The sequence below is a fragment of the Epinephelus lanceolatus genome, chromosome 10, assembly GCF_041903045.1.
Source record: "Epinephelus lanceolatus isolate andai-2023 chromosome 10, ASM4190304v1, whole genome shotgun sequence".
NCBI classification, from domain to species: Eukaryota; Metazoa; Chordata; class Actinopteri; order Perciformes; family Serranidae; genus Epinephelus; species Epinephelus lanceolatus.
This window is the reverse complement of record NC_135743.1, coordinates 19,007,361-19,295,718: the sequence shown is the minus strand read 5'-3', so window position 1 is coordinate 19,295,718 and position 288,358 is coordinate 19,007,361. Positions and strand designations below refer to the sequence as shown.

At 40.4% G+C, this 288,358-nt stretch overlaps 1 protein-coding gene across 1 annotated transcript; it reads right to left on the bottom strand.

Moving 5' to 3' along the window:
- Positions 1-106,833: 106,833 nt before the first annotated feature.
- On the bottom strand, positions 106,834-242,091 carry grik3 (glutamate ionotropic receptor kainate type subunit 3). The gene is made up of 16 exons (XM_033640766.2): positions 241,189-242,091; positions 168,680-168,853; positions 168,248-168,505; positions 167,912-168,093; positions 163,541-163,594; positions 158,562-158,732; positions 154,647-154,790; positions 148,264-148,371; positions 143,190-143,303; positions 138,596-138,799; positions 129,915-130,138; positions 124,094-124,212; positions 116,084-116,301; positions 111,452-111,677; positions 110,961-111,211; positions 106,834-110,223 (listed from the first exon to the last, which is right to left on the bottom strand). Exons 1-16 carry the CDS (start codon positions 241,301-241,303, stop codon positions 110,029-110,031), a joined length of 2,757 nt encoding a protein of 918 aa, XP_033496657.1. The 5' UTR covers positions 241,304-242,091; the 3' UTR covers positions 106,834-110,028.
- Positions 242,092-288,358: the final 46,267 nt, after the last annotated feature.

Here is a 288,358-nt window from a genome sequence, read left to right as displayed (position 1 = left end):
CAGATTGCATTAACGGTGCGTTATGATCTTGTTTTGAAATAATTGAAGTGCATCAGTATCTCAATTTGCTGGCTATGACACTGAGGAGTGTGTGTGATTTGACGCGAGTGGGCTTTTTTTTTTTTTTTTCAAGGAGAGCCTGATGTTTTGAGATGACACTGCATTTGGGTTGCGAGCTTAATGAAATCCTCCCCAAGCAAACCCTCGACTGCTGTTTGAATAAACACTTGTTCACACAAGAGGTGGGGAAGGTTAACAGGTTGGAGACAACAGTATATCAATCAATTTCCGTGCTTCTGAGTGTCCTTAGCCTCATAGTCTTCAATGAATATAAATCTCTTATGTGAAGTATTGTGCTCTTAATGTGCACAGATGGAAAAATGTTAATGTTAATCTCCCACTGGGACTTGAATCAGGATCTCCGAATTCAGGAAGCGCCCACAGAGCGGTCTGGCTGCAGTTACAATTGTCATTTCAGTGTAATTTTTATCATGATCATGCTGTGATGTCTGAGATCTGGTCTGGATGTGTTTGCTCCCATTGTGTTCAGATTACTGTTGGAGACAATGTCGGAGACAGATTAGATCACACCTCTACAGTCTCAATGACGATGGCACCCTGGCTCAGTTGTTTAGCTCTATCACCTCACAGCAAGAAAGTCCACGCTGAATGAAGTCTGGAGTGTTCTCCCTGTTGTCATGCCTTGGTTTCTTTTCATCCAGAGACATCTGTGTTAGGTGTTTACAATATGTTCGACTTAGAGCCTCAGTTGGTGCCTGAGTACTACATTATGGCTGCATTGCTCTTTAACCGTTAGAACAAGGCATATTTCCCTACAGATAGAGAATTACTTGAACCCCAGTTAAACTTAATTTCACATTTAACGTGAGTGAAATCCTTTAGTTTTTGCAATTAACTGTGATGATGTTCAGTGATTTCATAAGTTGAAATTTCCACCTTAGTTCGTTTACTGATGCAAAACACTTACAATGTGTGTCACATCATTTGGAAAGTCTAAGATGCAGCTAATTATTTTCATTACCAATTCAACTGTTATTCTAGGAAATCATGATTTACTGAAAAGAAAACTGCCTTTCATGAGCTCTGACAGTCCAAGTTGATGTGTATATATTACAAGTTGACCAATTTATTGGTTTGGTCAATTCATTTCTGCTGATTAGGGGCCCACAATACGATATTATCATGATACTTAAGTCACCATACAATATCACTGCAATTTGAAAGATGTTGTGATATGCTACATGTATTTATTGCAATAAAGAATATCGCAATGTATTGAAATTTATCACCTTTTTTTCAACTGTACATTATGTTGCCACAGTTGTCAACATCATTTTTATCTAATAAGATTTCACTTTTCAGTCTGTTCATCATTTGTTTTGCAGCAGTAAAATGCATCTAGTGGGCTAAAAAAACAATTGATTGTATTACTCTAGTAGGCTTCCTAAAATATAACTTGTATTTGTAATATTAATAATTAATTTAATTAAAAAAAATCAATACTTGGTTATGTGCGACGATACCATATTGCCACACAAAAATATTGCAATACTATGCTGTATCCCCTATTGCTGAGAGGATCGTTATTGGCAGAACTTGCCTCCGGTAGTGGCTGATGGCGCCTCAGCCTCAACTACTCACGCAGAGACGTATATCACAGACTGCAGCTCAAAAGGGGAAGGTTACATTAACCCAAGAGAAAGGGAGCTGATCATTGGGTACAGCTCCAGAGAGGGCAGGTCTCTTCTCCTGTGTGACTGTTTCTGTGTCTTTTCATTTTAACATGTATTAACATAGGTTTTTGGCTTGACTGCAACAGCAGGTCCAGCCCAGTAGCGCTAGAGCAAAGGTCTGTGAGTCCTTGACTGAGTGTATGCTGCCATTTTCGTAAAAGCCCTTGTTTCAAATATCAAGCCCTTGAGCTTTTATTTTTGCAAAGTCCAGTCATATAATAGTCTTTGACCGATTGTTTTTATGTTGTTTCATATTATGTTGTGCTACTTTGCGATGATTTGTCATAATAATTTTTTCCATAAGATATTGACATTGCACTGGATTTTTAGGACACTTAAATTCAAATTTCTTCTTGATAGAGCTTTATATAAATATTTTACCCAGCAGAATAATTGCATTTATTATATGGGGACAGTTTTCATCCAGGACCCCCAATAAAATGTTTAAAAGCGTAAGTTCAAAACAAACGTTTGAGTGGCCCCAGCTAGCTTTGGATATGAGTCTACAGTCCTGCAATATAAGGGCAGTAGAAAAACAATGCAACTGGTCTTCCTCTTCCTCACTGAGGAATCTACATAGGGATGATTTTTCAGTTTTAAACATATTAAGTTGTTTGCAATAATTTTATGGAAAATTTTAAGTTGAAAGATCCTGGAATAAGAATCAATTTTTGTTTTGTAGTTTTTTCCAGTCTCGTGAAATACCAATCACAAAACACTCAAAAGTAATTGAACAATTTTCATTTTTTTTTCTAATACAGATAACAAAAATACTGCCTATCTCTGTTTAGTGTTTTGCAAGGTAACGTCATTGTGTACCTGCGAATTTCACATTGATTCTAAGTAAAAATAATAGCTAAAAAATAACCACCACTAGCACCTAGATTTTTAGTTTGATGTATATTTTAAGCATTTGTTACTTTGACTTAGATGTACAGTTCAACACTTCGTAATAAAATCAAAGATTGTTTTCTGGGTGATGAGGGTGGGGGCGTGTGGCCTTCAAAAAAAACAGTTAATTTCTGGTTTAACCAGCTTGTTGTGTTTTACATGACGCATAAATGTAACAAAAGCAGCTTTACATTTGAGAAGCTGAAACTACTGAATGTTTGACATTTTACTTGATAAATGACTGAAAAAAAACAATCAATTTTGATCAAAGTAATAGATTGTTTTCTGTCTTGTCCTTTTGAACTACACTGTAGCATAGCTGGAAATATTAACATCAGGTCCCATTATGTAAATTTTACTGTTAGATCTAACAGTAGGTGTTTTGTTATACTTGTGCTGAATTGTTTAAATCTCTCGCAGTTTCACTATAATTTGATACATACAGCAGTGACAGAGTTACATTTTTCAAGCAGAGTTATAAAAGAACAAAAATGAATGGCCATGTCACCGTGTGTTAGATATCTCAGAAGGTTTCCACTGATACTGTATAAAGATATTACAGGAGAAATAACTGCTAATGATAAGTTAATGTAATAATTCTTTTAACTGTGAATATTATAATATGCAAATAGTACACCCACTCTATTAACCTGACGCCTTCTTGATGTGATGACACATGTTCAATTAATGGCATCACTTGTGTATTAGCTGATCATTTATTCAACCCCTGATGGTGCCAAACGCTGGCAGTTGAGCCTCATGGGAGGTCTGGCCCAGGGAACCTTTCTTTTGATGGAGCATGCAGGCTTTTTTTTTTTTCCAGAGCTCGCAGTCCCCTCCAGGAAACCAGCAGCAAGGAGCAGTAAATCAATAGCCACGCAGTGTGGGCAAATGACAACCCGTTTAGTTTGGCGGCCTACTTCGTTTCACAACATGTGGCCTGGCCTTCTAAACCGAAGGCAGGGTCTCAGGGAGAAAATATTTCCCTGCACTAAATCAGATTTGGCAGCAGGTGGTCCGTGGAGTTGTGAGTGAGCTGCCTCTACACCTGCCAAGGACTGTGAAGCCAGAAGAAAACACTCTATTTTTCTCCACCCAGGTGACTCTCCTGCACCTCCCACTGCTTCTATATATCAGTGGTATCTGGCTGGTTGCGATGCATCATCCATCAGCATCGTGGCATCTTCAGAATAATCATTCGTCAAACCGCAATACTGTTGATCATGTTGAAATAACAAATTAAGTGATTGGGTAAATCTTGAGTTAGGAAAAGCTCATAGAAGGTTAATGCTGATTGTCTTTGAACTCCAGTATATCTCTGAGTGTTATTAAAGTTTGCGTCTTCTTCTTAATACATTTATGACCTTGATCCTTGTGAGGAATAATCAAGTTTGCCATGTGAAGTACTGATGCTATCTAGGTTCAAAGGAAGGATGAAAGAGTGAACTGTGCACTGAAACCCAACGCTCGGGCTTTCATGAGACCGCTGTAATATCCCTCTGGGCTAAAACCTATGGCATGGTTGACAGAGGAAAAATTAATTCCCATCATGTTCTTAAATCCACAACAATTTGGCCTAAGCAGCAAAGTCATTCTGAAGAAGAAGAAAAAAAAGGCGATATAAAGCTAAATGTAAGATGAATTATGCATGCGAGGGGCGAAACTCGATTATACCGTTATTTATCTGATTGACTGGTGCCATGGCAGTGAGGTTCAATTTCCGCTCCTTCGCTCACACTTCATAGCCTCTTACTCTCGATCTCTAATCTTAACATTTCAAAAAAGTACAGTGTCTATTCTTTTCTGCTCTCTCTCACTCTTCTCCTCCAGGCAGACAGGTTGTATACTCCAGTGGTATACCAAAGGACAGTTATGAACCTATAAAGACAATTTCTGCTCTCACAATTTGTTTCTCTCATAAAGTTTTCTAACCAGCTCACGTTGACATGTAAATTTACCTTGTGGGTTTCAAAAGATAAAACATGATTACCACCTTTGTCTAACAGAAAAGCTAGTGAAATAAATAAAGACAATATGATAGTAAACATGTCCATGAAAGGATTTGGCTGGTGATATTTTAGATTTTGTTATTGGCAAGAAATCCCATGTAAAGACTAACAAATACTAAAAACAGCACCACTAAGTATAGCTTGTGTATCCAAAGCCCTATGGAGCCAATTCCTCTGTGTCATCCAAAAACTATTAAACTAAACGTCAGCGAGCCAAAATATTGTCACTTGATGACACGTTCTTTCATTATGATGCACTGTAGTTCACTTTGAGCCAGTCTCACAATCACCGTCCTGCTGCTGTAAATGGTCACCGCTACACACCAAACCCACAGCTGATAATAGTGTCCAACAAGTGCACCATTTACCCCTGTATGAGTAACGTTTGATAAAAACTACAGAGCCCAGCTGTTTAAGCCTGTTCAAGAAATGAAACAAACTGTTTTTAGATTAATGTCTTCAGAAGGAATAAATGGAGGTGCAAATGAATACAGGCCGGGGACGTCAAAGTAATGATAGACTATTTATTGGTTTGTTTGTTTTGGTCTTTTTAATGGGACTTTCAGACAATGAGAATATTGTCAGCCTTATCCTTAGAAACTGCAGTCCAATCATCTGCTGGTAAACAACAGAAAATAAATCAGCATTTTATTTTAATTAATTAAATTTCCAAAGCAATAAATACTAAATATTCTCTTGTTCCAGCTTTTCAAATGTCAGGATTTGAAACTTTTCCTTTCTTTTATGTGTTTTTTTTCATGTTTTCTGTGACTGAAGACTGTAGGGACTAGACAAAATGCAATTTCAAGGTGTCATTTTGAGGCTTGGGGAATCCTAACAGGAATTTTCCATTACCACTACCACAAAAAAACAAAAAACACAAAAACAAAGTCTGTCAATTCAATAATAAAATAGTTGGTAGTTGTAGCTAGGGATGTCAGTTTTGGTTAATTTAACTGGGAACTAATCCGGTACCCTCTGGAGTCCACGGACGCGTCGGTGCATCCAAATCATATGACCGATTTAAGATGACGTAGCAGCAAGACGCAGCCTAGCAGAGTCTCCGTTTCAACTTGTGTCGAAACTGCGAGCTTCAAACTATCAACCAGTTTCAAATTGTGTTGATAAGCCAAGTAAAACCAGACTCATGATAAATAATTTACACCATGCTTTTTCCTGAATACTGTCATCAAGTTTGGTGCGCGTTTGGTGTAGAAACAAATGGTAGAAACGGGCTGAGCAAAAAACAAAACAAAAACAAAACATGACACCCCCTTTCCTATTGGTGGTGGGTTTTTTTGTGATTTTAGGTTCAATGTGTTAATACATGATGAAAAAATGAAAAAATACCTGTAAAGTCACACAGGTGAGGTTGTGCTGAAAGAAAGGACACCAAACAAGGCAAGGTAAACAGTTTTTAAGGTGAAATTTAAAAGTAAAATCAAAAGTAGTCAAAAGCAGCCAATTATACCCTTGACCCCAAAGGGTTAAGACAAAGTTTAGAATGACGTAAAATACAAGAGGCGTAGAGTAGGTGTTCCATATCATGTCTTTCAAGATAACACCGGTGTAATTTTTAATGTGATATGAAAAATTCATATCGTGATACATTTTATTTTGACATATTGACATATTGACGTCATACTGTTACCCACGACAACAACAAGTGTGGCTAAAAGCAAAATTATTACCAACTCCGCAATGGTTCCGAAAAGAGGAGCAGCTTCAGTAGTGTGGAATAAACTGTAGCATCCTGAATGTTTTATGAACAGCCCCGGACTTCTCAGACTCTTTTAGGGAGTTACCGCTCAGAGGGAAGTCAGTAAGCGGCTCCTCTGGCAGCAGCACAGTGTCTCTCCTTCTCCTCTCTCGCCATGCGCACACGAGAGTCGTGTCATCAAGTGATTTTGTCATAAACCTTTGGTAATGTAAACCTACATAACGCTCGCTAACCACACTAGGTTGACATGTAAAACTATATCACTTACTTTGTTACAATTCTATGTTCCTTAATTAATAATAAAATATTTTTTCTATTACTTTGTCATATCATCAAGAATATCATTTTTTGTAACACCACCCTGAAATATTGTTATATTATTTTAGGGCCATATCGCCCACCCCTAGCGTCAAGGCTTGTTTTAATTTTTGCGCGCAACTTTACCGAAAAAAATCTAATTCCTGTTTTTCCATGGCACTATAATGACCCAAATCATGCAGGAAATGACAGACTGACATCTCATGTAGCTAATCCCAGCATACAGGTTAAAAGGATACCAGGACATTACATGACTTTGATGTTTCACAGCACACAACAGACTGCACACTTATTAGTTGTTTTATATTCTTGTAGGAGAGGATGTCAAGTAGGAACCTCCTCTTATTTTGGCATCCTTCACTGACAGTAAGGGGACTCGCCACACTTATTAGAGTGTGGAAGCATTGTCAAATTGCTTTTAAGAGCCTATGGATGCCTGAACTATTGCTCCCCAACCTTCCCCAGATTATTCAATCTCACAGTCCTATTGCCGGCTCGAGATAAGATGGAGAATCCATGCAGTGGAGGCTTATCTGAACTTAGCACACACTCTCAGGAGTATGGGATTTCACTACAAATTCCTTCAGCGCACTTCAGGTATGACCCAATTAATGTGAGAATTTTCCTGCCTTTCCCCTTCACCCCCTTCCACATCAATAAGTGATAAGGATTTTGAATAAAGGCAGTGTAGGAACTTTTCGCACAAAATATGGCTGTTTAAAAAAAATCTTCACAGTATTTTAAACCAGAATTTATTCAAGATTTTCTATGTTTTAGTACATTTGGTTTTAGTAACAGTCTTGATTTAAAGATCTATTCAGTATTCCTTCATTGGTTAATGCCGTAGCCATGATACAGAGGTACTCAGGGATGTGCTCTGACAGCTGGTGCTGTTCTGAATTACACACCAGGTTAATAAAATACCCACTTTCACTTATCTCCAATGCTAACAAATGTCTTATTAAATCTGTTTCCTATCTGTGCTCTTTCTTTTAATCAACAAAGAGCTCTTGAGAAATCCTTCAGATAGCCAGCTTCTGCTTTTTAACTGTCACATTTTTGTGTCATTCAAGCGTCACTGGTGGCAAATTATATAAGGTTCCTTTTGTCAAGGCCTAAATGAAACTTCACTACTGTTTGTTTAATGTGCTCTCAGCAAGCTGGTGACAGTATTCAGATTGTTTGTCAGCCAAAGCAGCCCCGCTTTCTACAACCCAACCGCTAACACAATGGGCCACATTAAAGGTTCCATATGCGACACTCAGAGCATTAATATGGCAACCTGGTCTCACTCCGAAGTTGTCACAATACGGCACTTGGTCAGTGACTTCCAGTGCCAGACACTGATGAACAAAGCAGTCACGTTGGCATGCTACATCCCAGTGGTAAGCTTATCGCTGTGCTTTGCAGTGCACTCATTTACCGCTTATTTCTGAATGTGAAACCTTAGAGCCCACCCTCTGGTTAACACTAGTTCTTTTTAACAGAGATCGTGCTATAGGGCCGGTACGAACTCCCTTCTTTACACTTCCTTTGCATTTTTACACAAAACTAAATGATGGTAGCTTCATTCTGCTACAGTGTGTGATTATACACTGCATTGTGGCTTTGTGGAAACACAAGAGGCGTAACAAGCCTCTAGTGTGACGTATAATATACACATCGGCAGCGCTTTCTAATCAACAACAATGGCATTAATGTGTCAGTAACAATCATCTACCGTCCCCGCTACATGGCAGCTGATTTGGTCCTCTGCTCGGAGGGTAAGGAGCTCCCAGACTAGGCTTGTGCTGGTTTGAAAATTTTCCAACCAGTTTGATTTAAAGCCAAATATCTAACCGAACATATATTGAATTATATACCTAATTTTACCACTGGGGGTCGTATTTGAGCTATTTTTCCCAATAAAAGCCCATTATAGGTGTAATGCGCTTCCAATCCACTAGGTGGCGGTAATGCTGTATTAACCGCCAATACACACAAGGTTACAGAAGAAGAAGAAGACGCAGAAGGCCACCAAGGAACCTTCCTCCGACTCCGCTCTCTCAGTGGAGACATGGTGGTTGAGAGGGCCGAGCGAGAGGACGTTCCTGTAGTAGTTCCAGCCCCCCAAATAGTACCAGGAACTTCTTCAGTGGAAACTGGTTACTAGGGCAACAAACTGAGTGACTGCTGACTTCCTCGCACTTTTCCCCACCCCCAATGAAATTTGATCTCTCGGAGTGGAGCTGCGGAGTCCCTCTGAAGCCTCTGAGACAAACTAAACAAAACAGGCTCCTCCACTTCATTTATAAACAAACATAAACTTTATTAAGTTGCCATAATGCATGTTAGAATGCAAGATAAGTTGAATATAGTCCCTTGACATGCCGCAGATGTGAAAAGCTTTTTTTTTTTTTTTTTCTCTCCGAATTAAACCGGGTGGAGCTGTTAAACCGGACCAAACCGGTAATCGGCACAAGCCTATCCCAGACCTCATTGTTTTCCCAATTTGCGGACATAAACGGCGACTATTTTTTGTCTCTGAGTTAGCTGCAATACAACTCTGTTCCTACATTCGACGATCGTACCTTATATACAGCACGGTGAGGTGGCATAACCATGTGATATTCCCGCCTTGAACAGGCAGTGTAAAAGGGGCTACTTTTAGCTTTGTCAGCACTCTTGCTGTTGTTTAGCACTGTTCATGGAGTTAGCATTAGCTGCTAGCTGCTGGCTCAGCCACCTCCATGTTTAAAACGGTGTCCAGAAAACTTAAATACTCTTGATTTTGCAAAGAGTCCCTTTTAAGCTTATCACAGATCCAGACATATGTTACTGTACCAGTGTACATACACCGTATCTCTGCTAATGAGTGTCAGGACATTGCTTGTTCATTTGAGATTATTTAGAAAAGGTGTTTATTTTTAATTATTTTGAATTCTTTGACTGTTCAAAAAACAATTATCGGCCAATGTATATGATTAAAAAGGCAAACCTAAATATCAGTATCCCTATCAGCTTGTGATTTTGCAGTCCAACAAAATCTACAGAGTGAAATACTATGGCTGATTTATTTCAATCTCAGTGGTCAGAATGCAAAAGTGGTTTTGATTCAATAAGAGCATTCACTACTGAATTTAGATTTGATAAAATTTCGATCACTACCCAGCCCTTTACAGACAGATGACACGTTTCATTTGAGCTTAGCACAAATACGACTAAAGTCTGGATCTATATCATCATGTCATATCATATATTCAGAAATGCCAGCAGCGTTCCATCACACTCCCCATAACATTCCTCCATGATTAAATTAGGATATGTTTTGACATGCTTGATAAAAACTTTGGGGAGTGACACATCTCTGAGCTATATGTATTTTTAAGTGGCTACACCTGCAGATGAAAACAGGCAGGTGCATGTGTGTGTTTGGCCCTGGAGGAGTCTGCATCATTGATGGAAGTGTTGAGACTGTTAAATCTTGTATTACTACATAATGCCGCTGTACACATTGCATACAATTTACTGTACGTCCACTTGCTCAGTAGATCCAAGTCAATTGTTTTCTCCAATTATGGATTTTCCCCATCCTCAGAGACATGTTAAACAAAGTGGTACTTAAGACTTGGCTCGACCATCTTGGATGTTTTTCTGCACAGTGTGATCATTATTGACATTAGTGCTAATCTGGGGGCAAATGCCGGAGCAGCTGTCTGGAAAAAAACAGAAAAGGATTACTGGCACTAAAAGAGTCCCAGAGCTTGGACAAAATACCATGACTGATGGTCAGAGCCTGAACCAGACCCAACACACTCTAATTAGCTAAAATACATACTCTTTGGGTCCAAAATTGAAACAATGACAACAACTGTGTCCTGACCGCTCCATGTGCTTCACCAAATACGCTCCGACAAACTCGAGACCAAGGTTGGATGGATGGCAGAGGGTGTGGTTTACAGTCCACTGTGCCTGCTGCTCACCTTAATTAAAAGTACTGTTAATGAGATGGAGGCCGCTTGCCCTCATTCATTCATGTCTTTTTGCCTTACATGCTTGTTCATATTCAGTGTCATGAGGTCTGGAGCCAATCCCATCAGGCACTGGGCAGAAGCCAGCAGAACATGTTGGACAGGTCACCGTCTCCGAACTAAATTAGTTGACTTTGGAGAGAAGAGAAAATGCATGTTTCCCTTCAGAAAGAGTGAAAACCGAAAATTAAACTTGGATATCTCTTTACTTTTTTAGTCTCTGTTAGTGGTAACGTATTCCCATGCTGCTTCTCTGCAAGCGCACATGCACCTCTGTGTGTGTGTGCGTGCATGTGTGTGTGTGCGTGTGTGTGTGTGTGTTTGCACCCATTGATGGAAGTCAGCCTAGATGCACCTAGTATCGTAACAATCAATGCCAAGTAGAGGAGAAGTGCACAAAAGAATTAGACAGCAAAAGGAAATGAACCAAATTCAATTTCAGCCGGGGCCGCTCAAGCTGTCTGCCACATAAAGCCAAGACTTATTATGAGATGGGCACCAATGTCATTATTATTCAGACCTGATGAGGCGCCTTCTATTTAATGCAACCTTTCAATTTAGTTCACCTAACAACAATCGTTGCTTTATGAAGCCAGTTTCCTTCAGTATTTTGATCACCCACTATTTGAAACCAGTGGAGGTTGCATAAATTGAGAACTCAGTGATCGTGCACAGGGCGGGTGCAGATGGTGGTTATTGATTTATTTAGATAAGAAATATTGCTAATTTCAAAAGCCCCTATGTGTTACTTGTATGCTAAGGAGCCTGAATAAGTAAAGTGATGAGTCACTTGGCTGCCATAGATTCAGGAAATTGGTTTGTCGTAGTGCAACAAAAGGCTCGTCTGTGGCACATAATTGCTTTAGACCTGCAGCTTTGACTACACACTCACACACAACACGCAGAAACCAGCGGAAGTGTGTGTGGCCGAGGTTTTAGGCCTGCAAACGGATATCTGGTGACTTAAAGGTGGTGTTCTTCAGAGAGGAAACTTGGACTGACTCAACATCTGCAGAATAGCATCTAGCAGGTACCAACAGTGTGTGTGTGGAGGGTCGGTGACGTGGGTTGCTTCTTATCGTTGATCATTTTGCCTCTACATATGTGCTGACGTGAAAGAAAACAGCAAAGTGCTAATCAGCTCGCAGAATTAAGTTATGTCCCCTGTTGTGCAGTCATGTAAATCTTTGCCCTGGTCATAAATTCCTATACGAGGCTTCATCAAGTTCTCACAAAGTCCAACAGCTCAGTGACTCAGCAGCACAGACTTGACACTTTCTGCTATACTTGTAATAGTTTCCTTTCAGGCAGCAGACTCAATTCACATGCATCATTCTTTCTTTCTGTTCTGCTTCACAGCATTTCAATAAAGTCTCAAAAAGAATTCTGCTCCCAGGTCTTGTTCTATGAACGCCAATATTCCTTGGGGTAATGATGTTGTCGTTTAGGTTTTTTTTTTTTTTTTTTTTTTATTGGTTCAAGAGCATTTACCATTTCAGGTCCAGGTTAAAGAGTTGCTCAGGCAACGACCTAAGAAGAAGAAGAGACACTTTTGCCTTTTTGTTTTCTGCTTTTTGTTTAAGTTAATTTCAGTCTAATTTGATTGCAAAAGAAAGACAGTGATGATACTAGATATAATTGAGCTGTTGGTCGACCTGTGTCCTTTAATATTTCATTTATATACTATCAGTTTGCAACAGCAAAAACTGTATATGTAGGCAGAAATGTAATGCCAGCCAAAATACTTTAACAGAAGGGGGAACATTTTATGTGAGTGTATCTGCCAAGTAGCAAAATGTATATATTGACTCTGTCTATAATACTTTTACTGACTTTACATTTATTGTTTTCCCCTATCATATTTATATATTACAGCATTAGACAAGACATGTTTACTTTGTTGACATTCAACAGTCCAGTGTAAAGGATTTAGGGTGATATATTGGCAGAAATGTGATGTAATTTGTAAAGAAAAAAGTGTTTTCTTTAGTTATAATTAGCTTAAATAAGAAATGTTGTGTTTTTGTTATATTAGAATGAGCCTTTTAGATCTTCAGTTTGTAGCCCAGGACGGACAAACCAAACACTGGCTCTAGATGGCACCTTTGCAACGAGCGGCGTTGGAAAAATCATGAAACTGCTTCATTTTGTGTTTTTACCAATTTAAATCACCGGGTCTGTTTGTTTTGGAGAGGACAAGACTTCTATGGATAATTCGGCTTCCGCTAAAAACCTCCTGAACGTCTGAATCAGACATAAGGTGAGCTCAAACTCAGTGCTCACAGTCTGTTCACAATGTGCCAAACAGCGTAGGTCTGTTTGTTTTTGAGAGGAAGAGACCTCAGTCTATAATAACACCAAAATAATTCTAACCAGAGGTTTCTCCTGGTTGCAATCTGCTATCCTCCCAGATAGATACCACTAAATCTAACACACTGGACCTTTAACCAAAACCACACTCCTCTCCTAATCTTAACCAAAAAGCTTTTGTTGCCGAAACGTAACCACACACTGGGCTCAAGATGCACACCCAGGTGTCCGCTATCGAAGTCCTGTGTTTTGCACACCCACCATCTGCCCTTATACCCCCCTTACAACGAATTTAATGTGGTAAAAAGTGTAGTACTTCATTCTCTTGAAAAACATTTGCACTGAATGCAGTCCAAGCAGCAATTGTTTACTTAAAAAAAGCACTGAATTCAGTTGTCTCAAAAGCAAAAAGCCTTAGGAGGTATTTAGGAGTCTACAGTATTTTCTCTTGCCAGCTATAGACATTAATATGAGTTTTAAAATTGTTTTGTGTCCGATTGTGAGGTGTTGGGAGAAGTAATATCTGTATAAACAAAAAGTGGGATTGTTAGGACGGTGGTTTGTGCAGGCAGGAGAGTTTGACTCAAAACCATCAGACCTATCACAAATACTGCCACTATTGTAAGCCATGGAAAAGCTGCAGTAGGGGCTCACTACCTCATGATGGGCAAATGTCAGTTTTTGCAAGAACTTAAGTAAATATACATTTATTTGCCAGTTTAATCCAGTTTGTGTTATTTTTTTCTCCCTCCTGGACCTTTATGCTCTGCCTTTTCTCCTCTAATCATCACGCTGTAACCTGTGACAGGCTGTTATGATACCACAACTATCACACATTCACTATTATGTCGTTTTTTGTTGAGCCGTGAGCGTCATGTAGGTTTACATTACCAAAGGTTTATGACAAAATTACTTGACGACACCAACTTCTGCGTACAAATGGAGAAAGACGAGAAGGAGAGACGCTGTGCTGCTGCCAGAGGAGCCGCTGAATGAGTTCCCTCTGAGCTGTAAGTCGCTAAAAGAGTCTGAGAAGTCTGGGGCTGTTCATATAACCTTCAGGACGCCACAGTTTATTCCACACTACTGAAGCTGCTCCTCTTTTTGGAACCACTGTGAAAGTCAGTAATAATTTCACTTTTAACCATGCTTGTTGCTGCCGTGGGTAACCTAATGACGTCAATATGTCAACAAGTCGAAATATCACGAGTATCACGATAGGAATTTTTCATATGATATTAAAAATCATTTGGTATTATCGTGAACAAAGGTGATATGGCACACTCCTAAATATGATTGGTTTGGTAAATACAGTACTTGAATACAGTTTGAATGTATTGCAAATTTAATTCACTGAACACTCTATTTGTGCCATATTTGCTATCACATGGGTCCCGCTGTATTATGCTGGTATAAGATCAGAAGGCCACTTCTGACAAAGCTGATGCGTCCACTTAGTCTGGACTCAGTAATCCTTTACATTAATGAGTAGTGAACAGAACTGTGAGGACTTAATTAAGTGTCCAAGCCTTTGGTTATTCAGGGTTAGAGTGTCAAAGCCCCTTATTCACTTATGCAGTCTGTATTCTTAATGCACTATGTCATGCCAAGAGCCCCCGAAAAGAAACCCTGCCAGGGGAACATCCTGGAGGGACAAGACACTTTAACCGAGCTCCATGCCTGTCTGCAGACTAGTCATGACAAGGCCTGTCCCCCCTCCCCCGTGCTGCAACAATGAGACGAGCAAATTGGAAGTCACAGCACCAAGTTCAACATTTGACAGGCGCAAGAGGTCAGGACTCAGCTCAAGGCACTTGTTTACAGTAAAAGTGGAAACCAATCCAGCCTGTGCTGCACTGGGTAAATAGCTTCTGGTTCAGCTGGAGCTCTACACATCTATGTGAAGTATAGATATAGGTGTGGTGCATTTGTTCCTCAGTGAATGCTGTCTGTGTTATTATATAAAACAGAAATTTATTTTCTTAGTGAGAATTTCATGCAGTTAGTTATTCAAAGGAGAGGAAAGAGCAGGAGCTCACTGATCAATCCACAGCCTCTGATAGTGCAAACAGACCAACGTTTCAACACCACTGTGTCTTCATCAGAGTCAAAGAGGTGCACTCAGATATGTTAGTCTCACTTCTAATGCAACTTGCTGTGTGCTTAGGGCAAGAAATTTTCAAAACAAAACGAAGGACAATAAACCCGACACGAATAACACATTTTGGAGAGCGATGATTTCAGTTGAAACATGGGGCCAAAACAAGCTTAATTGCATACAGCCGCACTCAGTCACGAGTTGAGTTTACAGAGTCGCCCTGCAGTGCTATAAGCTGGAAGTTGCAGTAATTGCCTGTTCATTTTCTTAAGTTTGCCTCGTAATACAAAATATTTTTCTTCATTAAATATTTTCTTTATCTAACAATAACAGCCAGAACAGCTGCTTTTAAACAAAGCTGCAACCAGTAATTCATATTAATATTCATAGCAATTAAATCCTCCACACCCTCACACCATCAAAATTACAGGATGATTTTAATGGAAATAGAAATTACCAGTGGGTTTCCTGCAGTATATACACTGTGGTATGGAATATAACATGTACTGTATGGTGCGGAAACAATGACTCAATTAGTGTATCAACACAATAATGACATTTTCATTATAATCAATAATTAATTTAGTCATTTAAAAGTTTGCTGTGGTGCTTTTCTTTATTTTACTGGGAATTTTAATACCTGTTGGTTTGGCTTTGACATTTAATTTAATGGACACCTCATGATTAATTCATTGATCAAAGACATGATTAACCGATTAATGTATATTTTAGATAATCTGTACAGTCGCCGCTGACTCATTATGCACAAATTATACATCTCATAATTCAAGGGGAATAAGATAGCTGAGTAATACTTCATGCAACTTGAAAATACATTAAATTTAAGCTCCATGATGCTTTATAAAAATATATAAATATAAGAAAAAAAAATACATTGAGGAAAGAACATCAATGGATGTCAGCCAAAGTACCCAGTCTGGAGGCAGACTCGTTTTTCATTAAGATTAACTGTGTAGCGGGGGCGGCCTATCTTTCTATGCCTCCAGCTGACACTTGTCCCCCTCCTACAGCAGTGGTGCGAGTGTGTGTGTGTTCGTGACTGAGTGCATGTGCACATTTATGTGTGTTTGTCCGTGTGTGTGTGTGTGTGTGTGTGTGTGTGTGTGTGTGTTCCTATGCTATCAAACAATGTGTTATCAGACATTGCCAAAGGCATATGAAGGAATCAGAGGGGAATACAGACCCAAAATCAGCATGTTCCCAAGGGAGCAAAGAGTTTCTACTGTGAGCCAAAATATAAGGAAGGAATCTTGTTCTCTTGACCTGTTTTCACGAATGAAAAACCGTTGTTTCTGATACAGCAAACCTTGTGGTATATCTGCAGAGAAACGCTGTCATGTAAAAGTTATAACTACTTAACTAATTTAAAAAAACAAGTCCCAGAACAATGGTATAGCTGCCTGAAGGGATGGGCTGACATTTTATGTAATGAGCTCTTTGTTTCATCTGTTGTACAGTAAAAAGGATCTCTGCAAATTTCATACAGTATCAATTTCTTAAGGAAAAAGTTTTTGCAGATTAAAACTGCATTAAGTAGCTTTAAGCACAACAACAACTTGCCACCTGCCGCACACACTGAGCAACATGAGCATCCCACTGGAGGTTTTTTCTGTTTTTAAATCAGCCATTACAGCTTTAGTTATGTTATTTCATGCTGGACGGGCAGGGTACACTTGGCTTGTCTGAGCTGCGTTTGTAAAGGAAAGGATTTTACATTTGGTCAGTGAGATCGGTGAGACTCAACAATACAGTCTATCTGGGATTTCACACCAAAAGTTTGACATTGTGTCGAGGAAGGACATTACTTCCTATAGAGAGAGCAGCTGTGATGTTTCTGGCAACTGTGCAAGCCATAGTCGCAACAACCAGGCTTATTTTCCACCAGGTATTGTGGCCACCATTGCACTAAATTGAACTTTGGCTCCGATTGCACTCACCACCTCCGCAATACACTCACATCCACTACATACATCAAATGGAATCCTGACATTGAAAAGTCCATTTAGTGCACCTTTGAATTCCCAGAGTAACTCTTCTCTCCGCACCTACCGTGACTTGAGCACAAAATCTATAGCTTGGTAGAAAACTACATTTAGATGTATTCAGTAGAATCCATTTAGCTTTCACAGACAGTTTGCTCTTGTGGTCCTGAACGCAAAAACAATGAGCTTAAAGCTGTGTGGAGCCGCATCTCAGTGGATTCAGCAGTACGAGTGACCCTTTGATTTCATATTAAAGTCAAATATATTTTATCAGTTAATGGAGCTTTAAGACGACCCGCTGAAGTTCAGAGCATCAGAATGGGGAAAAAAGGTGATTTAAGTAACTCTGAACGTGGCATGGTTGTTGGTACAGACAGGCTGGTCGGAGTATTTTAGAAACTGCTGATCCTCTGGAATTTTCACGCACAATCATCCCAAGGGTTTACGGTAGATGGTCCATCTCTGAACAAACAACACGTCGAACCTTGAAGCAGATGGGCTACAGCAGCAGAAGACCACACTGGATGCTACTCCTGTCGGCTAAGAACAGGAAACTGTGGCTACAATTTGCACTGGCTCACCAAAATTGGACAATAGAAGATAGAAGCTACATCATTCAGATGGTAGGGTCAGAATTTGGCGTAACAACATGAAAGCATGGATCCATCCTGCCTTGTATCAACGGTTCAGGCTGGTGGTGGTGGTGTAATGGTGTGGGGGATATTTTCTTGGCACACTTTGGGCCCCTTAGTACCACCTGAGCATGTTTTAAACACCACGGCCTACCTGAGTATTGTTGCTGACTGTGTCCATTCCTTTATGACCACAGTGTACCCATCTTCTGATGGCTACTTCCAGCAGGATAACACACCATGTCACAAAGCTCACATCATCTCAGACTGGTTTGTTGAACATGACAATGAGTTCACTGTACTCCAATGGCCTCCACAGTCACCAGATCTCAATCCAATAGAGCACCTTTGGGATGTGGTGGAACAGTAGACTGGCATCATGGATGTGCAGCCGACAAACCTGCAACAACTGTGTGATGCTATCATGTCAATATGGACCAAAATCTCTGAGGAATGATTCCAGCACCTTGTTGACTCTGTGCCACCAAGAATTAAGGCAGTTCTGAAGGCAAAAGGGGTCCAACACAGTACTCGCAAGGTGTACCAAATAAAGTTGCCATTGAATGTATGCTTTTAGTTTTTGTAACGACTTTGTCGTTAAGCCCCAGAATAAACATTAGGTATCGCTAGCCCTGTGCTAATAATAGTTAGTCCTTTCAATGTGTGTCTGCGGGCGGACTCTCACCAACTGTCCCTGGTTCTTGAAGCTCACACTTTCACAGTAGTTGTCTCTTAGCGGCTAGGAGATGGAGGGATTGCAGGGTGCGCTTGTCTCATGGCAAACAGAGAGTGGGTCAAGGATAGGCCAAGCGAATCAATGTGCAGCTCCTCAATTAAAGAAGACTGTACCCATTTTAGTAAAGAACGAATGAATCAATGTTGATACTGTGGCAGCTGCCACAAATAAATCCATGCATGTGAAACACTGAGATTTATATTTATTTATAATGTTTTTAATGTCATTTCGGCAAAACAAATCAAACAAAAAAGTTCCATACTTTCTAATCCCCAAATTTGAAAAAAACAGGATACCTACCCCACAAAATATAATCTGAATAGTTGAATATTTGGGTCCAGTCCCAATTGTACTTTGGCAGGTATCAGTAATACCTGAGATATCACCCATGGACCTTACTAGTAAACTCGTTATGTGTACACTGTGTGAAGAAGATCTAAATGTTATCGTGGATGAATGATGAAAGCCACATACAAATGTCAAATATAGCTATTGTGTGCTGAGCATATGCAGTTATAATATGGATAAACTCTTGTGCAGCATTGTTTATCAGCCGACCAAGAAGCACAGTGCGTCTACGTCAAACAAGCAGCCCTTTGATCGGCCTGAGCTTTTGTGTGAATGCGAATGTGAATGCGTTTGGTCTTAGGAAAAGAAAGCCCTGATGTTTCTCACAGTGTGATGCAGACCATAATTCAGTGTGATGAAACTGGCCACAGACACTGAGCAACTGAACAAACTAAATAATAAATAAGTAACGACACAGTTGACTGGAGTGAAGGTAGCTTGCTGTTCGGGCTTTCAAGACTCAGCAATCAGGGTTCAGAACAACAAGGTAAATATTGTGAGCTTAACAGGTGAAGCAAATGATGAGGTTGATCAGTCAAGTCACACAATTGGCCATTACTGCCCGCCAGTTGTATTCCAGCCTGCCAGAATAAATGTCGGCAAACACCCAAGACAGCTCCGGTGTTGTGACAGTATTATGTTTCCATAAAACGTATTGTGCTAATGGACAATAGTTGAATATGAAGGTCATTTATGGAATAATGTTTATTGTACATGAGTCCCACGTCAACACGGAACACGTCTTTACACTATTTACAGTTGAAGAGGGTTTGTTTTCTCCCTCTCTGTCTTTTTTTTGTTTTTCCTTTTCAGTATATCCCTTAGGGGAGTTTCAATGGATGGAGCAAAGGCATTGCAGAAGTTCAGCACATTGTTATAAGGAGTGTTTTTCCTCACAACCCTTCCTCCAGAGTCATAGTTCTGAGAGCTGTTTGTACACTGCCTGTCTGAGGAAGAGGAAGAAGCCACAGGCTGAGCACAGGCTCCAACTTTAACACTCTCAGACTGCACAACGGGCACTTCTGTTGAGAGGATATCCCAATTATTTTAAAGAACTTGTCTGACAAAAATAATTCTCCCAGAATTTCCCCACTTAACTTCTTCATTCCTCTTTGATATCTGCTCTTATTTTAAGCCTTTGGTAAAAGCAAGTAGTGTTTTGACAGGAATAGTGTTAGGAAAGTAATGGTAGCTCCTGGAAATCAAACATTTACTGGTCATTGGGGGTGGGAGTCACGAGAAGTTCCACGATACGATATTATTGTGATTTCAGATGTTTTGTGATTTGCTGAGTATTGCAAAAACATATATTGCGATATATATTGCTATGTATTACCTTTTTCAACTGCAAATTATGCCCTTCAAAGAAAAACTTGCTTTCACACCTGTCCTGTTTGGTTCAGTTCAATTGAACTCAAGTTTGTTTGCCCCCTAAGTGCGGTTCGTTTTGGCAGGTGTGAACACAGTAATTGCACTCGGTTGCACACCAAAACTACTTGACGAAAAACTTCTTGATCTCGGTCCGGTTACAAATGAACTCTGGTGCGGTTCGTTTGTGGTGAGAACGTGTTCCGACCTCGATCTGAACCAACTGCAGTCACATGACACATTGTTTGGGTTAAACATGAGCATGTTACAGTCCTGGAGGATTATTAATGTGCACCTCCTCCTGTACTGCCTTAATATGCACATTCAGCACATCCAATGCATCAAAACATTGTTTTCTAGTTGGAGCTGCGCCTCGTTTTCAAACTGTATGGTTTGACTAAAATGAACAATGACAGCAATATAGTCCACGATGAGCAGCGCTAAAATCAACCTGCGTCGCTGTCCCTCCATTGTGACATTAGAAAGTGTCACATTTATCTTGCAAGTGTACTCTTCTTCAATGTTTGGTTTACTTCCTAGATTTTTCCCACATGGAAATTCCGACCAATTGAGCAGCTTTCTCGAACAAGGCATTTTTTACAGTCCACTTTTAAATGCTGCCGTGAGAACACGAACCAACTCAGGGCAATTATACAACTCTGTAACAAAATTAGTCACTGATTCGGACCAAAGCAAGACAACTCTAGGTCTGAAAGCACCCTTTGTCAACATCTGTTGTTTTCAGTCTGTTCATCTCACTTAATTCATTTTTATTGCAGCAAAATGTATCTAGGGAACTCCAAAAGTAATTAATTTCATTATTCTAGTAAGCTACCAAAAGTTTAATTTGTATTTGCAATGTTAATAACTTAATAAAAATCAAATATTGATATCGATACAATATTGCCATGCAAAATACTAAGATACTATGCTGTATCCATTTTCTCTCCACCCCTACCTGTCATCTATCTGACAAACTGTCTGATTTTACAGTCACTTTGCATATTTTTTAAGCTGCAACACTTGATACACATTTGAACCTCAAAGAATTTTTTGCAGAAATTAGACATCTAAATGCAGTCTTAAAATTTCAGACAATTATTTTTCTTTCTGTTCATTAAAAAAATGATTCATTTCCTTTTAAGTGACTTGAGGGAATATCCAACAGATGGCTGCTCATGCAGTTGTTGAGAGAAGTTTGCACCTTTTGGTGTTGATAGTCACACTTTTTTTCATGTAACCATATGCTGAACATTAGCACAAAAACCTTACGTATTCTTTGCCAGCTTCACCAGACATCTCTTACATTTCCACATGGCTGCATTTAGATGATATAGAGCTGTTACTTTATTTTATTCTGTGCCATTATCTGTGAGCATACTGTAGGTGTCACTGTCATCTGTTCTCAGCAAGCCACCCTATAGTCGGGCAAAATGAAACTCATTATACCACATATCTTCCTTTTTATATGTCCAGTAAAAGCACTCTAGCTTAATAAATACTAATGTTCTCCTCTGGATAATTACAATAAATGTTTACTCCCAGATGCTTTTATGCACTCAGAGTTGCTGCCACTGTCTGCCAATGCATGACTGTGTATGCACTGTTAAAGGATGTGTTACAAAAAACTAAGTGATGGGTGTGTGGAGTCCCAGCAAAAGCAGTGTGTGTGCTCCTCTCCAATCAGCTTTTATTGTTTTGAAGTCATCACAAATCATTGTACAAACACCATTTAACAGAGAGGATGATTACTGCTGCGCTGATTCAGATGTCTGGCTTTGCTTTCATCTATTTAAAAACTATTTTGTTAGTTTGAATCTCTTTAATTACGAGCGTGGATTGTTGGTAAGAGTTGGCGAAAATTGTCCAGTGTTCTCAAAGATGACAAGAAAGCTTTGGTTTTGCTTCCCGAAAAGAGTCTTTTAACAAGCTACAGTTCTTGGAGCAAAAAAATAAATGTCTCCATTTGCGACATTTTAGAGGCTTAGTGGAAGCTGAAACTTATGCCAGGAAATCACAAAGACCGCTCTTTGAACAGGAAACAGAAGTTTGGAGGCACAGCAAGATGAGCAGACACCCCATTTTGCCACCTCATTGCTGTGAAAGACATGTACAGTATTTAGTTAAGTGTTAACCACAGATTCTCAGGCCTGTAAAAGACCAGAGCAAATGATAACCCTCGCAAAGAAAATAGAAAGTTTGTTTTTAACAACCCTCATAGCAGCATGTTCACGGCCGAATTGTCAGTTATAAAAGCTGTCAATGGTGCAAACAGAATTCAGGCTCAGCAGGCTACTGGTTTTACTAGCTTGGAGAAATAATGGATAAAGTCAAGGAAAGGAAAGGAAAGGAAATCAGCATTCACTGACAGACATAGTGTCACATTTTATTGTGTACACGATGGATAAATAAATCCCCAAATTCCCCCACAGTGTCAGCACTGAGTCTGTCAGGGTTTTGTTTTGGTCATGAACTTTTGTCAGGTGATAAATTCACAATATGAAACAACATCATTGGACTCGGGCCAAAAGTTGTTGTGCAAGTTACTGAAAATTAGTAATTAGTTATCTCAAAAGTAACTGAATTACTATTGATGCACATAGAACTACATTATTTTTGTGTTGCTGTGAAACAGTGTGGGACAACACAACTGTCAAATTTTAGCTGCTATTGTACCTGTTATTACTACTATGAAAAGTAAGTGGAACAATGAAACATTGAAACGTGAAATGTTTTGATAGGCTATTTACTGTAGCATCGACAGGCCTTCAAATCAGAGAACACAAGTCAGTTTTTAATTTGCCAAAGTAAAATGAAATTACAACTGTTTGACAGAAATTTGACAGTAATTTCTCCTAATGATAATCCGTTTTAAATAAAAGTGATTTAGTTATTTTAAAAAACACAACAACCTAAACAATAATTCAAATCTGGCACATAGACTACAACTCACCACTGTAGGCCTAATTTATCTGTTACCGTGAGAAGGGAGAAAGTAAGCTCAAATTGCCTTAAGTGTTTGCCATTGCGTGCAGTGATAGTCTAATGCTGACTGACTAATTGATTCAGGACAATTATTGCACTGCCGTAAGATCAGGTGACTAGGGATGTGCCTGACATCCCGCGGATCGCGTGGCATTCTGAAAACCTGAAACTGTTAACTAAAAGAAACATTGTATGCAATAGTCCACCTTCCACCTTCTCTTCCCCTACCTCTGTCTCTCTAACACACACATAGGACGGAGGGACTGAACTTTGCTTACCAATCATAACCAGTAAAAAATCTGGGAGATAGACTGCCTTTGCTACGAACAAGACAAGAGTAACAAGTGACAAGCCTGTTTAATTTTATTTGTGTTATTTATTTGAACAAGTAATTAGGTACATGTCTAGTTACCACCAAAAGTGGAATTACACTTACTTTATAACGTGTTACTCTCAACACTGGTAACAACCAATCAAAAGTAAAGCCGAATTTCAAACACCAGAAACATTTACCACATCGGTAGTTTTGAAGATTTTTTGACATAGTTTTGACAAGTGAATTCTCATCTTACTTGTATGGCGCAACTACCCAACAATGCACATGTACGGGGCGCCTAGTGGCTTAGTGGGTAGAACAGGCGTCTCATATATGAGGATACTGTCATATGCCATGGATTCTATCTGAGCCTGTGGCCCTTTGCTGCATGTTCTCCCTCTTTCTCCCCCTTTTATGCTTAGACCTGTGTGAATTTACAAGTGATAGTAATCCACCCAAAGCACAGCAATGCACCAGAAGGCAGCGAAGAAGACTGCTAGGAAGTGAATGTGGCTGTAAACACTATTGGTTTCAAAAGTAGAAAAAAAAAATCTGCTTTGCAAATGCTTTATGAGGGAAGAAATGCTTTCAACACATTTCTTAAGCCCAGTTCAGACCAAAGATTCGCAATGAGATGATACTGTTTTAGAACATTGCAGAGAAAAGTTGCAGCAGTGTGAACTGGCCCTCTGAGCCTGCTGATGGTGTCACCTGTAACTCATCTGGTCAAATTGCCAGCGGCTGGTTGTAGAACATAAAGCACGTCACCTGTTTCTACAACCAATCAGCTCTTAGTGAAGTCCACTGGTCAAGTCAAAATGGCTGCAGACGGTGTGTTTACTTGCTGCGGCAGGTACTCTGTCCCCGCCGAGCCCTCTTTTTCTGTCCTCACATGGGCTGGTGTTGGACGGTGGATGTATTCATAATGAATACAGTCCAGCTGCTGTTTTGTTTCTGTTTTTTTTTGCCGTCTCATCACTACTACAAATGCAGCTGTAGCCAGTATCTCACTATCACTATCCTCATTCATATTAAAAAATATAAAAAAATAAACCTGAAAAGCTGCAAACAGAGCAGAGGTACAGAGAGTTGTTGCATAGAGATGATACACCGCCTCATCTAGTTGCATTGGAGTGAACCAGCAGATTTTTAGAAAGCTGTTGTACGTCACATTGCAAGTAGTTGCACATTTCAACTCGTCTCTTTGCAAATTTTTTGGTCTGAACTGGGCTTTAGGCTTCACTGAGTCGTACAATGCATTATTTGTGTAAGAAACATACCTTTACAAGAGAACTCCACAGAGCATCTTTAATGATAATATTAATTAATTGAACTTAATTCCAATATGTAAACCTTCACAGTGTCACGTGTCTCTTGCACTGCAAGAAAAACAAATTGACTGCTGCCTGAATGGGAAGAAAAGGGATACTACATCAATTGTATATCAACGTGTTGGGTGGCTCATAACTGAGAGTCCTCCATCATACCTTTCCGTTTATAGGGATTCTGTTGGAATCTTTTCTGGAGGGGTAATGCAGTGGAAAATAGGAATCAGGAATTGGAACGTCCTGATACGCCGTGGCTTAGAATAAGAGGGACTCGCTGAAAGGTTAATGGCTGCTGTTTCTCCACAGTGTTTGTTCATTATTCAAATGCCAAACAGGCAAACTTTAATCAACGCTCAGCGCCGCACAGACGGGTGACGTGCCACTTTCTGAATGTGTTCATTAGATTTCTCATGTATTATTAAAGTAATCAGACTGCCATGTCCTTGCATTCATGTCACAAGTGGCTGCTTTGATCCACAAACAAGGGAGAGGAGTAAAGTTTGTCACGGTGCTTCATGGGGTCGTACGATGCCTCTCCATTGAGATGATGGTGTATACAAGTACAGGAGGTGGAGGGCAATCCATTTTGGGTTGAAATGTTCACTCGTTTGATTGGCATGATGAGATGGATGTTTTTAGAGTCCCAGCTCTCGCTAAGGAGTTTTTTTCCCACTTCCCTTCTCTGTGTGCTGTATTGTTTCTCTGGGTGCACATCAAGGGGGGGAGAACCTCGCAGAAGTACAACACAGAGTAACACTTTGATAGCAGTCTATAATAAGCTGCTCCTGAATCACTTCTGAATAATGCATCATCTCAGCCTATTAACAAATGTTTTGCACATATTTATGAATAACAGTCGAAGTCTTTCACTGATGTTACAAGAAAGTGGCTGAGGGAAGCATTTCCCATTTTACAGGTGCAGACTCTGTCACTCAAGATTATTGTCATCTGCTGCAATTAACAAATTATTGTTCATTTATTTGTTTTAGATATCATTTATGAGCAAAAGCTTTTTTTGGAAATTAATCATTGCATTTTAAATGTGTCATTTATAGTAATCATCTGGCTCTGTTGTTGTTAAAACCTTTATTTTGGTCAAATTTACTCATTTAGTTATATTTTTTAAATATAAGATTTCCAAATCTGGAATTTACAATACAGTACACAGTGAGTACCTCCTCACGGTCCGCTAGCTGTCTGTCCTGGTGCCCCCGACCAAGAATTTTCCTAGTTCACCAAGAGTCGTCATTTAGCTCCATTAGTCGACTAGTCTCCCGCATGTTTATGATATTGATTTAATTATTAAATGATATATTTTGGGCGGGGCAACACAATGGTTTGAGTTGAAGGTGTGAGAAAGAATAGTATCAGTAACATTGTTAACACTGTGCTACATTACAGAGAAATACAAAACCGTACTAATGAACCTTCATTAATATAGGCCTATATTTTATCTACAAGTGCACGTCACACACTGAGCGAGCCGCCTGTTAATGACGCTGTCGGCAAAGCAGTTATGATTGTGCTAAGTGGCTAATGGGCATGTAGCTACTGACATGTTTCAGATGATACGTCATGTTTGTGGTCGACCAATGAAGATGAGTTTACATATCACCTTGGGTTCATCCTTCACCTTCCCAAAATGATCCCACACTTTGGATTTCCTGCCCGACATGTTATTAACTAGCCTGTGGAATAACCGCAGGTACCAGCCCTGGAAATGAATGTGACTCCTGTCTGACTGCTGAGCGAGGCCACTTCCTATGTCTGTCCTTTCAAATTAAACTCTCACACGGTCTAGTAATATAGTTTTGATACATTTTGACAAGGTGTAGCTCCTAATAGAGTTTCACATTTGTTTTTGTTTTTTTCTGTGACTAGGTGACCAATGAAATCTTGCTGACGAATGACCTTTGTGGTCGACTAGTTTGGTTGACTGTTAGGGGGCAGCCCTGGTTAATACATAGTCCTGCATCTATAAATGGGAAACAAAGTTGCTCAAGTGGACTGAGCCACACAACACTATTCCAGCCAATCGGCATCAGGGGGCGATTGTGGTCGTTCACAGGATGGGAAAAAGGCTATAGATGTACATGGACAAAGGCAATGGCAGTGAGAGGAAAGGTTAATCTGGCACATGCTAACTTGCTGGACTCCACACCCCATTCTCAACAGTCTTTCTCCAGAATCGCTGAATTCACCTTTAAAGCTTTATTAATCTATGTTCTCAAGTTAACATTGAATGAGATAAGTATGTTATGTGAGAAATGTTGCTGAATAATCACACTACTCTACAGTTTCCTCATTTTTATAGCATCTTTCAGTTAACTGCTGTAATTTTCTGGCGCGCAATTTTGCTATTTTGGTTCACTATCACAGAAGTCGTCAATTTTTACAGTTGTCTGGGACCTCTGTAGTGAGACATGAAGAACATTATTTGGTGTCTTAATGGAAACCTTGTTAAAAAAAAAACCTGGCATAACAAGACATTAGGAATCCAGAACCAGCCATTCAGTTTGCCGTGAGCTTAAAATGCCTAAATGGTGCCTCTGGTTAGTTTGTCAGAGTACAAACATGACCATGTTCCTTCTCGTGTAATTTTACTGCCGTATAACCAAATCAAACCACCATTAGCTCCATGACATTAAACACTAATCGTAGCAGTGCCACAAAGTCTAAAGAGACAAGTTGCCCAATGGGCCTTTTCCGGAGACATTTTGACATGTCACAGTGGAAAAAGCACAGATGTAAATAATCAAATTAATGATGGCTGAATTCCATTTAGCTGCTTCAGTTTTAGGGCGCTACTATTGTTCATGCTCGCGCACCGTCACACTGTCAGGGCTTACTGGCACACTTAAATAGAACAGAGCGGCCGTTAATGTTATTTGTAACATCTGTGCTTTTCCTGCCGCGACAAGTCAAAATATCTGCTGTGTAAAAGACCTGTTTGACTTAGAGCAGTGATAATGCTGTTAGCCTTCAGGGCTCGTGATGCTGGTTCATTGCATTTGCCCTCTGTCAAAAAAGCAATTTATAATATGTACAATATTCCAAAACCAAACAAAGGTGAGTGAGTGGATGCTAAAAGCCCCAAACAAGACAAAAGCATGGTAGTTTAATGCAGAGATCCAATACTGTACCTCAGGTAACTTACCTTACTCCTATTGTTACTCTATTAGGCACTAGTTTTGCTTCTGCTCCTTATATACACTTCTTATCTTGTATATTTTGCCAGATATTTAATACTCTGTTGTTTCTAAAACTGGGCCTAGTGAGTGACCTGACCCAGGGAACCCACTGGTTGTTCAGGTTGTTACTGGTTGTGAATGTTTTATTGAGGTTATTGTACTAAGTGTTACTGTAATTTGAAGCATTCTCTGGCACAGGATTTCCTTCAGGATAATTGAATTGAATTGAAGACATTATAACTTTAACATGAGTTTTTTTATTAAAATGCAGCACATCTTAAATTACACAATACTAAACTATTGATTTTTTTTTATAATTGTGAAAGGCCTTTCAGAAAAGGTACAAAAGGTCAGCAGCAAACGTGCACAGTGAAAATAATTAATAGGCTAATATTTTTTTTATCATGTAGGCCTAGTTAATTTGCATCAACATTTGCAAGTGCTATTCTTTTTTGGTGCGGGGTTAAATGATCTCTTTGCTGTTTTTGTGTCAAGCAATTGCATCTGAGGTTTTATATTTGTCAGATATACATATAATTTCCAACACTCGGGTATTAAAATTCAGAGCCATGATAGCTTTGATAAAAATGTTCAGATGAAGGAAGTACAAAATGATCATATAATCTGAAAACCTAACCTAAGTCCTAATGTTTAATATTACATTGTTTTAATTGCATTTGAAGCATTTCCTTTCCTCAACATGTCAAAACGGTTCAGGCCAAAATAAATACTGGCATTGTATGTTTTCTGCGAAACACAAATACGTTACACTTGCACATTTCATATGAATAATATCAACGCTTCTAAAGTGACCTTTGTCATTGGGAGGTGGACAGAAGGTGGATGGCGTGTCACCTATAGGCGAGATGGCTGCCAAGCTGCAGACCACTGTTCAAGACCAACAAACACTAAAACTGGTTGTGTTTGAACACGCCATTGCTATGTTTTCATCGGATCTGTAGGTTTCAAATGTGGGTGTTTCGTAGCAGGGTCTTACCGAGACATTGCTGCTTTCCTGCTGGGACTGTGCCCCCAAAACTAGGTATCTTAAGTCAAAATATGATCTCTTCCTAACCATAACCAAGTGTTTTGTCTGCCTAAACCTACTCACGTAGCGTTGTGGAAACATTAAGTTTCAACGTATTTGCTACGTAATAAAATGTAACGTGTCCATGGTTTGCAGAAAAGTACAGTGCCAACATTTTTTCTGGCAACTGGGTTGTGAGAAAACTCCTTTTGAAACCTCTCAGAACCCATTAGATGGGCTAAAAAAGTACATGATGGTCAGGCTAAACATCGTTTTCATCTTAGTTTGTGAATAGCTGACAGTGATTTCACTTCACTTTCCTTTTTTTAAAAAAAATGAAAGCATGAATAAGTGTTAGCAAAAGGTCCATAATGCCCAAGCCAACACCACATTGAGAGAAAAAAGTAAATTATCACTTGTCCTGCTTGTGTATGTCAATAGGACTTTGACTATGACTGTAACGGCCTGGTAGATAGAAGCATGTAACTATCTGCCACTCTGTGATGACAAACAAGTGTGAAGGGCAAAGCAGGTGATAAGTGCTGCATGATTAGGCCTACATGATGCCTGGAAAAAGGTGCACTTGAGGAGTGCTTGTTTCGTTCTCCATCAGACAGCCTGCCCGAAGTCAAGCACTCGACTCAGATTGGAGAGGGTAAAAAATAAAATAAAAACATAGACACCTCTGCAATACGGAAAAGTAAGCCTGGAGCCAGTAATAGGATGAAGGAATATTTGTCCCACCCAGTGAAATCTCTATGGACACCTCTTTAGATGCACCAAAATTTAATCAACGTATTGAATGAGGTGTTATTGCATTCAGGCAGTCGCACATTCCACCAAACATGGTTTACACACTGGGGAGTTAATAAAGCACGAGGCATTAGCATTAAAATGAAAGTTAAAGGCAAACTCCCGCTGAATATAAATCTTGACCAGGAATGTATCTACTGATGGAATCCATCTTTTGTAATTAAGAAAGAATGTGTGGGAAATGTGCGAGGAGGACGGAGAGCTGGAAGTAAAAGACCTGCTCGGAAAGATGAATGCTATTATGGAGTGAGAGTGAGACGGCTGGTCTGGAATAATAACTTCCTCTGCCACATTATGTTAGTGCACTTCTGATAAGATCATTGGAAAATGGCAGCTGTTGGAAATAATGCAATTCATTCCGTGTTGCTGCGGGATACTACAGTGCCCTAAATGAAGCATGTCTTCTATTAGACCCCTAAAGAAACAAACTAATAGCCCTGCAAAGACTTGCCATTTATAATGTGACTATAATTCGTATGATTCATTAAGCAGGAACAGAAAACGATAGTATACTCTGATTAGAATAGTCCTCGGGGGAAATTTTTATGTTAATTTATTCTGAAATCTCCCATTGACTAAGCAACTTGTCGTGATATTGTGTAGATTAACTCCCCAGGTCACATTGCATTGTAGTCTCATACTGTCTCTGCATTATGTATCATAGATTAATGTTGTTTACATATGTTTAATAAGAGGGGCCATTCTTGTCATCACAGAATTAACTCTTCTTCCCCCTAAAACCTATTCTAAGCTTTGATAATGGTGTCTTTTTTCCTCCTTTTCACAATAACCTGCCAAGGAAGGTCATGGATGTATTTACAAAGGAAAAAAACATTAAAGTAACTGATATCAACCTCACAACAAATGAATAAACAAGCACGTCCTGGCAAATATGTCGTACTTAGGCCAAAAAAGTGCTCATAAACAAAACTCACCTCTCTATCTGCAGATAAAGACCATTAGATTTGACTGAAAGCCCTGGAAAATTTCCAAGGTCAGTAATTAGCCTTCAAGATCAAATGTTAATCAGATCTCAAGTAACTAAGGACTGGATGAGTCAGCAGCACTGGACACATTTTACGACACTGCTCTTAACAGGTAGCAAGAACTATAAAAATGAGCCGACCTTATACTGCGGTATGGTCATCAATTGATTTGTTAAGTGTGAGCATGAAACTTTGTGTTTTATTGTCATTTTCTGTTGGTGATATTTATGTATGTAAATATATTCTCAGTCCTAATTAACTGCATCACACGTTACTTGAATGAGAACTCAAAACGGCTTTTGCGCAAGTATTTAAATGGCTTGTTTGCAATTACATGACTATTATGACAAAATCCAGGTGAAGGGAAGGAAGTGATAAGTCCACATCAGGCGATATGGACAAAAATTCCTTTCTCGGTATTTACAGGCTGACTGGCAATACACGATATATATCTCAGTATGTTCTACAAAATGGGCTCCATGTTCAATTGCAGGTCAAAGCCACTTTTGAGATGTTACAGGCACTTTTATAAAAACAGACTGTGTTCAAAATAAAATACAACAGAGGTTTGCAGCAGAGGACACAAAACTATAACATGAGTATAAAGGTATCAAGCAGATCTAATTCCATTGTAGTAGAGATGCATTTTCCACGTTACATCTTGTATATGAAACGTCTGCGTTGTTGCTGCATTTTGCAGAGAGATCTGTTGCCTGCATCCAGTACATTTGCCATTTATACCTTTGTTAAAATATGTCTGCTCTAAATACAAATGAGTGTAGGGAAAGAGCACATTAGTATCACCTTAAGCCTAGTTCACATTACACGATTTTCACCGCGATTTTGACGTCGCAGAGGATCTTGAGAGCCACCTTGGGTCGGAAGTGAGTCGGCAGATAGTCTGCCACGACGAGTCCTCATGTGTGAACAAGTCACCCCCTCGTCTGCGACTGGGACTGGATATCTGGCATGGTAGAAAGATGGAGAAGTGTGACACGACTGACAAAGAAAATCAGCCAATGAGAGTAGGGATACATCCCACGTCAGCACGCAGGAGGACGGAAGAAATGTGAGGAGGACAAGCCGCAGGGTTGCCAGGTCCGCTTATTAGCCGCCACTTTGGGCTTGTTTCTAAAATGGAATTGCTTATTTGGGCTTGCTCTCTAAACGTCACCTTCCTCTATATATATCCGTCTAATAAGTTATTTAAACGCATAGTTGATAGTCGCTTCTTTTGGTCTTGTTTCCATAGCCCTGGTTGCTTGTTTCTCTCCCAAGATCTGGCAACACTGACAAGCCGTCAAAGTTCAATTAACATGCACATTCTCACTGTTTTTTTTGTGGTGCTAGGAGTTGATCCCCTTAGACTTGTGCTTTTAAAGAAAAGATGACTCCTGCACTCACTTTTACTCTGCTTTATTTATTCGTCAACGTTTCGGTCAAGCATGGACCTTTATCAGGACATAAAAATTTATGTCCTGATGAAGGACATAAATCTTTATGTCCCGAAACGTTGACGAATAAAAAAAGCAGAGTAAAAGTGAGGGCAGGAGACATAAAGATTTATGTCCTGATGAAGGTCCATGCTTGACCGAAATGTTGACGAATAAATAAAGCAGAGTAAAAGTGAGCGCAGGAGTCATCTTTTCTTTAAAAACACTGACAAGCCGGCAAGCAACAACAACAATGGCGGCGTCCACAGGATGACAGGGAGCGCTTTGTGTTTGGACCGAGGCCCTGGAGGCAGATCTGATTCAACACTTGGAAGAATATCCATGCCTTTACGATGTGTCGTAACACAGGTCGTTACGCAGTTGGCGAGACTCCTGCCGACAGAAACACATGTCGCCAGGTATGAAAACTCAAAAGATTACAATAGTCTCCGCGACGCAAGATCAGGGTGAATGTGTGATGTTTTTTTAAACTACAGTAGCCTAGGAGGTCAAGAAAAACATCCTTCTAACATTACAGTGAACGGCGATGAAAATAAAACTGGCTGCACACACACATACGAGCACAGCAGGGAGCCGCTAGCCTCTGACTGCATGCCAGCCCCAGCAGCAACCTGGTAATGGTACCAGTTAGCTCGACGACTAGACTGTTTGGTTTGTAATATTACAGTTAAGGAGTCAGCAGCCGAAATCTCTTATTTGCATTTGGTCCTGGCAACATGCTGCTCATTGTCCTCCTCCGAAAGTGCTGTTTTTTTTTTAATTATTTTGCACCGTCCCACATAGAAAGTAACTTGTACATTGAGTAATATATTAATCAGGTACTTTTTTACTTGAGTAAGTTTTTGAAAGGGTTATTGTCATTTTTTCTTGAATCATTTTTTGGGAGTAATTGGAATTACATGTGAGTATATATTTTTACTACTCTACCCCCCACTGCTACTATGTCAACTGTTTCCAGTGGTCTGAGTCTTTGCCTCCAGCTATCTGCTCTCTATCTGCCACTGATGACGTATATAAGAAGCTGTAGTATTATTATATATTTATTTTTTTATTATTTAGATCTGACCAAATGACAGAAAAGCTAGAGACTGACAGAACTACACCAAACATGTGTAATCACATTAAAATAAACATAGACATTTCACAAATGCTGAATAGGTTTTTCTGTGTTATACCAGAAAGATAATTGGCTTAATAAATATTCTTTACTTAGTACGGTGTTTTGTTTAAGAGCTTCATATTATATTATCTATAACTATTACAATACAACACTTAGGCAGTGCTCATGTATTTAGTGTATGGAACTGTAAACCATATTTATTTGTCATAATGTTTTGTGTTATTACAGCGCAGCAGACTGAGATGATAAACATTTCAAGTCAGTTATCCACTCAGTGGCCATGAATAACATCTATATAGTCCCCATAATGACATTCAGCCCATAAAAGGCAGCTCTTCTTCTGCAGTTACTCTGTCTTTAGCGCTTTGATTTCAGCTCAGCATTGTTTGGCATTTCTTTTGATTCACTCTGTACTTAGTTTTTCAATGGTTATATTATAAACCCTCTCTGTTCTCGTCGGTTTCTCTTTCGATGGCCTCCTCTGCGCATACATTTAAAAGCAATTTTGTTTTTCTCTCCGACCACAAAGCCCCTCTGCTTTCAGACGTTTTTCAGAAGTGGAAAATTACTTACCTCTGGTGTTTTAATGTCATTTGTATTATAGTGCCGCCAGTTGTTACTGTAGTGTGTGTGTAGTGGTGTTCTGATGGACTCTGAACCGAAATTAGCACCCAACTGTTGTGAATACTGATAGTATTTTTTGGTTTTTATTGTCACTCTGTGTCACAACCAAACTGCGTGTGAACGTAATAGGACTTTGCGTTCCCATTAAGAGTGAAAACCATATTTAGCTTCAATGCATAGAGACAGATTTCAAAAAAGCTAAAATGTCACTATATCACCATCATTCAAAAGCCACTGATTTTCTTTTTTTTTTCTTTCTTACCTCTTGTGATGAATGGTTTTCTTCTTTTCATTTTGTGTTTGATCTCTCTGCCATTAGACATAGAGTCATGGTGGTTAGATCAGCCTTTGAAGCTGCTGCTGTTACAAAGATCTTGAAGTGTTCGGCAGTACTTGATGTTCTCGGCATACTGTGTACCCCGTATTGTACATGCGTGTTTGTATGATGCCAAAATTTTCCACAGTGTGCCACAGTTATTCATACCCAACGATGTTAAACAAATAATTATTAGAATCTGTTGTACACACTGTATTCTCCAATTGCATAGCAGTTTGTATTGTTAACATGCACTGTATCTGATGACTGGAATCGGACTAAAGCTGGGTGTAAAACCACAGTGTCTTTTTGGATACAGACTCAAATGTAGCCTTGAGGATCAAAAATTGTAAAGTACCAAAAAGCCGGCATTGAATGTCAGATTAGCTTTGTAATCTTAAGTATTGTCAAAGGAATACGTCACCCTAAAAATGACCATTTATATGTCAACGACTCACCCTTCTATGTTATATTAGTGAAGAAAACTTTTTCTTCCTTGCCTCAGGTGAACAAAGAATCCAAAAACGGCGAACATTTTTGACGAATTGAAGTCATAGGCAACCACGTTAAACAATTCATTCAGTCATTCACATAAAAGAGATTATCCTGTTGGGGGTTGTGGGGAGGCTAGAGCCTATGCCAGCTGACATTGGGCGAGAGGCGGGGTACACCCTGAATGGGTCGCCAGACTATCGCAGGGCTGACACATAGAGAAAAATAACCATTCACACTCACATTCTGTGGCCAATTTAGAGTCACCAATTAGTCTTTGGATTGCAGGAGGAAGCCGGAGTACCTGGAGAAAACCCACGCTGACACAGAGAGAACATGCAGACTCCACACAGAAGGGCTCGCCCAATTAAAAATTCAATTCAGTTTTATTTATAAAGCCCAATATCACAAAAAACAATTATCCTCTGAGGGCTTTACAACATACAGTCAGGTCCATAATTATTTGGACAATGATACAGTTGTCATCATTTTGGCTCTGTACACCACCACAATGGGTTTTAAATGAAACAATGAATACCTGCTTAAAGTGCAGACTCTCAGCTTTCATTTAAGGCTTTTTTCAAAAATGTAGTATGAACCGTGTAGGAATTACAACCATTTCTTCACACAGTCCCCCAACTTTAAGGGCTCATAAGTATTTGGACAAACTAACATAATCATCAATTAAACAGTCAGTTTTAATACTTGGTTGCAAATCCTTTACAGTCAATGACTGCCTGAAGTGTTGGACACATAGACATCATCAGATGCTGGGTTTCTTCCCTGGTGATGCTCTGCCAGCCCTTTACTGCAGCCGTCTGCACTTCCTGCTTGTGTTTTGGGTGTTTTGCCCTCAGTTTTGGCTTCAGCAAGAGAAACGCATGCTCAGTTGGATTCAGGTCAGATGATATGACTTGGCCATTGCAGAACATTCCACTTCTTTGCCTTAAAAATGTCTTTGGTTGCTTTTGCAGTATGCTTCAGGTCAATGTCCATCTGCACTGTGAAGCATCGTCCAATGAGTTTTGAAGCATTTAGTTGAATCTGAGCAGATAATGTAGCCCCAAACACTTCAGAATTCATCCTGCTGCTCTTGTCAGCAGTCACATCATCAATAAATACAAGAGAACCAGTTCCACTGGCAGCCATACATGGCCATGACATAACAGTACCTCCACCATGCTTCACTGATGAGGTGGTGTGCTTTGGATCATGAGCAGTTCCTTCCCTTCTTCCTTCTCTTGTCTTCCCATCATTCTGGTAGTTGATCTTTGTTTTATCTGTCCATAGTATGCTGTTCCACAACTGTACAGGCTTTTTAGATGGTTTCTGACAAACTCTAATCTGGCCTTCCATTTTTAAGGCTAACCAATGGTTTGCATCTTGTGATAAACCCTCTGTATTTATTCTAGTGAAGTCTTGTCTTGCTTACAAGAGCAGCAGGATGAAAGCTGAAGTGTTTGGGGCACCATTATCTGCTCAGATTCAATTAAATGCTTCAAAACTCATTGGACGATGCTTCACAGTGCAGTTGGACATTGACCTGAAGCATATTGCAAAAGCAACCAAAGACATTTTTAAGGCAAAGAAGTGGAGTGTTCTGCAATGGCCAAGTCATATCATCTGACCTGAATCCAACTGAGCATGCGTTTCTCTTGCTGAAGCCAAAACTGAGGGCAAAACACCCAAAACACAAGCAGGAAGTGCAGACGGCTGCAGTAAAGGGCTGGCAGAGCATCACCAGGGAAGAAACCCAGCATCTGATGATGTCTATGTGTCCAACACTTCAGGCAGTCATTGACTGTAAAGGATTTGCAACCAAGTATTAAAACTGACTGTTTAATTGATGATTATGTTAGTTTGTCCAAATACTTATGAGCCCTTAAAGTTGGGGGACTGTGTGAAGAAATGGTTGTAATTCCTACATGGTTCATACTACATTTTTGAAAAAAGCCTTAAATGAAAGCTGAGAGTCTGCACTTTGAACAGGTATTCATTGTTTCATTTAAAACCCATTGTGGTGGTGTACAGAGCCAAAATGACGACAACTGTATCATTGTCCAAATAATTATGGACCTGACTGTATGACACCCCTCTGTCCTTGGACCCTCGCAGAGGATAAGGAAAAACTAACCCAAAAAAAACCCCACATTAACCTGCAGTATAATCCAAGTCTCATTTTCCAGTCATATGCTCAGTCCTTCCCAAAAGACAACCCTTTCCGACGGAGAACTGAACTGAAAGTAAAAATTCGTCTGTGCTCTTTTCAAATCCAGACTCCATTAACAAAAACAGTAATGTTAATGTGCTTAGCATGGGAGCTGCTGGTCATTGGAGAATCCAGATTAACCTTTTGAAACATCAAAATCAAACAGTAACACCAAGAAACTACCAATTGTGGCAGCGGTAGACAAGCAGCTCCTTTGTTCAGAGAGGTAAAATTACTGTTTTTGTCAATGGAGTTTTGCTTTGAAGAGAGCAGGGATAGGTTTCACTGTCCTTTTAACAGGCTGTCTATTTGGGAAGCACACAACTGTGTAAAAGAGACTTGGAGTATACTGCATGAGTTGTGTACGGGTTTGTAAACAGATGTTTTGATATAGTTTTGTCGTTAAACGTGGTCACCTAAGAATTCAATTCACCAAGAATTTTGGGCATTTGGGATTCTCCGTTCACTGGAGACATGCAAAAGAAAAAGTATTCTTCACGAGTTCAACAAATAATGGGATGAGTAGCTGATTTACAAATTATCATTTGGTGGGTGAAGGATTCTTTAAAAAAAAGTGTTAGAGTTAAAAAAATAAAATTAAGCTTTTTTTGAGTTCATTTAACATTCTTGAAGTTTGGGATATTTTTAAATGAAATAATGATTTTGCAGAAAAAATGAAAATTTATTTTTTTTATAAAAAAAAAACAAAAAAACACACACACCCAGCCCTACTCGGAGCCATCAGTTTTTCTCAACCAGCCACTTATTTTGCTAGTGTAATATGCAGAGATGCTCCCTTTTCTTTTTCTGATTACTAATTTCTAAGTTCTTTATACGCTAGTCATGAATTTTGATAACAGCTTCTTGTGACAGGCCCCGCCATCAGCGAAGGCATTGTTCAAGCTCCTTTCAGGAAGAATGTGACTGATTTCTGGTTCAAATTGTCATCGTATTACATGCACTGTAGCCATTCAGTTTCTGTGAGTGCCTATACATTAAAACATCAGGAATATATTAGACTCACAAGTCAGTCTTTAGACGCTTTGCTTAACTAAAGACTGATGACTTTCTCCCTGATTTTGTATTTAGATGGGCGGATACAATTTCAGAGTTTAAAAAAACTCCCTACGTTGCAGAACCAATAGTAAATCTACAGAGCGGTCCTTCGGTGGCTCGCTGAACTCTTGTGCTTGTAAACATAGTCCCACTAGAAACACGTGTAGAGGTACAAAATGGCTCAGCCGTGCTCACAGAAAACGCCGTCAAAATTAGTGGATGTTTGTCGCGTTTGCGGCGACACATTGCAACTAAAAGAAACAAACATAATCTTTTACAAGGCCATGACTCATCCGTCCAGCCGGATTATAGAGAGAATCGCCTTGTTGTTTACAAATACTTCCGGGTAGAAAACCAGCAGAGCTTTTAGCTATATATATATATATAGCCTATATATCACATTTTTCACATCACTGTATCACCGTTTAGACTAATCCGATGTTTGTAAAGTCTATAAACACAATGATTGAACAAACATTACTATTTCTGTGTGCACGTTTAGCTGGGCTAACCGTTAGCTGTTAGCCCTGTTAGCTGTTAGCAGTGTCTGTAATAGGTAATAACTCATTAAACGGTCCGTGAAAAAAATATCTTTTCCAGGGGATATCTTAGTTACAACATGATTGAGCTAGCAAAGCAGTTTTGTGTTGCTATGTGTGGTATTTATTCAGTTTTGGGAAATCACGATGTCTAGAAAGCACCAGTGGCTGCAGCTGACAGGGACAGCTAACAGCAGCAGCAAAGCTAACATCAGGACGTCATCTGTTAAAAGCCTCCCGTTGTCGCATATGACATGAAACTACTCCAGTTAGCTCAATCATGTTGTAACTAAGACATCCGCTGGAAAAAATATTTTCTTCACTGATGAGCACACGTTTGATAAAACGGAGTTGAATCTCTCAGCATCCATTTTCAAGCTCTCTGTGTGTTTGTTTCCTTGCGGATGAGAAAAGGAGGAGCGCACATTTCCGAGAAGGCGTGTCCTTTTCAAAAATGCAAGAGGCGTTGCTTTGTTGCCGGCCGTTTTCGCCGGTGTGTTATACACACTTTAGAAAGGAGTGTCCCCAGACTATCAGAAGGCGGAGATCTCTGATTGTCTGGTGGCGAGACTAGGAATATATTAAAATGCCAGAACTGGATTGTGTTTATGATTGTAAAACCAATCCAGGTTTCTTTTTGGTGTATTATTATCGCCTTGCCAAGTATAGTTGGAGAAAAATCCCATCATCTTCTTTTCTATTATAAGACACAACATGACATTTTAGTTACATATATTTTTTGAGGTTGCAGTTGTTGACTTGGTGCTTTCACTTTTGATGGCGCCAGGTGAAATTGCTCTGACCTTGTGGATATACAAGGACACAGCAGTATCACTACACAGATATACAAATGAATCCATTTGTTTTTATACAGATGTTTTGTTGCTGTTGAATGTGTTAGAAAATACAGCAACATTCTCTCCTAGTCCCTCTACAACTATCATCTCACAAGAGCACATAGCAGCCGGCATCTTAACCCGAACATACGAACAGTGTGGTGGTAAGTGTTCCTTTAAAGTGGACAGTACCATAAACAGAGGGCTGGAGAGAGGAGACCAGTTGTCAGCAGCAGACAGCAGCAGGGTTTCAAACTTGCGCAGGAAAAATGATCAGGCCTCCCACATCCCGAGTCATCTGTCTGGAGGATAATTGGTCTCTTCTTTGCCATGTTTCACCTTGCAGCTGTACACACTCTCCTTTGAGGATAATGTGTATGTGCATCGGTCCGTGGGTGTGTGTGTCTGTGCGTTCGCATGCATGTGTGAGTTAGAGCCAACAGGGGTCTAGGTGGGGTAGTGGTGGGTCCACCTGCTTGGTCCAAGTCACAGTCCATTCATCTAACTCTATTAGGCGGCATCCTTGTGAGCGGCCTAGCTGTGGGGCTCCATGAAAGTAATGCATCCCCATCAAGGCCATGCTTTGTTAGCCAAAACATCATTTGTTAATTACCTTGCAAGTCTTGACTGGCCAGCTCATACATCATCACTTCCCTGCTGTAAACACCATAAGGCACGCAACTGTGAAAGATCAAACCTCGCGTATGTTGTGCAAGGGCAAAAAAAATCAAGTGTTTGTCTTTAATTTTCTTTGCATGCAGTCCAAAGACACTCCAGTCAGTTTTACACTTCAACTGGTTGAATAAGCTAAAAACAGTAAACAGGGCTCAAAATACATTTTCTGTGTGGTTTGAATGCACCATTTGGTGTATTTGTCCTTGTTTCTTAGTACTTCAGCCATGACCACAGCAGGTTTGCCAGTGTCTTAATTTAATGTGGTGTGAGATAGTCAGCAAACCTATGAAGGTTCTTTTTTTGACTGTTGAAATGAGGAAGTTGTGAATGTTATATTGTAAGTTGAGCTGAATTTCCCTTTGATTTTATCAAAAATTGTACAGTAAAATACCTTCAGAGTTTACAGGGTCACAGTCAGGATCATTCTGAACAGGTTGCATTCAAAATTTCAGCAAACCTGAAGGAAAACATCTGTTCAATTCATGAGAGTTTTAAAATTAAGACATTTTTAATGTTAATTTACAATATACAATACTTGCTTTGAATAAAGAAAATCTTCTTTAATGTAGAAATAAATGGAAGAAACCTCAGGATGAGCAACTGAGGTGGGATCCCTCTCCCAGGACGGACAGATGTGCTATAGATGTCGTGCAGACCATATAAAGAAATGATAGGTAGAATGTTACCATTTATCAAATGATTGATCCAGGAGGGTGTTAGGTGGTTTCTAGATGTCGCCAAGCAGCTACAGCCTGAGCCACACGACCTCCTCTCCACCATGTAAACAAAGAGGACAGACAACAGAAACAAACAACAACCAAAACTGAAGCACATAATTCACACAGATACGAGAGTGAAACAAACACACAGAGGGTGTGAGAGAAACCGAGAGAGATCCAGATCAAACATGAGGAATGAGGCGCAGAGAGGTTATTCCAGAGAAAGGGGGCATGATAGCAAAAGGCCCCGTTGCCTTCTGACTTCTGTTTAACTCTGATCTGATCTGATCTGATTGGGAGCCAATGAAGGGAAGCTAAAACTGGTGTAATATGGTCAGATTTTCTAGTTTAGTTACAGTGAAAATGGACACTTGTTTTGCTTTAACGCATCATGAAGAACTAAATGTGGATTGCACAATGTAGTGGCTAGAGAATACTGGCACCACTAATTTTAGAGTGGTTCCCTATAAGCCTCTCTTTCACTGTGGGATTCTGTCTGCCACAGGGTACGATCTTCCAGGAAAATGAAGGATTGATTTAGGCACAAAGGAAATGTGTCAACTGTTGTGTGTAAACAACAGGAAGAGGATAGCACTTTTGTTTCCCCCGGTATCCCCAGTTACCAAAGAGTATCAGTGTAAATTCTGTGCAGTTACTATCCCCAGTAGTGAAAATGCCAGACAGTGGAACAGCCATGGAAGCTGGTAGTTGCCTTTCTCTGAGGAAAACGGAAAGCAATCCAGCTGTCTTTTCAACAGCGACGCCAACAATAATACCACTTGGAAATGCTATGGGAGTAAAAGTTGAGAAGTTGCTTTCACTTTTAAGAGTGTTCAGGGTGTTTACAGGTCCTTAAAAAGTGTTGAAATGTCTTAAGGCGTAATTTAGGATCTCTGCATCAGCCATGGATAAAAAAAGACCTGATATTAGGTATGTTGCGTAGGTGAAGAAGGCGATCTTGGTGATATCTTGTTGGTTTCAGCCAACCACGATAACTAATTTTGCTTGTAAGGACAGGGTCTATCGATAGGCTGATTGACAGTAAGACTCTGTAGAGGCTGATAGGGTCTATACCAATTACCAGTCAATTCAGCGGTGAGGAACAGTAAATTTAAACACACAAATCAAAAAAAGAATCCCAAAAGTAAGTCAGCACTACATTGCCCTTGTGCTATTTCTGTACCTGTTGAACACCAGTGTTAGAGCGAAGGGCAAGAAGTAGAATACAAATAGAATAACAGCTTAGTAGAGATGAAATGGACTTTTTCTGAGAGCAATTACACTGAATGGAGGAGAGCTGTTTTCATTCAGTGTGTAGAAGGTGATGTTCAGCCTATGATGGAAGATTGGGAAGGACTCGGCAATTCTGGTCTGAAGTGGGAAGGTCACATAAGTAGAGAGAGATGTGAAGACCAGGTGGAGTGATACCACAGTTGAGCCAAGAGAGGAGTGCTAAGTAGGCAGCATGGTGGCATGTGGAGCTGCAAAAAAGGCCTGGAGGTACAGTGCGGCTGTGGATCTCTTGTACTGAAGTGGCCGAGTCGTGAATCTGATAAGAGCAGCCGCCACATGAATTCCTGTTGCTGTTGCTCTCAAAAGCAAGGTGACCTTGTAAATTCACAAACCGCTGAATAAAACACTCAGTTTTATCATCATTCAATTTATGAGTTATCTCACTGCCCCTCATTTTCATTTCTATCAAATCACAAGGACTTGCTCGGAGCAAAAAAAAAAAAAAAATGCAAGCTTTTTTTTTTCTAACCTTGATACTCTTTTGGATCAATCATAGATGTGCAGTGTGGTTCTGGAGACTTTCTGTGGCAGGGTCCTCTGAGAGTCAAGCACTCATATAGTCAGGTCATTTTCACCTCACGGAGCAGGAGTGAGTGCAGCAACATGACAATAACCACACGTCATCTGAGGGGCTGCCCGCTAATAAGACCAGTGAGAAATGCGGAGTGACAGCTATCATATTCACTCTTGCTGCCAGGAGAATTTTGCATCCCCTATTTTTTCTCTCACCTCTTTATTTACAGCTTTTTGTACCATATACACTGAAATAAATAGCTCCTACTAGAAGTAAAGCAATTTCTTTTTTTAAAAGGGAGAACCATGAACATTTGGGGTTTTTAAGCCCTACAGACTGACTGCTTTGCCTCATATATTTCGTCATTTTTATGACCTCCTTCTTCAGGAGGATCTGTGTACACTGTGCAGTTTCACCAGTGGCAGATGTAGCTGTAAAACCCATGAAGCATCTCCCCATTGCACGTAGCCTTACTGTAGAAGTAAACCACATTTGCCCTCATAGTAACCTCCACTAACAGAGAATCAGATCACTTTAGAAGCCTTCCTGTCCCATCTCTCCTTGCGGCAAGAGATGTGGTGTGACAATGACCGGGGCTTTCACAAACAATGGAGTCCTCTTTCCGGGGCCCGGATAACTCCACCTGACACCTGACACTGAGCATGAGCTCCCACCGGGAGACTGAGAACTCTGTGGCTGTGAAGTCTGACTGGGCGCTAGTGTGGCCCATGGGCACCAACAGGAGCCATGGCATGACTTGATCCAATCCCACGTAGTGGAGTTGTTACACTGGAACTCTGTCCTTGACCCAGACACCGGACCTACAGAGCTTAGGTTAAACATAGAACATTATTTACGGCAGCCCTCCTAATGTCTACCCATCCATTTACTTTCCAGGTAAGTAGAAATGGCAGTGGAAGTATGCTGACAGTGCAGATGTCAAAGTCATTCCCTCTCTCTAAGGTGCAGCGATAACAGTGTTGTGAGGGGTAACTGTTGAGGAAGCCTAAAGGAGTACAGACCCATAAGCATTAGTGGTCTGTGATTTCAAAGTTAATTTAACTTAAGCTGCACTACGAACATCCGATAAATGTGCATTCTTGGCTCCAGGGGGCTCCAAACTTTGCAGTGTCATTAACCACCAAGGCAGAAGTAATTTGATCAAGGCTAATTTTGTTATTAGCCTGATTGTGTCCTCTGCCTGACCCAGGCAAGGCGACAGAGATAAATTGGGGAATCCTTCTCGTTGGTTGCACGCTGCTCGCAAAAAAATAAATAACTTCAGAGCATTTTTTTCTCTTGTTATATCTTTCTCATTAACTGTGAAATCCCCATGAGCATCTCCATTTTAGTGTGGAGCAATGTCATTTTAAATTAAGTTTTTTAAATTACACTTAAAAATATTTTAAGATATATGGTTTGAGATATAGATTAAAAAGATGATAAGAAAGAAGAAATATTAAAGGGATAGTTCGACCCAAACATCAAAAATCCATTAATTTTCCTCTTACCTGTGGTGCTGTTTATCAATTTAGATTATTTTGGTGTGAGTTGTTGAGTGTTGGAGATATCATCTGTAGAGATGTCTGCCTTTTCTCCAGTGTAATAGGACCAGATGGTGCTCGGTTAATAGTGCTCAAAGCACCAAAAATTTTTTTTTGGAAAACTCAACAGCAATGTCTCTTTCCAGAAATAAAGACCTGGTTACTCAAAATAATCCACAGACCTTGTTGTGAGCAGCTTCATTTAGGAACTATTTTCTTTCCATCAAACTTTACCCGCAACTGTACCACACAGCGTGGACGAAGGTGCACATGGACGAGAGGCATTAGCGTTACAGCTCAGCTGAGTAGGACGCCATTAATGTTTACAGTTCATGCTGCCACAAGGTACGAGTCTGTGGATTATCTTGAGTAACCCGGTGATGATTTCTGGAAAGAGACATTGCTTTTGAGTTTTATAATGTACTTTTTTGGCACTTTGCGCACCACAAACCAAGTGCCGTCCACTTCTGTTACATTCAAGAGAAGACAGACATCTCTACGGCCGATATCTCCAACACTCGGCAACTCAAAGTTTCTTCATGCTTTTGCGTACACTTGACACAACGTGTACGCAGTTGCTCTGCAGTTGCTGTGTGCCTATCATAGTTCTGCGTCCTGTTGGTCTATATCACTATGCTATTCCCCACCAAAGCGCTTGGGGGCATGGTGTTCTTTTATATACCTACCTAGACTCTTTGAAGTCTATGGTCGTTGCTCATTTATTGTTTGTTTATCTTCCGGCTTTGCTCTAGTCACAGTGAAGATGACAACCGAGAGAGAAAGACCGTTGCTGGAGCTTGAACATTGAACAACAAATGCTCTTATTACAAACGGTACAACGACGACAAGGAGAGAGGCGACTGCACCGATGGTCTGTACGGCAGTTGAGTGGCTTGAGGTGGTGTTGTGGTACTGTAGCAGGAGGTGAGACCTTGTGAAATGCCGGAAAGGAAGGACCAATCATAGCTCTTGCTGTCTGCATTGGATCTGCGTTGCCTCGACGCGTGATTAAATTTTTTTGGAGGTGCATGTCGCGTCGCTGCGTCGGGCGCAGAGGGATGCAACACCTCCGCAAAGCCCTCTGCATCGTAGGTGCGCAGAAGCATAAACCTTGCCTCACACCAAAATAATCCAGACTAATAAATGGCACCACAGGTAGGAGGAAAGGTATGTATTTTTGATTTTGGGGTGAACTGTCCCTTTAAGATTGAATTATTATTTAAAGAAGTAAAAGTGCACCAAAGTTTCACTTCTCACTTGAAAAAATCTGAGAATTTCTGACCTCTTAGTAAGTTTGAGCTAATTTGTAAAACAAACAGAGTTCTTATGAAATGACGGCAATCACACACTTTGATTGCCCCTCAGTCGCACAGCTGCCTGCGGATCTGAAAGCCTCTAGCACTTCCTCCTGCACAAGTACCTTGATACTAATCAGCCGTTTTTGTAATTGAGACTGACAATCCTGCTCCGCCACATAGGATCTCCTGGTCGCCATGGAAACCAGAGAACATTCTTGATCATGAGAAGTTCACATTTCCTGATAACATCTTTTTTTCTCCCCTGACTTGCAACGATCATCTAAGACATGAAAAGCTTCGACGAATGTGTTGCTTGTTAAAATTCAGAAATTCATTGTCCTTGTTGGATTGCTGTAGGAGCAATGGCAGTTGGACAGTTTGTGAATATCTTGAAAGTAAAATTTGTTGAGATGAGAGAAAAGATTCTCCTTAAATGTGTTTCCCAGCTGCTTTGGTGATACTTCTTGGAAAGCATTCAGCCATGTGCTTTACATCTGAAGGATCAAAGGGACTTACTGTTTTGTTTTAGAAAAAAATCTTTGGTTAGTAACATAAATCATAACCATTGTTTCTTCACAAGAAAACTCTACAGGGTACTTTTTGAGATAGCCATTGATTTCCCTTCAAATTCCCCCAAACTTTAGGATGGCTGCTTGTTAAACAGGAATGTCTTAATTTATATTTGCACATATGTCAAATACAGAATATGTAACATGTGGGTGTGAATGCTTTTGAGTTGTTCAAAGGACAGCTACATTATTATTGTTATTATTGGGTTTTAATTAGGGCTGTCAAGCGATTTAAAAAATGAATCTAAATCAATCACATCAATTTTTGCTGTAAAAGTATTTAATTTTTTTTTTAATTCAAATGAATTTTGGCAGATATTTTGTGGTAAAGTTGCTGGATTTTGGACACTTAACTGTCCCCCTGTCCTCTACCACCGAAACTGGTCTGCAGTCCACTGCAATACATTTCGTAAGGGAGTTAGTTAGGCGTCCAGATGCAAACTGAGTAAATCTACCTGTGACTGACTGAGTGTGGCTTGATGAGGCTGGCTGCTAGCGCTAGCATCAGAGGCTGTGCTAGCTCAGACCTGCAGGTTTACTGCTAAATGCTTTGTGCTGAGGTGATATTTCAGGCTTTAAGTTCTCCGATGGTCCGTAAATTCCTTACTGCAGAAATTACAAAGAACGGTGCTCCTAAAAACAGTTCCATATGTGCAGTTTTAAATGTAAATGTTCCATTCACGGGGCCAAGCAGCTTCGTCTCATCTGCCTCCATCATTTGACAAAGCCACTGTGGCCTTCAATGATAGTTAACAAAGGTACTAACAATATAGCTTGGTCCTAGCCCATTTAGGGTTTTGTATACAAGGAGTAGGAGCTTAAAATCAATTCTAAATGTAACAGGAAGTCAGTGCAGTGCAGCTAAGACTGGCCTGATGTGCTCTCTCCTCTTGATTCTGGTTGAAATAGCACCGTCTTCTACCTCCAAGCTCAAATCTTCCAAGCTAACAGTTTCTTCAGTCGCCATGCTTACACTGTCAGTGTGTGGCGTGTGTGGGGGTAAAGGAGGGGAGGTCATCAGAGCTGTCACCCATTACCGCTTTTTACTAACGGCTGAGTGGAAGTTCCCATTTGAAAAAGAACTAGGATGGCCCCTCCCTTCAAAGGCTTCTCTGAGTAATGGAAGTAATGTAACTAAATATTTTTGTTGTTCACTAATTTATTCTTTCCCCAATGCATTTAATGACTGATTGATGACATTTTCCAAGTAATTTACCCAACACTCTCTGTATTAAATTATGTCATCACTTCCCTCCGCAGAGTGTGGAATGCTGACAGCTCGCAAAGACTCGTGTGCACCTCTGAAATGCACACAAATCAAACTGGAGAGTTGACTTTTGTTACAGAGTGATAGTGACAGCCCGGTGCCTCAAGGGCAGTTGGAAGGGCAGCATGCTTTCCTGCGTTCTACCCTACTGCTTCTGCCGCAGCCCCGTGTGCGAAGAATGCATGAAATGTTCGCAAAGCCTGGAAAACCTTGAGCCATGCGTTTCCTTTGCCACCTAACCTAATATGACATGTATCCCTACAGCAATGTGGATTTAATGCTGCTTAATATGGCTTCACTGGCTGTAGCAACATGGGATCCTATGTAGAATTTGGTGCAAAGAATACTTTTCTTTTTCTGACCCGACAATGCTAGAGTTGAATTCTAGATTCTAATGTAGGTTGTCAATAACAGTCCAGCTGAGTGAAAAAATCAGATTACAAAACTGCAGGAGAGGCACTTTTTATTTACTTTTAGTGAGGTGTAACTGCTCCTTTTCTGTGTGGAAAGCAAAATGGAAGTGACAGTTTTAAATGCTCAATGGAACAGGGCGTCAATCTTCTGGTAGTTTTATTGCAAATACTGGTTTATTGGGAAACCCAACACTCTGTTTGTTTTTAGAGGGCTGGTTTACATCTATCACTTTTCCTCTGCTAGTAAAGATGACAAGCTGTATGTCACATTAAGGCTTGTTGGTCATCACACCTCTAATAAAGTCACTGTGGTTCACCCTGCAGCATACACAGTCCTAATCTCGTCTTTGTAGAGTGTCGTTCCACACTGGCAACTCCAAGAGCCTGTTAAACTATACTGCATGGTGAATATGCAGCGCCTGGTGTCCATCAGAGTGGAAACATCTGTTGAGGAGCTAAAGACTTATGTCACAAGGTAATCAAAAGCATGGTAATCACTGCACTAAAATCAGATCCCCAGTAAGAAATACATTATCACAACATGATATGGCAGCCTGTTCTCCTATTTCAGTCACTTCATTACCCCTGATGTCGATTTCTCATATTTGCTGAGACATGAGCAATTCTCCAGGGCTTGTTGTCTCAAGAAAAGCTGCATCAGCAGGAGGATCTTCTGAAAAAATATTCAGCTGGGAGAGAGAAAAGCCACAGCAAACACAGCCAGTTTCTATTTTGATTTATTGCACTTTGTAATTACAATAACCAAAGGGCTTTGCTCTGATGTGCAGATATTCAAGTACAAGCTGATTTATTTTCTTGCCACACAGCGAAAGTTGTTATAGCCTCGTGTAGTTTGCTTATCGGGGTGTGTCTACAGTATTTGTATGTGCATGCATGCAAACATTTCATTGTGCAAAAGTGAACACGCTTGGGGAAATGAGTGCTGATGTCTGCAGGGTGGCAGTGCTCTATGAAATGGATATAAGCCAAATATATGACTGTGAGACTGTTCAGAGTTCAGTGTGAAGATGTGTGAAGGAGAGATCTTAGTCCTTTCTGTTTTAATCCACAACCAACAATTAAACAGCGTAAATTAGACAACATAAAGGCCAGATTCACAGATTCCCCTGGGGGCATAAAGCCAATGGTCTGTGTTAACATGTTGTCTTTCCAAGCAGAACTCTGTCATGGCAACTTGATCACTGGACAGCTCACTGGTTCATCTCACAGCATCTTCAAAAACAAGGATGTATAGAAAGATTCATTAGGTGCACCCGGTTCTGGGTGAATGAATCCCTCCCCCTCCACTCTTTCTCTCTCCCTGAAGTTGACCCCTACTGTATTTATTAAAGGTATGCTACACAGGAACTGTCGTCCTCTGTTTGGTAGCAGTGTCGCCAGCAAAAATGAAAGCCAGCTCCAGGTTTGTCAGCTTGGTGTTTCGCCTCATTAAACTGCATATATTCCATGCTGTGTCCGTGATTTTCATAGCTTCTTCTTGGATGCGTGTTGCTTCTGGTCTGGCACCTGGTCGCTTTTTTGTTAAGTCCAAACCTCACATGGGAGCGGTGGCCAAGAATGTCAGGAACATAGAATAATAATAAGAAAATACAGGCAGAGGGCAAACTCTCTGCAGATAAATACACTGTTGCACACTTGTAGTGGGTTGTGAGTGATGAATTAGAGGGATTACTTTTGTATGTGTTCATACATTGTTTTTTTTTTAATTAGGAAAATCCTACATAGTACATTTTAACAAATCTCACGGCCCATCCGTGAGTCCCTGTAATGTTTTATTTGATGAGAATGATATGTAAACAACTGCTGTATTTGGTGTGGTTAAGCGGTTTACTCATACAACCTATTTTTCCAAAGCTACACTGCTTGTGGTTCGATTGGTGCGATCCATTTCAAGACACAACCATCACAGCAGGTTCAATAAACATGTCTGTCAGACAAAAAACAAACGCATAAACAGTTACTACTCAACTGTGAAGCATTATTTTAATCCGAATACCTATATTATGCAAACAAAAATGCTGCTCATGCAGGCTTTATAAACTCCCAAAGGTCCAGACAATCTAAATCCAGTGAAAAATTTAGTCCAAACTCATGACATCCATAGATATTGATGAACTGTTGTTGCATTGTTTCAAACGTTCCTATTTTTCTACATATTATCCATAATTTCTCCTCTTTGCATGTAAATATGTCGGCTGCTTGTGGTCAAATGGTGGCAAACTCCTGACCTTTTTATTGACACCTCAATTGAGCCAATCTGAACTTCAATACCTGCTCTTTCGTGTCTCATAGCCTGTGATTGCTTTCTAGTTCCTGTGTCACTTCTAAGGGTACTAATCCAATCAATAGCCAGCATTTCACCCAATGGCTTATGGGTCTTGTAGTCAATGACACTTCTCACCTTCAGAGTGATGTTGGGCTTCTTCCAGGTTCCACAGACAGTTATAAATGTACAGATATGCTCCTCTGTTTTCTTAAGGGAAAAAAGTATCCAGACAAAACCTTAGAGAAATGTTTATTTTCTGTGATTTTGTTTTCTACTTTTAATTTGAACGATGTGAGGTTCATGATATGGTCCCACTGCATTTCCCAGCTAATACTTCCCAGTTCTTTTCATCTGCAGCAGCTTTTTTCAAGAAAATATTCAGCCAATTATTAAAAAAGTTTTTTTTTTTTTCAGTGTTTTAAAACATAAATAACTCAATGACTGAAGCACTTACATTTTTTCTGACTGTTGGGGGAACAAACTCAAGAATGTGACCTTGTTTGAACATATACTAAAAACAGCTTTCAGTTTATTTTGACTGTCCCTTGGAAAGGCACTTAAGGTGAATTAAGGTGAATTTTACAGGATTCTAGGAGGAGATCAATATTTCTTTCATTTTTGTGTGTTCAGAGCAGAGAACAGTTTAGGGTGTATTTAGCCTTATTGCATTACTGCCCATAAAGGCTCATACTTTACTTTAAGAAAACTTGACCTTGATCAAATAGTTTTTCTGGAGCTATTGGCTGTATTTCACAGCCTCTTTCTGTGAGTAGACCGTGCCAGGACTCATCACATGACCTGAGGAATGATACTTCTTTCACAGTGATAACAGGTGGTGGTATATGGACCCTCTGTTCAGGGATTTTCTTTGGAGTCTGATGTTAAATTGCCTTCTTGATCTTCCTCCAGATGTCCACTGACTCCCGGTCAATTTCGACTTCTTTTTTTTTGTTGTTGTTGTTGGTTTTGGTTGACTCACTGTATGTGAGAACTGAGAAACCTACACTCACTGACTAAAACATTAAGATAATGTTGTGAGTTAAAGGGATACTTTGCCAATTTTCAACCAGCTTTGTGTCATAACAATGTGGGAGGTATGTGTAAATGAACTGCGATAAACTTCCCTCCATTTTACTAGTGCCGAGAACTCCCTGCTCATTTTCCAGCTCAAATGCGAATGCATGATAGCTATAGATTATACTTCTACATTTTTGTATGCCCACCACGGCGTACACACAGAGTATAGATGTGGATTGAAAGACAGACCCGCCCCTCTCTCTCTCATACTTGCCCCAACTTCAGATCAAACTATAAAACTAGGCACTGCTGATCAAACTCTAACCAAGTTTCTGTTACTGTATTGCCTATTTCTTGCGTAAAATGTCTTCAGGAACATATTTTAGTACACTGTTTGGCTGTAATATGAGAATTTGTAAACACGAAGTGGGCGCCATGCTGAAAATACTGAGATGAAATGATAAAACTAAGCAGTGCTGGTAACATATGAACCAAGATTCTGTTACTGCGTTGCTTGTTTCTCACCTCAGATGTTTTCAGAAATGTATTTTAGCACACTGTTTGACTGTAATTTGAGATTCTGCTATCTTGTTTCCTGTGTCAAGGTCGCAATATGTCACCCACCACCAGTGAAGGTGCAGTGAACTCTAGTAGTTGTAGATTTTCTACCTCTTGAGCAAAAGCAAATGCCACAACCTTTTTTCTCTGTTCTGGTCATGTAGCACCAGTTTTAAAAGTATTTGTTTGTGTTTGTCTTCTGCCTAGACAGCCTAGTTTTATGAGAACACCACCTTTCCAGCAGTAAAAAACGTCTTTATGATTATTTTCACAAATGAGCCATCAACTTCAGTAGTTGACAGTTTAATTTAGGTAAACAGTTTAGACTCAACAGTAAGAATAATGCTGATTATACTTGAGCAATTACTATCCTGTGAAATGATATGATTTTGTCCATTTTACTCAACAAATACGATTTAGTATTTGATACAAATGGTAAACCAGAAAAGAAACAATGAACATGTACCAAAGCTTTTTGTCAAAATATGTGTTGGCTTTGTGTTGGCTGAATGACCAAGTTTTTAAATCCTGCTGCTACATTTTGGAGAGGAAATAGGTGATAGAATTGGATCCTGTTTTTCTATTTGACGTTTCAATCACACAGCCCTGTCACCAGTCTCTGAAGCATATCAAGCTTTATTTAAGCAATTTTAATCGACGCTGCTGCCACTCAAACCATTTAACTTTTCTCAAAGCACTAATTCAGTGTTTGTGGATGTTTGAAATGATTTACCAGATTTGTCATGATGCAAAATGACAAGACAATTTCATTTAAAAACCAAGCCTGAGGTGTTTCAACTATCCCCTCTAATTAACATCATGCCCAATCCTTTGTTAGTGTGCTCATCAAAAGTCATTTTCTCCACCATGGAACAAATGGTAGGACTTATATTTGTTTGCCTTTTTGTTCACACTTACAGTCTGTTTGGTTCCTCATAATAACATCGCCACCTGGTAATTATTCTATAGTGGAAGCTCAGCAAATGGCTCTGCCATTGTGCCATATGGAAACAAAATATACACAACTTTAAAGTATCATCATTGTGCTGCAGCTGTTTATAATATGTGAGTATAGAACCAACTTAACTCATGTTTGTCCATTTGACAAATGCAAATTTTAATTTCTGGCTTTGGTCATAAGCAACATAACCACAGACAGCTACAAATTTATTTCTCAATGTGGCACAATAATTTATGGTGGTGGTTCCCAACTGGTGGGTTGCGGTCCAAATATGGGTCGTGGGTCCATTCTAAATGGACTGCGAGTGACTCGCAACAAGTTTGGGCCATGTAGGTCAGTGACTCACATTGTGGCCTTAACGACTCTGAAACTAAAGCCCCTTTTACACTGCCAGATTTTCCGCGAATGTTGGGCCATTTTGCCGGCAAGCTGAGAGCATTTAGACACACAGAGCCGAATTGGCGAGTTGATCCGAGGTGCCCAACTTTCCGCCTCATAGGGTAGACATATTGGCAGAACCTTTTTGGTTTAAAAAGAACGAGGCGCCCTTCTGCCACGGCAGGGGCTGTTGATGACTTGTGGGAGGAGCTGTTGATGACGCTGCACGTGCGACCCACTGGTGGTGGATAAACGGGAAACTGCTGATAGCAGGAATGAGCAGCTAGTAGCAAGATGGAAACGCAAACCTGACAGACACTGTAAAGATGAGCAACCGGGGAGACAAGGAATTGTGCGCCCTCCTTGTCCTCGCAAATGAAGAGGCCATCAACCATCAGATGACGGGGACGGTGAAGGACGGGCCAACTTACGAGAGAATTGCCAAAGGACTGACCAGCCGTGGCTTCCCTCCCACGTCACTGTTTACGTCACACACTGAGCTACACGTTTTGTTACTTTCTCACGCCCCCCATTGCCCTGAAAAAGGCGCATTCTGTATGAGCAAAAAAAAAGGTGGCATTTTGCTGCACTCCCCGATTTTGTTTTTATACTGCCAATGCTGAAAAAAGACTGATTGGGCTTTCCTGCAAATTTGCACAATTCCCATTTCAAAAGGGCTTAAGAGCTCACATGTGACCCCAATGACTCTGCAAGGGTTCACACGCACACATGGATGAAAGGCGAAACGTCTTAAAGAAACGCAAGCAAGTCCAGTTGCCCACGATATAGCACTTATGACTCGCACACATACACATTCACAAGCACACGCAGACACGAATGCACACGATCATGATCCCCTTTAGGCTGTAAATGGAGTATGGAATTTTTTTAATCCATATTGGAAAAATATATACATGAGTATTATGTCACACTGAGAGGTGTTCCTAATATTTTCCTCATTTTATTTATTTTAATAAGTATAAACTAAATATTAAAGGTATAATACAACAACATTCAGCTGCATCACAAACTACAGCCTCCATAATGACATCACATCAGCATTCTCATGCTGGTGCTGATACATACAGGACCACAAGGACGTACTGCTCTTACACCATCAACCCTGCAACATTTAGATTAGCACGCTGCAGCCTGTCTGATCACCCCTGCAGATTTATGATAGCCTGACGTCCTTTCATCACCATCAAGCACCACCAACATGCTCAAGCTATATTCATTTTTAAACAAGTATTATTTTCTCTAATTTCTGCTCATTCTGAGAGTTATTTGAAAAGTTTTCATGGCATAATTTAATATCTATCAGTTTAGAAACATACCCAGGCTCTACATAATGATTCTTGGTGTGAAACAGAGACACACAGAGATTCATTTTTAAAGTTATCAGCCGTTTGATTGCAAAATAATACATTTTTTATCCAGTAGAAACATCTGTGTTAAAAAGAAATGCTGCAATCAAAGTTTAACATCTAGTATCCAATTAACTTTAAATCCATCATCTTTTTTTCCGCCTTTTAAGAAGGCATTAATCCTCAAAACTGGCTCACCACGCTGCCATGTGTCTCCGCCAGCAGCAGGTATGCTTTGGTTTCCAACCACTTGGCATCTCTCGCAGGCCTCATTACAGGTTCCTCTCTGTGTTCCAGCAGTGGTCTGACAGGCTGTACTTTGCAGCCCTCAAATCAACAGGTCAGTAATGTTAGGCCTAAATCACACTTTAACATTAATCACTGCAAGCACTGGACTCGCGTGTGGGGAGGTATGCCAGTGTCCTTTTCTGTTACTGATCTCCTTTATAAAATCGTCTGACCAAGATCAGTGGCAAGAAAATAATTGGAGGGATGGGATGTGCAAAGGCGATGTGAGAGGAATTACTCATCTGCTGACAACTATGTCTTATCCATTAGGCAAGAAACCAAAAGAGAGAACAGAAGGCTTCAATATGAGAGACATTATAGTGATACTTAAAGGGCCAGTTCACTCAGAACTCTTTTTCCCAGAACAGCAGTATTGGTATTCACAAGGTTTTCCGATCTCCATTGTTCGATGCCCGATCTTTTGCAACTACAACAATACAAAAGAGGTGAATTGATTTTTTTTCCACAATAACATAGATACAGAGATGGTGCAACATATTCTCGTGAAATTTAAGACGCTTCAATGTTTGTGTCATCCACCGTGAAAAGTGCAAAGCTGTCAAATTCAAACGCCAGTGTAATTTTTGCCCCCATCAGCGATATTGCCCATGAAGACTCTAAACCGGTAATGTATTTATAATAGCCAGGAGCTCTTCATGTACTCATACTGCAGTTTTTGTTTGCAAGCAATTTTAATGGGTTTTTGAAAAACAGCGGGTGCATTTGACTACCAAGAGGTAAAGCAAACGGTGTAGTGAAAAAGATTGTTGGATTCTGACCGCCAGGGCTCTGTGCTAACTGTTTCCAAACAAGTTTGTGTGCTCCGAAATAAAAATAAAACTTAAAATTGGGAGCACAGTTAAAAATATCATACATATCCCATGTGTGCTCCTTCTCCTTGTGTGTATTCATGTGAAAACCAGTGGAGGATGATGAAAGGTGAAGACCCTATCTAGACACATTCACATTATGCCTTCACAAACATATTACTGGTGACTTTGAGTTTGCATCTCAGTTGCCAATAATGTGTTTGTGTATATGTGACGAATCTGTTGAAAGAGACAGACCACAACTGCTGCTGTAAGGTGAACATAACATGTAAATCTTTATGGGAACTACTTTATTTAAAAACCAATTGGACATAGCACTGGCTCCAGTGAATGTTGGAATGCAACACATTCTCACTCCGACCTCGTCACATATCAACGTTTGGTCATGGCAGATATGACGTGTAAGGTACCCTGGCTGCGCTGGTTGTTGAGGTTCTGTGACACCGTGTCAAGTTCTGCCTGTTCCATGCATTGTCTTCTTACACTTCAGTCGTCACAGGAAATTTACCGTTTACATACAGTCTCTTTCAAAATACACGCACTACATCGGTACACCACTGCAAATTGATGTTTTTTTTCCTTCAAGAACAAACACATATGGTTGGGTTTAGGAAAAAAGACCAGGGTTTGGCTTTAGAATCTTATGGGACGTGAACACCACTCTCTTGGGTGAAAGTAGGTGTCTGTTGGACCCATCCACCACCTCTTCTGCCCTCCCCAGTTGGACTTTCGCCACCTTAACTTTCGTCCTTGTCCCGCTGTGTTTCCCCCTGATGCCACTGGGTGCCGTTAAACTATTACAGCAACCTGCCACGTATCATGCTGATGTTAAAGGACGCCATTTTTTGTTGGTTTCCAAGTGCCAGATTTGGAAGACTTCTGAGAGAGATCGGGCTCTGAAATGACATCACAGTTCATGGTAGCTTTGAGGGATGGGGAAGAAAATTGATACAGCATAGTATCGCAATATTTTTGTGTGGCGATATCAATATCTTTTTTTTTTTTTTTTAGTATATAAATTACTAATATTACAAATACAAATTACACTTTAGGTAACCTATTAGAGTAATGTCATAAAGTGCTTTTTCAGTCCACTAGATTTATTATGCTGCAAAAACAAAATGGCTGAAGTGAGATGAACAGACTGTCAACATCTGTTTTACCTAATAAGATAAAGTTGGAAAAATTATTAAAATCGCAATAATATTGTATCGTGACTTGGGTATTGTGATAATATCGTATTGTGGATCCTCTGGTGATTCCCACCCCTAGTAGCTTCACTAAACGTTGTTTTCAGCTGCGTTGTCGTTACTCGCAACATGCTAACGATACCATTGGTCGCCTCGGTTAATGCAGAATGCAAAGTTTTACTTACAACTTATTGTACCAATACATTTTTTAGTATTGTTCATCTTACTCTCAACTTGACACCAGCTGCGTCATCAAAGAAAACTCAACTTTAATTGACACATTGAGGCTTGTGGAATTGTGGGATCTTGAACAATTGGCTGTGGGGGGAAAGATATCAGTAGGTTATAATCTTTACTCACACACTCGGCTCTTAAATGATTGTTGCAGTTTGCACGTATTTATTTTAAGGGGCATATGTGAGTGAAATACTTGCACTGTAGATCCCTGACTATGAAAAATCCGTTGGTGACTTTATTGTATTTATTGAGCCATAATAATTATTAATGGTTGAATAAAAAAAACATGGATACACAATTATAGATGTCAAGTGTTTCCTTTTTTCAGTTTTCACATCCAACCCTGATTTCCAAACTTCAAAGCTGCTCCAATCATTATTTTTACTATAACAATGGATGACATGACTGGGTGTAAATTTAAAGGACTAGTTGTTAGTGACAAACCAACAGGGTTATCACCCAAAGCTGCAGATCCACTCAGGTCTACTTAACTCTTTAGTGGTCCTCAGTTTGTTGTTTTAGTTTTATGGCCTGCAACTGTTTAGTTCACTTTTACCTCTCTTAACAACCTCGTTTTCAGCCTCAGCAAACAAATGTTCTCAGCACCAAACAGCAGACAGTAACTAGTGAAGCAATTGACAGCTAAAGAACCAGATATTTCAACTTACATTTGCCAGGTGACCAGGAAAACAACTCTGAATGAATGGTGATGTTGCCTCGTGTCTGCTGCATGTATAAATCAGCAACTATTGTTTAAATGTTCGCCATTTCCCCTTTTAAGGTGGTGATATGTCAATGTTGTGTTTACAGCTTGCTTCACTGGCCCCAAGTGGTCATTAGAACAAGTAACGCTGTTTTTAATAGTCGTGATTGTTTCATATTGACTCAGCAAAAAATGCAAAGAATATAAGTAAGAAACATTTTGAAATAAAAACTGTTCCCAGTTTTTTAAATAGTGAATACATCTTGAACTACAACTCATCATTTATTACATTCACCCAATTCTTTCCACTTTTTTTTAACCTCATCTCTGTGCATCCACTGCAGCAGTCGGTCAATAGGACATCTCCAGAGTTATGCTCCTGCAGAGGAATCTGGATAAAGCCAAGCTTGTTTCAGGCATTAGCTCGCGCTTGACGAATAAAGCACTAACGAGATAGCGATCAGAGAGGGCCCAACTCCAAAGGCAGCCTGCTTGCCTGGCAGCGCTTGATAATCTCTTCGTTGGTTTCACTCAGCTCCCTTTAATCTGACTTCACATAATCCTTTTTTTTACCCTCCTGATCAAGTAAACGCTTAATTATGGCTAATGAATTCCATCCAGAGCTTGGGTAAACACGTCTATCAAATAAGATCATGCTGATTTTTAACTGAAGAGAGAAGAGAAGGGGAGAAAAAAAAACAAATATGGGAGAGCAATCACTAACCGTGAACGTTTTCTGTGCCAAAATGACTGCGGTCCCACTAAGGACCTGGAAGAGAGACGGTTCTATATCTCTAATAGCAGCAATTTACCGCTAAAAGGAGAGAATAGCTGTGTGTTGTGGTGGAATTATCTTGTAAAACTGAATACCCCCATGAATTAATTTATGTTAGCACATTATCTTTTCTGGGATATAAAAAAGATCAATCCAGTTACACCATACACAGTTCATTCCTTTGATTTACAAGTTATAATCATAGTTCAGCAAACAGAAGCACATGGATGTAGGCAGAGTTATACTAGCAGCATGACCTCATGACCACATTGCAGTATACCACATATAGAATATATACTTTATTAATCCCTGAGGGGAAATTCAGCTTTTTCACTTTGTTGTCATATACACACACAGAATACACACACACATGTACAAACAGGGTCTATACATGCATTAAATGGAGAGATGGAGTTATGTCAGAGTGACATCAACAACGAAATATTTGGCTTTAATGATGTAACACAGCAAGAAATCATGCAAAGTGAGGGTTACAATTACTCAGGGTTCCCGTGGTCATGAAGAAGTTAGGAAAATGGAAAATCTGTGTCGCCTGAAAATGGTTCGGAAGTAGCAGAATGTTTTAAGTACACATTTTATACCCAAAACATCTCCGTTATGTGAAGTATGTTCCTTGTGTTATTAATTTAAAGTCTACTGCAGCCATAAATGACTGTTGAAACATCACTAGTATCACATGATTGGTATATGCAGCTAGTTGGTGATGGGAATGTCGCTGAGAACGGCAACGGGAATTAGCAGGCGCTAGCAGTTTGCTTAATCACCAATGCCTGGGAAGCACATGTTTAATGATATATGGCTTTTTAATGACAAACATAATACATGAGTCAAAAGAGACAAACTGTAGCTGCACTGGATTTAGCTTGCCGTAGCGAGGCCAGATAATGTTACCACTTTGTGTCTGCTGTACGTATAGACACAAAGGCGTTTAATACCAAATTCCATGCTACATTTGCCCGTCTTATCTGCGTCAAATCAACACTGTAGCCTGACATGCACCTCCTCAAAAATGTAACTACACATTGCGCCGACGCAGACCTTCTGCCTATTTTTGTAAGCTGAAACCATTTCCCTCAGCGGAAACAAAGCTTTTATTTACTATAATTTCACAGATAAGAAACAATAAATTGTGAAGACAATAAAGCCTCCACAAAATAAAATTTTAAGTCTTGTGTGTGATCTATCCTTCAAGGATTTATCCTGGCTTCATATGGGCAGAGCAAATCTTCACTCATTGCTAGGCTAATTTATACAATGTAAAATGCCATAGGGTTATACTAATAATGTTAGCATGAGGCTTTTGTTTGGAAAATGTGTTTAGTATAAGACAGTTGTTTTGTCAGTGAACCTTGTGAGTTGTAATGGAGCCGAATTTTGTAACGTTACCTTTCATATGAGTAGAGGAAATGTCTGCTAGCCGCTAAGCTAATTTATACAATGTAAAATGCCATAGGCTTATGCTAAAAAACATTAGCATGTTGTATTAGTGGGGAAAATGTGTCCAGATAAAGACAAGTGCTTGTCAGTGAATGCTGCGAGTTGTCATGAAGCCGATTTGTGTACTTGTGTTTGAAATTGTCGCTATTAAGCCATGTTTAATATGTGTTTTGGGTGTGTTTTGAGTCAGCTAAACTTTCCATCACTTCACAGAAACCCTTCCGCCGACTAGTGTTTTGGAGGTGTAACTGCAGAGTGACACAGACATGCCACTGCACAAGTATCAATGCTCACTACGACGTATTCCACTTGTGTAGGCTCTGCATAGAGCTGACACACAAGTATAAATCTGCCTTTAGGACATAGCACCTGAGAGTAAGAGCCTCATTATTGGGCCCTGTGATCAATATATAGGCCTAACATTACCGGAAAAGTTGTGGAAAAATTTTGAAACTTTATTGGTAAAATGTGTGGGAGCCCTGCATATTCACCCTAAACAACAAAAGAAAAACAGTTTCATCAATTTAAATGTCTGTTAAAGAAAGTTTACCCTGATCATGGGAGACTGATGAATCATAACTCTTTATTGATTAAACTCAACAAAACTCTCCAAACAAAGCACAAGCAGCAACACATTTGCCTCAAGTCTGCGAAATAAATATTAAGCATTTCACCAATTATTTAATAGCAGTATGTCTTTTTTTGGTGCATTGCAGCAATAAATACGAAGAGAGAATAACAAATATTTCCTCAGAAAATGAGAAACCAGAGCCACCAGATTTGCTCATGCCGTCATAAGAATACGGCTGATTGTGTTTTGTTGTACTTGAGATGTTTGTATTTCTTAATTGAAATCTCATTGTATGGAGAATTGTAACTTTCTTTTTTTTTTCATGAAACTGGCATAACACATAGACGTTTGTTTTTCTTGGCCTCTGTTTGTTTGTGTGTATGTGTGAGTAAAGTCCATAAATTGTTGATGAGGAGTCTGCAGATGGCAGGAAAGCCAAAGAAAAAGGACCAAGTACTGGCAAGGCACTGCTGTGTCTCTACAAATGTGGCAGCCGACACATTTGGTGGACTTGCTGCTTTTTGTATCATTAGTTGGCTCCATGTTGTAAATGCACTGGAAAGTCAGTTATTCCTTGGGGTTTTACTCTACTAATAATTTATGTCTGGGAAAAAAAACACATTTGAGCTGAAATAAAAGTCTGAAAATTTATGTTTTTATGTTGAAGAATAGTTGATATTACAGAAAAAAGGACGAGGGGTCATATCTCACTAGCTGGTCGATTAGCTACCAAGCTGCCTGTCCCGTGATGTTATTTACTCCGTGGAGGCGACCACATTGAAGCGATTCACCATGGTGCTACACAGGTTATTATTATGACACACTCTATCAGTTTAAGAAGCTCATTGCTTATCTTGGCTCTGAATGTTGTTTACTGGCGGATTTGAGCGATCGACGAGACGCGACTGTTTACTTTGGGTTGCCATTGTCATTCTCAACCCATGCTTGACAGTTGGGCCTGGGCAATTTGTGCTTGGCATCCTTGAATAGGTTCCCCCTAATGAGGCTGATAGAATGACCATTCATCCACAGGGGGCTCTTGATGTGCCACAGTTCAAATGTTAATCACCCGAGCTACTTTGGCAAATTGACAGAGCTCCATTCACTGCTCGCTCTGTGAATGTGTTCTGTCTAAAAGCCAGGCTTGTGTGTCCTCCCTCGTCTCTTGATGTGGGACTAGACACAGGGAGTCCCCACTGACCCTGTTTTACAGTCCTCAGCTTACCTCTCCCTCATTTTTTTTCTATGTTAACGGACAGAGCGGTGGCACCCTCATCCGCCATGGCACTGCTCTGGGGGATGGCGCTGTGGCCCGCTGACAAGGTCCCATCCGGACTCCCTCCATCATCATGTCAGCGTTCACTGGGAGTTCAGTCTCCTGAACAAAAGGGTCTTGTTTACACTTACAACTCGGCTAACCTCCTTGGCCCGGGTGTGTTCGACCCCCTCTGTGAATTTGGATAACCAAACACTCTGATTCAAGCTGCAGTGGAAGCCAAAATAGAGCTCAAATTTGAGGTGTAGAGCAGAATTATTATAATGGTTGTAATGATTTAATACATATATTTCTAGCAGAAGTAGTAATATCACAGTATCAGCACAAATATTATTTATTATACTGTGTATGAAAATATTAGATAAAAATCAGATAAAACTCATGTAAAACAAATATTTCTTTTGTAGTTTGTTTGCCACAGTCTATTTATGTATATTTTCCAGGTAAAACAGATACACATTAATATTGTGTCAGTACAACAGTGAAGCCAAAGAGCAATAAGCAATATAGAAACAATATAAAACCAAGACAGGACAGGAAGAACAAAATACTAAAACATAATTTAATTGTTGCTGGTTGGACATCTGCTTGTCACATCATGATTTAACGTCGCTAAAACCCACAATCAATCATTTAAGGATATGTGGAGTCCAGCTTTCGTATTAACTCAACATCAGGCAAAGTTTTCTCAGGGTGGCCTTCATTATGCATTTAATTCTTTCCAGTTGTGCAAAATGAAGGACCTCTTACTCTTTTTTATAGTTTTTAATTAGACACTTTTTAGATTCCTATGAAATCTGTTTGATTTTCTTCCAGATTCGTCCAGATTTGTCTGAGTTCTTTGTTTTATTATTTGAGAATATTTTTTTCACCGGAAAGAGTGTCTAATCATGTTGTGGATGAATAAAATTTCAATAAAAAAGTACTCAAAATTCAGTGAATATCATTGAATTTAAAGTAACACAACATGGCAGTATTTCTTTAAACAAAGACAGGGCTTCAGTACGGTTACAAAACAAAACATTTCATCCTTTTGTAAAATGAAGTGCTTCAGATCTGAGCTTCACACTGCCTCTAAATTTAGCTTGTAGTGTTGAATTCCTTCAGAGGGCCTCTTCCACATGACTCCAGTGTACAATGATAACATTCATTGTCAGAATTTATTTCCCAGCAACATCAAAGATTTAAGTAATTCTTAATTAATTATTTTTAATATGAAAGGGTCAGGTGTTTTATACTTCCTGTGAATGTATCCAATCTGAACTGTGTTATCACCTTATTTTGAAAATCGAAATAGTCACGTGTGGCCTGGGCTGTTTGATTGTATTTAAGTACAATGCAGAATATGGGGTACTCCAACTTTAGCAGCAGCTGGTTCTAACATGGAGATGCAAGTGATGGCTAGTTCGATGCAGAAACATCAGACACTGCCCCGTGACCCTTTGACAGCACGGAAAGACAGGATTTGACCCAGCTTGTATGACCAAGAAAAAGGCTGTGGTCAAGCTAGCTGTCACTTGCATCTCTGTGGTCAAACAAGAACTGCAGATTGTTCTGGCCCAGACAGCCTAATCGCCAGAAGAAATTATCATATTTTACGTTTCTGTAAACCACAAATATGTTACATTTGTCAGCAACGCTGTGGTGAAGATGTGGTTTAGACCTAAAATCTACTTAATTACGGTTAAAAATTTATTATGTTTTGGTTTAGAACACACTTGTTTGGTGGCACACAATTTGCTGGAAAAGCAGGGATGGGTGGCTCAAATGCTGCTGGGAAACGCCGCAAAGGGTTGGTTAAAAGATTGATGGCTCAAAGCTGCAAAGGGTCGATGAAAACATCAAGGATCAGTGGCTCAAATACCACTGGGAAACTAAAAATAACTGTAGGGAGTGTGTATTTTCATAGGAAGGGAAGTTCAGAGCAATGGGCATTTGTTTTTTGGATAATGGGCAGTCGAAAATATGGGCTTTCTGTCCAATATGACATTTTTTGGACTAACAGGGCTTTGGAGATTTTAGCCATCAGAGCAGTGGCACGGCTCTGGTCAAACTAGCTGCCGCTAAAGGTGGAGATAACACAGGTAGAGTAGAGCGAAGTCTTGTTAACAACTGACCTGGGGTTCATCCTAACACCTGATCTCGCATCCATGTTTCCCTCCCTCCACGAAGGCTGCACTCGTGTGTCCTCGCTTCCCTCTCCTCTGAAAGCCTCCTCTCTCCTTGACTCCTGGACTCCTTCAAGATGGCGGGTCAGTCGATTTCCGGGTCAAGTGATCGAGGACAGAGGATAGGGGATAGAGGAGTCGAGGAGGGATAGTGGGATGAACCTTTGTGTTTCCCAGGTGTTGGAAAAGGTGTTGATGGCCCATCCATGAGGAGTTGAGCCCCACCCTCAGTGCAACACCAACACAGAGAGCAGAGGAAATGACGTAAATGACATCAAAAATAGTTTTTTTTGTTTTATTTTTTAATTTATTTGTTTGTTTGTTTGGATATTCAGCGTAGTTGCAGTTAAAAAAAAGCTTACAATGGTTGGGTAACACCCTGATTTTATAAAACTGCATCCACATTTTTACAAATTCCAAAATATTCTGTGTTTTACAGTTGATTTACTTAAAAACAAAAATAAAAATAAAATCCTGCAAACCTGCCCGAGCCATTCATTATGACGGCTGAATTTTGAAAAATTATAAATTTGATGAGTTAATAAACAGCAGTATTATTTTGCTTTTAACACTAAGCTCTTCATATTCCTTCATGTTTGGATTAGGATCTCATAAGGCACATCTCTGTTTGGATTTTTCTTTTACTTGGTTTATATGTTAGACTTTCTACTGCAAACAGTGTCCAGGGAAATCATTGCATGCATCTTTAGGCCCAAGAGTTCCTCAAGTACAAGTTGAATCCAGTTTTCACTCGTACAGTACACCACATAACCAGGACAGAAGTCAAACAAGCATCAGCCAACTTCAGTCAGACTGTGTTGTACATCCACAAACTCTCCTCCCTCGCTCGGCTGAATCTTCTGGAAAGCACGAGTGCACTTGTTTAATCCATAGAGGTTACGTTTCTTTATAGTTTGCTCTGTTTACTTTCTGCAAACAAAACTGGCCTCGGTCATATGTTAGCCCAAGATCAAAGCCTCCCAGGTCATGGTTATGGATTTTGCCCCAGTGAGAGCAGAACAATCTATATTTATATTGCACTTCAACAGCATGATGTCCAAATGATCCAGCGCTGGCCAGCTCAGAGGTTCAGGGAAGTCTGGGTACTCCATCATCGAGTGCACAACCTGCTCATACAGATCCACACGATTACACTCTGGTAGTTTATGACTACAACTCATTGCTGGGCTGTGGTTAAACCCTCAGTGGTCCTAATGGCCGGCAGCAGTGCACCTCCGTTGAAACAGGTGATGAATTACAGCAAGTGTTACATTTCCAGCTGGGGATCTGCTAGTAGATGGGCCCCTTTCTTGTTGGAGGCACTTTTGTGACACCAAATTGAGCCTGATATCAGGGGGACACTTGTTGAGGATGATACAGTATCTCCTGTATACACACACATATAGCTGGCTTGATATTCTTTACAGAATAATGCGTGCAAATGAGTGCTCCCTCCTCTTGTCACATTAGTCTGTTGTGATGAGGCTCCTCTCCAGCAGCTCAGTATGGCAGGAGGGGCATCGGCACATCTGTCGCTGACAGTGATGAAACAACCGTTTAACGCAAGGCGACAACCAACACGTGTAGAATCATCACTTTCTCAAGGTGTGGAAGTGGCGCCGTCATATTCTTAATCATAATATTCATCCCAGCTCTGAGGCCAGATTAAACAGCCCATTACCTCGACTCTCATTAAAGTACAGGCAGACACCTTCGTAAGTAGAACACAGTGTGTGGTGTGGTGGAAGATTTCTCACACGTAGATGCTCGAAATGTGTGATGAGTTTGTCAAAAAATATTTGTCAATGACAGTGGTGACTTAAGCCTAGTCCACATGGACACGGGTATTTTTGTAGCTTATTTTTTTTAATGAGATTTGTCATTTCGTCCACATGCAAACTGCATTTTAGATCACTAAAAACAAGCTTGTTGTAAAACTGTTTCCAGGGAGAACATTTTCAGAAACTCAGTTGACAGTGTTTATGCATATTCAGTAGGGCTGTTAAACAAATCATTTTTTAATCTTTTTAATCACTGAATTTCAGTAGTTAATCACAGTGAATCATACTTTTCATTGCAGGTTTTAAAATTCCACCATTTTTCGATCCATTTTCATTCAGATATCTTGAGGTGAGAGGTCAAGGGACCTCTGTGAAAATGGCCATGCTGTTTTTCTCTCACCATAATTTAGCCTAACTTTGGAGCGTTATTTCCTGAGAAGCTAGCATTGCATCTTACATCTCCTAGTTTCAGATGGTACTAGTATCATCACTCTAACTTTAAAACTCAGCCATGTGTAGCCACTGAAAGACAAGTGGTGGCAAAAACAGCAGCACACGATAAACATGATTAAAAAAATTAACTCATTACGTTCGGAAGCTAACAGCTAGGGGTGTAAAGATCCATTGATATGGATTGATATATCGATTTAATGATTCAGTGCCATCGATGCAAAGTGAAAACATAGATCCATATTGTCATCTGTGCCACCGTCAAACAGCTGCAGGCAGACGGCAAGCAGCTAAGAGAAAGACGATGAGGATAGCATTATTTACTCAGGAATAAATCAGCAGTGTGGAAATAATTAGGATTTCGGTGTAAAAAGGGGTCAATAGACAGAGCACATGGCGTACGAAAACAATACCATGAAGAGATAAAACACGATGCAACGTTACCTGCTCGGATGGCCATGTCACTCCGCTAACTTCTAACTACAGTGACATTAGCTGCTCTGTATCAGCAATGCTGTTCTGTCGGGAGATGAAGTGACTTAAACCAACGGTGAATAAGAGAAGTAATAACGTTACATGTAATTTGTTGAGCTATGAGAAGAGGGAAAAAAGTCTGCTAGCTGCTAGGCTAATTTAGTCAATGTAAACATGCTTAAGCTAATAACAGATCACTAGCAAAAAGCTAGCCTTCAGGGCTTTAAGCCAGATAGTCCTAGGTTTCATGAAAAAGATGGAGTTTGGGTTAAAATGAAAAGATTTCTTCCAGAAAGGTCTTTCTAGCAGAAAGCCCTGAAGGTTAACTTATCGCATGTGTGCAGCGTCTTCTGTCACTGACTGTATTGAATGGGCATAAGATATCGTTTCATATTGATTGCAGGCTCCTGAAACGCATCGAAACGAAATCATATCTTGGCAGACTTTGTAATCTTGGCAAACATTGTATCATTGTCCAAAGAGTCGATATGATATCGTATTGTGATGAAACGGGTGATTTACACCTCTACTAACAGCCTGTGTCATTATGTCCTCTATAAGGTGTCTTGAATGAGGAGGCAATTCGTGCAATGGCAGATGTCATGAAGATAGTGTTGGTTCTAACCTTGCTAACAGGACTTTTTACATTTTTATAAATAAATGTACAGTCACTCTTCCACTATGTTAAGGGAGAGAAGTGTCAGAGTGTGTGAGGTAGGTCACTGCTCCAGGTAGTCTTCTGACTTAGCTTTTTTCAGGCTGCTGACTGGCAAACATCTTGTTCTTCTTCTTTACGTGGCTGGACTGGTTAGATCTAGTGTTGCATATACCACCTGTGGGTTTGGCGTGCTTCTGACAGTGTTTCGATTGTGTTTTTGCTTTTTCATTTAGACAGATCAAACTTGACTATCTAGGGGAAGTAAACTCATAACAGGGTTTCCGTAGGTGAACCTGCGGTGTGTGTGGACAGGAATTATTTTGGGACTAAAGGGGGAAAAACTCCATTTTACAAAAATACCTGTGTCTGTGTGGCCCTTAGTCAAGGGCATATGATTTTAACTTTTTTCCATTGGACAACCAGCGCAAAGAGTTGTTTAACTTGTTCTCTAACTATTATTCTATTTTCTGCATACAAACATAATATTGAGAGCTTGACTCTGTGAAATGCTAACTTTGGATATCCATTATTTATATGCTTATATAACTTGCATAAAACAGGATTTTTATCATGCTTTAATTTTTCTCACACTTCAACTGATGTTTTACTGTTTTTGTAAACCAATTTCAGTGAAACTGAACTGGTGGAAATTCACCCGTATTCTAAAAGTAGATGAAAGCAACCTCTTTAATTTAAAATTGAGCTGAAATTATAAAATGTTTGCTCAGCTTTACAGTCCTCATGAATCAGTAATCATTGCTGATGAATTTTTAATTCATACGTTTTGCCAAACATCTTAGATCTTTATTGTTTAAGTCATTTATTGTTGTTTCCTGTGCAGCTTTGAGCTTCACAATCCTTAAATCAATAATGCCAGAGTTTTCCCAGCTTTAGCTGATAGTCGCAAAGTTGCTACTTAATATCTGGATTTAAAAGAATACCTGTTTTGACGGAAAGGTTGCTGACATATCCCCAAACGCTGATGTGACTGGCTGAGATATTACTCTCCACACAACTGAAGGCAGCGCTCTAAATGTAAACATGGTTAGACCTTGGGAAATAACTAAGATTTATTGCCTGACAGCATGTGTCTTCTTAACCCAGCCTCAGATATACAAGTGTCAAAAGGCAGGATAGATAACACGCTTTAATCACTGTTGTTTACACTACATCCCACCTCACTGGGAATGTTATACTGCTGACATAACAGAGGAGGTTATCAACCAAATTATAAGAGTTCATTCAGTACTTTACGTGGGTGGAATATCCATGGATATCCAGGCTGCACATGCACAAGTCGAGTCAAACTGGAAGCAACAAATACTGCTGAAGAAAAATTCAAGAAAATGCGTGAAACTTTTGAGTACATGCTTTCCCAAGAGGAGTGAATGGAACAATCAATAACATAGCAAGATATAGTAATACTCCCGCACACAAATATGACATCTTGACCCCTGGTATCAAAATAAATTATGTGAAGCCATTTTTATGTCAGCACGACCATTTCAGTGTAAATAATGTACTTAAACTGTTGACTCAGATTCAGATTCAGATTATGCTAAAATGGGGTAATATGCCACAGTCACTGCAGTAAAACTGTGCGTTATAGTGTATATTTCTTACCCCAGGTATGAAATCAAGAATTTTAATCCCCAAATCGACCCCTCGGGCATTACATCATTATTTCTTAACCTCACCGATATATTTTCACCGACACATTCATCTGCATGCAGCGATAGGAAAACACAGCCTCTCTGATTCCTGCTACTGCGAATACACTTTTATGTGTCCGTCAGCAACACTGTTTCTGCTGTCTGCACAACATTGACTGTGCCGTGTCCAAGATAATGTATGGAATATTTTACTGCATCCAAATCCTTTGCAACTGCCAACATGATTATCAGTGTCTTCCTGGGAAGATCTGCTCAAATAATCGGGGGAAAGAAAAGCACACTATATAATAAAGCTGTAGCAAAATAGAAATGAGGCAACAACTGTATGCAGTATGCAAAGTCACTGTTTTTGGTTGGTGTCATTAAATTATATTCAAAAGTTTGATCAATAATCCAAAATTGATCATGGGGACTTAATCACTTTATCAGATTTCTCTAATTCCACTGATTAATTGCATGAATTTGACCTCAAGTAGCGGCTGTCCTCAGGTATGGATTGAGGACTAATGTGAAATTCCAGTTTGATGCAGTCTTGTCAGATGTTTCAGTTCATATAAGACGGAAATATGACCTTGTGGTTTGCAGTGCGCCCTTAGTTACCGTCCTTTAGTTTTTTCTTTTCATCATGTAAACCCAGAACTGTGCTAATGGCTGCTATTTAGAGTGTATGTCACAGCGTGAGCTCTCGAGGAATGTGTAAAGTTAATATAGGAAAGCTAGAACTGCTTGGCTGATATCCCACATAATTGTTAACTAGTTTTACTACGATTTCATCTTCAGTCTGAGGTTGCGTCCTCTCTTATTAATTACCATGAGGGAGGGGGATTCAATTTTCTACATCTAACATATTGGCTTGACTCTTAAAGGGACATTGTGTAACATTTTCAGTTGTTTATTGGCAAAAACGGATGTCTGCATTCATAAATATGTCATCACTGGTGTTCTATTACCTCCACCAATAATCTGACTTATTCTCGTAAAAGGAGTATTTCGGATTTATTTGTACATTGTGCAGGTAAGTCGTCTGTGGGGTTCCATTACGTTTCACCATCTTGAGAATACACCCGCCAGCAAGGGACATACAGCACCGCCTTCGGCGTTTTCATTGAGAGCCAGGCCAGCGCTGCGTGACTGAGGAGCCGAAGGAGAGGAGCAAGAGGCGCTTCGCTACTTCCCTGGCAAATTTGAAACAAAGTCCCACTCTTTGAGCATAATGCAGGATCATGCATATGCAGCATCATGGGAGACGGAATCCTTGTCACCAAGAAAGTGCAAAAGGGAATAGAAAAGGCAGCGTGACCGGCAAATTAAAAAAACGAAGGCCCACATCGGGGTAGCCTTTCCCAGGTAGAGAGAGCTGCTGAGGGAGAATGGTAATGCAATCACAGGCCAGCGCCGCTGTTGGCTGTTAGCCGCTGTTAGCGGCCAGTCGCTAACAGTCTCATCCCTCTCCTCGCATCACTGCGCCGCTGTTAGCTGTTAGCCGCTGTTAGCCGCTGTTAGCCGCTGTTAGCCGCTGTTAGCGCTGGCCTGTGATTGTATTACCTTTCTCTTTCAGCAGCTCTCTCCACCTGGGAAAGGCAACCCCAATGCTGACCCTTGTTTTTTTAATTCGCTGGTCACGCTGCCTTTTTGATTCCCTTTTGCACTTTCTTGGCGACGAGGATTCCGTCTCCCGTGATGCTGCATAATACATGATCCTGCATTATGCTCAAAGAGTGGGACTTTGTTATGCGGCAGTAGTGCCACTGGCCACTAACAGCTGTTAGCGGCGCAGTAATGTGAGGAGAGGGATGAGGTGTGTGAGCCACTTGTCAGTTGTCAAAGGACAAGACGTGATTGGTTTGTTTCAATTTACATCCGCCCCAACAGTCCTACGTTGTAAACACAGCCAGCATGGTGAGGAGGGGGTTTGTCAACTCACGTCGCGTGTGTCTGTGTAGGAGCCTGAATGAATACTCCATGTAGTATCGGATGACATGGTTTCATCAGTGTTATCATAGCTTTTTGGTACACAGCGGCTACAGTTGTTGCAATACGTGTTTGAACCAGTGAGGCGCTAGAGTGCGCCATCTGTTTGAATACAATATATGATTTCAACGTTAGATGGGAGAAATTCCTACACACTGTGGCTTTAATGTTTAACTATATCTATTTTAAATCCACACTGATCCATTGCCATGCCAGCATACCTGTTTTTTCTGGGTTTTTAAGACTGGAGCACAGCAGAGTAAAACCAACTATGACGTCGAGCGATATCGAGAAGACATGTTGATTTAGAAAACCCTAGATAGCAACGTCTATCTTGTCTATCGCACTTGCCATTGTTGTCATTAGGGGTCGTACACATGCCACGTCTTTATCCACTTGAAAAACAAGACGTCAGGTGCTGGGTGCTACTCTTGAGCTTTTGCTGTGCTGGCTTTTGAGAGCGTGGCGGCGGGTTGTATCTGACGTTGCTAAGCAACCTTCACAAGCACCACATCCTAGCCTATTTACCTGAAATCCTGAGCACAGAATTATACTTCTTTCAGGTGCTGTTTGTGTATAGGCCTTTCGTCCGTGAGACAAATGTAAAACTCTGACAGCTCTACACTAAAATCAACTTTTCCGTATTTATCACAAACTGATACGGATAAAGGGAACGATATTGTCGGCTGTGATTGGTTGTTCCTTGTAACATGACATGTGGTGCGCACTGCTCCATTCCAAAAGTGGAACTAACTTTATCTCAGGGCACAGCCAGGGCTTGGGAACACAAGTGTGTCGCTATGGTGTTGCTCTGGCATTTGATGGCACCTGCCCGCATCTACATTGAAAATAACATGTGTACAGCCTCGTACTCTTCATTGGTTCTGGTGCACGGCATGACAACAGCTTGACATCAGGTTGACATCAGTGTTAGTCCTACCAGTGGTGCTGATTGACTGTTTATCTTAATCGAGAAATCACTGTTTCATGTCATGATGCCAGACGAAACCGTAACCTTGAACTCGATGGAGTTGGAAAATTAAATGTTGTGAACCCAGGCAATAGAGGTGCTTTTTTAAAATAAAATGTAAGTGGAAAGTTTGTTGGCATGTACGACACAACCCTGTCTATAGATAAGAGAGACAACGATAACAGATAACTGATAAAAGAGTTTTCCTCGCTGACATTTGGACTGACAAGTGTCAGAACCTCCCTCCAGATCCCAGAGCACTTCAGGAAATGAGAACACAGGCAATATGAGGGCAATAACCAGTGTACGCTCATCAGCTCGTAGGGCTGAGAACAGGATTGAGAGATTTTCACTTGAGCCAAAAAGTAATGACTGACTCAGTCAAACTGTTTTGCTTATTTGCCTCCTACAGGCTGCCTGGGGTAGGCAGTTTTCTAAGTGCCCCCTCTTAACATGATTACAGCTCATGAATTTGGCTTTTACTTGATTTTTCATCTTAATTCTATGTCTGCACGTATCCAACAGTTTTCTGCTTCAAGAAGATGCTGTTTATTGTAAAAAGTTTGCAGTAAACGAGGTCTTCTCTTGAGAAAATGAAAGTGAAAAAAGCTTTCAGTAATATAAAGTTTGAAGTGCCCTGTAGAGTTGTCTTGTAAACAAACAAAAGTTATGTTTGCATTCAGTATTACTCACCAAAATGCCTTGTGTGAATCTTTTAAGGTCTAACAAATGTGTCAGGGGCATTTCCCTCTGCATTAACATTTGCAGAGCTGATTGTTTAAAGTGTTTTAAATCCAGCGTTGTTTATATAAATATTCACTAGATGGCAGGCCTTTTCTTTGCTGCACATTGCTGGTGCGTTGCTATATTGCTTGGCATGTCAACGATACATGTAGATCAGTGGAATAGTGCGACACTATTGGTAGGACTGTGTATTGCTTTATCTGTGTGTGTGTGTGTGTGTGTGTGTGTGTGTGTGTGCGTGTGCGTGTGCATGCTCGTACATGTGCATCCTTGTGCTCTAGCACAAGTTAAACAAAACAAAGAGCCATTCAGAGGATCTGCTCCATATGCTACACCAAATGTTTTTGTATTTTTAACAAATTAAACTAAAAATAATGGGCTTTAATTATCTTGGGACCAAGTGGCAACCTCTAGGGCTAAAAAAAAATGAAGCCAACACGAAAGTACCAAAAAAAAAAACTGCAGTTCTCTGAATGGCCACTAGGGGCTGGCTCCAGAAGCAAGTCAATCCCCATAGACCCCCATATTAAAATGTCCAGCTAACAGCAGAAATATACATGTTTACAGCCTGATACAAAAACGGTTTTGGTCTCTATTGCTAATTGCCAATTCGTGACAACTTTCTGGTGGGGGGGTGGGGGTGGGGGGGGGGGGAATTTTAATATAATTCACCTGTATAAATGTTATTGAGGCTTTAAGTCACACATACACTGTGTGCACAATTATTAGGCAAGTTGTATTTATGAGGATTAATTTTATTATTGAACAACTACAGTGCTCTTGGTCAATCCAAAATGTTAATAAACCTCAAACTTGAATATTTAAGAAAGTAAAAGTGAGGTTTTGGCTTTCTTAGGAGAAAATCCATGTGTGCACAATTATTGGACAACTATTAGTGTGCAGAATTATTATGCAACTAAATGAAAAATGAAAATTTTCACATCTCACTTGTTTATTTTCATCTATTAAAGTGAGAATAATAAACAAACAACTCAAAATCTACAAACATACATTTCTGACATTTCAAAAAAAAAATTCAGTGACCAATATAGCCACCCTTCTTTTCAATAATGGTCATAAGCCTTCCATTCATGGAGTCTGTCAGTTTCTTGATCTGTTGACGATCAACTTTTTGTGCAGCAACAACCACAGCCTCCCAGACACTGTTCAGAGAGGTCTACTGTTTTCCTTCCCTGTAAATCTCCCGTTTAAGAAGGGCCCACAAGTTCTCAACAGGGTTTAGGTCAGGTGAGGAAGGGGGCCATGTCATTATTTTTTCATCTTTAAGGCCTTTACTGGCGAGCCACACAGTGGAGTACTTCGACGCATGCGATGGAGCATTGTCCTGCATAAAAATCATGGTCCTCTTGAAAGATGCAGACTTTTTCCTGTACCACTGCTTGAAGAAAGTGTCTTCTAAAAACTGGCAGTAGGTTTGGGAGTTCATTTTGAGTCCATCTTGAACCCGAAAAGGTCCAACTAGCTCATCTTTAATAATACCAGCCCATACCAGTACCCCACCTCCACCTTGCTGGCGTCTGAGTCGAAGTGGAGCTCTGTGCCCATTACTGATCCAGCCACGGGCCCATCCATCTGGTCCGTCAAGAGTCACTCTCATCTCATCAGTCCATAAAACCTTTGAAAAATCTGTCTTCAGGTATTTCTTGGCCCAGCCTTGACGTTTCAACTTATGTGTCTTGTTCAGTGGTGGTCGGGTTTCAGCCTTCCTTACCTTGGCCATGTCTCTGAGCACTGAACACCTTGTACTTCTGGGCACTCCAGGTAGGTTGCAGTTCTGGAATATCACAGCACTGGAGGATAATGGGTTCCTGGTAGCTTTATGTTTGATTCTTCTCAAATCTTTTGCAGTTAATTTGCGTCTTTTTTTCTCAACACGTTTCTTGCGACACTGTTGACTATTTGCAACAAAACGTTTGATGGTTCTGTGATCACGCCCCAATATCTTGGCAATTTCAAGAGTACTGCATCCCTCTGAAAGACTTTTTACAATTTTTGTCCTTTCAGAGTCAGTTAAATCTCTTTTTTGGCCCATTTTGCCTGAGGAAGAGAAGCTGCCTAATAATTATGCACACCTTGATATAGGCTGTTGATCTCCTTAGGTCACACCCTCCCTCGTTAGACAAATACACATCACCTGATATGCTTAAATCCAATAAGCATTCAAGTTTATACAGCTTGGAGTTGGAGAATATGCACAAAAATGATGATGTGGTCAAAATACTCACTTGCCTAATAATTGTGCACACAGTGTATTTAAGGGCAGGGCCACTTGAGTGACGGGCTGTCTACGAGGTTTGTGTTACACCCGCAAATGTAATAACAGCCCACAAACGTAATAAACCACAAATGTAATACAAATCTGCAGCTTTGAATGTAATAATCCCGCAAATGTAATAAATTTCCCACAAACGGAATAGCAGCTGCCTACTACAAATGTAACACACAATTTTCCACAAATGTAATAACTATTGCATTTGCAGGAAATTATTACATATGTGGGAAGGTGAAAATCTAAACTGTAATAACTTCCCACAAATGTAATATGAGACTGAATAATGATCTTTGTGGTTGTTGTTGTTTGTTTGTTTACTTATACACCTGCCAATAGTGACGCGTGTGCTGACAAGCAACCCACAGGTCGAGTGGGGCGGGTCAGAAAGTGACAGAGCAGCATTCTGAGTAAGTTAGAAATAACTTAACACATAACAGAAACACACACATACACACACACACACACACACACACACACACACACACACACACACACTGGTCATTCCTTGTCAGTTCACAGAAATACTCGGTGGCAGCAAATATGTTGTTTAATTGGATTTATTTTATTTTCTTCTGCCTCTTGTTAATACAGATTTCTCTGCAGCATCTGGCCTACAGTACCTGTTCAGCACCTTGGACAGCGGCACTGTGGGATGGGTTGGCTCTCATTGGGGGTCAGGTGCAGGTTGTAAGTTTTTAAAAACCATGGTTTACAATAACTTATCCTCCTCCACTCAAAAATGTGTTTTCTTCTTGTTCCTACAGATGAATTTTTGAGCTTCACTGTGCAGAATGATGTATGTGCAGAGCTTGACACTCGAAGGCTGTTTTCACATTTATCTGCTGAAAATGCTCATATGATTTTAAGGGCTAGGGCTACGAGCCTATGTTGGTGGCTTATGTAGCCTATGTTTGAACCATTTAATTAAAATATGTCTGCATATCAAAAGCCAAAAACTTGAATATGTCGTTTGTGGTTTATTACGTTTGTGGGCTGTTATTATGTTTGTGGGTGTAACAAGGTGTTGCTACAGTCCATAAGTCAGGTCCACTTCTCGCTCCTCCACTTCTGTCTCCAAAAAAACAAGACGGTGAAGGCCCAAGTGTCAAACTCAAGGCTTCAAAACAGCAGTCCACAAACCAATGGGTAATGTTACGGTAGCCACGTTCATTATTTTAGACGGTCCATGGTTGGAACCCTACTATATCTTGATAAACTAAGATGTACATTCTGTATGACACCCACAATTTCAAATTAAGTAAATGCTGCTTCATCTTTTATTGCTAAGTGAAGCTTGTGTTTTTGGAAGGAGTCAGTTTCACTAAACAGCAGATACAGCATGAATGCCAGAGAGGTGAAGGGGAAAATCAAGCAGCTTTCCCAAAGTTTTTACCTTCCCCCTCGGGCACTGAAACTTTTAAGGCAAATCTGCCAGTGGGAGGAGAGGGAGGCTATGCTCTTCATGCTAGAGCTCACCTGGGAGACTGACAAGACCTTGCTTTATGGGTCTGCAATTCCCTTCATGTACAACATTTGAGTTAATAGAAGTCTTCATCCCTGACCAACCTCATCAGGAGCTTACTGCCAAGGAAATTATGGGGCTAAAAATGGCCGTACGGCAGCAGCAGGGTAACTGGGTGGAGGGGGAGGAGGGCTGCTGAGGCAGGATAAGGGAATATCATTACAAGGTTAGATGAGATATGGATATCACAAAATAATAATCAGTTCACACACACAGAGCGTAGCAGGATGAGACAGTGTGGATTAGCAAATTGTGGAGTACCATTGGCAAGATGGAGCACAATGACATGACGGCCCTGTCCCCGGGAAATCACATTTATATCTACAGATGAAAATGTAATTAGTAGGAAATATAATGCCGCCCATTCCGTTTTTTTAATCAACATTATAACAAAGCAGAAGTATTTTGGGTTGTATGCTATATATTATTATTATTGCTGACTTTGTAAAAAGCATTTACTTTTCTATACAGTGACAATAAATCTGAGGGCCCACCTGCTAAGGCTGTGTTTCCATCAAAGACTTTCAGTGTAGTACCTTTGGAGCCAGTACAAAACCCGTACAGACATGTATCGAAACCCTCGATCTGATTAGTGTTTCCACAGTAGACAGTCTCTTAATATAGGTGGGGTTATTACTGAATAGTAAGAGTCACTTGTCCATCCAGCTCTCACAGTATTTCCTCTTTACTGGTGATGCAGAGGGACGTCAGCACCTCGTTGGTTGTCCACAGAACGCAGTTGCAAGCCGACGTATTCGGAACAAAAAAGAACAACCTGGAGTGTTTACAGTTCTGTCCCAATTGATTGGATATTTAAAAATATCAGGTTTGTACATGGAGCCCTCGTAGAACAACAGTAAGTATTTGCTCTTGACAAATCAAGTTTTTCGCTCCACCTTTAGTATCTGATAAGTGTGCTATGTACCTCAACAGACAGACATCGGTAACATCTACCACTTTCAATAATGGAAATGCAAAAATATCTCAATATGTAGGGCTGGGCAAAATTATTCATCAAAAATATTGATATATTTGGGTATAGATTTAGACATTACTGTTCATATCTACTTGTTTCTTCAGCCAGTCGGCTATTAGTGAAGTCAGCTAGCCATTCACTTACAAACTGTCAGCAGACGGTATGTTCGCTTGCAGTGGCGTTCTCCGACAACAGCCTTCTGTCCAGAATCCGTCTCAATTACATCGCCTCGGCCTTTGACACGTATGTCTGTCTCCGTCTTCACATTTTTCATGTTTGATGGTGGGTTGCTGTTGCTGCTCGCTGTTTGGGCACGTCTAAAGCACAAGTTAGACCTGTTTAAATAATTGCGGTGTGTTACAGAGTCGTTGCTATGTAGAGGATACACCATTTCGTCCAGTCGCATTGGTGTAAACTGGCTGGTTCCCAGGGTGTTGCAGTCCAGCGCATTGCAAGTAGTTGCAAATGAACTCATTTTGGTGAAGATTCTCAGTCATCCAGTCATCATGGCAGTTTTAAATGCTATATCGTAGGCAAGTGGACTTGTTTGAGTTTCTCGAAGACGTTTCACCTCTCATCCAAGAAGCTGAAGAACCTGAGGAAGGAAGAAGGAACTAGAGAAGCCTCTTGGATGAGAGGTGAAACATCTTCAAGAAACTCAAGCAAGTCTAGTTGCCTACGATACAGCACTTAAGGTAACTGGTCTCATTGCAAATATTTGGTCTGAACAGGGTTTAACAAACTGAACTGAACAGAGTCGGACTGCTCAGTGGAAACGAGGCTTCACCACCTCAGTGAGGCGGCAGAGTCATCAGAAACAATTGGGACAACATTAATAGTACAACCTCATCTGACCCTCCACTCAAGACAGATCAGGTTTGTGCTGTTGGGAAAATATAAAGACTTTACTGAAATTATAAAAGAAAAACTTTGCTGGGCTGCATAATCGAGGCATTAAAGAAAAACACTTTCCAGGAGAAAGGGTTGTACGTACTCTCATACCTTTATTGATCATGCAAGTCAAATGTCTGATTTGAGCTTCTGTATGTGGCATTCTGTGAACATACAGCACAACAAAACCAAGCCTGAATTATGTAAGATATACAAAGTGGATGGATAGCCGTTATCTAACAAACAAATAGAAAGAAAAAACCCAGTCCTTTTTTTGTGTGTTGCGTCTGGGAAGTGACTGCCTAAATGAGCTTTTGGATTGATGCATTATGGGAAGGACAAGGGTAGTGCCAAAACCATGCCGTCAGTGCCACTTACAAGGGGAAAAGCTCCAGATAAACATATGGTGTATTCAATCTTGCTAAGCCTTGGGGGGCCTCGGCAATGAGCGATACAGTGAGGAGTTCCATTAAGGACCGGCTGCCTGTATTTGCACTTTATTATTGCAAATAGATGCTCTCCCCTTCTATTCCATTGTTTCATGAGTGCTCAATATTTCCACTGATGTCCCTGTGATAAAGCACGGGTTTGGCTGTGCAATTTTGATTTTTGCTTATATTTGCTTCCAATTCTTTGTTGAGTGGAAAGCCTGTGTGCCAATTGATCAAGTTGTCTGTGTAGAGTGGTCAAATATGCCACACTGCTAGACAAATAGATATGTTTGTCTAACATATGGTAATGGCAAGCCCTGAAATCAATCATTCAGGATGCAGAGTACCAGTATGACTAAAAGCAAGCGTTCCTTTGAGTGCCAGGGACAGATTCATTCCTTTTGTCAAGAGCGCTTTAGGCAGTAGTCGGGCGTCTCACTCTTGTCTGTTGGCTTTTCAAACAGTTTTGAACCCAGGACTCTTGCCAAGAGTTTTTGATATATGACACAGCCATTCACCCAGATTACAGACCAGACGCTTTGCCAAGTTAATGTCCCAACCCTTGCTAAAGATTGGTTAAAAGAGAAAGTAAACCTCTTCACATTCACTCTGACCTGCAAGAAGAGACATCTGTCATAAGCATTGGGAAAATTGGGGTTATCCGTTATATATTCTGGCAGTTTATTCACCCCGGTGGATGGCTGGAGAAAGTGTTTAATTCTCCTCATGTTGAAGCAATTCCTCTTTAGAGCTCCCCGCAACGTGTCAGTGGATTATAAATGACACCTGCCACGTTTTCTAGAAAATAAGAAGCGATAACCTTCAACTACTCCAGCAGCTGTTGTTCTCCAGCAGACATACTATCACAGTAATGTGCTAGGACACGGTGAGAGGTGTTTTCCAGAAACCTTGTAAGGTGATCGTTTGATTGACAATGAAAACATGGTTCGTCTGTGTCACAGCTCTCCAGCGGAGGAGGCAAAAAAAAAAAAAAAGGGAAGAAAAGTGAATATAATCAGAGTGAGACAAAAACAAAACATCCTCTGCACCCGATGTGTAAAATATTTGTAGTGACATCCAAAATACTTGGCACTCACGTACGGTGAAGACAGTGCTGGCTGTAAGCGGTGTCATTTTTAGCTACTTTGGGAATCAGCTTGGCAGGCCTGACATGTTGCCATTCCTCAATATGTATAACACGCGCTGCAGCCAAATGAAATGTTCCCTCGAAATTGAGGTCATTTCTATTCAAATATTTGTTGTCCTGACAATCCAACAGGAGGGAAAATATATTACAAGAATAACTGTGATGACAAAGAAAATATTCAGCCTAATCATAGCAGCGTGACATTGTGACATCAACCTGTGAAGTCATTTATGTGTGCTCATAATTGCACGGTAGGATGCATATTTCTGCAATAATGACATCTGTATCAAACCAGACATCTTTGGACAAGTCAGTGTGTGTGTGTGGTACTAATCCAGAGCTACTGACAGATGAGGGTATTCCTGCTCTCAGTCTGCAGTGCACAGAGTTTCTGTAGAATATTTTTTGCTCATGAATGAAAAGCCCTGTGATTTGGGGGATTTGTAATGCAACATAATTTGGCTGAGCATCCGCCTTAATATTTTACTTGCTTAATCAAACTGCAAGAAAGGGTAATGCACACTACTAATTGGATTGTGTCGTTTAATTCAATAATGAACAAGAAGGAGAAAAATAAACAAATGAGCTATCCTACTCATTTATGCAATTAATTCTAAATCATATTGTAAGTGTCAGTACACACAGAGTTAGTAATATTAAAAGCTTGCCCATAAAACGCCTGTAATAGCACAGTGGTGTGCAGTAATGTAGCATTAAAAAGCACTCAGTTGCTCATACACATACACTGCATCATCTTCAATTGTACAGGTCTTAGTATTCTGCTCCTTCAGTTTTTATCCAGATTGAAACCTGTTTCATCTCAAACACTGATCTTAGTTTTTTGGGGCGCAGATGAGATGATTAACTGGAAACTGCCTCAGAGTATTAGATACCTGAAATAGCAATATTTGATCTGGTTTTATCTGGGGAAAATTCTGCACAGCACCCTTAGCATTTTGTAGCATTTGTACGACTGTAAAATATAGCTGAAGTCCTACTGTGCTAGTAGCACTGCTGGGTTTAAGTACTATGAAAAACATGGCTGTAGATGAAAAATCAAATTTCATTATACTTTGAGCCAGGCATGTTCAAAGTTCAGTGGACCAAAATTAAACGGCCCGTGGCTTATCTGTCAAAATGCTGTATTCTGCCTGCCACAAAATATTCGTTAGCATTACGAAGATAGAACTAGTGTGTTTTCATAAACAGTTACCTAACAGCAAACATTTCATGATAAATAGCAGAAATGGAGACAGCAAAGAAATGTAAAGTCGACAGTGAGAGCCAGTACGTTCAGGAGCGGTAGAAAGTCAAATACATTTTTCTTAGATTAGACATTTGCATCTTATCTATATGAAAAGGTATTTATTTTATTTTTTATAATAACCCATATGATGCAAAAAGCAGCTGGACAAACTGGACTGTTTGTTAACTTTGATTATTGTTGGAATATATCCTGTAAAAATTCAATTAAAAGCCAAGACACAATTAAACGCCTAGTCTCTTGTAGCTATACATTTTGACAAATAAACGCCTGTCTTTGGTTGCCGTACAGTTAATTTTGGCAGTTCTTTGGCTGTATAAAACTGGATTGTTGGTTACCTCAAATTATGTGTCCATTCCTCGATTATCCTGTAAGTTATTAATATTCCTTTAGTCGTCAGATGAAAAGAATCAAAAGGGTTTTTCATAAAAAAGAATTCCAAGTTGTGAGTATTGTTTTAACAGGATAAAGTGGTGTTATGTGGGTGTGCGAGGCGCGGTAATCCTCGAGTGCCACCACTCACTCTCTCTCTGATGCGCTGTCTGTCGGAGCTAGATCAAATGAGTGATTGATGACTGATTTATCATCTGAAGCCTTACTTTTTATACAAGTAATATTTATACTGGTTTAAATAAAAAATCTGATTGTATTTCCCATCTTTGCTGAATTCAAACCAAAAGTTCCAAGTTCCACCGTTAACAAGAGACCATCTTTTGATTGGAACACTCCGGCCGCGATACAGTAATCTGCCACTTCAAGTGAATGTCAGCTAGTAGCCTAAAGTGACCATACCCATCTTTAAACCCAATCTTTACTATGATCTAAACCACACACCTGTGAAGTTTCGTGACTGCATCTTGCACAGTTGTGTTGCTATTACATTGACAAAATCTGTCCACAAACAGACAGACATACGTATGAGCCCAGTCTCAAAATCTAGTGCTTGGGCAGTGACTTGCGTCATCAGACACTGACAAACAAAGCCGTCCTTTAACGTCAACATGAAACGTGGCTGGTCGCCGTTACAGTTTAACGGCACTCGGCGGAATCAGGGGAAGCGCGGTGGGACAGGAACGAAAGTTAAGGCGCTGAAAGTCTGAGAAGGGTGGGTGGGAGTGGTGGTGGATGGGTCCAACAAACACTGACGTTCACTCAGGAGAGTGGTGTTTGCATTCCGCAAGATTATAAAGCCAAACCCTGTTCTTTTTTTTTTTAAACCAAACCATGTGTGTTAGTTTGGGGGGAAAGAAAATGTCAATTTGCATTGTTGTACTGACGTAGTGCGTTTATTTTGAAAGAGACAGTATGTAAAAAGTACATTTCCTGTGAAAACAGAACTGTATTTTGAAAGAGGGCAATGACATGTAACAGGCAGAACTTGACATGTCAAAGAACGTCAACAACCAACTCACCCAGGGTACCTTGCACGTCGTATGTGGACGTGGAAGGTCCATGACCAAACATCTATATATGACAAAGTCGGAGTGAAGCTGTCTTGGACATATAAACACCTTACAAAATACTGAAAACAGCTTCTGTGGTAGTTCAGGCTATGTTTGGTATTACCAGGACCACATTATGCCATGATGACACACACTCAGACTCACAAGGTGAAAACAATAGCAGCCGTTGCAGCGTTGTCAGGGCTGGTAATCAGCAGAGACTTCACACTGTAATTGTGGCATTTTATTCAAATCTAAAAGCACCTCATCCTGATCCATCTTGATAGTACAACATATAGCTGTCAGGGTTCTTCTGCCTGAAACTGACAGCAAGGAAAAGGGATCTGGGCAGCCGGAGGCGTCGTCCCCTGGGGAAAGCCAGGACATATGGCTGTTGTGATGCTGGGACTTGTTATTCTGCAGTAAAGGAGTCCCACCGGACCAGTTAAGTAGTAATGACAGTATGGAATGAAATGACGAGAGCCATATTTCCACAGGTGCTGCATTGAAATCCCACTCATGGTTTTTGTGGCCTGTTTAAATTGATACAGCGGCTCATCAAAGAGTCATTCCTTTAGAAAATAAAGTGCTGTCTGTTGTGGTAGATCTTGTATAGCGAGGGCCTCGCAGCATCGGTTGGGGGGTGTTGTTATAGTGCTAGAGGCTAGTGCTTACCTTCCCAAGGCTAATAGGACTCTGATCACATTTAGTGCATCCTGATCTGGCAGGTCAACAAGCGTGTAAAAACCAGTGTTCTCATTAGAGCACGGAACATTGATTAAGATTAACATTAAAATGCGCAACGGCACAGTGAAGCCCAAGGACCATGCATAAGAACATCAGCAATGTTTAATGCACCACGGCCTGTTTACTCCATGAAACTTAAAGTTGTGCTCTGCCAGCTCACCAAGTGGTATGTTGAGTTTTTTCCCACCAATCGATGCTCCAATATAGAACATTTCCTGCACTCCCTCTGCACACCCAATAACATGTAATGCTGAACCACATTCTTAATGCATTCCATTATGCTCTGAAATAATTTTCTATTGCTAAAATGCTTTAACCAAATCAGCGCAGTATTATTGTAATGGTGGTAGATTGGAGAGAAGATGGGTGTATTTCTTCAGACATAACCAGAGCGGACATGTAGGGCGAGCTGAGTGCCGCAGAGAGGTGAGCAGCTTCTTGACTATCTTGGGTCCACTGATTACGATCAGCTAGCGTCAAGCAGCTCCCAGCAGATATCAGCACATTATCTCAGGTTTAGTACAGCCTCTTAATCACACCAGGCACAGAAATCCATTAGTCTCTGTCACTTTCTCCCCAACTCAGGAAGCTAGATCCCAATCTGCCATTTCAATGTTATGGTCCCTCTCTTTCCATTTTCCCCAATAGATTTTTTTCCCCCATCCACTTCCATCCCACAAGATCTTTGCAAACACAGCCTTACCATTACCTTTTTTGCATTTGTTGCATATGCTGTATTTCCATGTGTGCAATCTCCCTGTATATCATCTCACCATGCTATCAGCATCATGCCTCCAAAAACATATTTCCCCCCGTGCACTCGTCAAGAAGATGCATAACACACACGGCAATCTTGCAGTGGGAGAAGTGACACTCTTTCCAGTGTCGTGCCTCATGCATGTGAAGTTGTGATGGGACAATGAGATTGCCTACATTTGCCTGGAAATTGATATAACCTGATAGAAAGATTTTATTGATAGTGACACATTTAATTTTCTTTTTCCAGAAATATTTTACCTATTGTAAACATGGCACCTCTGTGTGTATATGTGTGTATACTGTACTACAGTACATAAAGTTACAGTGTCCCTCACAAACAAAACAAAAACATTTAAATATTGATTTTTAAAAAAGCATATGGCAACAACCAATATTTTTTGTTTATGCCTCTGTGCAGACTATTTTTGCTTATAGAAAAATCAATAGAGCTTGAGTTATCAAATCCAACGTGTGTTGGAAGAGAGTGCCAAAGGGGAGAGCGAGCGGCAGCAAAATCGATCCTGAGATATTGCCTTATTTAACAGGTGCCATAAATAGCAGCATTATGATGTTAACTATTGCTGAAGTTACACAGAGGACAAGGAGAGGTCAGACTGCATGTTACACCCACTTTTTTGCCGACTCAAGTGCGTCCAGTGTCTCAGTTAAGCACAGCATCCTTTCCTGCCTAAATTCGCTCCTGTGGGCAGATACATTTTCAAAATACTGCAGTGTTCCCTGCATCTAACGCTCTCTTTATACAATGCACATTGTGCTGCTACTAAATTAAACTTATCAGATTTTATCAGCTGTACAGGGATCACTTGTGACTTAATGATCTCTGGTAACCCAAGCCTCGCTGGAAGGGCCTGTTGACTGTTAATTTAACTGACACACGTGTCTACACGAATAAATGTGTGGACTACATTGAGACAAGATAGTGAAAATTAATCAATGAGGGCAATTAAGGGGAACACAAGCAGTGTACAGAAATCAGTCCGTCAATACCAGCAATACATCATTTTGAAGAGGACTGGCAGGGGTAAGTAGATTCCATTAGGTAAATAAATGTATAAACAAGGTGATTAATTGACACATGAGGTACATTAATGGAAGAAAACCATCATAATAAAACCGAGAGAATGGAGGCTAGGAGAGTCTAAATGCTCAGAAGAAATGGATATTGTTAAACACACAGTAGCAGCAGCAGCAGATTTATGTGTTGTATGAATGTACTTAAAGCGAAGGCTGCGTGCATTTATTTTAAAATCCTGTTCCATTCATTAACTCCACTTTGGATATATATTAGTATTGTGGCAAGGCTGCTGTCAGCTGCTGCTTTTCTTATAATTAGCTAGGGCCTCCATATCTAATCTGTGACTCTGTGGCCATGCTCCAGCAGCATCTGCTGAACCTGTATTGCCACCCTCGGTGTGCCCTACTGCAAGTGAGCCTCAGATATAACCTCTTCCCTAATCCTTCCACCACCTCCCTACTTGACTCTGCATGTGAGCCATCATGGCAGAACTACAGAGAAAAAGAGGCTTATCTGAAACGTTATTCATGTTGCCTGACGTCATAGCAAGGCCGACTCACCATTAAAGGAAACATTTTGCCCCTACAGAATGATCTCACAGCTCAGTCGCCAGAATAAAATGTGGGCACTGGACATTTCTGAAAACCACAGATACGTTGAATTTCTACATTTCAGTCTCGACAATGTTTTGAAAGTGATGTAGTTCTGATAATATGTACTAGATCTGAGTCTGTCATGGGGAGGTGGAGAGGAAGATGGATGGCATGACATCTTGGGGAGATGGCTGCCACTGTTTGAGACCAACAAACAATAAAACCTATTGTTTTCTAGCGCAAAATCAGCGTGATCCTGCTACCAAGACTGCATATTTTAAGCCAAAACACAAGCTTTTCCTGACACTTTTTGCCTGCCCATAATTACACATTAACCACAGCACTGTTGAAATGTAAAAACCAAGGGTGTAACGATCCATCGATCTGGATCCATATATTGATTCAATGATCAATAATCCAGTGTCATTAATGCAAAGTGGAAACATCGATCTAAGGGAGCGATCACACCTAGATGAAATGCTAGAAACGCGACACCAGTAAAACTATTGTTTTCCTATGATACGACGCGTCTGACCAGCATTCAGGTCTTTTAGTCTTTTTAGACGGACGTTTTTGTAGATGCTTCTTTTTAGACGCGCGTTTTTAGACGTGCGCAGACGCTGAAAAGTTAAAATATTTTTAACTTTTTGAGCATCAGATGCCAGTAGCTAGCGTGCATTGAATAAGCGCTTCCAGCGTTTCAAGTGTCTTTGAAGCATCCGCATCTTTAGCGTCTCTTTTTTCCGCTTTTTTTTTTCCGAAAGTCTATGTCACTGCCAAACAGCGGCAGGAAGATGGCGAGCAGCCAGGAGAAAGACAATGAGGATAACTTTATTCACTTGGGAATAAATCAGCAGTGTGTAAATATTTTTGGATTTTTGAGAAAATACAGGTCAACAGACAAAGAACATGTCATATGTAAACAATGCTGTGACGAGCTAAGGCACGACATGACGTTAGCTGCCTGGATGGGCATCTCATCCGACTAACTTCTCACTCCGTTACATTGGCAGCTATGTTTCAACAACGTTCAGCTGAAAAAACATGCATGCATGCAGGCTAAAATTTAATCGCGCTGTTCTGTTGGGAGATGCAGTGACTTAAACCAACAGTGAGTAAGAAAAATAATAACGTTACATGAAATGTATTATTGTATAAGGAGAGAAAAAAAGTCTGCTAGCCGCTAGGCTAGTTTTTGCAATGTAAATGTGTTTTAGCTAATAATGGGTGACTAGTAAAAAAAAAAGTTGTGCATGTGAACCTTGAAATTTATTATTTAGCTAAATATAATACTTTGGTTGAACAATGTTGTTAAAACATGTTTTATGGAGTTTGGAGAAGTTTGCCTTCAGGGCTTGAAGCCAGATAGACCTTAAGTTTTGGGAAAAAGATGATGGTTTGGGTTCAAATGAAAAGATTTCCTTCAGAAAGGTCTCTCTGACAGAAAGCCCCGAAGGTTAACTTAACTGGTGCTGTTGTCTGTGTGTTAGTGGAGTCAGTGTAAAGTAAATTTTGTTTTTAACTTTTATGGCCAAAAGAAAAAAAGGGGGGGGGGGGTGCCAGCTTCTTCCAATTGTGTTACAGTAAATGGGCAAATAATATCATGATCACAGATCCCTCAATCGCATAAAATTGAAATCGTATTGTGGCAGACCCTGTAATATTGGAAGATATCGTATCGTTGTCCAAAGAATTGATATGATATCGTATTGTGATAAAAACAGTGATTTACACCCCGAGTAAAAACTGAACTTAAAATAAACATATACACTACTTACATGCAGAGTTGTTACATATCAGAGGTTTGCAGAAATGTTTGTTCTGGTGATTAGGTTGGAGGTAGCAGGATTCAGATGGACAAAGAAACCTCTGTGTAACAGCAGCTTTAGTATTGTGCATTTCAAATTAAAGAAGCTTTGCATTAACTGTGAGATAAGTGGAAATTGAAATCATAATAATAACAGACAATAACCTTACAGTAATCATAGTATAATGTCACTAAAATAATTCCACTGCGGTAGCTTATTACTACAGCTATCTTAGTTTTGTGACCCAAGCGTCCACTCCTACAGTCCTATTTTTATAAATGATGACTCACCCAGTGGTCCAATATAAACCAGGTTGTTGTGACTATATTTGGTGTTTGTATGGCCAGAGGTGTGTGTGGAATACCTGTGGCACAGTTTAGAAACTTGGTGGGAGTTATCAGTGGGTGTGATAGGAACTAGCATTACTCATGGCAAATCGAATCTCTCCTCTGTTTTTGTTATAGGCGCTGCACTCCCCTGCCATTGTGCACTGACAGCTTCATAATGGATAGCAGATAGGAGCGGAGACCCGCTTCTGTACAGATGAAACTTCTTATCCAAGAAGTTGCAGAGTTGCAAGGCGCAAATAAATGGCACCACAAAATGAATATAGGACACCTTGAACATAAGGCCAGTGGCAGGTGTTGTCCATGTTTGACTTGAATTAGCATTTCTAGAGGTAAGGCACACTTTTGAGCGACTTATACAATTTACAATCACCATCAGATTTACGCAGCTAAGACACCAAATTAATTGTTTATTATCACACAGTTATTATGCAGCCTTTGACTTATAATGCTGATTCAGCTTCCTCATAAAGCTAGACTATATCTATACAGAGGATCATTACATATGTATACAGAAATCTCAGCATATTTTCCTGTGAAACACTGCACAGTTTTAATGCAGTATACCAAATACTTTTGTTGCTTAGGGTCAGCATTTTATTACCTAAATTGTGACATATTTCTGAGCCAACCAATGTGATACTAAGATGTTCTTTTCCCCAGGTTGACGCTTTATTACATCCCTTGGTGTGTGATACCAATGTGAAAGGGTGCCTTTGGCGTCTCTTTGAGATGAACCAGGCTTTCAACTAACTCCATTGTAAACCCATCCGCGGCTATACTTAATGCTGAGAGCAACTGACCTAGTATTAAGAGTGGAGAAAGCATTCGTGCATGGGTCAAACAGACTTTGACTCAAAAGATCTGGCATATTTACATCATGTTACATGCTTTTAAGGGCCAGTGTGTAATATTTGGCATGGTTTATTGTCAATCTGAATCTGATTATTCTACCCATTAATATGTTTATACAAGTGTATAATCGCTATAAAATAAAATTCGTTTGGTTTTTGTAGCCTTATAATTATGCTTTTATATATATACATATAGCAAGGGCCTTGCTTTAGAGAGGTCGCCATCTTGGCAGCCCGAGCGGACAATCCAGCCAGCCAGAGAACGCGTTTCGCGTGTATAAATGAACCAACGAAGACAACGGAAAGAAGGAAGAAGGAGGAGGAAACAGCAGAGAGTGTTTGTAGTTCGTCGATAGAGAGTAGTGAAAAGTTTTTTTAGTTATAAAGTTTGCGAATGGACCACACTTACCACGCAACAGGAGAGAATGAACCCGAACCGTCATCTGTGAGGAAAAGAAGACGCAGCTTCACTCCTTGTGATGCACTCTCTGTGGCGCTTTTCCTCCTGATGATATATCTCCCCAACGATGGTAGCAGTAGCACCGAATCCCATTCTGTGCATTCAGCCGCTGTTCTCGCCCGCTCAGCATCAAACACATGGAGTTCCTCATCTGTATCCTCCGGCTCAAACAGGTATGGCTCTGGGTCTGTGTCTGCTACAAGAAACTCTTCAAAATCACGTTCAAAGTCGTCCATTGCAGCTACTATAGTCCGGAGATATTGCTAGGCTAAATAAACAGCTGAGCTCTGTTTACCGGCTACGCTGTCGGTCAGTGTGCGGGCTGGAGATTGGTGGAGCAGAGAAGGGAGGGGGTCCCCACTTAGCATGGTAAACGAGTATGTGTGTATGACGTGTGTCTGTTACGCTAGAAGAGTCAGAGTTTGGGACGGAGTCTTTTACCCCCTGGAGTGTTACCAGAGTTTTTGGAGTTCTCAAATAAACTGGCCTTTTCCCCGAACGCTATTCTGGTCTCCTGCTCGTGAGGGATTCATTACAATATCGTAACATGGTTTAGATTTCTAAATAAATATTCACCTCGTCGCTAGATAGACCTACTCCTGAAAAACTTGTGCGCAAGGCTTTTTGTCCCTACGAGGCCACCGTCATTTACCCGACGGGAGGGGTGAGCGAGTGAGCCCTGCAATCTAGAATTTGACCACTGATGTCACTGTTTTCAACCCATTTTACACACTGGCTCTTTAACTCTTTGTTGTACTCTTTTCTGTTTTTTGTTTTTTTTCTCATTTCCTTACGTCAGTTTAAATTGTACAAAGAAAACTAATAATAAAAATGCTGAAAGTAATATTAACTTTGAGGTATAGCAGAAGACGTTGCCACGTTCACTGGTCGTTCAGTGTTCTGTTGTGTCCCTCTCTCCTGTGTTCGTCTTGTCATTGTCACCATCATGGAGATGCTGTTTCGTCCCACCAAACTTTTTTGTTTGTCCGAATTGGATTCAGAATGTAGATCAAAACAGAAATTATTCAAGTCTGAGACCATCAACATCTACCATGTAACCATAAACTTTCCGTCGCTAAGAGATTTTTGTGCAGTTTACAAGCTGCTATATTTCAGGAAACATCTTCTTCAGGTTTCCAACGAATCTTCGTTTGTTTTTGAACACGGCAGTGCTGTTCTATGTCACAAGATGTGTAACGGCGCCCCCCATCTTATAATAGTAAAAACACGGATTGATGGAATATCTTGTCAATGGTTAACCTGGATATTCCAGATGCCCCGCCCCTAACAAATTCAAATTTGCTCTGCACAGGGATCTGGCCCCAGTGAGCAGAGCCTGGTGAATCGCATAATAGACCAATCAGATCAGTCTAGCTGACAGAAACGGGCTCTGGGTGGGCATAACTTGATGACGACAGCGCTGCACCATGGGAGTCGAAAAGTAAACAGCCAAGATGGCAGCTGCTGAAGGACTGTGTCCATTCAATTTAGCTTTGGAAGAAACGCTAAGTCAACTATACTTATGTTTTTCCTTGAGAGAGGAACAGAAGACTGCCCTAGAAGCCTTTGTTTACAGGAAGGATGTTTTTGCCGTTTTGCCGACGGGATATGGCAAAAGCATAATATATCAGTTAGCCCCACTGTTCGGCAAACCAATGGGGCTTAGTGCAATGAATACGTCACCTTGTTTTTTTGCTCTGACTGGCCATCGTGCTATCCAGTTGCGTGCAGCAGCATTTGAAATGCCTTAGGTAGTGCCGCCCCTTGGGAAGGAAGGGTGTATCGGTGACGGCCAGACTCAAAATCTTTCTAGATTTGAGTCTGGATTTCCAGGCTAGTCAATGGTGGGAAAGAGTGGGAAAGTTCACCCAAAACATGACGTCTTAACATAACCAAGAAGTTTTGTTGCGTGAGCCTGACCATGACTGCTAGCAATAATAATGTGTTAGAATGTGTCTCACCCAGAGGATGACTGTGCGTCACATACAGACGCTAAAAAATGCCCTTGGCGTCAATATTTGATGATCTGGGATGAGAACGAGTTGGCTAACCTCAGGCCAGCTTGATTGGGAAGCAGTTGCAGAATTTTACCTATAAATTGATCAAATAAACCAGAAAATCAACTACTGATGTTTTATTTTTACATGTACACCTCCTGATATTAACTTGTCAAGACCATTAAGATTATTAAAATGAACATAAATTCTCTCAGACATGTCTCCTATTTCTCACAAATAAATTTTGTGCAGTTTTATTGAAGTAAAAACATCCTACAGTGTCTCAGCAGTTGTATTTCTGGCAGGCGTATGAATTGCACTGGGCGTACTCTGACTATAAGTTCAACCAAGACATTCATAAAACTTGAACAGTATTCCCAAGAAAGGCTTTATAAGTAGGCTGGCAGACATTTTCTTACTGGCAAGCAGAGTTGCACCTGTTTTGTGTCTTAGTGTTGCTTTATCCAAGCAAGAATGAACTGTGGGCTAAATTCAAAGCAGAGAGAGGGAGTGGGAGAGAGATCTTGCTGTCTTTGCTCATGTTCCTCTGACAGCTACAGAGGCATAAGAAGAGTCCTCCAGGTTACAGGTGCCATGCCGCAAATGTCACACAAATAGATGAGCTTGTGGCGCCTCCAACAGTGAGACAGAGAAGGGGTCAACCATGCAATGATGATGAAAACCAGTAATCTACAACATGGGGAGATCGGCAAAAGCTCAGCACTGACATGTTTCAAGGTAGAAAATTGAGGATCAGAAAGTCATTCATCCATATTTTGCCTCCAATATCAAAAGCAGAAGGTCACTTTGGTCTTTTCATGTAGCTGGCAATAAGACACCAGAAACCAACCAGTTCTCTGAGACTGGTAGACTGTTGTTCCTCCCCATGATGAATAACGGCAGAGGTTGGGGATTGGCCCTTGTTTATCCTTCTGCTGGCTTGTCTGTGTAGTATTGTATTGAGTTAATGTTGAGATGACGATTATTTAACAGGATTACCCATTGACATTTGACACATCATATATTTATTGAACTTCTAAAAAAGCTTGTCTTTTTAACAGTGGATTTTCTCAAAATATTTATAGAATTCAACTGTGAAACAGGCTGGAGGTGAAGTAAACATGTCTGGCCGAGAGTGAGTTTGGGCTTTTCGGGAGGAAAGTGCACAGCTGTAGAGGAAAGAGAAGCATTTGATCTATAACACAAAACAAAATGAGAGTATCATTTTGAAACTGAATGGCGCACGAGAATCGTTTTATCTTGATTGCCTTGTTTTCATTATTGTTTGGAAGTCAAAACCCTACTTGAAAATGAAATTTGCTTACTCACCCAGCCCACCCCACTTGCTTACACAAAATGCGCGGCCTGACCTGATACAAACAAATCCTACGGTAACCATTTGCTGTTCAATTTATCAGGTTAGGTAGCAGGTTTAAATTGATTACTTGGGGTTATTTCACATATGGGAAACTAACTACCCCTAATGGTCGCCCAAATGGTAGTCAAACCAGAAAGGTCATTAGTCGGCAAGATTTCATTGGTCGCTTTGACAAATGTGAAACTCTACTAGGAGCTGTGCCTTGTCAAAATAAATCAAAACCTACATGACTGGACCGTGTGGAAATTTAATGTGAAAGGACAGACACAGGAAGTGGCAACGCTCAGCAGTCAGACAGGGGTCACCAATCACAGCCGACCGATATCTTTCCCTTCTTCTGTAAATATTCCGTCTGATAAATACGGAAAAGTTGATCATGTTAGTGCAGGGTTACCCAGAGCTTTACATCTGTCCCACAGATGACAGGCCTACGCACTTTTAAACAGCATCTGGAAGAAGATCAGCTCTGTACTCAGGATTTCAGGTAAATAGGCTATACAACCTCAGAGGGAACCTGATTGTGCCTAGTGCTCGACCTTGTGTTTTCCAGGCGGCTAAAGACGCGGCATATGTACGGCCCCTAATTTCCAGGGCTGGTACCTGCGGTTATTCCACAGGCTTGTTAATAACATGTCGGGCAGGAAATCCAAAGTGTGGGATCATTTTGAGAAGGTGAAGGACGAACCCAAGGTGATATGTAAACTCATCTTCACTGGTCGACTACAAACATGACGTATCATCTGAAACATGTCAGTAGCTACATGCCCATTAGCCACTTAGCATAATCATTACTGCTTTGCCGACAGCGTCATCAACAGGCGGCTCGCTCAGTGTGTGACGTGCACTTGTAGATAAAATATAGGCCTATATTAATGAAGGTTCATTAGTACAGTTTTGTATTTCTCTGTAATGTAGCACAGTGTTAACAATGTTACTGATACTATTCTTTCTCACACCTTCAACTCAAACCATTGTGTTGCCCCCCCCCAAAATATATCATTTCATAATTAAATTAATATCGTAAACAAGTAGGCGACTAGTCGACTAATGGAGCTAAATGACGACTATTGGTCGACCAGGAAAATTCTTTGTCGGGGCAGCCCTAACTGTATATTAAAAACAAAGATAAGTCAGGAAATACAATTAAAATGACTACTTTTGCTTATTCTCATAGTACTGAGCAGTATTTCTCCACGGTTGAAGCAGCTCTCATAATGCAGCTGGTGCACAGTCGACACACACAGTCAGCAGTCAGAGGGTTAAAATGTTAAAACACTAAATGAAAGTACTATTGTTATTCACATTTTATTTTAATATATTTATCATCCAACCCCACGATCTGACCTGCATGTTCTTTTTTTGTCATTCACCAGTTAGTCACGGCTACCTGGCCCGATGCAGTACTCTGATTGCATATTATTAATACCTTTGATAAGTAACAGAATGATGTGTCCTATGGGTTAGTTTGTAAATGTGTGAAGAATTAGTCAAAAAAAGGGTTGAGTTTTGTCATTTTTTAAATTCAGCTGCCTGTGGGGTGGAAGTGCTACAAAAGTTGTTTACTTGTTCCTGATTGGCCCAGAGTGGAGCTGCATCCTTTACAGAGGGTGACATGTTTACCATTGCCTCGTTTTGAGAGGCTCATTCTACCAAAGTATCACAGTGGACTAAGTGACAGTTCCCGAGGGATTTACTTGCAACCTTTTCATTCACTGTCACCGCTGTCACTTTTTAAATCTACTGCAGCTCCACCAATTAATGGTTCATAGTAAAGTGGTGCTGTATGTTCCATAGAATACCTCTCATTATTTTGGAGCTGTTTGTTCAGTTACAGCAGAGTCACTGGTGGCTAGAGCTTAACAGATGAGGTCTCTCTCTCTGAGCAGCTGTTGCAAGTTATTGATGACCTCATTAGAATGCTGCCTGCGGCACGACGGCTGACTTTGAAGGACTTCCCATATGCAATGCCACAAACCGCCAACGAAGCCCATGCCACTCGCTTCGTGCCAAACAGCGTTTCCTAACGGTCTTTTAGTCGGGGAAGTCAAAGGCAATGCTGTGGAATTGTTGTTGGGGTCCCAAATCTTCTCTCAAACCTGGAGGCTTTTTATTGCAAAGTGCGACTTGAGCGTTTGGAGGAGTTCCAGTAAGCAGCTTTCCAGGTCCCGTCCCTGACACATATTAATTTCAGTCCCCTTCATTTAAATCAACAATACAAAATTAGATTTTTTAAAAATGTAATCTGTCATACATTACACATTATATCTTCAAATCCATTGTTGTGAACAGACTCATAAATTGATTTACTCAATTATTCCATGTCACCGAAAAGGTGATACACTGTCCCATTATGCTTGGCTACAGGTGCTGTCTCTTTATCTTTTATATCTGAGACACTAGCTTGCATTAACACAGCCTCATTGAGCAATAATGCTCTGTAATTAAATATGACTTTACATTTGGCCTTACCCATAAACACAGGCAACAAGGAGCCACAAAAATAAAACACAATGGGGGACATAAATTGTTATTTTCAGTGCCTACACATTAACATTTTTGTAGCTTTGTGTGGATATTAAAACCAGTCTTGCACAACGGAAGTCATCAGCCATAAATACTGAGAGTGAGACACACGTTTTAATCATGCACTTTACGGCTACAGTGTGTGGCTCGGTTTGCAACTGCATATTTAGTGTGTGGCATAAGGTGACATTAGTTTACTGTCTGAAACCGGGGAAATGGTGCCAAAATCTATTACAGGAGCCAGATTCAACAACCAACTCAGTATGAACATGTATCAGAAAATCATTTAAAAGACTAACATGAATAAATTAATAACTGTAAAGAAATTACATTCATTATTAGGGGTGTAGTGATTGTGAAATTCTGGACACCAGTACCGATGTATAAATAAGAATTTGGATAGCCGATACTGGTGTATTTGTCGTTGTTTATTTTGTTTTTGTTATTTATTCCCCCTTTTGTACAAGAAATCTTCATTTTAAAAAATAACTGAGCAGTTTTAAAGTCATTTCGTCCATCATTAAACTACTTTTTAATGAGCACAAATAAATTTTCAAATTTAAATTTAGTCTTCTGTCACATGAAAAACATAATAATAAATAACAGCTTCAAATGCCTTTTTACCATAATACTGTATAGGTTAATTCCCTCCTTAAGATCATCTTTATATTCCTGAAACACATCGACAAATTTCTCCTTCAAAAAACTTGCACAAAACTCTTTTTTTTTAAAATGAGATTACATTTGAACACATCATCGCACATTGTCATTATTTACCTCTGCCCGATTTTTTACAGAATAGACCTTGAAAGCAGCATAATGTCACTCAGTGCAACCTCTGTTAGCTGTTAGTTTCAGCTGGCTGCTAACAGCTAATGTTAACTAGCTCTCCGACTGTGCACCCTGCCATGTTGATACTGAGTTCTCTGCATCCTTTCATCACAACGAGGTCCAGGGGAAGATCTCAGTTCATCCCAAACATGTTTTCTATTGTCCCCAGGACGACAAGACACCACCATTGGTGAATATCGTCTTGTTTGCTGATAGGCCAATGGCAGTCAACAAGGCGAATGTCAGCTAATACAGATGTGTGGTCCAAATTGGTGCTTTCCTATTCATTTTCATCCAGATGTCCCAACTCGGTTGAATATTCAAGACAGCCAACACAACACTCAGACCTCATCACATATCAACATTTGGTCATGTACTTTCCAAGTCCAGATACAACTTGAAAGGTACCCTGGGTGCATTAGTTGTTGACTTTCTGGGACACCATGTCAAGTTCTGCCTGTTACTTGTATTGTCTTCTTTCAGAATACACTTATGTTTTTACAAGAAATTTACTTTTTACATACAGTCTCTTTCAAAATAAAAGCACTACGTCAGTACAACAATGTGAGTTGAAATTTTCTTTCCACCCACAACAAAAGCACATGGTGAGGTTTAGGAAAAAAGAAGAGGGTTTGGCTTTATAATCTTACGGGATGTGAACATCGCTCTCCTAGGTGATAGTCGGCGGTTGGTGGACCCATCTACCATCCCTTCCGCCTGCACCAGTCAGACTTTTGCCACCTCAACTTTCATTCTTGTCCCGCTGTGTTTCCCCCCTGACGCAGCCGGGTGCCGTTAAACTATAACGGCGACTGGCTTCAAATCATGCTGATGTTAAAGGATGGCTTTTTTTTGTCAGTTTGTCCAAGCGCCGGATTTCAACGACTTCTGAGTAAGACCGGGTTGAGGTAGCACATAAGTTGTAATTCAGTCATAGAGATTAAATTAAAATAGAACAGGTATTATCTTTGTGTAACATTCACATGTGACGTTAGGCTTTTGCAGTTGGACTTTTATCTCCACTCTGCCAAGCAGCACCTTGGTCTTAGAGGTCCACAGCAGCTGTTCTTTCACTTAACCACCACATATTGGGTTAAACAAAGCACCCAGCCATCACTTGCAATCCCGCTTGAGGTGCCAGGAGTGTATGCCAAGTCCCTCCAACTGTCACTTCCTTATTTAATATTAATGAGCAGTTTATCGTACACAAATCCATGCCACTACCACTCAAAATGTCAAATACTTTCAAACAGGAGTTTTGTTTCCTTGGTGATAGCCGCCTTTTTTTTTTTTTTTCTTCAACATTCTGTTGGAGTGCGATAGAGGGAGGAACGTGACATGGCGGTTTTGGACTCCATCTGCAGGCTGCTCAAATTGGCCTTCACAGCCCATAAACTTTCCCCCAGCCAGCCAGAAACCCTCTAGCACCTTCCCTGTGGACAGGCCATATAATGTCCTCTTATAGAAGAGAGAGAAGAGAGACTCTCCAGCTTCCATCACTAAGGATTTTTCATGTTTTACTAAGGAGGCAAAGAGAGCAAAAGACATACTTACATTCGGTGTCTGGCATAATTACTTTCTCTCTGCCATAGTAATGCAAAATTGGCCTCACTCTCTTGTAGTAAAAGAAAGCCTCCATTAAACTTATCATGATCAAGTCATTATAGTGAATATGCCAAGCCAGAGTAGCTGCTGCTCGCCAATTCTGAAATAGTACTTTTAGCCCACCACTGAATCGGCTGGGCAGAGAAGCCAGCACAAACTTGTTCACCCGTAATGGTCAAGGCTAAGTCGAAACATGAATGGTAAAGATTGCCCTTGTGCAGTGTTGATGGTTTTTTTCACAGCCACTCTTTGTATGTTGTAAGCAAATTTTAGGGAGGTTTACATGCTGGGATGCATTGGCAGCTTCCCAAGCTGAAGGATGGAAATGTAAGGATGGAGTTTGATAGAGAATAGCAAATCATCTGCTGGTGAACTTCATCCCTTTCTGGAACCGAATGAAGTCTGGTGCTGAGCCAACATCAAACAGCCTTGCTGTAGGCTGCGAGCAACCTTGGGATAAAACACTGACAGTATCTCCTCAGGTAGAAGCGGGCAAAGAGGTTTGGAGTTCCTGTTTGATGATGAGAGAAATCTGCCTTACACAACAAATCCAAACCTTTAAAAAAACATACTCAGTGGCCATAATATAAGCTAAACGTAGCCAGGATCACTTTGGCAGTCCATATGTTTTGTTTTAGATGCAAAGCAGGAGACTATAGATACTGTCCGGTGACTCCAAGTGACTCACGTTTGGCCAACTGCAGATTCACCACAACAGGGAGCTGCTCAGTCATTGGTAGATGAGCTCACCTGTGCCACCTACAGGAAATGAAAGCAATAGCAGGTGTAGTTTAATCCTACAAATGCAGATCTGGTGATAGCATCTCCCACAGGGAAGTAAAAGGCCATTTTAACTCTACTGCCCCCTGCTGGCAGCGAGCTTCCCAGCCCTGCAGTTGTATGAATTTCATTTTAAAGGTCTTTGCATATGTGGCAAAGCTGTCCCTGTTTCATCTCAAGCAGATTTCTTCTGTGCACGGACTCAACAAGATGCTGAAAGCTTTCAAAGGAATCTCGGCCTTTGATGACTGGATAACATCTATCATTTTCTGAAGTAACTTCAGCGAAACATTAATGGCGTAAGCATTTCATCCAGCTCATCTCAAAGGCGCTTTGTTGGTTTGTGATCCATTGTTCGAGCTGATGTAGTAGTTAGTCTTCTTGCAGCAAAAAAACACAATTTCTGGGTGTGTGGGGACACACAGTCTGAGTGGAAATCACTTCACATTAGCTCCCTTTAACAAATCTGGTTATTTTAGTGACAGTTGAGCAAAACTGAAAACAGTGAGTGTTATAAGTTTTAAAAGCTGTCGGAGTCTTACTTTTTGAAACCATCTTGGGTAGATGATATCTACTGTTTATTTTTGTGTATATGTTTTTTTTCTTGTGTTTTTTTATTTTATTTATCTGGGTCGTTTTTAACTGTTTTTTTTTTTTTTTTTTACCTGATAAAAGATTTAAGTGGTTGGACGTCTGGGTCTTAGGAGATCAGAGATACAAGCTGAGTAGCAGTTGCCATGCAAAAAGATTCTTAATGTGAAACTACTTTATTTAGTGTTTCCACAGTTTATACCAGTTTATGTTTATTTTGTTGAGGGAGTTTTTTGTCGAGTTGCAAGCATCACGTAGGTTTACATTACCAAAGTTTTATGACAAAATGACTTGATGACACCAACTCCCATGTATGCGCGTTGAGAGAGAGAGGGGGAGAGATGTTGTGCTGCTGCCAGAGGAGCCGCTGAATGAGGTCCCTCTGAGCGGTGAGTCACTGAAAGAGTCTGAGAAGTCCAGGGCTGTTCATAAAACATTCAGGACGCCACAGTTTATTCCACACTGCTGAAGCTGCTCCTCTTTTCGGAACCACTGCAGAGTCGGTAATAATTTGCATTCAGCCATGCTTGCTGTTGCCGTGGGTAACAGTATGACGTCAATATGCCAACAAGTCAAATATCGCAAGTATCACCATATGGATTTTTCATATCATGTTTAAAAATTATACTGGTAGCTTGAATGAGATGAATTTGCACAACCCTGTCTACTGCTACCATCAGTCACAGCCATCTTGTTCACATCACATTGTTGCTCATCAGCATGACGCAGTAGAAACCGATGCAGCATTTTTCCATTTCTCCATTATATTGAACCACCGCAGTTTCAGCTACTTTTGGTGTAACCTTGCAGCATTAAGGTTCAATGAGCTGTGTATTAATGAGATGCCCTTTACACATTACTGTTGTACCGTGATATTCTTTGTGTACTTGTGGCCCGTCTGTCAGCTTGAATGAGTCTTATCGTTCCCTGACACCTCTTATGAACAAGGTGTTTTTTGCCCTCAGTGCTGCAGCTGACTGCACGTGTTTCGTCTGCCGCACAGTTCTTAGTAAGGTCTCAGATGCTGGCTCGAACCACATATGTAATTGTTTCATTATGTGCATTAGAACATTTAGCATAATGATGTGTGTGAGCTTTACAGTAGGCTTCTTTGACATGTGACTTGCTCTGCTTCCGCAGAAGCCAGTACCTTCTTGACAAAAACTAATCCACATTAAATGTTCAAGAGTGTTATTTTATGTACACTGGAGAAAATTGCCTTTCATCCAGTTCTATATTTATATTCATAAAAAGCCTCTATTCCAGTCATTATCAGGGTCAAAGAGAGCAAACAGAAAGAGCAAGTCACTAAGGCATTTCATGGGCAATATCTCTATCAGGCTATTTCACCTCAAGTCAAATGGATAATTCAACATGATGGTGTGAGGATAAAGCTCTGATACTGGTGGTGTCAGTGATTTGCAATAAAAGCATCAGGGTCTGGAATAAACAATGCTTTTCTCTCATTCCGACATTGTGCCATATGGTGTCTCCCTGTACAAATACGATACATGTAATGCCAGACTCATTATGGAAGGTAGAATATGCATGAGTATTCCCTCTGTGGTACCACTTCATTAGAGCATTATGGTGCGCTGCAATTACACACTCATTAATTGTTCATCGTTTTTAACGTTATTGGGATGGACACTGCTGTCGACCTTCTAATAGTCTTGTAATCCAGCTTCTTTGGCACACGGCCCAAATATGAAAGTGAAAATGTGTCAGCGTCAATACAATCTTGATGTTTGACTTGCCTTATTTAAATACTTGTACATTAAATGAGACTCTTTAGGCCTGCGGACCAAATTAGGGATGAGATTTAATTTTGGCAAATGAACGACACAAATTGTTTACTCCTCCACGATTGATAATTGTAAAATACACTTTGGATTGTGAAGGAGCTGGAGAGCAGCTTGTTGCCTTCATCTAACAGCTTACTGTGGCTCCCTTTAGTTCCAGGACTCCCAGGATCCAAAATAAGCACCCACTACCTGCCAAATGTAACTAAATTTAATATGACGTTGGCAAATAAATTAAATGAGATCAGTGGCCTTTGATGGGTTGCTAAAATAAGCCTACTTAATAACAGTCTCTCATGACTACAACACATGCACTTACCAGACACTTTCTTAGGTACACCTGTTCAACTTCTTGTTAACCCAAGTAGCTAATCAGCCAATCATGTGGTCAAGATATTGACATGGTCAAGACGACCTGCTGAAGTTCAAACCAAGCATCAGAATGGGGAAGAAAGGTGATTTAAGTGGCTTTGAACGTGGCATGGTCGTTGGTGTCAGACGGGCCTGGTCTGAGTATTTCAGAAACTGCTGATCAACTGGGATTTTCACACACCGAAAAAAGACAAAATATCCAGTGAGCAGCAGGTCTCTGGGTGAAAATGCCTTGTTGATGCCAGAGGTCAGAGGATAATGGCCAGACTGGTTCAAGATGATAGAAAGGCAACACTAACTCAAACAATCACTCGTTACAACCAAGGTATGCAGAAGACCATCTCTGAACGAACACATCAAACCTTGAAGCAGATGGGCTACAGCAGCAGAAGGCCACACCAGGTGCCACTCCTGTCAGTTAAACACAGGAAACTGAGGCTACAATTGACACAGGCTCACCAAAACTGGACAGTAGAGAGTATAGCCTACAGATCTCAATCCAATAGAGCACCTTTGGGATGTGGTGGTACTAGAAAGGTGTAATAAATATCACAATTCGTCGATTGACCCTCGTTGTTCACCAGCACCATGGATGGAGCTGGGCGATTCATCTAATTTTATTTTTAATCAAGATTTTGGCTCACAAAAAAACAAGTGCTTCTTTTGTCTTGTGTTATAAATACACTGCATCCCTGTCCTGTACAGCAGTGCGGTAAATGTTGCCAACTTGGCAACTTTCCTGCTAGATTCAGCGACTCTTCAGACCCTCTTAGCAAGTTTATTTTTGAAGCTATTAGCGACGCATTTAGCAACTTATTTACACCATCAGAGAGAAAGAAAAGAGAAATATATTCACATAACCTGTATTATATTGTAATAATATTGTAATGTTTATATGTATTGTATTGTTAATATTGTATTGTTATTCTCATGCATGCTGCTCAAAGTCACCGCAGTCCACAGCTCTTCTGCTAACAGCGTGGAGTCTCTCTCTTTCCTCTTTCACCATGTTTATACTGTATATTAATAATTTTGTTTATCTGTCTAATTTTTTACATTTAATTTTTATGTTTTTCAGTTGAATTATACTTAAAGTTTAAGATAATACACTGTTAAAAAGACAAGTTTTTGTGAAAGTTCAGTAACTCCATGATGTTTCCAAAGTCAGTGAGTTTTCGTGTTAAATAATTGTGATCTCGTTATTGACCAAAATAATGGTGATTTTAATTTTCGCCATAAAATAGCAGACCTAACTACGGTTAAATATTTCCAGAGATGTGGCACTTCACATATCAGATGGTTAGGAGAAATTTTTTAGGGCGAGCAACATCAACACAAAGAGCTACAGCGTTAACTGCAGGTCATTGACAAGTAGGACCTCCTCATTTGTTTGTCTTTGTTTTTATCCTTTGCAGTTTTTTGGTCAGCTGAAAAATATTTTGGCCAAAATTGTTTTTAGTTTACCATTGGCCAAAATTTTTAAAAAATTATCTGCTGCCAAAAAAATGCATAAAATGAGTTGTCTTGTGTTTTTTAGATGACCCGTTGCTGTCAGTGCCACCACATGTTTTGCCAGCTCAATGCTTTTATTGTGAAGCAGCAGCAGGAACAAATGTTGACCAATAAACAGAGGCTGATACCACTGAAATGAAATTCCTGTCATGATGGATTAAGTGCTGCATCTTTTCCTGTGATTCTGTCATGACTCTGCCTCCAACAATTAAAAAAAAGCTACTGTACAGAGTGGTGATTACATAGTGTTAATACTTAGAGTGGTTATTGCTAAAGAAATGCAATATATAGTATCAAAATGGGGTTTATTTTCCTGGAAAATCTTCACTTTAAGGCTTATAACTTTAGAGTAAACTTCCCATGCCTTGGTTTGTAATACCCTCTGTTCTTTTTTTGAAGGTGATATCTACCTTTATTCCTCCAGAGCAATTTTTATTCAGCTGCATCCTTTACAGCTACATATCCCGCGCTTCCTGCAGGGAATTCAGTTTTCAGGGATGATGACATTGCCTATAATAAGGTTCAGAGCACACTGGCTCTCCTATCAAGCCAATCCTCTGGTGCAGCTTCAGCTAAGATGGGTCTCTCACCCAGTGGGTCCGCAGAGATGGGCATGGCATGGGTCGGGCATTCATTCACCCCCAAATGGGTCGATGATGCACAGCCATCGGGCTCCAGCACATCGCCCCGGAGTGTCAAGCAGAACATCACCCACTGATGGCCCTGTCAAGGTCATCAAAAAGAGCACTGGTCTGGACATGTGCCATCAGAGTGAGAAAAGCGCCACGAGCGTGCATGAGCAACAGACCGAGGAAGTCTCCATAATGGCAAAGACGCTGGAGGTCAGCTTTAGGTTGTACTCTCTCCATCCAGCACGTCACTTATTGTACACGGTGAAATATGTGAGAATAAACCTGAGGATATGAGACGGAGGACTGTGAAGGTGCTGCGGCATCGTGATGTCATTCATCGCCTCTGCTATTCACAACATGATGAACACTATGTAAAACCACTTTAGATAAATAGTTTATGGTTCTACATTAGGCTGAGACACATTAACATTAAATCAAACATAGACTTTCCTTCATTAAAAAAAAGAAAAACATCCATTTCTTAAAAGCCACTCTAACATAATTGAGCGCCACCACATAAAACTGACTTTGAATGGAATAATTCTTTTCATTAAAACCCATTCAGTAACTGTGTAGTTTATTTTCAAAAAGGGCTCATTTCTTAAAATAGTCCATATTCGTTGACCTACTTCCGCAGATTTTTATCTACATTATTGCACCACCAGTCCAGCTCTGAGTTTTCAAGCTGAACATGTAGCTAATCTTTAAAAGCATGTGCACAAAGTATCTCGTAGTGTTGTATCAGTCTACCAAATTCTGTTTTATGTCACCTGAGTCTCCCATAGACGTCTTGGCTTCTCTTTATCTACCGTTGGTTCACTCATTATTTGTTCTCCCTTTTATTTTATCTCATGTAACTCCTGCATTGTCTTTCCGCGCTCATATCTCATTACCACCTATACCTCTTTCTTCACTTTGTCATTAACCCTGTGTTCTTTACCCCGTCGCTCTCAGTATAGCTCTCAAATCTTTTCAGGTATTATCTTCAAATCACTCCCTCATTCTCAGAGCCTTTTCTCCTATTCTCACCCCATCCTTTTTCATTTCGCCCCACTGCTCCTGCTCCCTCCACCTCTCTCTCATGTCCTTTCACATCTCTCTCTCTTCATCTGGCTGGCTCCCATCCTCCGACGGCCTCCCCCTCTCCCTCTTTTACATAGTCCTGATGCGCTCCTGCTGGCCCCGGTCTGTCCGAAGGGATTAATTGATAGTGAGAGATAATAAATCTTCCCATTAGGCGCAAGGCCCCTGCCCATCGCTCATTATGCGCCCGCTGCTCCTCAACGCCATGGCCTGGGGTTTCCCCCTGCTTTTTTAACACGCACGTCTGCCATCCCAACGCCAGCAAGGTTAATCTCTGCCTATTGCTGTCGACTGGCTACCTCACGTCACAACACATATTTATTCATGCATGAACACCATTTGAAGCGCACCTGTTTTTTCCTTTCTCCCTCTCTAGTTTTTCAGTACTCAGTGTTGTACATGATAGAGCTGAACAGCCTCACCGTGCAGCAGCTGTTGCATGCAAACGTAACACGTACTATTTGAATCTATTGAGAAAAAAACTCAGTCTAACATAGTGTGCTCTTGCTTATTCTATTCTTATTCAGTACAAGACAATAGGCACCTGGATCATGCTACATATCTATGCAGCTGTATTCTCACAACTTATCTATCTCATAGTGAGCAATGTAGCATTATCTGTTTTTCTTTGTTTGACCTGAATAATGACTGTGGTAAAATACACTATAAATATCAGTCATGCTTATTATAAAAGGCATGAGGTTAATGTCACTGCTACAGTGTGTTATAATATTTCTGTGTCACATTAGTTTGGCTTCTAGTCACATTGATCTAACTGACAGTACCTAATCCAAAAAGTCAAAACCCTTAAATGAGGGATGAGCGAATACACCATTAACTGTATCTGTATTTGTTCAACCAATTTAATTATCTGTATCCGTATCTGTACTGGGAGTGGGTGGGACTTAAACTAAGAATGGGTGGTGTCTAACCTAAAATTGTTATTTTAATCAGACATTGCTTTATTTATTATTTCAGGATTGAGCATCAGATCACTTTTGATCACAAGCTACCCAAATGAAAATTTTCCCTCATCATGAGTATGGGTATTGACACATTGTACTCGGAAGACATTGGTACTCGTAAAAAGAAGGTGTGCATGATAATATTGGCACGTCATTGGTATCAGCTGATATTTAAAATGAACTATTGGAATCAGCCAACATGCTGATACTATCGGTATATCATCGGTATCAGCCAGCATTTGCACAGTGAATAAATATTTCATACATTGAAAAGCTTTCTACTTCATTTCTCCATCTGCTGGTTGGCCATCGCGATAAGAGTATGCATGCATAATATGACACTAATTCCACTACAGAAGAGACTTGATGAGCGCTAAAATTAGGAGGTGAAAAAAGTGGATAAATTGATATGGGTATTGGTTATCGGCCGAAAAAAGTTGTTATATATCAGCGTATCAGACATTGGCAAAACCTCCAGTATCGTACATCCCTATATCCTTATACATATTTTCTTTCATTTTACATCAGGCTTTGATTCCAGATAGGGTTATTTAAAATGTAATCAAATTTTCAATAATCTAATCATGTTGAAAGTAGTCTCTATATACAGACTCTACATTGAGTGAATGTAGAGTCTGTAGGCAAACCCCGGAGATCTTGCCTCCGGAAGAAGAGCGGAAGAGCCCTGGTTTCCAGTTGTAGGCTGTTTGTAGTCCACGTGATATTGACCAATCACGTTTGAGCTGGCTGCAGTTGTTGCCAGATTAAACAGTCTGTGCGGTGAACTAACGAGGCGGAACGTAATTGGCTTCACTGCAAACTCTGAATCCATCGCAATGGTTCAGCATATTTACTTATATATAAACGGAGGTTGGAAACGGAAATTCGCCTCCTCCGCTCAAATCAAACCGGAATGCCAAAAAATCGGGGGTCTACCCCCAGAGGCTGTATCGCCGTCTGCTGGAAGTCAGATGCTGAATACAGCCAATGGGTTCCGAGAATGTGTTGGAAGTGATTTGGAAAAATCAGCATGAAAAATACTGTTTTTGAAAATTGAGTTGGTGCTAATATTTTATTAGTGTAAAATGTCTAAATGGTAATATTAAAGTACGCCTAGTAGGCTGAGTACCAAGCAACCACAACTGCAGCATTGCTAATAATCTCTTCTGTATAAGACTCATAAGTCTTAAGTTAATCTAGGTTCCAGAACTCAAACTTCTGCCATGTGCCAAGCGTAAAGGAGAACTACGGTGGCCAATGCGAAAACATGAATGGCCCTATCTATAGCCAGTGTTTGGTTGTACATGGTGGGCTACTGTAGACACATGGTGGACTCTGGAGGAGGACCCACTCCCCATGTAGATATAAATCGCTCATTCTAAGGTGTCAAAGACACAACAGTTCTCATTTTTAGGGGATTATACACTAATGGAGATATAGTTATGAATAATATATTCCATTTCTGACAATATATCCCTCTAAATCCTAAATACTGGACCTTTCAGTGTAACTGTAACATTGGATGAGTTGATAAGGAATTGATACTGTCCAGATAATGTTTCACTACACGTTTCCAGCATGTTAACACAACACCAATAAATCAGTACCTCAACAGCAGATATGAATAGTTTGTATTTTTTTATTTAAAACTTCATATAACCCATACAGCAAACTGTACAATTGAATTATTCACAATGTGTTAAAAAGAAAATAATTCAATAGCTTTTCTATAATATTTTGTTGAATTTCCCCGTGTTTTACTCAGATGTCGGTTATTCTAACGTTCTCTTAACACATACAGTTACTAGGAAAACAAATCGTGTTTTTTTTCCCCTTTTTTTTTACAAAACCTTACAAAAACTATATTCATAGAAATTCTGCATGTCCACAAAGAAAACCCTGGTTGGCACCAACATATTCATTGTATTGTTCGAGAGGTTTTCTGCCAAATGATAGAAGCTGTGCAACTCAAAAGAAAGGTATACATAAAAAGGCATACCGTTGTGACTGCTGGAAAATCAAAACTCATATCACACACTGCTAATGGAACACAGGTTATGTAGCTTACATTTTGCATTACTTTTCTCTCACATGTCATACAATTTTGTGTAAAATGACATTATTATTCACATTAATTTATAAAAAAGATGTATATATTCAGTAACCAAACTGACTGAATCAGCCAAATCAGAAACCCTGTTGTAATTCCAACTAATTTTGATTATGATGAAATTTTCAATTATTTTCACATATTACAGAGGTGAAATACAAGCAAACTTGAGTCTTTGAATCACCTGCATGGGAAGCTACAGTACACATGAGGGTTAACAGTAACATCGTATAACCACGCATCAGCCGCGGCCCTACTTCAGATCAGGTCCTAATCGGGATTTCAAGAGCAGTAAAGGTCCAGTGACATAAGATAAACCCCTGTTCTCCCTGGAGTGTCCCCTGAATTCTTGGGGAAGCTCAACATTTCCATTTCCTGTTCACCTTATAGAAATATATCAGCCATCATAAAAGAAGATTTACATACAGTTTCCCATCTGGATGATAGTAATCCAATATACCATAATATAATGCATTTCCATTAAATAAATAAAGAAGGTTTGGGGCTGTGGAACTGGGGTAAAGTGAGGAAGTAGGTTAAAGTGACCTCTCTAATGAAATAAATAGCATCTATAACATAGTTGACTGTGAACAGAATTCATTTATAACAGTATAAATTTAGCAAAATACATTTTCTCCTGCTGATCTTATCTACATACTCTACTTTGCAGAAGGGAATCGATAGACAATTATACAGTGAATCTCTACCAAACCAATGCTAAATTTTACAGATTGGAGTTCTCTTGAATCATAGATAGTCACGTTTTTTTGTTTTTTTTTTATCTCGACATAACGACATCGTAAACCTCACAGAGGTTTGTTGTTCGTTTGGCTCCCGGGTGACAGCAGCCCAAAGACTCCTCAAATCTTCCTACGGCATGACGTTTGCTGAAGATATACACTTACTCCATTGGCGTTGAAGTCAACATGACCACACAAAATTATCGTCTGTCTTTTGTCCACTCACCACTTTATCTCTCAGCATGTTCACACACAACACATATGGATTTACTCTGTCCACACCAGGTAATTAAACAGAAAACGCTTGTGACTTTCAAGTCTGAGATAACCTTCAAAATCTGTTCACATTTAAAACCAAACCCTCGCTCAGTTTTCATAACGCTCATAATGCAAAACAACCAGATTTCCAGCAAAAAAAGCCTCTAGGTCACACCTGAAAAAATGAAGCAACTGTTCAAAAAATGTGTTCAGAAGTACTCGGGACATTCAACGGTCCAGCACGTAGTTTGATGGATACGTCACTATTAAATGCACTCAACAAATGCACTTCAGTTTTAAGGTCACGGTCTCTTACCTTTTGTCTCTGTGACTTACAATTCTGTATTAAACAAAGATAAAAATACCTGATCCAATGCCTTCCAACCCAGTCTGTACATATCGGTATATTCTATATACAAATAAGTGCAGACATGCTACCATTTCATCAAAGGTGAGCACAGGCGTCTGGAATTTGTTCATATAATTGCTCAGTATTTTTGTGATTATCTTTTTGGAAACTAAACATTGAAACTTGAGCAATGTTTTATGAGGAAAACCATCAGTTTTATTCCTCGTTTCTTACTCAGTGATTGTTTTACATTACAGTGTTGATACTTTGAGGTGAGGTGGTTTCCAAAATCAGCAAATACAGTCACGACACTGCCAATTCCAATTTACCTTGGATACATGTTACGCTGCTAGGTTGGAAAAACTGTTATAGCAAGATCCCTTTGTAGTATCACTTAAACTGCCATAATCTACTTAGCATTGCGCAGGAACTGGCTTGTACTGTTCTGTATCTAGTGTTGAATGGTCAAGTCTTTGGCAATCAATATTTTAACTGATTAAAATTGAATCGTAAAAAATCCCGTTGACATAAAATGTACTTCGGCTCAAATCAATCTTTGCATTAATGATTAATTGCTTGTGTGTGACAGTATACTTAATTTCACATGACAAGTTCAACAAACATATATTAACTGGTGAACAGTTGTGTCTCTCTATGGGTTTCCACCAACATCAGTACTGCAGAAACTGAATCTGAGTCTTCTCACAGGTTAGCGTGTGTACCTGTGAACCATGCTTTCAAAAGATCTCATATCCCGCAGCTCATGACTCAAAGATAACCATTCGAGCCTAGACCACATGTTTGAGGTAACATTATATTCTGCCGTCAAAGGCCATTCGGGAGTTTGTGTGAATTAACAGGATAAAGGTAAGAACTTGATATCATAATTTCAATGCGTGGCAAAACTGATGAACTAATGAAAACTGCTTTTCCTTGGCCGTCATGTATATCTGCCATTTATTGCCATTCTTACAAAGCCTTTCTTCTTGCTTCAGTCCATATTTTCCAATAAAATTCTCAGTCTTTTCACTGATTGAGGATTCCTTGAACGATGTGTATTTTCTTGTGTTTTTGTGTTGCGCACGTAAACATCAGACTTCAAAACGGATTATTTGGGTGTACTGTTTTCTCAGAACCTCCCCCAAATATTACTTTGACCTCTTGTGGTTTGGAATACAGTGGTGAATATTGTCATACCTGTGTGGCTGATGCTGCCATTTTCAGTTGCCCATGTTTTGTTAGTGTCCCCATGTCACTGTGGTTAATGGTAAATCTGGTGATCCCGTCTATGCCATTGTCTCTAGTCTCTGGCATCACCCCCGACACGTTGCTCAGGAGGTTCTTGCCCTGGGGGGAGCACATTGTCACGGGAACACGGGAGTCATCCCAGTGCTGCAGCTCATGTTGTCCTTTCCTGGGAGTCGTCGGTCGTTGTAGGCGTGCATGTTGATCACTGCATCCGTCTTCACCAAGACTGGAGGCTGAGGCTTGTGTTTCACCCGCCTCTCGCAGGTGAACGACAGTCTGATCTCGTCCACCATGGCACTGCACAAAGACCTCTGGGCGAAAAGGGAGGATGCGGGGAGGGGAGCAAGAAGGAGAAGAGGGGAAAGGGACGGGGGGGTAAATGCCTTAGCTTTAAATTCTTCTGACAGAAGAGAGTGTCGACAGTCTAAAGAGCACAACACGCAAGCGAACATAACATTCATGTCGTGTTACCGCCGGTGCGTGTATGTGTGCATGTGTGCCCGTGGGCTGTCAGCAATGTCAAATCGCACCACCACCACATGTAGCCTGCACACGGTTCATTATTGCTGCTGTGTCAGAGAGAGTATGGTGCATGAGCATGCGTGCAACTACTCACTTAGCATGACTCAACTTGGTGATTTACAACAGTAAAGGGTTCATGCTATTCTGACATCTCCAATGACTAATAATAGATTAATTCTCTATGCTCCAATTTGCAATTATGCCTGTTAAAATAAGTAAATGTTGTGGCGTTATGGCCCAAGTACTCCTAGGGATTAGCCAAAGGCATGCAAATCCTTTTATAACGTGTTTGAATTAAAAGCCGTGAATAGTGCACAGCTTTGGTTTAGAAGCTATGTGGAATAAGTATCATAACAAAATAAGCATGGTTAGCAACTTCAGCTAAAATTGAGGGTGAAATAAACTGAAATCCAGGCAGAGTGTAATTAAATTAATATTAGATTAATTTTCAATCCATTTAAACCAGACAGTAAAGCTTAAATTAATAAAATAGCACATTTTGTGTGTGATATATGGGGATATATACCTGCTCGCGTTCTGCAGTCTTCCTTAGCTTGTAGATGAATTCAGCAATCGCCACAAAAACAGACAGCACTAGGCCAGATGCCAGCACAATGAATATACCACCCAGGTTCTGGATACCCATGGGGCCTGTCTCGTGACGCTCTTCATCCAAGCAGCTGCTCCCACTCCACCACTTCTCCTTCAGCATGTGTAGGCGCCCATCCTCCAAGATGCTTAGGATTGCTATGCTGATTTTGTCCCTGTACGGGGAGCCTGGAAGCAACATAAGGCCTGTTTTACTTTGGAAGAAATGCCAGCTGGATTCTGTGATAATAAGGTTCATAAACACGTTGTGGCATACTGTCTGACTAGTAGCTAAAAAAAAAAAAAAAAACATGTCTTATGTTGCTGCGGTGTCTAAAAAGCAGTCCCACACACTCATCCTTCAAAAGGCAGCACACAAAATTTAATTTTTTATTATTTGGTAGACTCAAATATATTGGCAGGTCTTACCGAGGGGAGTGCCGATGCCGTAGCCTTTGCTGTCGATGATCCCTCCCACCTGTGTCAGGTTACAGTTCCTCCTAGTAATGTAATCGATAGTTGTGGACTCCATAATGAGGGCATAGTCTGACTTCAGCACCCTCTGAATCCCATCCTCGATAGACTTCACCAGTGATGTGCTCGGCTTGCTGCTCATAAAGGCCCACATCTTCTCAAAAGTAGAAACCTTAGATTTCTGCAAGGGATGGAAAGAGCCGGTTAAAAAAGTGCCTTTGAACCTCATTTGAACAATCTCCTTGGCTGCAGGTGAGGAAAAAGTGGTTGAAAAATATACAATGCTATTACCACTAAAAAAAAAGGGTTGAGCTTGAACAAAATTACTTTCAAACATTATAGCCCAAGGTGTTAAAGCTGAAAATACTGCTAACCATGAAATCTGGCAGGTCCCTCTGCACAACTCTACACCTGTGGGCTTTTTTTGTTTTTTTTTAAGAAAAGATGACACAGATAATATTTGTCCATTGACTACAGATTCTAGCCAGTGACCAAATAGATTTATATGATTACTCCTACAGATTTCCATTGTCACAGGATTAAAGGACAGTAAATTGAAGCTTTGCGCACATCTATTCTCATAAGTGCTACTGAAGCAGCAATAATAGAATGCCTTTCCATTAGTCTTGCATCAGGCTATGTGGTATTTCATGCAGTTTTATATGAGGTCACGTTTATGCCATGTCTAATCCTGGATAATTACTGTCTAAAGACTATAAGCCATTTCAAATTGTGAAAGATGCTATTATAAGAAGCCCTCTATTATGTGTAACTACAGTAGCAGCATATTCCTGGTTGCTTAAAACTGAGGTATGATAGTCTGATATTAAAACCTAATAGTACCAATTAGGATGTACAGTATAGCATGTGTTGCCAGGTTGGCATCTTCGTCACAAGATTTACTGTTTTTTATTTTTGCAGCCCAGGTGAGTAGATGAGGTCAGAGAGGAAAATGACAAACCATATGGCAACTTCATACAGCTGATTCTGGTTGGCATTACAGCAGTGTAATTCAAGATAAAGGACCCCCCCCCCCCGACCTCTTCTCTCCGCTAAGAGTGCAAAATGACATACTGTACAACCGCCAATTTCCTTCAACCTTTAAACAGTTGTGCCCTTCAGTGCTCTCCATACAATGTGTAGTTTAACAAAACAACAGCTCCTCCATAAGGGGGCTTTCAGTTTGATGTGACAACCTCCTGGACAGCAGTGGCAACAAATATGGGGGCCATTATTGTACCAGCATTATTTGCAACTGTGTGTGGAGAGTTGTGCAACTGTATCTCAACCCATGCATGTGTGATGGGGTTTGTAACTGTGTAAGAGATACTCTAAATGCGTACTGATATGTGTGAATGTGTACAGGAATCTGCATATGTGTATTCAGAAGCCATGTGTAAATGTATATTAAAAAAAAAAAACTCCAAATCTGCATTCAGATTTGTAAGTGTGTTGAGATTTGTTTATATCATGTGCAATATTATTCATCAATATCATGATCACTTGTCAAAGTAGTGCAATATCACTTTCTCAGTCATGTGCAGTACTGCTTCTCACTGTTGTATCATATTTTAGTTCATTTTTAGTAGCTCTTGTACTTATCATACTCCTATTGTTACTCTATTAGGCACTGGTTTTTGCTTCTGCTCCATAAAAACACTTCTATCTTGTAGATTTGTATATTGTGCAAGATATGTAATACTCTGTTGCTCTAAAACTGGGCCCAGTGAGTGACCCTGACCTGGGGACACCACTGGTTGTCTGGTTGTTACTGGTTGTGAATCATTAATATTGTGGTTACTGTACTTAGTATTACTGTTATTTGAAGCATTCTCTCACACAAGAATTCCCCTTGGGATAAATAAAGTTCCTTTGAATTGAACTGATTTAAGTGTAAGCAAATCTGTAAATGCCTACACAGATCCATAAATGTAAAGACAAATCTGTAACTGCGTACATACATGCACCCATGCAATGATATACACAGTTGCACAGCTCTCCACACACATTGGCAAATAGTTCTGCTACAACGACGGCTCTATAACCAATCTCTGTGATTCAACAGTATCTCAGAGTCATTGTAATATTGAGTGGTACAGTAGACAACGTCAGAGTACCTGGTCAGCCATAACTAAAATATTTGTTTGCTGGTGAATTGATTCATTTCTCTAGTAGAAGTTAGAACTATGCTGTATTGGAGCCAAGATGCATAGTTAGGCCCTGATCACACAGAAAGTGTTTTAGCAGCTTGAGGCGGCTTTTTGTATTTGGTTTTAATGAGAATGAAGCTTTTTTCTGGTTTTCTGCGTGATCACACGCCTCGTGATGCTCTATGCGCATGGCATTTTTGCTGAAGCGCTCTGAACTCCTTGAGTTGAACAAAGCGCCCCACATTTTCCCCATTGTCCAATTGGATGATTGGAGAGGCGGGCCTTCTGTGGTGGTCACGACAACAAGTTTACAGTTGGTAAACAATGGAGGAGAAACTGGTGGTGGCGGCTGCTGGATACGCAGAGCTATATGGCCTGACGATAGACAGCAGGTTGTCAAACTGCCTCTGAGTCATCCTAAAATATGCCTGGAAAAAGCCATCATCGAGGGGAAGCTCCTGGACCAAGTGGTGGTACCCCCCATGATCCACCCTCTTTTTTAGGGTCTCACGTACCCATACAGATCTCAGTTTCCCTGTGCCCAACAAACTATTAACTGACAGCCTCTCACCCTCAACCAGAGCTACAGCAAGTACCCTCTGCCTCAACATTTTAGTAACTAGCTACTGATTACTGTGAAAACCTCCCACAAAAAAACGGTAGATTGCTTATACAGAAAGGTTAGTGTAAGGCATGATGGCGTAGTTGCCTGGCAACATTTAAAAGTGCGCCCACATTTTACAACCTGCAAAACACTTCCTGTGTGATTGGGTCTTAGAGGTATAAAACTGTGGTTTTTGAATTGCAAGAAGTTGCAAACCAAATAAAATTTCTACATCACTGTCACCAATGTCTTGTGAAGGTGGTGGAAGTAGTGAATCATGTCAGAAAATCGCAAACAAATTGGAACAGAAGCCTACAGGCTGAAGATTCGTCACTGGTGGATTTTGCCGGGATCCAAAACCACAGCTTTAACTAGCTGTCTTCACACCTGGCTCGTAAATAACTAGTCACCAGATAGTAGAGGTTTAGTTGAGTAGTGTGACTCTTCACAAGCTGCAACTCACATCACAGTTAAGTAGATCCAAGAGCAAAAGGCATACAGTTTTGCAGCGTAACACAAGTTTATGACCAAGTCTATTCAGTTACATACATCTGCAAGCCTTTATCTACTCCCTGCTCTCCTCAGTATTTATCATGCTTCTCTGCCTCATTGAATTCGACATCATTAGGCTTCTCTGTAAGTGCAAGGGGGAGCAGAGGGTACTTGAGCCATGCAACTCTGATGAGGTAATTAAACACCTGTTTCTCCTTCTATTTATGACACTACAATCACAACCACGATTTATCAAAGTGTACAGAATGATCTAAAATATCTTTCTTTTTACGCGGCTATTCAGAGGAACGGAAGGTTGATTTCTTTTCAGAGGGTCAACGAGTTGGATCCAGGTGCAGTAATTATCATGACAAGACAGTTCATATTAATGGAAAACAGTGTAAAAAGTAAGCAATCTCACAGTACTGTGATTTCTAACTTAAAATAAAAAAATATTAACAATAGGGGGTTAATCCGAGACCCCACTATTGTTTTAAACCTGCATGATATCAACAAACCCAATTACATAATTAAAGCTGGGGAACCCAGTGTACAAACCATTCAGCAGATTCAACAATGAGCTAAACAGTGTTTATGAGCTCTGCTACAAATTTTCGGGGGCATAAAAACTAGGGCACACAGATGCCCTGGAAGAATCTTTCCATCCGTTTTCTTGCTATTGAATGTCATAAACTTATGGACTGCCTTCAATAGAAATGTGCAGTGTTTTCATTTTCTTACTCGGAGAAACTGTAACTCTGTTACATGTGTTATTCAGCACCACAGTAGCAGCAGCAGCATCTAAAGCAAAGCTCAAAATAATAAAATAAAGTCAAAGACCCTGCAGGCACGCTGAAACTTTGGAATAAAAAAATCATTATGGAGGAACACATCAAACAGTGTAGAGAAGTGGAGAAGCTGAAGAATTTGCCTTTGCTGTGGGAATTAAGATCTAACTGGAAATATAAATATATATATATATATATATATATATATATATATATATATAGAGAGAGAGAGAGAGAGAGATTTTTTTCCTTGGGAAACATAGGCCTACTATATAGAAAATAAGGTTTTTGACAAAGTCAACTTAAAAACTCAAGATTCAACATCTTGCCTTTTTTTTTTAACATAGATTTATAACATTGTTATTACTGTACATGTTTGTACTTGACATGCTTCAGCTACAGTCTGACTGTTTTCACACTTGAGAGTACAGGGTGAAATCCATTTCAGTGGCTTGTGGTTGACTTATTTTATTCTACTTCTGCGTAGTACCTCCAGGATAATGATAAAATAGCCCGACCCAATCATAATTACGATGTACTGCGCGTACTCTACCTTAAAGAAAGTCATGGTTGCACCGTCTTTGACCACACCATACTCAATCTTGGTCTGCTTAGCAATGTCATCGGCTGAGTCCACAGGCGAGTCCATCCTCTCCACAGTGAGGAAAGCTGCTAAATTAGCTGTGTAGGATGATATGATGATCAGCGTGAAGAACCACCAGATCCCACCGATGATCCTCGTCGACAGCGCTTTGGGCATCAGTTCTGAGCCTGTACGCGACACAAAGTGAGAGTCTATTAAGCAATTATCCAGATAAAATTGTACCTGCCAACCCTGTAACCGAATTAAACAAATGCAGAAACATGATGGCTTGAGTTTTTGTTAATTAGTCTGCAAATGTTTTTGGCAGCGCCTCTGGTGTTGATCAAGGCACTGTCAGTGAGGAAACAGAAATTGAAGCCAGTTTGGCAGTTTAGCCAAACTCTAAGCTAAGAATTGAGAATGGGCAGATCAGACCAGTACACTGTGTGTGTTCCTCGGGCTTCTACATTAGGAACAAAAGCCTTCCTCGGCTTATGTAAGCCTTTGGAGTTGACAGCACTTTCTTAAACTAACGCGCTGTGTACTCACTCATGCTGTCAGGCGACCATGTTATGTTGTTTTGAGACCAAGCTTACATCAATAACAAAATGTGTTTCAGTTGAAAATATAATTTGTATCAAAAGGTTTTAATGAGGGAGAAAAGAAACTGTCCCTACAGCTTACTTCTTTATTTCTAGTATTTCTAGTACGGTGTCGTCCTGTAGAGATGTCCTTTTCATTTTAAACATTTCACCTTAGAGTCTGATTCATATCCAGCATGCAGCTTAGTTTACCACTTTAATCACACTTATAGTAGGTCTGCACAATATGAGGAAATATGTGTGATAATTTTGTAAAATATCAAAATAACAATATTACTTGTGATAAACAGATATTAGAGTGTACTCAGTTCTGTGTTTCTGCTGTTTTTAGTATACTGTTGAATTAAAAAAATAAAGGAAATTATTTAAAAATAAATTAAATAAATTGAACACAGATAGCACCAATAAAAAATGATCATTTTTATTGATAACTCTTTCAACTCACTAAAAAAATCCCTGAGTGCAATATTCCAGTCTTTTGTGATATGTTTAACCCACAAGTTTAGGGCTGCCCCCTGATAGTCGACCAAATGTTTTTTGACCAGAAAAGTCATTAGTCGGCAAGATTTCATTGGTTGCTTAGTCATAAATCAAAACCTATATGACTGGACCATGTGGAAAATTAGTTTGAAAGGACAGACACAGGAAGTGGCCATGCTCAGCAGTCAGACAGGAGTCAGGTTAATTTCCAGGGCTGGTACCTGCGGTTATTCCACAGGCTAGTTAATAACATGTCGGGCAGGAAATCCAAAGTGTAGGATCATTTTGAGAAGGTGAAGGACGAACCCAAGGTGATATGTAAACTCATCTTCATTGGTCGACTACAAACATGACGTATCATCTGAAACATGTCAGTAGCTACATGCCCATTAGCCACTTAGTACAATCATTACTGCTTTGCCGACAGCGTCATTAACAGGCGGCTCGCTCAGTGTGTGACGTGCACTTGTAGATAAAATATAGGCCTATATTAATGAAGGTTCATTAGTACGGTTTTGTATTTCTCTGTAATGTAGCACAGTGTTAACAATGTTACTGATACTATTCTTTCTCACACCTTCAACTCAAACCATTGTGTTGCCCCACCCAAAATATATAATAGTTGACTAATGGCCCAAAATGGTCAACTAGGAAAACTCTTAGTCTGGAGCAGCCGTACCAAAAACCTTTAAATGTGACAGTACTCGTTTTTCTCCAGTACTGAAGGTATAGGGGATGCCATTTTTCCAGACCTGAAAGGACAGCATAAGTGTTGTAGTCTTTCATTAAATGCCAGAGGAAGACTAGAATGTATTCCAGCATGGAAAAACAACAACAAATAGAAGATGGCTACAAGTGGCGCAGCAGCGACAGCTCCGACTCATCAAATTAAAAAACTTTTTTTTTCTAACGCAAACATATTTTGTTAATTCTTTGCAATGGGACCACTGTGTATTTACACAATGCTACAGACGCCAGCAGCGTGACGAGGCCAGAGCTTCTCTTCTGTACTAAACTCTACATGTTGTGGTCACTGAGAGATGAAACATGTTCAGCTTTGGTTAAAACACTTAGCTTGTCACTGTAACTTTTGACCCAGCTGTCCAGTCATGGTGGACGAGGGGCAGGACAAGTAGCCTTATACAAAGACCAACTATCACATCTTAGATGTACAAGTGCTGAACAACAACAATGGAGGAGAAACTGTAGGCTATATATATATATATATATATATAAATACAAATGTTTGCTCTCCCACAAAATCTCATGAACCCATGTAGACCAGTACTTGGCGTTCGCGATCATTTTAATGATAAAATTAAAAATTAAAATCTGATTTAAATGCTTAATAAAGGAATGTATGTTTAAGTGAATTGGATTCATTGTTTTGGTTTTGTTTGCCATGTTATTGTGTTGGGTTGTGCTATTGGTATTGTCTACTAAGTTTCTGGTATATTGACATGCTGAACTACTATAAGTTAGGCAGTTTCTTTTCATGTCCGTTGTTCAACAGGTTAATTGGATTTACACATACAAATATTCAGCGAATGAATCATCACAGTCTGTATGAAAAAAAAAGAAAAAGAAATCAATATATAGTCCATAGACAGACTGACAGTACACTTCAGCATCAGCCTTGACTTTGAGTGGTCCTCTGCTGAGTAATACTATGTTTACAATGGCTCACTGACTGGTGTTAAAGTTACTTTATATCTCATCTCTGACAACCTTTAAAATACCCTTGTGCTTTGTGCACTCTGTTACTTTACTGAGAAGATTTATGAGGGCAATTCGAAAGAGTAACAAGCCCACAGAAGGAGGGCAGAGTGGTCAGCTCTTTAACCTCCTCTACCAAATTTGATTGGATTTGTCCTTTGTGGTTTGACAAAGACTCTACATGGTTACAAACAAGGCAAGACAGTAGCATCCCTTAATTCACTATGACTTCACAGAGGGAAGATCCAGATGCATTCTCTGGTTGCACTAAAAATGAAGTGAAGCAACGGGTAACTCAATTGAATTCCACACTATAAAGTGCTGTTGTCAGCAGGGAGCAGTATATGGCGCAGCATCAGAGCACTAATAAATACAAAAAGCACATCAGTCATATGGTGCCAGGGAAATAAAACGGTGTCAATATGCCATACATTTCCTTGAGGAAGGACTCATATCTTGTAAACCAAGGAAATATAAATGTTCTTTCAGGGAAGACGATGCTGATACTATTTCAGTAACCAAAACATCACATCTATCTCACTGACTGCTGCTCCGCTCACTCACACCAATGCCGTAAATAGCTGCTAAGACTGTGCATACTATTACAAAACACTGACATGCAAATACTATTGTAGGATTTGTGTTGTGGCAAAGTCAACAATGTTAATTTTGTGAACAAGTTCAGGAATTTACTAGTCAAAAAATAATAATGCTTTATTATGCCCTGTCATTTGAATTAAAGGGACAGTTCACCCCACAATAATAAAAAATACATAAATTTAATAATAATATCGGCCATAGAGATGCCTGCCTTCTCTTCAATATAACGGCACTAGATGGCACTCAGCTTGTGGCACTAAAAGCACCAGAAAAGCACATTTGAAAAACTCAACAGCAATGTCTCTTTCCAGAAATCATGACCGCATGACTAAAGATAATCCACAGACCTTGATGTTTTCATGTAGGAACCATTTTCTTTGCACCGGACTACACCTGTCAGCCATACCACCCCACAGAAGTTAGTGTGCATCTGCTGCTAGCCCACCTAGCGTCTCTGAGTTAGCTAAAGTTACAGCTCAGCCAAGGAGGATACCGTTATTGTTTACATCTTGCGCTGTTATGACCACAAGCCTCTTATCCATGGATAGATTTATGCTTCCTTCTGTGCTGTGTTACTGTTGGTGAATTGGTGAATTGAGGGTGAATTCTTCCTTTAAGAGTGCTTCACAAAGTCGCTTAAGAAGATAAAATAAAGTTACTGCAAGAAAAACAAAACACCTGCAGAGGGAGCTTTAGATGTGTAAACAGTAACACTTAACTGAGAGCCAATTTTTATGCTAAGCTAATGGCTACAACTCCATACTGTATTAACTGACCAGCTATGAGAAAGGCTGATCTCCTCATTGAACTCCAAGAAAGTAAATAAGCATATTTCCTGAAATGCAAAGCTAAATTTTTAAGGGATGGAGCAGGGGATTTTTACAGCATAGTATTAGTTGGACATGGAAAACAAGCTATGCTGTAGTTAATGTTAGCTACCTTAGCTCATGTAGCCGAGCAAGGATTAGCTGGCCACAACTCCCAAATATCCAGACATACAGCAGTAGCCAAGGGTGCTTTCAGACATTCACTTGCTTTGGTCTGAATCAGGGAGTAATATTGTTACAAAGTTGCATAATTGCCTAAAATATATGACTGCGTGAGAAAGCTGCTCTTGATTGGTCAGAATTTCCACGTGGGAAAAATCCAGGGAGTAAACAAAACGTTGAAGAAGAGTACACTTGCAAGATAAATGTGACACTTTCTAATGGAGGGACAGCTACGCAGGTTGATTTTAGCGCTGCTCATCGTGGACTATATTGCTGTCATTGTTCATTTTAGTCAAACCATACAGTTTAAAAATGAGGCAAAGCTCCAACTAGAAAACAATGTTTTGATGCATTGGATGTGCTGAATGTGCATATTAAGGCAGTACAGGAGGAGGTGCACATTAATAATCCTCCAGGACTGTAACATGCTCATGTTTAACCCAAACAATGTGTCATGTGACTGCAGTTGGTTCGGATCAAGGTCGGAACACGTTCTCACCACAAACGAACTGCACCAGAGTTTGTTTGTAACCGGGCCGAGACCACCTCTTCAAGAAGGTCTTAGTGCGATTGTTTCGGTGCACACTGGAGTGTGATTGCTGTGTTCACACCTGCCCAAACGAACTGCACTCAGGGGGCAAACAAACTTGAGTTCGACTGAAGCAAACCAAACAGGGCAGGTGTGAAAGCATCCTAACAACCATAGTGCCTTATCGTATTGCCAGGAACAAAAATACACATGACATTTTGAGTGCTAACAATAGCTTTTACTCATACTAGGGGCAGTTCAAAACCCTAGTCTTGTGTGCAATGATTTCTCTGGAGATTGTACAAAAGCACTTATAAAAATAAAATTAATAAATAAAATTAAGGTCCACTTAACTAGCTCCTAACAGCTTTAGTGAGCTTATTTGTTGATATTATTAAAAAGTAGGCTTGAAAGTTGAGGGTTATTTTAGTTGATGTCTGAGAGAAACTGTACTGTTGCATTATTAACTCCCTTTAGATTTGTTTTATCATCCAGTCTTATGATTTATATATCAAGGTGAACATGGACTTTGGAGGCTGTTTCTAGTCTATGACTCAACAGTTTCTCTGCAATGCATTAATATTGTAAATTAACCAGCACCAGAGTGTTGACTGAGGTGGAATTCTAGTAGTCCATTCATTTATTCCAAAATCCATGAAAACCATACAAAATAGGGAAAGTACAAGTATAATAGATACAATATGACACTGCAGCACACATTTCTTAAGAGGAGATCATGAAGAAGTCACTCTGACACTGCTGTTCTCCTTTTGAATAAATGAACAGAATGTTTTGTATCTAATGATGCTTTTTGAATCGTCGGTCTAGGGGAAAAAAACGCTGTTCTCTGTGGATTCAGTAGTGCATTGTGCTGACGATGTCCTGGTTTTCTGGAGTGTTTCTCCCCAGTAGCAACGCCTCACCTTAACATGAGAGAACTCGGCTCTCCCATGAGAATGATTACCTGCACTTAGCATTCTCTCTGTGGAGTCAACGCACAATAACTCCCTTTCAGAGCTTGAGGCTTGTACTTGTTGTTAATTGCTTTTAAATAATGACACTTGTGAATGGAAATGTTTATTTCATTGCACGTAAATCTTGTTCTGAATCTCAAGAAGGGGCAAAGTCACAACTCCAGTTTCTTAAGCTCAGAGGAAATGTCAGTACAGATTAGTTATTGCATAAAGAAGCAAATCAAGAATACAGTGTTTCAGATTTTAAATCATGCATCTGGAGCAGACAGAGAGAAGGAATGTATTTTAGAAAATCAAGGAATAATGTCAGTGAGAATGAGAGAATTGGGAATAAGTAAACTTATAAATCAAACATACTTTCTAAAATTATTTTATGTGGGGAAACCAATTTACGGGAAATGATCAGACATATGTTTGTTGTGAGCAAAATCCTACTGAGACCCCCAGGAACGCATTTGAAGTACACAAAGTGTTTGCTTTTGCACCTCCTCATATTTTGCGTCCTTTGTCTTGTCTATGACACCTCCCTCCCACCGACAAGCTGGTAGATTTTTTTTGGATCTCCTCAAACACGTCCATTTGCATTTTAAACATGTCAAGGAAATGGCTTCCGTCTCAGCTGCTGTCACCATGTTTGGCAGACAAGCAGAGTATGTCTGTTTATGTGACACAGACAAAATATACCTCGCTGCAGATACTGCCATGCGGTGTGTGGTACGAGGTGCCGCAGCACAAGTAGATGTCACGGAAAGCCAGAATCATTCTGTCAGTTTGACAAATTATATGTCGGTCAGGTTATTTTTAACAATATTCATTTAAGAATCATGTAGAAACAGTTATGCAACCTAAAGAAATACGCATGTCCATATTCAGAATGCAGATAAACCTGCTGGAGAATTCACTTCATATTAACCTCGATATCCCAGGAAACTGAAGGAAAAACCAGCTTCTGTTAGCTACTGTAAATATGAGAAACACTGGAGCTCAGGCATTGACAGGCAACACTGTGAGCCATGATCCGAATTATAATAGGGAATTCTCCCCAGTTTAGTTTAATAATATAGGCTACTAACTAGCTCATTTTGTTTTGATTCTCTCTCCTCGCTCCCTCTCGGCACGCTGGTGCTACACTCGCAGCCCTCTGCCTGCACCGGCAAATTGGCAGAGCTGCTATGCAGTTTCACAAGAGTGCTGCCGAGCTTCTGTGCTTAATGAATTGCTGAATGTGTTTGCTATCCTTATGGGCAAAGATCCACTGCCGAGTCTGACTAAGCCTCCTTGATTTGTCTTGTTACATTGAGGTTAAGCATTTTATTACTTGGGTCGTTTTTTTCCCTCCACAGTTGACTTCATTATGTTATCTTTGAGCCTTCATTTGCTTACCTATCCCTTTCAGGGACATCTAGCAAGTGAAAACCTATTTGTCACCGTTTGGTTTTTCAGTCCAAAGGTAAGATTAAATCTGCAGTGGGAGATTTGGTGATACATGTTAGGTTCTTGTGCTGAAAGACAAAATTGCTTCTCTTATTTTGACTGGTTTCAGATTTCTGTATCAGCATCAAACAAAATCGCAGTAACCTTTAATTGGTAGGCTACTTGTTGGACAGTTACTAGTGAGACATATGGATTCCCTACAGCGGGTCACTCTCAGTGCGACTCGTACAGCGCTGCAAACATCACACCAGCCGGCTCTAGCATGGCTGACAGCTGGCATTTGTCAGACATGTCCCTCAACTTACCCTTTCCGTCCCAACACTCAGAAAGCTCTTGAGTGGGGCCAGCGACTGTGTTATGGGGAAATAAATGCAGCAATGTTTTCCATCCTTACCTGACAATCTCTGACAAGTGCCTGGCACCTACTCTTCCCTTTTTAAACAGCAGGTAGGTGACAACAGCCTTCCTTTGTCATGTAAGGCTGAGAGCCGCAGTTGTTCTTGACAGGTAAATGTCTTATGAAACAGTCACAGAATGGAAATCATGGAGCTTGTCAGTTAAAGAGGCATAAAGTGGGAGCTAGCAGTGCACGGGAAAAGAGGAGTGGTGTGATAGTATTGTTTCTGACAGGGAAGAGGATGTGTGCGCCGCCATACCTTGTTGCATTAAAGAACCGACTCCAAACCAGAAGCTGTTGAGGAGGGTGAAATTGTTCTCCACCACGTCTGATCCGGGGTTACAAGGATGAGCGTCGTACCATTCGTACGGGCTGAACCTGGGAACGAGACAGGAAGTTGGAAAGCTGTTTTTAAACCGTTACTGGTCGTGAGATCTGAGAAAATGCAAGAATGAGAACATCTTTATTCTTCTTGAACACCATCCTTTCCTCAGTAAGAATTAAAAAAAAACTGAATCGTATCAGCTTGAGAGCTATTCTCAGAGTTACAGCTATTTTAGAGTTTTGGTTTTAGTGTGGAGTAACACAGCAGCATTATTGACTGCAGTAGAGCAGCAACTCTACAAAACAGGAGTTACAGTAGCATAAACTGATTTTTTGGCAACTTGGCAGCAGAAGAACGAGCTGTTAACACTTGTCTGGGTCCAGACCTTTAAATCTGCTCACTCCACTGAGTTTAAGTTGACTGATTCGTCTTGCATCGTCAACGAATTGGGGGGCGGCTCAATTTGCCAATCAGTGCCGCAGGAGGGACTAACGCCATTGTCAAGCAATACGGCAGAACCAATGAGGAGTAATAACAACATTGGCAACTGCTGCTATTAAGGTTGTTCTTAATTGATATGTCTTCCCAGTATCAACCAACGTCGTAGTTTGTTTGTACTTCGCAGTGTTTCCCACAGATATTACAATCTATGTGTGGCAGTAGCTGACCATGGGGAAGTCTGTAGGTCTGTGAATGCAGCGCAGGCGGAACTCCTCTTTTTTCCTTCAGCAGCAGTTTGTGGAGCTTTGAGTCGCAGGGTGGATAATGGATCAGTTGATCCAATCAGAGTGGATCAGATCGGATCGATGGATAAGAGGAGCAGCTGTTTGTGAGTGAAAGCAGACTTTAGACCCAACAGACTGAAGGTTTCAAGTTTCAATTCTGCTGCGCCTGCCATTCTCCTGCTACCTCTGCACCCTCCGTCTGTGGAACAAGTAAGCAAATGGTATAAATATATTCCAACGGCGCACCTAATTGTGGAGCAAATATATAACCAAACGGTATATTCCTAATGAGCAGCCCAGCCCCAAAATAGTAAATCTAAATGTGGCAGCACATGTTTTAATCATGGTGGCCTGCCACAAATAAATGAATGTGTGGGAAACCCTGCTTCACTTCACTCAATTCCTAAAACCAGGCAGACACAATGGATTCTCGTGGTTGTCAGAGAAAATCAAATCCCTCTCCAGCACGGAAATCGGTTACGCAGTGGACGCAACATTTGACTGAAGATGGAAATGGAGTTTAACGATATCAGGCAATGTCAACAAAACCTAAGAAGTTGTTGCGGCACACGTTAGCAAAGAGTTGCCTGTTTACATAACCAGCAGAGCAGTACTAGCATTAATTTGTGTTTGTGTAAACCTAGAAACATCTAATGCTCACTCTCCACCCACTCCAAAGAAAAATATCTGGACCTTTAGCAGCTACATTCGCCACTAAGCTGAGCATTTAAGCTGCTGGTCATAAAACCCAAAACAATGTGCTGAAAGACATTAAAAAGGTCTGTAAAGCTGAAGGGGAAGTGCAGAGTTGGGTGATAGTTTTCTGTGGGATTATCACTGTAAATAACAGCATTCATATTAAACAGTCTCCAAAAAGTAGTACAGCTTTAGTAATGTGACTTTTGTGCAGTCATAACATGTTGACAACAATGTGACCATCTATCTGTGACTATCTTTACACTTAGAGGTGTTTATATGCAGCAGTTTCACAGTCTTTTGTAAGTGTAAAAACTATCATCAAATGTCACATCAAAATGTTTTAAAATCAACCCATCCTGGTTCAGCCGTACCTCAGATACCCCTCAACTATTTCCCATATGCTTTATACTAAAGGTGACCAACGAAGCACAGCAATCTAATTTTTCAGTGGGTATAAAATGTCATGTTTGAGAATGTAAGGCATGAAGACTCTTCTTAAAGTCACATGAAACCATAAAGCATGCATCTTTCCATATCTCTGCCATTTAGTTTGACACCTGCTGAAAATGCTGCACACCTTTTATTGCACAAGCCATTTTCAGAGGCAGATTCTGAGATAAAACATGCTAAATGTCACTTCTTTCCCTTTTTTAAAATACATTTATATAATGTGAGAAATCTTTTTTTTTCTGGGTGCTCTGTTGAGTACAATTGGATCACTTAAGCTCCAGATAGTATCTCCCCCGAAATGTGGCATATCTGTTACTTTGATGAGATATAGTAGAAAGTGCTAATGATAGAAAAAAAAAACTTTTCTGCAAAAAGCAGATAAGTAACTAAAATGGTCCACTACACTGAAGCCCACAATGGTGAATCCTTGAGTGCATATTCTCAGCTCTGAGGGACTGGAGTTTTAATTCTCTAGAAAAATTTAATTGACTGAAATTTATATTGTTCAAGAGATAGATACACTTCAATGCAATTACATGGTGCGGAAATATTTTCTAATACGTCAGCAGTCTGTTTTTATCAGACAGCGCACAGGACTGATGGTTAATCATGAGACAGCTCTAAAATGGAGTCTTTCCCAGCCATCATCCGAGTATGTCTCATTTTAGCTACACAACCAGACAATAAGAGGGTGCTTTTGTAAATTGTTCGCCTGCCTAAATTTTGTTTCTTGTGCCTTAAAATAAAATATACTCACTCATGTTTTAATCTCAAACTTTTTCTCTTAACATTCTGAACTCATGTACCCTCAAAAACATTTTCCGATATTAGAGAGGCCTTGGGCAGCTGTTGTGCAAATGAGGCACTCCCTACTATTTCAATTAATTTCTTCAGTCTCATTTTGTTTTACTTTAATGTCAAATTGAAAGCCATGGTCAAATAAGGTGATAGCGAAGAGGCACGGCAAATAGGAGAGGCACACTACACATGAACTGGACTTAAACAGGCCGCAAATGAAGGAAAGAAGCAATGTCTTTTTTCACTAAGTGCAGTCTCTACACAGACAATGCACCAGTGCTGATTCAATAGCCCTGCTTCTCTGCTAATTTCTTTTCTTTTCTAAAAAGGCTGTGTCAGTAAACAGAGCCATAAGCTCGCTTCAGACCGTGTGCTGAATAGTCCTATACAAAACTGTCTGCTAAACAACACCATTAGCTGCCGGCCAAGAGTGCAGCCTACACATACAGTGCAGTAGAGGAGGTGATTTGGAAAGAGCTTGCTGTCCAAAAATAACAAAAGCCCGAATTTGCACCTACTTCAGCCCTGTGAAGCAACATGTACTGTCATCTAATTTTTAAGTAGTTTACATTTATTTTCCCACCCTAGTAACACTGTGATTTTTTTGTTATCCTTATGAATGATTTAATATGCACACACAGAATGATGCTATTAAGGTTACTCAAATTTATTGCAACAGCTGTAAGTAGCTATAGACAGTAGGGATGTCACGATTTTGATTCTAAATTGAAAAATGAGATTTTGATTTCCCCGCCTACTTGTGTGCTTCCAAAAAAAATAAATAAATAAATAAATAAAAAAAAATTAAAAAACATTTAAAAGACTAAAAGATGAAAAAACTAAATAAATAAAAAGGGGGACGTGAGATAGGCAGATTTTTGCCCACCCAAGCGCTGGCCCTGTGCCCAGTGGATCAGATTCGGCCAGGTTTGAAAAAGAAAAAGGAAAAAGTTTCTTCCCTGTTCCAAAACCAAAATCAGACCCTGAAAAGTGTAGGGTTAGCTAGCTAGCTACTGAAGATATAGCCTACTGAATGTATACACATGTTGCTGTTGCTTTTTAATGGTTTAAACTGTGAAAAAAAGGCCGACCCTGCTGTACAGGAACCAGTGAAGGGAAGCAGGGAAACTTTGCTGATATTCAACCAGCTGTGTGTCATCACAGTGTGTGCAGATGAACATTGTTTGACTTCCCCTGGAGATCCCTGCCCGTCCAGCAGCGGAGGTCCAGGTACTGACAGCAGCATGGGAGCGAAGCTAAACATGGTTCATCTACACACACTGCGATACCACACAGCTGGTTCAATATCAGCAAAGTTTCCCTTTATATTCATTGTCTTCTGTGGCGATCAGCAGTGATGTGGTGGTTCACTTTTACACTGTGATCTGTAGCCTATAGTTCGGCTTTAGCTTCTAACTATCTTTGTCTTTTTAACCTGTTGTTGCTGCTGAGTCAGTTTGACATCCTGGATATATCCTTCAAACACAGACTGTAGACCCCTCTGTCTGCTTCTCTCTGGAATCACTGTTTCATTTTTCCAAAAATATGAAAGTATTTCTTTAGGGAGTGCAGTTAGTTACAGTGTGGGCTCCATGCTTACTCTGACAGCTTGTTGGACCATCACAGAGGGGCAAGGCTTAGCAAAAGGTAAATTACTAGGAGAAAAACTGAACTAAAAATATTGTACACTGTTTTGAGAACTGGAAAATATTTTCTCAGTTGCACGTATGTAAGTCATGACTGACATCTGAACTCCATGAAAACTGAACCCAGATCCCTGTGTTAATATGAGAGATAAGTATACACATGGAGAAACCTCAATCATGACACACTTAGCAAATGCTCGTCCACATCAACACGATAAATATCCTGTAACAATCTGTACACAGCAGCTCAGTTTTTATCTCTGTATTTTTTCATAAGTATTCCTCCAGGTTTTGACTTATGGATTGAATAATAGAGGCCAAATACATGCTGTCCTCTTAAATCATGCTTAGTTTTATGGTATAGGCTGGTATATGACTAAAATGTGCCTGTGGAAGGGTGCCTTGCAACATAATTATCATTGTGCCGCAGAGCTTTTAAAAGCCCAAGTGTTTTCGGCCCTAATATTGTTGGTAATGCCCTGACACCTCTGTCCAGCATTTAAAATTACCTACTTGTGCTTAAGTAGCCCTCTTATTGTTCACCGCTGTCTGTTTTATGCTCACACGATGCACTTTTAGGGATGCGGCTTTTCAGCTATCTAGGCCGGCCTCCAAAAAAACTGATGCAGCCATTTAAGATGATTTTGTACTTATGTGAAGCCACTCCACAATTTGTTTGGTCTCACAACAACGAATGAGGATAGAGGAGTGCAGCTGTTTGCTCTCGAGCCCCAGAACTCCTTTCAGCGCCCGCTTTTCTAGAACTTCCTCAAGCACCACTTTGCATGAGAAGCAGCAGGAAATACTCACAATGATACTAACAGGATATTCATCATATTCATGACCCCCCCCCCCCCCCCCCCCCAAAAAATGAACAAGTGAGACACTTCTCAGCCAATCAAACAGATAATCTCCATGCGTAATAATTTTATGACTTATTACTGCCAGGAATTAGGTTTTTTTTTATGTAAATGCTGATGATCAACTATAAATAGCCTCCTCTGATGAGATTTCACATCAGGTGTGTGTATCTTTTCTCTTTGTGCTGCTGAATATGATCATTAAGTTATCATTTTTTGCTTCAGCAAGTATTTCTCCTTTTAAATGATTGTTTCAAAGTGCATCGCTTTAAGCTGCATTGCCAATTCCAAAGACATCAAACAGGAAACAAGAAATTGCGCACTGAATGGGACCTTGCAACTCAACTGAAGATATTTTTTTCCATTCCTCCTCCCACTGCTGGGCTGTAGAGAGCCCATGCAGACATAACTGCCTTGATAACTACCCAGCAGCTAGCACAGTTTGAGAAACTGGCTGGTGCACTCGGATCTCAGCCTGCAATGATAACAGAGTGAATTTCAATGTCTGTTGAGAGACCTCAAGGAGAACCGGTATGAAGGACTGATAGGACAAACAGTGTGTAACTTGTGGACTTACCTGGCAATGACAAACAGGACACAGCTAACACCCAGGTAGGCCAAGAGGATGTAGACCCAGATGTCAGGAGTCATGGGGTTCAGGAAGGAGAAGAAGCCGTTGTTGGTGGCGTTGGGTTTGCGATACAGGATGCTGATGCCCATGCTCATGAAGGGCTTGGTGAAGTCGATGACCTTTTCACGCATGTATGTGATGGTGAGAGGAGCCACTGCCAGGTCTGCCCTCTGTAGCGGAAAAACAAAATAAATAGAAAATTGCTCTGATTCCTATTTTAGTGTGGCAGTGTTTTTTTCTCACGCCATGCCAGCAGTGCTGCTCTAGAGGTTGTAATATCTGTTGGTCCATTAATTAGCCCTAACTGATATTCTGTGGCTCACCAATAACATTTGGTTTGGCAGGTATTCATGGCTCCCAGAATATGGATCCAAATAACTCTGGTGATCCCCTGACTCTTCCTCTAGCGCCACCATGAGGCTGACATTTGTGGCTTTGAGTCTTAACAATTGAATGCACTACCAGAGTTTGGTACATACATTCATGCCCCCTCAGGATGAATTTTAACTTCCTTAACCTTTTATTTAACACTATGATTAGATTAAAACAATACTTTATTACAATATTTGGTTTATGACCAAAGAGGTGCATTAATGCATTGATCTGGGTTGATATAACAGGTCAGTGATGAACTATCCAGCGTTATCAATGCAAAGTGAAAACACTGATACATATCTTCATTTTAAAATTCCCATGGCATGTCTGTGTCATCATTTTATCCAAGCACACCTCCTTCTTCAACATTCAGACAGTGCTAGTGGCCTTGCGCCCAGCAGACAATGGCAAGCAGCCAAGAAAAAGACAATGAGGATAATTACTGATATCGTCTCATATCAGTCGCAGGTCTTTGAATTGACTCAAGGGGGGACTGAAAATTATGTCCCCAAAATAAAACTTTGTCAATATCTGTTTATCTAAAATAAGATAAAGTTTTCAGTCTGGTCATCTCACTTAAGACATGGTTATTGCAGTAAAATATATCTGTTGGACTAAAAAAACATTTGATTTTATATTTCTAGCAAGTTTAATTTGTATTTTTAACATAATTATTTACATAAAGTCACTGTCTGACATGAAAAACACGTATCTCCACTTTCTACGCGCTTTGATGGACACTTCCGACACCCAATGGAGATACGTGTTGAATAGATGATGTAATAGACGTCTTTCCATTGGTCATTTGGATATCCAACGCTAACGGTTGCTAGGGAATATTATGGACACTCCATGCACTGTAGAAAGTCAAAATCGTCAAAAGTGGAGATATGTGTTTTTCAATGGACAGCGACATTAATAGAAAAATTGATATTTGGTGTCCATGTATCAGTTCAACATTGCCACACAAACATATCGCATTTTGCCCCATCCCTAATAATTAGCAAATGTTATTGTAACATCCTTACATGCTAACATGAGATGATGAAGATGGTAAATATTATACCTGCATGCTAACATTGTCATCATTTGCATGTTAGCATGCTGTGCTGTTTCACACAGCCTTTAGTATGGCTGTAGACTCTTGGGGTTCCATTAATAAACATTGTGTACGCACATAATGAGGCCTGAAAGAGGCATACGTCACTTCCCACGACAAAAGTTATGATCTATGAAAGAAGACTTGGTAGGAGAAACTTTGACCCATGCTTACAAACATTTTGGAGACAGGAAATTGGCGACGCAGATTGTGAGGTGGAAGCCTGATTGTAGAGACTGTCAAATATTTTTGGTGCAAGCCATTTTTGGCTTTTGTCCATGGATCCTACAGTACTTACTGTTTATAAATGAGGCCCCTGGTCTTGGTATATCATTGATACTGTGGTTACAACAGGGGTATATAGGCTTGTCTTTTATTCAAAGTTTGGATTGACACAATTATATACAGCGGTAACCATCTCTGTAAAACCTTTCAGTGTGAACATGAAATATGTTTCTGTCTCGATGCGTTCTGCAAAAAGTAGAGGCGTCGTTCAAATGTATCGGAAGTGGTTCCATCTCCAAAGCCATTATCTAGTGTCAATACAATGACATATGACACCATATAGCACTCTGCAATGGACACGGCCGAGCATGACAGATAAGTTGCATTCATCTATTATATGCGTATGACTGCATATTCAGAAGGTTACCATTTAAATCGGCGGCCCCCACAACTCTCCTGCACCCTGGCTGGACAGGAGGTTAATGAAACCAGCTGCTTGGTTCACGCTCGGGTACCTCTTTCCTCCAAGAAACGACACAACTCACAAAGGGAGGCTTTCTCTTCTTCCTACATACTGAGCGGTGGGAGAGGGAACAGGGCTTGTTCATACGACAGTTCATCGTGCAGCATTTTCACCCAGTAAAATGAGATCTCAGGTTTAGTTTGGATCTCTATGCAGAACCACTGGACCTGACCCAACAGGAATTGAATCTGCTGGTTCCAGAAACACACAAGATGAGATGCTAGAGCTGAATGATGCAGCCATGTCATGCATGCTCCTCCTTTGTTTTTGTTTTTTAGCAGCTGAAAACATTAGTTTTTCACTATAAATGCTCTGTTTCTCGACCCTAAGGCTATTCTTTACATGAGTTTAACTTTCCCTGTGGCTTAGACAGCTCTTCCCTCAGATTCATGTGATAACTACCACATAACAGTAAACAAAGGTCAGAAAGAAAACATTTCCACTTTGAGAACGGCACTGCGGATTATGTACTCCTGTGGTCAGCACTGTGGTAGCTAAATACATGGTGGCCTCTGAAGAGATGGAAAAGATGGGAGGACTGACGCATCCTGCAGTGCATCTGCTGTCTCTCTTAAACTATTCAAATTTGTACATCACATACTGCTCCCTCTGTTCTCTGCTGCCAACTGCAGCTTTGAACCAACCTGCCACTCAGCCGGAAGATCAACCAGCATGCGATTCCAGACATCCCTACGGTGGGCTAATATACATGCCGCATGTCCTTGTTCTGCTTACTGCTTAGGCACACAGACTGGGCACAAGCAAGATAACCTGATAGTGCCCTGCTGCGTGCCACATGGCTCGGTGTTATCTGGGTTTGCAGATGGTGGGCTTAGTGTTGTTCTCCCCCCGGACCTCCTCACCTGACGATAGCCTGGAGGATTCACAGCTACACAGCTAACATGATCCATGCCTTTTTCCAATCCACGGACTGAACATACCTGAGCAACATTACGTTACGCTGCTTCCTATTCTTTGTGTTTTATCAAATTAGCAACAGCACGGGACATTCGTGCGTTTGCTCCAGCTCCAAACATGCAGTAATTACATACTACTTACAACCAAGGCTTTTTATCCCTCAGCAAACATTTACACACTGTGCCATACAGTCTGTATATGCTCTTTACAGCTTGCACTCACAATGCTAATACAAGGACTTTATAGCACTTGCATATAGGGCCCCAGTGTTGCTCCTTTTCGTCTTTTCATAAACATTAAGAGCAGATACAAGAGCCGATTTTGCTTCAGCGGAATATGGTGCAATCACAGAAACACACTTAGCTCAACTATGCAATGGTTGCTACAGATAACAGAGAGCAATTTTTGCCATAGGGATGCTGGGGGAATATAAAAAGGTCTGATTCGCCAGTTGAACGTGCATTTACAAAACCCGGAGTGAGGGGTGAATGCAGAGTGTGACACTTCTCAGCACAGCCGATATGCCTCTAATATAATACAGTCTAATATCAAAATATACAAAGGGCTGATGATGAGGCAGTGTAATCAAGACATTGCTGCTTTACATAAGCAGTGAGTTCAGAGCAGGGCCTGAAACTGTGATTTACTTTGACAGATGGGACAGACATGTTTGCTGTTGAAGCAGTTGAACTTTTGCCCTTGCAGCTATGGGTCTGCCACTCTTGCCAAAAGGTCACCCTGCTGTCTCAGATCAAGATCAGGATCACACTTGTCCACCCACTCGCAGTTCTATGCGTTCCTCAATTACCCAAAAATCCTTAAATAAAAAGCATAAAAACACAAAATACCTAGCGATGTGTGTCATTAGTTAAATATTATTGTTATTATTTTATGCAATTGCATTTACCCAGTACAAATGCTGTTGTAATAAGCAGGTTGTTTCCCTAAAGAGTATTGTATTGTATTTTATTCAGTTAGTTGCCATTTTTTGTAGGATAATGTGCAATGCTCATAATGCAGAGTGCAAAATGCAATTTCAGCAGCATTTAAAATACAATTTGGTTATTGAAAAATGCAATTAACATTTTCAAATGGCTCATAAAAAATATGCAAAATCTTTTTGGACAGTGTCTAACTTTATAGATTAAATTGTGCTTAATTTTGACTGTGTTTTTGGTGTTTTCTTACTCTTTGAATGCCAGGGAAATTATGAATTATGAATTAGAAACATCCCTAGTTTTACTTAAATACAGATAAAGTGTTGCAGACTTTCATTCAGACCTGATGTGTCTATATGTGTAGGCAAAGAGGACAAAGGTCGGCTACAACCTTTCAGTGCATCTGTCGAAGCAAATATTAATTGTCATGACTCATGACAGAAACAAATGATGTGCTAAGCACGCTATTAACATTTGCATCACAGGGTGATTAAAGTGATCGTCTATTGTGACTAAATCAAGTTTAACAAGGCCTGTTGCATCATTTAGCACCTTCCAAACAATGCCCTTTGGCACTGAAGAGAGCTCTGTGACTGCGCAGAGGAAAATAAAGGCTGTACGTTACACAATGCTTAATCGGTGCACTTGGCAACATCGCAGTTTCTCATTCAGAGGCATCAGTTACATGGGGAGTAAACTGCATTATGGTATCATATTCATCCAAACATATAGGCAAACAAACACTCTTCAAGAGCTCTGGTTCTGTCACATCACCTTCTCTGTGTGACAAAACACGAAACTGCTTATAACTGATTCTAATACAGTCAAGTCTTATTGACTTAAAAATTCGTCAGTCAGGCTGTTTAGTGTAATTCTGTAATGCAGCTATGATTTATGAGGGTGTACTATAAGAGTTGATAGCATGAATGCATGAGCCTCGTGTTTCAGCCCCGTTTTATCAGCTCAAACCAACTGTTTTCCCCTGTTTTCCCTCTCAGACCTTATCTAACTCTGTGACCCTTTTTAAGTAAAGGCACTGATCCCCAGTAAACTGTTATACATCTTATCTATCTGTATTACAATGAGGGGGCAATGGGTTTTTAAGAGGTTAATAGAAAGTAGTTATGAATACAAATTGAACAGATAACAGCGATGACAGCGGCCATTTGCTTTTCCCTCCTCTATCTCCTTGTATATGGTGTATACAATGAATGCAATTCATGCGCAATATGAGTCATACATAGTGTTTTTTATAAGACTTAAACAAAAAACTGCACTTTACAGTACATGGACGAGTTGGTAGAAGAGTCGAGTAAAAAAAAAAATACTGCCCAAGTTATTCAGCTCAGTGAAGGAGACGAGGTAGTTTGAGGTTTACTCCCAGGGAATCTGCAGCCATACTGGCCTCTCATATCGTTCCAGGGTCAGATCTCTTGAGCTTGAGTTAAAGTTTATGTTTCAGGTCTGCTGAATCGCGATCAGCTTATCCATACCGACAGGGGTGAGGGAAGCACTAGACCACAGAATAGAGCCCAGTAAAAATCCACAAAGAAGACGTCATGGGCCCTTGGTCATGCGATAAGGGGCAGTAAAAGCAATAAGTAGCAGGAGAGATTCTAATCTTCACTTCTGCTGCTATTTACAAAAGCAATAGAGCTTAAAGAAGCTAAAATATATACATACATTCTATGAGTTCTTCCCTAAATGCATCTTTTTTACTGTATTTACCTGCTAATGTGGATTTGTCTCGTATAGAACACGAGCAAAGAGAGCGACTGATTGCTGTGGTTATGTGTTTTTGTTTGTTCAACAGCTTATGTTCATATTTATAAGAAGTCAGTCCAGGGGCGTCAATCACCAAATGCTACATCCTCACAAGACGCATGTAAAGCATATGTTACAAACACAACAACAACACCACTGTTTTTTTTCTATGTGGCTGTAAGATAATGAACATATTGGCTACTCTGCATGGCCACCTGCACATGACGGAGTCATGCATCTCTATTTCCCGCCAGCATTCTCTGCCTTTAGTAATCCATTTGTTCCCCTCAAGGTTATTGTTATTAACATGGATCTAGCAAAAAGCTTGGATGGAGAAATAAAGTGCTGCAGTGGGAGCCCACCTTTCCCAACCCTTTCAGCACCAAGCCATTGACTCCTGCCATACGATTCCCTGCACTAAATGCCACTTAAGCTATTACAAGTTTTCAGCTGAGTACAGCGCTGACCCGATGGGGCTGAGGACAAAGAGAGAGCACTGACAGGGACACTTATGAAATGCCAGCAGAGAATTGCCACCATCACTTGGATGTGAGGCTGTTTCATGGCCGCTGAGGCTTTGAGTTTGACACAGACAGCTGCAATTGCCTGCTATCTCTCAGCCAGATGATTGCCGGTGTTTTCTCCTCCTGCATCCTTACAACATATGCAGTATCACATGCTCATCCCGGATCTCTGGCTTATCCAGCTTAAGGAAGTGGTTTGTCTCACTGAATGGCGTCGACACACTTGTAACTTTTAGGCAACCTTGACATAATTGTGCCATAAATGTAACTGACAGCTTTGCAGGCTCCTCCTGACTTGTAGTCAATCATAACTGTATCACTGCCCACACAGAGGACATGGCCTGTGATTCACTTCAATGGCATGCTTTTGTAAGTTTGCGTGATGATGTAAAACATTTTTATAGCATAGTGAGCGGCATAAATTTAGAGATGAAGCAGATAATAAAGGAAAAGTTCAACATTTTGGTAAATGTGCTCATTACTCTTCTTGCTGAGACTTAGACAAGATGATTGATACCTCTCATGTCTGTAAGATGTACCTGGAGCTACCAGTCACGTAGCTTAGCATAAAGGCTAGCAGAAACACTTAGCCTGGCTGCATGATTAATTGAAATATTAATGAAATTGCAACATGGCTAAGTGCAATATCCAAATCAAAGAAGCTGCAATTTTTTGATATAATTAAACTGTGTTACAACATACTATTATGAATGAAGCACTGTGGCACTGCAGAGATGCTCCAATCCGCAAATCATATCTCAGGTGTACATGTTTGTTGGGTACACACCATCAACAAAAATGACATCATCATCATTTTAATTTATTTTTCAGTGAAAATAAAATGCAAAAATGACCATTCCCACTAAAATCGCGACTCATATCGCAATTGCAATATCTTTTAAAATAATCTCAATATAATTTTTTTGCATTTTGTGCAGCCCTACTGCATGATAACAAAACCACCAGCACCTCTAAAGCTCACTAATAAATGTACCACAATACCTCATTTATTAAATGCTAACAAAAAGCAAAATAGCTGTTTTACGAGGGGGCTTACAACCTGGACTATTCTTTGCCTGCCCATCTCGCCCTGACAGATCCGGGGTGAATGCTGGGGCCTACTTGTAACACTCCTAAGCACTAGGATGCATGCGATTAGTTGTCTAAATGATTAAACGTCCGCCCCCTCGCTAGTCGGCACCAGAAATATTAGTTGGTTAAACCAAGTAGTGTTTTATTCATGTACAAGGCCGCTTAACTGTCATGCAGCCGCCCGCCACTAGTGGATTTTACAGAGCCGTCAGACAGCAGCCCACCTCCCCGCGGTAATGCTTGAGTAGACTGAAGTTTTAAAACATCACGGTGGGAAATTGGAGAGATGTTCTCTCACAAAACCATTGTGTTTTGGCAGTACTTTGATATAGAAATGAAAATAAGGTAGGCTATGTCAGAAAAAATATAATCCCTCGACTGGAGCAATGCGCAACCACATTTGAATCAAGCATTTGGATGTCAACCTGCACGAAACGACAGCTGCTGCTGCTAGCGGTGCTAGCCACACTCAGACCAATGTGACAAAGCTCACCCGGAGATCCCGCCCAGTGTGAGAAGATAACGCAGCTCATCACGACGAGCCTGGATACACCGTGCAGGGACGCAAAATGACTTTTTAGACTAGTCGACTAGTCTTGATTAAAATTTTCGTTTTGTTGACGGGGAAAATAGTCACTAGGAACATCCCTAATAAGCACCACTTGTGGACACCAGTTGCTATGGTTTATCTGTCCACCAGGGAGAGCAGTAATTATGGAAGCTAAAGCCGTTTACTGCGCCTGAAGGCGGCGGAGAAATCAGGTGCTCTTATCATATTTGATGTGTAGGCTATGAAGGAGTGTGCTTCCCAGACAGAGCATATGTTTAATGATTATTTTCATATCATGATTATATTATGATGCTCGGGTCATAAAAATATGCTTTTTATAAATATGCATTTTATAAAACCCTGATACAGATTGTAGCCCTGGAGCAAGTCAGCTGGAGGAGTTATTAAATATGCTACCTTTTGTTCTGTCCATGAAAGCTCTCTGAGATGCATGATACAACAGAACACGACATTTTTAGTGGACACACATAGGAGTGATGTCAATCCTCTCACCTGATGCTTAGTAAAAAAGAAGAAGAAAATCAGCATATTTCCCAACTTGTCAAACGGTCCCTTTAAAGAAAAAACAGTGAAGCAGACACTATGTAGTACAACTTACATGCTCTATAAGTTCCCTGATCATGCCGTTCCACTGGCCCTTGTCATCCTGAGAGCCGTATCTCCCATCAGGCACCAGGCGGATCTCGTACGTGAAGCCTAGGACACTGGCCAGCTCTTTGAGCAAGTCGATGCAGAATCCTTCGAAACGGTCGTTCCCAACCAGCGCCTTGTCAGACTTCTTAAGCATGACATATGGCTCCTCCTGCACAGACCCAAAAGATCAAATGAAAAGCAGTGGTGAGGTCAGCTTTTTCAATTTGTCTCAGCACATGCACTTAATTGAGGCAAAGTGATCTGAGCTGATGAGTCGCTGTTGCATTTAACAGGCAGTGACAGCAGACTCGAGTTCAGCGTGCGGATACAGGGAGTGTTAAAATATGAAAGACGCTGAGGTTTTTCATACATTGATGTATTAAGGAAAAGAGACCCGGGCTAATTTGAGACTGTAATGTAAATGAAGTGTCTTGTGTAAATTTCAAAGCGGTGACCTCCATTTGCTGGAGATGGTAATGCACACAAAAGGCCTGTTCATACTATCAATGTGCCTGCAGTGTTGAGCTAACTAAACCCAGTGTCTCCCCAACACTGCTGTGCGTTGACCTACATAGCTGGTGCACAGGTCGGTTCCTTTTATGGTCAGGTAGCTGACACTCTTTACTGGCCTGTAATATCCTGCCTGGCTGCTCATAATTTGGGCCGTATAAAAGCTTGATTAGGAACAGAATGCCGCAGTGAAATGGAACATGCCCACGACGTTGCCTTCATCAATTGACACCAACCTCCAAGGGAGAAGGACTGAGCTGATGCCTGCAGTGACAAAGACTAACAAAGAATAGCTAATAAATGATTTCCTTTATTTGGCGCCTGTTACCATTTCCCTGCCGGATAAACTTGCGTGTCCCGCTGTGCATTTCAACACACGTTGGTCCATTTATGCGAGGGCTGTAATACAATTTATTGCCTCCAATAGCCAGATGTATGATTTACAAACTGAGCTCAGAAGCAGCATAATTGATTCTCCAGTGAAGGTGACCCCTGCTTTGTGTTTCTTTTTTTTTTTCACTGTAGCTTGTGTGGCACTAAGTAAAAAAAAAAAGAGATACAGTCAAAGAGGAGAAAATAGGCAGCCGCAGCACTCTTTATTCCCTCAGGGATTTGTTTTTCATGGGGGAAAGTGGAGGTGATGAGGGTGGAGGTGGGGGCAACGAAATAAAACATCATGTGCTGGTGGCGTGTGGACACAGTCGGACTGTTTATTGAGGTTAGATGCCTGCGAAGGGAAGTGTAAAACAAACGATAAGCAGGGGTATAATTTATTCCATAAATTCTCATAAAAATAAAAAGCGCCTGGGAAAACGTACAGTAAATGATGAACATCTTTAATTGTTTGCCATCAAAATATGAAGCCACTTGGACATCACAATTAGGACGGCCTCTTAAATAAATAATAAGTTATGAATACTTGATGACAATGCGTTTAGAGAGCAAGTGCTTAGCCACAAACTTTGCTCAAGTTGTCCAATTAACTTGATCAAAAAGTTTGCATGTTAAGGGAAAAAGTCATTACCATCTGTTTCTAGCCTTCCCATTCTTGCTATTCCCCAAGGTTTGGACTCAAATCAAAGTGTTTATACCAGTTCTCCCCTCACAGTCGCAGCATGGGCGTGCATAACAGAACGAGGAGGGAGGTGGGCTTGCGCAGAGACATTACAGGCAATGGAGTGCAAACAATTAATGTAAGGGGGAAAACACATTAAGTGCCTTAATCTCTTCGACAAAGTTATCACTATAAAGCTGTCAGACGTCTTCTTCATGCATCACTGGGAATCAGTTTGATGCAATGTCATTACACTTAGAGGGGAGATTGATATTAAAGTTGAAGCTCTCTTCAGCAATCTGAAAGTAGGCGATTTTATCATCTCGAGCTAATGATTCCCGACGAAATAGCAAATCAAGAAACATGTCAGAGATGCTCAAACGCACTTTGAAGGCGAAAATGACCCAAAACATTTTAGGAAACTTGAGATGTAAGTGAAACACTTAAACTACTTGGTGAGAAATACGTCTACATTAACACCACTCTAACTACAACATAAAATCAGCCAATACTGGCACTTTGTAGTGCAGCAGTTCAACATTACACCACTTAAATCCTTGCTCAGTTTCTCCTCTTCCAGATAGAATTAACATAGATGGCACCTGATAGGCATTAATTATGTCCTGCCTTGACCTCACTTGCCGTAATTACAGCCTTGTGGTCCAATATAGGCATAATGATAGTGTTTATCATTGTAGCTTGTATATCTGTCCAGAAAAGGTGCAAGCGAAGGGTGAGGGTGGGGGAGGGTTCTGTGTCAGCACCTCCCTGATAGCTCCACAAAGACTCCAGCATCCTCTGACAGTGTTAAGTACATACAGCCAGGGATCCACAAATGAATGCGATGTGTAGCTGGGGGAGGAACCGTCTAGTTGTCTATATCTGCACATGTAATTATTACGTTCGCAGGAATAATTCATTCTGTTTCACTGTTTCGTTCTTTGTTTTGCTGTTTGTTTCTTTTGCTCCAGGCATTTTTATTTAAAGCTGGGGTACGCAGCTTTTTGGAAAAGGCAAAAAACTGACAAGCCCCTCCCATCAGACGAGTACAGGCATATGCACGTGCTTTACAAAGTAATTTAATGTTTCACATAGATTGATTTAATACATTTTATTTCACTGTAGCACTCTCTCTCTATTTATCAGACCACAACGGAGACAAGAATTAGCTAGCTACCACATCCCGTAGCCCCTCCCCTGCTTCACTGGGGGCAGAGCGGGCAGCAGCTTTGGGAAAGACCTTTGGTCAGTGGCTGTAGCAACTTTAGCAACAGTTGGGGAGTCAGGGCTGTCCATGCCTGCAGGTGCTGGCTGAGTTGCTTTAGTCACTGGCTTGGGGTCTGTCACCGGAGCTGCTGCCCACTTTCCTCCCAACTAGGTGGTCTGAAGCAGCGGGGAGTGAGGCAGAGGACCCACTGTGATTCAAGGCTCTCGCTAACGTTAGCTACATAAATGTGAACTTGAAGCTGCAGCTGTGAGCCTTTGGCTTCAGTTAGCAGAAGGCTAAACTATTAGCGACATTTTCCTTCCATCTCTGAAATGTGGTGCCAACACGTTGTATTTTGTTTATTGTCAGTCTCTTTTTGATAATTGCATCTTCAATTGCTTTGCAGTGAAGACAGTTGTTGTCAACACTGGAATAGCAACTTGTCCTGCAGCATTCTCAGTCATTGAATCAGGCTTTCACCATCTGAAAGGACGTGCACACATGTCTGCATCTGTCAAACAGCCAATAGGAACGCTCTCTTTGAAATTACCTGATTGGCCAAACTCTCCCATCGCAGACTAGCTTTTCTAAAGTCTGAAAACAGAGCCATGAGGAGGTGCAGAGGTCTAGTTTTCTCCCACTTATGCAGTTTATAATCATTGCTGCAGATTCAACATCATAAATTCTGAGTCAATTTTTAAACAACAAGCCTTTGATTTTAGACAAAAGCAGCCTTCTCATTTCTAGCCGAGGTTTCGTCTCTGGCTTTTATGAGCTGTAGTTCCTGTAGCTAGCTAATTAAGCTCACATTTGCTCCTTTAAGTGGTTGAAAATGTCGTCTGCATCTGTGACTTAATGTTTTCAGCTGAAGAGAACCTTGTAAAAATCATCTTTAAAATGCACAAGCTGGCTATGTACACGATTGTGCTAAAAGAGTGAGGCTAAATCTGAATATCACAGACAATAATAGCACTGTTTTTGTATTGTAATGTGGAGTTAGTCCTGTGAGCAGGAGAAAAATGTAAGGTCAGAATGTGACATAACCCTCTTTTTTGTCCAAGCAAGCAAGTTCTAAATGGTTTTGAGGAGTAACAAAGAAGTTGGGCTAACTTCAAGCTATTTCTGTTAAAGTGCTTGGTGTTCCTGGAGTGCACACTTCCTCAAACACAAATAAAGAGCAGGACAGGGCCACTAACAATAGCCTGCACTCTTAGATAGCAGCTTCCCCTCAGTGGGAAAACATGTAAGCTAGCTAGCCAGGCATGGCAATGTTTGCATCTTAAGTTAGAGCAGTTTAACACACTGTTTAATCCATTCCTTGCACTTTTACTTTAGTACTTTCATTTTGGAAAAGCTAAAAAAAAAAAAGACACCTTCAAAGATCCTTGAATGCTGAGTGTCGCTCTGACTACAGCCCCGTGCACACCGCTTCAATATGTGGGGAAATCTGAAGCCTGACAAGCCTGCTGTGCCTAGTTACGGTTGTTAAGCTATGATTGGACAATCTCTGTTTGGCAGAGGGATTAGGTGATCACTCAGTTTTAATATTGTATCCTAATGTGGAATCTATGATTTATATGTTTAGATTTAGCAAATATCCTGTGTGTCAGTCACTGAGGAAAAGATAAATAAGATAAATACAGACTGAAATGTGGCGAATGCTGGAAAGAGTTAAAAAAAAAAAATAGCTTTTTGAAAAGCTTGAATCTGAGTGCATTATGTGGAAGGGAAACTGAGGAGACATGAAGGGTAGGGTATCTTTTACGCTAGGCTACACAGGTGACCTACCAGGATGGTGGTGACGACGAGGGAGCGGTTAGCCAGGGAGTCAGTGATGTTCATCCCTTTTCGCTTCGGCACTTCTGTGATGTTAAGACCTCCCGACGCACTCCACTTCCCCACCTGCGGAAGATGAAAAGCGTGTAGCTAAGTGTTCTGTGTCTGTTGGTGGGCTGTGACCCCAACAGACTCCCCCCGCCAACCAGTCTCCCACATTAGTGCCAGGTTGAACACATCTCCGGCAGCATTAGATGATTGGCTGAGTCACGTTTATATAGGCTCGCCAGGGTGTTTTGGAGAGCTGGGGGTCGTTAGGTGTGTGTCTTGAAAGAAATAAAGCATGATGGGCAAAGAAACTGGAATCATTTGATGAAATGTATGTTAAAACAACAAACTCACAGTTTTTTGTGAAACTCAACATACAAACCACAAAACCTTACACCAAACCAGCATAACACTGAACGTCCCAAACATAGTGCACTATCAGTACAAATAAAGGGGAAAATTTGTTGGTTTTTGTTTCCCTAAACGTTCTAACACCCCTCAGACAACAAAAACAAAGTAGAGGAAAAAGCTTTGTGTTAGAAGAATACGGGGAGAAAAAAGGTTAAATCCCACCCTCTTTCTGGGTGTGGCCATAAGGGGCTGGACACATAGCATGTTTTGGCACCCTCAAATTCATTGTTTTTATGTAGATGCGCGGCAGGCACGCTGAAGCACCAGAGCAACGGCGTTGCGGCATGCACACATTCCTGAGCACCTATTTGAGATAAACCGGGTTCAACTTTTGGAACACAGCACCACGTAACCGCACGTCATGTGACGGGGAAGCCGACAGATATCTTTCCCTTCTTCTGTAAATATTCAGTCTGATAAATAAGGAAAAGTTGATCATGTTAGTGCAGAGCTACCCAGAACTTTTCATCTGTCTGACTGACGATAGGCCTACACACCCAGAAACAGCGCTTGGAAGAAGATAAGCTCTACACTCAGGATTTCAGGTAACAGGCTATGATACAGTGCTTGTCAAGGTTGCTTAGCAACCTCAGGTGCAACCTGCCTTGAAAGGTGGCACAGAAAAGGCACAAGAGTAGCACCCAGGGTGCCGTAGCATTGTTCCGACCTCCCATTAGTCCGACGTCCCGTTGTTCCGATATGTGATTATACTAGGCTATACTGTATTTGTGTTCCATAGAGGATCAGCAACGCAACAAAAGTAGGCTACTGGTCGAGATACAAGTGTCATAGAGAGGAGAGAATGAAACACCATAACCTCCTGTTATTAACTCTGGGGTTGGGGTTGGGTGGGGAGCTTTACGCGGTGCTAAACGGCTCCCGGCAGGCATATTTCTGCCTTGATGGTGCGCCGCGACTGGCTCTGGGTCAGCTGGGAAAGGCTTGAGGTGAAGCAGGCTCACGGCTTATGTGTTTGCCACTTTCTTTTTCATTTTAACCCACACCATGATCTTTTCCTGACCCTAACCAAGTGGTTTTTGTGCGTAAACCTAACCAGACCTTAACCACAGGGCATCAAGACGACTTCGGAACAATGGGACTTCGGAACAATGAGTTTAATATGGCCGGAACAATGGGATGTCGGACCAATGGGCTGTCGGAAAAATGGGCAGACCCCGCACCCAGTGCCTGACCCCGCATTTTCCAGTCGTTGTTAAAGACGCGGCATGTGTACGACCCCTTAGACTTCATCCACATCACATGCAATGTTGGCTTAATGTTGCACATGAAAAATGAACACAGCTAATGTTAGCTAGCTAACTCATTTTAACCTATAGTATGTGCAGCTTTCGTCAATGCAGGGTTTTCCCCAGAGAAGTTGTTCGGCCAGGTGGCAAGTATCTTTTGACGGGATCTGGCATGGGCCAATGGACAAGCGTATTTTTTTATTGTTTTAATTTTAATGTTAACAATGCAGCACAGTTAGATTAAAATAAGGTGGCGGCCCGCCTGGTTTGCAATTTATGTGCTCCTCACATGCCTTCCCTCCTACACTCAGTTGTACTTAACGCAGACACATTGTAATGAAGGTATAGATGGCAAATGTAGTGAAGTAAAAAGATTACTGGCTAAAGTCCTATTCGGACGGGATTAGTTTAACGTGGAGACGTGGGGTAAAGTATTATTACCAGGGATTTTGGTCCCGTCAGTACGCGCCATTTCTGTAATCGTTACGGATAATGTCAGTAAAAATTACGGCGACTTTTACCTTCGGTGAAACGGTCTGGAGTAATTACCTCGGGTAATATTAATCCTGTGCCTAAAAATGTATGTAAATATTTTGTCACGTCCTGTTTACAACCATTTTTCCATGTTTACAACTAGTTTTGCGCGTTTTTTCGATGATTGAGGCGCTTGAAGAAGCATCCGGTGTTGTCGGCAGTCGTGATAGTGGACAGTCTTCTAATGATCGCATACCCCTATGTGGGAGACCAATCAAAAAGGTCGAGAAGGAAGCACTTTTCAGAGCCACGAGGCTTCTGGTTGTGTTAGGTGGGCCTAATATAAATCCATATTGCTAATCGTTGTGTACACACAATCCTCATCATGGGCAGTATTTCATATTGGGCTTATCATTAAATATTATTACACTTACAGGAAGCAACGTAGCACGCACAAGCCGACAGGGAGGTGACGCCAGGGCGCAAACCTAGTTACCACTCCCATCTCTGGTAGAATTACGGAGATTTCTTGTCCTGTGCGAATCGGACATTTATATTACAGACATCCTGTGGTAAACTGACATTAGTCCACATCCCTATGTAAAACTAATCCCGTCCGAAAAGTACTTCAAATAGATTACTGGCTCAAAAACTATACTCGAGTTAAGAGCAGAAGTGCAGTTTAAAAAAAGGAACATGAAAAGTACTCGTTCCTTAAAAATTATACTTTTTTTACTCGTGCATTACAGTACCACCAACCCCTGGCTGCACGTGTCAAAGTGGAGAGGGAATTGGCAAAATAGTTTAGCAATGTAGAGACAAATGTTTAAAGCAGAGAATGTGCATTCAGTGTCTCACACATGCATTAGCTACAAGTGCTAATGGTTTCAGCGATAAAGCTTCAAGAATCATTGCATTCAGAAAATAACTAACAGATATTTAATGTAATGAATGAAATACTGCATATTGCAATGAAATTTGTCTGATGCTCAAAAATATAGATAAACCATTTTTAACAGATGTGAGAGGACTGTATGACCTGCCCTTATCTTCACACTAAGCTATGCCAAATATAAGAGCAGATTTTCTTTAACACTTTAGTGTTTACATACTATTTTAATAATAATTATTAATTATATTTTATTGGCATATTGATATGAGCCTCTAGCAAGTGTAAATGTGCATGAAAGACCAATATAAGGCTAAACAATGGCACTAAAATAGAACATTCTTGAAGAAAAATAGCAAATATTGCAAAAAGGTTACAGTTAATTTGGATGAAGGTGCAGTGTGGGGTTGCTGGTTGGATTACACTGGGAAAGTAATTTTGCTCTGCAGTCTCAGCGAGATAAGCCAAGAGATTTGAACAAATAAAAGGAGTTATACATGCGAGAAGCCCGCAGGCAAAAAGCTCTGCATATTGTAGAGACACACTCTGGAACATATCATTAGCACAAATAGTCCTGTGGCTGTCGGTAACAATCTCTGTTTGCAAGTCGAGCCCTCCACCAAACCCTCCTCCCGTCCCTCCCGCTTCCCTCTATTACTACAGACACCAGCTTTTAATATTCACTGGGGTTTGTGCTTGAGGTGGATCCATTTAAAGACATACAGCCCCCCACAAAAAAGCATGAAAAACGTCTGTTAATGTCCTCCCTGCCTAATCCAGAGAGAGGCATATGCTCTAATTTGAAAAGCACATTAGTTACAGCTTGTCACACAACCAAAGAGGACTCCAGGAGAGAGATTTAAAAATATCTGTGTTGAATGCTTTCCGCTTTGCGAAATTCTTTCTAATTGTACCCAATTACAATTAGCTCAATTCATTAAACATGATTAGCAAAAGACTTGATTCAAAAGTTATTTACTCATGCAACCACACGGAGAGTGTTGCGTTTATTTCACCCTCCTGAGCACCCTGGCGTTGCCTGAAAGTGGCACTCTGAGAACCTGTTCATAATTCCAGCACAAGCTCAAACTTGGGCTAATATTCAATTACAATGGATTAGTTGAGAAAAGTCCACATCTTAACCGGCTCAAACAGTTAAAGCCGATTCCACGGATATACGAGAAGGGGAAAAAAAAATCCAGCAATCCGCAACACGCTGCTGGATCAATGCTAACATGCTTGAGCGTGGGATTTGTCAGGGACACAATGAGAAGATGCTAATATGGCATCAAATACTTTTGCAAGATGACTGTGCTTCAACTTAATTGACCGCACACAGGACGAGATGCCAGTGAAAAAGAGACGAAGAATCATTTCAAAGCAGCAATGTTACAAGCTCTATTCTTGAACAGAAGGGTTACAAGCTGAAAAGCCCCTGCTATTATATAATGTTGAGCCTTTAGGGAGTACTTGAGGAAGTCATAATGGGACTTATCCCTATTTGATGTATTCATAATGTATGAAAGCCCTCTAGTAGAGAAAAGCTGTTATAGTCCAGAGGGTACTTTGCCTTGCAGTATAATAAAATAAGTTCTACATTGCCAACGTTTTACTTCGTTTTTCTCTCCCTTTTTTTTTTTTTTTGAAAAACATGTTTATACAGCTCATTACCACCAAACACCATTTTGGGCATCACCTCAAATTATCATTAAGAGAGGCTGCAATTAACACCCTAATGTGTACCCTAATCCAATTTGCTTTATGATCCACTAACTTATGCTTATGTTGAAACAGCCAATTTGCTTCCTTGTTAGGAGGTAAATGATACTGTCAGATTTGCATTATCTGTTCCACACCAAGAGGAAAATCGGAGACGTATTTGAGAAATCAATAATTGTTAAATTGTTTTTATAGTAAAGGCATTGCAGACGTTTTTCACTTTTTATACACTGCATGTGACGACACATCACTGTTCCATCTCAGCTAAGAATGCATTAAAAACAAAGGCAAAATTTACCTTTTCGAGTCCGTCCTCCTTCAGACTGATGATGTCCAGGTCGAAGTCTGTGCGTAGACCGCTTGTCTTGTTGAACGACAGCCTCCCCGTCAAACCATCCCAGTGGGACTGAAAGATAATATATCTACTTATTTATACTCATATAGCAAGTTTTACATTATTATTTTGGTAATGTAGAATACTTTACACAAGTCAAAGCCCCTGTACAATCTAATGCAATCAATACAGTAATATTTTTGGAGGCTTATAATCAATGTTTTCCAGAAGCACCAGCTCTTGGATGGATACTTGGATATTAAACATTTCTAGTCAGCTACTTTCTCACTGTTTCAAGTCACGTTAGTAAGTTCAATCAGGAAGACTTTCTTTATGCTATATCCATTCACAGTTCTCTCTCTATCCCACTCCCACCACTTCCTCTAATCAGCTGACTATGGGTATTCCCTCTCCTGGTTAGCCAATCAAACTTTGCCACGATCTCCTTCAGCCGTTCATGTCGCTGCTGCCAAACTTTAAATCTGTCCTACTCTCTGCTCCTGTCAGCTGTCATTTTAAGCAGAATTTCAACTCCAGTCACCTTATCCAGAGCCCAGGACAAGCTTATCAAAAGCCCATTCCTCTTCACATACAGATCTTCAGCTACCTCTTCATCTTCATCTAGACTCCATAGGGGGTGGTTCCCTAATCTACGATGCCTTTACTGACACCACAATGGGGTCTAATCGCCAAAGACTTTTCACATTTGTCATTTCTCACGTATGTGCACATGTAAAAAAAATATTCTTTACAGAACGAGTCTCTCCTGATTGAATTAGCTGTATTTTTTGACCAGATGAAGGATTTTACTTATTGAACCTTTGAATCTTACGTTATAAGCGAAACCAGCTGAGTTAACATTAGTGATAGCTCGGCTAGCAGTCTGGATTGGATCTCAACCACTGACGAATCAAATCACTGGAAAAACAAACATCCCGACATGGACAAAGGTCTCTGGTGTCACATGAATCATTTCATTGTTTCATGCTTTCTATTTCTACTCTGGTTATAAAACAGAGCTTCCAACAAACGGAGAGATCGTTTACAACACTAAATACGTATGATGATTTTAGGTGCATTGTAATTCTACAAAGTTTATTTTATCCCCTGTGTAATAGCCGACATGAAAAATAATCCACCTGTGATCATAAATGACCAAATCAACCATTAACTACTTTTTCACTCTTTAGTCCGGTAGCAGAAACAGTCTAGCTTTACTTTTAAGTGTTTTTATGTGAGAGTACTTTCTTCATCACCCAACTAAGTTACAGGCTGACTAATATTTTTACCGAGCTTGACATTGCATGCACTTGTGGAAAACACTGCTTCATAGTTGGCCAATCAGACTGTATAAGAGATGCTGATTCAAATGTTCCGTAGTTTACATTGCATTCTATCATACACCCAATATTTTGTCACACCGTCTGCTGTTTATGTACATAAAAAAAATATATTTGGCACAGTTTACAACATGACAAATGTAATAAGTAAGTAAACAGAGAGAAATGTACAACGGCTGTCACCAAAACACGCACACCCACCACACACTGCGACACACTATATTTCTGTGAGAGTAAAATGAAACCCACACACACTCCCACAGATCAAAAGTACAAACACAAACTGTACAGGCTGCATTTCCTTTTTTTAATTACATTTTACATCTCAAACACCTCAAACGCGTTTTCCCTCCAGACTACGGAGTTAATTAACAACCATCTCCTTTTGCTTGATTCCCCATGAGGGGGAAAAACACATAACTGCCCCCTATTATGATTCCCTGATACCCGCCACCTCCACAGATGTGTTTATGTGCAAACACGACAGTCTCCGCTTCGTACTTGTTGATGTCACACTTGTGCTAATGGAGGTAGGAGACTTGCAGCAATCATGGCGCCAACTCTTACCTGTATCTGTTAGTAAGTCTCCTTGTGTGTTTCAGTTTAGTTTTGGCACTTGTACAGTATGGCATGCTCAGCAACTGTGGGGGAATTCTTTTTTTCAGATCTCATGCCAAGATTTATTTTTTTATCTTATTCATTTACTCTTTTGTCTGTTGTGATCCGTCTGCAAAAACAGTTTTTTAATTGTCTATCTGTGTCTCTTTCATTCAGTCACAGTCTGTGATGCCGGAGTTAGATCTCTATTAAGTCTTGGTACAATAGAGTAATTAATCCTTGTGTGTCGAGTTGCGGCACTTTTCTGATATTTAAAATCTAAACTGTCACAGCCCTACAGGCTATAGCTCTCACTTGTCTCCCTTGTAGCTTGCCAGAATTTGTTGTGAGAAGATCGAAGCTTCAAGGAGAAATTTGTGGCACTCTCCTCTTTCAAACCCCCTCATACCTCATTCCATCTGGCCTATCGCCACCGAAGTGGGTGGCATGTTCAAACAGCTCTAATTCAGAGAGTGACATAAATGCCTCAGCCACATCACATCCGAAGGGCCAATTTGACCTTCAGAACATGTCAGACGCCTGTCTAGAAGAGAGTGTAAATCAGGCTGGTGTGGTTTTATAACCAAACACTACAGTATGTTTGTGTAAGGACAATGTAATGTTTTACTGGCTTTAGCTGTGATCACTGCAAGTCAGTGACATAGCTGCTAATGGTACAGCTTGTTGTTACAGCTAACAATGCTCACTGTTTCAATTGACCCTGTGCACCACACACACAAACACACACACAACATTGTTTGTTGTGCATTGTAATGGTATAGGCCCTTGCCATTTTGGGTTTGCACATTTGGAAAACAAGCAGGAATTGTTGGTACAACTCAGACACAAACAAGAGTATTCATGGATGTTGTGCCAGTTGGGGATGTGTAGCTGACAAGCATTATAAATAGGGCATCAGACTGCAGAGTATAATTTTACACTTTACACAATAAAGTCTTATAGGAATGGTTGAAACCAGTCACATCATGAGTGGAAGGACACAATTTGCATATCCTTAGCTTCGAACATAGCACTCAGTAATGACGCAGTACAACATTTTCATTGTTGATACATCGTTACATGTGGTTACACATTGTAACTCTGTTTCTCAAAATACAGACAGACAACAGGGCTCTATGCTGTAGGCATGACCCCTTATTTTTGCCAAACCAAACGGTGAAAATCAGACTACATGTACTTCCAATTAATCCCCAGGGGCCCTGTCCATACCACCTCCTTATGCTGACCTCTGACCCTCTTCCTTTTTTACTAAAGCTTAATCCCAATACATCTCTTGTCCCTACCACTTAGCCCTTACCCCTCTGTTTTGCGTATTAATGTCTAGGGGTAAGGTGCCCTTCCCTTGATGGGAAAGAGGGGTCTGTGTTATCAGATATCATTGGCAAAATGGCTGTACAAACAACAGTGACACCTACTGATGTAGTTTCTTTAATGAAGATTTATAAATTACATTAACCATTGTGTTATCTTAGTTTAATGTTGTTTCAGTGTTTTAAGGTCCTTTTCATTATAACAAGCATAACAACAAAAAAATCAGTTGTAGTAGCTGATGTCTCTGCAGCTAACTAGCTAGCTGGCTAACGTCACATTTTTATTGCTGACTTGTGCCTGTTTTCATGGCGCATTCCCCCTTTGATGGCATATGACACCTGAAATTTAACTAAGACCAGCATCGGAGTTGCTGCACTTGTTACCGCTACTGTAATATCAGTGCAGACTGGCAAGATAGGAGCATGAGTTGCTAACTTTAGCCTATAGAGCACTCCAGCTGTATGAGATTTTCACGGTACGATAACCATCTCAGAAAATATCGTGGTTTTGTGTTATCACAGTATTACAGATTTTATGTGATTATTAGTTAGAATGACCCTTAAATGACTGAAAATGGAAGGATTGTTTTGGCTGAACAAATCTTTTATTACCTTCACGAAACTTGAAGGTCATAGGGGAAGATCTCAACCACTACCCTTTGTAACTGTCTGAAGGGGCAAGGTGACACTCAAACACAAGTTAGGGGTAAAAATGAGAGATGGGATTGGGCCTTTGTCTTCAGAAACTAAAGAAACAGAAAGGATAAGCTGCTATAGAGCTCCACCTGCATTCATAGAGCCACGTTTACAATGGACAGGTTTATATATCTTACACACCTCTACAGACTTAAGGGCCCATGCATGATAACTGTACCCACCTCCTTTGATTCTGACAAAACTTAGGTCAGCCTGTCTCTCTTGAGTGGCCAAGAGAGAGTACTTTAGCAGAAGGTCACAAGACACACAACTCATAAAACAGTAGATAGCTTTTGGCAAACTTGCCAACACCTCACTGGTCTTAGTGCACTGCACTGAACACACAAGTACCAGTCTTAAATCCCCACTGGCCCCTTTTTAGTGCTATGCTCAGACCTCAAGAAAGTCACTTGCTTTTAAACAGAAGGAGGGGAAAGACCAGGAGGGTTTAAAACATCTATCCTAACCACATCTATCTTTGCAGTTTAAGAAAAAGTGGTCGGTCCCCGTCTTTGAATTCCAGTGGAGAGAAAGAGCCTGGTGTCATTATGGAAGATCAGACTTTGCTCTGTCAAGGACGCTGCCTGCTGGTTAGGGAAATCCTTGGAGAAGCCACAAGCGGTGGCCATTTCAAACCTCTCACTCACCCACACTTTCTGTCAAAGCGGCGGCTTCAAGGGGAACAAGAGGTTATATTTTTTTCTCCTTCGGAGCCCTGATTCTGCTCCTGCTTACCACTGAACTAGGATGCAAGCCAGGCCATCAGTTACCCCATACTTAGCTTCCCACATCCGGCGGGTACCCAAGATTGGAAGGGGAGTGGCTACTAAGATTATATCATGAGTTCAGGGTCACCCTGACTTCTCTGTAGTCAGGTGAAAGGACCACATGAGGGGCCACACACACAGTCCACGCTTCTCTGTGTACACCTGGGGATGGGCAATATATCTGTAATAATGTCTTAGAATTTGGATATTGTAATATGGTAAGTATTGTCTTTTCGTGGTTTTAAAGGCTGCATTACAGTAAAGTGATGTCATTTTCTGAACGTACCAGATTGTTCTAGCTGTTCTATTATTTGTCTTTCTTCATGTAGTCATTGGTTTTTTATTAAAAATGCCATTGTGTAAATATTTTGTGTGAAAGCACCAATACCTAACCTTACAATATCGTCATGCAGTATTGTCTCACAAAGTCGGTATTGAGGTACTTGGTCACAAATAATGTGATATTTGATTTTCCACCTATTGCCCAGCCCTATGTTCACTACGCTTCCTTGCCTTGCACATTAGAGCCCAAGTGCAGGCCAGGGAATGGCACAGTATGACGATGTGACTATGCTTTTTGTGACATCTAAAGGTGGCCACCGTCAGCCACAGTGGCACCCTACTCTGACTTTGACTCTGGTTCATCAGTGTTGTAAAAATTGATAGAGAGGGATGCTGTCATGCTGTGGATAGGTGAGTAGGGCTCAGTAGATGTACGGCCACACTTTAATCATACGTCATAATAAAGCTCAAGAGATCATGGCTAGAAAACAGGCCCAAAACTAGCTAAAAAGGTTGCTTAAAATAAATTGTGAATGCCATCAGGATGCTTAGCACTAAGGCGCGTAAATCGCTGACAGATTGTGCATGGAGAAAATCTTTGAACAAAGGCATGGGTACTGATCAGAAGTTGTCAGCCAGTTTGCTAATGCTAAGTAGATGAGGAAAGAGGTTTAGCTCTGCCCTTTTATATGGACAGCCCCCCCGTAGCCATCATTTTGATTGCTCTGTGGGTATATGCAAATTTATTGGGCAGTTATCACAGATGAGGGATCCTGGTTAGAGGGCGAAGCCTGTGTGAAATACAGCAGATCCGGGAGGTTAATGTTTTAATTTTCCAATAATTGCAGTGATTACAAGAGGGGAAAAACAAATGGATTTCCTACCATTTATTATCCACAGCCAGGACAAATACAAATGATTTTGTTGTTTGAACAAATCAAGATACAAATAGTAGCATCTCTGCACACCCTTAATCTGCCATTTTGCTCAGGCTTGTTTGTGTATTCTGAGGCACTGTCAGACTCTCATGTTAGATTAAATAAGAGCCGATTACACTAGTTGTGCTTTCAAAAGGTTACAGTACGTGCTTTCTGGAAAATAGGTTATGAATACAGGGAATTTATAAGGCTGACAACAACACTGCTTTGATGTGTCTATCAAGGCTTGGTTTGCTTTGTGTGTGGATATGATTGATTTGCTAGGTAAATATCCAAGTCCCGAAAGACTACATGGTCCACACTCCACTCTTATTGTCATGTTCACCACTCAATCAGTATGCTCTAATATCAATAACACTTAAATCAAATAGCAACAGGCCAAAGGTGCCCCATCACCTCTTTGATGAAGCTCATGAAGCGCCCTCCGAATCTCCAGGGTTTGTGGCGGTGGCACTGCAGTGAGTTTACCGTCATCTGCGGAGCGTGCTGGTACGAGACGGACACAATGTGGACTGCATCATAGGTCAGAGCCGCATCTGTCTGGAATAAGGGGTGAACATTAATTCAGCTGATGCCTGTGGAAAGACATAAATAGTTTGGTCGCCATCAGTCTTATCTTCACACAGATATGGAAAGATGTAAGTGAGTCCTAACAAAGGCTTTTTTTCTCATATCATCCATTAGACACTCATAACATAAGCATTTAATGCATTGTCCTTACATTTTTTTGAGGCACTTTAATGCAGGCATTACATTTTCTGATCATTTATATAATGTATAACCTGATAGTCCTTCATTTTATGACATCAAGGATATAGACTCCCTCTGAAGGCCGACTTTTTTATGCTGTAGCTATATTATGAAACTATAAATACACCAGTGATAGGCATAAGTACATGAGAACTCATGGGGATGTCAGTATTTGTTCAAGGTGTAGAGTAATTGCTGCCCAACACTACTGCTTTGTTAGCTCAGGCTAATGGAGCTGAGGTTGAACTGAGTGGAAGGAAAGCGGCTCAGGATTCCAGAGACAGTCCTTCAGCTCTGCGGCTAACCTATGTTAGACACAGTGACACAAAGTTTTGCTTATTTTTTTAATTTTAACTCTGAATTTATGGTTTAATGGACTAGTAGAAGCGCGAGTTCAATAAATGAATTTCAAATTGCACTTGTTTTCTGTTGTTGGCCAATTTACATTTACTTTTCTTATGTTCGACTTTTTATTTGCGAGTATTCAAATATGGAAGGTACTTAAAATGCCTATTACTAAAATATACACACATAATTGACCCTTGGCTAACTCCCGCCCTGGTGACAGACTGGCCAATCATAAAGTAGCATCAGGCCGACTCAGACCAGGGTTCCGACAGCAACACAACTGTGCTCCATTGACTGTAATGCAATCATTTCAGATTTCCTTTATTTTCAGGCTGGTTTTATGGTGCTAAATGTATATTATCACCTAAGGCCCCCTAATATTCACCTTATTTTCAAACACAGAAGTAAATAGTGATCAACATAGCATTGGGCCAGAACAGACCAGGGTCTGACAACAACAAAGCTGTGCTCCAATTGTTTCAGATTTCCTTCATTTTCAGGCTGGTTTTGTGGATTTGGAGCTAAATGTTGTGCCTGGGGCACATCGTGTATTAATGACACTCGTTACCTGGAGAGGTTGGAAAAAGATATACGTTTCTTCCCTGTTCCAAAACCAAAATCAGACTCTAAAAAGTGTAGGGTTAGCTAGCTAGCTACTGAAGATATAGCCTACTGAATGTATACACATGCTGCTTTTGCTTTTTAATGATTATAACGGTGAAAAAAAGACTGACCCTGCTGTACAGGAACCAGTGAAGGGAAGCAGGGAAACTTTGCTGATATTGAACCAGCTCTGTGTCATCACAGTGTGTGCAGATGAACGTTGTTTGACTTCCCCTGGAGATCCCTGCCTCAGCTTGGGGGTGAAGCCAAACACTGTTCATCTGCACACACTGTGATGCCACACAGCTGGTTCAATATCAGCAAAGTTTCCCTTTATATTCATTGTCTTCTGTAGCGATCAGCAGTGATGTGGTGGTTCACTTTTACACTGTGATCTGTAGCCTATAGTTCGGCTTTAGCTTCTAACTATCTTTGTCTTTTCAACCTGTTGTTGCTGCTGAGTCAGTTTGACATCCTGGATATATCCTTCAAACACAGACCGTAGACCCCTCTGTCTGCTTCTCTCTGGAATCACTGTTTCATTTTTCCAAAAATATGATAGTATTTCTTCAGGGAGTGCAGTTAGTTACAGTGTGGGCTCCATGCTTACTCTGTTGGACCATCACAAAGGGGCGGGGCTTAGCGGAAGGTCAGTTGAATAATATAAATTATATATTTAGTTCCTGCATACTGTTGGACAATGTGCTTTTGTATTTGGATAACAGATCCTTAAACAGTTTATTCAGAAACAATGACACTAATAATGAAAAGAGATATAAAAGTAATCAATTCTGGCACATTTGCTGCATTTGTTAATTCATGTAATGAAACTGTGACATCCATTATTGGGATATGCACATTAGTAGACACACAGATTCAAGTAAATGAGCTCCCCTTTCATTTACTAGGTAAATAATGACAATATTTAGGACCTTCTGTATGACATGTTAGACGTACACCACCAATCAGCAATTAATTTCTGGCAGTGTGTCACAAAGGCCCCCTCTGTTTATCAACACCTGCACTATAATCACACACTATTTCAGACTTCACATCCATTTATTGACAACACTACTGTAGCTACACAATCTGTAACAGTCTGAATTGTCCACCAGAACAGCCTGAGCAGCCTGTGGCTATGGATTCAACAGGGGCTGGAAGCCTTCCATAAAGATCTTTCTGTCTTGATGGCATAATTAAATTTTTGCAGATTTGTTGGTAGCACATTCATGCTATGACCATCTTGCTCTCTCACTCATCCCAAACGTGCTGTGCTGAGTTTGATATCTGGACTCTGAGGGCCATTGCAGTAAGCCAAAGTCCCTATCATTTTCCTAGAAACATACTGAGACAATGGTGCATTATCCATTATGAACTATCCATTTGAAAAAGAATGGCTGTAAAGGGATGCACCTGGTCCGAAACAATGTGAAGGGGGAAAAGCGCATCCAAAGGATAATTGGTGCGAAAGGGCTTAATGAATGTTCTCCACAGCATTATATCACCCCCATCTGTATTGTTGAAAAGGTAAAAGATAACCCAGTGGATTTGTGCTATTCCTGCCAATACCTGACCCTGCCATCAACATGCCACAACAGAACCAGGAATTCTTCTGATGAGGTGGCATTTTCTCCCCTCCTAACTCATATAGGTTTAGGGATTTAAGCTTACTGTTGCCTGGATAATGGGAGCGAAAAGTGTACTCTGTGGGTGTAATGCTAGATAGTTTGTCCTTTCTCAGACCCTTTCTATCCTTAATGGTTTGCTGAGTTGTTACGTACATAACTTGCATAGCTAATTTTTGTCTTCTCACCCCTCTAATCAACAAGACAGTTTTCCCACAAGAACCATGAGTAAATAGGAGACACTGGGGTGCACACAATCCCAGGGCAATAGTTGTTTATAAGAGGCTAAAACCACTCAGTATGCTACTAATGGTCATAGCACTTTTAAAATCATTTAAAATATGCATCCTTCCCATTCAACATTTAACTGAACTGTAGCTGAACCTCTTAGATCTGTTGACTTTCCTCATACTGTGTTTATGTGTTATTCATACTCAAGCCAGAGCCTGAAAGAGTCGACTGTTTGTGTACATTAGGGCTGCAACTAAGGATTATTTTCACTGTCGATTTATCTTTTTCGCTCAGTTGTTTGGACTTTAAAAGTCAGAAAATAGTAACCAATGTCGATTAGTGTTTCCCAGTGCCTGAGAAGATGTCCTCAAATATCTTGTTTTGTCCAGAACCCAAAGATATTCAATTTACTTTGATAGAGGAGTAAAGAAACCAGAAAAATCACATTTAAACCGATTAATCGATGATCAAATTCGTGGCAATTGATTCAATAGTGGATAACTAATTGATTAATTATTGCAACTCTAGTGTACATCAGAATATGTACCTAATAAAGAGGTTACTCTATAGTAATAGTAATTTCTGAGGTGACAGAGTTTGCTATGGCTGCTGTTAAGGTTTAAACCATCTCTTACCCTGGGCTAAAGCCATGATAGATAGATAAGACAGACAGATAGATAGATGTGGCCCCTTTTATATTGACATTTTTGTGACTGACTTTAAAATGGAACAACACAGAAGTAATAAAACATACCGTCATGATGCCCTCCAGCAGGCCCGAGTCGGGTTTTGGCGGTATCTGCCTTTCCATTGACCATTTCTCCACAATGGATGCAACCTGGGGATTATCCACGTTAAGGATACGGAAGCCGGTCATGTTGACACCGCAGAAGCGATACGGCTCCAGGTCAATGGCCATCAGGTCCTTTTGGGAGACAACAGTAATGAAGGATGGATTCTCATTTAGTCTGCCAACACTGAGCATCCTTGTTTGAAGTATTCTTCCTGGATGCTTTCTCCTCACATGAAAAGAAAAGTGACGCAGCTGCTGATTAAAGAGATGCTATATTAAGACCAAATGGAGTGAAAGGAAGGAGAAACACAGTAGTTCTCAATGTCAAATCAGGAGATTTAAGCATAGTGTCTGGAAGCAGTGTCTGTGTAATAAATGGAAAGTAAAAAGGCTCTGGTGGCAGAGTCGCTTTTCTGCTGGCAAACCCTTTTAGAATTGACAAATTGTTATTATTTTTGTGCCTACATAATAATGAATTACACTGCACAAACTACAAGCTCGTGATATATTTCGTCTTTCTTAATCATGTTCATGTGAAAGAATCTTTATAGGTGCAAATTTCTTATTTGGGAAGATTAATTATTGTTTGTAACTCAGACAAATTAAAGAACAAGAAAAAAAAGCGCCAATTCCGTTGGATCATATTAATAATTCAACACTTGCATTCCCTTGGCAACTTCTAAGCAAAAAGCAATTCAATTTGAGCCGCTGTAATTTCTGGGGCAGCCATTGTAGCTGAAGTGTGAAGTCACATGTTGACACATGTCGTGCCGGAATAGGCCAGGGGGCTTGGAAAAGACATTTGGATGAACATAGATATTTCATTAGCACCCTGTGGGGTTAGTGCTGAGAGAATGGGAGCGTGTAAGACACTTACTAAAGAACGGTCGCCGCCAGTCACTGAAATATCTCTCCTCTTTTATTCCTTTCCCACCAGAACACAGTACAGTACTCTCTTTCATGAGCAGAGATCAAAGTAAATCACTGTTGTTCTGTATGACATTCAAAAATGCTCCGAAAAGTAGATCAGGTTACAAGTTTCTGAGCTTTGAAGCTAAGAATACAAACTAACTGGGACAGAATTGTTTGTAAAAATATAATTCGTCTTTTGTGACATCCTCTATTCTATTAGGGCATTTTGGGATGTCAGAAAAGTGACTTGTTCCAATTATAAGTTCACTTTTTTTGCAGCGCTGCCTCGTTTGCACATCTGCAACACAAAATCAACATAATCCTACAGCAGCGTTAGACTGAAGTCTTTACCCAGGGAACACGCTGCACATGTCTGGGTGCATGCAGGAGTGTTATGGAGGTGGCAAACATAACAAAGTTCTCAGCTTCAGGTTCTCAGAGATAGCTATGACAGACTCATTTTAAAGGACAAGGAAGTTATTACCCCGTACCACTCTGCTGTTGCCTTTTCACGCTCTAATAAGTCGGCATTTCCCTCACCTCAGAAGATAAAACACAGACATCAGTGGATTCCATCGAGAGGAAATTGTATTGCCATGTATACCACGCAAGTATTCATCATTTTGGATCAAATCAAGCCGCCAGGTATAATCTCCTTAATGGTGTGTCTATCAATGTGACAGCTTATTGCAGCATTAGATAGATACCACACTCTGATTCTATAAAGATATCCTGCCTTTATGTGAAAAATATTGTTGTCGCACAAACTCATATCAAATAAAAGTTTCTAAGTTAATCCTCTGGTAAATAATTTTCTGTTCTATCTGCTCAGAAACCTAAACCAGTACACTGGCAAGAAGAAATGAGCGTGTCTACATGCTACACAAACACGACGAAAGGCAGAACAATGTCATCGCCACGCCATCGAGCGGGAAAGATGACACACATCATGTCTGGACATTTTGTGTCATATCACATTATCACAACAGACTGGACGTGTCTGGAGAGACTGGGAGGGTGTGTGCGCGCCAGAGAAGCCAAAACAGAGACGATAACAAAGAGTGAAAGGAACAGCACAGATCATGCTGGTATTCATTCCCATTCGGTCTGTTTGTCTCCAGATAGTCAGCGTCTCAGTGACGAGCAGCAACGGCTCCCTGCTGGGTCTGCTTGTATTAGTCAGACGAGATCATTTTTATTTATCAGAGGGAGAACTTGAAATGTTCGGGATGGGAATGAGACAGATGCATAACCAGGTTACCTTAAACTTCTCTGAGACAGAAAAAAAATCACGTTCAAGCCTAAATCGATTCTAATTTTACAGGCAGCCATTTTTTTTAATTTGTCTAAATAAATCTCATGAAAAGACCAAAACCAACAACATTTTAGATTCTCAATACTTTTCCAACTTCTTCACCCTGTCTGTGACACTTGTTCCTACTGAAGACATGCACTCAGTTGCCAGTTTATTAGGCACACCCAGCTCAAACTAATGCGTCTAACACAACCGTCCTGTAACAAATCTTACCTTCACAAAGGCAGAAATAAAGTTCAGCTTTTGTAGATTCAGCTTGATCATCTTGGAGGCCTGTAATACTGTTACTGTAAATTGTATTGCATTATACACAGAGGTGTTTTTGTTATTGAGCCTACCTCCACTGATATAAAAGGATCGCACAAAATAATAAGAAACACCTGTCAGTATAATAAATCAAATCAAATCAAACTTTATTTGTATAGCTCTCTTCATGCATTAAAAATGCAGCACAAAGTGGTACAATTCGACAGCATCACAAACTGCAGCTTCTAAAAGTACCTTGAAGTTGAATAAATAAAACCTGAACATGGAGGCATGGTTTAATGCAGGACTGCTGTATCAGAATGTGTTGGTTTTAGCTCGGTGCATCTAAAAAACTCAGTGTACATTTTCAGTAGGAACAAAATGGCGACATACCTCTATATAATTATATTTCCAAAAAAGGCTAAATAATTTCTTGGAAAATGCTGGGCACTGTAGCTTTTACCAAATGCTACACAAACAGGAATAATAGCCCTGAACTGTTCATAGCCACTGTAACATCACCCATTGGTTTTTGGACTCCCATTTTGAAGCCTCTTGTTTTGCATTTTGTTGCCATCTTGGATTTTTGGAGCCAGAAGTGACCATAGTGTGAATCTGACTGAGAACACTAGGTCACTATCTGCCACTCAAAGTAGCCTGGCCCTTAAATATGTGTGACTTTACACCTTAATAAAATTAAAATGGCTAAGTTATATGAAAATTCACTCCTGCACTGTTGTCATGCGGGGAGAAATTAGCTATAGGGACCAAAACCGTTTTTTTGTAACAAATTGTAAACATGTTTATCTCTGCCTTACAGTAGTTTTGGAGCCAACTTCAACTAACCAGTTTTTGACACTTACGCATTGGTGTCATTATTGAGCTTGTTAATAGTGCATTTGTTGGGGACTTTTTCCAGCTGTTTTAGTGCGCTAGCAAGTATTTTCGGCACCTGAAAGGTATACCTGGGATCAATTCAAGATAAACTACAGTGCACATGTTCATTGTACTTAAACTACGTGTCACCGAGTGTAAAAATGTTGCTCACTGATGTATTTTCATTAGTTTTTGGGCAATGGAAGGCTATTAGCTACACAGACAATAACTGTTAGTGGAATGGCTAGTTTTGGTCTTTTCATTGGATCTGCCAACTACAAGTAAAATATGGAATATCACCTGATTTTAGAGACAAATAATGATCAGCAGCGATCATCATGTTGACGTTAAAAATGCACGCTCCGTTCATAGAAAACTCAGCAAGCGCTTCCTAACTAACAGCAGCCTCCTCTGCATTCTGCAACAACAACCTGTGAAAAATTTTACTGACTGTTGCGACTGCAGACGGGCAAAACCAAAATTATCCATCATTAACCATCACCATCTCTTGTTTGGACACAGGAGAGGGAAACTCATATACTGTGAGTACATTAGACTTGTGTCTGCGCCACAAAGCAACACTTTAAATTTGTTAAACCACCTGAAAAAACACCACAGTCACAATGATGATGAATGCCTGAAGGCCAATAAGAATAACATAATCCCGTTCTTGTCCAGCGTCAACTCAGACAGTCTTAACAGCTGTGCTGCAGCATGTAACAGTACCATGACCACTGTGAAAAAAACAAAACATATATTCCATATGTATATGTAGAGTAGCGGATATGTATCTATAGAAGAAGCGCTACATATTCTAAGTCCTATTTTGCTGCAAGGATTTTCTGTAAGTAGTAGGAATGCAGCACATGGTTAAAGTGAAAGCAGAGGTCTGTCGATTTAATTTTGGGTAAAGACTTTTGGTACAATTTTATTTATGTTTTGCTTCCAAGAGATGCACTGTGAAAAGGGACCAGTCTTATTTTAATACAAAGATTAGCAGGGATGTAGGACAACATTTAAATGGAGGCAGCGGCCTGTTTTTTTTAAATGACAGCAATTTTCCCCTATAAACAATGAATAATCTTGATAAATAATCATGATCACAATATCAATCGAAACAATCATGATTAACTTTTTGGCCATGGTCTGTTACCTAGTCTGTTTTCTGTTATGATGTCCAGTTAAATTCATGTGTTTCATATTTGTTGGTGGAGTGCTCCCACTTTGTCCACATTTTGGTAATCTTCACTTTAAGAATATTTGGCATTTAATTTAATTATATATCACGTAAGAGCTCACAGAGGACCAATTTAGGTCTTTTTCAAACTTGGAAGCCACATTCAGTTTTGAATCTCAAGCTGTTGTTTTTTATGCTGCCACCTCAAAGACTTGTGTTGACTTCACTATAAAGCCGAGTGTTTACTACCGCACACTGAAGACTGCATTATGCCTCCAGCTTGTCAAACAAAATTGATATTATGGACTGGATCCAAACCCCATTGGCAATTAGCCACTATTCATCAAAAACTCAAGCGGTGGGGAGATGAGAACAAACGAGACTCTATTTGCATTAACAAGCATGGTACATTACCAGAGTGGTGAAGATATAGTGGTAATACTCTGTCATCATCCCCATGGTCTGGGCCTGGAAGGAGACGGAGGATGGGGAAGAAAGGTGTGAATGAATGGAGACAGGATGGAGAAAACAGTCATTTTGTTATGTCAGGGCATTTTAGAATCAACAGCACAGACAGAACAAACAATACTAAAGAGATGCATAAAAGGACTTCATCAGCGGAGAAAAAATAGCCAGGCTTTAATGAGCGTATTGACTACCGCACCGTTTATTTTGTGGGCAAGTTTCTGCCACAGCTTGTTGGGATTCCTGCACCATATGCGGTCCACAAAATTACAGAATAGCAACAGTACTTGATGCTTTTCTATGCATTTAAATGGTCTGCAATGGCTCGCGCTACGTGACGTCATTCCAGCAGAGAAGAGAGCCTTCAATCAAAAGAGCTCGGTAATCTTTGCCTCACATCCGAGCACTCCATCACTGCCACTTGTTTCACTCAGTCTACATTCAAAGGCACCACATTCCCATGGTGGCTGTTCTTCCCATTTAATTGTACCATCTGTCGTGAAAAAAAAAAAAAAGAAAAATCCAAGGTTATGTAAATAAGATGCTATGCTTATGTGAAGGCAAATTCACTTTTCCATCTATAGACATCAAGCCAAATACATGACATTGAAACTTTGTGTCTTTCTGTATTGCGTGCAGGAGTTTTCATTAATTAATTTTTCGCCACTGCTGCAGGGTGAATTTATAGGTATGGAACAATTCAATTCTGCTGTCATTACTATTCTATATCAACTTTTATTTTAGTAAACATCAATACGTTCCTGTCCCCCCACAACAGCAGCAGGGTCACAACATAAAAGTTCTTCTAAAAGACACCAGGGACGTGCTTCTCATTTCCTCACATCCGATCTGAGAGGGAATACAACCTGACAGAGACATGTTGAGTGAAGGTGAGCCTGTCAGGGCAAAGACAGGACCCGACATATTGTTGATAATCACAGCATGACGAACGAAATGTTCCAAGGGCATAATGCAGTACTTGATATTGAAACCCTTTTAAAATACTTGCGGCGGATCCTCCTTCATACCCGTGTGCCTGCTGTACCAGTCGAGTCGCATTACACATGAATTCAGCTCCATCCTTTGAATTCTACTTATTGTCTTGGATAGGACCAACCTTTTTGTCAAGCTGTAAGTGGAGCAGTCTGCAGAACTTAAGATACTGTAGTTGAGTAGCTGCTGCATTTTGTCACTGCTGCTTGCAAATCAAAACGTAGGTGTTATTCATTCCAATACGCCTTTGGTAAGAAAGTCGTTTTGGGTGACTGTCAGACAAATTTTATTGAGAGATCAAACTCTGTGTGCTGTAATATTGAGAGTGACTGGATGTACCAGATTGTTAGAATGTACTTATATCTATTTTAGTTTTATCCATATTATATTTCATTTTTTAAGCAACTCTGCTTACAGTTCTGTTCCAAGCCCTGTGTTTTATGTCAAGAAACTGAATATTTTGGGGTTTGAGACTGTTGGTTAAAGAAGGAAAGCAAATAGAATATGTCAGTTCACTGTTTTCACTATTTTCTGTCAATTTACAGAACAAACTAATCAATTCATTGAGAACAGAAAGGGCAGATTAATCAGTAATTAAAATATACCTTAATTTTTGCCCTATATCTATATACAATGACTCATACATAACCTTCTAATCACAAGATCATATATTGTACAGTACTGAGCAACATAAGCTTTCACTAGGGCTGGGCAATAAAATATATCGTTATCGAGATATGAGGCTACATATCGTCTTAGATTTTGGATATTGTATCGTGATGTGGGGGGTAAATGGTGTTTTGTACATTACAGTAGAGTGATGTAAATTGATCAACTTACCAGACTTTTCTATTTGTTTAAACACTTGCCTTAAACCACTTAGTCGTTATAAGTCCTATACTCTAGGCAACTGCACTTGCTTGAGTTTCTTGAAGACGTTTCGCATCTCATCCAAGAGACAAAACGTCTTCAAGAAACTCAAGCAAGTCCAGTTGCCTACAGTATAGCACTTATGATTAGCATGACCTGGATGACTGATAATCTTCAACCACTTAGTTGTTATGTGTTAATATTTTCTGAAAAAACAAACAAACAAACCAAACCCAAAAAATAATAGTCATCCCTACAACTTCGTCACATTAGAGAAGGTATTGGGTCAGAAATATTATATTTGTAAGTGTCTCCCGGTCCTAGCATTGATGATGTGCTTTTGAGAAGATTTAAAAATATCGCGATATATATCGTGCATTAAGATATCGCCTAAAAATATTGTGATATAATTTTCAGGATATCGCCCAGCCCTAGCTTTCACACATGCATATTTGGGCTCTCCTGTAACAGTTCAATGATGCACAAAAGGCAGCCAAACATGCACCATGCTGCACAAGATATTAAATATTTTTGTAGTCAGACACAGTGGGTTTGGTATTCTTGGCATCGCTCCTAACCTTTTCCTCCCTTATTTTAAAAGCTGTAGCGCCCTGACAATTTGGTCATGGACAGGAACTGTCTGTAACATTTTTGCCTGGAAACCTTCTCTCACTTCCTCTTTCAAGAGGACACTGATTCCTCGGTGCGAGATGTGCAGACTGGCCACGAGCGAATATATGTCAACTTAGATCTCAATAACTTTGGGAGAACTGAGTTATTTAAATAACTTGGGAGGAGATGATGCATTTGGTAAACATGTTAACAGAAGCTGACAGCACTCTGAATGGAGGGGGGGACTATCCACCAGCTTGTTCCTGACATCTATAGAGCATTAGACCACCTACACAATCTCTAGTCTGTGCATCATACTGACAGGTCTTTGTGACTGGCAATCATATATATTAAACCATGTTTTCATAATTAAGAATTTTGGAAGTTATGCCTGTTTGTGGGATGTTTTTTAAAGTCTGGCCGAAAATTCATACATGAAAAGTTTTTTAGCATTGTTTTCTATACTGTATACTTTATTTTCAAAAAATGAACTGGCAAACCCTCGATGCATCGGATGGGGAAGGCCCAAGATCCATTGTAAGGACTGTAGATTACATCAATACAATTTTCCAGCCTGCACTACAAAGCCAGTTGCAGCAGATGCGAAACTAAAGAACTGTGCATCACATCTGATCTCAGCTTGATTCAAACTTTGACATGTTTCTCTGCTTAAAGGGAAACGACAGTATTTTTGAACCTACACTGTATTTCCCATGTGTCTACATCAGTGGTTTTCAAACTTTTTGTGCCTAGGGCACACCAAAGGGCAAACCAAAATCCCAAGGCACACCTGTATTTATATCTGTGCACAATAGCTTCTATAATGTTTGTTATTATCACTCTTATCACGACATAAGACAACAAAAATAAGAAAACATAAGACAGGTAGCTTTCATGACACTGTCTACTGAGGGTCGACCTTTTTTATTAAAGATTAAGATCCATTTTGTTTAACCACAAACAGACTTGAAATCGACATTGCCAACCTCACCAGACTCAATTTGAATACTTACTTAAACACTTATTTACTCACGTATCGCATATTTTCAGATCTAACTGCGTGAATTAAGGGTTTGTTTCGACCAAGTCAGAGTTGGTGGTTGTTGGGGCAGTGGAAAGAAAAACCAAGGCTGCTTTTGTGAGTTTAATTTTGCCTCTGTCGACTATAAACGAAGTCAGTTTTACAAAATGGATCTTAGTCTTGACAAAGAGGTTGACCTCTGTGGGATCCCTTCCATAATGTTGTCAGACACTTTGAACAATAATCTAAGCGTCTCAGTGGAAACAACATCACTTTTAGGGATGTAAATGACAGTGCTTAATTGTCCGCGGGGATTACACTGCAATCTGTTTCGCTCCTCCTAATTTCAAAAATCTTGCTTTGGATTAGTCACTAGGACACAACAACATGGGAAAATAGAGTCCAGGTTAAAAATGACCAGAGTTACCCTTTAAGATCACAAGACAATTGTTTACTCTACGAAGTATATGCTGCACAAGTACACAAACATCTATTGGTCAGTCTCAGATTTGAGATCTATTGTTGGACATTACTGTAGCTCGCTCACTATCGAGGTGCTCTGAGCAGGCAGGTGGCCCAAGTGGAAATCCCTTCCTCTCTGACAGCAAAATTCCACTGCTGCTTAATTATTACCGGCACCCCTTCTGCTGCTCCTCTCGTCCTCCCAAGTTCTTGGCAAGTCATACCCTGAAGTCTGATCAACTGAATGCTAAAGAATCAAGCGGTGCCAGTAACAGCTGTGTGGAAGAGGACCACATGCTTTCACGTGTTCGCCATGCTAAGATCTGACACGAGGAGGGCCTGCGCCACGCTCTCTGACTCACCTGTTTGAGAATCTGCGCAGCCATGTGGTGACTGCAGTCGAAGATGATGCGAAACTCTCGGCTTCGTTTCATTTCTTTGAGAAGGGGTCTCGTGTCCTGCGTGTCGAGAGGAAGCTGACGGATCTTTAGCCTAATGTTGTACCTGGAGGGGGCCATTATCAGCTCCTGTAGTCTTATAAGACCTGAAGAACGGAGGGCACAAATGAATACGTGGCCAACAGTAACACAGGAAATGTGGTCCAGTTTTTCTTTCTGTAGTTCATTGTTTTAGTGGAACAGAGTACTTTGCATATGTGCACTATGGTTATATATGTAATAGTAGGATAGTCTGTTCACCTGTGCTGTCATCGTACACAACAGTGGCTGTTTTCCATTTGAGAAACTGCACCAGGTCCAGGATAGCATAGCTTAGCGAAGAGTAATCCGGGTATAAATTGGCATAAAAGGTGTCCCTGTTGTCCATGGGATGATGTTTCCACCGCACCTGGATATGCGGCACTTCCAGTGCATTGCAAATGGACTGCACAGCATTTGATGACGAGCTATGCGAGGGCCCAAATATTGCAACCACACCTAAAGACAGCTGGTCACAAGCTAGAGAAGAAAGACAAGAGGGTTTGTAAAGTATAAGTGTTACCTCTTCAGTCATAGATTGCTTGAAACTTTAGGTTTGTTCCACTAAATACAAGATTTTGATTCATGTTTTTGACTGACCAGAATCTTGTCTTCCTCCACAATCCTTAAATGAACAGAAAACAAGCCACTCACCTTTTCTTGATGCCTCAAAACTGTCGTAGATATTAATCCTCTGTATGTCATATGTGAGTGTTGTGTTTGGCAACAAAGTCCTGTTTCTGTTAATGTTATTGACAGCAAATTTAAAGGCAAGCTCCTCTGCGCTAACAAGTGAAACAGGTCCATCTGTTTGTTCGAAAATCCCACCTGAAAAACAAAAGAGAAAGAGACATGAGGCCCATGACGACTGGTCACAAACATAATCACAAGCAAAGGGAGAATTCCAGGTAGGGCTAAATGGAGGAAAATATTGAGAGGCATTTGCGCCTCGGACCAGCAGTGAGAGGAGCAGCGCACATAACATGAGGTATTAAATTTGCTCAGCAAACATGGAGCAACCCTCTCCATTTTCAGAGAATGCTGAAAAAACCAATATCAGCTTTGAAGTCCAGAGCCATAATGGATTTAAGGAGTGAGTGTGTGTGTGTGTGTGTGTGTGTCTGTCTGTCTGTTCCATCAGGGCAGCAGAATATCTCAGACTCTTGTCTTTCCATTAAGACGTCCTTTTATTTCACCACATTGGTGGAGCAGATAACTGGAGTTGGGCACTCTTCTTTTACATAAAATTCAAAGGAAAGTATTTTTCCATTTTTTAGATGGGCTGGACTCTGGCTCAAAACTTACAAATCATGTCTGTGTGCACATCAAAGTAGAGTATTGCTTGAGATGGTGGTGTGTGTATCAGAACATCGGTGCTGTACTACATCCCGCAGAGTAGAAGGGAAAAACTTGTTTTTGCCAGAAAAATTAGCTTTTTAATTATAGATTGGACCTAAAGGACAGAATATAAAGCTTTAACCACCAAAATAAAGTATTTTAAATTCAGTTTAGGTCACTTCAAGAACAATTTTATAGATACTGTACATAAAGACAAGTTTGTTTGTTATGGAGATTACTACTCAAGGTGTGAAAATAGTTGTAGTGTCTTCTGTAGCTCTAAAAGGATCTCTATAAATGATGGCGTCATAGCCGTTGCTTTTATAGACCTCATATTTGAAACAGTTAGCCTGCGCTACATGGAGCTAGACACTAGTGGACATTGAACAGGCAGGGGGGTTTACGGACTTGCATCACCTCCAGTCACTTCAGGTAGGGCACTACATCACAAAATACCGACTATTCCAAAGATAAATCAAGCATCAGTCAACGGCAGGGCTTTCTCTTACCAAGCCCTTCATCTTTGGAATCATCTTCTTATCCAAATTGGAGAGGCTAGCTTTGCTTCACTCATTCAAAAGCAAACACATTTATTCGCATCAGCTTTCAACCTTATTTAATTTGCCCTGAGCACTAAACTACGGTTATCCAGCTTTATTTGCATATGCCTATATATATATGTTATACATTTTTGCATGTATGTGTGTGTTTAACACCTGTGTCCAGGTGTAAAATGTACATTTTTTTAATGTGCATACTTGTTGCTGTATTTTACGGCACTTTTTGATTTTTAAAAATATTTCAAATTTGCTATGTTTTGTATGTATTTTATTTCACCTTTACATTTTTATATGCCATAAAATTTTAATGAAAAGCCTAGTCCCAATTAAACACCTAGTCCCTTTTACTAGCCTGGTGTGGCTACACATTTTGACAAATAAAGGCCTGTCTCAATTAGAGGCCTGGTCTGGTTGCCAAGCAGTTCATTTTTTTTTTTTATTGAAGTGCTTCGGATGTGTCCATACATGTCCATTCCTCGATTATCCTGTAAGTTGTTCATATTCCTCAGATCAAGAGAATTAAAAGGGGTTTTCGTAAAAATGAATCCAAGTTGTGGGTATTGTTTTAACAGGATGAACTTATGTTGTGTCAGTATGCCATGTGCCATAACTCACTCTCTTTCTCATGTGCTGCCTGTTGGGGCTAGATCAAATGAATGATTCATAATTGATATGTAGTATAAGTAATATTCCTACTGGTTTAAAGGATCGATTTGATCATATTTCTTGATCTTCGCTGAGCAACAGTTTTGTATGAAAGGAATTAAAGGCCTGTCCCAAATACAGCCCCGTTGATTTCAGTGATTTAGGCAAATAGTAGCCCGGGCTACTAATTGAAAAATTACAGTATTTTGCAAATAGTCAATACTGTTTTATATTACGCACAGCCCTTTGAGACATACTTTGTGATCAATGATGCAATTGGTTGCATTATGGTAAATGTAGGATTGAGTGTTATTTGAGCTTATCCCACACTAGAGACTCAAATCTCGAGCCTGTGTTGCTTCAGCCTTGACTTTTTTTTTTAAAATCTATCTCTTTAAGAGATGTTCCAATACATTTTTTCTTTGTCGATACTGATTCCAATACCTAAAGGTGTTGGCTGATATGAGTACCAATCCAATGGCATTGTATTTGAAAAAAACAAAAACAAAAAACAAACAGCTGTATACGACTAACCTACTTATGTGTCAAGAACCTAAATAAAAAAGACGAATTTAAAGTAATTTTCTAGACCATGTTCTGGAGATATTCTAAAAACAGTAAATAGAGTAGACTTAAATAAATTGCATGGTATCAGATCAGTGCATAGACTTGTATATTTGCCAATACCCAATCCAGCATTTTAGGCAGTATCAGAGGGATTTTCAGTTGGTATCTGAATCTGAATCATAACAACTCCCATCTCTTGAGATGTCTCGTCAAGTCACACTGAATCGTCCTTATGGAGGAAACCCTGCAGAAATGTTGCATGGTGTAAATAGGTGTATGTGATAAACAATAACCCATACCATATGCATGTTTGTATAAAATCCAGTTCAACAACTCCACCTAGCCAGTGCCTATCTCCACATAAGCATTCTCATGCAGCCATATCTCCATAGACTCTATTTAAAATGTGATCACTCTAGATTATGTTACACTGCAACATAGTGTGTTGCTCAAACAGTCCACTCAGATCTAGTTATTTGTGTTTAATTTAACACAGAACATTCCAAAGTCTGAGCATTTTCTGAGGCAGTATCTCTCAGCTACGTCCTCAGCATACATTAAAATAATTTAAGTTCCACAAATTGTGTGTAATTGGTAAAGTAACAAACAGTAACATGTACTGTCAAATGTAAGACAACAAAGTCCCGCGGTGGCTCGGCTGCAGCCTTTAAGAAGACAGTTTAGACAGCTTCTTAAAAGATGCCTGTAGGAACATCAGCTTATGGAGAGACTGGCTCCTCCACCTCCACTCTCATCACATTACCCATTTCAATAACAAAGCAAAGTGTCTCTGCAATCTTCCGTCAATTCTGAAAGAAAAAAAAAAAAAACCTGTCATCTAAAGTTACAAATGTCTGCACTGCGGTTTAACTTTTATGGCCATTATTTGAGTTACAGAGACAACCTTTTGAAACCTGTTCTCTCTGCAGTGAGATCACAACGTTTCTAAACACTAAATATCCGCAGTAGATATCTTTAAAGTTATTTCTGCTGCCTGTTTATGCTGGTTTTGAGTCAGATCTCTCTTTAGGGTAACCTTAAGATGTCTAACCTGCGATGACACAACAAAGAAAAGCAGCAAATCCTCACATTCAGGACTCTGTACCCATGACGTTTAGCCTTCTTGAAATAATCTTTAAAATGGTGAATTAGACACACCTCACCACCCAAAACAATGTCCAACACTTACCGGATTCATATGCATACAGTTACCATTAATATATAATGAAAAGCACAGAGAAATATCAATATAAAGGCTCTAATTTAATTAGGCCTAATGGGATTTAAAGAGCACAGAGTGATTTATTTTATTTTAGTGTTTCGGTGTGTTTGTGTTCACTCACAAATATCGCCTGCCAACCTGGTAGTATTTCACTAATCCTGCAGAATACCTGGTTGCAGAGAGCTAAGCTTGGAAGTAGCACCTGTGACCTGCTGATGCCCCTGAACAGACCCCCAGTGCGTGGATCACTGAATCACACATCTCCGCCACTGTAGGCAGAGTGGCAACTCTGGAAGCCAAGCTCATCTTACTATTTATGACTCAAAGCCTCCCTGGATTGCAAGGGGACGTGATGCATAAACCGCCCGGTGGAATGCGTCACATTAAAATAAATGAATCCTTCCATTTCATGGGGAAATCTCATTAGAGTACATTAAGTAATTGCTGGAGTATATAGTAATTTGACTGTTAAGAGGATAAAATGTGCATTGCTCAGAAGCACTTTAACAAATTTAATAAACAGGGGGGAAACCTGCTCCTTGGGAGGAAAATCCTGCGGATAATTTGCTTTGCCCTTTTCAGAATTCTGCCATAAGCACAATAGCCCCGAAGCCTTAATGTACAACAGCTCCCGCAACTCCATCCAGTAAGAGATGAGCAGCTCCTTTTTAGCATCGCATGAAATTTACTCTAATGATCCAGAGATGGGAATATTATGGAACATGTTTACAAGTTCCCATTTAAACAAGTATACTGAATGTTCGTTACTGCGACGGGGCGCGTGCAATTTGAGATGCATGAATTTCATGAGGTGTTCTTGTGAATCTCAGTCAAAAGGCTTCAAATTAGCATGTCTCCAATAGGCAAGAACACAAAGGCCTTTAATTAGTCTCTAAGGTCCGACCACAATATATAAATCAGCCACTAATTGCAGCCGTTTCCATAATTTGTCCTTTGAGGACTTTGTGGATCAGCTGCATTCAGAAGCCAGAGACTGATGTATGTGAGGAGAGGACGGTTCACATTCGACTCTAAAACTGCAGGAAGTGAGACCAGACAATCCAAACTTAACAGAGATATGACTAGAGACAGTAAGGGCAGCTAGTAATGGTGGTGTAAAATATAATGAAACTGTAAAGCTGCAGTATTGTGTAGAATTATGCAATATAAACCAAATAACACATTTCCTAAATTCTCAATTAGGTTACAATTCTGCACTCCAAGGCTCCAGCATCTAAAATAACAAGCCTAACACAGACTTCTGTAGCTGATAAACCTTATTCCAGTAGTGTAATAAGGCCAACATGTATAATTCATTTGTTAAGCTTCCTAGATTTCCAGATTTAGTTATGCAAAGCAAAGAAGAGCTGCAACGATTAGTAAATTAATCGATTAGTCGATCAAAAAGACAGTTTGATAATCCATTAATCATTTCAGACATTTTTCAAGAAAAAATGTCAAATATTTGCTGGTTTGAGCATCTTAAATGTGAAAATTAGCTGCTTTTCTTTGTCATTTATGACAGTAAATGATGTATGAAATAATAATGTATGCCAGTTTTTGGGTTATGGACTGTTGGTTTGACAAAAGAAGCAATTTGAAGATGTCACTTTTTCCATTTTATAGACTAAACAATCAATCAATCAATTAATTGTGAAAATAATTGGTAGATTAATCAATAATGAAAAGAACTGTTAAAGCAAAGGCATCACCAAAATGCAAACCTGGCATATTACCTCAAAGGTAATATCTTACTGTGTATGTTACAGTTTTAAATATTGATATTGGAACAAAAACACATTTTCAGAAAGGTTTAAAAATCAGTTAAACCAGCAAACGTGGCCAAAGTGCATATTACAAGTCCTTAAATGTTATTAGTTAAGATAATAAATGATACATGAATAAAACATTTGGCCTGCATATAAATGAAAGCCTTTGGTAATCAGCGGTGTGAATGTAAATTAAGTGGAATTTTATTCCAAAGCAGGAGCTGTGGGTGCAGAAGGGTCTGCGAGGCCTAAAGGAACTGACAGAGACAAGATGTGTCGAGTCAAAATCAGAGGTTTCACATTTCAGCTGTACATGCCCTTGCAAAAATCCATGGTGTAGCATGAAAGCCCCCCCACATGTTACGTTCCCGCAAACAACGTGGGCAAGTGCACAAGCATAAACCCACCCTCTGCTGTTGTGCAGTGGCAGACTGCCTGCGAGCCAGCTTAAGTTGGAATCATCTGGGAACCACTGCAAATACTTATTTTTAAACATCGACTGCATTTGCAGACTTGAGACTTCAAAGAGAGTGATCTGAGTGACAGAATGACAGTCTGCCAAAACAAAGCGACATTAAAATAGGATGTTTTTTACGACCTTTACAACACAGTGATAAAGTTATACATTATACAGTTGAGTAGTCACATTGCACCAATATATTTAACCGGGTAGCAGTGGCGGATCTTCCTATGGGGGACATGCCCCCCCAAAATATGCTTGATGTATATTGCTTGTTGACAGTCAGAAACATCCAACATTAGGGATTAAGGAAGATGACGGAGTTTACATTAGACATTAGAGTAGGATAAAATCAAAAGAAAAAAAGCCATCCTACGTTGTTTTTTGTGTGTTAACTTGTCATTAGGCCGTGTTCTTGATAGTTGTAAATGCAATAATTGTAATAGTAAAGAAAAAAGAACAAAAATATAGAAAAATAAAAAACAAATAAATAAATAAGAATTGTACTGCTGAAAATCCAAAAATTCATATAACGGTAATTTTTAAAATTCTGGGTGTTTCACCTCTTTAATTTAATTTAATTTAATTTAATTTAATATATTTAATTTAATTTAATTTAAGTTAGTTTAGTTTAATCCTATTTTATCTTATTTTATTTTGCTTTATTTAATTCTATTTTTTGCATGACTGGGCCTTTATTTACGTTTATAGTAACTTACTGTACTTCAAGAAAAAGATAAAATATAAAAACAATCTAATGTCATCATGTATATATTAAAGGCTTTGATTACTTTAGGGCCCCACTAAATAATACAACAGGCTACATGAACAAATTTAGAATGCATGAAACAGTTGCAAAATTTCAACCATTTTTATTTTGCAAACTGTAACGTAGTAAAAACTTTAACATTGCTTCCTAAACCCTGTGAAAGGGAATCAGTGTGAATTAATAACTGTTGGGTTATAGTTACCAACATTAGTAGGAAAGGACTGCATTTAATAGAGTTCCCCTCTCTCACTCTACACAGTGTGTGTACTGTAGTGCTCTCTCTGGAGTTACAGCAGTTGTTTCAGCCAGTGTGACGCTATACATAAAATTCATATCATACTGGAAATTAAAATTGTTATACTAGATGGACCGGTAAACCTCCCAGCAGTAGCTAATAATACTGATCTTCCAATTTCTGATGACATTGAACCACCTAAAAGATATTTGATTTCTTACTCTCTGAGTTGTATTGGCTCCAATCCATCAGTGCTTTTTTCTTTTTAAATTAAATTTCTTATTTTGGCTGAATGAAGTAGGCAGTGATAAATTTAACCTGTTCTCAAAGCTGCTGTTTGATAAGATGGAGTCTCGAATGTTGTTTTCCCAACGATGATTATTCATTCATTCAATTGTTTGGGCTTACATCCAAGACTGGAGAAGTCACATTTGTTTGCAGTGTAAAGCAAACATGGGTGCTTCTGAAGTGTGTTTGTACCTGTCCTTAGAACAATCAAACACCAACACAACCCGAAAGGCTGTCAGATTAGTGTTCATTATCTCGAGGAATCAGAAAATTTAGATTTTCAGCTGAAGGAAAAATCACTTTAAACTTTGCTTTCAGCTCTTTCCAAAATGGATGCTGTAGCCATGATTTAAAAGCGAGGCAAGGTCATTTTTGGTATCTGCACTTTTTACTGCTGTGGAAAAAAATGTGATACCATTGCCCTTGTTCAACATGAAATCTGTGTAGAGGAGAGGCAAGATCGATGACCTTTCTCTTTTTTTTCTGCCAAGCAACAACCTGACCTTACTCGCAGTTACAACCAGCTTCACAGCAACATTGAATATGATTCCATTACCTCACTTGTCCTTCTGAACCCAAGTTTCCCCATTTTGGGCAGAACAGCTGATTTACAAAGGAAATGCATCACACTAAGATATGTTTCCAGAGCTGTAAGTTAAAAATGAATAAATAGATAACTAATTCAACTGTATATAAAAACAATAAAAGTCCATAACCTCTTGACACAGTAGCTCCTAATCGTTGGACATCTACTGTATGATACATTGTGCTTATAAAAACAAACTCCTTGCTACCAGACAAACCAATGCGAAAGCCCAAACAATGAAACGAGCTCATTATGCTCTTGGATACATGCGTGCTCGCCCACTGCATCTTTGAGTGTTGCTCTTTTGTACTTTCTTTTCACTGGTGGGATTCCCAATCTCCCTGTGAATAGCTTCCTGTCTCCCTGGATGTGCAACAGCACTCAGTTACACAATGATGGCAGCAAACAATGACCAGCACAAAGCACACACACAAACCACCATGAACGTTTTGGAAGTGCAGCCAATTTTTGGGGAAGAATATGTTCGCCTCATAATTATGCGTAACAACACAACTCCTGGGACTAACTGTTATTCAATACGGGGAGCAGCGGTTAAGTTAGCCAATACTGCATTTTGTACCACAGAGTAAAAAGAAAAAAAAAGGCAGGCTAGGAATATGTTACATTTAATCAATGATAAGTATCATGAGAGGAAATTAAGGGTGCTGGTTAATTAATGGTGTCTGGCAGCATGTTGGCTCATTAGCGCACAAAGTCACCTCACAGCAAGAAGGTTCTGGGTTTTGATCTTAGCTGTGGTTCTTCTCCCCATGTTCACTCACGTTTCCCCCCACAGCTCCTGTTTCCTCCCGCAGTTCAAACACATGCAGGTAAGGTGAATCTAAGACATTAAAATTACCTGTGGGTGTTCGTGTGAATGTGTTTATCTATGTGTTGGCCCCGCAGCAGAATCAGTGACCTGTTCAGGATGTTTCCACGTCTCTCTCCTAATGCTCCTATCACTGTGTAAACCTTGTTAAGAATAAGACGGCACAGCTGAATGGATGATTAATTACTCTAGTGAATAGTTTGCGAACTAATGATTTGAAATCTCAACAAATTAATGTCTGAATCTTACCATTAGAGGAACACACATAAGAGGTGTGCATGTGGCAATGAAGCACCTATATGGAGCTGCAAAGTGGGAGGGGTTACTGATTCTGCAGGTGTTTTCCCATTCTGTATTCCCATTTGAAAATATTTATATCTACATGTTACTTAACACAAAAACAATATAGCAATCCTATGATAATATTATAATTATTTATTTGCATAGCACTTATCTAAACAAGGTTACAAAGTGCTTCACAAACTGCATAGAAATAAGAGAACAAAACAATACAATGGTAAAAAACACAAAAGTTACAAATCACGTAAGTACAAATCAGGCATTAAAGGGGAAAGCTGTCCTATAAAAGTTTTAAGCAACAATGGGTAATGTGCTAACCAGCCTAATCCCCTCAGGCAGAGAATTCCAGAGCTTCAGGGCATAGATGGCAAAAGCTTGGTCCCGTTAAGTTCTGTGCCCAAGTTTAATTTTTCCAAACTTTCTTTTGGATAAATCACATTTTGTCCCTATTTTCTGGCATGGTGGACGGCTCAAATTACCACACTAGAGCCTGGGCCTCTGCCACCGTGTAGAAGAAGTCAGTCAGAGGCACAAATCAGTGCTGTTGCAAATTCAAAACACTTCCCTGCTGCAGTTGAGTGCTCCACCTGTGAGCCACCAAACACTGTCTCATGGATGTACCATTAGATTTGGATACTGGAACCCAAGACGGTGCCTATTCAATGAGAATTGCTCGCCTGCCGCATACACCATAAAAAGTCACTAGCTTGCATGTTTACTACCCCGTTATGCTGCTCACTGAAAATGCACGGTAGTTTCTCCTGCTGGCCCCACCCACGGGTTATTGCTCGGCTGATAGACTTTATTATGATGACATCACAGGTTTTTAAGTCACTTTTCTCGGCTCAAAGAAAGTTTTCCAGATATAAAACCTTAATGGATCTAAAATTCATGATAAAGTCATAACTGACTATTAATGCAGTGTGAGGTGTCCCATCAACACTTTTATAGATGTTTCTTTTACAGTGGTGTTTTTGATGGTTTACAATGGTGATTTTTTTTGTTGCAATACTGCCAATGGCCACTGGGAAAAATTGGAAGCAAAGCTGAGCGGTGTTCCTCAGGGCGTGCATTTTCTATAGGAATATGAATGCAAATTTGACTTCCTGGTACCAGGGACATCCAATTTATACATCACTGATATAAAATCAAACTCCACACAGAAGGGCTCCCCCACCTCGATGATCGAACCTCCCACCCCAGGTTCGAGGAACACTCTTGCTGTGAGGCAACAGTGCTAACAACTGCACCACCATGCCCGTTTTCTCTGAGTACTCCGGCTTCTTTGCACAATCCAGAGACACGTAGGCTAGGTTAACTGGCGACTCTAAATTGGCCGTAGGTGTGAATGTAATCGTGAATAGTTGTCTGTCTCTATGTGTCAGCCCTGTGATAGTCTCTCGACCCTCTTGCCCAATGTCAGCTGGGATAGGCTCCAGCATTGCCCGACCCCTAACAGGATAAAATGAATGACCAATATAAAATCATTATGTTGCCACTATTCAGGCCACCGTATTATGTGATATACAGTGTGTTAGCGTGGTATAGAATAGTGACAGATAACCAGAACATATAGTGGTTCATGTGCTGTGCTAATGTCTATGCTTGGCTTCATCAAAGTGTTATTTGTTGGACTATAAAGGTCTTTACTGTTGATAGTGTTTAAACTGATAGTGTGATGACTGGCGGGTATGTGCTGCCATGCTAATGTTTGCACACATACTTATTACAAAACACCACAGCTGACTCTCAACAGTGTAAATGACTTATGAGTCTGATGAATGAATCTAAATCATAAAAGTGTTATCTTTAATATTTTTTAGTGTGTGTGCTCATCTTGCATTGCAGCCATACACAAGTCACATTGTGACAGCACCATGTTGGCTTATTAAAAGTATACAGTATTGTTGGGGTACTCAGTTTAAGCCAAATGAAACAACAAAAACATGTCACATCAACAAATTAAAAATTGTTTTAAAATATATAAAAGATACCACCTTGACATATTTCAGGTTTAGTCTTATCATTACTGTGTTTACAGACATAAAGTTATGTTAGGAGCAAAAGGAGACTATCAATATGATATGTTTTTCTTACGAGGTTATTTGGTCAAAAAGCTTTCTAAGAGGGTTTGCGAACAATGTTGCATATGTAGGCTTAATAGTGTTAAACTTGAACAATTACAGAGGCCATGTTATGGTTGGCATCTGCTGTTAAGTGTTTGCGTTCGCTGATAATGCATGAAAATTATTATAAATAGAAGAATAAAGCGTGCACTTAAGTTAAATGGCAGCTAATGTGCATCCTTCACTCTAGCCACAACAATTCTAGTCAACAATGACCTTATACTAAGCTCTTATTAATGCCCGTTTAATCCCCTTAAAACCAATTATATGAATCTCTAAACATATAGTGAGACAACAGTGGTTGCATCGGGATTTGTGCTCTCTAACATAGTAATTATGTGACCCATTCAAATGTCACTGGGCAGTGGGAAAATACTGAAACAATACTGCCAGATTCTGCTCACATATTAAACATTAACAACACTCACTCATATACTTCAGTCCAAGTCCAAGTCCAGTGTGTAGGATATAGAGGGATAAACTGGCATTCATAACATCAGGGGTGTAACGATCCATTGATCTAGATCAATATATTGATTCAAAGATCAACGATACAGTATCATCAATGCAAAGTAAGAACATCGATCTATACTGTCATCTTCACGCCTTTATTTTGAAATTCTGTGTCACTGTCAAACAGCAGCGGGCAGTGCCAAGAGAAAAATGATGAGGATAACGTTATCAAATCGGGAATATATCCGCAACTTCTCTCTATAGCAACATTAGCTGCTCTGTTTCAACAATGTTCAGCTGAAAAAACATGCATGCAGGCTGAAATTTAATCTTACTGTTCTGTCATTTCATTTAATTTGTTAAGCTATGAGTAGAGGAAAAAAAGTCCACTAGCTGCTAGGCTAACTTATAGGGCAATAACAAAAAAGTCGATTTGTCGACGTGTCGACGTCAGTGGCACAAGTCGACACCCCCCGGGAGGAGTCAACAAGTCATGTGTTTTTTCCCTCTCTCTCTCTCTCTGTGTGCTTGTGTACGGAATGCAATCGCTGCCTCTGATTACGCTGATACTTTATCCTTGACGGCGTACTATAAGCGGAGCAGACTCCACGTGGAATGTCCGCAGTCATTCGGGCTGTCATAGTCAAGCGCACTTCCGCGTTGTAGTTTCCTGTAAAAATGTCCGTGAAAAATCCCCGCGATGTGAAAAATACATGCCGAGCTGTCACTGGTGCGTGGAGCGGAGTCCGCGCGGTCATAAAATCTGAGCTTTGCGCGCACAGGGCTTGCGGACGTCCGCTTTGAGTCCGTGCGGAACTCCGCAGAGTCCGTTCTGCGTACGTTCTGCCCGAGTATGTTCGGGCCTTGACACACATCACATGTGTGGAAATACTTCACTTTCCTCCGCCGTGTCAATGTGATGACGTCATCAAATGACTTGTCGACTCGACTCAACTTTATTGACAGATAAGTCGACCTGAAAAAAATCAAAGTCGTTAATGCCCTACTAACTTATGTAATGTAAACATGCTTGAGCTAATAAAGAGTCACTAGCAAAAGCAATGGTTTTGTCTATGAACCATGAACATGTTTTATGGCTATTGGGAGAAGTTTTCCTTCAGGGCTTTGAGCCAGATAAACCTGAAGTTTTATGAAAAAGACGATGGTTTGGGTTAAAATGAAAACATTTCTTTGAGGAAGGGCTTTCTGGCAGAAATCCCTGTTGATTAATTTACTTTGTGCTGTTTTACGTGTGTTAGTGGAATCAATTTAAAGTAAACTTTTCTACACTAATTTATGTGTTGTTTTTATCTTTTATAGCCAGAAGTAAAAAAGAAAGGGGTGGGAGCGTCTCCTGAAATCCATCGTGTTAAATGGGCATTTGATGTTGTCTCATATCGATCACATGCCCCCGAGTCACATCAATTCGAAATCGTATCGTGGCAAACTTTGTAACATCAACAAATATCGTAACGTTGTCCAGAGAATCGGTATAATATCGTATTGTGATGAAACTGGAACTATGTTATCATTTGTTTCTAATCCCTTGAAACTACGAGAATTGTGTTTCGTTAAGTTAGAATGAGCCGTTTTCATTTGCAGGGGGTCTCTTTCACAAATCTGCCATGTTGTTTCTACAGTAGCCCAGAATGGACAAACCAAACACTGCCTCTAGATAGGCTCATCATGTTGGCCACCATAGTTCTCTAATATGAGTGATACTCAACTTCCGGACTGCCATAGAGTGATAGGTGGCCTGACACCCATTTTGTAATTCACATAAAATTAATTGATTCACACTAATAGAGCTTGTTTATTAAAAATGTGCCTGGGGAGCATTTCCACATCCCAATAGAAGTCCTTGCTAGGCCATGAATTTCCTCAGTTCATAGAAACTGGCCCCTGGTTTTTGCAAAAGTGGCCCCCATGGAAGGCAAGCTGAGTACCCTTGTCCTAAGTAGACCTTTAAAAGTCATAATTTCTACCTGTATTATCAGTTCCAACCACTTTATTTTCATTAACTATTACCAGTTCACTGAAGTCTTTTTGGAGTCAATAAAAGTGTAAGAATCTACTGATACCTGGTTAATACAATTAATACAATGTAGTGACTGTAATAGTCTTATTCAGTTCAACTCTGATCCCATTTCACTGGGCCAATGATTGAGTCAGAGAGGAAAAAGAATACTAAATTAGCCCCAACAAATGACCCTCCATATTAGCAACTTGAACCATGCTGTCAGTAAGGAGGTGGGTTAGGGATTCCTTATCCATAACCTTGACACTGAATTGATCAGAGGTGATCTGCAGCAGAGTTCTGGCAAATAAAAATATGGTTTAATTGCAACTTCACCAAGAGATGTTGAGCGGTTTCTTTCACAGCTCAACAACAGTTTGGATATTTAACTTTTTGAGGAATTATCATCAAGTTTTTAGAGATTTGAGTACTTAAAATGGTCTCAACTTTATCTCTCATGGCATAAAATGAATACAGCTTTTCTACTATACCTCACAACCTCAAATTATAAAGCAATAAAGATTTGGTCTAGCATCTAGAGCTGGTTGACTTGATGCCCAATACAAAGAGATCTAGCTTTAGTCCCCACCCAGTGTGTACAAGTGGCATCTGGTCTAAATCTAGGAAAGTGAAAATGACAGATTGCGCTCTCATATGTCGAAAAACTCACTCACTCCAAAGGCAATATTCAACACTTGAAAAAACATGAAACCAACTGTTACAAAATATATAATATATACAAAAGTGTCCCACAACAGATTATTATTGATGTTATTAGTGTTAAGACCATTGCGCTATTGCAGATATAACCATCCATATCTATGTGAAATCTCAAGCAATAAACATCAGGTAAAAATATTTTCCCATAGATTTATCACCCTGGGGAATAACACCCTCAATGTATTTATTCATAGTGCAACACATTTGCAGCAGGTTCACACACACATATAGACATTATTTCCTCCCAGAGCATACTGTAGATAAAGCTTGCCTCAGTGACTTGTCTTTCTCACACACACACACACACACACATACACACACACTCACGCACACACACTCGCACAGACACACACACTGTCTCTCTGCAAAGCCGACTTGAATTAGAGCTTCCATTTGTCACTCAGACTGATTCATGCAGTCTTCATTGTTGTCTTAATGATGTATTTAACTTACTATTTGCAACTACCAACAACGTGGCAAATAATTGTTTCCTCAAATACTCTGCCTCATAGCAATCCATTAGCTTATGTAGAATGAGGTTTATATTTCTTACTCTGACAGGCTGTGTGCATATATTAAATGCGTGCTTTGTTATATTTTTTAACTTATTCTCTCTAACCACTGAGGGCTTTAGCGTGTCCTCGACTAGTTTTACTGTGTTACAGGATCCAAAGCAAAGAGATTCCTACCGTTTAACAATTGCGTATTGATAATTGATGGCGGCAGGAATCTCTAACGATGGAAGGAACAGATGGCGCAGGTTCAAGCCCACTTAATAATAAGTATTTGTCCTTGAGCCACGCTGACTGCTCTGAAGTTTACCACATTAGAAACATAATAAATTAACAACAGAAATCAAGGAGAGAGAATTCATCAGGAATATTCGAAAACAGTTATTCTTAAATTACAGAGACAGTGTTTTAAGTGTTGAGGCATTTAGACGAATGTGTCGCGTGTCTACAGCTTTAACGGATCATAATATATTATCATATAAATTGAATTTGGGCTTCTAATGTTTGTGTCCATAATGAGAGGGGCTGTTTTAATTATGTTATTTCGCCGTCTAACTCACCGTCCACATTGAATCTCCATCCAGCTCTATCACAGCTGAGAGGCATTCTTATTTATTTGATACGATTAGTAGTACTCATGCAGCCCTATAATGTTGTGATATCCCCTCTGTCAGAGGACTGTCAGGTAACAACACATTTGTAAAATCTAATTTTATGCTCAAGTGGTTCTGCTTCTGCAATTTATCGCAGCTATCGCTCACCCTCTCCCCTGCTCGCTCTTGCTCGCTTTCCCTTACTGCCTCTCCCTCTCCAGTCTCCACCCTCTCTTCCCAGCTTAGTGAGGTGTTTTGATCTCATTATCATTCCCAAACATTCACACCGGATAATCTGTCAGGGCGGGAGCCTGTGCTCTGCACCGTACAGGGCACCCCGGTCATGATTAGGGGTGTCGGGGCGTGCTTGCAATGAAAATCCCTTTTTTTTCTCCCTTTAAACCAAACTAGAAGTAATGGGTATATCTTTCTCCCCATGTGCTATAAAAACTCGGCTCTGTCAATTAGATGCTTTAGTAAAGAGAAACTGCCTCATACTGTATGAGGACAATTGTGGGACAACCCAGCGCGGACACAGAATTGATTAGCCAAACTGAGCGGCGGGACTCGGATGCCCTTTTACAAACCACAAATCCCTTTCCAGAAACACTGCACAATGCACACTGAACCTCCATTAGACAATCCTGCTCCACAATGCGCGATACAGACAGCCACCTCCCCCCGTCTGTGGCCTATTGTTATCACGGAGGTAAAACCCTCCCTATGCCAAATCCTCACCTCACCGCCAGTTCAATCAAAGGCTCTGCCAGGAAAACGGGGAGCGAGACAATGGTAACTAATGCCAGGTGGATGGGGGCTCTGAGCTGTGCCAAGCTACCTGTGTCCATCACCATCCCTACCCCATCTATCTCCTCACCCACTGCCACCTTTTCTTTGTCCACATATGGTGGCAGAAAATATGCAGACCTGCAGCCTTGGCACTTTGTCATGGTGGGACACAAAGGTAGCCGACAGCGGGGAAAAAGCTCCACACTGTGCATAAACAACAGCTCCGGAAGGTGCACCTACAGTAATGTGTGTGTGTGTGTGTGTGTGTGTGTATGTGTTCAGGAAGTGGACTTACATAAAGATAGATACGGGATAAAGTTAAATATTGTATCCTTGGCAACATTTGTCAATAAGCAATTTGATCATGACCCCAAACAAGCTTACTCACCAGCTATGCTGTAGCTGCCTCCTCTCTCTGGGTTAAAAATACAGTACACATACATTGCTGTGTTTGTTTCGTCTTGTTAAAGAGGGGGCGGCTGTGGCCCAGGAGGCAGAGCGGGTCAGCCGCTAATCAGTGGTGATCGGTTCGATCCCTGGCTCCTCTGTTCAAATATCCTTGGGAAAAACACTGGACCCAAATTTGACTATACTTATTCTGTGAGTGCGTTAATGGTTAACTGAGTAGCAGGTGGCACCTTGTATGGTAGCTACAGCCGTGTAAAAGCGCTTTGAGTGGACGGAAGACTAGAAAGGCGCTATACAAGAGCAAGTCCATTTACCAATGAACAATAAAGGTATTTATCAAAAAGCCAAATATACACTTTATTTTGTGATATAGGCTACATTTCTAACCCACAACCCCAGCTTGGATTTATACTGTGAAGTCCTTTCTGTCCTTTGTGCCTAGAAGATACTCGTTCTTGCATCCCAGCTGTGAAGCCTCCACTGCTGGCCTCATATACCCTCTCTCACTATCTCATCATACCCTAATATTGTCTGTAGCATTCATCCATGCATAAAATATAAAACATGGCTGTAAAATCTGGAATTGACCTTGTAATAGGGATGCTTGACAATATCTGCACATCATTGGAATCGGCCAACATGGTGATAATATTGGTACAGTACAGGCCAAAAGTTTGGACACACCTTCTCATTCAATGCGTTTTCTTTATTTTCATGACTATTTACATTGTAGATTCTCACTGAAGGCATCAAAACTATGGATGAACACATGTGGAGTTATGTACTTAACAAAAAAAGGTGAAATAACTGAAAACATGTTTTATATTCTAGTTTCTTCAAAATAGCCACCCTTTGCTCTGATTACTGCTTTGCACACTCTTGGCATTCTCTCCATGAGCTTCAAGAGGTAGTCACCTGAAATGGTTTTCCAACAGTCTTGAAGGAGTTCCCAGAGGTGTTTAGCACTTGTTGGCCCCTTTGCCTTCACTCTGCAGCTGATATCAGCTGATTATTAATTATTAAAATTGGCCAACATGCTTCTTCTTATTTTGCACATTGAATAAATATTACATACATTGAAAAGCATTGTATGTCATGTCTCCATCTGCTGGTGGGCTGTCACAATAAAAGTATGCGTGCACAATATGATGTTAATTCCACTACTGAAGAGAGTTGATGATCATAAAAATTAGGTAGGGAAAAAAGTGGGTGTATCAGTATCTCTTATTGTCCAAATAAGTTGTAATGTATCGGCATATCGGATATCGGCAAAAAATCCAATATCCTGCATCCCTACCTTCATATGTGTATATTGTACACATCTGGACTTGCTTGAGTTTCTTGTCCAAGTGAGAATGGGATAATGGGTGAGAATGGGCTGGACCCATCTAACCTAACGACACACAAAATGGCTGGGTGGGTCAACGATTCACATGTGACCTTAACGACTCTGTAAGGGTTCACACCCACACAAAGCTTAAAGCCTTCGACCCACCAGTCAGTTAGGACTGAACAAGCTTCTTGGATGAGAGGCAAAACGTCTTCAGGAAACTCAAGCAAGTCCAAATTCCTACAATATAGCACTTAAGATTACCATGACCTGGATGACTGAGAGTCTTCACTGACACGCATCCCTACCTTGTAACAATTACATTCTAAAAGGTAATTCAACTCTAAAGCACATAGTGCAGAAATCTGGCGACTCTTTACTGTATGCGCTAAAACTCCCAAGAACTCTGTACGTGCCTTAATTGAAGTGGTGTCACATCGGGTGTTTTTTTTAATCAGCTACAAAAAGAAACATGTCAATCAAATAAATAATTTATGCCTGACATAACATTACTTGTGCAACAACAATGAAAAAAATTATATAACAACATAAAAATAAAAGTGACAGACTGTGATTATATTTGAAAGGCTAATTACAGGATGTTTTCAGAAAATGCCATAAGAGAGTTATTTTAGCAAGTAACTCAACATAAACAAACGACTGAGGGATTTCCCCTCGTCTTGAGAAGACAACACAATTTGAAGCATGAAACATTTTCTAAGACATTTTAAACCTCTAACCCTGAACCATCATTGCTCAAAGCGTGGTCTGCGGGTCAGTGGCGGCTCTCAGAAACATACAGTGCAGCCCCTGAACATGACATGAAATGCATTTGCGGTCCATTTCAACACATTCGCTTTCAATAGCTTATATTCAATACACTACAAGGACACTGCATCAGACTGCACCCCCTAACAAGAATCTGTTAAGTTAGGTATGATGACTTGAAAGCTACTGGTTGCACAACAACTTGTGGCACCTCACAAGTGTTGCAGAAATTATGTTCAGTCGTCAATGCTAGTGCTCTTAGCAAAGGTAAGCCATTGTGGTGGACAACTGGCAACTGCACTTTTCCTGTGCAGCCCTCAATCAGTCACTCAGTCATCAAAACTTTGAGCAACCCTGCCGAATAAACTCAAATCGTCCCAACTTGCTAAAGACAAAGTAACAACCATGAACCAGACACTAAACAAACTATAGTCTTTCCAGGACAACTGAAAATGTTTGTATAGGATTGGTCTGAAAATATAGGTTGTCACCCATAAATGCATGGCTGTGTCCCTTTTCCCAGTCAGACCCCCAAGTGGGCTCTATCTGCCAGGAAAGCAAAACACAGTGATTTCTCTGAGCATCTCAGCTGCTGCTGCAGTGGAGTAAAGGCCGCGTTCGTACAGACGGCAGCACTGTGTAGAAAAACGCATTCTTCATTCCAATGAGACCACTGTGTTGACACAGCAGGGGTGCCACCATAGTGGGCTTTAGCACAAGAAAAAAAAACAATGAAAAATGAAAAAAGAGCAGGCTTGTTGGGCAAAAAAGTGGAACCTGGCTCCATTTGTCTTCTGCAGCATAATGTGACAACATATGGCAAAGTGTTGCATTGGCCAATCAAGCACTTCACATGTGCACATTTCTGGTAGTTTGTACATGAACAGGATAGTTCTACTTTTACCTGCCAATCTTAGAGGCAGTTGATAAAGTCATTTGCCTGATATCAGACAAAACTGTCGACTCATTACACTCTGTTTCCATCTTCAGTCTGACATTGCGTCCACTCTAACTGATTTCCACGAGAGGTTTGATTTTCCCTAACCAATCACTAGGGACTAGGGCTGGGTATCATTTAATTATGATACCAATACTAATAGTAATTTAATTACTTTAATTACTTTTGAGCATTTTGGTGGAACCTCAGCACGCACTCAACTGCCAACTTTATCAAATACACCAAGCACAACTTTACATATGAGGTTACATTAAATTGAAAGAGATGCTTCTGGTCATGGGCTGCAAGCAAAGCCATGCATATATTTTTCTAGATTCGGGCACATAAAGGATCGGATGCAGGTATCATTTGACTGGAGAAGTTTCTATACCACTCAGTACAGGTTTAATTTGTTCGATATCTGCCGAATACAGATACCCAGCCCTACTAGAGACCAATATATCCTAAATCTAACATCATTTTGAATTGGTTCTGGTGCATGGCTTTAAGGGTGGCAGTAGCTTAGTCCATTGGGACTTGGGTTGGAGGGTCACTGGCTCAAGTCACCATCTGGACCAAATATGGAGCGTTGACTGGTAGCTGGAGAGGCACTGGAGGGCACCGCCAAGGTGCCCAAGCGAGGCACCGAAACCCCAACTGCTCAGGGCGCCTGTCCATTGGCAGCCCCCTCGCTCTGACATCTCTCCATTTAATGCATGTATAGGTTCTGGTTGATTTAAAAAATTGAATTTCCCCTCATGGATTAATAAAGTATATCTTCTTCTTGACACTAGCTTTACGGTGGCATTAGTCCTGCCCATGGTGCTGATTGTCTTATTGTTAGTACCCCCACAGTTCTTATCACAACCGCTATTTCATGTCACGATGTCGGACGAATCAATCAACTCGGTGGAGTGGGCAAATTCCGATAAAAAGATTGTTGCTGCGATAACGTTCCATACTTGTAATGTCTTGTCTCACAGTTTCACAGTATATGCACAGTGTTTTGGCATCTGATGAGCCTTTAGCGTAACTGATCGACTACTTAAACCGGCCTGTGTTACATCTCATTGTGTCACCAGTACTTATAACAGCAGGCCCCCTCCAACGCAGCCCCTGGCCTTTCTTAATGACGGGCTGTTTACAATCTTAGGACCCGCTTACCTGTCGCACTCTTACATACAAAACACACTTCGGTGTTTAAGGTTCATTCATTGTAATTGTACAACACGGTGTCGCACAGTGAAATGCAGTTGTAGTCCCTTTATGCTACAGAAGAAAAAGAACAGACATGTATTCCTGTAGTGCGTTTGTTGAATTTGCATCGGGAGGAATGTAAACAGCAGCAACAAAAGATTGCTGCTTTTTATTCTCACGATACTGGTGCTGCCCTCAGTAGTTTGATGTCTTTTTTCTCTCTGTACGTCGTTTGAAGCCGTCGGTACGAGAATGGCCGACTCAGAAAGTTTGAAGTTACTGAAAAAAATGTGAGGAACAATTTTAAGAGCTTCTCTTAGGTGCTTTCATTCTTCCATTACTGTGTGTTTCATTTTATATTACAATCAATATAATGTGAGGTGTGTTAGTGAAACAGCAGCACTGAAGGCTGAGCGTAATAGACTTTCACCTCAAGGCTTCACCATAGAGTTTTATGTTCATATTCTTTGCGACGGGTCACTTCGGGGCTCCGGGGCTTCATTTTCATTAGAAGCACTTTGGAAGGACCTTTTAATTTTATTGTCACAAACCTGTTGCGGACCAATTGACTCATCCCGAGGGTTAAAGCACCACAGTTGGATGTATAGTCTCTAAAGTGGAAGGTTATATAACTACTCTAGGTCACACAAAAAAATTGTGCGGCGTAATTGACATTGATTTTACAACAAAAGGTGCAATTAATATCAAGGCCTGTGTTTATCCCTGCAAGCTGCTTCAAAGTCCATACTAAAATGGAAAGGCATTGTTTAATTTAGGCCACCTTATCACAGTGCAGTTTTGACAACCACTTAGTTGCTTTAATGCTTAACATAATTAGAACAAGAGTTTGAGTTCAGCTACGTATAAAACTCTTTGACAGTGCTATTATCGTCCCCCACCCACAGAAATTAGTGTCTTTTGCCAGGGGCGTAATGAAAACAGGACGTAAGTATCTTTTATGATCTCACGTCTTGCTTCCTCAAAAAGGCAGTAAACATCTCAGGCAGGCTTTTATAATATTTTCAACTGCAAGACAGGAAACCCACATAGCACCTAAAAGTAGCCCAAATAACGAGGCGGATGTTTCAATATTTGTTATAAGATTAATTAATATCTAAATTAAAAATACAGCTCAATTATATTTTGCAGAGACAAATAAGGGCCTGGAGCTGATAGGTTGATGGGGGTCCGAAGACAAGAGTCACCCTGTTTTTCAAAGTCATTGCAGGCGCCGCTAAATATAAATCTGCCCCACTTATTACTGGATGGACCACACATGCAAAGTTAATGTAGACAAATGAGGGGGAGGTGCAGGTCGGATCATTTGGGACACCTCTGGCTAGTTTCTGGGACAGCAGGCACTCAAATGGAAATTCACTGTGTCTGCGAGTGCGTTCACATCCTCCTGGAACAAGCCCAATCTTAACACATCTGAATTGAAGCCCTGGGCGCTCATTTCTGCCCACATTCTTGTGCTTTTCTGGTGGTATGAGTGGGGAGATTATTCCCCTCAGGGCACGTTCTGTAGAGGGGCCATGTACTCATGAGGATTAGTGGAGAGCACGGCGCAATGAATGTGAGGGACATTACCTGATATCGTCAGGACGAAATCCGACATTTATAGAATCTAAATTTAAGTGACTACAGGTGGGCTTTTTCAGTTTAAGCAACTGCAATAAAAAAAAATACCACATTAAAAAGCTCAAGACTGCAAAAACTATCCTTAATGATCAGTTTCAAAGCGCACCCCCTCATGACTGTGTGTAAATCAACGTGTTTGACAGCACTGATGTGACTGACAGCCAACATGAATCCTCTCTTGTAAACACACTATCCAAGGCCAGTCATGTAGTTTCATGAAACAGAGGAGCCGCGATAGGTCGAGATTTGAATCACACACACAGGACTGTGTTTTTCCAATGATCGCTATTCAAAAACCAACTTGTTAAATAAACGTATCAATCTCCACCTTCCAGACACCTCAGGGTTGTCCTGGGGATGATAAGACAAAACAAAATTATAGGATTATGTGAGAAAACTGATGCGTACACGTCATGTCCTGAACGAGAGCCATTTATTCTCAGTGTGGAGAACAAAATGCACAGAGCTTATATTTTAGTTCTTTTTCAAACATGGCTCGACTATTGTAGGTTTATAATAAAAGCTGCCTGTTTTATCACAGAGCACAAGCATTATTCCTAAGCACTTTGCACCGTCTTTTCAAAGCCGATTAGAGCACGGAGAAGGAGGCCAGCTCATCCTTGCAAAGGCAGGATATTTACATTTCAGTGCCATGTGCAGTGAATTTTAATTTGGCTGCTACGATTTAACACGCCGGATTCCTAGTAGTTTCACACATGAGTGCTTAATGGCTTCGTTAACATCCTGAGGGACTTTCCTCATTACCTGATCTGGTCAACTCTGACAGGTGCAACGAGTCTCATCACTGATCTTTGTTCATAGTGCCAAGTTCCCTCGCACCATCGATCGCGGTGGAATCGAAATCAAAGAAACACATGTGAGTCAAAAAGCCACAGCACAAAAAGAAACGTCAGTCAGTGGCATAAGGGAATAATTCTAATGAGATCAGTGCCCTTGACAAAAATATACGGCCCAAAGTTAAATGTCTAAATTATTCCTGTATTGCCTCTCTGAGTATCTTTGGACGCAGACCAAGAACACCATTAGGCCATTTTAAACAAACCCATTAAGTATGTGTTTCATTACACAGGCACCGATAAAGTCCTAAGGTAATGCTGTGGAAAAAGCTTAAGATTTTTTATTTGTTTTCCTCTATTTAATACACCAAAAACATTGGATTGTCAGCTGTATGTGTCCTTGAAACTGAAACGCTCCAGCATTCCATGTATTCATCTCGACTTCATGGAAACGCCCTCCGAGGACAGAATTCAAAATACTTTAATAAAACGTCACATATCAAATTCCAGCCTGAAGGTCACTGAAGTTATCTGGAATTAAAGACAGTTCATCTTCCCGAAACAATAATTCAAACACCTTGTTTCCTAGCGTCTCATGTTTCGAAACAACCTTGTGTGACACTTTTAAGAATCTCAAAATGCGCAAAGTTCAAGATCATCCCGTCTTTACAGAGCTCCCTCTGTGTTTAGTAATCTGAATAATGAAAAAGTGTTCCCCTGTACTTCTATTGATGTTTATCGCACTAAACGTTGCGAATTACACAGATATTTGATTTTTTTAAAAGTATTATTTGAAGGTGACTCGAGGAAGGAGTTGGAAAAACATCCTAACAGCTCTACTGTCTTCTTGCCAGCATCTTCTGACCGCCGCAACAACTTGTTTTCATCACTTCCTCTACCCTCTCCCTCCGAGTGATGGTCACACACGCTGCACAGCATAAATTGTCTTCACTGTTCGCTTTGATCCCTGACATGGACATGGCATGCCGCTAAAGCAGCTCCTCATGGAGTACTGACAATCAGGCAGCACTTTGTTGTTGAAAGAACACATAACATGTGGGCACCTTGTGGATCGCCTATACAACAGGCTGTGCATCATGTCTGTTCATTCACCTGAAAAACACAGTGGAAATACTGAGCTGTCTGAAGCCGCATAATGATTTAGACTGTGGACAACTTTGTGACTGGAGACTGTGCATGGAATAAATCTACTGTGAGATATAAATAGAGACTGTTAATGTTTATAGGGCGTTCAAATGTTTGTTGAATAATTTAAATCACTGTCACTCCAACTGAGCAAGGTCAAGTAAAGCAATCAGTTGTGACAAGCTGCAGGAGCTGTAAATATTCTCTCATAATTTTTGGGACATGATAACTTTTAATAAACCTGGCTCCATTCTCTGATATTTATTTTCCAATGAAGGCCTGCTATTATTGTGTTCTTGACCTTGTTTAAGTGCTCACTTAAGGCTGTCTGTCATTTCTGATTATAATGTTGCTTCTATTACTCATGTGTGAGCCGCAGTATTTTTAAACTCCATCCTTGGTGAATTTTGCTCAGAAATGTGTAATAAGTTTGGTACATGTATGGGTTACAACTGACAATCATTTTTGTTATTTAATTTTTGCTGATGTGTTTGGTCTATAAAAGATCCAAAAAATGTGAAAAATGCCCTTCACTAATTTCTAGAGCCTCAGGTCATCATCAAATTTCTTGCTGGGTCCATCCAACAGTCCAAAACTCAAATGTATTAAGTGTGTAATGATATAAAACATTAAAACGGAAATCCACACATTGGCTGGGACCAGGGAATAGATAAAGGTAATAAAGATAAAGATAAGTTACCTAAGTGATCTATCGATTTTCAAATAGTTGCTAATTCATTGATCAACTAATTCCAGTTTGTGGTGTTATTTAGAGTAACTGTTAAAGATACCTAAAGTATTAAAAAAGAAAGAAAGAAACATGTACATTTGTGGTAAATTAAATATCCCAATAGTGCTGACCAGATAATATAGGGGTGACTATTGGTGTTTTCAAAAAATTCTTTATAAATCGTCATCAGCGTAGATGTAGATGTAATGGCTAAGTGGGTAAAGGCAAATAACAGAAAAACTAGAACAGTCTAATAAGTTCAGAAAATAAATCACTTTACTGTTAAGGCCAGTAAGCGGTCAGTCAATTTTGGGCTGTCAATGAGCGTCTGTTGCCCTTATTTTTGCAGTATGTCCTGTACTGTTGGCACTAGGCCGCCCTTGTTGGCTTTTTATTGGAAAATTCAGCATGTTTAAATGACGTCTGAGACAGTAGAGCCTGTTGGTGAATGAAACCACTTTAATTGGCAGTTCAGCTCAGTGCACAGCAAGATAATCGAAGTGAGGAAAGTAAACAAAAAGCTTAAGTCAAGAAACCGTCGAAACAAACTCATGTTAGGTAAGATAATTTTTTTAGCCATTGAGCTCTTTATCAGAAATGGTTCATATTTTTTGTGTTATTGTTTGATAAATTCAACATCAGGTTGTGTTGTTAATGTGCTGTCTATCAAGTGTCTTGAATCCGGCTTGTCGGTCTTCTGGTTTCCCTTTCAGAGTAACGAATACACACTACTACTGCCTGCTGGTATGGAGGGGTATTTCCTGTCACGCAGGTGCAGAACGTACATGCTAGCTGGCTGTTGGCTGTAGTCTTTGCGGTGTGTTTAAGTACAGATTTTTAGGCCAAAACACAGGCGACATAAGGAGGTGCCTTACGGCCTTTAACGCCTGTAGAGCTTTGATGTTGGTGTAGTGTGTCTCAGCTTTAATGCAGCTAGAACAACAGCCAATGGGAAAAATTTACCTGCAGCTGTTTTTTGATTGTATATAACTTTGTCTCAATATAATATTCACATTCCCCAGTCAGTGACTTTTCATATAAGTGTGTTATGTAGCAACACCCATTGTTGAAATTGTCAAGATAAAGCCAGGTTTTTAAAAATGACCATTTATACTTACAAGGGCTAGTTGGTAAAATTTCCCCCCAAAGACAATGTATGAAGTTTTGCGCTAATAATTTTGCACATTTAGATAAATATCCTATGTTGCTATGGCAATGCCTTTGCCTTCTACTGTGTGTAACTGAGCGCTGTCATAAGTCATAGTTTAACCTTTACAATGGACGAAATAAAGATTTATGGATGTAAATAAGGCATTCATCTTTTTCAATACAAGTTCATTATTATATAGTCATATTGCCACTTTGTCAGTAGAATAAAGGGTCTGAAACTATGGCATTTTCTTAAACAAGAATGTGTTGTAGAATAATATGTTAAACCTTGTGGGTACAAGGATCATTTATTTATCATTCTACAACGTCTTGTACCATGAAAATTATGGCATTCTAATAGCAGGTTAACCTTATAGCTTTTACTCTTTACCTCTTAGCACATTTAGGTAGACGACGAACCCTAAAGGTTGTAGTGTTAAAAACAGGAAAAGACCACACTCTCAATATTATGATATCCAAAATGTAAGACATCTAGTCTCATATCAGGATATTCCAGTCAGTTAAGTTGTGCCTGGTTAATGTTACAATACAATGCTGTTATATAGTTAAGGGTTTTATTGTATTTTCAACCCGCAAAGAGAGAAATCTTGGCACACTGTCGTTAAATTGGCACATTGTGTAGTTAAAGTGCAATGCTTCTACACAATTAGGCAGTTATCACATAAAATTAGTAGCTCTTACCACATTTTGTACATGAATTGCCTTCAAAGTACCACACGGCCATACAAGACATCATAAAAACTTCATCCCACCCACTGCAGAGCAATGTATGCTACCTGAGCCCATGGCATTTTCCTCTGCCAAATGAAAAAGGCAAGAAATCTTAAATGAAGTGAAAAAGGACTGAGGCAAATCCATACCTCAGACTAACCTCACCTTCTTGTGCAGTCAAGTCTCAGTGCTTTTATCTGGCAGGCCTAATACTATTGATGGGCTGTTGAAAAAGAATAGAAAATCCCCTTGCTACAACGGCATTTTGGCTGCTTAGCATTTGTGGGAATACACAGTAGGAGCATTATGGGAGCAGATTATTTATTTTGAATGAGAGGCAATTCGATACCTTGGGTCCAATGGGAGAAACTAAAATGTGTTCCTGGTGCAAAACAAGCGGCCAAGCAGAGACTTGAGAAATCCACTGGGGGAAAGGAGCGACCAAGGTGCTGAATTGAATAATAACAAAAAACGACAAAGCCAACAAACTCTAAAACCTCAGAGCTGACAAGTTCATTACCCGCTGAAACCACCTGGCTAACAGCTTTTCTTATGAGGCTTTTACTAATAAAAGGTTTCACAAAATAACTGCACATGCTGCAATTTCTGTCTGGCCACCACAATGCTTGTGGCTCGGTGTCAAATCCAGGTCATGTTTTTAATCCCATATTTCCTCTTCTTACACTCAAGCTTTTCTATAGCTGCTGTTACTTATCAAACCCAGTGTGTTTTTGTTCCATTATTTAACTGTGGAGGCGCGGCTCGTCCAGTTCATACAAAATGCATTTTGATGAATACGAATGAGAGCTAAATCGAGATATTTTTTAATGATTGGACAGATTAGATAGAATAAGAAATATCAATGCTCCAAAGTGGCAGGATGCAGTTACTGCCACAAATGCAAATGTAGAGACACGTGCATGTGCATAACGTCCACAGAAGCCTCCCTGCACATCCTATCATTCAACCTGTCTTCTAAAGATCATGTCTATACATAAGGGAACCTTGTAAATTGAAGTATCTGCCAAGTCACACAGTGTTGACACTGAAAGTATCATTAAAATGTTCACTGCAATTCAATATTCATCGGTAGAAAATAAATGTTTAAGAAAATGTTTTGGGTTATGTTTAGGCATTCACAGCACGTGGTTAAGGTTAGGGAAGAACTGTTGTCTAAAGCATGAGACATGACATGTTTGTTAAACCATGTTGTCTAGTCTTCTTGTGAACAAACAAACAGTTATATAGCATTTCTCACCAAAACACATTTGTTCAGTATTTTTCAGTGCGGATAGGCTGTTTTACAAACTATTGTTATCGACAGGACTTGGCTATGATTGTGGCCAACGTCTGTGCAGCCTCCACCAGTCACGTGGCGACGTATGTCAGTGACTGGAGCTAAAGAGGGGATGTTGTGTTGAATGGAACAAAGAGGGCTTGGCCAGTGGGTACAGCTCCGGAGAAAGTAGGTCCCTTCTGCTGTGTGAGTAAGTCAAAGTGTATTGTTCTTAGATTTAACATGTATTTACATGAAGTTTTCGGCTGGATCACAACAGCAGCAAAATCAAAGTCCATGAGTCTGCGACAGTGTGAATGCCACCACTTCCTGGTTCAAATTAAAAGCCTTCAGACAACACAAGGTCCACCCACATACTAGGTTTTGACCTACTCTTATGATTTTATATTCTGAATTATTATTATTATGATTCATGGTGACAGTATTTTGAAAATACAAAATTACTGCAGTCTAGAGTATCTTGTTTCTAATGCCATTTGATTTTGTTTCAGTTTTGTCATATACAAATTCCAAAATACTCAAAAGTACTTAAAATATGAATTTCAAATACAAGTAATACATACTGACCCAGGGTGTCTATAGGTCTTTAAAAAGTCTTAATGTCTTAAATTCAGTAAGACCTTAAATAGTCTTAAATTTGAATTTGTAAGGTTGTAACTACTACGAACATTTTATCTATTTCATTTATCGATTTTTAAAAATCTTTCTGTGAAAATAAGTCCACAAGTCCACAATTATAATGTTACAAATCTTTAAAAAACTATAATACTGTCATCCAGGAATCTTCACCGACAAATATAATTCTGTCATTTACTTCATACTTGCACTTACTTTTTGGCAAAATGAAGATTGACTTAACTCTCTCATAACCATATTCCTACATAACACTTACCTCTGCACAAGACCACATATATACTACTCGCCTGCCATGCTTACCTGTGATACTTAAATAAGTAACACATGATCTGTCCAAAAACCTGTCCTAAATTTGGTTAAAGGGTGTCTTAAACTGGCCTTAAAAAGCATTAAATTTAACTATCTGATCTGTGACCTACTCTCCTCTGTTTTACATGTGGGCTCCATACCTGAAGTCAAGCTAATGTCATTGTGTACCTGAGAAACTCAGGTTGACTTTGAGGAAATGTAATAGCACAAAACATAAAAACTCCCACCTAGATATTTTATAGTTAGTTTGATGTCCAGGTCCAGATTAATCTGTTAATTACTTTGAGTTTGATATTTAATGATCCAGATTTATTTATTTAGGGAATTTATTACTTTGACATAGATGTTCAGTTCAACAGTTATCCAATTTCTAATGTGTTGATTGTTGATTTCCAACACTGTTGGCCATGTAAGCAGCTTTTGGCTTTTTCCTCTTCCAAACTATCAGCATTAAATCAGCCTTTAAAACTCCACTAGCGGCCGACCTTTAGTGTTTATCCTTGAGATCATATAAACACCTCAGTTGTGTTTCTTTCCTCATATAACAAAGTGAAATTTTTGTGACGTTTTCCAAAAATTTTACATTAACGTTCATTGTTTACATCCACATTTACTAGTTTGTAGTCTTTTTCTTCACTGCATTTGTTTGCGCATTGCTAAAAAAATTTTGAGGTGGTGCATTACTGCCACCAACTGTCATTTAGCAGAATAGCATTCAACCACTTGCAGGATGTGGATCACGCCACCAGTGTTCTTACATGTTCATTCGTGTCCTCATGCACATGTACAGTACAAACAAGACAGAGACTCACTTGTAAATATAATCAAAAACTCCACAGGGTACCTTCAGTCAAAGTGCTTTTGTGGCCTAAACCGAACCATGCTCAGGACTAATGATTTAGACTCTGGCTTACTAAATTAATATAATTGGGGCACCATTACATTTTCAATCCAGTTTAATTCTATTCTATTTATGTAGCCCAATATTACAAATCACAATATGCCTCAGAGAGCTTTACAAGATACAACACCCTCTGTTGTTGGACCCTCACAGCGGACAAGGAAAACCTCCCCCCAGAACAACCCTTTGTCCTCCTCAAAGCGTGTTTGGCAAAGGACATTTGTAGTATATAAACATCATTTCTAGGCTACAGGGTTGTGGGAGGTTGCTGAATGCTGTTGGGATGTTGGGTATTTATTGCGGACACCCTTGAAACTTGGTGGGACCCTACCCTATAGCCTGCAACACGGGGAGAGAAAAGTGCAATTGTTTTCTTCTTCCAATCTAACACAGTAAAATAAAGGCCAGATGCCAGGAGGCAGCTACTAAATACGCCTGGCCAATCTCAAGGGTGTTTGTGGGATCAAGAGACTGAAGCCGGCAATACGCCTTGCCTAAAGAGAGCCCACAATGTGGCGAGAAGAGGAGACTAGCACACAGAGAAAGAACCGTGATGCACTCGCTTGCTTAAGGACTTTCACACGGCACTAGTTTAGTAACAGTCACTCCACCGGCAGTACTCGCAGAGTGAAAGCACAGATACTGTAAAGCCAGTGAGTGGATGGAGTCAAGAACCTATTTTGTCATTCAAAGCAGAGAGGGCCTGAAGCGCTAAGATGTTTGAAGAAACTTAAATACGAACTGCTCTACCTTGTCCATAATATCCTGTTACAGTTTTCTGAGGGGGTACGGCAGGCTGCAGAAAATCAACTTGTACAGCTGCATAACTGTTGTGCATCGCTGAGTCCAGATCCCAAACATCAAGGGAGCCTCACTGTCAACTTATAAAGGACTCTGCACTAAATCATTTCGGGTGTCTGGAGGAATCAGGAAGGAATGGTTCATGAGTCATTACATGTGATGCGTAATGTTTCAGGCACTGTCATAATCCGTTAACAGACTTAATTAAAAAGCTGAGTGACTCTGCAATCATAATTCGGTCTACTGCCGAAACGACGTCCCGTTTGTTTATATAACCTGGATTCAAATGGGGACAGTCAGTCGAAATCAAGTCATCACTTGGTAATGCCCTTGTGAATGCGTAGCGCACCACCAATGACTCATGAAATATGTTACTACGATCACAGGTTACATCCACGCCATCAATCCTCAAGATTAATTTGGCTTGGGAGATGAGTTATTCAATAATTCATTGTGTAATATTTGCCTGCAAATTAATCCTTATTCAATGTGACAAGGATAATTAAATGATTGCTTACCAAGTAATTTGGACACAATTATTCTTCTTTCAATCTAAGGTCTACTGTGCAAAACTACAGGGTTTATCTTGTTCTGCCAGGTGGTGTTGTTAAGACAAAGAACTGGTCTGTATGTGTTTCCCACAAGATGAAAACAGCTAAGTTTAGACTGGAGCAAATGGAAATGATGCATGTGCTCTAGATGTTCATCCTCAAGGAAGAGATTTATGATTGCTATGTTACACAGGATGCTAAATTATCGTGTTTTTGCCATGTGTCCTGATAAAAGTCTGGTGTTGCCGTGTTTTCCTCAAAACTTTATTTGACTCTAATGTGCACAGGGAGGACGCATTTACCTCCTTGCCCTTCAAACCTTAAGAGATACAAAGCAATTAAGCTTGCTCAGCACCCACTTCTCTCTCCTTCTGGTGACCCACATTTAGCCTTAATATCTGTTGTGAACATACTGTGTGAAATTTGACACCAGCAGCACATTTTATTTGCCTTTGAGAGCATTCACGCGAAACAAAATTAAGACAGGAAAAAGGCTCTTGTCAGCATTTACTTAACACTTAAAGAGAGTGGATATTCGTCACATGTTGGGCATTGTTGCACAAATCAAGGAGCAATTTATTTATGAGACATAACCTTACTGGAGATGAGTTGGCACATAATCCTCACAGCTAGGTCTTTCAGAATAAACATCACATTCTCAAGACCGACAATGAAGTCCCGTTGTACAGTGAAGTACTTGTGAAGTACTTGTGAATTCAATTCAGAGTGAAGGTCAACTTGATTAAGAGTAAAAGTTGGACAGGAATTAATTCATGTGAAACTGTTAACTCCAGAGTGAACTCTAATTATACCAGTCTGCAGAATGGAAACGTTGGCACTTCAATGACCTCAAAGGCAGTTTTTCATTTGCTGCTGTTTCCAGTACAGTTGAAAGATTGTGAGAGTTATTGCACCAGGTCGCTGTAATTACTGTTGAACAACAAACCCGTACTTTGACATTTTAAAAGTGCAACTTGAAATCTACAAAGCACGCCACTGGAGCAGGAGGAATAGATGGATTTATTACCTTAAATGAAATGGAATAGAGAGGGGACTAACTGCAGTCCACGCAGTCTTACAAACTTCCCGCCGATTAAAAGCAAAACAAAACATGATATCAGAAACACTCAGAGTGATACACCTCTTTCTGCACAGGAACAAGCATATCCTTTTTACTCACACCTGCTGTCTACCTGTCAAAAGCCTTCACTGTACCGGCTCCCCTCCTTCACTGCCAGCCCCCCTCACTAGTCGAGCCTATTCACAATTGCAGGCCCCCTATTGCGGTCTGTCAGATGCCAGCCGCAGACATAGTGCACCACTGTGCTGGAGTCTCCGGAGCTAACTGTCACTTATTTTTTCCTGTGCTTCTCTTGAGGAAAAGGAGCGAAAAGCGCCGAAACACACTCAGGGAGGAGAGATATGGCCGGAGCTGTCAGCCAGTGCTAGAAATCATTAAGGCATACACGTGTTGGGAGGCATGTAACATTAGTAACATTTGTCAGGAATGCTGCTACTGTATGTAAGGATGAACATGAAGGCTTTGTGAGTGTGTGAGGGGTGTGAATTGTTATTCCTTATATCTTATTTAACATTTAAATAGAATGGGAAGCTGCTCTCTTTTCTAGAAATCACACAATTGATTGTCATTGAATTTGCTAATATTAAAGCTACATTAATTCGTGTTTTTATATTTTAATGTATTACTAAATGTATTGTGAAAGGTGTCACTTGTAATGATAAACCCACACAGAATATTGATCAGACTCTGCAGTTCCCCTCAAAACTTTATATGTTGAATGTCAGTGCTGTGTTTACAGCTTGTTGCACTGCTCACAGGTGGACCAAGAGAAAAAAATCTTCTATCAATAAATATCACCATTACCAAGCTCCCAAGGTGCTACAGTGTAGGGAACCTTTGGAGGTTTCTGGCTCAGTGACTCAAGGTCCATCTCCAGAGCACTGTAAGGGGCCCTTCAGTAAAACCTCCTTACGACTAATGTCTGGTGTGGTTGGGGGGAAAATCGATTCTTGACACATTGCAATTCTTTCTTGAAAGATTATGTCTTGCTACAGAAAAGTCAATGATCAGAAACTTAAAATCCAAGTCTTGACGTTTAGATTCCCTTTAACAATTTTGTAAGACTAGACTGTACGTTCCTTACGGCTTAACCAATTGGATGGATGGTGAAATGTTACTGACGTAGACATACCCATCGAGTTTACGTCCAAAGCCTAGTTATATCTATAGAGTTTTAGCGAGGATGGCTGAGTGTGAACTAGGGTTGGGCAGTTTATCGATATATATGTCGATATTGTGATATGTGTCTAGATACTAGCTTAGATTTTGGATATCGTAATATTGTATCTGTTGTTTTTTCCTTGTTGACTTACCAGACTACTCTAGATGTTGGATTATATGCCTTCACTGACTTCATCATTACATCCATATTACTAATTATTATTTATCAAAAATGTCATTGTGTAAACATTTTGTGAAGTCGCCATTAGCCAACCCTGTAATACTGTCATAATATTTATATTGAGGTATTTGGTCAAAAACACTGTGAAATAGGCTTTTGGGATATCTTGGGATCAGCTCATAGCTCTCCTTAGTGTGACTAGCTCCTTATCCTGTGCTAGCAAATACCAAAAAATACCAAAAAATGGCTGTTTTATTATTTGAAATGCTGGCAAAGAAATGTGGAAGATGGACTCTGTTCCTACATAGAGTTGTGGTAAAATGAAATGGCAAACACATTACATCTGGAGAGGCTGAGATTCTATAACGAGGATAGAGGTGTTATGTTTGGTAAGATTTGGGACCGACCCTGAACTGAAATTCTTTCAGGGTGAAGGCTAATGTAAAAATTACTTATACAGAAAAGGAAACATATTTCATCTAAATGAAATATGTTTCCTTTTCTGTATAAGTAATTTTTACTGCTAGTACTGTGGCCATTGTTAGATATGATGTGCTGTCGTCAGTCCTGCAGCTCAAGTAGAGAGTGAAGATGAAGAAGCTGAAATAGCAGTGTTGGCTGAAGAAGACGCACCTGGCGTTGTTTTTCCGATGTTTTCTGTGCTTTTAAAAAGCAGTAAACATACATATACACACACACATATATATATATATATATATATATATATATATATATATATATATATATATATATGTATATCGGTTGTCAGGATACAACCAACAGGCGCTCCCTGGCTTTGAAGTTAGTGTATGAATATTTGGGCCTCTATAAAGTTGAAGTGACAAGAGACCCGCACAAGAGCCACACTGTATGCAAGTCATCACTATATTTTGATTATAGATTATTACATATGTGCTGTGTTTTCAAGAAGTCACACAGTGATAAAAAAAAAAGGAAATAATGTATAGAAATAAAAAAATTTGATGAGTCGATAATCATTTTGTATTTGCATCGTAGCCCTCTTAATTGGAATTGTGAGGTGCCTACTTCTTACACTCCACAGAACTGGGATAAATTCACACTCATGTTGAAGCAATTTTAACATAGAAATGTGGTCATGGATGATCAGATACCAGTCATTTGCTTTGATTAAGGTTTTTAACATATTTTATTGTATTAGTGTTTGCGTTTTCCTGGGATGTGTGTGTTAATATTAAGTGTAATACAAAGACAGCCATTACAAAAACTTACCAAGTCTATCACTGTTGTGGTAAATGGCAAATAAGTAGTATATGAATTTAATATTAACCTATGTGTTAAGTTTGGGTTTTATACATGTGAAGAGTTTGTTCTAATGTCTAAGAGTGGATCAGAGTTCATGGCATTTTGATACTAACAGAAAAAAAATACTTTAAAACTGATTTCAGCTGTATCACCCATCCCCAATACACAGTACACAATACACACCCATCCTCGATCCCTCTTGTGCTTTCTCCCCTCATGCCCACCACTTGAGGTGGTGCTTTTGTTGTACATGATATTGGGCAAGTACAGCCCAGCTGAGTTAATCTGTTTTCTGCATCAGTGACTTGCAACAAGTCCACTCTCTTTTTCATTAAGTGACTGGGGGATCCTGGAGACTGAGCAGAGCAGGGAGCAGAGCTGCTGTCAAAACGCCCTGCCCAGCCATCACACACATTAGCAGGCACCCATTTTGAGAAATAACAGGGCTCGCTTACACCCCTTCCGATAAACAGATGCACACAGACACTATCACATGAACACATTTTTCCCTTGTATGTTTGCAACAAGTTAGCATGGGAAGTTTTCCACGGCAGAAGCCAGTTTGAAATGTTTCCAAAATTATGTGCTGTATGAAAAAAAACCCAGACATATCAGATGGATTATCCTGAGGCAAAAGTATTTGGCAATCTGTTTGTGTTTAGATTTTTTTCTTACTCTCTCTTGGTTAGAAAACTATTGTTTACAGCTTCTTTGCTTCCATAAGCTAGAGGAAAGAACAGGAGGGATCAGCCTCCCCGGCCACGAGGTGCCACCAACTCCTCTCTCCATCTGTCTGCCCACTCTTCCGGGGGCTAATTATCCTAATCCCTTGAATCCAGAATGTAGGCTGGTGGCACGCGCCTCAGTCCCAGGACGCTAGCGTTTTGCCTCCCAGTTAAAATGTGGAAATTAATTACCGCCTGCCCTGCTGCCAGTGGGAGGAGGAACAGGAGAGGCAACCACAGGAAGGCCTGTCCCTGGCAGGTGTGGGAGGGTGCTTGGTACTTCTCTTGAGAGGCTGATGTAGGGGCCATGACTGCAGTTCAGTTTGTTGAACACTGTATGGTGTCACTGGAGTCCTGTTAGCAATTTGAAGTCTCTGGCTGCCACCTTGCTGTTGACTCCACCGAGCTACATGTGCAGTAGAAAAGGTTTAACCTGATTTTAACTTGTGACGTACGGTCAGTGAGGGGCCACAGATGTTGTCTCCAAGCTAATCTGAACCGCCAGTGTCAGTCAGCCACTGCTGTGAGAAACACCGTATTATAGAGTTCCCATAGTCATGGAAAACCTGGAAAAGTCAAGGAATTTCCCAATCACATTCTCCAGGCCAGGAAAAGTCATGAAATCATAAAAATCATTGAAAGTTTTGGAAAGGTCATGGAACTTTCTTGTGTGTAATGAATTTATTGCCGCAATCTTTTATGGATAGCCTTCCATGTAATGTAATATAACAGCAAATTTATTTTCTGTAGCCATTAGGGTTGTCATGTGAACCACTACTTCGGTAGCAAGTCGATGCCAACACGCGAAAAAAACGTTGGTACCAGGTTTTTTTCAGTACTGTAAGTACCGGATACAACTTTGCCCTCAGCAGGACATGTCGATTCCTGTTGGAACTGATGGGGGCAGTATACGTGCGTCAGTCTGTGCTGAGGACGAGCACTGAAGAAAAACGCCTGTTTTCCATCGTCTTTGCTAGAAACAGTGGCTTCTACAAGTGCTAGAACTTAGATTGGGCACAAAAAATCCATCCCGAGCCCATGCATGTTCTGTCCGAGCCCAGCTTGGCCTGTCCCTTAACTGTGATTATGAGCCCGAGCCGGTTTTAGCCCTACATTTTTTTAAGGATACGAACGTGGACATTGAAAGCTGACTCTTGTCTTTCTTTCCATGGCAAGCCTTCGTCACGTGCCTGTTAAGTGTTGAGGTCCCCGTCTTTTTGCTGTCATATACCACCATTGCGCTGCACTTGGTACACTCAACGAAGCCCACACACACGTTGTCAACGTCGATCACTCACATGTGCGCGGCCAGTGGCGCCGTCAAGGGGGAGTGATCGACCAAGATTTCAAATAAATTTGTCACTGACAATGTGTGAGAACTCTGCAATTAGCCTGGGACCTGTTACCTGGGGACCTCTAGTAATTCAACCTGTTCTCATCCCAGATTGCCAAATCCTTACAAATTGTCACGCACACAGCTGAAACACACTGTGATATGTGGTTAATGTTGTGCCATGGTCGTAGTTCGGTTTAGGCAACAAAATTGCTTGGTTAGGTTTAGAAAAAAGGTCATATTTTGGGTTAGAAAAAGTAAGTTTATAAGGTTATGTGACGTAAATATGTCATATTTCACACGAGATAAGAACTGTGTGGTCATCTCTAATCTTATTCTCATGCCAATCTGCCATGTCCGTAATTTTTCAAGTAAAAATTCCACCGCAAATTACCTGCCAAATATTTTGTCAAACACAGAGATCATGTCATAATGAAAGTCCCGTGTAAATCTGCATCTCGGTGATTTGGGGTCATATTTTATTTCATTTTTGTTGTTGTTGTTTCTCAGAGCCTTTTTTTCTGCTTCTTTCCCTGTCAAGAATTATGAAGGCTGCATTGGCAATTATAACTGAAAGTGTTAACATCATTTAAGGCGCTAATTCAGGAGTCTCATCTCACTACACAGCATGAAAGCGGATGTTACACGGAGCCTTGACATCATATCTGTGGTGGTAATGTTAGTAAATCCGAGTACAGACTTTGCTTTTCCGTGTGCATGCGTGACAGGAAATACAGGTGTGTGTGTGTTTCTGGTGTGTGATTATAAATCACATGAGGTCCTCTGGTAATACTAGTCCTGTGCGACTAGGGCTTTGGACACTCCAGAAATAAATCCAGAAGCTATTTTATCCTCTAAAAATGAAAACATGTGCAATAGATACAATATCAATATAGGTCATATTATTAATAAAAAATTCTGTTTGATTTTAAGATCATTTAAGATCATCTCAGATGCTAGATGTGATTCTTTTTTCTGCTAGTTTAACATTTGGTGCATCATCAATCGGAGCGTGTAACACCATGAGCAGTGTAATTGGGTGTGACTGTATCATGAAGCATGGAATAGTATGATATACAGTATGGCTCCACGTTTTGTTTGAAGAATGAAGAATGGAGAACTAACACGGATGCAAAACAAACTGAGGTGAAGAGAAAAGCCTTATTTACCGTTAAGACGACAGGCAGATGAGAACGACTTTATTTTACAGCTCAGGGGAGACGTCATCCATTGTGAGTCGTGGAGGGCCATTTTCAAAACATTGTTATTAGGAGAGAAACATAATAACTGATGTATGCCGTATGTTTTCAGCATTTCCTTAACACAGCTGAGTGAATGAAAAAATAACCTGCATGATATGTGAAAGCTTGCGCTCTATTCCAAAACACCCACATGGCCAAATGACACAGACGTACTCAGTCACGCTTTCACTTTGCCAAGGGAAGCGGGGTGAAAAATACCACTATTAAAATGATATTCATAGTTGAGAAATTACAGTTTTTGGCATCCACAAAATCACACTTTCTATTTTTCTCAGGGGGGCTTGCTCTCATTAACACAAGTACTGGTCTTGAAAATGAACTGTCTGAAATGATGCCAGTATCTAGACAAGGTTTCTTATGAATTTACAATCTCTACTTGTGGGCCCAACAGAGGGAGCCACGCAGATCTGTTGGCATTTGATGCGCCATTGTGCCCTAGTTCTGTTGCACATGGAAAAGCTTCACACCTGTGGACTCATCAGATGAAAAAGGTAATGGAGGGGAGCGTTTTCTCACATGGACACAATCAGCTCTTGATCACAGACACCACCCTCACAGGTCTGCTTAAATACAAACCAGCATGCTGTTGCTCCATATCACAAAGTATCCAGCATGATGCCCTAAATTTTACAAAAAGGGCAACACTGCAGGTCAGAAAAATTCAACCTAATGAGTCTTGTGGGCAGTCTGAGTAAGGCTGGCATTCGCTGTATTTAGATCAAAGCGTAAATCCTGGAGATTTTGTTCCTGGCAAAATGGACTCCACTGGAAACAGAGCTTCAAATATCAACCTTGAGAGACATTGAAATGTCTTGTAGCGTGGTGTCTGCTCAAAATACCTTAGAAGAAGAGTTAGTTGTTTTTACAAGAGCCAATATATTGTATCAGACTGTGTGCTTTGGTGACTGTGAGGATAGACCGGGCTATATGCGGGATCAGTTTAGCCATCAGGTCCTCATAGGAACACATCATTGTTAGGCCTGTCACGATAACTACTTTTGTTTGATGATCAATTGCCCCAGCAATAATTGCGATAAATGATAGTATTGTCATTCTGAGACAACCTTATGCCATTTACACAATGATAATATAATAGCATAATAATTTCAAGTATGCCTTTTCAAACTTTTGAGCATTGACCTTTTAATTCTTGATAATATTCAGACATTGGAATTAGAAAAAATATTTGACATATTTTTTAAAACGTAATTAACAACTGTTAATGTGAACAAGAAATATAAATAAGATTATAGTACCCTATATTAGTCGCCCCAAAAATATACAGTTTGATACATAATACCAAATTTGGCTAACAAATAAAAAAGTAAGTGATGCCTCTTTCCGCTAATTGCTCCAGGAACACTGCAGTTACCTCCTACCCTGTAGTTGAATTTGCTCAGCGAGTCACTCTGGCAATCAGTAATGATGCTCATTACCTATGCCCATGAAACCGAGCTGCACCAATCACATTGGTATATCTGATATAGGCGGGCCAGAGGCAAGCTAAACAGATTACGACAGTGTTGCGACGACGTAGTCCAGAATCAGTCAGTAAACACTGCAAGATGGCTACAGATGAACACCAGTTGTTTGATGAACGAGTTAGACTTTGCTTTTTCTCTAAAAGAGGAACAGAAGACGGCGCTTGAATCTTTCCTTTGCAAGAAGGACGTTTTTGCTGTTTTGCCGACCGGATGCGGCAAGAGTCTAATCTACCAGTTAGCTCCACTGGTAGCGCTCTGGATATGTCACCCCGTGTATTGTTCTGAATGGTCGTAGTGTTATCCAATTGCGTGCAGTGATATTTTCAAATGCATGCTTGGTGCCGCCCCTCGAGTTGGGCCATTTTCATTACTCATAGCCAGACCCTAAATCTTTCTAGATTTGGGTCTGGATTTCCAGGCTAGTTGCCTCCATAATTCAGTTAGTGTCTTGTAATCCGCCCTAAGGGATGGACAGTGGTTTCCTAGTGGGTTTACAGAGTGGAGAATGAAGCTGTTTGCGGGTAAAACTACAAATGTCAGCCTTTTTGGCTTGTCGTCATGGGTTATCAAGCTAACGACTGTCAGGACTGTCCCTCTTCCAAACCAAAAGTGCAGCTGCAGGCTACCGGTAAGCTATACTGTGTCGTCTTCGAAGTGTTATATAATTTTTCTTCAGACTTGCGAAAGTAGGCAGGGTTGGAGGGAAAAAAAAAAAGAGAGAGAATCGGTGTGCCGAAGTCTTAAAATGGACGGGAAAATCCTGCTGTTTAGTACAGCATCGTGTTGGCTTAAATGTTGGTGATATTCTTATGTAATCAATCATGCATGAAAACACAATGACAAATATTAAGGTCAGCCAAGTGATGAAAGACATGTCCATATATCGTACGATAAGTCAATAACCTATCATCTTATTATGACAGGCCTAATCATTGCAGCTCTGAAAATAAAAATGTGCATTATTAGGAATCCTTGTGTTTTTAGAACCCTCAGTTCCTGAATTTAGTCTGGGACTGACCATGTGCAAGAGTTGAGAGCACTGAAGTGGTGGAGAAATTACATTTGCAATTCAAGACATCAACTATTTCCAATGCCCCTAAGTACAAATAAATATTTCAAAAGTATAATTCATCTCCACACAGACATCTGGGCGGGACAATACAGTACGAAGCAATGCAGCTCATGATTGAATCAGCCCGTAAATGCACAGGTGGCACCATTGTTGTCGAGGACCCTCTCACAGCCTCTCCACATTTTCCGTGGCCTTGTGTGTGAGATTGTCGGGAAGTAGATTTTATTTGACGTAATACGTGCCTGACCTGTGTGCCAGGTACGTAATGGGGGTCATCAGTGAGCAGGTTGCTACGGAGATAATCAAATACCCGGAGGTGCTGAGAGAGTGTGCAGTGTCAGTGGTATCATGCTCTTTCCTTCCCAGACAATGTTCTCCTCCTATAGCCGTGACAGAGCGCCGCTCAATCCACGTTGTGCCTACACTGTTTATTTACTGACCATTTGACTCATCATTTCCGCTTTAACAAAATAGTTACACGATGAGATTTTTGATAAATAATCATAAGTAATGTGGATGTAATGACTAAGTGGGTTAATGCAAATAATAGAACAGCTAGAACAGTCTGGTAAGTTCAGAAAATGACATCCCTTTTCTGTTATGCAGCCTTTAAAACCAAGAAAGAAAAGACAACAACATCTAGTCTCATATCAGAATATCAATATTATATGAATATATTGCCCAACCCTAGTTAAAGTATATCATTATTATTGTCTAAAAAACAAAGAAAAAATGCCATTAGATGGATAAAGTCAGTTCTTTATGTCTGAAAATCACATTTCTACATAGGAATTTAGCATTTCATGTATTGGTAAGTCATTGCTTTTTATATCCAGCAAACACAGCAAAGCATTTGCAGGCGTTTTTCTGGTCACTGGACGAATGAAAGTCCAATATTTACTCTCCTATAATCTCTGCTTTTGTCTCCACCAATCCCTGATGATAAGTATTTAGCTTGCTGGATGTTCATCATTCTTCACCAGCTAGCTAGTTTAAGAAAATGGCTGACCGTTGCTACAAACTGTTTGTCAAGACTGAGACTGCAATAAATTGTTGAACAATATGCATTTTCGGACAATAGAAGCTTTTTCATAGTTCTAAGTACCACCCTTTTTATTGTTTCCGTACCACAAAAACTAGGAGCAATTGTAGTTCTCAGATTGCCGCTTTGAGGGACTTTTTAGCTCCTATGTCGGAGAAGGTACTCTACCACAACAAGAGGAACCATGAGTAACCAAAGTATATGTTGATCTGTCGAACACAGCCATATGTGCCTTTGAGTACAGGTCTACGTGCAGTGGAAATACACTGCAATTTTGACTCGTCAAAGTGAAAGTGACGTTGCTATACCAACCGCTGGCCAGCTTACAGTACCTCACTTTAGAGTTACTATTTACTGTGTGCATGCAAACTAACCCTTGAAGGTACAAAGCTCTGAGAGGAGCTCCCCAGTGGGCCGTTCCTCAGAGGGAGTCCCTAGAACGTTTTGGATGCAGAACTAAGAAACAATACAAAAACTACTTCGGAAGATAATTTTGTGAGAGACCACTTTCACGTAAAAAATATTGATTAGTAGAGCTTTAACAGAGATGAAAGATTGTTTGCTACGGCTCCCATTAGGCTTTGACAATACATCTGTGGCTAAGATGCAGTAAACACTGTGTTGCTTTTGAAGGCTTTTTTAAAGCTTGAAACGTATGGTGCGCAGCAGATATTCAGATCCTTTATGGAAAAATAGAACCATGAGAACCATGATGTAAAATATATCGTTTCAATAGTGCATTTGAACAGTGCTTTTATGTCTTACATGACGTATTGTCTCACAGGGCCTTTAATATAGATTTTATACCAGGCGTTACTTGTGTTTTCTTGTTTGGTATTGATTTGAGCCTTTATTTTTAATCAGTAGATACTGAAGCAGCCAAAAGAGAAGTGGCTGAGTTCAGCTCATTGTCTCCGATTCTCTATTATAAGGCAGGGATAAGCAACCGTGTGACAGGGAATGGCCGAGAGTGTGCAGGTTTTCATTCCAACCAAACACTACACAGGGCGATTTCACTGATTACCATGCCTTCTAGCTGACAGAAGGAACTAATTAGCGTAATCACCTGCTGTACCACGGCACATGGTTTCCCATCGCTGCTTTAAAGCGAAGCAACTTTGTTTCTCCCTGAAATAGTGCTAGCTAAGTTGATTACAGCGTCTAATGACCTTGATAGTGTGATGAGTGGGCCTGTGTGCATTCATGGCTTTTAGCATACTGCTGGAATCTTAACACTGCACTTGACTTCCAGAGATGTGATCCCACCTTCACATATCCTCATTAGAAACCCTTTGCTGATCATTAGTGCCTTAAGTGCCTTTAATTGATAGTCATCTCTCACAGATGACTTTCCCATTATTTGCTGACTAGCCCCTGCACTTGTTAGCCTTACAATTCCCCACTCTCCCACCTTTCACCCCTGACTAGATAGCACAGTGATGCAGTGAAACGTCGCTTATCATTCCTTGGAAATCAAAGCATTGCCCACCGTATACTGCATCACAGTGCAGGTCGTTTGTTTTACCGTTCGACAATCATTTTCTCATAATGCAGCGTGTGATGCCTCCAATGGTGTGCATCACTTTGAAGGTGAGTCAAACTAAATGATATTTTGGGGTTCGGTCCCATCAACAGAGCGCCACAGAGTGAGTGACAGATGGCACTAGGTGACTGCTTCAGTAACAGCTCTCATTTCTTCTTCTCACTTTCTCCTTATTAACCTTTCCCTGACCACATCCATCCATCTTTCTCTTTCACCACCATCATCTGCATCGTCTGTTGCTGTGGTTTCTATCCATCGTCCTATAAATCTCTGCTTGGCTGTCCTGCAGTCGACATCAGTGACGTAAATCCTTTGTGCTCCCTCACAAATTACTGACAGTCTTTCAAATTCCCACACATCCCTTTGTTGTATCTTAGCATAAGGATATATTTTAACCATATTAGGAGACCAAATGCATGAAGGCGAGCTCCTTCAGGATGTCCATTAGCAGCTCTCAATATAAACAATTTGCCTCAATTGATGCAATGGGCATCTTCAACAGCCTCTCATGTAGAGCTCAGTGTTGACTGAAATAACCCAGTACAAAGTAGAATTGAAACCTCTCCAGTCAAATGATACCTGTATTTAATCCATTTTGTACCCAGATCAAGAAAAAAAGACTATTTCTATGGTTTCTTTGCAAGTGTTCTTCCAACCCAATGGCCAATTGTTGTAAATTTCTGCACACAGATACGGTACATTTGCACGTTATTATATAGAAGATATCTTGAAACTTTATCTTTCAACAACCCCGTGGTTAATGTAGGGTTATGTTAGAGCACAAGAACCAATAAGTTATGGTTTGGAAAGGATCATATTTTGGTTTTAAATTTCCCATTTGGTGGCCACAATCTCAGCAGGAAAAACAGCGATGTCTCTGTAAAAGAAACAAGTACTTTTTGAGCCTAAAAAGATGCTGGGAAAACAGTGGCTGGTTGCTACAAAACACCCACGTTTGAGGGCTTAGAAAAACGTTTTTTGTTTGTTGGTCTTGAACAGTGGTCTGCAGCTTGTCACCACCTCGTGATGACAAAGCCAGTTTATATATTACGCACTTTAAAAACATTGATATGTTATGTACGAAATGCACAAATGTAACATATTTGTGGTTTGCAGAAACATAAAATGCCAACATTCTGGCAACTGTGCTGGTTCTTCCGTTTAATGCAACACATGATTGACCCTCTGCCACAGCAGCTATAAACCCCATACAGTTTGGTCAAGTCCAGCATGGTGTATTTGACGTGACTGGGAATTACGTGCTGAAACGCCACCAAAACGACCAAAAGTATGGCCATGCATGCTACTCCATTCACATTATGGGTACCACACAAAGTAAAAAAAAAAAAAAAGGTTTCAAATAAAGCACTGAATTGGTATCGGTATTGTACTGTTTGAGACAATACCCAGCCCTACTCTATATCTCTATCTATTAATACTCAAATTTGCTGAGTTCTAGCTAGTGACATTTTAAGCAAAGCACACCTGTAGTGCCAGCTGGAAAGTCCAAGAATAGATGCAGCAATTACCTATTCCTCTTTTACAAGGATTTTTTCCAGTTACCTTTTTCATGGCCTAACATTACTGTCAAAGGCTTACATTGATTTTCTTCATACTGAATGCTAATGTGGTATTCAGTGTATTTTAAGTAAGAGAACAAGTAGTAAATTTGCTCCTAATGCATACAGGAGACTTTCTTACCATTTGCCTACATTTAAGCACGAGGAGCTAAGCTGTTACAATGAGGAATCAGCACTTAAGTTTGAGGGATGTTTTCTGATTATCAGTGTTTGCTGAGTTGGCTGATTGTCTGTTTTTGACGCAATGAATGTGTATGTATTTATCAGTCTGTAGCCCTGCTAAGTCCTGGAGAAATGTTTAAAATCTCATAGCGACACGTCTGCGCTCATGTTTTATCTGTTCACAAGTGAATGAACAGACATCTAGAGCCAGCTCTTCTTTTTCTCCAGCAGCAGGAATTTGGCAGCCAGTGTCTGACCTCCAGGCACGCTAACAGGCTAACGATACGCTAATGTGTCCCATTACGCCCGATTTGCCAGGAGGGGATTCTTTTTGTTGAGCATCACGCTGCTGGTGGATTTCAGATGGGCACTGTATAATGATGCGCGCCTTTCTTCCTGGCTCATAAAAGATACAAGGAGTAGTCCTGCTGAGAGTCATTAGGAGGGCCATTTACACTGTGCTTTTCTTATTCACACACTTTTTTGTGGTCTTTGAAGAGAGCCACAAGGCTACGCAGACATCATGAAAATGAAACGTGGGCTGCCACTCGGGTTGATAGTAGTTTCTGTGAAAGACTGCTAAACAGCTGTTCAGCTCTCACCATTACTACCAAAACCAGCGTTTGAGGTTAATGCTTTCAAAGTAACCAAATAGATAAAAAAAAAAAATTAAAGTACTTACAAACAAAAAATGTAATTGTGCGCCAAGGTTGAGGGGGAGAAAAAATTGCAGTTTGGCTTGCATTTGCAGAGCATAAAACACAAATTAGCATGGTATGATGCAAGCGAGTGGAGGAAATCACATACCATTTTCTGCCTCCTCTCTCTGGCCTCACTATTACCATTCCATCGACAAATTGAATCCAAGGCTAATTTGCATTGCATCACTGTATAACCTCTTATTTATTCATTGCTTTTCTCTCCCCTACATACTATTAAATCTAATAATTCCTTTTTCAGTACAGCAGCCGCCACAAACTGTGAAGAGCAGAGTGATTCCATGCTTCCCAGTGCGTGCTTCCCAGTGAAAATAAAAAAGTGAGATGAAAATCTGCCACATGGTTATTAACTCCATCCTTTTCATCTCGGACCCTATTTTGCAAACACTTTCCATCATACTGATCGATTTTGACTAAAATCCTGACAACTGCTTTGTTATAAAGGGGCCTGTGTGGGCCTGGAAAGTGATAAAGTCCTCTATCATAGTTTGTCATATTTTATCACATCAACAAAATATACAGTGATAAAATACAAGTTATGGAGAATCAATTGAGAACTTGCCAATAGATAAAATAACCAGACAGGGATGTTTGTCTCTGTCTGATGCAGCTAATCAAAGTACTTAAAGGTCCATTGTGTAGGACTTGGGGGAATATGTTGGCAGAAAATGAATACACCATAATATATATGTTTTGTTTAGAGTATAATCACCTGAAAATAAGAATTTTTTCTTTGCCTTAGAATGAGCTCTTTATATCCACATAGGGAGCAGGTCCTTGTCTACACAGATTGCCATGTTTTACAGTAGCCCAGAACAAACAAACCAAACACTGACTGTAGATAGGGACATTCATCTTTTTGTGCTGGCCACCATTGTTAGCAGTCCCTCTGCTATAAGAGCATCAGAAAAAACACATTTTTTTTTCAATGTGAAACAGCATTATTAAGTGTTTTTACCAGTTTAAACCACCATAACCATCTGTTTTGGCGAATTCAACTCACAGTAAAAACCTCCTGAATGTCTGGATGAGAAAAAAGCTGCATGCACATGAGCAGGTGCTGGGCAAGCGACTGGCCAAACAGTGTCAGTAGTCTTATTTACTTGTAATGTGCAACTGCATTATTCAGTGTTTTTATCCATTTTAATCAGCTGGTCTGTTTGTTTTGGAGCGGAGGAGACCTGCAGATAATTTGCTCCTGGTAAAAACTTCATAAACGACAAACACTGAAGGAAACCAGGAGAAGTTTTAGCCAGTTGCAATTTACAGTTCTCACCACTAGATGCCTCTAAATCCCCCTAAATCAACGGTCGGCAACCTTTCCTGTCAAAAGAGCAATTTTTGGCCAAAAGAAAAAAAACATAAAACATATTTGAACTTCATAATAAAGTTAACACAGCATTTAAGCCGAATTTAGCCTATCAACATTACCAATAGATCTAAATTAGCATTCATCAATATGTTTTAGCACAATCTGGCTACTCCGCAGTGAGCCATTTTTGATTATTTGGAACTTAAAGTTTGCAGTGTTGCCGATGAAAGCAAACCAATTTGTCCACGCACTATTAAATTCTCTATTTTCCCCTTAGACTTTTACGTTTTTTGATTTGGAATCTGGTGGTTGGCATTAGCAGGGGTTAGCATTGTCACCTCACAGCAAGAGGGTGCATGGTTCGCACCCAGGGGTGGGGGAGCCCTTATTTGCCGAGTTTGCATGTTCTCCTAATGTCAGCATGGGTTTCTTCCGGGTACTCCAGCTTCCTCCTGCAGTCCAAAGACATGCAGGTTAATTGGTGACTCTAAATTGTCCGTAGGTGTGAATGTGAGCATGAATGGTTGTCTGTCTCTATGTGTCAGCCATGTGATAGTCTGGCGACCTGTCCAGGGTGTACCCCGCCTCTCGGCCAATGTCAGGGAAAGGCTCCAGCCCCCCTGCGATCTCTAAGAGTTTAAGTGGTTACGAAAATGAATGGATTTGGAATCAAGAGCTGGCCTAACTAGGAAGACTCAAGACTACTTGAGCCATGTCTTTTGATGTTTTCAGTGGAAAAGGCGCCAGGCCACAGACGCATGACACACATTTTAGTTGACGAAATGTTAAAACACATTTTAAATCGGTGTATAGGCTACACATTTTTACAGTTGAAGAATGTAAGAATCACTTCGGGCCTAAAACAATAAATGAATATTAAAATGTTAAGTTACAGTTGTTCATTTCCATATAATTTTCTGTCAAAGCCACAGGGAGCCACTGGAGAGGGGCTAAAGAGCCACATGTAGGGGTGCCTAACCCTGCTGTAAATCTCACACTCTGCTCCTTTAATCACGTTTATGTGTTGTTGTTTTTTGACTTTGTGACTTAAATAATTAATTCTGTAAAGAGGCAGTCCTGCTCATTTTACTACCCCAAAAAGCTATTAAAGGGACAGTTTTCACAGTGTAAATAATATGACAAAATATCAGATGGTGGACAAATTTAGGTTGTCTCAAGGTATATATCCTTAGATTGCTCTGTCTGTGGACGCATTAAAATATTATGTACCCTCAATCTGTGCATTTATAACCATATGCAATAGATGCTTTGAAGGAAAGATGGGGAGCTAGCATCAAGGTAAAAAAAAATTGGACCGACTCATGCTTTAAACTAAGCTGCCAACGGATGCTAGTAATTAAAATTTAATACCTCATTTGAAGATTCCTTTTGATTCTGTTGAACCAGAGTGTTGGTAAGAAGCCCTGTGCAGTCACCGACTGACGGGTAATTACTCCATTACAGTGATACATCTAAAATCTGTCCACTGTTTACTCTGTGCTTGCCCTCTCACATTAGGCTGTCTGCTATGCTTGACAAGAAAATTATGAAAGAGGCCGGGCCAGGCAGCACTGAGGTGTATGTGTTTGTGTGTGTGTGTGTGTGTGAGACAGTGTGTGTGTGTGTGGTGATGCTATTAAATGGGGCTATGATATTTGCCACTACAGAACCAATCAGGTTGTTATAATGGATGACTTGTCTCATATCCATCCTTGCCTGATGTGAGAATATAGCCTGGGAAACACAGGGAGGGGGAGGACGATGAATGGAGCAGAGAGAAAGAGATGGGTAATGGTTATGGTGATACTGTGTGTAAAGTGTGTTTTCAAGTAAGTTTCACTTCACATCAACACACTCTATGATCAGTGCAGATCATGAACTTGGTAAGAAATTTACAGACACCCTTTTTCAATTAAACTCTGTCAAAGAGCATGACAACCATGAGGTGATATGAGAGGGAATGTAATGCATACCCCTTTGTTAATTAAGGAGAAGAGGAGTATCGCTTCCCGCTTATATTTGAACAAACTTTGCACTGATTATATTTGGAGATACACTGACATCGCTCTGGCAGAAATTTAATTGAAGGTCATTCCTCAAAATTGTGTGTTAGGTGGGGACATGCAGGCTGAAACGGTGAGTGTAATTATCCATTAAAAACAAATATGTTCAAGTGATGATGTTTACACGCTGCTGGATGTGGGCAGAATGACAAAGCACCGTAAAGGTTTAAACTGAAAGAGGCCGCGAGGGGCAGAAAGTAGGACTCGGTTTTAAAAAGATGTTGAATCACAACAAGTTAATAACCAGTAGCCACAATGCTGGCTTCCTGCTCCTGAATCAAACTCAGTGCGAGGAAATAAATGTCTTCCATATTTTCATGACCTAAAGTGAGCACACATATCTCAAGCCTCTGGACCAGTTAATTACAGTGCCCACATGCCAACAGCAACCCCTGTTGATTCCCACACTCCTTGTAGCTCCAGTGAGTTTATGAAATTTAAATGTTGTCCGGGAAACACTGGGTAGGGCACTTCTGCGTGTGCATCAACATTGTCATTTGGCCTTGGAAGGGACAAGGCTGAAATGCACACAATCACCGCCGAGCTCTGCTTTGCTGTTCAACATTCATGTAGCTTAATGCCTGGAGATGAGGTCAGCCAATTCGGTTTGCAACCATGAGGTCACTGATGCAGCCTGAGGGAGGTCTTTTATCACTGGCAGAAACCACAATAAATGTGCCTTTGAGCAAGGCATTTAACTTAGACCTGCCTCCTATTTTTATATATTTTATATTCTGAAACAGCCATGTTAAGGTAGCCTGATTGTAAAAAATAAAACCTTACAGTCTTAGGCTAGTTTTTTTATTGGACATTACAGTGCCCACACCAGCACTTGGTGCCCTTTGCACGGAGGATTATGTGTGTGTACATCATACATGTTACTGTATGATTCCCTGCTTTTTCAGAGAAGTGTATGAACTACACTGCAGCCTGGATTCTCTACTCACAGTAACAGAGTGATGCTACCTTATATAAACAGTCCTGTGCGGATTGAATGTGCACCGGCAGGTCCACGTTATGTCTAGTGTATGAAATATCAGTATTGTTAATGCACTGCATTTTTATAAACTATGATCCTCAGGTCAAATCTCTCACTACGCCCAGACGCCGTCTCACTCCCTCGTCCTCTCCCTGCAGTTTTCTACCCACACAACTGAGGTCATATCCAGTAACTTCTATTACTAATGACAGATCATTACCAGCAGAAACAAAAATAATGTGTGGTTCTATAACTTAAGTGTAAGAGATTGGGATGTCTGTTATAACTTCGGTGATATCTGCTGTCTTATGTTCAATTTCCTACTCCGCTCACTCACACTTTGCTGTGGCATGGCAGCCCTTTACTGTTGATAGGCTGTTACTCATGACATGTAACCAATCAGTAGTGCTGTTGGCAGGGCATTGAGTGAGGCCACAGAGTGCTGACTACAGACAGAGAGGCTGCATCAGAGCCAAAGTATAGCAAATTTTTTAAATAGTTTATTGTATTTGCTTAAAAAAAATCTAAAATTACCACCCCGTGATTGTGTTCCTCCGAGCACCAGTCAGATTTCTCTTAGAGTTTACATCCATGTCTGTGAAAACATGGATGCTTCACACACACCTTCAATCAGCACAGTTTCGACGTGAACACCCAAGACTAGCGTCAACGATTCAGTATCTGACCAAATGTCTGAATAATGGCCAGAAAAGTGTTTAATGCAGATCATTATGATGTCAAAGTGAAGCTGACCTTTGACCTTTTGGATATAAAATGTCATCAATTCATCATTACATCCTATTAGACATCTGTGTTTAGTTTTGTCATAGTTAGCGAAAGAATTCTTGAGTTATGGCCAATAACATGTTTTGAGAGGTCACAGTGACCTTGCCCTTGACCTTTGAACATCAAAATTGTGTCAGTTAATCTCTGAGTCAAAGGAGATGTTTGTGCCAAATTTGAAGGAATTCCCTCAAGGGGTACGATATTGCGCTTATGAGAATGGGACGTATGGACGAACAGCCGGACAGACAACCCCAAACATAATGCCTCTGGCTGCAGCCATCACTGGCTCAGAGGTTATGTGGTTATGTGATGATGACCTCATTACCACAGTAGCATCAAGTGACTGCAGTGATGCATTTATCATCACAGTCTTTGGTAGCCTGCAGAGGTTTTCGAACAATAGTGATTCTGTGGACCAATGTTTAAATATGGCTGTGTATCACCTTCTACTCAAGCAAGTGTTGTTGTGACACAATACACAATCCTATTGATTTCAGGTGCACAAGTATGAAACAATATAATAATCTTAAAAATTATGTGAGGGTTAGGCTGATATATCAAAGTTGGCTTTGTAGAAAATGTCACATCAGTTGTTAGCTGGGCGTGCTCATCAAATGACCCAATAATAAACTTGTATATCTACGTAGCAATGTGCTAGCAAAAGGAGGGCAAGAAGAACAAGACTACTTGCCGATGTTAACATGGATGTAAACAGTGGTGTCGGAAAGTTACGATGGACCCCAATGCACGCTATCAAGCACATGTCCTCTCATCGCACCAGAGACTTGACATTGGATAGCATCAACATACATATTACTCAGCAATCATCATTGCATATCTGTATATCACACATAAATACCAAAGAAAATAAGTAATTATTGATTTAATTGTACAATTTTAATAGTTGATTTATAGTTAGAATAAGCATATTATTTTTTATAGGTGCTACTGACTATTTTATGAAGAAAAAACAGATGACGAAGATGGGTTCACCTTTTTCGAGGACATATATAGCAAATGGCACTGTTTTTAATAATCAATCATAAGGGCCCATTCTCTACCCAACACACTGTTTTGGACCCCCCACCCCATATCTATACCCCTGGTTGTAAATGATCCTTTTTTTAAAATAACTTAACTTGGCAAATGTTTTGTGTGGAAGGAAATGCATTCAATTAAGGCAATGCATTTTTACAAGAAACCTCCACAGGCTACTTCTAAGTTGGACTTCAGCATATATCTCAGAGACTAAGCCTTTCATGGCATTATGTTGTTAAGCATCTATTAATTCTTTGCAAACTCCACCCACATTGCTTCCTATCTAGTTCTGTAATATTAGTGAGCATAAGAAACTGTTTCTGTTTTAAACATCATATCAGCTCTATCATTATTTGGCCTTTGATTTTCAGCCGTGTCTCGATGCTCCAGTTAAGTGATCTGAGCGCACAGCACTGACAGACTCTCTGTCACAACGCTGATTTTTCTCAGAATACGGAATTGCATGTCTTCACAGGCACAAACATGCTCACAGGCACCCAGCTACAGCTTGTCAACAAAATGACATGCCTTACTTTGAACCATGGTGAGTGTATCTGTCTCCAGCAGTGACACATTACCAGGAAGGTGTGAAGCTTTGCAAGGTATTACATATTATTCAGCCCATAAAGGAGGAATATAGTGAGGGTGGACATCGGACTCAGGAGTTATGTTTCCATCAGGAGGTGAAAAAACTCCCATCACTTTTTGCAGTGCTGGAAATACTGTGTATTTAAAGGGACCTACAGTATGTTTACAGAATCACAGCTTGGTGTCTAATATTTTCACAATTATGAATCAGTTTGGGCAAAAAAACGTCAAAACATCAAACATGAGAGAGAGCAGATAGCTTAGTTGTTGAAATGCATGCGACATTCGGCACTTACTGCAGTTCACACGACAACATAAAACTTCCAACATGTTACCACATTATATAACCTCTCTTAGTGTTCAGTTACACCAGCATTTATAAGCAAAATTAATCAAAAATCAATGTATTTGAATGCATCAGAGGGTTTAGTCGTGGTGGCAAAGCACAGCACATTTGCACAGTGCTTCCACATCAGTTTTGGTCTGACATGTGAATTTACACCGGTGACCAACTGTAAATCGTCGGGGTTGTGCTGACCTTTGAGGGAATAGACAGAACTTAAAGGAGTAAGAAATCATATTAGCTATAATGTACACCCCAGTTTTATATGAACCTGCTCTGCAAAATGAGACGAAACACCAAGAGAGCTTTATATTAATCAATTTTGTCATGATTGACCCTTACCAAAACCAACAGTAGCTACTAGGAGTGTATTGGCGTGTAAAGCAAGTTTCATCACAACACAATATTGAATCGATTCCTTGGACAACAAACAATATCTGCTGATATCTCAAAATCTGCCACAATATGATTTCGATTTGATTCAATTCAGAGGCTTGCGATCCATATGAGATAATATCAGAAAATATCCTCATTGTCTTTTTCTTGGCTGCTGAGCATTGTCTGTCTGGAGGTAGCACTGTTTGAATGTTTGACAAGGAGGTGTGCTTGGATGGAAAAGAGGACACAGAGGTGCCATGGGGATTTTAAAATAAAGGCATATCTCAAAATGACAATATGTACCAATGTTTTGTCTTTGCATCCATGAAATTAGATCATTGATCATTGAGTTGATGCAACGATCCAGATCGATGGATCGCTGCAGCCCTCATGGCCATTGCATGAATCGTCACTAAGCTTTCTGCACCATTTACTTCACTATGATGAACTGCCATACTCTACAAGTAATCCGTAAGTGGAATCCAAAAAGCACATTTGTTCATTAACTTCCAGTTTTTAAAACCAATTTCCAATACCCAACCTTATTTAGTATTGCTCATCAACACACACCAGAAGGCAAGCTGACCCTTGTCGATGTGATAAGGCTCTGTGAACACTGCTCCTCTGTTTGGTGCATGACAAAGTACAAAGCATCGCTTGTTGTATTTGTGTTATCAGGATTTTTTCTTCATTCTCTTTGGTCAACACATAACTTAAGGTCAACGTTTACCCTTAATTTGCTCAACTGTTCAAACAGAATCTGCAGAGGCTTAGATTTATCAGCAGCTGTACAAACACTCGAATTAAACTTTCACCTCTTAACCTCATAGTCTTCAAACACCTTGACATGTGCGTGTCTCCATAAGAGCACAGTAATTCTGACATCACCTAGACAATAATCCAAAACAGAGGCTGTACAAGTGATACTGAGTTTATGCAGCAAGATTGAAAATGTTTCAGTTGTCAAAAGATTTTCATCAGAATCATCAGGAGCCCTGAGATCACAAGGGTGTGCTCTGATGCCTCCCCTGCCAATTAAACAGCACACACATTGTTCAGATGTGTCACACACAAAGGGCAACAAAAATCAAACAAAAAGCTGTCAAATTGATCCCCATGCATCATTGTCATGACCTAAATCATTTGACTAATACAAGAAGAATAGAAAATATTCAAGTTCCTCAACCAGTTTGTGCAAAAATGCAATACTATCGCTTACTATATCTTCATTATCTTCCTGTTGCACTCTCAGACAGACACAAACACCCGAGGAGAGCTGGTATAAACCAACATGTCATTTTTACCCTGGTTACAGCACTCTTCAGGGACCCTTGACAAAGCCAATATTTTCTATGAGGCTTCCCTTTCGACGCACCCCTGAACACCTTGACTCATTTCTTGACTGAACAAATGTGTAATGTTACGACAAGCCACTCATCTGCTACAGCCCTCCACTTCTTATGTAAATGCTTGTGGTGAATATGATGGTGGATTTACTTTTCAATACAAGTCTCCTCCAGCACTGTAAAGTCTATCACCCTGTACAAGGCTGACACTGAGTCCTATTTCATTTGAGAGCTGTGACACTATAATCTCTATCAAAGAAATACCAAGGAAAAAGTCATATTTTGCACTAGAAGTCTAGTCAACATATAACAGGTGAAATCTCTGAACCTGTAATAGGCAGATAAAGCAAATGTGCCATTTTACATAGATAGAAGATTACACAAAGCCAGAAGAGCGAGAAAAAGCCAGTGCAAAAGTGAGCCGCTGAAGACCGTCCTTTTTCTTTTGATGTGAGGAAATAAGAATAAGAAATATAAAACAAGGAAAACAAAAGAACAGACACTCGTGAGTGATTTTAGCCAAAGCTTGACAACAGGAAAAAGCCTATTTGGTGAGCAAAAACTCTGGACATGATAAAGCCTGTGGCTGCAGTCACCACGTCTTCGGTAGAAAATAAGATAAAAGCTGGCATGCAGTTAAATGCAATTGCACACATCATAGACAGCGGGCAAGTTATTCTACAAAACACGGGTCTCGTCTTTTACATTTGAAGCTTTACCCTGTAGATGCTGTGGGTGCCTTAAACATTGGGGAATGGCTTCTAGGAGCCAAAACAGCAGAGAGATGTCATTTCATGTGACTTGGTTGAGTGAAAAGCAGCTGCTGTGTTGAGTGACTGTAGGTCATCCCAACTATCTGGTGAGAGGAAAAGCCTTACAGTTATGTGTGGACATGTCAGACCTGCTGTGCCTTTTACCAGAGGCAGAAAGAAGGATCGTTACTTTAAGACAAGACACAGGTGTCTTTCCGTTCCAGACTTTTGCAAAAGAAGACATTAAAAGCATGCTTTGACTCATATGTAACAGGACAGTGATGGACCTGGGACTAAACACATCCCTGTGTGCCTGGATCCTGGACTTTCTGACTTCCAGAACTCCTGAGGTCAAGGTGGGCATCACACATCCAAACCTCTCCTTCTCAAGATAGGTAACCTCCCCCACCCCTGCACCAAGGCTTAGGCTAGAATCTCTAAAACAGAGACATTTGAAAATGCCTGAGTTGCATTTTAGTCTGGACAGGCGGGCACAAAGACTTGGAAATAATAGCGCAGATGCCAACGTTCACTTCCCAGTTGGGTTTTATCAGTCACAATGTGTTCAGCCCAAACATTATAGCTAGGTCTGCATACCTTTTGCTATTTCATCCGTCTTGTGTGGGTACTTATTTCCGGTACCACTCTGATATGTCGCTGTATTTGCTTTGCAACGCCTCCCAGTCTCTTTCAGTCAGTAACTGTTCCACCTTTTTGTTGATCCAAGCAAGAAAATCTCTGGCCTTACTTTTTTCCATCTATGTAGTGTTTTCTGTAACCAAGCAACCAACTGTGGAGTAGACAATCAGCTTTCTGTTTACGTCACCATGTGCATGCCTAGTGATCGTAAATGGTCGTGCGATATGCATTTTCAGGGGTGTTAGTATGGATGGAGATTACTTCTGAAACTGTGGAGATTGTGTCCCTTTTAAAATTAAAACATATTAGTGTGGATGTGGTCATAGTCCCCTGCTACACTCCTTGTACATGCTCGAGTGTGGTCAGGAACAGCTCCAGCTCCATCGTGAAGCGCGCTGATGACTCAGTGGTGAAAGGCTGGATTAGCAACAATGAAGAGAAGGCCGACCTAGAACAGATGGCAAACCTATCACTATGGCGAGAGGCCAACAGCTTCTTACTGAAGATCAGCAAAAAGCAAGGAACTGGTTAGGGATTGTTGGAGGAAGCAACAGAAGAACTTGAAGGGGACACCTCTGGAGAGAGTGTGCAACCTGGGGGTCCACATCTGACATGGTCCACACAAGCAGACATTTTGTCAAGAAAGACAATGCCTTTACAACTAGGGATAGACCAATATGGATTTTTTAGGGCCGATGCCGATACCGATTTTTTTCCATCACCCTTAGCCGATGACCGATTATGGACTGCCGATTTTCTTGAGCCGATAATTGGGGCCGATACTGCTTTTGCTCCCTCAATTTACATCAAAAAAATGATACAATGATAACAAATATTACAGGTCTCAAGTTTAAAATAAGAAACATTTATTGAACAGTAAAAAATACTAAAACAAGATGGAAAGTTGAGGTAGAACAGGTAGAATATTATTATTATTATTATACATTCAAATAAAAAAAAGAGTTCAGTGCTCTTAAATCTTCCAGTAATGTCTTTATAAAATAAACAAATATTTAAGCCGAGCATAAATAAAACAACAACTACTGTACACAGTAGGATTCGCTGCATGTGCACTGCAGGGTCTTCCGGCAACACAGAGCTGCCCGTGGATGCCTGTCTGTAAATCATGCCAGGGAAAAATAAATCCGCAAACCCACGCGCGTATCGGCCGATGCCGATACAAGTAAAAAACTCAAATATCGGCCCGATATATCGGCCGGCCGATGTATCGGTCTATCCTTATTTACAACCTTAGACAGCTTAAGAAATTCAAGAGTTTCTCTGGGGTCCTAAAGACCTCTTCTTTGGTGCTGTGGAAAGAAAGTGTCCCAACAGGGGGCATTACCAATAGGTATGGGAACTGCTCTGCTCAGGACCATAGAGCCCTATAGAGAGAGGTTTGCCAAGCTGACCGTACCATTGAATTGGACAGCTCTGCAGCACACACACTACACCAGCTTCCATACTCAGGTCAAACGCCTCTGTGGCCACAAGTCCAACACAGAGAGACTTGGGAAAATCTTTTGTCCGTCAAGCTTTTTGGGAGGTCGAACTCTGTCCTCTGTATATTTTTGGCCCTGTCTAACACAATATCCTCCTCTGAGCATAGCCCTGTACATTTGCATATTGCGCTCTGGTGTGTACAAAATGTTATTATTTGGCTTGCCTTAAAATGGTGACGTATGTACCATTTTACACATACTCGTACTTTTTTGAATTTTTATCCTTGATATTTCTGTTTGAGTCTTTTTCCACACTAATCCTTTAGCACAGCCCTATGTTTGTGTATGTGACAAAAAAGACCTTCGATTTTGAGTCCAAGAGCACATTTCAGGTCCTAACTCACAACTGCAAGTTCTATAGACTTGCTTAATGTCGGCCAGGGTGTTACAGGTTGGTTGCAATGACACAGGCAGTAGTCTTTAAGAAACTTTAAGAAATTCAAGTGTCCCCAGAGACTGATGCCAGGACATAAAAATAATTAAGACAGTCTATGATTTGATGAGTTCCACACCTTAGGTGTTTCACCCACATAAGCTATATGAATCAATAACCTGGGCCGGAGCCCTCGGAGTGCTTCGTTCTGACTGCTTTAACTTTCAATCATGTCTACCAACTCAATGATTATAAATGCCACGATGGCAATTCTTTTCCAATTGCCTTACAAAAAAAAGACATTACACTGGGCCCATTTGCAGCTTCTGGTGCTGGCAGACAGAGAGAGGGAGAAAGAAGAAGCAGTCCTAGGCATAAATGTTGTCCTGCATTTCTGCAGCCGCCGTGTCAGTTCAACCTTGTATGCATACCATTCTATTATGCATTATCAAAACACGACATCTGTAATGGACTTTTTTTTTTCTTTTCATTGTACATTGTGACCAAGAGATAATTTTCATGCCTCAAAGAGGCAGCACAGTCGAAGAGTTGTTGACTGAACACTATGCATTGAATGTCTGGAAGAGCAATACAGTGTTGTCATGCTAGTAACTTGAATCTCCCTGATGGATGACATTTCTATGACACATCCCTTTCATATGGAAACATTTCAAGTGTCTGCATTCTGAGAAGCAACAGGAACAGTCTAGCATCGCATGACGTATTCTTTGACACGAAAATAAGATGGCAGCACCCCGGACACTGAGGCAGAATGGGGGACAATTATGAAGCACCGTGCAATCAAGGGGGTCCCTGTCAGGCTGAGCGGGGTCTGATGAGCCACTGTGTCACTCCGGAGCTCCAGGGCTCCACAGCTAATCAACCACCAAGGAGGGGCTTGAGGGGCGCGATCACTCAAGCCCTCCATCACCACGCGGGGAGGAAGGCAATCACCAGCCCATTTCCATGTGCTGTTATTCCCACCCCCCACCTCCGACTCTCAAATCAAGGTGCACAGATGACCAGGGAAGCACTGGATAGAGCCAAAGGTGACTGGTGGGTGCAATCAAATGAAGTGTGAAAAAAAATGAGACGAAAGAAAAGGAAAAGTAAGAACAAAACTTGGCTGTGCGAGTGGTTTGTTCAAGCCATTTAATATCTTTAAATAATCATAAATGGATTGGAAACATGAGGGGAACAGATTGAATGAGGCTCAATTGCTCTCCAACCAGCAGCTCATAAGATCCCTGTGATTGGACATGCAAATTGAAATGTAAGTCTTGTAATACAGTGCGTTGGGGAGACAGAAGGGGTACGGGTCAGGAAAGGTGAGAGGAGGGAGTTCTCATTTTACCCTGGCAAGGGATTAACACAATGAGCATATGTTAGCAGAGTCACATCTTCAGTCTGGTAAGAAAAGAGGAAGAGCAAGTGAATGAAACCCAAACAAAAGCTTATCTTTCACCCTCTTAAGAGAACACGACTTCAAATAAATGGTTATTTCTTTTCCAAGGAAGGGAAGATGGGTAATAGAAGAAGGAGACAAGACATGGGGATGAGGGGGCTCCTCTTCTATCACCGTGATACGTATAATGTGAAACAAAAATGAATTAATAAACAGACAAAAGTCTGACAGCCCAGCAGCTTGATAGCACTCTGACTTCACAGATGCATCACAGCACGTAATTGGAGGTAATACCTCCTTCTGTCCTCTGTTTTAAGTTTGACAGTGGCTTGAGAGGCTCCCCACACTAATAGGCTCCACTCAGAAAAGCACATAGACACACGCCAGGCTCATACTGTCATCTCATACTGTCCTCCAGTGCTTAGACGGAATATTGACAGAGGTATTGGATCCATCTGGGCTCGGGTCAGCCACCATTGCAGGCTGGAAATCCAGCTCACGAACCCTGCTGATTGTCCCTTGGCCACCTAAAGGCTCTGATAGAGAGGAAAAAAGATCATATTCCTCAATTTTAAAGTCATCCCTCCTTCTTGTTGGGTTAAACCTTTGATTTTCCACCATGCTGGATACAGGAGACATTATGCACATCTAACAAAGGGAATGTACAATTCTTACAATATCTCTATAATGCTGGAGTCTGTATCAAACTAGGTCTCTACTTTAATTTTGCATTAGGGCTGAAAGTAAACAAGTAGTTTTATCATTGATTAACATGTTGAATTATTTTGGGCTGCAACTACTGATTATTTTATCATTCATAATGGGTCTATTATTTTCTTGATAGTCTGGACTATGAAATGTCAGAGAGCAGTGAAAATATAATTAAGTATAATTTCACAAAGCCAAAAAATAGACAGTTGAGATATTGGGGGAAGTTTGTTTTTGCTTAAAGAAATTAAATCCAATGTAATGTCACCAGTTCATTTTCTGACTAATCAGATCAAATAAGTGTTTCAGCTTTAGATTTTTTTTGACAAATTGGTTACTTCATGTATAAAGAGCTACGATAAATGTTAGATGTCAGTGATAAGATGTGTAGTGACTAACGAACCAAACTACAGAAGTAAGAATGTATCAATTAACTGGCTGAACATCGGTATCGGCCAATATCATCCTAGCTGATTGCCATCGGCCTATCAGCAAATAAGATGATGTTCACTAATGGCAGTGGCCGATATTACTCTGTTGTGACACATCAGCTTTGTGCAGGCTAAAAAGCAGGGCTCGAAACTAACGGCATCACGCTATCTGGGGACAATCGCAAACACGTTTGGGACAACAGAGATCTTTGACGAGATGAAAGGACATAGTCAACTCACTATCAACATGTCAGGGGACGTACCCTATTGCTTTCCTGATAATGCTACATTGTGAACCACACATCCATTTTGAAATTGGCAGGAGGAGAGCTAGTTAGATTTAGCTGTTAGCAGCTAGTGGCTGCAACTAACAGTTTATGAAGGTTGCGCAGAGTTGTTTTATGATACGTTCAAGGTCTACTCAGTAAAAATTACTACTGGGCGAAGGTAAATTCTAATGTTATCATGATATGTTAAAATACAATCCTGTAAAATGTATTTTTTGACAAGAAACTTGAATTTATACAGTGTTTTGAAGGAAAAAAATGTAGATGTTTTCACAGCAATAAAAAAATAGATATTAGAGAATTAGGATATTTTCATTTAATTTCATTTTTTAAATTTCTTTCGCTCATGTCCATGCGCAGCAATTAACGTCACAATCAGAACAACTCTAATACATATTCCACGACCAAAAAGAAGCAGGGAGAAGAAAACTATATATACATATATATATATATATATATATATATATATATATATATATATAGCAAAAAGGCTTCTGAGGCATTTTAGGTATCATAAATTTGTATGGTCAAGTGCTCATTCAAAGGTAGTATAATGAAGGACTGAATGACTTTTAAATAGTTTATTTTTTTAACATAATGAAGATTTCTTTGTTTCCCTGGCACAAAAGAGGAAATAAATAACAACAAAAACAACATATACAACAAAACATCAGTATCAGCTAAACACTGGCATCGGGTTCTGCCCAGAATTTCACAACTGGTGCATCCCTACAAAAGAGTATTGAATTTATGATGATATGAACGATAATACCAATGACAATGTAGCAATCAGTTGTGTTTTTACTGAATTAATGACTTAAAAATAGATTTTCTGTTGACTGACTAATCGATTATTTGACTGATCATTTCAGCCCTTTCTTAAATTGCTTCATTAAGAGATTGCTCACTTGCTCTGCGGATTGTAGGGCTGTGCTCTCCAGTACTACAGTTCTACAATAGGAACGGTCCTAACCACATTTGAAGTAATTACCCCTCTGGCAGACAGCCGATCCATATGTGAACAGTGCAGAGGGAGGCTGAGCAGGACATTAAGTGCACATTAATTCTGTGATGCCAGTATGATGCCAATTATTTTAAATGTGGTCAGTGTTCTGATGGTTATAAATTTCTTCAACTACCAATCAGGCTAACAAAAGCTCCTTGGTATAAATGGAAAATGCAGTGGAAAAAGGCACATGTAGAGGAAAAGCATGATTAGCTATGTGGTTGTTCAAACAGAAGTAACAGGAAATCTGTACTGTGAAGTGGATTTGAATTAAAAGCTGTATCGTATGTGCACAGTAGAAATGTTATCGAGAGGTATAATGGCGTCATGATGGTTATAGATGTCCATATTTGCCACCATTAGAACCCTTGCTCCCGCTTACATACAGTTTGTGACATTTCTAATTGACCTTTCAAGACATTTAGAATATTGACATTTCTCAACCCTGTGTTGCACTCTACATTATTTTTCCATAGATTAGTAAGTCTACACATGTAATTACAGTAAAGAATTATTTTACTTTTTCATGTTTGGACTCACAGTTGCTTTGTTTTCCATTTTGGTGTCACCTAAAATTACATGAAACGTCTATCACAAGAGATCAGGCTCAGGTTTTGCAAACACACACACTCTACCACAGTTTATTAATAAAGACACTAAATATCCTGCATGTTAAAAATAACAGCAACTCTATTTTTAAAGACAGCAGATTATATTTATGTTGTTTTATGGCATCTCTGACTAAAATGGGAGGCAAGACGGACATGCATTGTTTGCTTTACCAATGAAAATAATCAGCCTAATACACTGCAGATGTCTCATTAAATTTGCATACGATTATTGCAGCATTACTTCAATTGATCCTTTTCATCAAACCAGATAATACTTGCTGATTGCAGATTAGTTTGGCGCGGGCAAATTTCATGGTGTTATTTTCACTCTTGGTGAAAAGCAATTAGGAGCGTAGCTTGTATTCTGCCAGGTTTTATACAGAAATTAGCCAGCTTTCACAAATTTAACTCTCCTTTATTTCTCTGGATGAGGAGAAACACAACGTTGGGGTTGAGGGGTTAAAAAGGGGGGATTATAAATGGAGTTGCATTTTCTTTTTGTCCCTTTTTTGAATTTTGATCAGTTGATGTGGGGAATACTATGGAGGAAAGGGAAAAGGAGGGAGTGAAAAGCACACATACCCCCACAATATATAAGCCTGTTGTATAAATATCAAAGATATACTGTATTTAATAGTTAAAGGCATTAAAATGGTTGCTTCTAAATTATAAGAAACTATTTTTATAAGTTTAAATTAAAGGTGGCTGCAGTGACAAAACAACAAACTGATCACTGACAGAACATAAAAACACTTGAGGCTTGGAAACATGATTTAGGAACAAAACAATCAGAGGCTTAATTTTCTATTAACTCTGCAATAACTGATTTGATAAAAAAACAAACAAAAAAAGAAATTCTGGTTAGATGAATAATCACACGCCATAATCTCCACCAGTCATAGTCTACTTTGCCAACTACGTGAGCTGTGGTTACTATGACAGCCATCCCTAATCCTCAAACCTTCCGAACCTGCAGGACAGTTAACTTACTGCATTCCCTGGCTTTACATTAAAGACCCTAATTCATACAAGCATCACTAATAGCTTTACTAAAATGTACCGCCAGCCTCAAACCGCCCACAATCTCTTCTCCCTCCTCTCGTCTTGCCTGTCAATGATAATCTCTGTCTTGTTCCATATATCTGAGGCTGGTCACATGCAGACAAGCTGTCCTCAGATGAGTCACGGGGGAACGTTTTGCGGTTAACCGCACTGCTCTCCGGGGGCGACCTGGACAGTAGATCGGCAGCCGGTAAAACATTTGCTGAGACAGGAGAGACCATCCCAGATCGTCTTGCCTGCACACACAGTGCGAGTGCTGAGTGAAATCTTCTGGGTATTGGCTGTGTTAACTAAATTGACATTGGCTTTCAACCTCCTGGCTATCCATCAGTGGAGGGATGAGCACAGGGGCTAGAGAGGTAACCCCCGAGTCTTATGCACTTCCTGCGGTCGTCCTCACATTTGTTACCGCCGGGATAAGCAGAGACGGAGAGGAGGAGGAAAAAAAAAAGATGTGGGAGGTAGAATGTGGAGGAAAGGATCTCTGTTTCCCCCCTCCCTGATATTTTTGGTGATAGTCATTCATTTGTAGTGGTTTTGGCCTGAAGAGGTTTGTCTTATCTGTTCCTTCTCTTCCTCTCCGGGGGGAAAATAGAGGGTGAGTCTTCTCTAGCCTACTCTCTCACAGTTGATTAGTAACTCCTGCTCTACCCCTACGCTCCAGGGATTCTATGCCAGCTCTCCTTATACATCCCCTTGTCATGCACATACTCACACTTCCCCTCTTTCTCTCTCCCCGTCTCTCCTAAACACACACACTCATGAGCACACATCTCCCTACAGTCATGGGACAGCAATTCTGAGGGAATCACACAACCAAGACCTGACATTTCTAACAATGAGAGCTTGATTAAAAGGGCAGAATGAAACAGTGTCATCCTCCATTCATTGTCCTTAGCCCAAGTTAAATAGGATTTAAACCTGTGCATTGCTGCTGATACCTCCACTGTCAATCCCTGATTGCTTTAAAGCAGTGAGAAGAAAAGGTCCTGTTATTGTAATGCAGGTGCGTAACAGTATGCTACCGCGATGTCAGAGGTGACCAAGTTTACACAGAGCGTCTGGGAATAGATAAGGATGACGCTAACGCAGGGAGGGAGAGCAAAGCTAATGCTGCTCCGGTGAATGCCATGGTGTTTGAAAGGCACAGGAATAAAGCTTAGTTTTATCTGGCTTGGGGCAACACACAAAAGGCGCCAGCATTGCAACGTGGCGGGTTTTAAAATTGGGATCAAAAGGTTCAAGCTAATTAACAAGCTAAATAAGAGTCCCCTAGCTTCATCTATGTAACCACCCTCGCTCTTTCTCCCTCCCCTCTGTGTCTTCTGCTGCAGCTCTCTGTGCGCCCATGCCGCCGTGTGTGTGCGCGCGCCTCTTGCCAGCATATACAGTGTGTCTGGAAAAGTGAAGACAAATTGCTCCCCGTGCTGAAATGCAAAAAAATAATCACCAAATTACCTCCAACATCACTCTAATTAACTATGTTATATTGCTAGCATGACCCTGAGAGCGAAATGCCCCGTGATCAAGCATTGTTCAAACTGTTTTGATGTTATTCGACTTTTTCCAGTCGAGCCCCGAGGAGGGCTGAGATGGGAGAGTCAAATAGAAAGGACAAGGGCACATAATAAAGACAAATGGCTAGAGCATGAAATTTGATTCATTGCCTTGGTATAGAAACATTCACAGGGAAATGGCCAACATTGACATGCCATGAATTTCAAAACGCTGTCAAATCCAAAAAAAGCACACGTCCTGCTATAATGACATTGAGTCCCTGAGGGGCCTGCGGGGGGACTCGGGCAGATTGTGGACCAGATCAATCAGGCTGTTGTTTCTGACGGACGTTTCCATGTGGAGCTGTGTGCAGGTGTTTAAAGGGTCACTTCACCCAAATGACAAAAAAATCTTACTCTAATGTTCTCGAGTCAGGATGAGTGTGGACACCATTATCTGTATCTGTTCAACCAACGAAACTATCTGCAGCTTTACTTAAATGGGCGGGGTTTAAACCGGAAGTGGGTGGGGATTAACCAGGAAGTTGTTATTTTCAGTTGTTAAATTCACATTTAATAACTTGATCAAAAGTTGCTGTAAATATTTTTTTTATTGAAAAAATATTTACAGATAAGCCTCACAGTTCAGCTGCAGATCTTTGATTTCAGCAGTAACAAGAGATTAAACACAGCTACTCATTTAGGGCTGACACTATATCATATTACGATAACAATATCATTGTGATATCCACAGAATATTTGAAAATAATAATATAAATAATAATGCTATCAGTCAAATTCATCTTTAACTTTGTTTATTGTGTGTTTTGTCTCTTCATTTGGTGAATTAATTACACTCAAAATCTGTGTGTAAGGAGGTGTAGTGAAAGACAAAGTCAGACTGTCTTAACTTGATTTAAGAGGCGCTGGATTATTGACACGATATCATAAGTGTATTATAAATATAATATCAATATTCATTCTTTTTAATATCACGGTTATTGTCAATGCCGCTATATCATGACAACCCGATACCCAAATGAGATTTTTACTTCGTCATGAGTTTGGTTTATTTTATTATCAGTACCCAATACTCATTTCATCCGAGCATCTAGCTCAGTTCTCGTACTGAGCCATGCAGAAATTTTTGGTCTATTGCCTCAGGTGTTGAGATATCCTTTGTCTTTTGGAAGATATTTTAGGATTTTTCTTTCACTGTTCTAAAAACGTCTCCATGGCCTTTACCTCAACTATCTGACCTCAGCTCTCCAACCAACAAGCCAACACTACAATTTCCTCTCAGAACAGTCTCAAGTGGTTTCTTACTTGTTACTGTCGTTTACCTCTTGGCTTTTAATTAAGTTCTGTTCTGTGTATTTCATTATAGTTTCATCCTTTCCCTGTGCTACTTTCATCAGATGTTTCCTGTATTGATTTTATAACCTTATTATTTTGCCTGTTGTAATGACCTCTGCCAAGAAGGTAATGTTTTCAGTTTGGTGTGTTGTTTTTTTCTTTTTGTCTATCAGCATGATTATGGAAAAACTACCGACGTGATTTTTGTGAGACTTTGTGGGAGGGTGCAGCACAGCCTGAGGAGGAGCGGTGTGGATCCGAATCACAGGGCGGGATACACAGATTATTTTTCACTTTCTTTAACATTGGGCATTTGGCCTTTGCTGAGGTCTGCGCTCTCTGAGCACCTTTCTAGTTTACTCATTGTTTTGGTCTCACTGCATTCTCTTATTTGAATCCTGTGAAGCACTTTGTTGGCCTTGTGCTAAAAAGATTGTATTGTCTATGTATAAGATTTCTGGCACATCCCAATACAGAGGCAGCATAAGGAGTTTTGCTCTTGGTGCTCACAGCATTGAAAAATGGCATTTTAAGAAAATCTAATAGCATTGTGTCGTGTAGAAACAACGTCCAGGTTACTCTGGATAATCACTGTTTTTGTTGGTACTTCTTTTTGCAAAGAAATAGTCCCTGTGAAAACTGTTTAAAGTGCGATATAATGATTATCTAGAGTAAAACTAAAATGGCTGACATGTAAATTTTCAATGCTGTGAGCCTCACAAACAAAATGCCATTCACCTGCATTGACCTAGGGTGGAAGTAGACACAATAGAGGCGATATCTCAACACCAAAGCATATGAAACCAAAACTATCTGCATGGGATTAGCGCCACAGATCAATGAGAAGAAACGTTTTGTAATCTGGACACACTGACCCTTTAAGCTCCTGCTCATCCCCAAATAGTTACAAATAATAACCGATGAAACACTGTCTGCAAAATATCTCCCATCTTTATGACAGCAAAGTGATGTCCTCATGTTTTGAATGAAAAAGATGAAATGTATAGCCATAAGGAACTCGGCCCTTTATTTATTTCAATCGGCATCAGAAGCATATGCTTGCAGCAGACCTTTCACTGCAGAGCACCCACTTTGTAGTACGATATGAAAACACCATCTGGTGTGTTAGCAGCGGCTAGGCTAAGCTAGCTGGGGCTAGATGAGGCCCTGCTGTGTCACAGGATTATCTTACTGGTTGGTAGAGTCGCTCTATTAGCCTCTAGTGGCTTGGATTATTGGATGATCATTATTATGTGTGACTGAACAAGAAGCTAAGTACCTGCACTTCCTTGATGCAGTTAAGTCTTGTTAGTGTTAGTGATCGGACACATTATGAGCACATTTTCAGAGCGTTACACATTTATTAAACCTCGTCTCAGACGTGGCGCACACTGTTTATTTAATGCATTTTGACTTGGACTCGCACAGTGCGTTTAATACATGTTGACTGGCTTTACCGTCTTAAAAACAGGCGCTGTGCTCCGGAAAAGACAGACTATAGCTCGCCTGGAGCACATATTTGTTTGTGGAAGTAGAATGTTCCTTTCTAACGCGTCTAAACAGGATCACAGGCGAGTACAGAAGACAGCGCATTCAGAGACGGGCCCTCTGCTCAACAAAACGAACATCTGCCGTTTCTCATCAGCAAGATTGAAGCTAATGACGAGCCGCGAGTGTGCTGACAGAGAGAATGGAATTGGATTGTGTACAAGAGGCCCAGTGAGACCAGACATATGTTTGGGAAAATGTTGTGGATGGAGTACGGCTTTATATAGAGTGTGTGTGTGTGTGGAAGGTAAGATACAGATGCCCAAGACTGGGAGAGGCGGAAAAGAGGCCCCTGCTATTTCTTTTGCAGTTCATTTATCCGTCCATGTTTATACAAGTGGATGAAGGGGGAGTGTGTAAGCGCAGGTAAAACAACCGTTGTATTCCTCCCCCTTCAATCTCTGCTTTCGCGAACAGATAATGGAATTACACATCAAAGAAGCTTCTCCCTGTATCCAATTCTTCTGTGACCTCTACCAGCCTTTGTTCATATTCACCACGACAACTCCCCAGCCCCAAGCCTCCACCAGCAGGCTTCTCCCTGCTTCCTCTCTCTGTCTAGGGAGAGATTAAATTTAGATGAAAATGAAATATTCATTTCCACTCAGCAACTGATGGCCATCTTAATTTGATACAACTTTTGATGCAACATCTCCCCATTGTTCTTTTTCATCACCAAACACTTTTTTTTCATGTCCTTCTCCTCCCTCTCTTTGCCAGCCATACCATCCTCCTGTGGGTAATTCTCTATACAAGCAGCCCTTTGGGTTTGACTTTGTTAAAAGCAGAATTGCAAAGTACCATTACAGCTTTTCGCGGTCTCTTGAAATATGTCTGAGTCATTTCAGATGAGACATTTGCACAAACCCCGGCGAGGAGGATCTCGGGGAGCATGCGAGTGGAGAGTGCACTCTCTCTATAGCTCGCTTGAAGAGTTAATCACATGAAAACTTCTCAGTCTCTCTCCGCCGCTGGTGCGGGGATAAAGACAAGCCTCTGAAGTGGCTCTGTGTTTGCAGACTTCAGCCAAAGTGGTGACCACAAACCCGATTTATCCCACTGAAGCTTGTGAGTGGTCACACTGCATACAGCTTCGAGTGCCGCACATTTGTCTGCTTACATTTAAATGTTCGGGCTGTTTCACACACAATAATTAAGTCTGCAGTCATGGCTGCCCAAAGCATTTTAGGGGAGGCTGAATGAAAAATGCATGTGACCAGGTGTTGTCGGGGCAGAGCGAGGAGCTAAGGAAATGAAATCAACATGAAATCATGAGGGAAATTGATTAACTGGCACTGATTAAGTGCTTTAAGTATTAGGTAGATAAAGTAATTGATTATTCAATAAATCCCTGTCAGGCAGTGAATAACCTCACCGAGAGAGAAAAGAGACAACAAATGATGAATTAGTTTCATCAATCCACAGCTGAAAGAGACAGTGTACAATAATCTGTCATTACTGTACGTCTTATCAATCGATGTACGCCGTGAATACATTTTCAACTGATCAGAATTGGGCAATCCCCATCTGATGGAGAAGAAAGCAAATGCATGTGTGGAAATAAATCAACTGTGCAGATAGAATGCTGCACACTGAGGTTACAGAACAAAGCAATGAAGAGCAACAATCATATTCAACGAAATAATCAGTGCTGTGCGTCTTATTCCATGCTGGCAAATGTACAAATTATCTACAGACACATGCTAGCTTCTGAGAGAAAAATTACATCCTCCAGCTCTTTGGTCTTTATTATAACAACATTGCATTATCTACCGAAATGGTTCCTAGATGAGATGAGAGGTTGCAAAACATGTCAGGATGGAGGGAAATTTACGAAAGGCAGGCAGAGGGAGACTAAAGAGAAGCACAGCGTGTAAGTGAACAAATACAGGAGGAGCAGTCTTTTATTTCCTCCAACAAATAGACGCTGCAGAACGAGACAGAGCGACCATCTGGCCTCAACTTAGAGCAGTGCACTGTAAAAGCACTAAAATCAATGGCAACAACTCTACCTTGGATGCCCACCATTACCCAGATGGTGTGCTTGGAGAAACTGCATAGGCCACCTAACCAGGAGCAGACACAGACACAGACAGAGAGCACCATGCTCAAATACCACCGCCCACCTCGATGATTTTCACTGGTTTGTTTGTGTTGGTAACCAGTGCTGAGGAGCAACGTTGGCCGCCGTGCGCTGACTAAAAGATAGCCCTGTGTTGGTTTTCGCAGGGCGGCTGTGACACAGAGCGCACGCACACTTGCACACCAAGTACCAAATTTAAAAAATAAGGGGGGGTGGACAAAAAGGCCCACTACACACCCACTCAAAAAGGCGCTCATCCTTAAACGAGTCAACAGACTGTGAACGTCCTCGCACAGAAAACACCACCAGTATGTGTGCAATAATACACATAGTGCATATTTTATGCACACCCTCCAGCTTATCCACTAATAAAACTGATAAAATTGTATGAATGCAATTATGTGAAATATTGCTACATATGTCTTGTTATTTCCACCCAGGCCTATTTTTTAAGTGGACAAAATGGATGCACACATGGCCGGTGTATGCTTTTAAAGATCATATGAAAACATGAGCTTTTATAATTTTTTTTTCTTTTGGCATTGAGGCAAATTCAGCAACCTTCTCTCGCATGTCCCCTCTCCTCAGCTTGTCAAAATACAATCTTAGGAACACACAAGGAAAAAAAAACCAAACACAAACTGCTCCTGCACCGCAAGCAATGATAGATTCTATAAAAAGCAATAGTGCGACTGTAGCACATTTCAAGGTAAATTTGTCTCAGCACTTTGACATTTTTAAAAACAAAGCCTGTCAAGTCTATTTCAGGTCTTCATTTGAGTTGCTGCCACAGTTAAAACACGGGGAAAAAAATGTTCTTTTGACCAAATGATTTCAGTTCACATCAGTAGAAAGAGAGATTTAAGGGATTTATGCGCTTTCTGAGACATCACCAAAGTCCATACGCGGCGATGTCAGAGGAGTCATGGCTCTTCAGAGTGCAGCAGTCAATCACAGGGACATCCTGGGCCTGCCCGACAGCTGCTTATGATGCTCAGCACCAAACGCTCCTCTACAGTCTTACACTTTATTCTCTTTCTGTTGAATCTCCCCCTTATTTCATTTGCATTAAATACAAAGAAGGCTTGACAGCATTCACTCAGGTTTATAGAGCTGTAAAATGCAGCTATACTTCACCCTGTTAAAGTCTAATAACTTTAATTTGAATAAATGTACCTCAGTGACCTCCCACTGAGTCTGACAGGAATTGTATTGCAGAACCAGAGTGGTGATTTGCAGGTATGCCACACTAAAGACAGCTGCTTTGGAAATGCCATTTACCACTGTTAGAGAGCTGAAATATAGAATATGCAATTTTATAACATTTCCATCATTTCTACCTCCAAGACAAAATAAAAATCTCCATGTTATAAGATGCTCACTGCCTGCCTGCCTGCATCCCGGCTCTTGTAGTGCTATGTTAATGTGGGCCAATGCCATTTTTTGAGTAATTGTCCTGCATGGCACTCCGCCAAATGTCAAAAACGATTTGCCTCATGACAAAAACCGTATTGATCTTCATTCTGCTCCTGTCTCTTGGCGGCGCAAAATGTTTCATCGCATCGCCAGGCTCCGAATGACAATTCTCACATTGTTCCTCAGTGAGTGATTGGGAAAAAGACAAGGGCTGCACAGAGAGCTGCTTCTGCTTTTTGTCTCACGTGTGTGTGTGTGTGTGTGTGTGTGTGTGTGTGTGTGTGTGTGTGTGTGTGAGAGAGAGAGAGAGATCAGGAGGGAGGACTCTGTATTTAACTTTGATTGTGTGTGCACTTTGTTTATAATATAAGATCAAACTTATCCATCATGAATAAATTATTGTTTGAAACTTTCCCATGCTGTATTTTTTAATTTGACACTGTAGCTTTTAATTTAGCAGACTGTCCTTAAATGCTAAAACTTGGTCCCAGAAGGCATGGCAATGAGCCTGATTTTAGCTGGTGACTCAACATGCTGGCTGCAGAAAATGGAACAGACAAAGCAGAGTGCATAGAGGTCACACTAACCCACTATATTTCATCGCATGCTCTCTGAGTGGAGAAGGCATCCTCAATTTTACAGGCAATCGTTTGCGATAATGCTCTGCTCTCTTGTTGCTCACTGCTTGCCCCTATTTTAAGTCAAATGAAAATCCACACACGACCCGAGTGAGGCGAGTAAATGGAGAGGACTGCTCATTTACTCCAAAAACTCCCCGCTGCCGCTGCGAACGCACGGGCGAGGACCCGCACCGTGACGAGCGCGGATAGGGAGCAACTTTCAAGGTTATAATACAAACGTGTGTGTGTGCGCGTGTGTGTGTGTGTGTGTGTGTTGATGTAAATGTGGACAACTTACCTATTCGAATAACATGAGGCATCCCGTTAGAGTAGTGAATCCAAAAGAGACATGCAATCAGCGATGTCCAGTATTCCCAAATCGCACTCCGGGGAGACAGCCAAGTATTTCGCATTGTTGTAAAGTCGCGGGATCCACTTTTTAAAATTCCAAAGACGACTCAGAATTGCTCATCAAAACTGAATTCGACGGAGCATATATGGATTTGGGTGTCTGCGACAAATTTGCGCTCATTGTACTTGGTGCAACATTCTCTCAGGTTTTTTTTTTTAATTCTTCCTGTTACTCACAAGTCTGAGAGCGGCTCGATCAGGATGAAGCCCCCCAGTCCCTCACAGGCGGATCAGTGATACACCTGCGAACGCAGGCTGCTACAATTAGCCTGCAGGAGTCTCTGTATCCCCTCCTACCGCCGATGCTATCTGTCTACTGGCAAGTGCCACGGCAACAGCCGAGCCGGACTCCCGCACCGCTGTGGAGGAGGAGAACTGCGCCTGCGGAACTTTGGGTCGCCTCGAACGATCCTGTCGCCCCGAAACACAAACACAGAAAAGCGTCACGCGATGAGTGCTCAGGGATATCAGCGCACTTCACACATTCAAAAAAGGCTTTCTGCAGTTTAATCACTCCAGTCCGCTCAATCCCAGTCGTGAAACAGTTCATATAACACAGAGGTACTTTGTGAAGGTGGGGAAGCCGCTCCGCGACGCGACGCTCCCCTCCAGTTGCGCACGGTGATGGCACGAGGCTGGTTATTGAAGAAGGTCCAAATGTGTTCAAAAAGGCTCTTTGTTACACAGTGTGCGTTAAAAAAAAGCTTGTAGTTTGTGCTGGATGGAAAGGCAGTGCAGAAAGCCGTGCATCTGCGTGCGTCTGACGACCCTCCTTGCACGGTGCCACTAGAGGCACGCGTCGTTACGCATACTTGTCAACTATGTCCAAGAAGTATTTTATGAAGGTGAGAGGGATCCGAATAATGACCCGGTTCTCTACTTTACCACTTGTTGTGTACACATGCAGCATATCTGTTAAATTCATATTTTACATAATGTGATAGGGTTTGTGTGATTTTAAATGTGTGATGGAGATTTTTTTCTTATTTATTACACTGAGATGGAAATTGCATTTTGTTTTTCTTCGCCTCAAGCAAGAAAGAAAGGAAACCCCCGTCTGCCTGCTTGTGAACAGTGGGATAAATTATTAGCACGAGGGAAATAAGTGTCAGCTGAGGATTGGGCCACTGACAAAGCAGGCTTCTTATCGCTGTTATTTGAATCATTCTGTCTGTGTCAATGAGTACATTAAACCCTCCGTAACTGCTTGGTGCCTATTTGGCCGTCCATTTTTCATGCCTTACAAAGAGCCGTCAAATCCAAGCTGCAGGTTACATATACAGTCACACAGAGTGAGTGCTGCTCATGTCTGTCTCAGCACTGCAGTGGAGGAGGTAAAGCCTGGCTCAAAGTATTGGGTTACCTGTGTATGGTACAGATTGCAGTGGATGTATTATTCATTTAGCCTAAAACTGATAAGTGAAACTTGTAGCATCATCAGAAGGCTGGAATTAAGTTTGGAGAGATGAAAGCTGCACCCTCTAGGATTTGTAACTCTTAAAAAACTTGATTTTAATCATGTTTTACATCTAGTACATTTTTAATATGCAGATGGATAGATGGATTCATTTGGCATCACAAATAATGATAATAACAGTGGATATTTTAGATTTTGTATTCCTAATAAACCAACACCACAAATGGGATTTTTTTTTTTACTCTAATGATTTGCCGTTTTTAAGCATATTCTGAAAAATGCACTGCTACATTTCTTTGTGCTTAATAGAACACTGTTGATGAGATAGTGCTGCGGCTCATTGGTTTTATTTTTCTGTTTGGAATGGGGGAGAGGAATAAACTGTGCATCAGGGGGCATGCAAGCAAGAACAAGCCAGACTGACTGCCACTGCATATTCATGTCTCCCCGAGCAGATTTATCGCCTCTTGGCACAATGTAAGGACTATCAACGTGAGTTATGTGGCCCGGCTCTCGCATTATCGAGATTCATTGACTTGCTGCTCTTTCAAATACAAAATGTACACAGCTCTAGCAAACAAGACATTCTGGGTCTGTGGGTGCCCTCTATAGAGAGATGGCGGTCTGTGCTCTCAATCACCTGGGCTGATAACTGGAGGGAGTCAGACCCTGGAGCAGGAGAGTTCCCCCCACCGTGACACAGAGAGAGGAAAAGGGAAGCACGGGATGTAGTAGCTCAGTTAGATTTCTGCAGCTGGAGTCGCTGCTGAAGCAAACTGGGTTTGAATCGTTTGTGTTTCTTACAGGAGTTTGGCATTAAATCTTTATGTAGCCATCAGTTTTGTCTCCCCGTCACTCCTTGTCACTGTATGAAGTGCCATATGTTACAACGTCTCCTGCCATTACAAGAACTAGTAGAAATGCACTGTGGCAGCAGGAGGGAGTGGAGCCAGGAGGATTATTAGAGGAGACGAGAACAGTGCTGGTGTCACCACATACACGTCATCTCTGTTATGTTGTATACACCATCTGAAATCAGTGTACTCAGGTGAAAGTACTAATACAGCAATGTAAAAATAGTCCAAATACAAGTAGAAGTCCTGCATCCAAAAGAAATACAGAATACAGAAATTAGCTAATGCACTTTGAAAATACTCATTCTGCATAATTCACTCATGAGTATTATCTTATTATATCACACATTATTTTATTAATTAATATTTTTACTGATGGAATAATGTGCAGTTGTCCAGTGGTTCCCAGTCTAGGGGTCGGCCCCCTCCAAAAAGGATCACACAATAAATATAGGGGTTGTTGGATTATTCATAGGAGAGGAGCAGGACTAAAAAGTCTGTTATACAAATCAGTTTTCATTTTCAAATGTATGCAATTTTTGAAATATTTGACCATTTAAATCAAACTATTTGACAAATTCAGAGGAGACATGTCTATTTGTTGGAAATGATAACAACTCATAGACATCTAAACATAGTCTGGATAAAATAATGGGCCGAGCCACCGTGACATCTTGTTGTAAAGTCTTGAGTTAGGCATTATGGCCGTAGCTATCTTGGATTTATGGAGCCAGAGGTGACCGGTGTTGGGCCTGTTACTCTAAAAGTGTAATATATTACTCATTACCTGATACACTTGCCAAAACTAATAATATTGCTGTACCTATTACTCCCTGCAAACAGCAATTTGTTACACCACTCGTATATTACTGTTATACCCCATAAAATCGGTAATTGCGTATCTCCTGAAAATTTAGATGTGTGCTTCTGTGTGAATGTCAGGGTAATCGCTGGTAAGTGTAGCTAAGGCAAGATATCTTCTTTTTTACCTGGGGTTTTCAGTTCCCCATGACCAGTATTTTGCCAAAGCTCTGCCTGAAAGAGGGACGGTTGCTCATTGAGCAACATTTTCACCCACCAAGCTGAATTACTTCTTTGTAGCTGCAGCTGTCCATGACTAAAATCCAATTTTGGTTGTTTAGCCAGTGCAGGGCTGCAGCCGCCATCCACGGAGGACTCACCTTTGGTCGGGTGTACTTCCTGGAGCTTCAAATTGTTGTGCTGTCAGCTGTAGTACCCGAGATGTTTCAGACCGGAGGTTTGAAGATGTATTTTTTGCAGTGGAAAGAGTTTTAGTCGGATTACCTGCAGCTACAGTGTTCTTGTTATCTTTCCAACCCACAAAATAAAAGTGATATTCTTAAATTGATATATTGGTATATTAGTGATATTTCCAGCCACTAAAGGCCCGTTTCCACCGCAGGAACTTTGGGGTAATTTTACCGGGCCGGGGTCGTTGGTGTGTGTCTCCACCACAGGAACCACCCCCGAAGGACAGAGTTCTGGAACTTTTACAGGGGCTAAACAAGTCCCTGCCTCAGAGTAGGTACTCAGAACGGCCCCGAAAAACTCCTGGCTGGGGCTTGGGGTTTACTTGGTGCTGATTGGATATACTCAAGGCGGAATGTGATGTCAACAAAAAGCAGCAAAATAGCCGGCATTTTTAAAACTCAGCAGACGAGGGTTAGCTCATTCATAGCTTCCACCGCCATGTAAACAAACTCAATAACCGGTCCGTGAAAAAAATATTTTTTCCAGCGGATATCTTAGTTACAACATGGTTGAGCTAGCAAAGCAGTTTTGTGTTGCTATGTGTGGTATTTATTCAGTTTTGGGAAATCACGATGTCTAGAAAGCATCAGTGGCTGCAGCTGACAGGGACAGCTAACAGCAGCAGCAAAGCTAACATCAGGACGTCATCAGTTAAAAGCCTCCCGTTGTCGGATACGACATGAAACTACTCCAGTTAGCTCAATAATGTTGTACATCCGCTGGAAAAAATATTTTTTTCACGGGCCACTTTGTGAGTTTAGTGAGTTATTACAGACACCGCTAACAGCGTCCCTACGCCACTACGTCGGTGACGGTCAAAATGGTCGCGCAACGATTACATCACATCCAGAGCCCAGTAACTTTACAGGAACCTTCCTCCTACTCTGCTCTCTCAGTGGAGACACAGCGGTTGAGAGGGCCAAGCGAGAGGACGTGATGCTTCCTTAAGGTAAGCATTTCCAGCTAGCTTGCTGCTTTGTGATGTGCCTGCACGGCGCAACAATTTCAAAAATGAGTTGGCTGATGTGATGTATTTTGAGTGTTAACAAAAGTAATGTTGTGAGGAGTTGTTTGGTTTTGGGGTAACTGTAATATTGTTACTGAAATTTTATTAGTAATTAGTTACAGTACATCACTGGAAAAAGTAATGTTGCTGCCCAACACTTGAAGTGACCCTATTTGGATGAGATGGTGGCGATAACTCGCCAAGCTAACATTTTAGCTTGCGAAAAGCGGCTCGAAATAATTTAAACAAAACGTACTTAGCAGAAAAACTGAATATCCAACTCCTTAGAGGGTCTTTTAGTACAGCCAAACACAGAGCAAGATTTTTATAGGTGACCAAAACACAACTAGAGTTACATTTAACTTATATTAACTGAGACCACAGTGAAAACAGCTACGGCTATGCTTACACTGTGAATCTGGGGTTACACCATGATTATGTTAATGTAACTTTGTCACTGTGGTTGTAACTTGTCAATGGACGGCACACTCCTTGTACTCAAAGCGGCGACGCCCTTAATGATGCGTAACTTTAAGCCTTAAGAACAAACAGGTGAACTGTATAAAAATTCACCCCACCCCCACATACAGTTGTCATAAATGGGGAAATTTGCCTTTGAGACCAAAACCATTTTTGCACGAGGCTGTAAATTTGGGCATTTTAACATGAGGGTCTGTGGGGATTGACTCACTTCTGGAGCCAGCCTCAAGTGGTCATTACAGGAACTGCAGTTTTTGGCATAATTTTTCAGTGCTGGAGGTTGCCACTTGCATCTGACACTTATTCCCAATTTAAGGGCATGAGCATCATACTTAAATTGGACAACCCATTGATATAAAACATGGTAGTATTTTGGTAAAGGTTGTCTTTATATGATATTTGTGCAGAGCCATGTTGGCGCAGAAAAGAAGCACAGAAGTGTCAAGTGACTCTTACGGACACTGGGGTCCATTCATCCAGCCACTGCTAAAATAACTCAGTCCAGACTCCACTTTGAGTAAATTAAAAAGTCATTGAGGTTGACACTTTTTAAGCAGGTCACACATCCATACACGACAGCACAGTCAGCTCTATTTTTTCCCTGTGAAATGATTGCTGTTGCATTTACAAGCGACCGGCGATCAATGCCTCGTCTGGCAAGTTGGTCATAACTAATGGCTCCAGAAACATCAAGTCTCCATTGTGAAGCTGGAGACATTCACAAGAGGTGTACTTAGTTGACTGGATTGATCAGCACATTTTGTTTAGTTTTTGAAGACTGTGAGAGAGGAGAAAGAGGACAATCAATTTCCACACAGGGTCTTTCACTGCTTGCTTACACACCTATGATTGGCTGGAGAAGATGTGCAATCCAAGATGTTAGATTGTTCATAATTATTTGGAAAAATTGCTGCACTTCGATTGAGCCTCAAAAATGAATCATGTGAAACATTTTCACCATTGATTTTGTTTGTCTCTTCAAGAGAAACATAAAGAACTCCAGTCACCAGACTGAACATAATGCTGAAGATCGAACATCTCCCCTCAACAATGGGTCAATAGGAACTCATTTCTAAGTCTTAGTCTGTGCTTATAAATTAGATGCCTTTTTTCCCCAAGTCTTTTTGATTGCATTCACTTTTTTAGATGGTGAAGCTTTAGCTTTGTTAAAAGAAAAGATGATTGTTTCATCAAAAGGCCACAGAGTCAACTTTTCAAACTATGAAGGAGTCGTATTGATCTCTTCGGAAGAAAAGATAGCGACGAATCAAAAATAGGTTTGAAGGCATAGAAGCTTGATGTTTGGGAATAAATATTCCATATTTGGGTTTTCATTGTGAGTGGAATAAAGTCCACCTGCAATGTCTATTTCATATTTCTTCCCTTTGTGAAGGCCCTGTGTCTTCATAGAAATAAAACATTTCAAAAAGCTGTGTTCAAAGCACCTGGCCGCTGTCATCCGGGCACAGAGCAGCACCAAGGCGCAATATCATATAGCTGCTGTTCATACATTGCTGCCATGACAGCGTCTGTGGAAACTCCATTACATCAGGTTGACAATGCCCATGCAGCTTTTGTGGGCACACAGATAATTAAATGTCGATTTACCCTCTTCAACTGTACCGGGGCAATATAGCTGCTTTGCTGACAGATTGAACGCTTGCTACAGCCGCACGCTCTTATGATTCAAGGCAAGGTGCCATGTGCAGACAAGGTTATGAGGAATTGGCCCAATTCTGGCGCTGATTGCAACGTTTACTGGGGCTCTATACTGCTCTGGCTTGGAGTTAGAGACTGCTCAAGATGTATGTGCTGCTGCTGACGTATGTAGCGGTGGCGTGTCGGGGAGAGGGGAGACAATCACAACCCTGATCAGTCATCCAGACAGTCTGTGAGATGGGAAATGACTGCTAGCGGGGTTCAGCCACTGGTTATAGATGAGAAAGGCACAGAGTAATAATAGATTCCTGACCCAACCTGATTTATCAATTGAATTATTAGTGTTATCATCTTTATCATCCCCGTCATCCATCTTCAATAACCACTGGATGCCAGCTTAAAATTCTGAAGCAGTTGGTACACATATATAAAGAAAAATCAAAAATAAAGTCCCAGCTGCTGTTTCATGACCTGTAAATCAACACTTCTATATTTGGAGTTTAAGTCAATAGAAGCTTCTATAAAAAAACATGATGAATGTCGTGGTTACAAAGATGCTTATACGAGCCTGTCAAATAAAGAACAATTCCCCCCGCTACGACAAATATCCGGTGGCGCAGCTCTCAAGTGACTGGTTCTTCATGTGTCAGTCGACCTTAAAGGTCAAGGAGGCGAACTCGGGAATTAAAATCACACTTGAACACTTCAGCTGGAGAACCTATAGAGTGCAATCAAGGAGTGATTAATTTTCTCCTAAAACTCTCTGTGATTATACTTGACCCCTGCGCGCACCGTATGCATCACCGGTCCTGACCTACACTCAGGCTGTCATCAGGACGTAGTCACAGCCGGGATGTTGTTTTTGTCCTGTGCGGAGGTCGTGTCATTTGCATAGTCATTGTCGCACTTTGGATATTTTGGTTCCTTAGATTGAGGGCAAGTTTTTGCTTTATTTCCTGAGCTCTCGGTGCTTCACACAACAGTATGCCACGGTTAAATATGTAGCATGTATTCAGAAGCTCTACACATTTACACCTGAAATAATGGACGCCGGGTTTTGACAGATCTGAGGGAAACAGCATTTTCCTACTATGCACCTTGGGCATGGAATAATCTGCAAGAAGATCTAAAATAAGAAACTTTTATACCCAATGATGAATTTAAGGGCGTCATAAAGAACGTGGTGGTGGTGGCTTGTGGTTGTTCTTGAGGCCATTGTGTTAAATAATTGTTCCTCTGTTTTATGGTGAACTTTATATATTGTGCTGTATTTTAATATGATGTAATTTTGCACGACTGCTACCTATCTCAGTGGGACTTTTGTTAAAATGAAGGTAAAATTAATTAATGATAAATTAATGAAGTCCTGCTGTACATTCATTTATGATGAGTTTAAAAATTTTACTTTAGCCAATGGTTTCCAAGGTGTCCAGCCACGGGCTCCAGATTTCTCTTTAGTCATTAGCTCAAGGTCCACACAGGTAAAAATGTTCAGCGTCATACTTGTGTTTGGCTATGTTGTCAAGGTAGTTTGCTGTCTCTGTCAAGTAGCTGTCTGTTGGTCACTCACTCTACAGCAGCAAACGGCACTTGAAAGTAAAAGCTCTGTGCGGGATATTCACTGTACTTCAAAATAAAGTGTGTTTTTTACAAACTTGACACATTCCCAAGTCACTTGAGGTCCGTCGGGAATGGACTTGCGACCTAGTTTTGGACCCCGACCCCCGACTTTAGAGCTGAGTAATGTATTTATATTAAATTGATATCGTGATATGAGAGCAGATATCATGTTAGATTTTGGATATCGGAATATCATCAGTGTTAAAGGCTGCATTTCTGTAAAGTTTAGTTTAGTTTAGTTTATTTAGTTTATAAAGGACAATATGCACTTACATTCGTCATTCATAAGAATAATAGATGTGTGCACCAGATTTAGCAGAGAAGCTAATTTCCATCTGTAGTCCTTAAAACACATTAAAACAATCAACACAATGAGACAAACAGACCTAAAATGCACCATGCCAACAAAGACAAACATAGCATAATATACAATCAACAGTATCAAGTTCACAAAATACAATACAAGAGTAAGGTGCTGAAACCTACAACCAGAGCAAAGTGCTTGTAGGACAATAAAGTGTGAGATTCATCAACATATAAAAACATGAATACTGTGCATATTACCTCAGCGACCATAAAATAAACCCTCAGTTAATGTGACAGTAAGAAAATATATGGAGTCCTTAGAGAAATTGCAATTGTAAATACCAATGATGGTAATTTATGCGATACAGAAAAGTTACAGAGACATTTCTATACAGCACTAATGGTACTACAAGACATCCGATTAAGAAGTTTACCCCTTGATGTCTGCACATTAGATATACCCCATGTTTGCCCAGTTAGAATTCATAGACAGTGTCACCAGGTTCAAGTTAATGCTGATAAGATTGGGTAGATAGTAGCCATTTTTTAGCTTCAAGACAAAAGCGATTATAACCAGGGATGTTTTTTAAGTTGGTAGGAAGCCTATTCCACTCCTTGATAGCCTTGTAAGAGAAGGCGGTTTGTGCAAATGCAGAACTGCGCTGTGGGATATTACAGTCTCCTCTAGATGTAGACCTGAGACAGTGACAGAAAGTGATATCATTTTCTGAGCTTATCGAACTGTTCTAGCTGATCTATGATTTGCCTTTGCCCACTTAAAAGTCTTAGGGCTGCTGTGTAACTGCGCCTACTTAGGGCAACTAAAAAGTTAATCTTGAGTGCGTCGCTACAATGGACACCCAAGAAAGGACGGCAGCCTACTAAGACACCTGGTAGCAATCTGTCTGTGTCTGTATCTGTTCTGTGAAGCACTCATATCAGTAGCACTGATCAAAGTCATGACTGAAATGTTTGCTACTGTTTTTAATCACTTTTTTATTATTTTTTGCACTTTGAGCACCCTTCTTTTTGTGCTCAGATGTCCTAAATAAACTGACATTGTTTTGCATTGATCTCTGTTGGTGAGCCTTTTTTGTGGCTGTCCAGCCCAGTTGCATTGGTGTGGGGGTATCTCCTCTGACGTTCTTTACCCACTTAGCCATTATATCCACATTACAATTATTAGTGATCAAAAATGTAATTGTGTAAATATTTGTAAAGGCACCAATAGTCAACCCTACAATATCGTACAGTATCAATATAGAGGTATTTGGTTAAAAAATACAGTGATATTTGATTTTCTCTGTATCGCCCAGCCCTGTCAAACTATAAAATGAAAGCAAACGAATGCCAAAAAAGAGAAAAGAAAAAAGACACTTCAAATCCTTAATTTCAAGTCCTTAACAGCATCTGTAAACAAGGCCGAACTTAAATAGCTCAAGTTATGATTGAATTTCATATTTAAAAAGAAAGACAGATCCACATTTGTTGTCCTGTTACACAACATTCCTTCTCTGTCTGTGTGATGAGACTATGCTTTGCAAAATATCCTGTTATTTTTTCATCTTTTCCCCCCTTATGATAATCAAATCTGACTTTGACTAAGAGCAACATGTGACAATTTACCTGACTGTCATAAATTGAGCCTTTTCAGCTGCCCTAGTTGTGATTGATGTTATACATCTTCTAGTAAAAGTAACCCTTCTTTAATTTTCTCAGTTTCTGGCTGCTCCCAGTGCAAAGATCCAAAGCTATAATAAGCCGAAACCTCACTTGAGTTTATTCAATGTACAAAATCCAAAATAACAACAACCCTACCACAAATCCAGACACTCGGTAATGTCCTACACATAATTCAGTAATACAGAAGGTGAGGAGAAGGAGTGGAAAGGGCAAACACATCAATATTTCTTGATACACCCGAGGTACCTCATTCACAAACACAATAGGCATGGATATACTATATCTGCGGCTGCAACCACCAATTATTTTCATGATCGAGGAACCTGCTGATCTCAGTTTGCTTTCTCAATTTTGTTTTAAACATGTCTGAAAATAGTAAAACAAAATGCACACAAGCATCTTTCGTTGTCAGACCAACCCTCCAAAACCCAAAGACATATTCCACATTTAGGAAGCTGCACAGGGTGTTTGCATTATATTCCTTCAGTTGATTGTGTCAAATATAGTGAGCAAGCGTGAGGGATGGCTGCAACACTATCAAGATTAAAATGCCATAAAACCCTCATGTCACAGGGAACTGGTGTGTTTCTTTATTAAACTTAATAAAGCTGCGTTCACACACACTGATGCTGATTTCCCCCCTGAGAGCTGGACTGTGCTGAGCTTCATGCAAAGTCTCAGGTCTGGAAGTTTTTCACAATGTGAATTTGTTTAAAAACATAATTATGGGTTTTTAGTTTAGAACTACGGGAAGGCCATCAGCGAAGCATCCTTAAAGTGTGTTTACTATCTCCAGAGAGTTCGTTCAGCGCTTCAAAGTGAGGCAGAATGAGAGGGCCGGGTATCATGACATGCCTCGCAAATACTTCCGCAGCCAGTACCCATATGGCTTTGCCTCGGAGGTTATCTTCACTCTCCACTCAGTTCACTCGAGTAGCCTATCTATCAGTGACGGAAAGGGAGCAGCGGTGACAGCCACAGCACGATTAGACGCTATGTCGGCTAATATTGCGCAGGCAGTTGAACAGGGCGAGCCTTTGTTGTTGTTTACACAGCGTTTGCCCATCATTAGGCTTGGCAAGGCTGGCTGCCTACTCCTTTTATATTAATTAAAATGAATATACAGTAAAGGCTGCACGTGTGGCTCCCAGCCAGAATTTTGAAGTAAGACTCAATTAACCTCAATGACCCTGTCTTACACAAACAATGAGGAATTAATTATATGCAGCATCCAACCCAGACAAGCTTAGTGGCTTCAAAACTACATTATAAATTGTTTAGAATGCATTTCCACCTTGTTTTCGTTTGCGTCTGCCAAATCAATGGCCCATTAAAAAATCTGCAGCAACATAAAATGGATATCATGAAAGCGCAGGTGTTTGCAGAGCATGGCAGCTCTGGGAATCAGCAGGGTTTTGTATATGATTATCCTCTCGTGGGCTCCTCATTGATTTGACTTGAATGTTAGACAGACGTGAGCTTGTCAGATATTTTGAAACAAGAGTGAACACGTCACTTTTCTTTTTGCGTGGCAGCAGGGACGCTGAGGTGTGCTGCACTTGATGTTACTGCTCTTGTTTGACAGAGCGGTCCTCGAGTCGGTCGTGTTGGTCAAAGAGAGCAAATTCGTGTCAGGCAGGTCACACATGATGGCAGCTTGAGGACTGCCCGTGTCTGAATGTGCGTGTGTAAACACGTCCCACTCCGACACTCACACATTCAGACAACCTGTGAAAGAAAGTGTCTCCCTAATTTGAAACGTGTCTGCATTTGTGCACAATACAGTGATCCGCAGACTTTTATGTTATCACATTGGCAGTTATGAGTAATTGCACCCTGCAGCAGTCCCTACCCCTGGACAACTTTTAATTATGTTACAAAGTGTGCACACGCTCTCCTGCATTAATGTCTCCGCTGGAGTCTTGAACGATTACATTCACTCTGGTGTTGTTACGAGAACCGGCTCCCCTAAATCATGAAAACATGTTTATTAATCTGCGATAAACTCACACCATGGTATTTGTTGATTTGACTCAGGGATTATCCTTTGTGTTATATGTATGATAAGGAATTTAAAAATAATGTGTCGCAGAGTGGCTGTGTGCCTACAGAGAGGCAGCAGGAGAAAAGAAAGAGAATAGCAAAGATAGAGCGCTGACAACATGAATGAATGAACCCACTATAAGATATTCCTCGGGCACTGTGGATCATTTATGTCTTGTATGGCCTATGCCTGAAACAGCTCTCCCCGTGGAGACGAATGTGTGTGTGTGCTGTCCATCATCGGAGGAGCAGATGAGTGTGAAGTGAAGCACATACTGACCAGCAGCATGTCACTCACAGTTTCATGTTGGGCAAGTCCCTCTTGTCACACTCGAGTCAAGGAACATATCGAGGCAGGATTGCTTCACAATCGTGTTTGACCAGTAGATAAAAATATAAAACAAACTTATATCATGATTTTTTGCAGGTGAACAAACATGATTGTAAAAAATATCATTTAATTTTTTAAGCACTTTTGTGATGCAGCTCACGTCGTTACACATGTACACACCAGATTCTGTTCAATTAAAAATGTTGCAACAAGAGCTCAATTATTTTGGTAGTTTATCAGATACGCACTAGGGTGGATAATATAAGGAAGTGTGCAGTATTACACCAACAAGTCTCCTATTCGTACACTTTCTTCCCTCCAGAATTTCTTAATATCCTAAATGATATGAGAGCAATTTTCCAGAGAGGATTAAATAGACCTTTGGGATACATCTGATGAGATAACATGATGATGAAGCCATGAAGGTGTACTCGGTCTGATAATAAGTTCGGAAATATTGCATTCTTTTGTCTTATACTTAACATCTAGTTATCATTCATGGAAGATTTATTAGATATTTAAATGCTGATGAGTACAAGACACGCTCCTGTTTAGGTATAAGACGTCTATTTAATGCCTGACTGCTATGTCCGCTAACATTAAGCACTGTGGAAAAATGACCACCACATTTACTGAAGTAATCACTGACTGGGCTTAAAGGGGAAAAAAAACGTAACGAGAGACAGGGGGTCGGTTGGAAATGTGCTCTTTCAATCAATGTACACTGCACTGTGCTGGCTTAATCACAGATCTTGTACATGGATAATCTCTACAAGTGAACCTTGCCTGGCTGACATTTGCATATATTGAGTTACAGGAGTCAGTCTCACTCAGACTCTATCCGGTGGATCACCATTTGTGATGTTATCTGCGCGGAGCTGAAAAACATCAAAAGCACTTTCTTCCAATCATTTTTCACACATCAGTGAGGTTATGGTTTGATGTTGATTCTGTTTAATGGAGGGCTGGAATGCAATTCTGAATCGATTATAGAGCTGCTGTAATTTTGTTGAAGTGGATGTGGAAAATGTCACTGCTTCTTATATTAGGTTTAAATTCTCCAACAAGTCTTCCAACCCATACAACCATATAGGTTGTATGCTCCTGCCTCTGAATTGACTCTTCGCCAAGTCTTACCTCAGGACGCAGACTGGCCAATCAAAACATAGCATTAGCAACAACAACACAGCTGTTCTCCATTGTCTCTATTGCTGTCATTTCAGATTTCCTTCATTTTCAGGCTGGTTTTGTGGATTTGGAGCTAAATGTTGTGCCTGGGGCACGTCGTGTATTAATGATACTCGTTACCTGGAGAGGTTGGAAAAAGATATACGTTTCTTCCCTGTTCCAAAACCAAAATCAAACCCTGAAAAGTGTTGGGTTAGCTAGCTAGCTACTGAAGATATAGCCTACTGAATGTATACACATGCTGCTTTTGCTTTTTAATGATTATAACAGTGAATAAAGGCCGACCCTGCTATACAGTAACCAGTGAAGGGAAGCAGGGAAACTTTGCTAATATTAAACCAGCTCTGTGTCATCGCAGTGTGCGCAGATGAACATTATTTGACTTCCCCTGGAGATCCCTGCCCATTCGGCAACAGAGGTCTGGGTGCTGGCAGTAGCACAGGGGCAAAGCCAAACACTGTTCATTTGCACACACTGCGATGCCACACAGCTGGTTCAATATCAGCAAAGTCTCCCTATCTGTAGCCTATAGTTCGGCTTTAGCTTCTAACTATCTTTGTCTTTTTAACCTGTTGTTGCTGCTGAGTCAGTTTGACATCCTGGATATATCCTTCAAACACAGACTGTAGACCCCTCTGTCTGCTTCTCTCTGGAATCACTGTTTCATTTTTCCAAAATATTTCTACAGGGAGTGTAGTTGGTTACAGTGTGGGCTTCATGTGATCATCAAACAGTGACAGCTTGTCTGACTACCACAAAGGGGGCGTGGCTTAGCAAGCAAGTTCAATTCCATCCACAGGAGCATTTCCAAAATTGGCGCACCCACTGGTGGACAACAGAACAGCTTACACATGACTGCTTTTCTGGTGTTAAGGTGTTTTCATTTTAGGTAAGATTTATTTGTAGTGTGCATGAGTACGATTGCCCCTTTCTCCACTCCCTTGATGTCAGAGCTCTCCACCTCCTGTCAGGGCTACGACCACAGGTTGAAGGCGTTAGTGAAGCCAGATCTGGGTCAATAGAGGCATCAGTGTTAAATGAAAACCATTTCATAACTGGTTAAAAACTCCCTGTAGTCACATTAAATAGCAAACCATGTTCCCAACTGATGTAAACCATAGCGGTGTACATGTGAACTGTACTTGAGACCACCTTGTCAAGTGGACTCAGGCACAGATTGGCTTATCATGGCTAGGTATGGTACATGGTGTTCACACAAATTAAACAAGCTGGACTTTGGGGTCACGTGTACTCAGATCTGGGCCCGGTTGTGAAAGGTCCCTTAAAACATGGGCAACGTTGTGAAATAGTTGCAGTTGCACCAAAACTTGGTGGTAACTCCTTGGTTAGGTGTGGAAAAAAGATGATAGTTTGGCTTAACTGTCTCATCTGACATACATCATATGTCATGTGAAATCACTCATGACATACTACATTATGTTGTTGAAATAACTCTACGTTGATGTTTGGTTTCATACAAGACACAAACACTGGTCTCCTGGATGAAAGTCCAGTGCTTCCATCCACCCCCCTCCCTGCCTGCCGCCCTGTCTTCAGGGACTTTGTTGCTCTCTGTACTTCATCACCTGACTTCCTCCTTTGCTCAAGTAATAATTATTTTGGCCAGCAGAGGTCACCACCGAACATAAAAGCATAAATATCGGTCATAATTTTTGCTTGTAAAAACAGCCTATGTGGTTGATAGGAAGAACTAATGTGTGTGTGTTCATGAGCTGATGAGTTGGTGTGTAGCATTAGCACAAGGATGTGTATGACTGTTGGTATGTGCATATATAACAATGTTTATGCGAGATGCAGACGTTGCAAAACAACCCCATCTAAGAGAGCTTGTGATATGAAACGCCCTTATCTTCCAACACTCATTGCCAGATAAAACACCAGCTCGGCCATTAGTATAGTAAAACATCTCCTAAGAAGGTACTTTTGACACTCCAGGAAAACAAATGCTATATTTCTCAATCCTTACAAGGCCAGGAGAGCTTTTAGGCTCCCCAGGACAACTGGAGAGGAGTTCAGCTCTGTACATACACAGTTCAGCTCAGGATATCGAAGATATGTGAGGACACAGTGAACAGCTTAAAGATATAAAAGTAAATGTGAAAGATGTAAAGGTTTATATGAAATCATTTTAGAATGATTATGTATATAAAAATGTAAAGTTATATGAGAACATTAACATTAACTAATTCATGTAGCTGAATTGATTACTTACGTTTAGCATACAAAAACCAATCGGTGGCCGTATTTTGGAGGAGAACAGTCTCTTAAAGGTCTAGAGTGTAGGATTTAGTGACATCTATCTGTGAGGTCACAGAACTGAAACTTCTCCTGTGTCCCAAGCATGTAGAAGAACTATGGTGACCGATTGTCCCTATCTAGAGCTAGTGTTTGGGTTGTTTCTTCTCTGCTACTGTAGAAACCACATGGACTCAGTGGAGGAGGACCTGTTCAGTATGTAGATATAAACAGCTCATTCTAAGGTAGTGAAAACACAACAGTTATACACAAGTGAAAATACAGTTATGAATATTATATACCTTTTCTACTAATTGATACCTCTAGATCCTACACACTGGACCTTTAATGTGAACTCATGACTGTATTTATGAAGGGATAATAAATTAATGAACCCCAGTGTATTCATTAATGTGTTTTGTCCTGTAGGTCTCTTTGCCTCTAATGCTCTAATGGAGTACATTATAACTACAGTCTAAACTAGGTGTTCCCAACCTGGGGTTCAGGACCCCCACAAGGAGCTGAGAGATTAATCCAAGGGGTCAGAAGGTGATTGACAGGAGAGAAAGGCAGAAGAAAAAAACATATTTCTCCGAGACAGCTGTGTTTATCTTCCAGATTTTCATTTAATCCTTGTCTGAGCCTGCGGAGACAGAATTGAGTCTTAACCTGCTGAGACCCAAGAGGAACAAAACAGTCTCCATCCAGACACAGTGGTGACCTGATGGTGGCGCTAATAACCAGTTTGTTGATTTCTAACCACAATTAAAATCAGTTTTAGAAGAAAAGATTTAAGCATAGGTGCATTCAGAATCACATACTTTTTCTTTTTACCTTTGGTAGGTACCACAGCTGCCCTTAAAAATTACACAGTCAGGACATACTACTGTCTCATAACATTACGCCCTGAACTTTGACCCTCTTGCTTTTATATCCGTTACCATGGAGATAAACAAATAAACAAAACAAATTACATTTGTCATTGTTATTTTTATAGTTATGTCCTTTTGATGTTTGTGATATTTTCTGTTCACTTAAGCAATTAATATTCCTATTATAACTATTCGACTGGTCATCAGTTACTTTAATGCACTGTCATCCATCACTGGGACTTCTGACAGCTGTCGATCATCTGTCAAACAGCTGTCATCTGTTTTCATTTCAGTCGATGGATTGTGGGTCAGAACAGACAGAAAAGCATGCTGACTTGCATACTGCAAAATCGGACCAGATATTGTACAACATCCTGGTATTTCTGGCACACTACATTTGACATACTGTGTATTAGGACATACTTTTTTCTGTTATACTACATAACATGGTAGTATGGGTTTAGGAATGTGCAGCATGTTTCCGAATGACTAAGATGGACATTAATGCTACTGAGCAGATGGAAGACGTGAGCTCCATCAGTTGCCATGGAGGTTCTGAACAGAAAAAAAATCACCCATTAGAGGTATAATACAGAAGATTGCAATGCATTGTTGGTAAATAAACAAAAAGTAAGTACGATTAAATCTGAGTTAAATCAGCAGGTTTCCAATAAATAAGAAAAAAAAGCTCCCAACATTAGTTAGTTAAATAATAGATTTGAAATTTGCAGGTTGATTTACTCAAGAATAGAGAAAAGCACATTAAAAAGCTGAATACGAACTGATAGCAACATTTGCCAGATGAAACTTTTTACCATCTGATTCCCCTGCTCTTTTTCCTTTTTAAGCATTCATTAATAATTTAAAACAGTGCTGGTAAATAATGGAAACATTGTGGATATTTACATTTTTATTTAATTTTTATACTGTTAGATTCAAATCAGGGAGAAATTGATGGTGTTATTTAATTTTTTAGAGGCTGCTGCATTGTTGTTCTGATGTAAGAATCATGATATTTAAGTGCAATATGTTTTGCTCAATTTATTCATGCATTGCAATTCCGTCAATAAAACAACAGCAATACAGTTTTGTGCAAAAGACTTCCATAATACCCTCGCAACACGGTGGATTACATCTAGACAGCAGCACCATATGACATTTGTCGGCAAAACAATATGACAGCATAGTTAAGAAATGTAGGCACCTTTAGCCATCGGTATAAACACACTGACAACAGGAGTCGTCACTTGTGACAGATCCATATTTTTGAAGTGCTGCTGACGGTTGAAAGCTGCATTTGAATTATATTTTGTTCATGCTAGAGAGGCGGTCTGAATCTGGTCCAAACCTTCCTGCCATAACAGATCAATAGGCCTACAGACAAATTACTACAAGATACTTTACAAAATATTACAGGAAACCATTTGGAAAGCTTGCGCTGCTCACAAAAATTAAAACAATAGATACTGGAGGTGACAGGGACCAGGACGAGTGGGTGTACGTGACAGAAAAAAATAATAATACACATAATATACTTCAGGGTTGCTGTAGTACCCTCAGCACCTCTGAGTGGTGTGTAATGAGGCGCCGGAATTGCAGACCAATGCCAGCAGTTAACAATACTGATATTAACTGGACTTTTGTTGAATGAGATGATCCTTTATATTTTGTTTCATCTGCATTGCTTCCATTGATGTTCCTTCTGTTGTTGCTGCTCCTACTGTATCTATGCTTTTTTTTCAGCCTGCCTTTGCTATTACATAAATCTCGTAGTCATCATAGACCAGAGCAAGTCTCAGGAGAATTAATTAACCCATATTGTTCATGATGATATCCCTTGAAGGCCCCGTGGGAAATACTGCAACTGAGTGCTCCTCCTTTTACTCGAATAGTCAATAAGAGGGTGTAACCTGACAAGAATGTAAATTTTATTTAAGTTGTTGCAGACGTCTAATAGAGCAGAATATCGCTCGTTTCTTTTCTGCCTCAATCCCTGTTTGAAATATCTAATATCCTTTGAAATGATGCTGGTTTATTGCCATTGACAACAGACACAGTTTTGATCCCAGTTGTTTCAAACATACATTTTATAATCCATCAGCTTGTACTGCACACTGTACGTTCACATCCCTCTCTACTGTCAGACTGGTGGAGCCTCAGTCTCAAGTAACCATCCTCCATTTTGTTAAATAAACCACAACACCAAGCTCTGGCTCCACCAGGGAGCAGCCTTTAAGACTGGAGCTTCAACTCAAAGACCACACATTTAAGTGTTTCACCACTGGGAGGTTGCAAAGGTCTAATTAGCCACTGTGTCTGCTCTGTCAGCGATGGCAGACCTGTACAAGCCCCTTCCTTTCACTGCCAAGTGAGCTCCAGTTTGCTACAGCTCCATATTACGGTGTCAAGCACAACTACGCCTGTTTCCTGGGTACTGCTCGGTTCTCCCCATGGGAATGCTTCTGAGTACAGGATACAGCAATTATCCATGGACTGCAAAGTGAAAGGTGAAAGGATTTGTATTTACTAGCCAGTGAGTAGTTAATGACAATACAATATGCTGGAATTATGGGGATTAGAGGCCAGGGATTTGTGTACCGTCAATGAAATTTCCATCAACACCTTAGTGCTACCTCAGTAGATTAAGAGACTTTGGGTGAGGGAGGGTGGGTTATATGCTGTGGGAAAGGACAAATGAGTTGGCAATAAGTTTTTTATTGTACTCATGGGGCTCATGTGATGTTTAAGTCTTTTTCTGTGGACTATAACTATGTAAAGAAACAGGACAACAGAGCAGCCCTCACAGTATGCTGAAAATTAAGGTGGACCAGGGGTGCTTTCTAGCTGAGTGGAGTTTAATTTATTGCTCTAAATTACAGGTACTGCCTCAAAGGTCTCTGCAGCTCCTATAATGAAACAAGAAGTCCAACTTGGTATTGTTATTTTTATTTAACATGATTAAATATTCAACCAAGTTTCCAGAAAAAATGTTAGTATTGTACATTTTTGCAAACCACGGATATGTTACATTTGCACATACTTGTGTCGCGGATATGTTTCAACTTTACATTTCAACAATGCTCTGGTTAGCATGGGATTAGGTTTAGGCCCAAAAACCACCTGGTTATGGTTAGGAAAAGATAATGTTTTGGCCTGAAATACCTGCTTCTGGGAGCAGTCTGCTGGGCTGGAAAAGCAGCAATGTCTTTGTAAAAACAACCACTGTCTGTGCCACTGTCCTGTTTTTAAAAAGTGGGAGTAAGGGCACAGCGATGGGTCACTAAAAACACCAGTGTTTGGGGGCTAAAAAGCAACTGGAAATACGGCAACAGGTCACTACAAAACATCCACATTTAGGGGCTGAAAAGTTGCAACAAACACAGCAATGGCAACCGTTATTGTTGTGCATTGGTCTCGACAGTGGTCTGCAGCTTGGCAGGCATCTTGGCTTGGTGGCACACCATCCACTATCACCTCCATCTCCTGATAGCAAAGTCAGCTCATGTAATATGTCACTTTACAAACTTTGAAACCCTGTGTCCTCATATAAGGACATCACATTTTGGGTTTACTTGACCTTATACTTTATTCTAATTATCTTAAACATTTTGCCCTTGTTTGTGGATACATTTTTAGTGCCATCTAGTGGTAGTAAGTGCACAATACACTAATCTATGTAAAAACAAGATGGCAGCCATCTCTGCCAAGTCAATCTGCAGCCGATCCCAACACGAAAGAAACCAAAGTCCAAATCTGATCACATTTTATGGTTGAAACTTATTTATGATTGATAATGTTTGTAGTTTGATATGGCAACAAATTTGACCAATTTTAGCAACAGTTACAAGCTAAGATGCTCTTAAATAGGAAGTACTAGTTTGAAGACATTGGGACTTAGCTATCCTCTCGTTTGAGGACGTTGGGACTTAATTATAATTGACAGAGTTATTTTTTTTTGATCCCATATAGCTAGGAGAAATTAAAAATGTATACCAAACAAAAGGTCGGGTCTCAGGAGGACATGATACGTATGAAACATGCAACTGTACGTATTCATGGTATGCAGAAACAATGCCAACATTTTCTTCTAGTGACTGGGCTGTAAAGATGACAACAGGAACAAACAACACACACACACACACACACACACACACACAGAAACCATCTACAGTATACAGTAATCAAACACAGGTGCAGTGATAGTAATTAACAGAGGATTACCTGATGGAGCTACACCACAAAATGAATATTTTTTTTATCATGAGTGAATGGATTTCTCTTTACCCTCCCTCTATTGTTAATATATGAAGTTCTGTGGCCATGTTGCAGGTTGTAATGATTGCATTTAATAGTGCAATCACACAAAAAGCAGTAGCACTTAGTTAAACACTAAATATTTGTCTTTTCAAGCTTAATTTCCAGAGGGATGGCACTGCTTTACCCAAACGGCATCAACCACTCTGCGGAGGGCAATAAAATGGCAAAAACAGCATTTGGGAATGTAGACATCAAGGGCTCTTTAAACTTAGAATGCATATTACACTTAATCTTAATCATCCACAGCCGAAAAAAAAACCCACCCATCTATTTTTGGTGCTCACTCCAGACAGGGCTTCAGTAACTATCTTCTGTTTTCAAGGACTGAGGTTTTGAGGACAGTAGGTACCAAGTAGAGGCAGAAATGTATGACTCACTTTGCAGATTTAAATTGTTTCTCCCTCTTGAGTTATAATATTTGATGTCAGTGACTTTGTAGTTTGTGTAGCATTTAATGCCAACAATATCTACACATCACAACCATGGTATGAGTAAGAGGCAGCTAAATGCTTAATTAAAGTTAGGAAAGTGCATGGTTATGTCAGGAGAAAACATGCAGGTTTGTACAAGATGCAACATAAAAGACAAATGAATCTTCTGCTTAAGACATAATTTGTGCATTGCAGATTCATCCAGTTGGTCTGTAGCTCCTAAAAATACTGAGGGGGTCCAAACACACAAGTAAGCAATTGCATCACCATCCATTACGCTGTGATTTTCAGACACTGTTTTGGTCGCTCACCACTCTGTAGCTGTTTCAAAATGTTTTATTCAGTTGCTCTTAAGCACCGTGTAGGAGGTTACTACTGCAACATCTACCTAGCCACAGTTAATTAGTCTCATGGTTGTTGTCTGTGGCTTTGGTGGTTTTTCAGTGAGCTTTTAACCAGGAAGTAACATACTGTATATCATGGCTTAGGAAAAAATGCTGCCGAAGCTACAAAGATGTTAATGATTCATTAAGTTCAGCTTGAGGATTAGGTGTTAAAGGTCTGTTTGTTCATGTACTAAATACAACCAGTACCAAAGTACTTCAATGAGAGTGGTTCTGAACTGGTTGGTAGCGCGAAGCTGTTATTTTGAAGTGCTGTTTTCTGCTGTAGAGTGTATGACTAACCGGCAGCTTCTTGACAGAGACAGCAAACTAGCTTAACAACATGGCCACACACAAATATGACCCTTAACGTATTAAACTGTGGGACCTGGAACTAATGACTAGGGAGAAATCTGGACCCTGTGGCTGGACCAGTTGGGAACCACTGTTCTAAGAAATATAATCTCTTAAGAAAGTCATGCAAGAACACCCCTTATTGAGGGGTGGCAACCACAAAGGCTTGTTCCAGGTGTCTCATGCCACATTTTCACTACATGATTCAGCACAGCTCTACTCAACTCGCTCATTTTTAGTTTTCCATTCCTCAAAGTTGTGAAAAGTACCTAGTATTTTTTGGGGTACCAAAGGTGATCAAGGTTCCAAGCGAGCTGAGCCAGTACAAGAAGGTGAAGTTAAAACGCTGAAGACCACTGAGAATTGTCACTCACGCAACATAAGACATCCTTCACAAAGCCACTATTTCTAAAAAGCCAAGCTACCATTAATTGCAACCTCAATGCTTTATTCACTCAACCAAAATTTTAAAAAAATGGCAGCACATAAAACTGCACGATAAACTTCACAGTACAATGGACGATGTGCCGACGCTCCTCTGTTTGGTGGCTGATGAAAGGATTCAGCGAGTGTTGGGTTGGAGATGATGTCACAGCAGTTTGACGTTACTTTGGCATTCAGCTGAGAATCCCTTCTACACTGAGGGAATACTGTTCTCTGTGGAAAATGAAACAGACAAAACTACCTGGTACCAAAGGTAAGTCGAATCACGTCAATCCGAAGCATGTAGTGGAAATGCGACATTCGCTAGGGGTCTCTTTTCAGTGTGGAGAAATTTGGTTTGACTCCAAAGTCTTTTCAGATCACTGAACTCCATACCCAGGCCACCCTACAGAGAAACCTAATTCAGCTTCCACTACTCATGATCTCTTCCTTATGGTCACTACACAAAGCTTGTGTCCACAGATGAGAGTCAGGACAAAGACTAAAGCTTTGTTCTCTCTGTTTATACCACCATAGTTCAATGCAGAGTCTGTATTGCTGCAGTGTTGCAGACTACGGTGGGATATGATGGAAAAAAAAGTCTGAAAAATAAGTTTTTTTACACCACTTCCAACTTGAATGATTTTTACAAAGGTTGACTCAGAGTAGCACATCAATTGTGACAGCGCTATGGTCTAACCGCGCATGTAATTGAAACAATCGATTGCAATTTCATAAACACAAATGTGCATAAAGCACAGAACCGGTAAAGTGAGCTTCTGTTGGTTGAGTGATCAGAACTGCACGCCTATCAATCTCTCCGTCTCCCCCTCCAGGCTTGTTTATTGTTTTCCCATTGAATGCTGGATAGGGAGACATTGCGCAGGTCTTCTATCATCTCAAGGAGAGGCAGTTTCTGAGCTCTGCCTAAGGATCGTTATCTCACTTCAACAGGACAAAAGGTTTTGTAGTACAGGCTGAGAATATGTCCTCGATCAGTTACTAAATTGAAGCCTTCATAGAGAAGAAATGGTGTAAGTGTTTGAAATTTCTCTCAGTGGTGAGTTGTTGAGAATCTCAATGCTGGCTGTATGAGACCAACAGATCCAAGCAACAAGTCTGTGAACAGGAAATGAGAAATGTTACCTGAAGCCTTTCACTTTCTGTATTTTACAATTATAATGGACAAATGTGGCTGAGGTTCTTTCCCCAGCAGGAACAAGACGCCCAGGTTGTGTTCAATCAACAGTTCATTCAACCCCTCCCTCCAATTATAGCATTGCAATATCACAGGTCAGTCAAGCTTTAGATTTCTCTTCATGCTGAAGTGGTGTGCATATAAGGCTCTGCTAAGACTCATACTCAGTATCCAAAGAGCTTGTGTTCTTTGTATCATTATTCAAAAACAAAAATTCCAGTACAGACATGTTTTCTTATTCACAAACAATATTGGATGCGCACATTCAGGGGGCAAAACTGCTTTGATTGCTGGTCACAACCACTGTAATCTGTAGATTTTGTATAGTTTGTAATGTATGGTGACTAACAGTTGGGGGCCATTTCAGCGTTGGATCTGTTGCCTTTCATTTGAATGTTAATACGTCATTATGGACATTGTTAGCTAACAATAATTGACTACTAGTAGCCTAAAGTTATCAGGTCTCTGAATAGAATTTGGTAGGTTATTTAAATAAATGCTTAGTGAAAATGAAATTTAGTGAATCACAAAAACTCAACTTAACATTACCTGTTTTTTTTCCCTTGTTTAGCCTGTTTCCGACACGTTTACGACAAGGCTACTTTACGACCTCCCGCAAACTGCACAAGACATTTATATTTTATTTTACAGCTTTGCAAGAGACGCATGTGACAGCTAGCTAGCAAGGTCTGGCACAGTGTGGGAATGGCCGGCACTGATTACATCGGAAACCTCAGTAGTTCGTACTGCTTCATTTACAACAATAATTTAGTTCTCGTGATGCTAGTGTCGCACTACGAGCGGTAACGAAGCAGCGTAACCAGCTACACTAGTGCTGAATCACTGTTAGGATGTTCTTCAAGCGCTTGTTAATGTTTCCATGGGCTTCTGTGTGTGTGCTACTTGCCACAAAGCATTTCTACTGTGCGTCATCTAAAGTTTGTATTTGGACAAAAAAAATATGCTTTTAATCAGTGTCTGACACCCATTTTAACATCACATTTCACTGCCCCATTGCACCTCCATGTGCACCGCAAGGCACATCAAGATAGCATAGGATCAGCTAACTAAGCTTAATAACACAGTACCACAGCACAGAAACAAAAACATATGATTAACAGATCTCTACATAATTCCAGATTTCAGATATGTTCAAGTGGTCCTTAATTAAATGGCCCAATACATACACCATTCTCCCTATTACAAGGAAGCACACTGCCTAAATAATGTTATAGTTGTTATTTCAAGGTATTTTAGAAGATGCATAAGTTGCTTTTTAAGTAGCTTCATTATTACCGTATTGGCTTGAATAAAACACAGCTCTAATGTATTTTTCAGACTTTTTGCCTTTTAAAGCTTCTCATCATGCGCATGAGAGTTGGTGTCACACTGGTCCCATATACCACTGCACTGTCCTGCACTATTTTGGATTTGTGGAAGTTATCTGTAATTACTTTGCCAAACACACTGGTTCATTTTCATCCTCAAAGCCTTTTCTTGTGAAAAAATTAAACATATTATTTAACAATACTTACACTTACTTGTCAAAGTAACTTATTACATGCACTATTCCCAGTAAACATCTAATTAGCATTATGTTATAAATAGATAATGATCTAAATGTTTTCTTATAATACTGACCTATAATTTGAGAGCTAACAAGCTCCATGCTGCAGCACAAGACCAGTGCTGCTCCCTGATTTCCATGTGATCTACATGTTTCATCGACTTGTGAGGACATGTAGCTTTAGCCTTTTAGTCTCCTCTGAATGAATGAATAAATATTAAAATAATGTTGCAGGGTTCTATTTTTAATATGTGTCAGCTGGAAACATTAAAAAATCCCACACCAAGTCACAGAGCTGATGTCAGTGGAGGGTGCAATAATGCTACCCTGTTTATTATTTGATAATGTCAGTGTTTTAGACAATATGGAGAAATGGGGGAAAGTATCTGACTTCTGTTTGTCTTTCTGATCTTTCTCATTATATTTCTTCTTGCTTGCTAAATCTGTATGTTTCTCTCCCTCTATCTTTCTCTTTCTCTCTTCGTCTTTCGTGGTGTTAAATTGGATGGGAATAGGTAATGAGAACATTTCGTGCCAGAAGCATTAGCAACGATGATAATTAATGTCCATTGTCTTTGGATCAGCTAAATATTAGGCATCAGGCAGAATTATCTCCCCGTATGAAATCACATTAATCAACATTTGGGGCCACCTGCTAATCACGCTAATGTGCTCCCTATCCTGAAAATTGGAAAAGGGGGCTGCATGAATGCATAAGGAACTCCTGAAATCAAATGCGGTGGTGAGCATTCAGATTTCACAAGTATGTGAAAAGCTGATTTCTGAGAGGATTTGTTAAACAAACAGGGAAGATTTCTATAACAAAGGGAGCAGTGTCAAATGAAACAACAAATGTTTTCCATTAATCTAGTCTGTTTTGCCACATGCTTTATTTGATCTTTCTAATTAGAAAATCCAGCTAAATAAATAGCTAAAAATAGCTTTGGTATTTTCTACGAAGCGGGCTACATGTTCAGTTGCAAGTCGATGTCACAAACACTTTTATAAAAACAGGCTGCAATCAAAATAAAATGCAAAGACAGGGATTGTATTCTCCTGTTTGAAAATATGCAGCTGCACAGCATGTAAATTAAAAATTATATTAAATAAATAGCAGGGCTGTACATACAGAGGTTTAAGGTTTGCAGCACAGGACACAAAACTATAACATGAGTATAAAAGTATCAAGTAGGCCTAAATCTATTGTAGTTTGGAACAATTAAAAATCTTTGTGGGGGGAGTTAAAAGTTGTTTTCCGTGGCCTTCCTAATGAATCTCGTGCTGGAAAATGATTTGAATCTTTTTCATTTAGTTAGGCTGTTAATCTTACTTATGCATATTCAACACGTTCTCACTCCGACCTCGTCACATATTGATGTTTTTGGTCATGGACTTTCCACGTCCACATATGACGTGCAAGGTACCCTGGGTGCGTTGGGTTTTGATGTTCTGGAACACTGTGTCAAGTTCCCTTCTTTCAAAATACACTTCCATTTTCACAGGAAATTTAAGGTTTTAAGATAACAGTCTCTTTCAAAATAAATGCATTACGTCGGGACAGCACCACGAATTAACTTTTTTTTTTTTTCCTTCAACAACAGACACCAATTGGTTGGGTTTAGGCAACAAAGACACCGTTAGGTTTAGGCAACAGAAGAAGGTGTTTGGGTTTAGGGAAAAACAACAAGGTTTGGCTTTAGAATGTTATGGGACGTGCATACTGCTCTCCACCACCCCTCCTGCCCGTCCCACTTGGACTTTTACCGCCACAACTTTTGTCTTTGTCCCGCTGCATTTCCCCCTGACGCCACTGGGTATCATTAAACTATAACAGTAATTGGCTGTGTATCATGCTGACGTTAAAGGACACCTTTTTTCGTTGGTTTCTGATGCCGCAAGTCACTGCCCAAGCTCCGGATTTCAGCGACTCCGGAGTGAGACTGTGCTCCCACAGAGCATCAACAGAGAGGCAGAGGGATCCACAGGAGAGACACTTTGTCTGCGTTATATACATCTTGTATATGAAACATCTGTATTGTCTCTGCATTTTTGTAAACACTTCTGTCACCTGCATCCAGGCCCTGTCTCAGTGTCACATTAGACTACAACTACCAAGAAGAACAGCGAAACTCTATGATCCACCTCACACACAAACTAGCAGCACAGTTCTGGAATGCATGTGTGCTACTGCGGTAATTTCATTCATCTCACAGACTGATTTAGTGTAGCACGTGCAACATTTGACCAATGTCACACTGTAGACTAATTAACAGACAGACAACTTGTGAGTGAATGAGTGGAGCTGTGCAGAGAGTGTGAGAGGAGGGATTGCACACTGGTTGCATTGGTAAGCAACATGATCCTATACATATATATATATAAACAGTGTTGTCTGAATTTATATCGTGCCTGAAAATATATCGATACATCATACATAGTCTGTTTTAGTTAATAATAGCAATAGTGTGATGGTTTTATCGTCCAGCCCTACCTTGTGTTACTCGGCCTGTTTTCTTGTCTGGTTGTGGATAACTGGTCCACTGTGGACTGTGTGATGTGACACTGAGATATTTTCAGTGCAACCACATTGAAGTTTAATAGAAAAAAAATAAACTGCTATCCACCACTTAAATGTAAACAGCAGGTTTTATTGTTGGAGCTTGAGATGCAGAGAGCAGGGGCCTCTTTCAAGACGTGCCTTGTTGCCTCCATGTTCAGCAGTCACACAGGAAGAAATCCATTAAGGACAAAGGGCAGGTTTTTGAGTAATGGCTGCAACTCACCTTTTTGTGACCTGAAAAAATTCCACTTTATTACTTTTACTATTTTGCTATAAATCTTTTCAACCGCTCGGATGAAATGAAAGTTCAGGTGTCTTCTCTGAGTATGTAGAAAGTCATTCTGAGATAAATACTGTGTCAAAGAGAAATGCTGGAGAAAGCAAGCACAGGGAGGAAAAGCTAAATTATAACAACTGTCACAAAATGATGCACTTAAAACCACTGAATTTGATCACTCATGTTGTATCTGAGAGTGCAATATTCTTTTATGTTATATAGTTTAGGTAGAGTTGTGTTGATCTTGAGAAGGTGGTGAGCACTTTTTTCCATATTGTTTGAACTGCTGCCATCTCTCTCTCTGCCAGCAGAAAATCCTCCCAGAATTCCACTTTGGAGGTTTTGCCAGCGAGCATATGCATGATGAAAATCACGCCCGCCTCAATCCTGTGCAATGTGGTGTATCCAAAACAGCTCGGGTCAAGGCCAAGCAGCTGCTCTGCTCCAGGACCCTGATTTTAAAAAGCCAAATGTCAACCAGAGATAGAAAACAGTGGTTAAATGTACTGTACTTTTGCTCTGTTTGTGTTTCAGCATGTTATCAAGGTAATAAAGGAGACACTCATGTGTGATGTCCCTGTCTCTAACAAGAGTTCATGTTCAGTTGTGGGTCATTTTGGACTATATATCAGATTATCTGAGACAGTGTGGCTAAGGACAGTGTTTGCAGTAGTTATTGGTGACGTGGGAGTAATCATAGAGGATTTGGAGGAACAGCAGTCTTATTTTGGAGTTATTGATTTTTCAACTGCCACTGGCAATGTTAGACAAGTGAGGCAGGAATTTCAACCCTGCAAATGTTTTCTTTTTTATTTTTTTCGTGGAGAGTAATAGAGCTCCTCCAGCAGCCACAATGGCACACTCGTTCAGAATCTATTCCCTGGTAATACTTTTAGATATTTTAGGGTAACTTCAGACCTCAGTTGGCTTCGTTGCCCACTGGCTGTGTTTTGTTGCCAGTTTAATTTACATGTCATGCATCTGGTACACATTCTGACAAGTATAAAAATTGCACGGTTCTGTCAAACCTCAGGCTTCCAGAGGAAAAGCTTTGCGAGGAGCTCTTCTAATTTCTCTTCCTGATCCGATCCCTCCCGTTTTTGGATCACTGCACACATGCAGCGCTGCATTACAACCAGTGCCCACTCACAAGCCCCAGCTGCCTTTTCTTTCCTCTTTTTTTTTCTATATCTGATTTCTGGAATAATCCAAGCAAATATCCCACTAACATTCTGCCACTGCACCATGATGCCTTGATTCCCCCTTTACCTCCACACCAATGGAAAATGCCAGTTCAAAGACTCCTGGCTGTTTTCAAACTGCGGCTCACGAGGACTTTACCATTTCTACAGTACAACCGGCAAAGAAGATTTGCATATATTGTGATGCTCTGTGTGTGTGAAGTGTAGTTTTCTGTTGCTGGAGTGTTACACTAAGTTAAAGGTCAGATTGCAGCTGTTTCTTAGCCACGCTAGTGGTGAGGCTCTAGGAATGGCGATGTCGGTGGGTTGGATGGTCCATCACTTTGATCTAGACTGGGATATCTCAATAACGATTGGCATGAAATCTTATACAGGGATTTATGGTCCACAGAGGAGGAATCCTATTGGCGTTGGCGATCCTTTGACCTCTCCTGTAGCATCAACATGAAGTTGAGATTTATTTTTTAGTGGAGTGCCTTGATGGTTTTCTGTGAAACTTGGTGTTTTCTCTTATCTTTTCATGTTGTACGATAATCAGGTCAAAATTTTATTTGTCCAGTACTTTGGTTCATGACCAAATACTCTACTCTCTACTGCTAGCCTCAGTTGTACTTTGTGTTTAGTGAGCAAATGTTAGACATTAAACTAAGACGTGACAATGATCAACATTATACATGCTAAACCTCAGTATATTAGCTTTCCCATTGTGAGCATGTTAGCAGGCTGACAGATGCCTCCTAAAAATTGTTTCATAACTACATTGACAGCGTAATTACTGCCTAGATTATGTTCCAAGACTATTATTGAATCACTACATTTTTGTACAGTGCTGGATTTGCAAGGAGGTGGTCTGGGTGAATGGCAGACACACAAATTGAAGGGCTGTGACAACAGAATCTCAAGTTTGCTGGGTTTAGTTACAGATAGGGGAAGATTGAGATTTCAGTGAAATGTTGATGAAAAGGTAATTATAAAATGCTTTGAGTGGATACTGTAAAGCTTCAATTAAAAGCCCAGACCCTTTTACTAGCTGGGTGTAGCTAGCCTGGAAATCCAGACAAATCTAGAAAGATTTTGAGTCTGGCCCTCACCGATACACCCTTCCTACCCAAGGGGAGGCACTACGCAATTGGATAGCACAATAGTCAATCAGAGCAAAAAACAAGGTTGCACTAAGCCCCATTTGTTTGCCGAACAGTGGGGCTAACTGATATATTATGCTTTTGCCGTATCCGTCAGCAAAATGGTGAAAACGTCCTTCCTGGAAACAAAGGCTTCCAGGGCAGTCTTCTGTTCCTCTCTCAAGGAAAAACATAAGTATAGTTGACTTAGCGTTTCTTCCAAAGCTAAACTGAATGGACGCGGTCCTTCGGCAGCTGCCATCTTGGCTGTTTACTTTTCGACTCCCACGGTGCAGTGCTGTCGTCATGTTACGCCCGCCCAGAGCCCGCCTCTGTCAGATAGACTGATCTGATTGGTCCGATGGCAATTCACTGGGCTCTGCTTGTCAGGGCCAGTTCCCCGTGCAGAGCAAATTCGAATTTGCTAGGGCCAGGGCATCTGGATTTCCAGATTAGGGTGTAGCTACACATTTTGACAAATAAAGGCCTGTCTCAATTAGAAGCATGGTCTGGTTGCCAAGTAGTTCATTTTTACAGAAGTTCTTTGAATATATAAAACCTGATTGACTGTAGACTGTAAGCTGTCATAAAGTCAGAATATGTGTCCATTCCTCGATTACTCTGTAAATAACTTAGATTCCTTTAGTCCGTAAGGGTCCTCAGATCAAAAGAATCAAAACTGTTTTTCATAAAAATGTAGTTGTGAATATTGTTTTAACAAGACAAAGCGGTGTTGTGTCGGAATGCTGGATGCCGTAAAACAAATGTCATATCATAACAGATATTATATTATTCAAAGCCTAATTTGTATTAGTAATATTCATACTGATTCAAATAAACGCTTTGATCATATTTCCAATGTTTGCTGAGCAACAGGTTTGTGTAAAAGGAATTAAAGGCCTGTCCCAAATATAAGCCTGTTGAATTCAGTGATATAAGCAAATACTAACCTGGGCTACCAAAAGTTTTATGGTAGTATATTGCAAGATTGGCAATTTTAGTTTAAAACAAATGGCACAAATTGTCAGTGAACATGTTGCTGATACATTCAGTATCAACATTTTTGCGTTAGTTAGCAACATTTCCTCTTTATGTTAATAGAAAACGTGATTTGCGTGGCATTACGTTCCCTCAAAAACATATTTGCTGTTTCGATTTAATTGTATATAAACGTTATTTCTAGTAGACAGGGCTGGCTGATAAGAGCATTTAGCTCAAAGTACTGCTGTACCTCAGTACATCATGACTGTAGAGTCCTGTTTAAAATGTATAAGTCAACCCTGGACTCCTGTTTGCATGCGTAGAATTTATTTGGTAAAACACCAATAAGAACTGTTACTTTCTAAGATCTGCTCGCTGCTTATAAAGATCGCAACCATAAATTAGACAGCATCAGCAATTCAATAGGCTCTAATGTCAGACTGAAGGACAGGCTGCAAAATACATTATGACAGTGCTTCGATGTTCGTTGAATTCATCATGTTCCAACGTACGCTGAACACAATCAGATGATTTCTCATCTGCCCGGCCTCATCTCACTCACTGGCCAGGAATGAGGCTTCGGCCGCGGTCATGAAAGTGGTGCAACAATCACTTCCATATCAGGGATCATCTTATGATTACTGTAATACTAATCAGCCAGTAATCACCTTAAGAGTCTGTCGAGGCTTTGATGGAGCGTTGTCGGGGCCACCATTCTCATCAATGTGACCACACAGCTGACACAAGTCTCATCCTGTTACAGGGCCTCATTTGAACTCCCTCCAGCAGGAATATGCTGACTGAGATATCCATCCTGCAGCTATTGTTCCTCTTCTAATCTCCTCACACAGAACATTTTCAATTTGAGCTTTTCACACAGACGCTACTGGGACGACCTCCAGGCCTGATCTCAAATTTCTCAAAGAAAAGGCAGTTTCAGATATATGTAGATTAGGGCTGCAACTAATGATTACTAGATGGATTATTTTGACTATTGTCCCCGAGACCAAGGTGACGACTTGAAATTGCTTGTTTTGTCAGAACTAGCAGTGGAAAAACTCACAGATACTCACTTTATATGATATAAAGCAGCAAATCCTCTCATGTAAGGAGCTGAAACTGCCATATATTCAATCATTCTAGGTTGTTTTTCTGTCCGTCACTAATGACAACACCCCTACAAATCCTGCAGCCTCTGCTCGGTCCTAATCAAGGGAGATATCTCAACAGCCCTTCTCAGAAAATAATATTATAAAATAAATATTTCAAAATAAAAGCTGTCTTCAGTGTTGCAGTGCCAAATAACATGAGGTAGTTCGATGAACAGACTGATAAGTCAAGCACGAGTGATTCATTTGTCCAAGGTGACTATACAACATTATGGTAACTGCTCATTTGGTGGTGTCAGCTCAATCGCACTGCTATGCATTCTATTGTTATTCTCTGTAAACATGTTATCTCTTTATTCCAGAGCTGCCACTATGTCGTGGAAGTAAACACTTGTCCCTACAGCTTATTAAAATGGTCATGAGCAAAATACACTCTGAGTCATTGTCAAAGTGTATTTGCTTCTCATTTATGGGAGATATTAAGCTGCATTTTAATATCTAAAGTTTTAAATACTTTTATTCAGACATTGCGAGTGTGAATATTAAACTTGGTAATGAGGGGAAAAAAACACGCCTGTTTCATTTCAGTTAGAGAATACCTTATGTGAGTGATTGGTGATTGCGCACTGCCCCACTACCCTATGTTCAGCTGGGGCATTGTTCATTAAAATCCCCTGAGAAACAATTAAAATTTTGGAAAATACTAGAGATGGCATAATGGATTTGGGGTTTCTCTCCCTCTCATATTAAGACATATTTTGTGAGCACAAAGATGCACTCAGTGGACCTTGTGAGCTCTAGTTAATTAGGGGTTTATATACTGTGTTTTTCATGGCTGCTCAGAGGCAGAATTACAAAAGCAGTCAGAAGTCAAACTGCAAATATGGCACATAGGGCGAGCTATAAGGGTTTATTTTGTGTCAACCGCAGCCCGTGGTGCTGTCTGTTCCTGAGCTCTTTTTAAGATTACTCCTTCTTACCTCCTACTAAGGCCAATTTTTCCACCATTAAGCTGACAGATTTACTCTTGTGATTTAATTCAATCAATTGGAAAGGGCAATGAGATATATTCCAGCCATGGGACAAAGGTCTGCATCATTCGTCTGCACTCAGTCCGACCAAAACAATTATACAAATGACCTTTGAACACATTACCTTATTTTCTTCATTAGGTTAAGTGGTTCCTTTGAGCTACACTGGCTTCTGACTTGGCTACTTTTGCAATGAGCTTTATTTGAAGAAAAAAAAACAGGGTCAAAAGTCATCCGGCAGCATATATCAGCCAGGCTACATCCTCCCCAAATTGCCTTACATTCATATATTCTCATTGAAATCGTACCTCGATGTCAGCAAGAGCTTTTAAGTCACCTTTTTTTTATTGTGGAGCTCTACAGATGGAAGAAGGGAGTGCAGCATTTTGGGGAAAAGGAAAGTGGTTAGTAGTGAATATAGACTGTCACTGCCGGGAGAGCAAGAGGGAACGAAATGAGAGAAAACAGGTACATCTCCCCCAGGTCTATAATCCTGAGATTACTGTTTGCTCTGGGGCCTGTCTGACTGCACTTCGGGCCGCCTGTGCTTCACTTCTAATCTCCTCGGTCCCAGCTGTCCAAGAATTGATTTGAAGATTCTCTGAATCAATTACTCTCCTGTCCAAGGTCTCATTGCCTGAGAGATATACTCACACATGCACATGCGCACGTGTACACATTGAAAACAAATGCATAGAAAAATGCACCTACACACACACACACACACACACACACACACACAACCCATTCATCCTCCTGTCGTAAACACTCATTCACGTAGGTTAATTGCACAACCTGTGACACGCCAGTCTTGAACCAGACCTTGTACCTCTTTGTGGTACATTATACAGTTGTGTAGGTGGTCATTAACTGGCCTCAAATGAGTTTTGATCTTTCAGTTAGTCCACCTTCTCCACTAATGTGATTGTCTCTTTCCACCTTCATTTTTCATTAAGAGTATCCTACGATTATCTGGTTTTCAATTAGTAAAAGTGGCACTTTATTGTGCAGGTATTTAAAATGTGCGAATCTCTATATTGCACTGCTGCTACACCAGATTCTATCATGCATCATGCTGCATGTATTATCTCAAACTTTCGCTTCTGTCTCTGCATTTTTAACTAGTTGTAATGATAATATTAAATGCACAAACACCAGAATTCTAACAAAATTGTGTTTTCAGTATATCTGCCATATTGTATTCATGTGTATCCTATCATCAGTCAGGTTTCCAACCACACGCTTGCATTCCTTAAGGTATGAATAATGCATGCGAGCAGGGAATAGGGAGGTTTCTGTGTAAGGGAGAAGATGCTGGAGCATGAATGTCTACCAAGTGCCTACAATTGAGCTTATTATTTATTCATCTATTTTTTATTGAGTCATGGAAAGCCACAGACAAGCCCACAATTGTATTATTATTAAGGCAGGGGAGGAGAAATTGACTCCTTTGGTGCAGGGGAACTTTTTAGATGAACTTGCCCACCCCTCAGCAGTAATTATTATCTCTCCGTACAGCCATGCAGGACAGAGAGGGAGAAATCCAGGGAAGCTGGTGCTGGCATTCCTTTCATTCGCTAGTCCAACAGTGTTTGTAGTAGCTTAGAAATGCAGTTTGCAGCTGCAAAAATAATTGCAGTTTATTGCCAATTAAACTAATGAGTTCTAAAATAGCCTCAAGTGTGTTGTCTGAAAAAGCTGCGCTGCGTAAAACTGCACTGTGAGAAAGAACAGCAATGTAAGAAAATTAGTAGGAAGAATGGGCGATGAATAAAGGTTAAGGAAATTGAAGGTCAGTGTAGAAGAACCCCCCTCACAGGCACACTTCTCATCCCCTCATGCCAGTCTGGACTGCCTAGAAAGAGATGTACTGCTCTTTGACAGATGTCATCCCTAGGCTTGGCCTCCAGCTTTTCCCTAAGCGGGGCGTCATTAATAATGCAGCATGCTTTTGCTGAAACCTGCCTGACAGATGTGCATAGATTGAGCCTGAGGTTCCCCGCTGCTCATCAGCAGTCGGGTGTTATTTTTAGGGCTAGGTTGTACTACAGTAGTACATTATGTTTTTAGGTAGAGGTGACTCAGTCAAAACAATAGCTACAAATCTGTCTTCCCCCACTGCGCTGGGATTCAGACAGCAGCAAGCAGAGCCGGGCCTGGTAGCCATGAAAATGGCATGACTCTGTGCATGGCAGTGCCCACAGTCAGCTGGTCCACCACTTTAGTCCAAACTGAAATGTCTCAACAACTACTGGATTGGATGGATCAGGAGAATTGTAATTATTGTGTCCAGCAGCACCTGAAGAGACTGCTGGCAATTAAACAAAAAAGACACTCTGCAAAAACAGGCTACACACACACCAACTGCACACGACACAAAAGATCTTAATCAAGCAATGGCATATTTCATATTGAAAGACATAATGCCATTGTAAGTTTAAGATTCTGTGATTTTAACTAAAAACAATGTTCATTAAAAATGTCTTTGTCCTGTCAGTGATGCAATAAAAATGTTTGCATCTCAACAAAATGGAGGGTAAAGTGATTGCTGTGTGTTTTACTGCACATTTAATAGTTTTACGCATATTTTGATAATTCGTAGGATATCATAAATTGCAATTGCCCCTGATTTTGTATTCCTCCAGCACAACTATGACAGTCTTTCCATAAACAAGACTATCAGTGCAGTGTAAAGATACGTATACTTTTGAATTTGTGCTATATCACCAGAGAAAACAGAGACACAGGACTGTGGCATGTGTTTTTGGTCAGGAGGAAGCAACTACCAGGATGCACTGTGTCACACCAGACGAATAAGTCCTCTCACTGATGGGTGACATAATGCGAGCTTGGCCACTTCTACACAGAAGACAATATAGCAGACAGCTGGTGACAAACAATCTTGAATTGCAGTCAAACAGAAAGCTAAGCTGTGTTTCTGAAAACATTTGAGATGAGAAATAGGTAACGTAATAACAGAATCGTGGTTGGTATTTTATCAGCACTGCTTAGTTTTATCTCAGAATTTTCAGCCTCCGTTTTTACGATACAGGAAACAGTATGGTGCCCACTTCCTGTTCACAAATTCTTATAATACAGCCAAACAGTGCACTAAAATAAGTTTCTGAAGACATTTTTAAGAAAACAAAAGGTAATACAGTAACAGAATCTTGATTTATATTTGATCAGCACTGCCTAGTTTTACAGTTTTATCAGAGTTTCGGATCCCTCTCTTGATCCGTCTCTGTACTCTTTGTGGCGGGCATACGAAAATGTACAATCAGAGGTACAATCTGTAGTTTGAGCAACAGTCCTAGACAGGGTGTCTACAGGTCCTTAAAATGTCTTAAAATGTCTTAAATTAAGATATATACAATATAAGGCCTTAAAAAGTCTTAATTGTCTTAAATTCAGATTCAATGGGTCTTAAATACCACAATACTGCCAAAATTTCTCCAGCTTGACAGACCCAACGACTGTTTACAATCACTGGACGGACTGAAGAGTTGCAACAAAAAGTAGCATTAATGACAGCAATGAGATTTTATTTTTACATTAAACACATTAAACTTAAACTCATCCAGTTGCTGTCATTTTTCCTTACTGTTCATTTTGAACTGAGTACTCACACATATGCGTCACACACACACACACAGACACACACCCCTATATATATATATAATGTGTATTTCCATTGCAGGTTTGGTCTTAAATTTCATATAAGGTGGTTTTAAAAAGGTCTTAAAAAGTCTTAAATTTGACTTGGTTATATCTGTAGACACCCTGCTAGAGCCACCTGACACAAGCAGGGTGATCTAGGCGCTGGTAAGATGTAGGGAGTCCATTTACACATACTATCCACATTGTCATGACACAAAGCTGGTTAAAAATCAGCAAACTATCCCTTTAAGTAAAGTGTGATTAGCAAATGTTAGTTTGCTAAAATAGTATACTAAATAGATGAACACAGAAAACATAACTGCCTAACACGAGCATGTTAGCATTGTCATTAACGTTAGCATTTAGCTCAAAGTACGGCCTCACAGAGCTGCTTGTGTGGTTGTAGATTTGTCTTGTTATTCCTTCAGCAGGCAGGTTTTTCCACTTTTCAACAACTCTCAGGACAGTTTGGGTTTCATTCCCTGTGTCATCTGGGTAAAAGAAATGTTTTTATTGTATAATACAGTACATTTTATATTACACATGTATGACAGACATGCAGTATAATATTATTTATTCAGCTATACCTGAGAGCTGTCAGCTTGGTACATAAGAACTCAGGTATATGACACATGTTGTATACTCAACCTTTGACTGTGTGTTTATTATGTGTAGGTCATAGCTAATGGAAAAATATATATATATGAGAAATGTAGCGCTCAAGTACACCTGTATTTTCGCCATTTCTCACTCATGCTCACAGTTTGTCTCTCAAATTAACACTGACTTCAGTGTCAGTGGCTGGAAATAATTACCAGACCTTTTGTGTAGCTGTACACTATCAACACTTTTAAACAGTGCTCCCATTAAACATTAAGAACCTCATAGCAGCCATTCTGCAATTCACATCAAATTGTGCTGTAGAGTTATACATTATTTATCAATGGCCAGTCAATAGTCAGTTCTTTTCTCCACAGGGCTCTACATTTCACTCTGTAACTCTAATATGATGCGTGATGGAGCACAAGTGCCTCAATATGTGTGATTTATGGTTTTAAATATTATCTCTAGTGGGTTTAAATCATAATTTTTCATGGACTGAAATCCAGCAAAGCACCAGCACTTTCCAGGAGTTGTTGAGGGAGTGATCAGTTGTGTTTCAGCTAACCTACACAGCAGTGAGTCATTAGAGCAACAGTATGATGAGCCGAGGCAGTGATTCATAATGCTAATAAAAAACGAGCCCGACTGTTGACATTAGAATTCAGCGCGGTGTTTAGAGATGCGATCAGTTCACATTAATGCTCTGCGGTCAGTCGTGGCTCTTACTGTAACTGTCACAGAGACAGTGAAAGCAGCTTTTGCTGAAGCTTGTGAGATGTCAGTCCGGCTGCGGGGACGTCACATGGATTGAGCTTTGCTGCTTAAGATAAATGGCTTTGACCTGACGTTGACTGTGTTTACTTGATGGCTTCAGCACATGAGCAAATCACGAACAAACAAACAAACTGCCATACGATATGAACTTCAATACACAGCCTTCAGGAGTATTTAACTGTGTTTGAATTATGAAACCTCAAAGAAATGCGAAAGTGTGACCCGGCATCTGCTTCATTTAAATCTGACAACATGTAAAGGAGACATTAACATTTCAAAGCAAACAAAAGGAGCAAATTCCCCAACACAAGTGCCCCTCCCACCATATTGCCATTTTTATAATGCTGGAAAAGATGTTATCACCTTTGCCGCCTCACAGATGTGAAAGCCAAGAAGGCACATCAGTGTGGTGTCCCTCGCTGGCACCCCTGTGTCTGGCATCATCTCCGGGCCGTGGTGGCACCGAGGTTATTAAAAACACAGCCTCTCCATCTGTTTGAGCATGGTGTGTTTCTGGCCTTTTGTGGCTTTGAAGATGTAGGCTGTCAGGCTTTCAACCCTATGAAGTGACTGGAGATAAAAAACCCAAAATCCGTTATCAGCATGTCTGTCAACTATCGACAATCCCATCTGTCTTCCCTGATAAGACTCGTCTCGCATCACGGCTTCAGAATTTCCACAAGGCGTGAATGATTCTGACTGATGCTACGAAAAAGGGAATTGTGATAAAATTTGAACCAGTCTCATTAAAGATTAAATGTGGTAAATGTTTAGCCTAATAGAATCGCTACTCACATGGCATTGTGAGGGCAGAAAACATGAGCAGCTGCTGTTGAAACTGTGAGTTCAGTGCAGAGTTTTTGAGACACCATGGATGTTTTTTTTTTACACAAAATTGCTGCTGCCACAAACCTTAAGAACTCTAGATGCTGCAAATACTGTAAGAAGCAGGAAAACAAGACAGCTCTTACTGTAAAGCAACATGTCTTTGACTATTGCATCACTGTTTGTGTCCCTTCTCAGAATAGTCTCTCAGGATGAGTCAGACCTTTTCCTCCCTACATGCTCATAATGCTTTACTATGATTCAGTCATGAATGCATCTCCTCCAATATGAGCTTTCATTATGCTTTACTGCTGTCGGTTGTTTCCAAAAAAAAAACTGCCTAATAACAACACGCAGGGATTCAGAGAGAAAATAAGTTTGTGGACTCTCAGTGAATGCAACAAGGAAACAAAGCATCACTGTTACACAACACGGCCGAGTGTGAAAGTATCTGTGTCTGAACACCAGTATAAATTCTGAATTATTAATATATGAAGGCAAATGAGCGCTGCCATTTCAGAAAGCAGATAATCAAATGAGAAAGTGTGGAAATAAAAGCTGGATTAATAATGAATGAATTTGTCCCAGATTTTTCTGCTTGCAAAACCCCATCTGCAGACGAAATTAAATATCTTGTGTCGAAAAAAAAAAGTTAAAGTTTTAATTTCATCATCATGTGTGTTACAAGTAGTTTACTATTCTTACTGTGTTCATACTCATGTTGACATCAATAATGGAAAGCTTAATTAAAGTATGCATTTTTATCTCCGTTATAAAAAAATATTACTTTTAAAAATTATTTCTCTCTGTAATTGTTTTCAAAGTATGCATATGTTTCCAAGTCTCACTTGATGCTTGTGGAGTCAGCAGTGGAATATCTGCACGCTGTCAAACATTTCCATTTCACTTGAAATGCAGGAAATCATCAAAAACCATCATGTTTTATACTGAGCAACATCTTGGGTGAAGAGTACAGAGAGTGTTACAGAGATGAATATCATGCTGTAACTCTTCATTGAGTCCCTGGGGATGAATAGTCTGTAAATAAAGTATCATCTAGGATTCACAGTGACACAGCGTCTTTTCAGTGTCACCTTCATGAAACCAAGACCCAAGTTTTTAGTTGGAAATAAAGTAGAAACTGTTCTGTTTGTCAGTGCATGTTCCACTTGGTCTTACTGCTGACTACTTTTACATCTTGGCACTGAAAGAATCTGCCCACAGTACCCTAAAGGTGGATTCAGAGAGTGTGAGGTGAGTTTTAGCCCTGTGTTATTTGCATGAGTTTGACAGCATGACTGTTTGTGTGGACTGCTTTTTTCATCCCAAACAGCCAATGTTCTGACTGTACAGGCATTAGCTGCAAGCTAGCTAGCAACACACACCCGAACATGTGTGTGTGTGTGTGTGTGTGTGTCAGCTTTTGATCTCACAACTCACCAGGAACTCCAGTTCTTTTTGCATTTTCCCTCCAGTCTCTCATGTTGCTCTTGTCCATGTGTGTTTATGAAGAAGTTTCATGACAGCTCAAGTTGAACATTTTTCAATTTGCACAGTTGTGTCTTTGCCTCAGTCTGCACACCACCCCCAGCGTATTCACATCTGGTAGCACCAGCAGTCGGCTTTCCATCCAAATGTAGCACAAATTTTAACCAGATTTTTGGGAAACCGGCAAAATGGAAATTTATGCACTTCTCCATCCAGTACTGTTATACGAACATTGGGAGTTGGTTCATCGAGATGTGTAGTGGGTGGCAGTACCTCTCCAGTCAGATGCCATTATACCACTGCAGAGGATAAGGAGCAACAAGATGACATAATTAAAATAGCTCTACTTAAAGCTCAAATTAAGGAAAACACTGGATGTATGATCACAAAGAGCACGCTGGAAAATAGAAACAGTGAGTTTTGAACAACTAACATCACAGCTATGTGATCTTGACGGAGTTCTGGTAACAGCCCCGTGTGCATACTGTATAGAAGTATGTTAAAATCCATCCAGAGACAATGAAAAGAGTTCGTATTTTTCTCTATGTGTCAGCTCTGTGATAGTCTGGCAACCTGTCCAGAGTGTACCCCGCCTCTCACCCAATGTCAGCTGGTCAGACAACCATTCACACCTACAGGCAATTAGGAGTCACCAATTAACCTGCATGTCTTTGGACTGTGGGAGGAAGCTGGAGTACCCAGAGAAAACGCACACTGACACGAAGAGAACATGCAGACTTTGCACAGAGGGGCTCCCCCACCCCAGGGTTTGAACCAGGAACCCTCTTGCTGTGAGGCGACAATACTAACCACTGCACCACTTTGCCACCTAATTTCTAGTTTTCTTACTTAACCATCAAAAAAAAGATGCTTTTAAACGACTCCAAAGCTTCCACATCCACATGTCACATCCTCTGTATACATGTAGTGACACTAATGTGATATTACAATACCACAATTCTAAGCACTAGTTAGTTGATGGTATCTCAGACTCTTTTATTACATCCATGGACGTCAGAACTATTTTCTGAGGGGGGGGGGGATTTTTGTTGGGAGGGGCGGGGGAATCACGCACACTTATCAATGATTAAGGATTTGATTTGAAGTTATTTTATAATAACATGCAGTTATAAGAGAACTAGAATGGATGAACACGGCATCTTTATTGTTAAGAAAATGAAACTTTGATAACTAAATCAAGCCATTTAAGGAACATAACAGCATTATTTGTAACCTTGAATGAAAAAAAAGAAAAGTCTGTGCTCCTGACTCAGGGCTGTCATGCATTTCCAAAAGTGGACCTTCTCTCAGTTGACCTACTGATGAAGATTTTAAGCAGGGTCGAGACATCGCTTTCATCCATAAGGTCACTGTGAGCGTTCATAATGGCCAAATGTGTCTCTCTGCGTCATGGTGTTGCGCAGCCAGGTTTTCAGCCTGTGCAAGGCTGAGAAAGAGCGCTCGGATGCCGCGACAGATATGGGCAGGGCCAGACAGAGCTTAATGAGCTTCTCCACCTCCGACAGCATGGAGCGGGTTTGGGGCTGCAAGGTTTGCAGGATGGACACAACATCCTGGATGCCAAGGCTACTGTATGTAGTCAGGCAGGCTGCATAACACATCAAAAGCATAGATCTATGCATTAATGATATGAAAGAGATAAATGTAAGTCAGACAAATTGAGTTTAAATTCAGATTCTTTATTTTTTTTAAAGCGTATACACACCCCTAGTTCCGACGTCTATGATTACATCTGATTATTCACATACAGAAATTTTCTCCAGCACAGAATTGAAATATCACTTAATCAGAGGGTTTTTATCTGTGGTAATCTACAAATCTTCTAATATTCACCAATGCTGATACAATATCAGAAGATTCAGTTTTTAAAAGTATTTCTCTTGCTGCAGATTATCCAGAGTTCAGTGCCTACAGTAATTGGTGTTTGACTTGAACATACTCTTTCCCACCCCCACATCCCATGAGGTAGAGCACGGTTTCAATCATACCCTCCCACCATTCTAGCATTACAGGCCTCCAGTGTTCTTCAGAAAGAGGAGTAGTAATGGCCCATTATTTCGATGCACACCAACTATAGCATTTACCACAGGCTGCTAAGGCTAAAGAGCAGGAGTGGAAACGAAGGTAGAGAGGGCGGCTCCTGACTGTCACAAGGGATCCACAGTGAACACCAACATTTCTAAGAATGGCTCCACTAAGCAGACCGTTGTTGGCTTCAGTGAGGCTCAACTTTCAGTGTTTTAATTTTGTTCTTTGATGGCTAGTTGTAAACCTCAGGGGCCCTCATATAAATGCAGTTAATTGCCAGAATAACGATTCCAACAACTGGTCAAATTAGCCGTTTAATATGAGCATCAGATATTATGCATATGCAACCTCAGATTCAAAAGAGGGAGAATAACCATGCAGTCAAGGGAAAGTCACAGTAAACTCCAAATGAGAGGAAGCATGGGGATGGGATGAGGGGTGGAGAGAGTGAGGGAGCTCGGTAAATGAAAAGGGAGAGGGAGTGAGAGAGGACAGTCACCGACTGACTAAAAAGTGGGCTTTTATCATTTATTCATTTGAAATGCAAAAGCGGGGAGGCAGATACTGAACATACCCAACTAAGCCCTCCTCTCTTTTCCTCTCTCATTTGCATTGAAAGGACTGCAGGGTTCGTGTGAAGGCTGAGGCTTATGAGCTTCGTGGCACTGTGTGGGCCCCCTTGAGCCAGTTCATACTCCCACATGTTGGTGAACATGTAAGAGCTCTGAGCAAAGGCAAGGCAAACAGCACTCACTGCCCCCACTCGCGTTAGCATAATATGGACATGGAAACTTGGGTAAATACCCAAGAATAGTGTGTGTTAGTGCGCAACATAGTGTTTTACATGCTAAGTGTTTTACTGCCTGCCTGCGTAGACTGATTGAGTTCATATAGTAAGATTTAACAGCTTTGATTTAAAATTAAATAGAAATTTCAATTTCGAGGCAAAGTCTACATTTATTAAAGTCAGACAGCAAATGACATTCACCACCTACATTAGTGTCTTTAAGGTGCCACGAATTTTTCTTTTCAGCAATGTCAGTATTGATAATTTGATTACAATACTGCTATAACTGTATGGGTGTCTATACAAGGGGTGGGATAAAACATTGATACGAGTATATATTTTATTACTTCCTCTTGCCATATGTTATCAATACACTGGTGTCAAATATTGATATTTTAATTAAAAATGCCCTAAGCCTTCAATTGTTTTGGAGCCAAGGACCCCTTAGCTGATAGAGAGAAGGAGCAGGGACCCCTGTACTACATATATTGTGTAGAAATGAGTTGCACTTGAGACAGTTATGAATATTTTCATGTCTCCTGTCATTTGCGCTTGACTGTACCTAATAAGTCAGCAGCAGCTGTAGCATGGCTCCGTGTATTAGCCTCACCCACTGCACTTTTGCTGGTGGTGTCAGTGTCTCTTACTCCAAAAAATGAGTCTATTCTGGCTGACAAAATGGTCTGCACACTTGGAATAATGATACAGCTAATTGGCTAATATGTTTCAATAGTATGTATAGTTCACCTCACTGTTATGGCTAGGTGCTGCACGGTGGAAAAAAAAAGTCCTGCACAGCTCATGATTGCACAAGTATTTATGCTAATTATCATTAAGCTAATCATTAATGATGTGTATTGTAAATTAAATTGGTTTAACGAAGAGGTGATATTATCTTTGCTAATAATATTTTGTATTCATGTCAAAGTGTATTTTCAGACACTCTTTTAATTTAAAAAAAAAACTTGAATAATGAAAATTTAATTATCAAGCAGTCATTTGACGACCACCCTGCAGTAACTCTAAGGACCCTGTTGGGGTTGTGGACCCCCTGTTGAATACTGAGGCTCTAAAAAGATCCCTATGCCAATCTGACTTACCAGAGTCACTACTCCATGAATCCTCTTGGAGGCACCTATCAAATGAATGAGAGCAAACTGAACATAGCTTAAGTAAGATGTGGTTAAGCAAAACATGGCAGACAGTGCGGAGTCAGACAGCGGGGGGAAACATATCAGAAAGGCACCGTAATTTTTCAAGTCGAAAGTCTGGGCCCACTTCGGCTTTACTAGCACAGATGGGACCAAAAGAAAAATTCTGTAAAGACTACACAATATGCAGAAACTGTCTTGTAAAAGTTAAGTACACGGGCAACACAACAAACATGCATAGCCTGATTTGTCATCATCCTGACCTCATTGTGGAGAAAATGGCTAAAGCTGCTGCGAGTGTAAGGGCCAGTCCCAATACCCCCCCTTAGCCCTACCCCTTGGCCCTACCCCTACATTTGCGCGTTCCCACGAGGGATAGGGGTTGTGTGTAGGGGTAAGGGGCATAACGAGGGGTAGTGGGTATGAAACTAGCCCTTCGGAGCAAGGGATTTCAGATGCTGACTTGCCAGCAAGGGGTAGACGTCGCCATGGCTACCACCGAGCAAGAGACGGGGAAAAAAGTTCATACATAGCTAACATTACCGTCGTCAGATTGCTTGTTAGCTATCTAGCTAGCTCGCACTATCTGGCGTCTGTTATCTGTCCTGTTCTGCAAAATTGTCGGATTTTTCACATTACGATAACACGCCAGCTAGTATAACTATGCTGCCTCATAATGTTAGCTGGTTAGCTAGCTATCTAGCTAGCAGAAGTCCCCTGTCGTCTGCCATTCATCAAACGAAGCATGATGAATAATACGAACGCGATCGGTAGGATGAACTCAACTGGAGACTCCATTGTAGATGCCGGTTGGAAATGTAGATGGCTCGCAGCTTCCTGTTTAAAATAGTTACGTATGCACGAACGTAACCGGCGCAGTGATGTAGTGAGTGGTGTCCCAATTCCTGGGGAAAGATTTCAACCCCTACCCCTCCTTGCTTCATTTCGAGGGCCAAGGGGTATTGGGATTGAGCCTAAGTCAGCCTAAACAAAATATTCTGACTTGTCAAATACTGACTCTTGATCGGTGGCCCTACAAATCAAACTATGACCCTCTAGGTATCCCTCTAGCGTCAGTTTTGGACACTTAGAGGCTGCGTGTCAATTTATGCTTGTGTCGTGCATTGTGTCTTTCCAACACAAACCTCTATTTTCACAAGCAATGACCAATTTCTAGTCTGTATTGTCTTAGTACTGTCAGTTTTTTGACAGTTTTTTGGCATCAACACTGGACCCATGGCAGAGCTGCTGCTGCCATGGGTAACACCAACTAAGGTGCTTGAAGCTTAACATGCTTTTTCCACATGTGTCCAAAAACAGCTTTTTCCTCCTTTGAAAAACTGGAAAAAATATTCACAATAACTGTGGCACCATTAGAGTTTTTCATGAGGGCAATTCAAATGTCTCCTGCACAATATGAAACAAAAGCACAGCAATTACTTTAAAAACTGGGAAAAATCAAAACTACAATCAGTCAGTGAAAAGATTGTTGCCACGAGTGTTCCTAGAATGTTGTATATCATATAATTCCTCTATGTTCTTGCTATGAAATATGATCAATTGGAGCATATCTCACTAATTCAATAAAAAAATCCAATCCACTCTCGACAGAAAATTAAATCAGAAAACTCACAAAGAAATTAGAGCCCTGCAATACTGATAACACAAGTTCTCACAAGAGCATTGTTCCTTTGCCTGAGGAACGCAATATGTAAACAGAGCGGTTACACAACATGTAGGAAATCCAAAACACCCAAAAGCATGAATAATTATTCCTCA

Coding starts and splice junctions, on each gene's coding strand:
- grik3 (XM_033640766.2), bottom strand. CDS start 241,303: ATGCGAAATACTTGGCTGTCTCCCCGGAGTGCGATTTGGGAATACTGG. Junction 138,800..143,189: donor TCGTCGTCACCACCATCCTG/GTAGGTCACCTG, acceptor GGGTCTGTGCAG/GAGGAGCCATATGTCATGCT. Junction 110,224..110,960: donor AGACTGCAGAACGCGAGCAG/GTATATATCCCC, acceptor CTTTTCGCCCAG/AGGTCTTTGTGCAGTGCCAT.